Source organism: Notamacropus eugenii, chromosome 6 (genome assembly GCF_028372415.1).
Source record: "Notamacropus eugenii isolate mMacEug1 chromosome 6, mMacEug1.pri_v2, whole genome shotgun sequence".
NCBI lineage: Eukaryota > Metazoa > Chordata > Mammalia > Diprotodontia > Macropodidae > Notamacropus > Notamacropus eugenii.
The window spans coordinates 232,165,345-232,453,702 of record NC_092877.1 but is presented as its reverse complement, the minus strand read 5'-3'; the positions used below and the strand labels follow the sequence as shown (position 1 = coordinate 232,453,702).

The 288,358-nt window shown below is 37.5% G+C and overlaps 2 protein-coding genes and 1 pseudogene across 5 annotated transcripts; 1 reads left to right on the top strand and 2 right to left on the bottom strand.

The window, feature by feature from the left end:
• Positions 1 to 15,159: 15,159 nt before the first annotated feature.
• Positions 15,160 to 16,148, bottom strand: LOC140511275 (eukaryotic translation initiation factor 3 subunit H pseudogene; annotated as a pseudogene).
• Positions 16,149 to 53,426: 37,278 nt separating this feature from the next.
• CLDN10 (claudin 10) lies at positions 53,427 to 199,408 on the top strand. Of its 2 annotated transcripts, XM_072622109.1 has the most exons (7): positions 53,427 to 53,540; positions 57,119 to 57,158; positions 76,065 to 76,301; positions 173,918 to 174,079; positions 174,169 to 174,250; positions 197,945 to 198,052; positions 199,071 to 199,408. In XM_072622109.1, exons 3-7 carry the CDS (start codon positions 76,088 to 76,090, stop codon positions 199,192 to 199,194), a joined length of 690 nt encoding a protein of 229 aa, XP_072478210.1. In that variant the 5' UTR covers positions 53,427 to 53,540; positions 57,119 to 57,158; positions 76,065 to 76,087; the 3' UTR covers positions 199,195 to 199,408. The 2 variants fall into 2 exon arrangements, with proteins under 2 accessions (XP_072478210.1, XP_072478209.1); XM_072622108.1 differs by lacking the exons at positions 53,427 to 53,540; positions 57,119 to 57,158; positions 76,065 to 76,301 and adding an exon at positions 164,414 to 164,702.
• Positions 199,409 to 202,445: 3,037 nt separating this feature from the next.
• On the bottom strand, positions 202,446 to 288,114 carry DZIP1 (DAZ interacting zinc finger protein 1). 3 transcript variants are annotated; one of them, XM_072622104.1, is made up of 21 exons: positions 288,010 to 288,114; positions 284,316 to 284,593; positions 283,628 to 284,200; positions 268,131 to 268,215; positions 261,856 to 261,980; positions 260,361 to 260,522; positions 258,421 to 258,558; positions 254,784 to 254,846; positions 243,656 to 243,796; positions 240,711 to 240,759; positions 239,319 to 239,369; positions 236,740 to 236,796; positions 226,797 to 226,856; positions 216,735 to 216,877; positions 214,656 to 214,854; positions 213,913 to 214,042; positions 213,633 to 213,686; positions 211,130 to 211,323; positions 208,128 to 208,261; positions 205,050 to 205,224; positions 202,446 to 203,600 (listed from the first exon to the last, which is right to left on the bottom strand). In XM_072622104.1, the coding sequence occupies exons 2-21, from the start codon at positions 284,316 to 284,318 to the stop codon at positions 203,521 to 203,523; spliced, it is 2,616 nt and encodes an 871-aa protein (XP_072478205.1). In that variant the 5' UTR covers positions 284,319 to 284,593; positions 288,010 to 288,114; the 3' UTR covers positions 202,446 to 203,520. The 3 variants fall into 3 exon arrangements, with proteins under 3 accessions (XP_072478205.1, XP_072478206.1, XP_072478207.1); XM_072622105.1 differs by lacking the exon at positions 226,797 to 226,856; XM_072622106.1 differs by lacking the exons at positions 214,656 to 214,854; positions 216,735 to 216,877; positions 226,797 to 226,856.
• Positions 288,115 to 288,358: the final 244 nt, after the last annotated feature.

Below are 288,358 nucleotides of genomic sequence, written 5' to 3'. Positions count from 1 at the left end.
TTCATTCACAAGGCAGCATTTGAACTTAGTCTTTGAAGGAAGTAAAGAATTTTAAGACATGGAAGTAAGGATTGAGGGCAAAAGGAACTAAGAAGAAGGGATTTGAATTGGCTGGACCCACTTAAAAAAATGGGGTTTTATGATGCCTGCTGTTTCTACATCACAGTATTTCCATAACTGTCTTTGTCCCACTTACCTCTTTGACAAATGAGCCTTCCCTTATAACAAAAAATAGCTAAGCAAAACTGATGGTACAGTTGTGACTATCAGTGTATTCAACATTCTGTATGCATAGTCTGTAATCTGTCCAGTGAAAGGAGGGAGGTTCATTTCCTTAGCCCTTCTTCAGGGAAGAAATTGATCATTCAAATGACCAACTCTTTGTCTTTTTTTCATTTGCAATATTATAATCGGAGTGTATTGAATTTTACGGTTTACAAAATTTCTGATGTTTCTCTGAATCCCTCACATTGCTTCTTTTAATTCAATAAAATTACCTCACCTCCATGTTCCACCAAATTGACTCTTCTTGGGGACCATCCTCATTGTTGTTCAGTTGTTTTCAATCATGTCTGACTCTCTCCTGACCCCATTTGGGGTTTTCTTGGCAAAGATACTGAAGTGGTTTGCCATTTCCTTCTCCAACTCATTTCCGTATGAGACCTCAGGTCTTCTTAACTCCACACCCAGTGTTCTATCCACTGCATTGCCTAGCTTCCTGGGACCATCTTTAGTCTGCCTGCCTGTTTTGTGTGACTCTTGCTCATGTTTTTTAAAATTTACCAGATATCTGCTTCACAAGCTAGAGGTTTTCCCCACTTTCCCCTCATGGATACCAGTGGAGATCTAATAGAGCAGGTTATTGGTAATCCCTCATCTTAACCACATGACCAGCCCATTTTTTATTCATATCATAAATCATCATTATAGCTATCTATCTATCTATCTATCTATCTATCTATCTATCTATCTATCTATCTATCTATCTTTATTGCTTTCAGACTTGCAAAGCTCTTTATGAATGTATCTCATTTGATTCTCACAACAGCCCTGGGAAATAATTGTTGTTATTACCATTATCTCCATTTTACACTGGAAAATTGAGGCTGATGTTTTTTGTTTGCTTGTTTTTATTTTTGTTTTTTGAAGCTGATATGCTAATAAATGACTTGCCCAGGGTCATCAAGTTATCTGAGGCTGTCTTTGAACAGGTCTTCCTGACTTCAGAGTTGTCTCTCTATTAATTTAGCAGCCATGTGTAAGAGATTAGAGAGATGAGAAAATGGATTCAGGAAGACTGAGCTTTTGTAATAAACCAAGTGATAGATGATGAGAGTCTGAACTGGGCTCAAGGGTTCTGAGTAGTTTGGTAACTTCTGTTATTCTCATTTTTTTCCCCAGAATTATTGGATCAATTTACAGCTTGATCCATAGTGCATTATTATCCAGTTGCCAGCATTTAAACTTCAAGGTACCTGAGCACAGGGATAGGGATGGTGAGAGTGTACGGCTGCTCTGATTCCAATTAGCAGGCTTCAATAGTGCTTCAGCTCCCTCTTACCCTGCATAGTCTGATTCTAACTCACTTAGGATGTCCCTGGTAGAAGATACATCTTGGGGAGCAAGAAGTAGGACTGGAGGATACCTAGAACATCAGAACCCTTGATCACTGTGTGGCAAGCTGGAGTGATCCTCATATTAGCATTGGGAGCATCCCTCCCTCCTCAGATCTCTCTGAAGACTGGAAGGAAATGGTTGTCACAGTCCGATCACATTGATGGGGAGTGGAGCTGCACTTGACCCAGGGCCAATGAACTTCTTTCTTTCACCTCATCCCTACAGGGGATAAGATCATTTAGGCAGGATTCCATTTGGCCTCTTTCCTGATACAATATACATTCATACTCCTGCTGATTTCACATCACCCTGGAGAATTCTAGATCTTTTCCATTCCTTGCCTGAGGAATGCTCTCCTTCATCATCAATGTGAGCCTGGGATGCTGTCCCTGTAGATGGGAATGGTGGTGAAGTAGGAGGAAGGACAGATGGGTAGAAAAAGGTGTCTGACCAACTCTTTCTGCACTCCCCACTTGATGTAAGAGTTTAAGGAAGAATGGAAGAAAGGTGTTTGGTGATTTCCTGCTCAATTAACTTGATATCCCTGAGGCAGTTTTTTGTTAATCTGATATAACAACAAAGAGCTCTGTTGTCTTCCCCTGGCTTCAATCCTAGACATTTTAAAGAACTTCAAAAAAATTTAAAAAATACACATCCTTGTCTCCTCTCCTATCCTAAGAGCTAGCCCTTGCGTTAAGCAATATAAAAGAAAAAGGAGTTCAACAAAACTAACTAACCCATCAACATAACCGTATAAAGGATGTTACCAATCCATAGTCTTAAATCTGCAAAAAATGGATGGAGAACCTCCCAAGACTAATCAAAATATACAATCGCTACCCATTTCTGATGATTCACATAGATACAAATGATATAGTAATAAAGAATCTAAAGTATTGCCAGAGATGATCAAGTCTTGGGCAAGAAATTAAAGACCGTAGGGGTCTAAGTTGTGTTTTCCTCACTAAGGGACATAAAAAAAAAATTGTTTTGGAAGTCAACAGTCAGCTAAGAAGGTGATATCTAAGAATAGATTCTGAACTTTAGGACCACAGCTTAAAATATAGTCATGACAGTGCTGGCTAGATATGGACTCTACCCAACAAATGCTGATAAAAATGTTTTCCCCTTCCTCCTTTCTGGGGAAAAATGGAGGACTATGACTGTGGAAAACTGAATATTCTGTCAGACATAGATTATTGCTGGTTAATTTTTTGGAAGTGCTTTTTGCTAATACTAGAGAGTCTACGTTTATAGTATTTCCTTGAGCTCCAATTCTAGTAAACTTACCAAAACAAGAAATCAAGCTAATTCTTTTTCATGATGATGAATGTCTACCCTCCTAAAACTTTATAAATCATTTATTTAACAATCTGCTCTGAACTATCACAAGGATGGAAGTCATGCTCACTGGTCTAATAATGAAGCGTCCTTATCTTCCTCCTGACAGAGAGGTAATAGACAGACATGACCAGTTTGTGGATTAATTTTACTTGACTTCTAATTATTTGTCACAAGGGAGAATTAGATTTTTTTAAATAGAAGAGTAGAATTTGGAGGAGAGATGAGGATGAGTGATAGTGCTTCCCTTCTAAAATGAAAAGGGCTATGAGAGAAGAGATCAAGCTTTATTAAGTGCCTCCTATGTGCCAAGCACTGTGCTAAGCACTTTACAAACATCTCCTTTTATCCTCACAACAACTCTGGAGGATAGTTGCTATTATTGTCTCCATTTTAGGAGTGAGAAATTTGAGGTGAATAGAGGTTAAGTGACTTGTCCAGGGTCACACATAGGATCTAAGCCTGGATTTGAACTCAGTTCTTTCTGATTTCAGGACCAGTAATCTATCCACTGTGCTACCTAACATAAAAGAGAGAAGAAAAAAAGAATATTATTGAAACACTTTAAATACACACACAAAGTTCCCTTGTCTCCAGATTGTGAAATCTTTGCTTTTTTGCAAATGAGAACATTTGATTCTCTCTAGACTAGTGCTACCTCTCCCATTCTCTCTTCCTCTTTAAAGAAAGGGTTCAATAATCATACAAAGCTCATGGATTAATGTTTCCCTGTGCTGTGAAGCAGATCCTGATAAACATGGGGCCAAATATAGATTGCAAGAATACACTATTTTCAGGAATCAGCAGAGCAAAACCTTGCCTGAGGTGAACAACAGTGACTTCCCAAGTGGTCACCTGATATGATAACTGCCTACAGGTGGAGTCTGGATCTGATCAGGAAGAGACATAGCCAAGAGTTATTCCCTGTAAGGGACTGGGAAATAATGTACCAAACACCAAAGGGAATGAAACAAGAATGAAGACTGAAAATAAATAATGGGATCAATGCCAAGTCAGGATCAGGACACCAACAGTGAAAAGGAATGAGCAAGAAACAGGGTAGGCAGGTGGGACCAGATTAGCAACTAACTGCTTGTGTGAAGGCCAGCCTCATGGTTATAGCTGGCATACCCTTCTCAGTATTTTTATGGAATCCAGACAGACACTGACACCCAAGATATAACTTGTCTGGGCCAGGTCACTGAAATGTTGAAGTTAGAATAGCACGAGATTCTCATATAATTGCCTGAACTTGAATCTTCTCATAATCATTTTTGTTTTTTCCCTTTTGCTTTAAAGATCATACTGTTTGATGGAAAAGAGTGAAACAAAATTGAATAATAGCTCTTAATCCTTGTCATCTGTTAACATTAGAGCCCCATGCCAACCCAAGCAGCAAACTTCTCCCTTCTTTGCTCTTTTGCTTTTCTGAAAAAAAAAAAAACAACTTAAAAACCCTTTGTTTTCACTCATATTTTTTCTTACCATGTGGAATTCTAAACTTTATTGACCTTTATTTATATCTTTAACTTTTTGCTTTGACAAAAAAAAAAGATAAATAGAGTACTATCCCCTCCATAGGAGAGAAGGGTGACATGTACAGCTATGAAGAGTTATGGTTTCTTCTTTATCTATGAAGAAAAATAATATTAATAAAAAAGTGCTTCCTTGATCAGAAACAAGGGAAAGGGCCTATGTATTCATTCATTCTCACTGTAAGTCAGACCCAAGAAATTCCTATTGTAACCTTTGGAGAGCTGCCATTAGGAAAATACAGAACCTTTTTCCTGACTTCATCCTCCTTCATATAACCTCAGAAAAGAAGAGAATCATACTGTTTCCCTCATTCTAGTTCTGAGGCATCCCTGCCACGGAAAAAGTCACAAGTGTGGTATGATGGAAACACTTGGCTTTGCCAGGACTATAAGGAACCATTTGCTGGGATATTGACCAGAAACAGTCTTCTAAAGGCCCTGGCAGATACCAAATTAGGAGTGTCCTTTGCGTTTGTGAGAAGCTTCATCTCCTTGTGGGCTTTAGCTTTTCTGATATTGTAATAACAGCTCCATCCTTGTTTATATGCCCCTGTTTCAACCTTTTAAACATATCTTTTTCATGTTTTGTTTTTATGTCACTTTCATTTCCAAACACATTCCTCCTGTTCTCTTCCTCCAAAGAACTATTCTTTGTAACAAAGATTAAGAAAAGAGGTGAAAAACAAAAGAAAAGAAAATCCTGCAGTAAAACTAGCCAACAACATCGATGAGTTTGATGTTATATACAAAGTTTCACACCACTAGTTCCCCACTTCTGCACAGAAGGAAGCAAAGTATATTTTCTCCTTTCTTCTTTGGCTCTAAGCTTTATCATCATAATCACACACTGTTCAGTCTTTTTTCCCATACACTGTTGTACCCACCATTTATACTTTTTTCACAGGTCACTTTGCATCAATTCGTGTCTTCCCACACTCCTGTGAATCCTTTATATTCCTCTAAAAGCACAGCAATGTTCATGAATCATATTCATATACCCCAATTTGTTTAGCCATTCCCCAATTGATAAGCATCTACACTGTTTCTGTTTTGCTACGATAAAAGTTACTATGAATGTCCTGGAGTACATAAAATCTTTCTTTTTTTGACCTCCTTGGGGTAAAATACCTATCAGAAGGATCATTGACTCAAAAAACAAAGACATTTGATTCACTTTCTTAATATAATCCAAAATAGCTTTCCAACATTGTGGGACCAATAATTCATAATTCCTCTAAAAATATATGTCTTTCCACAGCCCTTCCACCATCAGCTTTTTCCTTTTTTTGTCATTCATACATACATATATGTGTGTGTGAGTGTGTGTGTATATATATACATACATATAGCCATTTGGAGTTCCCTGTGTAGCTATATTGGTGTCTTTTTATACCTTTCCCTTTGTTGCCTCATCGGTAAGCCTTGTAGAGATTGGGATTGTATGATCAGAATTGTATTCTTGAGAAAATCTCATCTGATTCATCTTCCTTTTTGCAATCATCCTGAATTTTCCATCAAGCTTTTAGAAATCAACTTTCTTAAGATCAAGTGTATTTGACAATGCCTACCTTTGTGTCCCCTGGCCAGAATGAATTATGAAAACACATGACCATTTCTCACAAGGTTCTCAACATTTCTGTTTCACTGTCCTGTTCACTCTTTTTGACTAAACTTAGGTCCAGGCAGAGGAGAGACAAAGCATTTGTTTGAAATAGGCAACATTTGGAAATGATACCCTCTGAGTGTAACTCAGTCAGTAAATGCACCTACTATGTACCAGCACTATGGTGGAGTGCTGGGGATACATAGAAAGGCAAAAGATAGCTCCTGCTCTTAAGGAGCCCACAGTCAAATGTAGGTGACAACATGAAAACAGTGATGTACAAATAAATTATGAACTGGATAAATTGAAAATAATCAACAAAGGAGAGGTACTAGAATGAAAGAATATAAGGAAAGGCTTCCTGTAGAAGATTTTAGTTGATACTTTAAAGAAGTGAGAAAGATCAAGTGGTAGAGATGAAGAGGGAGAGCATTTCAGGCATGGAGGACAGCCAGTGATGCCCAGGCTGAAGAGACGGAATGTCTTGTTGAGAACTTTCAGCCACCGAGAGGTGGCTTAGTGGAAAATTCAGGATGATTGCAAGTCCTAAGACTCTAAAAAGGAAGATGGATCAAGGACAGGACTCTCTCAATAAGTCAAATACATTTGGATTTAAGGAGTCAAACAAGATAATGAACTAGATTTCACAGCTCACAGATTTAGAAGCAGAAGGGACCTTATAGATTTTCTAGGCTAACTATCACATTTTACAGAGGACAAATTGAAGCCACGAGAGGCCAAATGATTTGCCCAAGTTCTCAGGAGGAAGAAGCAGAAGAATTTGAACAGAGATCCTAAGATTCTTTTCACTTTTGTTGCTCCTTTCCATGACCCCATTTTGGGGTTTTCTTGGCAGAGATACTGGAGTGATTTGTCATTTCCTTCTCTAGCTCAATTTACAGATGAGGAAACTGAGGCAAACAGGGTTAAGTGACTTGCCCAAGGTCACACAGCTAGTAAATTTCTGAGGCCAGATTTGAACTCAGGTCCTCCTGACCCTCTATCCACTGTACTATCTAGCTGTCCACTGTAACCATCATTAAAAGGAATGATAGTATCCCATATATATATTCAATAAACATCAACTGAATGATTAAAACACTGAATAGAAATAAAAAAATCTCAAATGAATCAAATACTTGGATGAAGCTTTAATTCTTTTTCATTAACATGCACATGAAATTGGGAGTCTTTACTGTGACACCTGGACTTTACTTATCCACAAAATAAATTCTTCTGTGCCATGAACAATGAAATTTTATGGCATTAAAAATATGTGTGTATGTAAAAAGGTAATATTTTAAGATGTTCCTCATTGCCCCTCCTGTCCTCACCAACCCCTGCATGTTACACTTGAGGTGTCAGTCTCCCTTGTCTTCCTTTATGGTTGCTTCCTTCATCTTCTGAGAAATGAAATTGTAAGACACTTTCCATCCATCTCAATCAGAGTAAGAACACGACATTTTCCTTTGTTGACGTATCCACAGACGGACCTTTTCCTGACAGGAGCAGTGGCAGAGTGCCAGAAGAGGTAATTAATTGCAAGCTGCTTTTAAAGCCAGAAGTGAAAAAGAGAAAGAATTTCTATATAGGTTGTGTCCACATAAATAATGTGACAAGAGCACAAGGTGCCTTTGTCTGAAATATCTAAATTAGGCAAGTAAAAAGAACCATAAACTGAAGTTATATTAGTATTTTAATGGTCATAAAATAAGGAAATAATGCATTTTTTAGACTGAATAGCAACTTATATACATGTAAACTCCCCTATTATAATAACAAAGGCGCTTTATGCTTATATAGCACGTAAGTCTGACAAAATGCTTTCTTCACAGATATGGTCATCACAGGTATTATCTCCAAATTAAAGATCAATTTCATAGAATTTTGGAGTTGGAAGAGATCTCAGTTCAACCCTGCCTGAAGAATTTCCTCCACAATATAATCAATAAGAGATCATTCAGCCTTTGCTTGAAGACTTTCAGTAGCCCCGCCACTCCCATTTCACCTTTGGAAAGTTCATTAATCCAACATCAAGGATTTATTAAGTGACTGTTGTTTGCCAGGCACTTATGTTGTTGATACCAAAAAAAAAAAAAAAAGACCAGAATAACACCTGCCTTTAAGTATCTTGCCTTCTAACAGTAAGACAACATTTATGTAGATTACACAGATACATTAAACACATATAAGGTAACTTTTTGAAAGAAGGTCTAGTAGCTGGGGTAGCTAGAGAGGAATCCCATGCAAAAAATAGTAAAGCTTGAATATGAGAATATCAAAGCCCTGGAGAGACAAACTGACTCGTAATGGTCACACAACTACTGGAAAATGCGAAGGCCAGGACTCAAAGAAAATTGGGTCTTGATTTCAAGTTCAGTGTTCTTCCTATTACATCATACTGTCTCTTGGGCTACTGCCCTAAGAAAAATTACATGACTTTTGCTAGTATTTCTAGTAATAGCAGAACTGTTACCAGGGGTGAATTTGTTTCCCTGGGGTGGGGCAGGAAATCCAGAATGGTTGTTATGACCAAGATGACAGGTCATTGCCAGAAACAGACCTAAATGTTAACATGCACTAAGAAATCAGACTTATTTATTTAGCCTAATGTTAGAGAATAATTGGACAACTGCCTGATGGTAGGCCTGTACTTTTTGAATATTTCCATTGTGGGAGAAGTAAAAAGGTGATGTCAACAATGGCCTTGCATCTGTGAAAACTCTTCCCAGCAACTTGACTTTGTGGGAACTCTCTTGGTCTGTTTACAAGAGTTCATCCTACTCTCCCCTCACTTGTTCTGCCTGTTTTCCAGATGTGGAAAAAGGTCATTTCTCTGAAACGTAAGCAGTTACTGATACGAATAGTAGAGTTGCAACACACAGACCAATGCTTGTTTAAAGTACTTGTCAATGTACTTCAGTAAATGAGACATTTCCCCCATCCTGGGTGCTGTGTGTATTTCTGGAATTTTGTAAATATTTTTAACTCAAAAGAGTGGCTGAGACAGCATCCAAATTTCTGAAGCCAAAATACATCAAATAGAGTGTGAGTCATTTGGCTCTTTCACTCCTTCTCTGCCTTTCGCCACTATTTTCTTGTTCACCAGTCTCTCTTTTGCCAAGGTAAATCCCTCTCTATGCATAATTGAGCTTACTCAATCTTGTCTTCTCCAGAAGGCTGCCCCCTCTAAAAGTCCCACTCTCTCACTAATCTGCAACCACTCCTGTCCACTAGATGCTTCCTTTGTAATCACAACATAGCCATTTCTCTTCCATTCTCCAAAAGACTCTTGATGATTGGACTATCCTTCTAACTATCATTCTGTATGTTGGCAATCTTTAACAACCAGTTTTCTGGGGAAAAAAAGTATGTACGACACACTTTTAAGTTTAATAGGCATTATTAGCATTTTTACACACTTTCTTATGTCTAGTAACTGTTGCTGTTTCCCTCCCAGGTTGATGTAGTTATTTCTCTTTGCCTCATTAAAGGGGCCATCCCCTGACTACTTCTTAAACAGGCCCATGCACCGAATGGGTGTTACCTCACCCTAAGTGAGTACCTGAATAGACCTTGGCCTAAAGGGGACAAAGTTTCCCAGTGCATCCTATGCCATCTCCAGTCATCCTGATGAATATCAGGTCTCTGGATTCAGATGGCCCTGGAGGAGAAGTGAGACTGGTGACCTGCACAACCCTCCCTCACTCAAAACAAAGTCAAGTGAAAGTCATGTCATCATTTCTCTGATGGCATGGTCTTCTTCAGCAACAAAGGACAAACACAGGAACAACAACAATCTTAAATAATTATAGGTAGAAGAATGTCTTCAGGGATTCTAGGACACTTCTAGTTATTAGTCTTATGAGCTTATGTCCTTTTCCTTAAAGTTATAAACGACTGCTATCTCAAAACAAAACAATATTTTCAATACTAGTAATTCTAGTAACTTACAGTCAGTCAATGCAAATATGTTTTACTTGCAATTTTCTTGCTCAGTTGCTTAGGAAAGGAAAGGGAAAAGAATGCATTTTTCCCCTGTCCCCCAAATTATTTTGTATTTACTTTTTATATGTATTTTAGTTTCTATTTACATTTTGTTTTCCTCCCTCCCCTACTGCCCAGAATGTAGGCTCCTTAAGGGGGGGAGCAGTCTCCTCTCAAGGCAAAATTGGTCAAATGGAAAAAAAGGGTTCTAAAAGAACTCAAAGAAAATAATTCCTTAAAGATGGAAATTGGGCAAGTGGAAGCAAATGACTCTATGAGACATCAAGAAACAATACAACAAAGTCAAAATAGTGAAAAAAGAAGAAAATATGAAGTATCTCATTGGAAAAGCAACTGACCTTGAAAATAGATCCAGGAGAGATAATTTAAATGTTATTGAACCACCTATAAGAAATGATAAAAAAGAGCATAAACACAATTTTTCATGAAATTATTAAGGAAAATTGCCCTGATATCTTATATCCAGAGGGTAAGATATAAATTGAAAGAATTCATTGATCACCTCCTGGAAGAGATCTCAAAATGAAAACTCCCAGGAATATTACAGCCAAATTCCAGAGCTCCCATGTCAAGAGGAAAATGTTGCAAACATTCAGAAAGGAACATTTGTGAAATATTGTGAAGCTGTAGTCAATATCACACAAGATTTAGCATCTTCCACATTAAAGGAGCAGAAGGCTTGGAATATATTCCATAGGTTAAAGGAGCTAGGTTGTAACCAAGAGTAACAAACCCCACAAAACTCAGTATAATCCTTTGAGGGAAAAAATGGATATTTAATTCAATATAGGAATTCCAAGCATTCTTGATGAAAAGACAAGTGCTGAATAGAAAATCTGACATTCAAACACAAGACTTAAGAGAATCATAAAAATGTAAACATGAAAGAGATTCAGTGGAGTTAACCTGCTAACATTTCCATATGGGAAGATGATGTATGTAACTCCTAAGAACTCTATCATTATTAGAGCAGTTAAAAGAAATCTGCATAGACAGAGGGCATAGGTGTGAGTTGATTATGCTGGGATGATCTCCAAAAAAAGAATGTAGGAGTTAGAAAGAGATGTTGTGTTTGAGATTTTAACAAAAGAGTAAACTGAGGCAAATCTCCAAACAAGATAAAATTTACTAAAAGGAGCATGTTGCCTGCCAATAAATGAGTCAATAGACTGTCTCTGCTGTCAAAGACCCCAAACAAAAGGATAGTTCTCTTTTTTATAGGTTTTTTGAGGAGTGCAGAGCAAAGAACAGAGCAGGATATTGAGAGCAACATGATTGGTTACAGAGTTGAGGTACAGAAAACAACATGATTGGTTGGAGTTTTGACAGTAGGGGCTAGTAATGACCCCCCCCCCCCCCCTTTCTTCTTTCATGAGACTAAGAAGTGCTCTTTGCTTCACTCCAGGTGTGAGATGGTGGCCCAAACTTTTGGACAACAAACTAGCTATCCTAGAAGGACTGATTGGCAAAGTAAATATATCAGGCTCTAATTCCCTTGTGTTCACATGCATTCTCCAAGGTCAGTTAAGTTCATTGAGGCAGGAGATCTAGATTTCTAAACTTAACCCATTATAAGCCAGCTGAACTCTGAACTAAGTTCAGAGACAAAGAACCATGACTTGAGCAGTCACAGGACAAAAGCAATTATAGGACAAAACCAATTATTTGCAAATAGGACCAATAAATAAATGAGATGGGATCAATCTTAATATTCTCAGAGGGATTCATTGGGAAAAGGGGGAGGTAGAATGGGGCAAATTTTATCAAATGAGGGAAGTGTGCAAGGAAGAGCTTTTATAGTGACCGAGAAATTGTGGGGATGGTAAGCAATGCTTTAACCTTACTCTCCTTGGCATTGGTTCAAGAAGGAAGAATAAATGTACACACTCAGTTGGGTATAGAAATCTATCTTACCCAATAGGAGATGGGGGGAGGGCATACGAGATGGAAGGCAGGGAATGATAAGGAGAGTGGATTTGGGGAGGCAGTGGTTGAAAGCAGGACAGATTTTTGAGCATAAAAAAAGAGAGAAGAATAAACAGAGTAAAATGGTATGGAAGGAAATTCACAATTAGAGATCATAACCATGGATGTGAATAGAATGAGCTAACCAGTAGAATGGAATCTGATAGCAGAATGGATTGGAAACCGAATCCAACAATTGGATCGTATACAAGAGATACACTCAAGACAGAAAGACACACACAGAGTTGGAATGAAGAAATGGAGCAGGATCTACTACACTTCAGCAGAAGTGTTGAGGGCAGGGGTGGCAATTGTGATTTTTTTTTTAATTATTTAATGTTTAACAATCACTGCCATACAATTGAGATTTTATCCCCCCCACACCTACCCCCCACTACCCCCCTCCCTCCCCATGACTGCATACAATTCTGTATAGGTTCTACATATACTTTCCTATTGAGTATATTTTCACTATAGTCATGCTATGTAGTCAGACTAAAATAGATGAAAGAAATCATATAACAAATCAAAACATGATACACAAACACATACACATACACAAACATGATCTGCTACATTTTGTGAATGACTTCCATATTTCTTTCTCTGAGTGTGGAAGGCATTTTGCCTTGAGAACCACCTTTGGGATTTTTTTTTTTATAAGAAGTTTTTGCATTATTACAAAATTCCAAGTCTACCAGAAAAAACTCTCGCACACTGTGGTCATTGCTGTGCACAAAGTTCTCCTGGTTCTGCTCCTGGCAATTGTGATCTTAGACAAAGCAAAAGCAAAATTAGACCTAATTGAAAGAGATAATAATCAGGGAAGCTCAATTCTGCTAAAAGTACCACAGACGATAAAGTATTGCCAACAAATTTTACAGTAAGTTTCTTTGACAAAGGTCTCAAATCTCAGATAGATATATAAGGAACTGAGTCAAAGTTATAAAAAGGAGAGCCACTCCCCATTTGGTAAATGGTCAAGAGATACAAAAATGCAGTTTTCAGAAGAAGAAATCAAAGCTATCTTTAGTGATATGAAAAAAAATCTTCTAAATCACTATTCATTAGAGAAAGGCAAATTAAAATAACTCTGAGGTATTGCCTACCAGATATAATAACTTCTAGAAAGGAGAGGGAAAATAAAGTATATTAATGAATTGTTGGTTGAGTAGTGTACTGGTCTAGTCATTCTGGAGAATAATCTGGAACTATATACAAAGGATTATAAAGATGTGCACATACCCTTTGATAAAACAATACTACTAGTAAGTCTAAATGTCAAAGAAACCAAAGGAAAAAGAAGAGGACCTATACATACAAAAATATTTAAAGCTCGTCTTTTTGTGGTGTCAAAGAATTGGAAACTGAAAGGATGCTCATCACCTGGAGAATGTCTGAATAAGCTGTGGTATATGATTATGATGGAGTATTACTGTGCTATAACAAATCTGGAACTCAAAATTTAAAAAGAAAAGAATGTTAAAATAAGAAATATAATAATTTTAAAAATGAAATATAAAAAAAGATGTAATCGGCTAGTTAATGCACACTTCCTCACATCATTTCCTAATCATCTCCTCTTTCCCCTTCTCCACTTATTTTTAAGTATTGTCTCTCTCATTATATTGTGAACTCTTTGAAGATAGGCACTATCTTACGCCTTTCTTTGTATTCTAAGCACTTAATGCAATGCCTGACACATAGTAGGCACTTAATAAAGGTTTACTGACTCTGAAAACAATCTGAATGTTTCTATATACAAAGAAGAATAGCAAAATAGGATTATATGTGAAACTGCAAATCTTTATTACATATAGGTTGGATTTTTAAAAGTATATTATAAATTCTTTTAGAGCACTTCCATGGCCTGATACCATTGCATATTTATTTTGGATATTTGGGATGCAGAATTCTTGACTTTTATGTCTTCCCCTGATGGCAAGCATTCTTCCTCATCTGAAAGGATGGGAGAAAATACCTGTTCACCAAGAAAGGAACCTTCTATAGTCTTATTTTTTTTTCCCTTTTTTGGGCATTTTCCTAACCAGTTACTTGACTTTTGGGTCCTTTGTCAAGAGTAGGGTGTACTCTGGGGACCTGTAAGTTCTCAGTTCCTCCAAAGTGGTACAATCAAGGGAGAGGAGTTTACTCTTCAGGGCTGCTCTAGTTCTGCCACTCCCCAGGACCATGCTCAGGGCTGAGATGCAGATCAGCTGCTCAATTCCCCCAGGGGCTTTAGGGGGAGGGTTCCCAGGGCCAGACTGCCACTCAGTGTGAGATTAAGATCAGTTGCTCAATTCCCCCAGGGGCTTTAAGCTGAGCACTCCAACAACGGCTGCCTGCTGTGCCACCCGGCAACTGCCACCACAGCTGCCCCTGCCCCCTGCTGGTGCTGCTGCCTCTGCTGCAGCCTCTTGAGGCCAGAGCTAGGAGGTACCGTGCTTCCTTCTCATCCAGTTGAAAAAGCCCTCTTACTAACCTTTGAAGCTGCCTTTGGCACCTGTGGGTTGAAGGATCTGAGAACTTCTGCTGATGCTGGGGATTCCCCCACCGAGGTCTGCTCCAGTCCTGTTCCTCCTGGTGTTGCATAGCCAAGGCTGGGCTGTATTCTGCTCTGTGTCTGGTGCAACAGACCTTTCCCATTGGCCTTCCAGGTCACCTTGGGCTGGAAATCTCCACTCTGTCATTCTGTGGCTTCTGCTGGTCTAGAATTTGTTGAGAGTCATTCTTTAAAGGTATTTTATGGGCTGTAGGGGAAGAGCTAGAGTATGTGTGTCTTTCTACTCTGCCATCTATATATTATAAATTCAATACATTAGTTTCAAGGCTGTTCTGTCATCTGTATGCTAAACTTAATTCTGTTTTCTTCTGTGAATTTAAAAAAAATTTAATATCAAAAACAATTTTCTTTTTTTTTACAAGAACAATTTTACTGCCAAAGTGAGTCAACAATATCAAATGAGTACTGTCATTTTCCTTAAGAAAATTCTATTTCTTGAAGATCTGTCTGCAGGTAATCTCAGAATATGTGTCAGTACCTTATCTGAGAACAACCTGTCAAACCAGAAGCCATGGGTTTCCTCTTTCTTAGTTGGTATATTCTTGGAGAGCCTGAGCCATAAAGAGTTTGCCCAAGTTGTATGTAGTGAACTCTTTGATGTTCTGGCAGGCAGTGTTAATGTGGCCTGGACTGAATCTACCTTGGCAGGTGGCTGAGGAAGTCTGAAGAGTTTGGACATGTCCTTTTCAAGGGGAAGAGATTCTCCTCTGCTCTGATGCTGTTCACGTTGCCGATACTGATGTTTCTATTACTGTTGCTTACTGTTACTTACTTTCTCACATAGGTGTTATCTTTAATAATATCCTGGCTCCTTTCATCTACTCTGTCCATCAACAGTTGCAGGCTCTTCCCCAGATGATTATTGCTGAATGATTCATGTTTAACTGCCATAGCTGATTTCTTTTCTAGTTCCCATATTAGTATGTTGGTCAGATGTGAATTTTTAATTGTAATCTGCACGTCTTCAAACATGCTCAAAGGTGATATTTGCCTTTTTCAATGTTTCAGGAGAAAAATCTCTCTTTACAAACTTGCATCAGCTTAGAAGTCAACCTGTATGCCTTAAATGATAGAGACCCTTAAGCAGTTTTTATGGAATCATAAATGAGAACTATAGATTCTTCAGTTGCATGTTGAAAACTGAATTGGGAATCCAGGAGAGCACAGGTGACTAAAGAACCACAGTATGTAGACTGATACCAAGCAATATTAAGATGACTGATATTCACATGACAAAGACTGTGCATCATCTCCATCTGATATTGGACTTTATCAAAATCAGCATCATCCTCTGTGTGTTGGGGAATGGGAAAACAATTGGTGATTTCAAGTACATTCCCCTATCCTTCTTCTTGATAATGTTTAGTATTTTCAAATCAACCAGTATGTCAATCTGCACTTGTTTCATGGCTGAATCTCCCAAGCTGCCTTTGCCTTTTCCTTTGCCAGAGACCACACAGATTGTAGAAGTTGAACTGGTGGAACCAGAGCTGGTACCTTCTTTATGGGATGTCATCTTAGTGGAAAGACCAGAGGAAAGGGCCTTCTGTGAATTTTTAAAATATATATATACATATATATGTATAATATATGTCAATAACAATCTTTACTTTCATTTCTTTATATCATTGTCATTAGCCTCCCTTCTCCACCATCAAAAATAATAAATAAGCAAAGTTAAACAAAAATTTTAAAAAAAAAATTTTTTTAAATCCACGCATTGGCTATGTCTGAAAAAAATGTCTCATATGTACCCTGAATTCATCATTGTTTTGACAGGAGATAGGTGATAGTATGCTTCATCATCAGTTTTCTGAAGTAGTAGTGGGTCCCTGAATCAGAATTCTTAAGTCTTTCACTGTAGTTTTTCTTTACAATATTGCAGACATCAGCTAGATTATTTTTTCAGGCTCTACACACTCTACAATATGTAAGTTCATACAAGTTTTCTGAGGTTTTTTTAATTTATCCCATTTAAAAGGGTACATAAAAGGATGGAATAAAACAGAATTACCTGCATCTTTTCAGAAGGATTTAGAAGCATACATTCTTCATAGGGCAATGAAAGTATCCTGGAGTACTCACAACTGCAATAGGACCAATGGAAAAACAGCAGCCAGGGCAGCTATAAATAGCTGCATTAACTCTGATGCCATGAACATGGCCACTGATTGATGCACTTTGGCGATCAGAGACAGCTTGTTGTCCATCCTGTTAGTGAGATGGACAGAATGATGGTCTTCAGATTCACTGTGGAGTAAGAAGATGAATAGAGTGAGGAGGAGATGATGATTTTAGAGTTGGACCAGAAATTAAGGGTCATCTGGACCTGTCCCTTCATTTTATAAAGAAGGAAAGTGAGGTCAGAGAGTAACCGACTTTCTTGAGGTCAGAGAGATTCAAATCCATCTGAATAATCTTACTGCAAATCTATTTACTTTACATTCGCTAACCTATGATGACTCAGATGGGAGTCATTTGCTTTCCTTTTGGTCTCATTTAAATTAATATATCTATATATATGACATCAACTCATTTATAACCTTTTGTTTCTTGAGCTTCCTTCAGACTGTATTAATGAGGGATACTTTTGTTATCTACCACTTAAAACTCCTTGATATAAAATAAATATTTTGAAAAATTATCAATTAAAGGCAAGCTGCTCATCTATGATCCACATGGATTTCTTCACCCTAGGATATACTAGATCTAGAAGCAGAAGGGACCTCAGAGGTCAGCTAATCCAACCCCTTCATTTTATACAATGCTACATGTCTTTTACCTATTCTATCCCATCTGAATAAGTTAATAATACCCCTTTAGTCATATTTTGATCATAAGTACCACTTCACCAACTCACAGTCATAGGGTGAATTGTTTTCTTTTCATCAAGATTTCTAGTTCATCTGTTTTACTACCCATATTTGGTTCATCCAGCCATAGCAATCTGGGGCCATAGATTTCATTGCTATGTCTCTAGATGTTGTCTATGGTGAATTATTGGTCATTTTCCTTACTATTCTTCTTCCAATGTTAGACCTGCTACATTCTGTGCTATTAACAGATCTATGTGGTCAGTTTTCTCCTTCTGTGTTATCAATAAGGCAGGTAGTATACTCTCTAAACATCTAAAGACTTTCCCATTCCTGATATACATAAAAGGAAATAATAGCTAACATTTATATAAGTGATTTAAGTTTTACACCTTTCAAAAATTATTTCTTCTTGTTGACTTTGCATTTCAAAGTCAGAAGACTTGAACCTATCTTCCTGAATCAGTGTAAGGACTGATTGATAATAGAGGGGTTTCAGGTAGTACTATCTATTTATTTAAAGGTATAAGAAAGATAAAGGAGGAGAGTAGTGCTATTTCATCTGAGAGGATTATAAACTATTTGATGCTGTGATGGAATCATGGAGGAGGCAATGGACCTACCTCCCTGATCTCATTGAATGGGGGCTAGATGTCCAAGGCTACCACACTGAAAACATAGTTGCAAGTAGATTTTCCATATTCATCCTCTGGGCTTACCTAGGCCTTTAGTTCTTCCCTATAGACCCAGTCCTTACTCTCTCCTGCCTTTTCAAGTGCTCACCTTTCCTTTCTACATCCTACCAACTCTGTTGGCTCAGTCCATCTAGATTTCCATACATGAAGTATTTTTAAATATAGGCCCTCCTCCCAATTTCTAATAATGAAGACTGTTTAAGCCTGATCAGTTTTTTTTTTTTAAACGAGAAACTGTCTGAAAGATAGACATTGCCTGAAGAAGGGTGATTTCTCCCACTGTCCTGAAAAACAGACTCATAGGCCCCTAAAAAGAAACTACATTGGGCAATTTCCAGGGGGGAAAGTGCATCAGAGTGACCCACACAGGGCGTTCCTGTTAAGTCACAATCCTCAGGGTCAGCATCTATAATTGCTTTTATTGCTCCCCCAGGCTCTGTAACATCTATAACAAAACATCCAACATGATAGGGAAAGAGGGAGGTGACACCACTGTATATTGGTGTATCTATAGTTTGTCTAATGCTTTTGATCTCTAGTCTCTAGGGAGAGGGCTTCAGAAGCAAGTTCAGTCCTTCCAATATCATTTCATCTCATTTTCTCCCTCAGATTGCCCCCTCTATCATCCCCACTATCACTTGACTTCAATTTTTCCTTGTCTATTGGCTGCTTCCCTACTGCCCACATGCCCATGTCTCCTCCATCCTCAAAAAATCTGACTATCCATTTCCACTAGCTATCATTCCAGCCCCTTATTTCGTCTCCCTTTTGTGGCTAAACTTCTTGAGAAGACCCGTCTACAATGGGTAACTCTACTTCCTTTCCTCTTACTCTCTTCTTACCTCTCTACAATCTAGCTTCTGACCTCTTCACTGAACTGAAACTACTCACTCTAAAGTTTTTAACAAGTTAGTGTCTCTCTTTTAGACCAAAATGTCCTTAGAGTAATGAGCTCACAGTTTATTTTTCTATTTATTTATTTTTAATTTTCAACATTCACTTTTATAAGATTTCGAGTTTTAAATTTCCCCCTCTCCCTTCCTTCCCTCCTCCTAAAGATGGTGTGAAATTTGATATAGCCATACATGTACAATCATATTAAACAAATTTCCACATTAGTCATGTTGTAAAGAATTAGAACCAAAGGGAAAAACCATGAGAAAGAAAAACAAAAACAAACTAAAAAAGGGAACATAATATACTTCAATCTGCATTCAGACTTCAAAGTTCTTTCTCTGGATGTGGATAGCATTTTCCATCATGAGTCTTTTGGAATTGTCTTAGATCATTGCATTGCTGAGAAGAGCTAAGTCTATCAAAGCTGGTCATCACACAATATTGCTGTTACTGTGTACAATGTTTTCCTGTTTCTGCTCACTTCACTCAGCATCAATTCATGTAAGTCTTTTCAGATTTTTCTGAAGTTCACCTACTTATCCTTTCTTATGAAACAATAATATTCCATTACATTCATATACCACAACTTGTTCAACCATTCCCCAATTGATGGACATCTTCTCAATTTCCTATTCTTGACCACCACAAAAAGAGCCTCCATAAATATTTTTGTACATGTGGGTCCTTTTCCCATTTTTATGATCTCTTTGGGATACAGACCTAGAAGTGGAATTGTATTGCTGGATCAAAGGGTATTCACAGTTTTATCAACCTTTGAACATAGTTACAAATTGCTCTCCAATCCAGAATGATTGGATTAATTCACAACTCCACCAACAATGCATTAGTGTTCTAATTTTCCCACATCTCCAAAATTTATCATTTTCCTTTTTTGTCATGTTAATTAGTCTGATTTGTGTGATATGGTACCTTAGAGTTGTTTTAATTTGCATTTCTTTAATCAATAGTGGTTGGGAGCATTTTTTCATATGACTATAGATAGCTTTAATTTCTTCATCTGAAAACTAGCTGTTCATATCCTTTGACCATTTATCAATTGAGGAATGACTTGTATTCATACACATTTGACTCAATTTTCTATATATTTTGGAAATGAGGCCTTTATCAAAGACTCTGACTGTAAAAAATGTTTCCCAACTTTCTGCTTTCCCTCTAATCTTGGTTGCATTGGCTTTGTGCAAAACTGTTTTAATTTAATGTAATAAAAATTATCTATTTTGTATTTCATAATGTTCTCTGTCTCTTGTTTGGTCAAAAATTCTTCCATTCTCCATAGGTGTAACAGGTAAACTATTCCTTGCTCTCTTAATCTATTTATAGTATCAGCCTTTATGTCTAAATCATGACTTTAGATGTATAAGATGTTGGTCCAGGCTAATTTCTGCCCTACTATTTTCCAGTTTTGCCAACAATTTTTGTCAGATAGTGAGTTCTTACCCAGAAGCTGGAGTCTTTAGATTTATTAAAAAGTAGATTACCATAGTCATTGACTACTATGTCTTGTGTACCTAACCTATTCTACTAATCCATCACTCTGTTTCTTAGCCAGCATCAAGTAGTTTGGATGACTGCTGATACAATTTTAGATCTGGTATGGCTTGGTCACCTTCCCTTGAATTTTTTTTCATTAATTCCCTTGATAGTCTGGACCTTTTTTTCCTTTCAGATGAATTTTGTTATTATTTTTTCTAGCTCTCTACAATCTTTTTTTTTTTTTTAGTTTGATTGGTACAACACTAAATAAGTAAATTAATTTAGATAGAATTGTCATTTTATTATATTAGCTCATACTATTCATAGGCAATTGATGTTTTTCCAGTTATTTAGATCTGACTTTATTTGTGTGAAAAGTGTTTTGTAATTGTGTTTATATGTGGGTTTTTCTTGGCAGGTGGACTCTCAAATATTTTATATTGCCTACAGTTGCTTTAAGTGAAATTTCTCTTCCTATCTCTTGCTGTTGGGCTTTGTTAGTAATAAACAGAAATGCTGAGATTTTTCAGAAGATGGCAGAGTAGAAAGATACACATATGCTACCTCCTACCCCACAGCCCATAAAATACCTGTAAAGAAGAACTCCCAAAAAATTCTGGAGCAGCAGAAGCCACAGAACAAAGCAGAGGATGAGATTTCTGTTCCAGAGAGCCCTAAAAACCTGACACAGAAGGTCCGTCATGCCCCAGACCCAGAGCGGAGCCCAGCCCTGCCTTGGCTGCACAGTGCTGAGGGGAGCAGATCCAAGCAGGCTTCAGGGACAGAATCTCCAGCAGCCGAGCAAGTCCCTCCACCTACAGCCGAGGTTTGCTGAGAGGGGAGTGGGGTGTCTCCATAACTCAGGCCCCCTCGGGAGGCAGCAGCAGAGGCAGGAGCAGACCAGGGCTCCCCAAGCAGGCAGGAGCCCGGATTCATTGTTGAAGGTCTCCACATAAACCCCCTGAGGGAACTGAGTTCCGTGTGGCCGCCCTGCCCCTACCTGAGCACCTAAACTTAATCTCACCCTGAATAGCAGCCCTGCCCCCTCCCAAAGCCCTGAGGCTGGGAAGCTGCATTTGAATCTCAGACCCCAAGCACCAGCTGGGCAGAACTGGAGGCGAGTGGGTGTGGAGAGGAAACTCAGAAGTCAAGTCACTGGTTGGGAAAATGCCCAGAAAAGGGAAAAAAAATAAGACCATAGAAGGTTTCTTTCTTGGTGAACAGATATCTCCTCGCATCCTTTCTGATGAGGAAGAACAATGCTTACCATCAGAGAAAGATATAGAAATCAAGGCTTCTGTATCCCAAACATCCAAAATAAATACTCAATGGACTCAGGCCATGGAAGAGCTCAAAAAGGATTTTGAAAATCAAGTTAGAGAGGTGGAGGAAAAACTGGGAAGAGAAATGAGAGAGATGCAAGAAAAGCATGGAAAGCAGGTCAACACCTCGCTAAAGGAGACCCAAAAAAATGCTGAAGAAAATAACACCTTGAAAAGTAGGCTAACTCAATTGGCAAAAGAGGTCCAAAAAGTCAATGAGGAGAAGAATGCTTTCAAAAGCAGAATTAGCCAAATGGAAAAGGAGGTTCAAAAGCTCACTGAAGAAAATAGTTCTTTCAAAATTAGAATGGAACAGATGGAAGCTAATGACTTTATGAGAAACCAAGAAATCACAAAACAAAACCAAAAGAATGAAAAAATGGAAGATAATGTGAAATATCTCATTGGAAAAACAACTGACCTGCAAAATAGATCCAGGAGAGTTGTGGGACTACCTGAAAACCATGATCAGAAAAAGAGCCTAGATATCATCTTTCATGAAATTATCAAGGAAAACTCCCCTGAGATTCTAGAACCAGAGGGCAAAATAAGCATTCAAGGAATCCACACATCACCTCCTGAAAGAGATCCAAAAAGAGAAACTCCTAAGAACATTGTGGCCAAATTCCAGAGTTCCCAGGTCAAGGAGAAAATATTGCAAGGAGCTAGAAAGAAGAAATTCAAGTATTGTGGAAATACAATCAGGATAACACAAGATCTAGCAGCTTCTACATTAAGGGATTGAAGGGCATAGAATTTGATATTCCAGAAGTCAAAGGAACTAGGACTAAAACCAAGAATCACCTACCCAGCAAAACTGAGTATAATACTTCAGGGGAAAAAATGGTCTTTCAGTGAAATAGAGGACTGTCAAGCATTCTTGATGAAAAGACCAGAGCTGAAAAAAAAATTTGACTTTCAAACACAAGGATGAAGAGAAGCATGAAAAGGTAAATAGCAAAGAGAAGTCATAAGGGACTTACTAAAATTGAACTGTTTACATTTCTGCATGGAAAGACAATATTTGTAACTCTTGAAACTTTTCAGTATCTGGGTAGTTGGTGGGATTACACACACACACACATACATACACACACACACACACACACACACACACACAAAGAGAGACAGCACAAAGTGAATTGAATAGGATGGGATCGTATCTTAAAAAAAAAATGAAATTAAGTGGTGAGAGAGAAATATATTGGGAGGAGAAAGGGAGAAATGGAATGGGGCATATTATCTCTCATAAAAGAGCCAAGCAAAAGACTTTTTAGTGGAGGGAAAAAGAGGGGAGGTGAGAGAAAAACATGAAGTTTACTCTCATCACATTCCACTAAAGGAAGGAATAAAATGCACATTCATTTTGGTATGAAAACCTATTTTACAATACAGGAAAGTGGGGGATAAGGAGATAAGCAGGGTGGGGGGGATGATGGAAGGGAGGGCAATGGGAGGAGGGAGCAATTTGAAGTCAACACTCTTGGGGAGGGACAGGATCAAAAGAGAGAATAGAAGCAATGGGGGGCAGGATAGGATGGAGGAAAATATAGTTAGTCTTACACAACACGACTATTGTGGAAGTCATTTGCAAAACTACACAGACATGGCCTATATTGAACTGCTTGCCTTCTCAAAGGGAATGGGTGGGGAGGGAGGGATGAAGAGAAGTTGGAACTCAAAGTGTTAGGAACAACTGTTGAGTACTGTTCTTGCTACTAGGAAATAAGAAATACAGGTAATGGGGTAAAGAAAGTTATCTGGCCCTACAGGACAAAAGAGAAGATGAGGATAAGGGAAGGGAGGGATGTTAGAAGAGAGGGCAGATTGGTGATAGGGGCAATTAGAATGCTTGGTGTTTTGGGGTGGGGGGAGGGGAGAAACGGGGAGAAAATTTGGAACCCAAAATTTTGTGAAAATGAATGTTAAAAGTTAAATAAATAAATTTAAATTTAAAAATAAACAGAAATGCTGATGATTTATATGGGTTTATTTTCTATCCAACAATTTTGCTAGAGTTGTTAATTATTTCAAGTAGTTTATTATTTGATTCTCTAAGTGTATCATCATATCATCTGCAAGGAGTAACAGCTTTGTTTCTTCATTGTCTATTCTAATTCCTTCAATTTCTTTTTCTTCTTTTATTGCTAAAGGTAACATTTCTAGAACAATATTGAATAGCAGTGGTGATTATAGTCATCCTCGTTTCAACCCTGATCCTATTGGAACTGCTTCTACCTTATCCCCATTACATATAACACTTGCTGATAGTTTTAGATAGATGCTACCTATCATTTTAAGAAGAACTATTCTTTTGCTCTCTAGTGTTTTTAATAGGAATGGACACTGTTGTAAAAAGCTTTTTCTGCATCTACATGATCATATGATTTGTTTATTTTGTTACTGAAATGATCAATTATGCAGATAGCTTTCCTAATATTGAACGAGCCCTGCATTCTGGGTATAAATTCCACGTGGTCAGAGTGTATTATCCTCATGATAAGTTGCTGTAATCTCTTTGCTAATATTTTATTTAAAATTTTTTCATCTATATTTATTAAGGAGATTGGCCTCTAATTTTCTTTATTTGTTTTGGTTCTTCGCAGTTCAGGTGTCAGCACCATATTTGTATCATAAAAACAATTTGGTAGGATTCCTTCTTCACCTATTTTTCCAAATAGTTTATATAGAATGGAAATTAATTGTTCTTCAAATGTTTGGTAGAATTCACTTGGAAATCCATCTAGCCTTGGAAATTTTTTCTTAGGGAGTTCATTGATGGCTTGTTCAATTTGTGCTTTTGAAATGGGGTTAAGTATTTTATTTCCTTTTCTGTTAATCTGGGCAATTTATGTTTTTGTAAATATTCATCCATTTCATTAAGACTATCAAATTCTTTGGCATACAGTTGGGCAAAATGGCTTCTAATTAGTGTTTTAATTTCCTCTTCATTAGTGGTGAATTCACCCTTTTCATTTTTAATACTGGTAATCTGGTTTTCTTCTTTTAAATAAAATTAACCAAAGGTTTATCAATTTTATTGTTTTTTCATAAAACCAGCTCTTAGTTTTATTTATTAGTTCAATAGTTTTCATAATTTCAATTTTATTAATCTCACCTTTGATTTTCAGAATTTCTAATTTGGTATTTAATTGGGGATTTTTAATTTGTTTTTTTTTTTCTGGCTTTTTTAGTTGTGTGCCCAATTCACTGATCTCCTCTTACTCTATTTTATTCATGTAAGTATTTAGAGATATAACATTTTCCCTAAGAATTGCCTTGGCTGTGTCCCATAAGTTTTGGTATGTTTTCTCACTATTGTCATTTTCTTGGATGGGGTTATTGGTTGTTTCTATGATTTGTCGTTTGGTCCACTCATTCTTCTTTTTTGTATTTAGTATTTAATTTTTCCATAGTTACATAAAAAAACAATTTTTTTACCAGTTTTTTGTACTTTCAGTTTCAAATTCTTTCTCCTTCTCCCTTCCCACTCCACTGTCCCATTGAAAAGGCAAGCAATTCCATATGTTATGTATGTGTAGTCATGTAAAACACTGATCCACTCATTCTTTAGGATTAGATTATTTAGTTTCCAATTAGTTTTTAGTATTTCTTTCCATGGCCCTTTATTACATGTAATTTTTAATTGCATTGTGATCTGAAAGGGATACATTTAATGTTTCTGCCTTTTTTGGATCAGATTGTCAGGTTTTTATATCCTAGTACATGGTCAGTTTTTGTGTTGGTGCCATTTACTGCTGAAAAAAGGTATATTCCTTTCTATCCCCATTCAGTTTTCTCCAGAGGTCTACCAAATTTAACTTCTCTAAAATTCCATTCACCTTCTTAACTTCTTTCTTGTTTGTTTTGTGGTTACATTTATCTAGTTCTGAGAAGGGGAGGCTGGGGTCCCCCACTAGTATAGTTTTGCTGCCTATTTTTTCCTGTAACTCACTCAACTTCTCCTGTAAGAATTTGGATGCTATACCACTTGGTGCATTAGTATTGATGTTACTTCTTTGTCTATGGTGCCTTTTAGCATAATGTAGTTTCCTTCCTTAACTCTTTTTATAAGATATAAATTTGTTTTGGCTTTGGCTGAGATCAGTATTGCTACCCCTACTTTTTTTTTTACTTTAGCCGAAGCTTGTCATATTGTGCTCCAGTCTTTTACCTTCACTCTGTGTGCATCTCTCTGGTTCAAATGTGCTTCTTGTAAACAACTGATTGTAGGATTATGGTTTTTAATCCACTCTGCTATCTGCTTCTCTTTTATGGGAGAGTTCATCCCATTAACATTCAAGGTTATGGTTTCTAACTCTGGCTTTCTCTACATCCTATTCTCCCCATCTATGATTTTCTCTTTCCTTTCTCCCTTTCACTCCTCACTAGTGCTTTTCTTCTGACCACCACCTCTCTTAATCTGTCCTCCTTTCTATTAGCCACTTCCCTTTCCCCCCTTTCCCCTAGTACTTCCTCCTTTCCTTCTGTCCTCCCTTCTATCCACCTCCTTCCTTTTTCTGACTTACCCCTTCTACTTCCAATAGGGTAAGATAGATTTCTATACCCAAGTGAGTGTGTATGTTATTCCCTTTTTGAACCAAATCCAATGGGAGTAGGGTTCAAACAATGCTCACTTCCCTCCCCTCTTTCCCTCTACTGTGATAAGTCTTCACACCATTATACGTGACATAATTTACCCTTTTCTGTCTCCTCCCTTCCTACTCTCCCAGTAAATCCTTTATTTCACCTTTTAATTTTTTTTATCATCACATCAGAGTCAGCTCATACCAGCACCTTCTGTCTGTGAATACCTCTTCTAAATGTGGTAATAATGATATAATTCTCAAGAATTATAAGTGTCACCTTCTCATGCAGGGATGTAAACAGTTTACCCTTTTTGAATAACATGTTTGTTTTTTCTTTCCTGTTTACTTTTTTATGTTTCTCTTGAGTCTTGTATTTGAAGATTGAATTTTCTGTTGAGCTCTGGTCTTTTCATTAGAAAGGTTTGGAAATCCCCTATTTAATTGAATGTGCATCTCTCTTCCCCCACCCCCACACCTCCAGAAAGATTACACTCAGTTTTGCTGGGTAGTTAATCCTTGGTTGTAATCCAAACTCCTTTGCTTTCTGAAATATCATATTCCAAACCCTTTGATCTTTTAATGTAGAAGCTGCTAGGTCCTGTGTAATCCTGACTGTGGTTCCATGATATTTAAATTGTTTCTTTTTGACTGCTTTTAGTATTTTCTCCTTGACTTGATAATTCTTGAATTTGGCTACAATATTCCTTGTAGTTTTAATTTTGGGATCTCTTTCAGGAGGGATCAGTAGATTCTTTTGATGGCTATTTTACCCTCTGGTTCTAGGCTATCATCCCAGTTTTCCTTGATAATTTCTTGAAAGATGCTGTCTAGGTTCTTTTGTTGATCATGACTTTCAAGTAGACCAATAATTCTTAAATTTTCTCTCCTGGATCTATTTTCCAAGTTAGCTGCTTTTCCAATGAGGTATTTTACATTTTCTGCTATTTTTTTCATTCTTTTGATTTTGTTTGGCAGATTCTTGATGTCTCATAGAGTCATTAGCTTCCACTTGCCCAATTCTAATTTTTAATGAGTTTTTTCCTTCAGTTAGCTTTTATACTTCCTTTTCCATTTGACCCATTCTACTTTTTAAGGAAGCTTTCTCTTCACTGCATTTTTCCATTTGGGCAGTTGTATTTTTCAAGGAGTTGTTTTCCTCAGTCAATTTTTGTCCTTTTCCCAAGTTCTTGACCCCCCCCCCCTTTTGCATGCCTCTCATTTATTTTCTCAATTTTACTTCTACCTGTCTAATTTGGCTTTTAAAATCTTTCTTAAGATCTTTCAAGAAGACTTTTTGGGCCTGGGACCAATTTCTATTTACCTTTGAGGTTTCAAATGTAGGTATAATGACAATACCATCCTCTTCTTAGTTTGTATTTTGATCTTCCCTGTCAATGTAATAATTCTCTATTCAGTGTTCATTTCTACTTTTTCTCATTTTCTTTGCCTATTTCCTAACTTTTAAAGTTGAACGGTCTTCCTGGAGCACAGGGGCATTGTCCCAAGCTTCTTATATTGGGGTCAAAGGGCCTGGTCACTGGCTTTCTGTTCTGGGGCCTCAGGTACTGGCAGCTGTAGGCTGTCTGACATCTTAGCTGGGGTACTAGTGGTGGTGTGGGTTTTTCTTCATTTTCCCGGCACTATACTGAAGCACAGGGAAATCTGGCTAATGGAGTACCCCTGCCTGCCCAGAGAGCTGTGCTGAAGCATGGGGAGGTCCACTGCTAGAGGATGTCTGCTCTCCTAGCGTTGCATTGAAGCACGGGGAGATTGACAGCTGGAAGATGCCTGCCTGAGGCTGCACTTTCTTGGAGATCCTCTAAGTTTCAAAGGCTAAAAAATTGCTTCTCCTTGTCTTTCCACTGTCTCAGTTGTTCCAGGATTTTTCCTGAGTGATTATTTTCTTGTTTTTTAAGAGGTCAAAAAGGGAGAGTGATAGTAACTTATTACTTACTTCACCATTTTGGCTCCCAGACTAAGATAATGATTTCAAATCTACTTATCTAACTGTAATCTCTCTGCTGACCTCCAGGATAATACCTCTAATTGCTTATTAGACATTTCAAATGGAATGTCCTCTAGACATCTTAAACTGAATTGTGCAAAAACAAACTCATTTTCTTTCCTCCAAAATCCTCCCCTATTTGTAACATCCCTTTGGCTGGTGAGGGTACCATTTTCCCAGTCATCCAGGCTCACAACTTAGATGTTATCTTTGATTCCTTGCTGTCTCTTAACCCCCATAATCTGATCTGTAACCAATGGCTGTCAATGTAATCTTCATAACATAACATATTATTCCTCCTCTCCTGTGATACTGCCCCCATTCTAGTTCAGGTTCTTATCACTTTAGTCCTGGACTACTGCAATAGCTTGTTGATTAGTCTGCTTGCCGTAAGTATCTTCCCTACTCCAGGCCATCCTCTATTAAGCTGTTAAGTGATCTTTCCAAAGTGCAGGTCTGACCATCCCATCACCCTACTCAATCAACTCCAGTGTCTCCCTATCACTTTCATGATCTCTGTTTGGCATTCAAGATCCTTTATAATGTTGCTCCCCCTCTCATATTTCCAGTCTTCTTACACCTTATGCTCCATTTCCCCTCCATGTCTTCTTCAATCTAGTGACACTGACCTCCTTTCTGTTCCATGAATAAGATTCTACATCTCTTGGTTCTTGGCAGTTTCCCTGGTTGTCTCCCATTCTTGGAAAGCTCTCCCTTCTCATCTGTGCCTCCTGGCTTCCTTCAAGTTATGACTCAAGTTCAACCTCCTATAGGAATCTTGATTCCCCCTTAATTCTAGTATCTTCTCTATTGATTATGTATGGGAACTTGCTTGGGCATCCTCAAGGAAGCCCCATTATAATTATTTGCATTTTATTCAGTATATAGCTTGTTTGTACATGGTTGTTTACATATTGTATCCCCCATTCAACTGCTTGAGAACAAGGCTTATCTTTTGCCTTTCTTTGTATTCCTGACACTTAGCACAATGTCTGACACATAATAAAGTCCTTAACAAATGTTTGTTAATTGACTGATCACTGTCTCTTTCTTAGCTCTCTCCTTTAATAACACTATTTTTAGGTTCTCCTGCTACCTTTCTGACTACTCATCCTAAATTTCCTTTGTTAGAATATCATCTATATACTACTCTCTAACTTTGGATGCCACCCCCCCCCCCAGACTCTTTCTTGAGATCTTATTTGCTCTCTCTTTCCACTCTTACTTTTGATGCCCTCATTAGTTCTCATGGGTTCAACTACCATCACTTCAGAGATGATTCCCAGATTAATATTTCCACTCCTAGTCTTTCTTCAGTTCTCTATTCTTTATTATTAGAAATAATTGCAAGGATGCTCATCAATTGGGGAATGACTGAACAAGTTGTGGTATATGACTATGATGGGGTACTACTGTGCTATAATAAACAATGAGCTCAATGATCTTAGAAAAACATGGATAGAGCTACATGAAATAATGAAGAGTGAAATGAATAGAAGCAAGAAAACATTGTATACAGTAACATCAATATTGTTTAAGGACAAATTTGAGCACCTAAATAATTTTGACTATTATAAATACCCAAATTAACTACAAAGAACATATGAAGGAAGACACTGTCTGCATCCAGAGAAAGAACTGATAAGAAGTACGTATAGAGATTATATACATACATACATATATGTATGTGTGCATGCACACATGCATTCATATACATTTTTGTGTGTACTGGTAGCAATATTTGGGGGGAAGGGAAGAAAAAAAAGGAAAAAAAGAAATTTACACGACAACTTTATCATATATTTGAAAGGAACAGCAAATTGTACATAACAGATTTGCAGTTTCATTTGCAATCATCTGTTTTTATTCTACTCTGTTATGGAAATGCTTGTTTCATTCCATATATTAAAAATAAAATAAATAAAATTTTAAAAAAGAAATAAGTATAAAGACCTCTAGTCCTTATACTATTAAAAATTTCAAACTATTGTCCTATAAGCTTCTCAAACTTAACGTGTCTAAAAATAGGAGTAGTTCAGTTTTTCCTCAAATTGAATTCTCTCCCAGCTTCTCTTTTTCTTTTTAAGATACCATCCTTCTTCCAGTCTCCTAGGTTTATGACTTTGAAATCATCCATTACCCCTTAATTTTCCTCACCTTGCTTATCTAATCACTTGCCAAGTCTTGTCAATGCTACCTCCAGGGCAATTTTCCTCTCCATCCCCTTCTTTCTAATCTCATGATCACCAACATAGTTCAGATCCTTATCACCTCTCCCCTGAGATATTGCACTAGGCTCAGAATTGTTGTCTCCCCTTAGGTCTCTCCTCTTTCCAGTTCATTCTCCACACAGCTGCCAAATTAAGACTTCTCAAGCACAGGTCTGCCAATGTCACTTCTGCACTCGACCAACTCCTTATCACTGCCGCGATCAAATACATATTCTTCTACCAATTTCCCATCACTTAGTTCTAACTCACCTTTCTAATCTTAGCATGCATTTTATGGCCTTGCCAAACTGGCCTGTTTAAGAATCCTCTCACATACACCTTCTCCTCTGGTTTCTGTGTTTGCATTACTTGTCTCTCATTCCTAGAATGCTCTTCAAATCTCTAATTTCCTTCAAGGCTCAGGTCAGATGTTCCTCTGATATGAAACTTTTTTGGGTATCCCAACCTACTAGTGACCCCACCAAAATATTACCTTATGTTTGTTCTGTACATGCTTATTTGCATACATAGTGTCCTCAATAGAATGCAAGTTTCCTCAACAAAAAAACTGTTTCATTTTTGTCTCTTTGCTCATGGTGCCTGTTAATCGGTTTATTGATAAAGCTAGATGAGATATGATATGGTTGTTTTTCAGTCATTTCAACTGTGTCTGACTCTTCGTGACCCTGTTTGGGGTTTGCTTGGCAAAGATACTGGAGTGGTTTGCATGTCCTTTTCCAGCTCATTTTATAGATGAGAAAACTGAGGCAAGCAGGGTTAAGTGACTTGTTGAAGGTCATACCTAATAAGTGTAGGAGCCCACACCTGAACTCGGGAAGGTAAGTTTTTCTGACTCCAGGTCTGGTATTATTCACTGAGTCACCTAGCTATCCCCGATCTGGCCATAGTTTTCATTATTGCTTCCTTCCTAATTCATCATAAACCTGATTAGAAACAATATCTGGGAGTATTCCCTCATACCGCTATGAAAAATCAAGGGAAGAAAAATTAAAAATGCAACTTTGGACACCTCTGTTACACTACACTGGATCCCTTATCCTTTCCCAGTCTATTTCTCATTAATCATCACTGCCTAAACAAACACTCCACCATGATTTCTTCTATCAACACAATACTTTCTTGTTACTAAAATCATGTGCTTATAGCCAAGCCATTTGCTTATCAATGCCTTTCCTGTTATTCAAGACTTTTAAATATTTAGACAGAAATACTGGCTCAATCAATAATTTCTGCCCTTATTGACTGCAGCATCTCTCTTCAGAAAGATTAATTTTGGCCTTCTCTGAAAAGAGCCTCATTCCTAATATATAGCTTGAGGAAGTCAGTGTTTCTCTTCTAAATCCTTCTCATTGTGTCATGTTCTATCCACTGATCTCTTGATACTGATTTTGATTCTTTCTGTCTCCTCAGAAACTCCCCCCACCCTTTTCCTTACTGGGTTGTTTCTTTAGTTTTATCTAAATATCTTTGTTTTCTCTAGTAAAGCAGTACATTATAAAGACATTCCTGAAGAATTTTTCAACTTTTTCTCTAGCATGGACATTAATTTCCCTTCATCATATGCATAAGATTTGATAGTCTCTTGAAAGAACAGAAATATAACAAAATTCCTATGTGTCACTGGAAGAATTCTCTTCGTTTCCATATAGATGATATGGAAGATTTGTGGCTAGAATCAAAGTTTCCAAGTAGAACCAGTTCTTTGCAGCTCCCGTAAAACTTCCTAAAATTCACACTTTTCTGAGATATTTGTTCATCATCACCAGGACTCAAGTCCTGAAGGTTCTAAGGATGTGCTTTTTCAGTCAGAATGATTAAGCCAGATATGAGTGATTAGTTATTAGCAAGAATCTATTGGTCTTCTAGATGCAAAGACACAATCAGCACATATAATAGGACTTATTAGAATATTAGAAAACTGCTAGTCCTATCTCTTCTGATGCTGCTCATCAAAACTATTCACTTCACTATTTTCTGCCACAAGATTCTGATAGATTTCTTTTGTGTTGATACTTAGGACAGAGCTAGAACAAATGAGTGCCTCTAATGGGGAGGTAGATTTTGACTCAATGCAAGAAATGACTGCCTTGTGAGGCAGTGAACTCTATTATCTTCGAGGTCTCTATAGTAGGCTAGAAAATCATGTTTTAGAATTTTATAGAAGGGATTGATGGAAGGCTGCCCTAGATGACCTTTCAGGGTTTTTTCTCTATTCTGTATTTTGAATCATGTAAATTGGTTGGATGCAATTACCATTCATTCAACAAATGTTTATGGTGTGTGATCTTGGTTTTTCTTATCCAGATTTTTTATTTATATAGAGCCAACCTTGGGGGAAGACCAACAAGTTTTTATGTGAAAGTGAATATTTTAAGCCAAGAAAATTTCTTTTCTTTGTTTTAAGCAGATGACTTCCCATCCTATATAACCAAGAAGACTGAGGTCATTTCAGGTCAATTTGCTCAATTCCTTTCCTCCAAACCTTCAATCACCTCAATATCATCAAGTCTTTCTTCCTTCTACAGGCATAAAAGATGAGCAGGGAATGTGGGCATGCTCTGCGAATGTATTCCCAGTGGACGTTCCTCTTCCATCCATTTTCAGAAGAAAAGTATCTTTCCTTCTTGCCAAAACTAATCTGTCTACTTATACCCTTGATCTTCCAACTACTGTCCTTATCAAACTCATCCTTTTCACTAACAGTTCCCTAGAAAAAGTAGTCTATCGTTATTTCTTTCATCTCTTTATCACTTACTCATTATTTAATTCTTGTAATCTGCCAACTAGTCTGTCAGGAAGAACTGACTTGAAATTCCACCTCAGACACTTACCAACTGTGTGACCTTGGGCAAGTCACTTCTGTTTGCCCAGATGTCAGCTTGGCTCTATGGACAGAGTACTGAGTCTGGAGTCAGGAAGACTTGAGTTCAAATTCAACCTCAGACACTAGCTGTGTGTCTGGACAAGTCACTGAACTTCTATTTGCCTTAATCTACCAGAGACAGAAATGACAAACCACTCCAGTATGTTTGCCAAAAAATAAAACAAACCCATATACAATATAGACTACCGGGTCACAAAGAGTCAGACATGACTGCATGATTAAATAGTAACAAAAAGCTGTGTTCCACCCCTCCCATTCTCCAAAAGTTACTAATAACCTCCTTATTATAAAATATAAAGGAATTTTTCTTGTATTATCCCTCTTGACCTCTCTGTGGCAGCTGACACCATGAACAATTCCCATGAACAATTCCCTTCTTTCTAAGTGATCCCTCAGCACAATAATTAGATTTAGCAAAGAGTCAAGAGAGCTACCAAAAAGAAATGAAAATTTGTAATCTGACTTCAAGCAAACATGGAGAGAAGGGAGAAGTTTGCAGTGACCTGAAAAGGGTCTACAATGCTTGTGTTTCTGCCAGTATCAAGTAACACTTATGTAAGCAAAAACTACAAGTCAGTCTTTAAATTGGGGACTTTAAACTAAAGAAGAAAGAGAAAGAATTGCCCACATAGATTTAAGGTTGATAGCATATCAGCTATCGACTAAAACATTGGAATGATCAAAGCAGGAAAGAGGACAAGTAATTTATAGGAAAGAATATGCATAAAGAGTCAGCCAGAAAACTCAGAGTCTCATACAGAAATGCACAAAGTATAAAAATAAAATGAACTGGAAATATTGATGGAAGGGGAAAAATTCAAACCTAATAAGTGTTACTGAGTGACTTTGGGATGGAATTTAAGACTAGATTTTAACACTGGATGGGCATATTTTATTCAGAAGGAAAAGAACTGATGAGAGAAATGGAATAGCACTGTAGATTTCTAAATATATACATAAAACATATATATGTATATATATGCATGCACATATGAACATATATTCATGTTAGGAAATTCAGTGATCCAAGAAGGGGAAACATGGTGGAGAACATTTGGGTGAGGAGGAACAGATGGAGAAACATAAGCAATGTTATAGTTGAAGTATATGCTGATGTTTGGTCATCTTATATAGAAATGCTCATAACAAACATTTGTAAAGAGATCACCATGAAGATAATTAGATTTTATATGCCAATATCTGTTGTATAAGATGCAGCTATAGAAAAAACTCTATGAAGAATACTGCAAAATCATACAAATCAAATAAACATATATTTAGTAATCTGAATACAAAGATTAGGTCATTAGAGATGATGGAGAAAAAAGTAGGTTGGAAAACATGGAGTAAGAAATAAGAGACCAAAGGATTGTAGACAATACAGAAGACTATCATATATCATGAATGCTTTCTTTAAAAAGAGAGCCAGGAGTTGCTGAATATGACAAATATAAATTAGCATCACACACACACACTCACTCATTCACACATACAAAGTTAGGAGACAACTATTTACTATTTATTTAACTAATTTATTACTTATTACTACTAATAATTTACTAATTGTTTACTTTCTGGTGTGATTTCTAAATCTGTTGTTTGTGAATAGTCAAATCATTAACTTGTTAGAGTAAAGCTCAAATGCCAAATTAGAAAGAAAGGATAAAAATGAGGATATAAGGCATGCAATTGAAGCAATTCCAAATAAGCCTATTTAAACAAAGTATTGATGCAGATAAAAAGGAAAATCGATAAAAGAATGGACATTGCCATAGACTATCAAAATTTCCTAATGAAATACAACAGAAGTAAATTAATTACTACAACAAGGAGCCCTATTTACTCCTAATTGAGTACAAATCCTAGAAAGTGCCTTAGCAAGCAAGCAATTGATCTCTTTACGAAGTGGACAGATAAAAGAGTAACAGTTTATAAAATAAAATCAAGGATAAAATCTTACTGAGGAGGATGGTGGCAGATTATGAATGACATCAACTCATAAAATAGTAAAAATCAGTGTGTATATGGAGTTGGACAGCAAACTGGGACCAGAATAGAACAAGAGGAGGAGAGAACAAGAGGAGAGGATTGACTTAGAAAATTGCACGGTATTTTTAATGACTCCAAGCTTCTCACAAAACTTACTCAGATATTTCACCACAATGTAGAGGCAACACTATATTATGAAAGACTATGGCATCAGAGTGCAAGCTCTGGTAGGTTCTACCATGTGTAAAGGTTTTTGAGCACAGTCCTGTCAACAGATCAGCTCTACTGCCTTCGAAGGAATACCACACCTAAGTATGGAGAGGTTCAATACTAGTAGACTCCACAGTCAGTGAATTCTTTGGCCATGGCAACAAAAAGATAAATACATACCACCCTTCAACCTGTGAAGACTCTGCTTCTGAAGTGATCATGAAAGTGCAGAAAAAAAGGGGTCAGAGGGCTTCAAGAATCACAGTTTGTGGATGATCTGTTGATATTCTAAATGTGAGATCCTTGTTTAATGGCCAAAGAGTAGGCATGCTACTGGAGGAGATGAGTAATATCAATTTTATCATTCTTGCTATAAATTAAACCAGTGATTAATAGGAAATTTCAAGTAAATGGCAAGATGGCCCCAAGATTCTCCTTGGAGAGAGAGGACAATGAAGGAGTTGGTTGAAAAGGAACATCGTTCCATGGGACATTTTTTTTATCAATGAAATTATATGCAAAGTATTTTCAGAAAGGCTACCATAAAAATAATTGCCACTAACTTAAAAGCATGACTTTTAATGAAGAGGATCTAGGTTAAAATATGATCTCTGATAATTAATTACATATCTGATTTTGAGCAAGTTGTTTAGCATCACTGGGCTTCACTTTATCTCTAAAATGAGAGAATTGGTCTAAATGGTTTCTACGTTTCCTTTCAGCTCTAAATCTGTTGTGAACTGTGGTAGTGGATGAAAAAGTAGAAAAATTCTATTAAGAATTTGATTAGACTTTTAAAATTAATTCAGTGTATATGTTGATGTTTGCTGGCCTAAATGAAAAGGAGGATATAGGTAAGGATGGCAAAAAATATCAGTTGAGAATATGTTTAAGGAATAAATAATGAGAAAAGTCAAAGGCATGGATACTACCCAAATGTCTTACATCTATATACCATGAATATTTTCTCCAGGAAAATAATTGGGAGGTGCTGACTTGTTAGAGCAAAGATCAAAATCAATACGAAATTAGAAGAAAAATAAAAATGTGAATAATCTATGGTATACAATTAGAATGGCTTCATCCTGAATTATTTTTTAAAAATTTCTCATGCCATAAAATAGGAAATATACAGAGGAAAGTACATCTACACCAAGTAGGTTAACCCTTGTAAATCAACTGCTGTAATGAGATCAAAAGAGTGTAAAAGAAAACCTTATCAAACATTTGATGTCCTTGCCAAGGAGAGATACATGACAGCCAAGAGCAACACTATTTTAGGTTATAAACTTGTTCATAAAATCTCATGGAGCAGGATGCTGGGAGATCTGGAAGTGAATGGAGTTGCCTCACTAGACAGAGAAGAGGTAGAAGGAAAAACAACTTTGAAAAAGTTTGCTGAGTGAATCAACTAATCAAAGTCATAATAAGGACATTTACGGATAAAGATGGAAGAGAAAGATAATAAACAGATAAAATGCAAAGGATCAGTAAAGATTTTTAACATAAATTTTTTCACTAAGTGGGGCTGGGGAGCCACCACATGTGGATACTGATATCATAGATCCCAAAGTGCTACAGGAAAAAGTGGAAATATCACTGAAGAAAAAATAACTGGGAAAAGCAACCGGACCAGAACAAGCAGACACAGAAGAGGCCTGTGCTGAAGGTGACACAACACTTAAAGTGTTGAACCAACTCTCAAAATATCAGAATGGGAGGAAAATACCAAAATATGGAAAAATCTTAGAATGTATTACCAAAAAATGCCAACCAAGAGAACGAAAAAAACAAATGATCCATATGCCTACTTTCTCATCCCCACATTTATCAAGGGCACACTTGATGAGGGTGTGAGAAAGGAATAGGAAGGAAAGGGAAAAAAATCAAGAAATGAACAAGTAGGTTTTTGCAAGTGATATTCTGTAAGACCCCATTGTGCTTACTGTTTGCTGATTATTAAAAAAAAACAATTCAGTAGAGTAAAATGCTACCTTTAGAGCTCTCCTCTAAAATGTCTCTGATACATTTATCAAAATCATATAAAATTCCTTGAAAGATAATTTTATTTGATGACTCTAATTAGTCTCAAGAGAAGTATAAGACAGGCAGACACATGCGTGCCACAGGTGTTCACCACAGTCATCAAGGCATTTAATACAGAGCCCAAGTGGAAGAAGGATTTTAAAAAATCCTTTAAAAACAGTTATAGCATATCCGTTTGTGGATAACGTTGTAGGGATTATATCCATCGTGGATACATATTTGAACAGCTTCCTAAATAAGATCTATAACCATTCAAAAGTTTAGTTTAACTATCCAGACAGGGAAAAAAATTGTGTATGAAAGAATGCATATTGTTCAGGCTATACTATATAGTGTAAAAGATACTCTATATAGTTTATCTCTTAGTGTATTTGTATATATGTACATATATGTATATATGTGTATGTATATATATATCACATATATTATATATATACACACATGCCCATGTATATACCTTGGACAAGCAAATGGAAAATAAACTTGAATTGATATAAAGGGGTGGAATGATGCACTTGTCAGATATGTGTTAGTTTGTTTTGTTTGACTATTTCTTTGTGACTCACACTGGATTTTTAAAGTTTTCTTTCACGTTAAATGTTAAGTGGATATAACAGAAGGAATACCACTGTCTCTGAAGAATTTAAGTTTCAGTTCACTCAAAGGGCAATGAAAAGATTCATACTAGGTGTAGGCTAAACCATATTACTGAAAAACTGAATAAGTGAAATGGTGGAAAGGATAACATCGGAGAAAAAGTTACTAGAAAAGGAGGTAGAACAGTCATGTCATGTAAGGAAAAGAAAACCTTCCCACTTACTTCCATATATGCAATACTAAGAGACCTAGAATTTCCCCAGCAAGTTTAGTGGACAGCCTGGAGGATTTAAGGGAGGACATGGCTACAATCACACAAGATGAGAATACGTGTCAGTTCCTTGGATATCACACTTTCTTATAAGCTATACTGACACAAATGTTTCCCAAATTTGCCATTTTTCTACTAATTCTGTCTTCATTGATTTTATTTATGCAAAAGTTTATAATTTTATGTAGTCAATATTGTCTATTTTATCTTTAATGATTTTCTCTAGTTATTGTCTGGTTATCTCTACACCAGATCTGCACAACCTGTTAACTTTTTCGGGCCACAGATAGGTTAGATGAGAGACAGATTGGTGATGGCTGGTTGCTGTGGGTTACATGACAGCTGCCCGAAATTCTTTGGCTGGCTGTATATTATGTAGGCCTGCTATGGTATAGGAAGGTAATGGAATACTATTGTACTATAAGAAATGATGAACAGGAAGACTTCAGAGAGGCCTAGAAGGACTTATATGAACTGATGCTGAGTAAAAGGAGCAGAACTAGGAGAACATTGTACACAGTAACAACCACAGTGTGGAAGGAAATTTTCTGGTAGACTTAGCCCTTCACAGCAATGCTAGGACCCAAAACATTCCCAAAGGACTATTGAGGCAAAATGCCATCTATATTCAGAGAAAGATCTATGGAATTGGATTACAGAATGAAGCAGAGTATTTTCTCTTATGTTATGTTTTGTTTTGGGTTTTCCCATGTTTTATCCCATTTATTTTATTTCTTCTGTGCAACATGACTAATGTGAAAATGTGTGTAATAAGAATGTATGTGTAGAACTCATATAAGATTGCATGTTGTCTCAGGGAGGGAGGTGAAAGAGAGGGGGAGAAAATCTAAGACTTATGGAAGTGATTGTAGAAAACTGAAAACAAATTAATAATTAAAAAAATACAAGGTATCAAATCTGTAGAAGAAGAGATAGCTTCCACCTAGATGGACCATTCAGTCACTGAGAAGACAATATGTGATTCTAGTTAAAGCTATGTGCAAGAAAGAAGGGTCTATTCATTCCATGACGTAACAGTGGGGTTAGGGGATTCCAAGGGCTCCCTTTCCCATTTGGAATATAGACTCAGCTCTCTGGGTTTGCAGTAGAGGCCCCTGATGTTTTGATCTCCTTTTTTATTTCCTTTCTTCAAGTATTGACCTTATGGACATAGGTCCACAGGTCCTAGGAAACTTTTGAGTTACTACAAGGGTAATAACAGTGGCAGCAGCAAGAGCAGACTTGCAAAAGGTATGAAAAAAAAAAAAAAGCAGAAAAACCTGAAAAGTAAATTCTCCTTGGTATTTGATTAGACAGTACTCAGTGGAGATAAAATTTAAAATAGTTGATTTCTCTAACTTGTAGAGAAACCCCCTGTTTCTGAACAGAGTGTGAATATTAGCCTCCCAACTGATCATACTGTTAAGCTACTAGATTCTGTTCTAATAATTCTGTGATTTTTCTTATCGCCAGGAATTCCCTTTCCAGTATGGAAATAAACTACCAGTTTCATACCTGCTTCATGTTTGTACATTGGATACTTTTATTTAAAATTTTCCCTTTTGCTAGGGAAAACCTTAGGTCTCCAGTTGATAACCATTTCTATAACTAGCAAATCTGATTAATAAGTAATTTAATTAGCAAGTTTCCTTGGGAATCCAAGGTAAGGGTAGAAATTCCTTGACCAGGGAGTCAGATACACAGAGCAATGAACTCCACATATAACTAGAGTTCAGAGCAGGAAGGAGTAGACATCCATGCCAGTAGAAGTTGTCTCTTGCTTCTATGCTAGAATACGATCATACATTTAGAGCTAGAAATGACCTCAGCAGTTATTGATTTAATTCCTTCATTTTACAGAAGAACAAATGACTGTTAGAAGAAAATAGGAAACTTGTCCAAGGTCACTCAGGTAGTAAATATCAGGAATATGTCTCTAAACCCTTATGTGTTATGATTAAAGAAGCACCAGGAAAGTCAACCCCACCACAGACATATAAAAGTTTCTGATTAACAAGTATTCTTTGAAAATGAAAATAAGCTCTGAGATTGATTTTAAGACTGTTATCAGTCCATAAGAGCTGATATTTTGCATGCATAGGAGTAAGCAGGGAGGTAAACAGAATGTTAGAAGAAGACCTGACTTTAAAAGTTCCTTTTATCACCAAGTGTGTGACATTGGGCAAGTCACTATGTTTCTGTGATCTTTATTTACCAAGGCATAGACAGATTTCTATCCTTTATAGAAGGAATTCCTCAGGTTGGTGAAATGTAAACTTTCTTTACCTATGTTTGTAAACATCTCATTTGATCCTCTTGACAACTCAGTGATAAAGGTAATACAGAGACTCAAGAGAGGTTAGGTCTCTAGCCCAATGCCAGAGAACTAGCAAGTATCACAAGGGAAAACTGAACCCATGAATCCTTGCTCCAAGATAAGCTCTTACCACTGTACACACTTTGTTACTTTAGAGTGAAGTAGTCAGTTTTCCTCCTAACACCTAGCTGAGTTCAACTGTATTGAGGGCATGAGAAGTAGTTCTGAAACCTGTTCACAAAAGGGGTTAAGTGAAGTAAAGCATTACAGTGAAGGTTTTGGGTAAGGACTGTCCAAGAGCATGTCAGAGAGCACTGAGAAGAGTGTCCTTTACTTCAGAATTTTACTTAGGCTACCTCATGTGTTCTATGTATTGGAAAGAGTGTTTGTGTAAGAAATGATGACCTGAGAGAAATTTGAGAAATTATATATAGAAGGATGCTTAGGATAGTGTTTGGTACATAGCAGGTGCTTAGTGAATGTTTAGGGATTGACTGAGAGCAGACTTAACAGAACCAGCAAAACAATTTATACAATGATTGAAAAATGTACAGAAAAGCAACCTTAAAAATTTTCAATCGTAGCTGATATTTATAGTGACTTATCTCAATTTTGAATGATTGATGGTGAAATTTCCCTTTCACCTCTGTTTGTCTTTTATTGCTACAGCTAATATTTCTAGTACCATATTGAATAAAAGTGGTGATAATGGACATCCTTGTTTCACCTCTGATCTTGCTGTAAATGCATCTAGCTTATCCCCATTGCATATAATGCTAGATGATGTTTTTAGGTAGATACTGCTTATTATTTTATGAAAAGTTCCATTTATTCCTATGCTCTCCAGTGTTTTCAATAGGAATGGGTGTTGTATTTGGTCAAAAGCATTTTTTGCATCTACTGAGATAATCATGTGATTTCTGTTAGTTTTGTTGCTGATATGATCAATATTGCTAAAAGTTTTCTTAATTTTGAACCAGCCTGAATTCCTGGTATAAATCTTATCTGATAATAATGTGTTATTCTTGTGATAAGTTGCTGTATTCTTTTTGCTTAAAATTTTTGTATCTATGTTCATTAGAGAAATTGGTCTTGAATTTTCTTTCTCTGTTTTGCCTCTTCCTGGTTTAGGTATCACAACTATATATGTATCATAAAAAGAATTTGGTAGGACTCCTTCCCCAATTTTCCCAAATAGCTTATACAGTATTGGAATTAACTGTTCTTTAAATGTTTGATAGAATTCAGTTGTAAATCCATTTGACGCTGGAGATTTTTCCTAGGGAGTTCGTTGATGTCTTGTTCAATTTCTTTTTCTGAGATGGGGCTATTTAAGTATTCAACTTCCTCTTCTGTTAATCTGGGCAATTTATATTCTTTTAAAACAATCATCCATTTTATTTAGATTGTCAAATTTATGGGCATACTCACTTCTGTTTGGACAGAGATTTGTCTATATATGTACATACATTTTGAGCAAGATGTTAAAAAAAAGTCATCAATAAAGCTTTTCAAATGAGAGAATACTGAACTTGGAGTTAGGATAACAGTTCAAATCCCTGCTCTGATTATACTTACTGATTGTGTAAACTCTGGCAAGTAACTAGATCTCTAAACTGCTGGGGGTGGGAATGGGAGGGTTTAAATTCATAAAATAAGGATAAAAATACTTGCAAAAGATTCTTACTGTGTGCCACTACCATTAAGTATCTGGAAATCTCTGAAAGTAGATTTTTAACACAAAGAAGTAGACTTGTAATTAAGGAAATATTCATTCAGTGAAAAGTTCCTAAAATATCAATGGTTCAGCTTTTAACCGCACCAAGAATTACAAATTATCTATAGAAAATAGCACTTAGAAGTTAAAGCCAAGAAGAATCAGGCTCACACAGTGCCCACCCACCTATTCAGGGATCCTTCCGTGTCTTCAAAGAGAAGTTGTCATGTTCAGACTTTGTCTAAGTAATTAATTAGATTCACTTGGCCCAACTCTCAAATCTTACTCTTAGCAAACCCTCTACCTTGCTTTGGCTTTTGGACTCATAAACATCCCCAGCTCTGGCTATCCCTGATCTGGATTAGGTCTGTTCCTGACTTGGATGTACTTCCAGAAAATGTGACTCATTAGCATTTCCTGTACCAGACCTTGAACTTTGAAATGGTGTTACCTCTTTCCACGTCTCTCTGTGTGATATACCTGAACTGTTATTCTTTGTTTACTAGGAATCAGAGCTCAACCTGACCCATCCTATCCTGCCCTATCCTCACAACTCCCTAAACTTTAATTGAAAGTTGCTTAGCATGCATCTCTTACTTTCAAGCGCTCTCCAGTGTCCACTTGTAGTACTTACACCCCCTGAGCCTTAGGTTGATCCTTTCTGCTTTGTAGGCAGTTACCCAGGACTCTTTCCTGAGTGGTTTAATCAGATTCTACTTATATTCATAAATAATGGACTGGTGAGTCACAAATACAATAGACAGAGATAGATTTTAAATCAATAGAGACAAAGACAGAAATAGAGTTAGAGATAGAGATACTGAGATAGAGACAGAGTTACAAAGAAACTAGGAGATGATAAGGAAGGGTAAGTTCTGAGAAAGTAATTACTAATCCTACTGTGTTTTTCTCTGAATAGGAACTCTCTGAAAATCTAGGAGATTGGATTATACGGAAGGTGTTATAAATATAATTTTGGCCACAGCTCATGTTTTCTTAGGAGTGTGGGCATTCCTGTATTGTGATGGGGAAGGAGGGTGATGGCTGAAATCTAGGAAAAGTGTTTGATGGTTACAATCCCCCACCCTTCCTCCCTTCCTTCCCATTCCCCAAACCCAGAGGTGATTAATTTGGTTCTTCCCCAGTCTCCAGGCTGGACTAACACACTGTATTTAGTAAGAGTAAATATGAAGAGATAGCTTAGCTCAATGGATAGAGAATCTACCTCAGATTCAGAAAGATCTTAATTGCAAATCCAGTGTCTTACACAGACTAGACTGTCCAACACTGAGCACGTCCAAAACTCTCAGTGCCCTAGGCATCTCTCTAAGACTACAGGATACAGAACAATCACTAGAAGTTCTATTTACAGGGTGTGTGTGTGTGTGTGTGTGTGTGTGTGTGTGTGTGTGTGTGTGTGTGTGTGTGTGTGTGTGTGTGAAGGCGCAAATGACTGCTAATTCTTGACGGACTTGATCATCTCTAGGGATTCAGTTGTGGTTGAACAACATTTCAACTAATCCAGTTTCCCAAGGAGTGTTTTTTCAGGTTGCCAAACTACCCTGGAACTGGTTTGAATACAGGCCAAAATATTTCTTCAGTTAAGAGTTCAGTCCTCTCCATGTTCTCAGCTATTAGTGAAATCAGGACCTGTTTTCCATATGTAAATTAGACAACTATATTATTATGGATGAAAAGAGGACTTGTTTAATGACAGCAGTTCTTAATTATCCATACTTCTAATTGTCTGGCAAGTCTTCAAGAAGGAAAAAAATGTTCCTTCCAAAAAAAATACACACATACACACACACACACACACATACACACATATATGTAATAGGAATATATTATATCTAATGATATATTTAATATTTATTTTTCTCTTAATAGCTTCTTTGATGTACAACAGTATATATAGATGAGGTACTGTTATGTATACAATTGTTTTGTAGCCTTACTCTTTCACTAGGAATAAAATTGGGTGAGTCAGTGATAGAGTGAAACAATTCTTACTCTAGAGCAAGAAGTGCAACTAGGTGGCACAGTGGATAGAGTCAGGAAGACCTGATGGCATCTAAAGCCTCAGATACTTACTTACTGTGTGACCTTGGGCAAGTCACTTAACCCTGTTTCCCTCAGTTTCCTTATCTGTAAAATGAGATGGAGAAGAAAATGGCAAACCACTCCAGTATCTTTGCCAAAAAAACTCAAATGGAATCATGAAGAGTCAGACACAGTAGAGCCAGAGGGCCTGTGTTCAAATCCTGGCTCTGAAACTTATATAACCTGCTCAACTTCTGGCAAATCACTTAATCTCTCTCCAAACTGAGGATATAGGATGAGATGGTTTTTTCCAGTTACATATCTATGATCCTTTGATCTGGTAGTTTGGTTCTCTTAGTGTCAAAGTGAATTGGTCAAGGAAAAAGGACATAAAGGAGTCCAGAGTGGTTTTAGGGGAGGGTCATTAAAATTTTATTTTCTGTAGATAATACAACATCTGAGCAATCCAATACCCCTGATCTTTTCTGAGATCATAGGAATTAGAGCTGAAGGGACTTCAGGGAGTCCCAGCTCCTCATTTTACAGAGGAATGGGCAGATTTCACTTGCTTTATCCCTGATTCTGGCTAACCCTTTAAGATAAGGCTTCCCTCTCTTCAACATCTACTATAACATACACATGAATTCAATGGTGGAGCTCAATGTACATTGTCCTTTTTTCTGCAATTAATTTTATTTAGAACAGCTACACATTTTTTCTCTTTCACCTGGTTTTCGTAAAAGTTCTTACCACTTTATTGAGTTTGATATGGAATTATCGACAGTCTTCCATTAGCTATTTCAAATTTTGAGAGAATGACTTGTTATGGATTTTGAATGCTCTAATTCTCGCACAGCTTAACCTTTAGCAGAGAAATGAAGATTTAATAAGCAGATTTGGGAGTCATCAATACAGATATGATCATTGTATCTATGGGAGCTGCTGAGATCACCAAGTGAAATCAGATAGAGGGGGTAGAGAAGACGTAGGACAGAGTCTTATGGGAAACCTTAGGCTAGTGGCCACAGAGAGAAGGAAATTGAGAATGAATGGTCAGTCAGGAGGAGAACCAGGAGAGAGTAGTGTCCTGAAAACCTAGAGAGAAAAAGTGTATCAAAGAGAAGTTGGTGATGAACGGTCTCAAAGACTGCAGGGAGGTCAAGAAGGATGAGGACTGAGACAAGGCCATTACATGTGGCAATGAAGTCATCATTAGTAACTTTGGAGATTTGGTTGAATGATGAAATTGGAAGTGAGACCGCAGATAGTTAAAAACAGTATAAAGAGGAAAGGGAATAGAGGCAACTATTGTAGATAGTCCTTTCAAGGAATTTAGGCACAAAAAAGAAGAGAAGAGAAATGGGATGATAGATATGGGGATGGATGGATCAAGAGAAGGTTTTTTGAAGAAGGAGTAGCTTTGGGGCATGTTTGTAGGCAGTAGGGAAGCAGACAGTAGAAAGTGATAGATTCCATTCTACTGAGTGCCGGTCTCCTGGGCTGAACTCTTCCTGATTGTTTAGGAGTGAGAAGAAAGGAAGGGGAGACAGTGAATGGCAACAGCTTTTTCCAGGACTTTGGTTAAGAAAAGTAAGAGAAATATAAGACAAAACTTGAGGGTTTAGTGGAGAGCTTTTTTTTAGTATGGGCGAGACTTGGATGTGTTTGAAGGCAGTCAGAAAAGAACCAGTAGATAATGTAAAGTTTATGATTTAAGGGAGAGAAAGGGGATTATTGTCAGTTGGAGTCGATGGGATCAAGTATCCATGCAGAGAAGTTGGCCTTGGCAAGACGGACCATCTCTGTTTGAGACTAGGAGAAAGGAGAGAATAACAGGTGATAACAAGGAATTTTAAGATGAAGAGAATAAGAGATTTTATGATGAGGAATTAAACATAAAAAAATGAAGTAGGCTAAGTTATTTGGAAACAATCTACTTAACAACTTAAAATGTGGTATTTCCCTAAAATGATAGAAATTTTAGAGAAATAATGGGATCAGATCATGAATATTTCAGATGTTCTACTCTGACTTTATTATCTAAAAGTTTTGCATTTCTAGTTTTCAAGTAACTTAAATAAGACTGCACAGGGTAATGTACTTTTCACATGGAACAAATTAGCCTAAAAGCAACTGTTACATTGAAAGTTTTTAACTAAAGAGTGTTTTAGACCATAACAGAATCGATTAGGAATGACTTTGATTTACTTTATCCATTTTGAATACATAGCTTGTCCCCCACTTTACTGAGAAGACTGAATAAATCAAATCCAGGTAAACTTTATCCTCTCTTTCTCAATTCACCTTGATCTTTTCTCTTAATTTTTATTTCTCTTAATCTTCACTCATCTCTCTTGTCTCATAGAAGTATTCTTATTTTATTTTATTTATTTTTTTAAAAATTTATTTATTTAACTTTTAACATTCATTTTCACAAAATTTTGAGTTCCAAATTTTCTCCCCATTTGTCCCCTCCCCCACCCCAAAACACCGAGCATTCTAATTGCCCCTATCACCAATCTGACCTCTCTTCTATCATCCCTCCCTTCCCTTGTCCCTATCTTCTCTTTTGTCCTGTAGGGCCAGATAACTTTCTTTACCCCATTACGTGTATTTCTTATTTCCTAGTAGCAAGAACAGTACTCAACAGTTGTTCCTAAAACTTTGAGTTCCAACTTCTATTCATCCTTCCCTCCCCACCCATTCCTTTTGGGAAGGCAAGCAATTCAATATAGGCCATATCTGTGTAGTTTTGCAAATGACTTCCATAATAGTCATGTTGTGTAAAACTAGCTATATTTTCCTCCATCCTATCCTGCCCCCCATTGCTTCTATTCTCTCTTTTGATCCTGTTCCTCCCCAAGAGTGTTGACTTCAAATTGCTCCCTCCTCCCATTGCTCTCCCTTCCATCATCCCCCCCCACCCTGCTTATTCCCTTATCCCCCACTTTCCTGTATTGTAAGATAGGTTTTCGTACCAAAATGAGTGTGCATTTTATTCCTTCCTTTAGTCGAATGTGATGAGAGTAAACTTCATGTTTTTCTCTCACCTCCCCTCTTTTTCCCTCCACTAAAAAGCCTTTTGCTTGCCTCTTTTTATGAGAGATGATTTGCCCCATTCCATTTCTCCCTTTCTCCTCCCAATATATTTCTCTCTCACCACTTAATTTCATTTTTTTAAGACATGATCCCATCCTATTCAGTTCACTCTGTGCTCTGTGCTCTGTGCTCTGTGTGTGTGTGTGTGTGTGTGTGTGTGTGTGTGTGTGTGTAATCCCACCAACCACCCAGATATTGAAAAGTTTCAAGAGTTACAAATATTGTCTTTCCATGTAGGAATGTAAACAGTTCAACTTTAGTACAGTCCCTTATGACTTCTCTTTGCTATTTACCTTTTCATGCTTCTCTTCATTCTTGTGTTTGAAAGTCAAATTTTCTCTTCAGCTCTGGTCTTTTCATCAAGAATGCTTGAAAGTCCTCGATTTCACTGAAAGACCATTTTTTCCCCTGAAGTATTATACTCAGTTTTGCTGGGTAGGTGATTCTTGGTTTTAGTCCTAGTTCCTTTGACTTCTGGAATATCCTATTCTATGCCCTTCGATCCCTTAATGTAGAAGCTGCTAGATCTTGTGTTATCCTGATCGTATTTCCACAATACTTGAATTGTTTCTTTCTAGCTGCTTGCAATATTTTCTCCTTGACCAGGAAACTCTGGAATTTGGCCACAATGTTCCTGGGAGTTTCTCTTTTTGGATCTCTTTCAGGCAGTGATCAGTGGATTCCTTGAATATTTATTTTGCCCTCTGGTTCTAGAATGTCAGGGCAGTTTTTCTTGATAATTTCATGAAAGATGATGTCTAGGTTCTTTTTTTGATCATGGCTTTCAGGTAGTCCCATAATTTTTAAATTGTCTCTCCTGGATCTATTTTGCAGGTCAGTTGTTTTTCCAATGAGATATTTCACATTATCTTCTATTTTTTCATTCATTTGGTTTTGTTTTATAATTTCTTGGTTTATCATATAGTCATTAGCTTCCCTCAGCTCCACTCTCATTTTAAAGAATTATTTTCTTCAGTGAGCTTTTGAACCTCCTATTCCATTTGGTTGATTCTGCTTTCTGAAACCTTCTTCTCCTCACTGACTTTTTGGACTTCTTTTTCCAATTGAGTTAGCCTATTTTTAAAGCTGTTATTTTCTTCAGCATTTTTTGGGTCTCCTTTAGCAAGGTGTTGACTGGCTTTTCAAGCTCTTCCATGGCCTGAGCCCATTGCATGTTCATTTTGAAGGTACTGGATGCAGAAGCCTTGACTTCCTCTGACAGTATGCATTGCTGTTCCTCATCTGATAGGATGGAAGGAAATACCTGTTCACCCAGAAAGCAATCTTCTATGGTCTTATTTTTTTCCCTTTTGGGGGCATTTGCCTAGCCAGTTACTTGACTTCTGAATCCTTTTGTCAAGAGGAGGGTCCTAGTGCTCCTCCTCACCCCAGGACTGTGCTCAGGGCTGAGATTTAGATCAACAGCTCAATTCCCCAAGAGGCTTTAGGTGGGGGCAGGGCCACCACTTAGGGCTGAGATTCAGATTAGCTGCTCAATTCTCCCAGGGGCTTTAAGCTGAGTTGCTCCCACAAAGGAACCTTTGAAGTTTTCTTTGATGTTTGTGGGTTGAGGGATCTGAGACCCTCCCCGCTGGGGATTCTGCCCTGGAGGCCTGTTCCAGTCCTGTTACTCCCAGTGCTGAACAGCCAGGGCTGGGCTCTGCTTCACTCACCATCCTGTGGATAGACTTTTCCTATTGGCCTTCCAGGTTACCTTTGGCTGGAAATCTCTTTCACTCTGTTGTTCTGTGGCTTCTGTTGCTCTAGAATTTGTTGAGAGTCATTTTTTACAGGTATTTTATGGGCTGGGGTGGAGGAAGAGTTATAGTATGTGCGCCTTTCTACTCCACCATCTTGGCTTCACCCCCAGACCTATTATTCTTCTTGCTGGTTCAACCACCTTTGCCACTATTTCTTTCTCCTGCTAGAAACTTATCCCTTGTCTTCCATCTCACTGCATATCCTTGGTTTCTCCTCCTACCTCTTTCTACATTCCTTTTCTGTATCATTTTTCTCTCTTCTTTTTCCTACAAAAGCTTTTCAGTCCTCTTTATTCTCACATTCTTTCATCTAATGAGCTCATCTCTTCCTATCACTCCAATTATTACCTCTATTCAGAAAACTCCCAAAGCTTGATCTCTGCCCTCAGCATTTCTTCCTAACTCTACATATGCATTTCCAACTGCTGGCATGTATGTCTTCACCAGGTTATTGTAATAATGTTTCATATTCAACATTTTCAAAAACAAGTCACCATCATCAAAAGTGAAATTCCTAGTTTCATGATCATTGTTTATGACATTTCCATCCTGGGAGTCAACTAGGTTCAAAACTTTTAACTAATTTTTAGCTTTTCCTTATACTTTATTCTCCATAGCCATAAAATATCACCTAGACCTGTAGATTCTACATCCACAAAATCTCTAACAAGAACCTTTTTCTCCCAGTTCCTATTACCAATTATCTTTTTCAGATCCTTATTACACCTATTATATTTCACCTAAGCAATTATAAGACCATTGCAACTATACAGTGTTTCTATACATATAATGAATGTATCATTCATTATGCTATCAAAATGACCTCCCTAAAGCAAAGGTCTGATCATATCATTCTTATGCATGAGCACCTTCAGTGGCTCCCCATTGCTCATACTACAAAATAAGATTAAATTTCTTAGTATGACCTTTGAAACCCTCTATCATCTGGCCCCAAACTACCTTTCCAGATTAATAGTTCTGAAACTTTTTGTTTTTCCTCACAGAACAGTATTCTGTGCTGTGAAGAATCACAGCACATAGCATATTTAAGTTGGCAGCACTACAAGAGATTCAGGAAAGACCAGAGACTCACAAATATGCAGCTACTCTTTAATAATCCTTTTTTTGTGTGGAGTTCTTTGTGAGTTCAAGGTCTATTGTTCTTTGAGGTTAGTGCATTTGTGTAATAGGCAAGTTTTGTTTATTTTTCAAATTCTGTATTTATACAATGTATGTTAGGTAAGTAAAATTTATATTAAACACAATTATTCATGCATTTTAAGAATCAGGAATAATATAACATCCAAAGTATTACAGCACATCTAGTGAAACTAGCCACCGTTCTCTGGTTATTAGAGAAAGAGGAGGTTCTTTTCTTCTCCACCATCAACCCTTCTCCCTGCATTTGTGATTTTTTTCTCTCCCACCTCTTCATTAGTTATCTCTCTTTCATCTTCATCTTTCCCCCTTCATTGATTCCATCCCGTTCTACTACTAACGTGCTCAAGATTTCCTTATCCTAAAAAATTCTTTTTGACCTTAAGCTTGTTTGTCTCAAGCTAGGTGGTGTAGTGGATAGAGTGCCAGCCTTGGAGTTAGGAGGACCTGAGTTAAGCTGTGTGACCCTGGGCAAGTTGCTTAACCCTGTTTGCCTCAGTTTCCTCATCTGCAAAATAAGCTGAAGAAGGAAATGACAAACCACTCTAGTGTCTTTGCCAAGAAAACTCCCAACAGCATCATGAAGACATGACTTAAATGATGAAACAACAAAAATTTCTAACCTTTTTCCTTTCTTCTGGAAAATTTAAAAAAGCAGTTTATGCCTGATGTCTCCATTTCTTTACTGCCCACTCACTCCTCAATCCCATGCAACTGACCTTCTGAATACTCTCATCTTTTCATTTTTTTTTGTGACTGCTTGTTTCTATTACTTCTCTGACCTCTTTTTCTTCTTTACCTAGCTCCTCCATTTCGTCCCATTGCCTAAATAAAGTTCTGTTCCTTGGAGATCACTCATTCATAGCACTCTGACTTTTACTTTTATTCAAAATCTATTTCAGTTCAAAAGGAAACTCTTGACACCTTTCTCCAAACTCTGTACCTCTTCTGGAGCACCCTCTTTCTTCAAATGGTAGAATCTGGTAACTCAGAAATGAGTCAAAGAGAATCACTCTCTCCCTGGCTACCAATGTCCATTAGTCACTCTATCTTATCAGTTCTCATTTCTGCAATATGTCATGGGTCAGTTTCCCTTTTCATTCCCCATTGCAACTAGCCTGGATCAAGGCCTTCACTGATCTTGAGGTGCATAAAATAAGGCACTTTATACTTATTTGTTGAATTTATTTGACCGTTACGATAAATAGCTTTAGAAGAAGTGTTCACTTACAAAAGAGTAGTTCGGTGAAGTTTATAAACCTGTTCTAAGAACAACATTTTTAAATACATAAAATAAAACACATAAAGTTACAAAGGAAACAATATAGTGCAATTCAGATGTCTATACCTATATCTGTTTATCTATCTAAACAGGTCATGCACCCTTAGTTAAGAAAACTGCGTAGAACTAGGCTTTTTGCCCCTTGGTGACCCTTTCTCCAGTCCATCCTTTACATTAATGCTGGACTTAATTATTCCAAGGGGCAGCTCTAAACATATCAGTCCAATGTGCAAAAAATCTTGTTGGTTCATGCCTGCTAGAAATAGTCCAAGCTACTTAGGCATGATCCACAATCTGGTGACACCCTGCCTTTCCAGTCATACCACATAGTCCTCTTTTTCACATAACCTATATATGCTCTAGCCAAACTGTTATTGGAACATACTGTTTCCATATCATTTCTGCTTTTATTTCCTCCATTTAGAAAGCTCTCTCCCTTCTTCTGCCGTTTGAAATCTTACCAATTTTCCAAGGCCTTCCTTAAATAACACCATCAATTTTCCTTGATTTCTTCTTCTCCCTTTGGAGGCAATCTTTTCCTTTTTGTGTTTCCACACTGTTTGTAGTTCTTCTTCATGATTCATCACATTCTGCTCTTTATTGTACAGTTATCCCTTTCACATAGTGACTTTCCCCATCATGGTTTCAATATATCATGGATCAGCATAAGAAATTAAATGAAAATTTTGGAGGAGTTTTGCTGGAGTCCCAGACAACACACAAAGGTCAGCAGACAACACAGAAAAGGTTTAGAAACTGAGAAATGCATAAAATATATGCATAGTATTGTATAATATCAACATATTTTATCTTTTAATATCATAATAATTCAGACTCCTTCTTTGGTACAAAGGGAGGGCCAAAATATTTTGCTTGGATTTTCCAGGTCATGAGGGGCACTGTCCCAAATACCACCACACACCCCATCACACCCCAGCAATGTGGAAAGGAAAACTGTAGCTGTTCTTGTCTATGTATCTTGTCTCTCCTATTAGACAGTTCCACGGGGGCAGGATTTTTCTTGTGCGCATTCATAGCCCCCATAGTGCTTGCATTGTGCTCTGTGTGGAGACCTTGTTAAGATTGTTGAACTGAATAAAAATGAACTGAATTTGCTGAAAAACAAAGAGATCTGAAACCAAGAATTACTTCTGTTTCCACATCCCTTTGGAGAATATTCCCAGAGCCTTTTGTTTACATTAACCAACTATCTGAAATGAGTCCCTTCAGAATAATGGCTAGTTCAAAAGACTATGAACAGTTCAAACTTATACTCTGAAAGCATGCTTTTAAATAGTGTAACCCAGGCTTGTCTAAGCATGTCCAGTTTGTTTAACATGGAGGCTTCTGTGTCTCCTACCACATGGGTTAGGGTAACCTCAACTGGATAGAATCAACTTCAAACCTGTGGGTGACTGGAGCAGAAGAAAGCTGGAGAGTCAGGAATCAAACAGAAGTTTAATTTCAGAGGGAGGAAAATGGCTTGCAAGTAAGGACACGTTCCAGAGTTCTGTTCCTAGTGAGTGTGTATGTGGGGTGGAGGTGAGGGGGCAAACGAGGGATTGACACACCTGTTTTAGTGTGGGGAGATCTCAATACTTAAACCAAAGACTGTACGTTGAGCATTTTTCCAGACAATGAGGGATAACGGCAACAATGTGAAAAGTTTGATTCATAGCAGGGCTTCATGACCAGAACATGGATACAGCAGGTGCTTGACTGAGCTCAGAGAACACCTGGTGCTGGTCAAAGCAATGCGATAATTATATGAAACATTTTCTGGGATTTTGCTATGGCCAAGATCATCCAGAGGGTGAGCGCAAGGGATTGCTGTTATGCTAAACTCAGGGCACAGCTTGCTTGCTGGGCCTTAGCTCTGGAAAAGGGGGTATCTCCTAATAGCTTGACATTTCCCCCTTTTGGCCAAAGGGAGGGAGTCTAGAAGGAATTCCCACCTTTTAGCCAATGAAGAAGAGATAGGTGTAAGCCAAGATACCATGAGAGATCAGTTGCGCCAGGGCTAGATGTTGTCCAAGGGGTTAGTTTCTTGAGGGGACCTATTGGGAAAGTGTGTCCCAGGCATCACTACAAGCCATTGTTTGCTTGTAAGTAGAAAGAAGGGGGTTCAAGAATGTACAGGAAGAAAATGCCAATGCATGCTTGCTTCAGAGCCTTGGTGATGGGGTACATAATAAAAGGGAAGAGGGGAAAAAACTAGGAAAGTATACTCAGTCCTTGACCAGAATTTTGGGACAGCTGTCTTGCCTGGGTGTCAGCTGCTTCTGAGTCCTAGATGGACCTTGAAGTCACTGGAAGATTTCGTTGTCTACTCAGGGGCAGGGGCTTTCTTCAGATGATCCAGGACTACCCACCCATAAGTTTGATAGCTATGGGAGTAGTAGGGGCCATTAGAAGTCATATGGGTTGACAGCTGTGAGAAAACTCCTCTTATCAATCTTTGGATTTGAGTTTTTAGTCAGCATAACATAGGTCCTTAGTTAAGAGTCTCTAAACCACACATAGAGATGATGCAGTTTCCCAACCATACAGGCTAGTTCAAACAATGCCTTCAACTTTTTCTCACAATTCCCATAGTTGCATAATTACATTAAGTCAGGTACAGATCAAACTACTTAGAGGCCTCACAATGGACTAGTTCTGAGAAGGGAGATTTATATGTCACCAAGGTAACAAAAAAAATTAAACATAACTAAAATCAAATGTCCTGGTATTCTAGTAGCCCGTTTTCAATATCCATTTAATCAACACATTTTGAGTCCCAGATGTTTCATGTAGGTATATGATCCCTTGACATTTTTTCTTAGACAATGTACTTTATTCTCAGGACAGCTCTAAAGGAGGCTCTGCCTCTCAGGTTCCAAATCTAGAGGTTCCTCGATATTTTTACTCAATGTACTTCAGTGCCATCATTTAAATTTCATTCTCCAATTTTCAAACTTCAGAGAATTTCAGTTTACTTACCATTTACTGTTTCTATCCTTACTTAAATCATGTGCCTGATATTAGAGTCTTTTAAAAAATCCTGACAGTCCATCCATAAAATGAGCTCTTCTGTTTTTAAAATTATCAGACAGAAAAAATTATCAGACAGGTACTTTAATAATGGGAAAATAATTTCATTTTCTTTACCATTAAAAGATCATTAATCCTTAATTTTGAGAACTTATTACCAAAACATGCTCAAAGCCTGAATTTCCATGATAGATAAATCGGGAAGCCAATCATATACATCTAAATATAATTCTTAGAGAAACAGTCCAATCCTGTTGCTTTCTTGAAATTTTCTCTACCATTTAATTAGAAAACTATCACATTACATCTTTGCTTTATTACTTTGTTTAGTCATTTCCCCTTAGGAGGATATCATACCTGTAATTTGACTACAAATGCAGGTTAAAATTGTAAGATGTTCATACTTGTATCCTACTATTATAGTAACTCAGAGACATTCCAGCATCAGTCGATTCAAGTTAATACATTGACTTGAATGTATTCAAATCAAGTTAATACATTCAAGTTAAGCAATATCAGCCTACTTTAAAAAATAAAATTTAACTTACCTAAATTTTAAACATATTTTATGATTTAATTAATAAAAGAACATATATTACTAAATCACAAAATTATGTTTTATATTTTCGTAATTGCATTCCAATATACCACATTTCCTTGTCATCCCATATATTTTATTTCACATATTTAAAAACATTGTTCTAAGACTGAGTCTTAGAACCAGACTTCCAAAAAGGTCTATGACAAAGAAATTAAGAACTTTTGATCTAGTTCAACTCTTTCATTTACAGAAGAAGAAACTGAAACCCAGAGACATTCAAGAATTTGATCAAGACACATAGGCACTAAGTGTTAAAAACAGAATTTGAAACTAAAGCCAGTGACTCCAAATGTGTCTCTCTTTCTTCTGCCTCTCTATTGCCACAGTAAAATGAGAAGTTGGAGGAATTCGACACAAGGACCTTGAAAAGATAGTTGACAATTTTGCATTTCCTTTAAACTAGGACCCACCTATATGAAGGGTTTTGATTATTTTCAAAATATTCCAGACTTAAGATGTCATCTAAATTCTAAATAATATTCTATTTGTGCTTTTTGGAATCCTTGTTTTTAATGACTTTTGCCTATTCTTCAGAATTACTCAATTGCTAAAATAATAATAATTTGACATTAACAAAAGTGGAAGGGGTTGCCTTGGTGGGTGTTGATATCCTCAATAGTACAGGTCAAAAATTTACAGCTGGAAAATCTCTTAGAGTTTATTTGGTCCAACCTGAGATGTGAAGTGACCTTCCCAATGTTGAGCAGCTAATCAGTGGCGGAGGTTGGATCTGAAAAAAGATCTCTGATACCATGACCTTTCCCCTGAACCATGCTGCTTCTTAAATGGAGGCTGAGTTGCCACTTGCTGGGGAGGTTTTGCTTTCTTTTTTTAAAATCTCTACATTTTTTAAATTTATTCATTCATTTATTTTCAGTTTATAACATTCAGTTCCCTAAGGTTTTGAGTGTTAAATTTTCTCCCTGTGCCCCCTCCCCAAGACAGCATGTAATCTGATATAGCATCTACATATATGTTCATATTAAGCATATTTTCACATTAGTCATGTGAATTAGAACCAATGGAATGAATCACGAGAAAGAAGAAACAAAACAAAAAAGTGAGAGACAGCAAATAGTGTGCTTCGATCTGCATTCAGACTCCATATTTTTTTCTCATTTTCCATCATGAACCTTTTGGAGTTGTCTTAGAACCTTGCATTGCTGAGAAGAGTCAAGTCTATCAAAGCTAGTGCATGTGACTGTGTACAATGTTCTCCTGGTTCTGCTCCCTTCACTCAGCATCATTTGCTGGGGAGGTTGTAAAGGAAATTCTAGATATGGTACAATTTGGGCTAAATGTCCCTCAAGGTCTCTTCCAATTCAGAAATTCAGATATTCTATAAATTAAAAAAATACTTCTTTCTAAATTAATTTGAAAAATAGCTCTATAGCTAAACATTATGCTGCTTTTTCTTCTTTCTTCTTTTTCAGGTTGAATAACAAACTCCTGTAGAATGTAAAGTCTCTGAGGGTAAGGCTATTTATTTCTTGCCTGGGTACCTAGAGCATATAGCACAGTACTTTGTACACTGTAAGGTATTTAGTTAATGCTACTGAATATGTCAGTCATTAAACCAACATTCCACAGCGAAAACAATGGCAAACAGGCAATTCCTGCTGGTAAAATGATTAATTTAAACCTTTCACCTCGGTGGTATGAAAAAAATAGCCCTACATAAGTACAGTGCTGTCATTAGTGGTAAATCTGTGCTGGAGTATTCAACAAAATCTGTGTTTTGCCTTCCCCACAACATAGTAATAATGCAGTGGTTAATATTATTGAAAGCTAGAAGGAGCAGGAGTTCAATGGGTGGAACTCAGCATAAAGAAATGAACTTGCTTTGGGTTTTCATAAGAAGCCTTAGAGATGAAAAAATGTGCTTTCATTTCTCCTTCTAAAAATATGAATTATTCTATTTATGCTATTTAGAGGTGCTTTTCTGGCATGTTTCTTAAAATGCAAAGCTGGACATCCTTTTTGGAAATCAAGAGGGTATAAATCACAAATAGATACTTACATTACTACCTACCTATCTACCTACCTATTTGAAGGATTCATGGTTTGATCCAATACTAATACATTGTCCAGCACATAATGGGTACTTAATAAACATTGAATAAATGATTGACGTATCCAGGTGGGGATATATTCAGCAATAATGCATGAATCACCTGTTGTTAAAGTTGTTGGGGCCAAAAAAAATTCATGTAATGAAACCATCCAAAGTTAGCACCGATATCAAACCTCTCTTAGTCCCAGTGCTTTACTTCTTTGAATTATTTCCTATCTATCTGGAGTATAGTTTGCTTTGTATATGCTTGCTTGCACATTGTCTCTCTAGATTATAGACTCTGAGGACAAGAACTATCTTTTTCCTCTTTGTATCTCCAAAGCTTAGTACAGTGCCTGGTGCAGAGTGGGTCCTTAATAAGTGTTTATTGATTAATTGAAATGAAAGGCATATGTGCTTCTTCTAAACCCATGGGGAAGTATTTCTAGTGTGGTTTGACCTGTCAGAGTTCACACTTTGCCAACATGGTTATGATAAACTTCTACACCTTGGTGAGGCAACTGGGTGTGGACCACATCTGAAGATAGACATGGAAGAGAAATGGTCTAGACCTATAGAGACTTCTGGGATTTGGAATTTTTGGTCATCTCCTGAGGCAAGGAAATATGGTATGGTTTTGGGACAAGGGAAGGTGTGAAAAACAAAAGTCTGCTTCCCCCAGTGGTCCAGGGATATGATGGAGCAGAAGAGGCCAAGAAGAGGCAGAGAAATAGGACTGAGGGTGGCAGACCTCACAAAGTAGGAGCTGGTGTGGAAGTCTGAACATTAGCAAGAGATGTGGATTTTCTTTTCCCAGGCCACAGGCAAAGAAAGACAAAGTATCAGGGGAGGGGAGAGGTCAAAGAGATGTAGACTGCTCCTATTGATGGTGGTTCATGACAAACTTAACTATTGCGATTCCTCATTTCTTCAGCCAAGTGCTGCTGGTGCCTGTTTCCAGGTGTGTTCCATTATTCTGTTATAAACTGTATTTTATGGAGCTAGTTACTCCCCATAAACTCCTGTGCCAACCCAGCCATATGTACTGCCTTGTGTCCAGCTTTGGTAGATGTGGCTTCCTCTCCTCTTTATGGTCAGTAAAGGAGTATGGTACTTTGTGTGGTCCCAAGCACCCAACAAGAGAGTCCCACTCTCCAAGTGGTTTTTATAAACTTAGGTAGTCAGGAATCTATATTAAAGGAGGCAAGGGCCAATCAGATCCCACAGACAGCTTTACTGCCTTCTAGGGAAAATTAATAATTCCTGTTGAGGGAAAGAGGGAAGAGGCATAGGCCTAATGAATAATGTGGAGGGTAGAATGGGAGATGCATAGCCCTAACCTATGTTGTGGAGAAACAGTAGTAGATTAACATCTACCACATGAAGCGATGACCTCTGAAGTCCTTTACAACTCTAGATTTATGATCCTATAATCATAGTAGCTAACATTTATATAGCACTTCAATGCTTTCAATGTTTACAAAGAGCTTTAGATAGTCTCATCTGATCCTCACAACACTTCTGTGAAGTAGGTGCTGTTGTCATCTACATTTCACAGATTGAGAAACTGGGGCTGAAAGAAGTCAGCTGATTTACCCAGGGTCACACAGTTGTTCAGTGTTTGAGACAGAATTTGAACTCGGGTCTTCCTGACTTCAAGTCCAGAATACTATTTACTATGTCATCTGACTTGATTCCTATAATCCTATTCAACAGACTAGACTGAATATAGCCCAATAGAGGAACACAACAGCAGACATTAAACCACCATCTGGGATGTTACTGTAGCACACTGGAGACAAAAGAAAAAAAACTTGTGTTTGAATCTGTTCTGATGTCTACTGAGTGCACCATATATTATACTATTATACACTATTATAGAGTACTAAGTGTACTCAGAATAGAAATATAAGTAAATAGTTCCTACCCTCAAGTAACTTACATTGGAATGAAGAAAGACAACACAGAAAAGGAGCTAAAAAGGAGATGGGTAATAATGTGTACTCATGGCAGAGCATGATGGTTAAGTCAGTAAAGTCAGAAGCACAGCTAGCAGAGGAATAAAGTTTGGCCAATTTCGTCCCTCTCCAAAATGAGGACCCCAGGAGGAATTCATCAGAGGAAAAGGAGAGTGGCATGGAAAATGAATACTCCAAAAAAATAGATAGCTGGATAGAGAGACATACAGAATACTTATTAATTTATTATGTGGCAAGCACCATACTATAGAAATACAAGCAAGATAGTTCCCTCCTTCAGTAAGCTTAAATCTTAATAGTGGAAGGCAATACCTAAAGGAGAGGTAAAAATGTCATCTGTTTGGTGGCCTGATCTAGACATAGCCAAGAAGTAAAACGGAGGCTGGTTCTGGGCAAGATAAGGCAAAGGTTTGCCAATCAGAGCCTGATGATCCAGGGATGTCTATAAGGAGAAGAGGATGATGGCTAAAGTGCAAAGTGGAGTATAGAGATGTTCAGAAAGTGACTGTGGCATCAGTTGTAAAACAGAAATGATAATAGTTTCTTTAGCACCAAACTCAGAGTTTACTATGAAGACGAAATGAAATATTATATGGTAAGTTTTTTGACATGGTGGCCAAAAAAAGCTAAAGCAATCTCTGGATGTTTTCAGTGTAGAAAGGTAATGAGGGTCAGACCACTTGAGGAATATTGTAGTCTATTCTGCTTGCCAAACTTGAGGAGAGACATTGAAAAAACAGAGCATTTCTGGAAGAGCACATCTGGAAGAACACTAACAGAATGGCTAAGGGACATGGAGATAACCAAATTCAACTCAATTCCAATAGTATTTATTAAGGACTTACTATGTGCAAGGTGCCATGCTAAATGCTGAAGCTACAAAGACAAAATCATAACAGCCCTTGCCCTCAAGAAGCCTATTTTTACTGGATGATACAGCATACACACAACGAAGTACAAAGTATAAACAAAGCAGGAGCAGGTAGGAGACACAGCAGATAGAGCTCCAGGCCTGCAGTCAGGAAGACCTGAACTCAAATATGTCCTTAGACCCTTACTAGCTCTGTGACCTTGGGCAAATCACTTAATCCTGTTGGTCTCAGTTTCCTCATCTATAAAATGAGCTGGAGAAGGAAATAGTAAACCACTTGTAAAACAAGCTGAAGAAGGAAATGGCAACTACTTCAGTATCTTTGCCAAGAAAATCCCAAATGGGGTCATTCTACACAACTGAAATGACTGAAGAACAGCAGATATGCACACAATATTACAAAGCAATGCGAGGAGGACTAGATCATGAATCGGAGCATTCCAAATGCATCCGAGCTGAGCTTTGAAAGAAACTAGGAACTTTGAGAGGCAGAGGTGTGGAAGGAGTGCCTCCTAGGCACGGAGTATAGTCTCTGCAAAGACTACACAAAGGTAGGAAATAGAATATTGTCTTTAAGTAGGCCAGTTTGTCTGAAAGGATAGATAATCCTGCAAAAGGGATAGCAGTCTGAAGTTAACTGGAAAAGTAAGCTGAAGCTAGATTATGAAAGAATTTAAAAGCTAGTGGAGATCTGTTAAAGCAGTAGCAGAAGCAGTGGGTGTTTATTCAAGAGAAGGGTGGGCAAGAAGAAAAAAATGCTAGCAGTTTTCAGGTACATAAAGGACTAAGTGGAAATGGGATGAGTCTTGTTCTGTAATAGATCCCGAAGGCAGAACTGGGAACATTAGATGGACGTTGTAAAGAAATGATCTGGGGCTTAATGTCAGGAAAATTTTCCTAGGAATTAATCGTGTCTGTTCGTCCTTCATTGCCAAAGAAGATCATGCCATCAGAGAAATAATGACACGACTTGCACTTGACTTTGTTTTGAGTGAGGGACGGCTGTGCAGGTCACCAGCCTCACTTCTCCAGAGCCATCTGAATCCAGTGACCAGATATTCATCAGGATGACTGGAGATGACCCAGGATGAGGCACTTGGGGTTAAGTGACTTGCCCAAGGTCACACATCTAGTGAGTGTCAAGTGTCTGAAGTGAGATTTGAACTCAGGTCCTCCTGACTCCTGCACTGGTGCTCTATCCACTGCACCACCTAGCTGCTCCTTAGGAATTAATTACACAAAAGTGGAATAAACTGCAAGTGGTAGGGAGTTCTCCCTCACCAGAAGTCTTCAGACAAAAGGCTCCTGGTCCCCTGTGAGTTCCATCATAGAGAGGATTCCTGTTCAAGTGCTAGCTAGATAGGTACTAGATTTGCTAGACAGATTTTGAGGCCCTTTCCAAGCCTCAGACCTCTGATGTCTGAAATTCTGTGATTTTGTGATGTCAGCTGTTAGTGGTATAATATGATGTTGCTGGTGCACAAGTACCACCTAGAGGCAAACTAAGGTAAAAGCAACTGCCTTTTAAGTTCACTAAATCTATCCAAACTAAACCTCAACAGAATATGCCTAAGTGGGCACTGCACTGCCAAAGTGCACACCTACTTTTGGAAAAGGACTGCTCATAATTTGCGGTGAAAAGCTTAATTCATATTTCAACAAATGTCAGCTTTAAAATGAAAATCGGGAGATAAATGGGAAGACATATTATTAGCATGATTCGCTTATAAGGAGTGGTCTGCATTACGTGATCATACTTAGGTAAATGAAAATAGGCAGATGGAAATTTTAAATGCTCTACCAGTGCTCAAAAAAGTTTAGGTAGGTATCCAGCAGAAGATTTAGGCTCCTGATCTACTGCCATTCTAGTCAGGACTGCATTTTTCTTATCCCAAAGAGACCTAGAAAGTCAAATGCTGTATCCTTGGACATCTGCATGGGATTTTGCTTTCCCCTCACCACCTTCCTGCATTGACTGCCCCAATTCCATGGGGAAGCTGGGCAGAAAACATTGCTGCTCACCCCCTGGCATAAGCTCTGATTTTTTTTCCAGCTCTGCCTCTATATCCTCTGTCATCTGGTTTGTTGATATACCCTAAGGAGCCCTGAGCCTTGCCATTCACCCTATTTGCCCCTTTAGGACTTACAGGCTTTTCCATCTGCCCTACAGCTGAATATCCCCTTAAGTGCAGTCCCTCTTTAGATTGTGAAGTCCTTAAGAGTAGCAACTATATCACTTCTATTTGTGTCCCTACTGTGCTTCACATAGAACACTTAATAAATGCTTATCATTCATTTACTCATGAATTAATTCAAAAAAAGAGTGCAGCCCTTGTATGAGGAACAGCTTATAAGAATGTCAGAGAGGGAAGATAGACTGTCAAAAGTTAGGGAATGATCAATAGCCCAGCTTGGCACAGGAACAGAGAATTCATGAAAGACAGAGTATGAAATAAGTTTGGAAAAGTAAGTGGAGTGAGCTTCTGGAGGGTCTTAAACCTCAGGCTAAGGAGCTTGTATTTTATTTTATAGACAATCTCCAGATTAAGAAAAAAACTGAGTAATCTCTCAGGTTAAACAGGTTTATATCCCCAGGTTTATCCAGGGAGAGTGTAGAAACAGACCCAAAATTTTCAGTTCTTGTCACTTGTGTTTGCTAATATGTAACAAGATTATTTATTGAATCTGATGTTTGTCTAGTGGTTTCCTGCTCATAAATTCAATAGTAAACTCCTTCTTATCTGTCATCTGTTATTATTTTTTAATTTTTTAAAATTTATTTAATTAACTTTTAACATTCATTTTCACAAAATTTTGGGTTCCCAATTTTCTCCCCATTTGTCCTCTCCCCCCACCCCAAAACACCGAGCATTCTGATTGCCCCTAGCACCAATCTGCCCTCTCTTCTATCATCCCTCCCTTCCGTTGTCCCCATCTTCTCTTTTGTCCTGTAGGGCCAGATAACTTTCTGTACCCCATTACCTGTATTTCTTATTTCCTAGTAGCAAGAACAGTACTCAACAGTTGTTCCTATAACTTAGAGTTCCAACTTCTCTTCATCCCTCCCTCCCCACCCATTCTCTTTGGGAAGGCAAGCAATTCAACATAGGTCATATCTGTGTAGTTTTGCAAATGACTTCCATAATAGTCATGTTGTGCAAGACTAACTATATTTCCCTCCATCCTATCCTGCCCCCCATTGCTTCTGTTCTCTCTTTTGATCCTGTCCCTCCCCAAGAGTGTTGACTTCAGATTGTTCCCTCCTCCCTTCCATTATCCCCCCCACCCTGCTTATCCCCTTCTCCCCCACTTTCCTGTATTGTAAGATAGGTTTTCATACCAAAATGAGTGTGTATTTTTTTCCTTCCTTGAGTCAAGTGCGATGAGAGTAAACTTCATGTTTTTCTCTCACCTCCCCTTTTTCCCTCCACTAAAAAGTCTTTTGCCTGCCTCTTTTATGAGAGATAATTTGCCCCATTCCATTTCTCCCTTTCTCCTCCCAATATACTTCTCTCTCACTGCTTAATTTCATTTTTTTTAAAGATATGATCCCATTCCATTTTTAAAGATATGATTCCATTCACTCTGTGCTCTGTCTCTGTGTGTGCACATGCGTGCATGCATGCATGTGTGTGTGTGCGTGTGTGTGTGTGTAATCCCACCAACTACCCAGATACTGAAAAGTTTCAAGAGTTACAAATACTGTCTTTCCATGTAGGAATGTAAACAGTTCAACTTTAGTAAAGTCCCTTATGACTTCTCTTTGCTGTTTACCTTTTCATGCTTCATTCTGGTGTTTGAAAGTCAAATTTTCTTTTCAGCTCTGGTATTTTTATGAAGAATGCTTGAAAGTCCTTGATTTCATTGAAAGACCATTTTTTCCTCTGAAGTATTACACTCAGTTTTGCTGGGTAGGTGATTCTTGTTTTTAGCCCTGGTTCCTTTGACTTCTGGAATATGATATTCCACACCCTTCAATCCCTTAATGTAGAAGCTGCTAGATCTTGTGTTATCCTGATTGTATTTCCACAATACTTGAATTTCTTCTTTCTAGCTGCTTGCAATATTTTCTCCTTGACCTAGGAACTCTGGAATTTGGCCACAATGTTCCTAGGAGTTTCTCTTTATTGATCTCTTTCAAGTGGTGATCTGTGGATTCCTTGAATACTTGTTTTGCCCTCTGGTTCTAGAATCTCAGGGCAGTTTTCCTTGGTAATTTCATGAAAGATGATGTCTAGGCTCTTTTTTTGATCATGGCTTTCAGGCAGTCCCATAATTTTTAAATTGTCTCTCCTGGATCTATTTTCCAGGTCAGTTGTTTTTCCAATGAGATATTTCACATTATCTTCCATTTTTTCATTCTTTTGGTTTTGTTTTGTGATTTCTTGGTTTCTCATAAAGTCATTAGCCTCCATCTGCTTCATTCTAATTTTGGAAGAACTATTTTCTTCAGTGAGCTTTTGAAGCTCCTTTTCCATTTGGTTAATTCTGTTTTTTAAAGCATTCTTCTCCTCATTGGCTTTTTGAACCTCTTTTGCCAATTGAGTTAGCCTATTTTTCAAGGTGTTATTTTCTTCAGTATATTTTTGGGTCTCCTTTAGCAAGGTGTTGACCTGCTTTTCATGCTTTTCTTGCATCTTTCTCATTTCTCTTCCCAGTTTTTCCTCCACCTCTCTAACTTGATTTTCAAAATCCTTTTTGAGTTCTTCCATGGCCTGAGACCATGGAATATTTATTCTGAATGTTTGGGATACAGAAGCCTTGACTTCTGTGTCTTTCCCTGATGGTAAGCATTGTTCTTCCTCATCTGAAAGGAAGGGAGGAGATACCTGTTCACCAAGAAAGTAACCTTCTATGGTCTTATTTTTTTTCCCTTTTCCAGGCATTTTCCCAGCCAGTGACTTGACTTCTGAGTGTCCTGTCCACCCCCACCTCACCTCCAGATCCTCCCAGCCAGCGCTTGGGGTCTGAGATTCAAATGCAGCTTCCCAGCCTCAGGGCTTTGGGTGGGGGCAGGGCTGCTATTCAGTGTGAGATTAAGTTCAGGTGCTGAGGTGGGGGCAGGGCCGCCTCATGGGGCTCAGTTCCCTCAGGGGGTTTATGTGGAGACCTTCAACAATGGATCCAAGCTCCTGCCTGCTTTGGGAGCCCTTGTCCCCTGCTGCCTCTGCTGCTGCCTCCCGAGGGGGTCTGAGTTATGGGTACACCCCACTCCCCTCTTGACCAGCCAAAGAGACACTCTCACTGACCTTCAGCACCTGTGGGTGGAGGGACCTGCTTGGCTGCTGGAGATTCTGTCCCTGAAGCCTGCTCAGATCTGCTCCTCTGGGTGCTGCGCAGCCAAGGCAGGGCTGGGTTCTGCTCTGGGTGCTCAATGGACCTTTCACGTCAGGTTTTCAGGTCTCTCTGGAACAGAAATCTCCTCCACTCCATTGTTCTGTGGCTTCTGCTGCTTCAGAATTTGTTGGGAGTTCTTCTTTACAGGTATTTTATGGGCTGTGGGTTTCGGAGCTAGCATATGTGTGTCTTTCTACTCTGCCATCTTGGCTCCTCCTGTCATCTGTTATTTGAGGAGAGTAACCAGTTGGTTAGTCAACTATGAAGTATGATTTGGATAGGTCTAAGGAGATTTCCAGTTACTGATGCCTGAAATTCTTGTAATAGAGATTAACTTCAATGAGTTAAGATACAATCTACCCACTAAAATACAGATGTCCTCATGAGAGATAAGGACATGAAAATAATCATTATCAACTTAGTTGCACCTCTGTGTAATTGAATATACCAGTCTAGTAGATTCACGGGTGACTGAACAAACACTCCCAAAGAGTATAGCTTAATTAATGATGGCCTGAAGGGCAGTGTCCGTAGACATAGGACGTGGTTCTGTCCACAATGATACGCTGTTCAAAAAATGTCATCAATGACTTTGATGAAGACATAGAAATCAAATTTGTGGATGATGCAGTTCTTGAAGAGATTGCTAATATATCAAGATTCAAAATTACTCAGCAAACTGAAATGATGAACCCAAATCACAAAGATTAAATATAGTACAAGGAGTCAATGTAAAAATCTTCATTCAGGACCCAAGATCTTTTGGGGTAAGGGATGAAGGTCTCAGCTTCTGAAATTGCTTCCTGCTGAGATTGGATGTAGAGTTGTCCCTGCCTCGATAGGTCCTATGCAAGGGATACATAGCTTGAGCAGTTATCTGGAAGTTGGTGGCTTGCACTCTGGAAAAGACAAACCTGGCATGGAGGTTAGACAAAGACCAAAGCGACCTTAACTTTGTTTGAATTCAGATAAGAGTAAAATTTTCCAATTATGTAATATCTGTTTCATAGCCAGACTCAGGAATAGTTGGGTGGGAAATATTCCCTTTGAGTAGCTTGTGGTTTATTTCTCTCAGATGCTGATTTAATGCAAACAACTATACTCAAATTCAAACTCAAAACAAAAATATTTATGGTCTCAAATATCTTTCGCCTTAAACAGCAAAATTCACTCATCAGCTCAGAGCCAGATAGTCATTCCTATTCTCATGGAGTTACAGTAAGCCAGACTCATATGCATAAGGGAATTCCATTAAGATTTTTCCTTTTCAAGTTTAAAACTTGTCCAGATGTAAAAGCCAATTGCCAAAAATCCTCTCCACATATTGCACACTTCTGAACAAGTCCTATTCATTGTTTATAATTTGCATAAGCCAATCAAATTTATTTTTCAGGGTGGATGACTGTACCTACAGGGATGTTTCCTAGAGGTCTTAGCAATTTTACAAAATAAAGGAGATTGGTACTGCACCCATGCCTGCCAACCCCCAATCTTACAGGAGGTCTGTTCTGAATGGACACACATCTAAATAAAGTTTTCATTCAATTCCTTTCTTTTTACATACAGTAATCAATTAACAATTTTAGGTTTAGCATTAAAACAGTAACTCCAAATAACTTAACAATCTTAGAACTTTGAAAATGATAGCCCAATTGTTTTAACCGAAACTTCAACAGGCAAAGGTGAAAATACCTGGTTTTCTAAATGACAATTACAAAACCCAAAACATAAGACAAGGTTAGCAGGACTGATAAAATTTAAAATAACATAACTGGTTTTGCACAATTTTCCCAACATCTTTTAGTTTCAACAAAATTCAGATTAGAAATTGGTTTCTCTAACACTGTTTCTGGATTGCAGGGGTTGCTCAATTTTTACAATACTAGACTATAACATTTTAGAAGCACAGCAGTAACACAAATAGTGAACCTTAGGTGTCATTAATTGCATTTCCAAACCATCACATATAAATAGTATTAGAAGACTGGGCTTACCAAATGTAGGGGCTGGTTGACTTGTGATCTCATACTGTTGTGACCCAACCCCTACCCTTGGGAAGGGTAAATTAAATTCCCTACTATTCTTTAGCATTCTCTTCCCTTGATCTAATCTGGGATGATAAAGAGTTACAATTCACTGTAGTCCTAGCTGGATGATGAATTGGGACTGCAGGGCAAAAAAAATCTTAATGGTTTTAACCTTTACTCAAGTAAATTTTACTTCTGTGTCCACTCCTTAAGAACTTCTTTGAAAGAGAGGGCTTTTGAATCTATCAGCTGAAGTGAGGGAGACTTCTGGACAACTATCCAGTGGTGCCAAGTCCCCTCCATTCTACTGAAGAGTTCAAAAGCTTTATCTCTGCTGAGGTGTCTCTTTTTCAGATCTATGCATTTTTCCAATTTGCCTTAGTGCCAAATAATATAACAAATCCTGATCTGTTTTAAACATCCAATTAGGAGTGACATGTTTCACTTAAAATATGACCAGAATAACTACTTTTTTGGTTATTTCCCATTATACAAAAACTTCTCTTTCAGGTGAGGCATGAAATAATTAAAATGCTAATCAGCCTGCCTCTGATATGAGGGAAAAATTTTTTCCTGATTTCTTCTTGTCTTTCTCTCCACCTTCCCAACCTGGCCAGGGTTAGAAGGCAGAAAGAGAGAGAGAATTTTACTAACAACTTTCCAAAACTTTTATGCTTTCCTTAAAACTGCACATGCGCTATTTCCTTGTATACTTTATCTGAAACTGCCTTTAGCAATATAAGATTAGTTTCTCTCTCTCATATCCCTCCCTGATGCTGCAGTCATCAGAGAGAAGGGATGAGGGGGAAGGAAAGAGAAAACATGGGAAAGAGATTAACACACAAACACACTCACACAGAACATAGAGACAGAATATATATGCGGACGATAAGAATTCAAAAAACTGAGAAAAGCTTGTCAGAAATCCTCTGCACAAATTAGACCTATGGCTTGATTTCTTTTACTTTGTTCCAAACATGCTTTGTGAAATTCAAATTTCCACATTAAGTAATCTCCTTCAGGAGTGGCTTTATCTAAATTACACCAATCAGTGGGGCATAGGGCTGTCTGAAGAATGCTGTCTAGAAAAGACTGAATGTAAGGATTACTTGGTTTATAATTGATTGCCCCTTGCTTTAATTCCTGTAAAAATTTAAAATCCAGAGGGGTAATTTCTCTTGCAACTCCTCCTGGGTTAATGGGATCTGGGGTTTCTGGAGGAGTATAGAATGGCAGTGGTTCTGTGGGAGCCGAGGGTTCCAGTGGTGCTGAGGCTTCCTCTGACCAGGAATCCACCTCTTCTTCCCGTTCCTCCTCTGCAACCGCCTCTAGCTGAGTGTTTCTGCTCTTAAAAAGTATCTGACCCATTGTTAACCTTACTTTTGCTATTTACCTGTCAGTATTGATTTCTTATGAACAGAATCTGCCTTTTGATTCTGTTAACACAGTAAATTCTCCCCATAAGCATCTAAGTGCTGAGATTTTACTGTGCCTGCGTGAACCTCGAACAAAGTGAAACGCCCCTGCTGGGGTTCTTCGAGGCTTCCCCTTACCTTAGCTGTCTTCTCACAACTTGGAATTCGGAATTCCTTTCCAAGGGGGCCACTATCACTGAAAGACGAGTCGTTTTTCTGGATCAGGTCCCTGTTGAGGTGCCATATGTAGCCCACGGCCCACATCCCTACACGGCCCAGTGAAGTGGTTGAAGAAAAGAGACATGGGAGGCGGGAAAAGATAGACCAGTTCCGTTTATTGATCTGAGGGTCAAGGTGTTTATAGATAGAAACTTCAAGTCTACGTGACATTCTGTTTGTCTCCTGTCCCAGTAATTTGGCCAGTCTTATTGTCTTCAAAGACTGTTAGCCTAGAGGGCCTCTATTTTACATATCCTTTGTTTTCTGTAATTCTCTTGTTTGTCTCATGGAGACAGCAACATCTGGGGGGCATGGAGAGCCATTCGGGATGATAATGAGCACAGTCTCAAAGAACAGTTTCCCTGAAAGTCTTTCCTGATCTTGTCAATAGCACTCCACCCTGGCCCTCAACATAGACCAGCTTTCCCCTCTTTTTACAAACATGGAAGCTGAGACCCAGAGAGGTTATGTGACTTGCCAAAGTTCAGTCATGAGTGCCAGAGTCAACTAGGATGCTATTGTGTAAACATTAAGGCTTACCCTTGTGAGCATCTGTTATTATTTAATGGAAATATCAAGTAATAAGTTACTGTTTCGATATAATAATCCAATTAAAAACTGTATTTGTTCTGTCCAATCATCTGTTATATGGTGATTATATTCATTCTCTGCTTTTCTGGTTTAGAATTAAAATGCCCTTTTATCTTAGGGCTTACTCATACTACTAGAGACAACTGGTTACCAATTATGTAAGCATATAAAAACAACTGGTTATCAATTACCTGAGAATGAGTTGGAGCAATAAAGCAGAACTTGCTACATAGTTCCTGTCCCGGGGATCCCTGTAGCAACAGATGTTGAACTTAAGTAAATCAGAATCTGGGTACAGCCCTTTCATTGATCTACATGGTAAAAGTGAATGGAGAGGGAAACCACTTGAATTTATTTACTAATATTTACACCCCCTACTTCAAAGGGTTATTTAAGAAAAAAGTGCTTTGCATTGTCTCTTGTTTTGAACAATCAAGAAGTGATGGACTGATGCCTCCCCTATTGGGTAAATGACAGTTCAAATAGACATCACTATTGAACCCTAAGTAGGTGGGCATAGGCTACCATTCATTTCAATAGGGGAAGGTAGTCTGGTGAGAAACAGAGAATTGCAGAGTTGAATCAGGACACGAGAGTTCCTACTTTTAGTACTAATTCATTATGTGACACAGGGTAAGTCATTGAAGTCCTCTAAGTCTGTCAATGCCCCTGGGGTTAGGATTAACGTTTTCCAAGATCAAAGGAATTCTTCAAGAAAAAGCGGGATGACTACTTGTTGGGTGTGTTGTCATTTCTTTTTATTAAACCAGCAGATGATAAGGACACTATAGGAATAGTTAACCTAGATTTAGCAAAATTTTTGATGAAGTATTTCATGTAATTCTTAAGGAAATGGAAAGATATAGACTAGACGATAGTACAATATGGTAGATTCAGAAATGACTGGATGGATAGATTCAAAGAGGAGATACAATGGTTCACTATCAGAGTGTCAGGAGGTCTCCAATGGAGTTCCTGAGGAATCTGGGCTCAGCCTTGTGCTGTTGAACATTTCTATTTATGATTTTGATAAAGCCATAGAAATTTGTAGATGTCGTAAAGTTGTGAGGGAAAATTAACAGACTGGTTGACAAAGTGCAAATCCAAAAAGGTCCTGATATTCTAGAGCACTGGGATGAATGTGTGTGTGTGTGTACACACATACATATACTTGTACGTGTTATATATTATTCTTAAACTCAATCCCATTTTAGATGTCTTACTGCACATCACCTCACAATTCTTCGCCTTTTCTCTCATCCCTCTCCTCCTTCTCCTCCCCTCTGCCCAAGAGGGTGTGCAATCCAATATAGGCTATACATACGCATTCTTATTAAACATATATTCATATTAGCCATGTTGTATAGAAGAATTAGAACATATGGGAGGAACCATGAAAAAGAAAAAGCAAAACAAAAAGAGAGCAAATAGTATGCTTCGATCTTCATTCAACCCCCATTGCTCCTTGTCTGGATATGGATGGCATTTTCCATCATGAGTCTTTTGGGGTTGTTTTAGGTCCTTGCATTATTGAGAAAAGCTAAGTCTATCAAAGTCAGTCATTGCAGAATGTGGCTGTTATTGTGTACAACGTTATGCTGGTTCCATTGACTTCACTCAGCATCAGTTCATATAAGTCTTTCCAGGTTTTTCTGAAGTCCGTCGGCTCATCATTTCTTATAGCATAATAGTATTCCATTACATTCATATACCACAACTTGTTCAGACGTTCCCCAGTTGATGGACATCTGTGATGAATATATTAAGATGAAATTCAATGAATAAATAAATAGAAAGTTTTGTATTTTGGTATAAAAAATTCAACTTTACAAAGCATAAGATGAGGTCATAGTTAGACAATAATTTGAAAAAATTATTTAGTTTTCTAAAGTATAATGTGGGAGCCAAAAAAGCTAATGTGATATTGGGCTACATTAAGAGGCACAAAGCTTTCAAGAAAAGGGTGATGGAAGTGTTCAGTTCTGAGTATCACAATTTAAGAAATACATTGATAAACTGGACTTTTAGAGGAAGGCAATAAGGATGGTTAAGGAATTTAACTCCAGGTCTGTGAGAACTGGTTGAAGGAACTGGTTATATTTGGCTCAGAGAAAACTCATGGAAGCCTTAATAGTTGTCTTCAAGTATCTGTCATATGGAAGAGGGATTAGACTTGTTCTTTAGGGTAGAAATTGCAATGAGACACTTTAGCCATGAAGTCATGCTTTCTAACAATTAGTGCTGTACAAAAGTGTAATGGTGGAATGGGATGCCTTGAGAGGTGGTAGATCCCTCCTCCTTAGAGGACCTCAGGCAGAGGCTGGATGACTACTGATCAGGTATGTCATAGGGGTATCTATTCCCTTTGTGGATAGGTTGGGTTAATTAGCCATTGAACTCCCTTAGTTCTCAAGTTCTGTAATATGGTGATAGTAGGAATTCCTTTTTAGGCATAGATTGGATTAGATTGCCGCTCTGAAGTTCTGTGATTCTGATTCACTGACTTACAAGAAATTTATTCTATTTATAGTATGTAGTATGTCTAAAGTTGAGTTCTAGAACTAATAGAATTATAGAACTAGAACCAATTGCATGGGACTCTCTCCTTGTTGGTGGAGAATCAGAAAAAAAGCATTTAAGTGTAAATGCTCATTTGGTGACATAATATTGTCCATATGAAATTATTATTTTTTTGCCTCTTGGAACATTTTTCTTTTTTTGTTGGCTATATTCACAATTTATATTTTCATATACCTTTCAAACTCTATAAAAGTTTTCAAAACAAATTTTAAATTTTCATATTTATATATCTTAATATTTATGTGGAAATTGACAAATTTACTGAATTTTTTTTGGGGGGGAGAGGAGCCTTTAATGCATAATGGAACAGTATACCACAAATGCTATGGCTGAATCTGGGACAGTGAACTGGGGAAGTCTGAGGGGACAGGGAGGGGAAGCAAAGGTAGAAATTGGGGGAGAGGGAATGGGGTTATTGGTGTTTGGCAGGGCTAGGCTGCTTGCTCAACTGTTCCCCAGAAGAAGTTGTGACACTAGCATTACATACTTCTGGAAGTCAACTTCACCATCTCCTTTCTCATTCATCTCCTTCATCACCTTGTCCACTGCATCTGCGTCCTTCTGGGTATCCAGGAAGCCAGAAAGCTCATCCTGCAGTAGCTCCTTCAGCTCCTTCTTGCTCAGTTCATACTTATCACCTTCTTTGCCAGAATGGTTGTATGTATCATCAAGGAAATGTTCCCAGCACTGACAGCGACTACGAATATGCCAGCATAGTTCTGGACTGCAAAATATAACAGACTCCATATAGAAGGCAGAAGAAAAACATTTATTCAGAAACCAGAAAGCCAAATCCCAACACCAGAAAACTGAATCTATCAAAGCAACCAAGAAGCAAGCAATAACATTATCACTGCAGGGGACACCACCATTCCCAAGCCTTCCACCCTCGACTGGGGCCTTTCCACAAACAAGCAAACACTCACAACCCTAGCTGTCTGCTTGACTGTGTCCTCTCTCTCCACTCTAACTGCTCTGATTCATTTCCCCTAAGCTCTGCTCCAATCCCTCCTGTTCTACCCATTCAGCAAACTCTTCCCACCACATGATTTAGGCTTCCATGTGATTTAAGCAAGTCACATGAGCCTATTAATGAATGGGAAAGATCATCAAATTAAGCAAAAATACATTAACAATACAGTGTAGAGTACTTTGATGTGGGATTCCATGGCAGTCTCCAGCTCCAAGCCCATGGCTACAACACAAGGGTGGGTTCAGGAATGAAGGATGAGCAGATGAGAGGGATGAAACCAAATGTACTGTGACCAAAGCTGGTGTGGGCCACTGAATATTTTTGTAAAAATTAGTTATTTATCAAATAGAGCCAGATTTGGGAGGGGGGAGTTTTGTGTTCAGTATATTGGTCCACTTACCTAGCCATATACTCATTCTCCTCCATAAAGTGAATTGATTTGATCCTGGGCTTATTCCAATGGAGCAAAAATTCTGATAAATCCTTTGTTGTTTAATTACTTTCCAGTCACAACCAACTCTTTGGACCCTATTTGAGGTTTTCTTGGCAAAAATACTAGAGTAGTTTGCCATTTCTTTCTTCAGCTCATTTTACAAAAGAAGAAACTAAGGCAAACAGGGTTAAATGACTTTCAAAGGGTCACACAGCTAGCATCTGAGGTCAGATTTGAACTCAGGTATCTGCATCTTCCTGAATACAGGCCTAGAACTCTATCCACTGCCCCACCTAGCCGATGTGACTTCCAGTAGGTACTCTACCATGAGGACTAGCCTGGCTAACCAGAGAGGCTCATTACTACAGGGTTGGTAGCACAGATGAAATATTATTATCATTACTGTTGCCATTATCACCAACAATAATAATAGCTAATATTTCTATGGTTTAAGGTTTGCAAATGTGTTATCTCAAATTTTTCTACATATTATCTCATTTGATCCTCATAACAACCCTGGGAGGTAGGGGCTTTTATTATCTCCATTTTATAGATGAGGAAACTGAAGCTGAGTGAGAAAAAGGGACTTGTCCAGGGTCACACAATTTTTCAGGTGCAATAATTCAGACAAACTAACCTCCCAGTCCCAAAAGACTTGCCAACTCTTCCTGTAGGGGGAATGTGTACATGAACCAAATGTGTTTTTTGATATACTAAAGCATGCTCTATACACCAGGAAGGAGCCTTTAAAATGTCCTTTCATCTAAGGTAACAACTGCATTTAGGGAACTAAAAATTCCTCTTATTAAAATTTCAGGACTTCAAAATCCAGCTGCCTAGCGAAGTAAGGGGCTAAGTAAGCTTTTATACCTACAACTATATGTCTGACTAAGGACATTAGCTGCTACCACTGCTCCTTAAGGAAGCATTTGCAATCCCATTTTGTACTTTTTTTGAGTGGAGGCTAGAAAAAGGTAGATATGAATGCTGTTCCAGGATTTCAGTAATTTTGAGAGGTTAGAAATAAATAACACCCATCCAAGCATATCTTTTTTTCTGGAAACTTAGCTTGTTATGTGATTAAGGAATGTCTGATGAAGAGGAAACCTTATTTCTTTCAGAGCAGGAATCACATTCTATCATCTCCCAAACTAGAAGGGACCTGATAGATCATTCATCTATTCAACCCCTTTGTTTTACACAGAAGGAAATGGAGGCCTTGAAAGATAAGTAACTTGCCTACAGTCACTTTGGAAAGTAGTGGCAGTACTGGGATTTAAACAAATTCCTCTGATTTCAAGTCCAGAACACTTTCCATATTGTCCTCCAATGATGAATTTAAGAAGCAAGAAAAAAATACTATGCAATCCTTTTTTCAAGGAAAATTGCAGATGAAATGAAGGGAAGTGATAAAGATGTAGAAGGTCCAAGAAAGCCAAACAGCAAATTTCATTCACATTTGGGGTGAAACTTGTTACTTGTTGATACGCCCTAAATTGTATCTTCTTCTTTAAAATATTTGACTAAATAAATTTTGGGTTACAATAGAGTTTGTACTTTGTGATATCTGTTGGCTGCATGGTTCGTTAAACTTCAGACTAACTGAAAATTAAGTATTAACTACAATATTAGCAAGAAAAAATTAAATTAAAAACCTTTAAAACTAATCTTCCAAATTTTTGCAAATGTCAGTATGGGAAATAGATCATTTTTTGCTATGTTTATTATACCTTCCATAAATCCCTCTGTATCCTTAATTTTCCGAGCCCTTCAGGCCAGCAGAGCATGAAACACTGTCACATACTTACATTAACTTTCTGTAACAGTTGTGCAAGTGTAATTTGCTCATGTTGAACCTCTTCATGCTGAGCCCACTAACACATTTCCTTGGCCTTGCACAGTTCCATAGAGAAGGCTAAGAGACATGTTCTGGGCCCAGATTTCAGCTCTCGTGTTTGGCGTTGGTGGAGTTGGAGCTCTCATTGCTGCCACTGTGTCCAATGAGTGGAAAGTCACTACGAGAGCGTCATCAGTTATCACTGCCACTTGGATTTTCCAGGGTCTTTGGATGAACTGTGGAGGTAACGCCTTGGGTTCTTTCCATTGCAGGCCACATCTTACTCTTTTCAGAGTACCAGGTAATTATATTATCTTTGTTTGGACAGGAAGTAATTTCTTCTCCTCTCCCTTTCCCCTCTTATTCTCTATTATCTCCCCCTCTTTATCCCCACGCTATTCAACACTTGCTCTGCCTATGCAGGCTCTGGAAGACTGAGTGTTTAATTAAGGCTCTAAGGTTGGGGCTAAAAGGGGTGTGGCATGGTTGTATTAGTTACACTACAAATACTGGCCTTATTAGGAGCACAAGAACTTAGAAATGACTTACTGATTTTCTAGAGATGCCCAGTGGATATAATGTATAATAAACTCAAAGATAGAAAAATATAAGGCTTATAATGATAATATATTACCATCTGGAAGGGAATAATTTTCTTAAAGCAAATTTTTACTTGTCCTCAGGTATAAGAGCTTTCTGATGTGGAAATCTAGATGTGATGGGTGGGACTGAATTCCAAGAAATGCTTGAAGGTTACCCTTTCGTGACACTAACAGACTTCCAGATTAGTAGAAACCTTAGATGACCTGCTCCTAAAGATACTTCTGGGAAAGGGAAGGGATTAAGTAAACTAACCATGTTTTTTCCATCTCTTATTTGTTATTCAGCAGAAGATTAAGAGGTCAATACAAGAAAATAAAATTTTAAAATATTCATTATATGTAATATATATAGATATGAATATTCATAATATCATAATGGAAGGGTGCTGAATTTGGAGGACCTACAGACAAATCCTGCTACTGTCACTTACTACCTTTGTGATCTTGGTCAACTCATGTAACTTTTCTGGGCTTTGGTATTTTTACCTGTTAAATGAGGGGCTTGGAACAGATAATCTTGAATATCTTTTTTTAGCTACTCAGTTAAAAAGAAAAATATGCCACATAGTTATAAATGGACTAAAATAGATGTTTGTATATGGAAAGAGGGAAAATGTTAAAGAGATATTTACACATAAAAACACCTTTTAGGAGATCATTGCCTTTAAGTTATTGTAAAAATGATGTAAGATTACTCTTCTTTTTTTTGCATATTGTGGTATTACTAGCTTAAAAGAAATAGAAAATGTATTACATAAAGATTTGCTCCTCAAGGGTCTGATAATATAACCCAAAAGGAATATTTTACATAAATAGCTAAAAAAATAAAGAATTTAAATATTCAGATGGTAAGAATGTACCTTGACCTTAGGAAAGAGACAAATAACATTTTAACTCAGAAGTTACTAAAGCATAATATTTTATGGGACTTCATGTCAAGTATGCGTGTCATTAGTCAACAATCAGTGCAAAGGGATAAAGAAAGCATGCTTAGGTTAAGCCAGGAAATCTCTAATGACAATCACACTAAACATTCAAGCTTGGATGCCCATGTTAGGCCCTCAAATGCCAGGTACATGCCAAAATGGCCATTCAAGTGAACCAATCAGTCAATATCAGTGTCAAACTGAGAAATTTTTACTTGGAAATCAGTATATAAGGTGAATTATTTAAGACTCACTTGAATAGATTCTAATTTTATTTCTGTGCATTTCTATGACTTCTTTCCACTGAAGCTATTTTCTCCTAAGAATGAGAAGTTCAGAAAAGTAAGTTGTTTAGGAGCTGTCGCCTCCCTATAAACCACCAGAGGTGGTTTCCCTTCTTTATTGCTCTGATGATTACTGGATCCCTCCCAGTACATTTCAAGCAACAAGGAGAAGTAGGAAAGAAGTAGGTTTCTTTGTGCTTTGGAAATTAAATGTTATCTAAGGTGTACTATTATTTGTCTTTTTATTAACAGTAGCTCTTAAATGCCTTGCTTTTACTCTATAACCTTTGCCAGGAGCTGACAATCTTAATGTCAAAAAACCAGTTTTTTGACCTAGCTTTTCAAACAAAGAGAGTTACTTAGAATGGGACCATTTGACTTTGATTGTTATATGTGTGCCAGCAAATAGTTATATGGAATTTACACTTGCAATTGCATGTTCATGTGCATACAGACAAATAAAAAACCTTTGAGAAACACTGAGTTAGATATTGTACAGCCTTATACATGATCTAGTTGTATATATCTATTCATTCATTCAACCACTGATCAGTCCAGACCTATGAAGCAAATTCCCAACATGGAAACTTCTTCCAAGGATGGAGATTCATCGGTAACTTAATCTTAAGAGAGTTGCCTACAGACTGGTGGTGAGTGACTTCACCATGGTCACACTGCTAAAGTGTAAGGTTTGCATCTACAACTTCTTAATTTCAAGGCCAGTGCTTTCTCTACTTGCCATACTGCCTCCAAACATTCTCCATTCAGAATAATATTTTTTTCCTTGATTTCCTTTATTTCTCCCAATTACTGAGGCCATTTTTTTCATTTCTACCATATTCTTACATAGTGCCTAGTAGAGTGTTCTATATACAGCAAGCAATTCAGATGTCTACTAATAGGCAGCAAGGAGGCTATCAAAAATGCCATTCTTAAATTAGTATAAAATTTGCATTTGATATATCCAGAATCAAATTCATTTACAAAAGGTCTGTGTAAAAAAAAAAGCCTATTTAAAAAAGAAAAAGCAAAAAACAAACCAAGAACAATGATTCATCTTTCCAAAGGAAATGGGAACTCACAGATCTTGGATTTCCTTATAAAGATGGACCAAGTCCAAAAGGTACTAAAGGCTCTTCCTTTATTTTTAAGTGAAATTGTAACAATTACAGAGTCGGTAGTACAGTGTTGCCTTCCCATTTCCTTTATAACAAAATGTAACTGGGGAAAGCAAACAATCACCTAGAAGGAAATTAATATGGACTCATTATTTTAATTATACATACTTTAAAACCATTTCACTGATGTCAGACAAACTTTCTGAGATTGAAGCATTTTTTTGAAGACAAAAAACATACAAACCTTTCTTTAGCTGCCATTTTTTCATTTCCTGCCTATATATTTACTAGAAACAGAAGACTTTAAAATTGGAAGTCTGGAAATCTTGTAGTCCAATCCTCTTATTTTACCTGTTAAGAGATCAAGACCTAGAAAGTTTAGGAAACTCACCCAAGATCATACATTAAGTTTGTAGTAGAATCAGAGCTAGAAATCAGGCTTCAGGATTCCCAGCCCAGCACTTTTTCTACTTTGCAAGCTACATAGTAGTTAGAAGTTAGTATATAAGGATCTTAGACCAACTTGCAGCTAATCTCTGTAAACATCCAATCATTATTTCAATTGATTTTTTTTGATAATAGAAATTATATCATCTTCAAGAAACATAATTCTTTTAAAAAAATTTTCATTGTGAAGTTAACAAACACAAATATTTCAATACCCCAAACACAGAAATTCAGTCTTAAACACTAGAAATTAACAGCTCTTTGCCCATATTGACAGGCTAATCTCCTTCAAATAAAGTATTGTGCAATCATTTCTAGGAAAAAGATGATAGAAGATATTGCGTGTGTGTGTGTGTGTGTATGTGTGTGTGTACATGTGTGTGTGTAAAGGTCACATGGCCACACCACCCATGAGCTATCAGTTGCTTTCAGTTGCAATTCACTGCCCTTAGAAATGCTAAAGCACACTGGGTTAGGTACCAGTAAATTCCATATATTTTGAAATACTATGATATTTATCATTCTCTTTGGAATAATTTTTTATTGTTTCTCTGAGTTATGCTTTGACCCACCTAGTGTTTAGGATATTATTATTTATTCTACATTCAGATCTAGATCTTTTGTTGCTAGTTCCTTTAAAAAAAATCTTTATCTTATTGTGTTATTTATCTATACAAGATATATTTTAAATGCCTGCCTTTCCACTTTTAACTATGAGTTCTTTATGTCCTTTTATATGATTAATTTTTACAAAAGTATTATTCTTGTATAATATGTTCATATGTTTTTATTTTAATATTTCCATTCAACAATTATCTACCAAATTTAGTTTTCCCAATATTCTGTCAGATCTATAATTTCCTTCTTGTTTCTCATCCTTTTATATCATTCTGAAAGAAAATGTTTAAAGTCACCCACAATTAATCTGCTGCTTTCCAAATAGTATTGAGCACCTCAGTCAGCTTTTTCTTAATATGTGATGGACCTTCTACTGGTTGTTTGCAAGATTTTTTGTTTAATGTTGGTATTTTGGAACTTGGAGATTATGTTTCTGAGTGAATTGAACTTGGATTTTCTCTCTGCTGATATCCTATGGATTGTGTTGATTTGCAAGCAAATTTTCCCATTTTCGGGGAATCTCATATCCTATATAGGATCCTATGAAAACATTCCATAACTGAATGGACTGAATGCACTGAAGATATACTAACCAGCCAAAGGGAGTCTCTTGCTTTGGCTCTGGCTCGTTCCTTCTTGGATGTTCTTCTACTGATGATAAGGCAGACTGATGTAAAGGGAGAGACCTCAAGCCCACTCCATTCAAGTCCACATATAGCCCATAAATACAGGGCTATGTCCTTTGCCTCTTGCATTTGATCTTTCCTGTTTTTAGGTGAAGAAGTATTGGTGACGATTAGAACACTGTGATTTTCAAAAGATTGGAATGGTGAGGTATTAGAAGTCTGAGAGCTGGAGTCTATGCTGGTTTTTGCAGCCACCTCAGAAGGTGAGGAGCAAAGTCCAGAGTGACCTGTTTGACTCAACACAAGCCAAAGGCAGCCAAGAGAGAGCTACAACAATTCCCCTTTGGATGTAAACTTGGTGTGGTGAATTTTGTTTAGAAACTGCTTAAGGTTAAGCCCAATCTCCCCAGCGACCAAGGTAGCATAGGGTAAAGTTTGTTCCAAGGTGCTGCAGAGGGGGCATGCATGTTTGCACTTATCTTCTTGATATGTCTTCAAAATAAATATCCATTTATTGATATTAATTTATGTTAAGTGGTTAAATAGACCTGAGACAAAAATCACTGGTGTTTAAGGGAGGAAGACACATCAGAATGGGGTCCTGAGCTGATAGCATTAGAGAAGAATCAGTCCTTAATTCTTCAGGATACCTTAGAACCCTGAGGGGAAGATGTAGCTGGCCCTGCTCTGGGACGGTAAGTCCAGAGTACCATTTCACTAAGATACAGCAGGTGGGAGAAAGTGTATTCTTAGATATGTAGGTTGACCTGTACGAATTCACTGACATGAGTGATCCATCCACCAATGCAGCTTGCAGATGTTCCTTGCCTCAGAAGGGATCTTAACTTAAAGTCCCATAAGAGTTCCAGAGATAGATTTCAGTGGGTCCATGAACTTGGATAAGAAAAAAAATTGCATCTGTATTTCAGTAGAATTAGTTTCCTTTGCAATTATATGTATTTTAGCCTTCAGAAACATGATTGTGAGGCATGTATAGGCTTCATGGGACATACAAAGGGGTCCATGACACAAGATATTCAAGGATCCCTGACATCGAGGGACTTTCCACATGAAGCATTTCCTAATCCTCCAGCTACTTGTGCTTTCTCCTTAAAACTACCTTGTTTTTATTTTATCTCATTGTTTGAACCTAGCCCTAGGTAACTGGGAAGCTGAACCACCTCTCTGTGCTACTAAGAGACCTGTAACTAAGGACCTAGGTTATGCTGACCAGAAACACAGTCAGATAATAAGATTGATGCAAGGAGTTTTCTCATAATTGTACATTCCACGCTACCCACATGGCTTATCTGAAAACTCTCCCATACTGATCAATCAGTTATTGTTTCCATGTTCCTTTGATTGTTTACAGATACCTGGGGAGAACGGGATACTTCCTTTTCTGATTTCAGGGAATTGCATCTATTCATTCTCCCCTTCCCAATTTGGAAAGTCCCTAATCTTTCTTCAATTAGGGATTAGAATACCTAATGTTGTATTGTTTCCTTTTAATTAATTGGTCATATTTGATTAATTATTTTTAATGTAGAAAATCAGGGTCTAGGCTTAAGCTGAGCACTTCAGAAATTCATTCATTCATCCTTTCATTTATTTAACAACCATTTATCAAGTACCTACTATTTGTGAAGCATTTTGTTAAGTCCTGTTGAGGGTATAAAATTAATGAATATCCGTTAGGGGAATCTGACCAAAACATATATATTTAATACAAAATAATAACTGTACATTACCTGTAGCAGAATAGGAGAATATGAGAAGTACAAAAGACGACCATGTCTGACATCAGTTAGTCAAAAAGCACTTGTTTAGTGCTCACTACGTGCCAGGTACTGAGCACAAACATTTGCAAAAGTGCTTTAAATACATCATCTCATTTGAAGCTTATAATATTTCTACAATCAAGGTACTGAATCTGTAGGTATCATGGTATCATCCCACCATATTTACAAATGAAGATGTTGCAGCTCAGACGTGTCAGTTGCCCCTAGACATATAGCTAGGAAATTTCAGAAATTAGATTTTAACTTAGATCTTCCAGCCTATAAATCTAGCACTATATCTACTACATCTTACTATTCCTCAGAAGCAACATATGTCGGTTATACATTGATTGTTTTCTCAGATTAAATAGAAATTCAAGAACAATGAAAGGACAGAAATTGTAAAGAGGATTCCTTTTCTCTGGGACAAAAGAAATTCATATTTCATATTTCCCATATTTTTAGGAATAATTAGTAATTACAGGTGCAATTTAGAGGTAGAAGTAACCTTAGAGGTCATCTAGTTAAACGTCATCATTTTACATATGTGGAAAAAGAGGCCCGAGAAGTGCAATTACTTACGTAAGGTCTTATTGCTAGTAAGGGGGCACAGTCAGGTTCAAATCAGGTCCTTTCACTGATGTGAAATCCAATGCTTTTTGCCTCTGTAATACGATCAAGTTTTATTTGTTTTAATTTAGAAAGTCAATGACCTTATGCTAAGTCAACTTGAAATTTAACTGACCCAACATGAACCCAAGCATTTAAATTTCAATCCCAGGAAGTTTTAGATTAGAGGATTCTTACTTTCACTAGGATCAGTAACAGTGCGTGACCTGCCTGGTGGATTCCTTGCAAAGCTCCTCAACCAAAACATCCAGAACATTTTGCTGAATTAATGTGCAACTTGTGAGTTTCTATTCAATTTGCTTCTAAATGCTTCCCTTTTTCCAGCTCTGTCTTATTGTATAAACATTTGTAGGAGAAAGATCTTAAAGTAGTCAGGATCTGACTAGCTATGGTCACTAAGGAGCTCGTAATAATTGAATCAAAATAAGAGATTTGACTATCAGGTAATGAATTATTTGTTTCTGCTACATGTGGGAGGGAAAAGATGAAATGACCAAGGAAATAAGATTCAAGCTTCCAAGTATTTTGATTTATTAAGCACTGTATGTTAACTGCTCAACCAACTGGCACTAGACCTCCTCAGCTTAGTCCATGCTGGAGTCAAGTCAAACAGGACACTGGTGCTGACAAATCCAGAAGGATAAGTAGAACTCATTTAATGGAAGGCAGAATAATGGTAAAAACTAGTGTATGTGTATTGCGAGGGGTGATACACCAGGATGAAATACTTTAGAAAGAAAAGCACAAGGCATTAATGAATGATTGTATCTCACACAAAGTCTTTTGAAACACCCTTCTTGTATGGTAGAAACTTGCTAGCCACATCCCCTACTCCCTCAATGGTGTGGCACCTCTACAAGCCCAGACACCATCTCTCTCTAGAGTTTGAGGTTTATAGCCTGGTGGGATAGCGTTGGCAGAAAGACTTCACCAGTCCTAGGAGATGTTTATTTCACGTTGGTTCCCAGATTCTCTTTTTGCATTCAGAGCTCTGGCATTTGGCTCATTGGCTGCAATCTAGAGTCTCCTACATGATATGTTCTTCTTGTCCTTCCATAATTACTAGGGATGGGTCAATATTCAGAAGTCTGTGATAAAGGTAGGCTTGTTGTCAAAAGGACTCGTGTAACAAACAAGGATAGATATGTAGTGATGAGGGCCATGGGATTTAATATCTGAGAGATGGAGAAAGGGCTAGTTTCCAATAAGGTCTATATGTATGTAGGTTTCAAGAGAATGGCCACTACCCCTAAAATCTCCATACAGTTTCAATGGCTTTCAGTCAGGTCTTAGCACTTTTGAGTGCCCATAGGCAGTACCGTAAGCCATCATAGACAGTCTTTAATTCCTCCAGGTAGTAATTGACTGAGGTGGCAATTCAGGGGTGCTGGGTGAGGACAAAAAAGAACTAGGGATAGAAATCACAGCTTGCATTTTGGGTAGATGAATGATTTACATTATTGTAACAGAACTATGTGATCATCTTCATGGTAAGAGGTATGTCATGATATTCCATGGTTTAATATGGGCATCCTGTCTGTTGAAGGATTCTAATATATGATGTCTAAAGCAAGAAAGGTCTGAATTCTCAGAAATACATACAAGTTAACCGGACCTTATCACCAACTTTATTCCTCAACTTCCCCTGATCACTCCCAGTATTTATCTCTGTATATGTTATGTCCCTCTAACACAGAGGTTCTTAACCTAATTTATGGACCCCTTTAGTTATCTGGTGAAGCCTCTGGACTCCTGAGAATAATATTTTTAAATGCATAAAATAATAGGATTACAAAATAATTCAATTACGTTGAAATATAGGAATCAATAATATATATTATGTATACATATAGATATACACATATAAAATACATATATGTGTTGGGCAGCTAGGTGGTGCAGTGGATAGAGCACTAGTGCAGGAGTCAGGAGGACCTGAGTTCAAATCTCACCTCAGACACTTGACACTCACTAATTGTGTGACCTTGGGCAAGTCACTTAACCCCAATTGACCCATCCTGGGTCATCTCCAGTTATCCTGATGAATATCTGGTCACTGGATTCAGATGGCTCTGGAGGAGAAGTGAGGCTGGGGACCTGCACAGCCCTCCCTCACTCAAAGTCAAATGCAAGCCATGTCATTATTTCTCTGATGTCATGGTCTTCTTCAACAATGAAGGATGAACACACACATGTGTTCATAAGGTGGATTTTTCCTTGAAGAGATTTTCTCTGCTTTCTTACAGAGCTTAGAAAGTAATGCAGGAGACAAAATGAACATAAAAAGATAAATTATGATACTAGAAATGCCCAAAGAATAGTATAGATGTGCTTCCAGAGGAATTAAATATAATTATAGCCTGAAGTGAGAAAGTTTCCTGTAGCAGATGGGACCTGAAGAACAGAGCAGAGTTTGGAAGGAAAGGGGAAATGATATTCCAGACAAATGTAAAAAATATTCCAGGCAGGGATATAGCATGAACAAAGAGCAGGAGGCAAAAGGAGGCAGTTCAATTTGGTAGCAGGTAAAGGTAGATCAGATTAACTCAAACTCAGAATTTCTTTTGAAAAAAATAGCAGGAGATAAAGTTGGAAAGATTATTTAGCATCAAATAGACAAGGGCTTTTATTAACAGAAGTTTGGAATCTATCCCATAAACAGTGAGCTTTTATAATTATATGTTATTTTAGGACGAATAATCTGGCACTGATATGCAGGATAAACTGAAGATGGGGGGGATAAAACACTATTCCAGTAATGTATTTATATGATCAAATTAAATAACATATACAGAACACTTTTGAAACCTCAAAGGACCATATAAATGCTAGCTATTACTATGTATTAACATAAATTCTTTCAGACTCTCATCACCACTCAGGTGGAAATAGTCTCCTAAGTGGTTAAGAAGAGTATTGTTGTAAAAGACATGGGCTTCTGCAGCTGCAAGCAGCTTGGGAGCATTCAGAGTGTTGTGTATTGTCCCAATTGCAACCTGGCCTGATCATCAGCTGCTATTAAATTGTTAATTGTTACTGTTAAAGTTCAGCTTTTAATAGTAACCAAAGTGCCAATAGTTTCTCTTTCACATGGATTAATAGTCTGGGTCCTTCTGTTTTTCTAGGGCAAATACTTCATTTAAGTAAGCAAGAACTTTTTAAGACAATTGGCAGTACATTTTCTTCATTCTGTCGAAACAAATGTCATTTGCAGAAAAAATAATCTTTTTTAAGTGATCTGGTCCATCATCTTTACTACCAAATGAAATCAGGTGTGTTCTGTTATAGATCCTACTACTCATGCATTCCATCATTAGCAAGTGTGCATCAAGAGTCTGTGCTACATGCTATGGAGGCTAAAAAATGTATAGCTCATACTCCTTAGCTTTCGTGAATTGGCGATCCAGTGAGGTAGAGGGAAAAAAAGAAACCATACAAAATCATCCACAATGCAAGAGCCTAAGAGAATACCGTTACAGGCAAAATAATGAAAATGAAAACAGTGTAGGAATTCAGAGCATAGAATAATCATTTTCTGCTTTGGTGATTAGGAAAATTTGGAACAAGAAACGTTTGACCTGGTCCTTGAAGCATAGACAGGATTTGGATAGAGGTAAATGCAAGAAATGTCTTTTCAGCGAGAGGCAACGGTACACCGTAAGCATTTATGTAGTGTTCAGCATGTGCCAAGTACTATGCTAGAAGGCTAAAGGGGTGAGCAGGGAAAGGTGATTAGCCTGTGTGGACAGGAAGACCTGATTTATGTTCAGAATAATGAGAGAAAAGACTAGAAAAATGAGTTGGGTCACAAATGTCAAACTTTTAATCTTTGTTACACAAGAGAGAGCCACCAAAGGTTTTTGATCAAGGAAGTCATGATGACAGCATTTTAGGAAAATTAATCTGATGGAGCATGAAGGATGAAGACTTTGGAAGTCTTAGGGATGAAATTAATCTTGTGGGAATGGGCAAAGTCAACGTAGATTCACAGTTTTTGAACCTACATTACTAAGAAAATAGTGATACTATAGACAGAAATAGGAAAGCGAGGAAGAGGAGATGGGCAGAAGGGCAATAGCAATGGTGGGTAGGATAGAACGTGAAGGTTTAGGAAAGTTTTTATGTATAAGGCAGTGCTTAAGCAGAACCTTAAAGAAAATAAGGGATTCTTCAAAGAGATGTAGGTGAGGAGGAAGATGGGACAGCCAGTGCAAAGGCACTAATTGGAGATAGAGTACTGTGTGAAGAATGGAAAGAATACATATATTGGGGGAGGGGAGTTTGCATCCTTAACACTTTTTCTTACTGATACAGATGCATAATCAAAAGAGTTTGGAGAACACATCTTTAGAAGAAGCTAGATGGAGCAGTAGTTAGAGCACTTGACCTGAAGTCAGGAACACCCAAGTTCAAATCTAGCATCAGATAGTTATTAGCTGTATAATCCTGGATAGGTCACTTAATATTTATCAGCCTCAGTTTCCCCATCTGTAAAACAGGGATAATAATAGTACCAATCTCCTTAGAACTGTTGTGAGGATAAAATGAGATAGCACAAGTAAAATGCTTTGTAAACCTTATAATGTTCTATAAATGCTAGCTTTTGCTATTGTAGAAAATCTTTAGGATTTTGCCACACAGTGCAGCACCTATCCCAATAAAGAATAGGCTAGTTTTTCCTTAAAAGGGAATGAAATTATCTTCAAGGCTTAATTGGTTCAGAAGACTAATGCTTACACTGGTTACCTAAGTATAAAAGCACAAAGCAGGAAAAAACTCACTATCAGGTTTGAATCATACCACTGACTGTCAGTCAACAAACATTTATTAAGTGCCTACTATCCACCAGGGATTGTGTTAAGTCCTGAGTACACAAAAAGAGGCAAAAGATAGTCTCTGCCCTCAAGGAGCACACAATCTAATGGGAGAAGTCAACAAATAAATATGTACAAACAGCTATATACAGGATAAATTTTGCTCAGTTGTTTTTCCATCATGTTTAACTTCATGAAGTCATTTGGGATTTTCTTGGCAAAGATAGTGAAGTAGTTGGTGATTTCGGGCAATGAATATAAAGAGGGAAACCAATAGAATTAAGAGGGGTTGGGAAAGGTTTCTTGTAGAAAATGGGATATTAGTTGAGATTTAACGGAAGTGAGGGTAGTAGGTAAACACCACCAAATTAAATGCCCTAATGAACAGATCTGATCATATCACACTCCTCTACGCAAAAACCTTCAGTGTCCCTCTATTGACAGGTAAATAAAATCTAAACTCCTTAGCCATATATATTTCAAGTTTTGTCCACTAGTCTCCTTTACATTCTCTATGTTCCAGCTAAACTGAACCACTGGCTAGTCCCTGTACATCTCCTGCCTCTGGACTTTTGTTTATACCATTCTTGCTGCCTGAATGCCCTCCCCACTTCCATCTTTAACTCCTGAAATCCTACTCATCTTTTAACACCCAGTTAAAATATCACGTCTTTTGTGAAGTCTTTCTTAACATTCTCGTCTTTCTTTTCTGAACTCTAACAGTACGCCATTCTTGCAACACTCATCATACTTTACTCTGGATTTCAGGACAAAGTGGAGGTGGAGAGATCAGTTAGCAGATTCTAGTAACAGTTCAAACGTAAGGTGATAAAGATCCAAACTAGTATGGTGACAAGGGGAATAAAATGGCAGGATTGGATACAAAAGACATTCTAAAGGAAGCGTCAAGAGGATTTGGTGAATATTGGATGTGGGGTATGAGGAAGAACTCAAAAAGGTTACAAGCCTGAATGACTAAGAAAGTGATGGTGCTTTCAACAGTCGTAAGGAAGTTAACTGTATATGATGTATTGAGTAAGGTGATGAATTTGACTTTAACTTGTTGAGTCTGAAGTGACAGCAAGCTATCCAAACATAACTGTCAAATAGGAATCTTCATATGTAGGACTAGCCTCAAGAGGAAAGTCAGTAGAGATTTAAATCTGGAAGTTAAACACATAGAGATGCTACAGAAGAATACCCTCAACTTGTTCCTAGTCCATTTTCTTTGTTGAGATCCAAATATGGATCACCTGGCAGTCAGGGATATTGTCATCCTAGTCTTCCTCCTGAATCTAACTCTCGCACACCTGATCTTGGACGCCAAAAGTCTTTCCCTTCTGATGGCCCTGTCAGAATCTTGTACGGATATAAGGGGAATTTTATACGGATAAAGGGGATTTATTGTGGAGCACCTGGACCCCTTCTTGTGAGCTCATAAAGTTGGAAAGTGCAACAACTAAATGTCCCAGCCCCCATGTATCAGAAACACGGGCCTGAATCATTCCACACAGTTGTGCTAGGAATTAGAGACCTCATGCCAACCCTACACTAGTCTTGGTCATTTCCAGTGATGCTTTACTTATCCCAAATTCAGCTCCCAAAGTTCTTGAAAGCTAACAGCCCTAGATTCCATACTAGTAATACTGACCATCTTGAGCCACACAGTAAATCACAATGGGATACCTGCCTATATCACCTATCTCCTAGTTTCATAGGCTCCAGAAAAAGCAACCTATCTACCCACCTCATTATCAAGTTTCTGCTTCTTCTATGTTAACCATAAGGAAGTATTGTGTACATTCTATCCTAGGTATCTCTGTCTCTCCACAAGCTTCCAAATGAGTTAATAAGACTGCTATACCTATTCCCCTAAATCTTTAGCCCTTCCCGACAGACATGAAGGGGAAGAGGGAATTGGAGCCATTAAAGATGCAGGTAATGATGACTCTGACTCCACAGGCCTTTCTGTCTGTCTGTCTGTCTGTCTGTCTGTCTGTCTCTCTCTCTCTCTCTCTCTCTGTCTTTCTCTCAGTCTACTTGTGCCCCAGTAGGTATGTTGTTTTCTTTTCCATAGACTTCAGCAGCCTCAAATCTCTGTCATCTCACATCCAGCAGACCTTGCCACCATCTCCAAATGACAGAATTGCTCTATGGGGAAAAATAGAACCCTACATCTATTTCATTGCCACTAAAATAAAGGACTGGGGGTACCTGCTCTCTTACAGTGGTCTTAACTTTCAATCCTCACCTCCACCCTTCAAATCAAAGCTAATCTTGGGGAGGAATGTGAATACTTCACTGATTTACACGGGAAGATCCAAAACACACACCCTATGAGGCATTGTTGTTGTTTTTGTTAAGGATAGAACCGTTCATATTCACAGGTAGAGAGGAAGGTATATTCCTCTTCCCATTTATATAATCTATATGCCAATTCTTCAGAAAATGCAGAAAAAAATGAATCAATGGACAATAATTTGGAGGGGGTGAGATACAATATGGCACAGTGGAAAAAGCACTGACTTTAGAGACAGAAAACCTGTATTATAATCCTGGCTTTGTCAGTTCCTACTTGTCCTTGGACAAGTCACTTACCGTCTTTGGTCTTTAGTTTTCCCATCTGTTAAATAAAGGTATTGAACTAGGCATCCTCTAAAGGCCCATCCAGTTCTAAATAGTCTCCCATGATTTTTGCAAACTTTTCAAAAGCATGTGTCCTGTATTTTAGCCCACATTTCAGCTGATTCCATTTCAGTGGGAAACTGACTCTGACTCTGCAGGCCTTAAAATATTGAAGGACAGATGTTGGCCCATGAACGTTCCACATGAAGATGCAGACATATGACAACACTGAGAGCTAGCCGTTGTTATCACTGCTCATTAATAACTTGGACCAAGCATCATGAGGATTCAACGTTTATTCACTTTCTTCAATCTAAGTGCCGATATGATGTTCATTAGCATAAGTACTTTTAGTTTTTTTGAAGCTGATTTTGGTTCTAGCCCAGATCAGCAAAGACTTTGTGTCTCTTTGAGAAATATTCCTGGTTTCATTTGAGAAGAAGCCAAGAAGTTTGCTGGTAACAACTGAACTACACAGAATATCAGACCTCTCATCTATATATGTCAAATTAGTGCCATTGAGGATTTTTTTTTTTTGCAAGCACACTGATGCAAACACTTTCAGAGGATTGTTTAAACAGATACATAGATAAGCAGAGAATAGTCACACACAAGCTTAAATATTTACATCTGATTTATAAGCTAACGATTGTAAATATTTTGCAATAGTGGTTGTTACAGCACTGGACTTTCTTTCATCACGACACATACACAGCTGAACTTCCTTTTGGTTTTGGCAAAGTCTCTTCATTATTTCTGGAACTACCTGTAGTTTTCCTTCACTCTTCCCCAGTAATATGTTGGACTCCTTCCAACCTTAGGGGCTCATCTTCCAGTGTCATATCTTTTATGATTTTAATACTGTCCGTGAGGTTTTCTTGGCAAAGATACTGGAGTGGTTTGCCATTTCCTTCCCCAGTGGATCACCTTTTGTCAGAACTGTCCAATAAAACCCCTCCATCTTGATTAATCTGCACATCACAGTTCATAGTTTCATTAAGCTATGCAAGCCCCTCCACCAAGACAAGGCGGTGATCCAGGAAGGGAGTCATTTTGATAGTAAATGATTTTCACTAACAAAAATAGTGGATCCTCACATGTGTACCCCATTTCCTCAGTACCCTATGTGCTATCTGATAAGCGCTTAACAAGATAAGTCAGAATTGAGCAGGCTGGACATGAACAAATACATAAAGAAGAAACCTGTGCTGGAGGTGACACATTCATTTTATTTTCAAAATAGCTTTCACTGATGCCTTCTGTCTGACATCACCGTCATTTCCTTTCCCTACTCCTTTATTCCCAAAATCGCACCTTCCCTCATAACAAGTAACACTAGTTAAGCAAAAACAAAACAAAACCCTCCAAATTCCCACATTACAATGACTATTTCCGATACAGTATATAGCATTCTGTCCTAGTAGCCTCTACCCCTGTGCTGAGAGAAGCAACACTAGCTGATAAAAAGGTCTCTTACTAGTTTCTCAATTACTCAAAGTGTGCTTTCTTTTAAAGATCTTTTCATTTACATTATTGTGGTTATTTTGCATATTTTTTCTAGACTCTGCTTATTTCATCAGTTCACACAAACCTTTCCATTTGGGGAGCATTCTTCATATTTATAATTTCTAACTACACAATAGTACTCTATATCTACAGGTACCCCTTTTGTTCCCCTCTCTTTTCTATCATGAAAAGTGCAGCCATGAATATTTTGGTATGCACTGAACCTTTGTTTCTGTCATTGATCTCCTTGGTTACAAAGCCAAAGGATAGGAAGAGTTTAGTCATTTTTTTCATAGCTCAAAGTTCTAACCAATTGTGTCTCAGTGTATTGGAGCAAAGGTGTCAAACACCCTAAATTTCCAAGGGCTACCCAAATAAGATTAAAATGTAATTATGAAGTATTTAAAACATAAATTAAAATACACAACATAATATTAATTAGTGGTTTTCTAAGTCAATATGTGACCTGAAGGGATTTGTTTCTATTTGAGTTTAATGTCATTGTTTTAGAGGACAGTCTTCTCATGGTTCACAGCCCCTCTTGTAGAGGGCTATTTTTGGTGTTAGAGTTTCCAGGGAATTCAGGATCAAATCTCAAGATACCTTAAAGAAAAGAAAAGTCCAAAATAATAAAGGGTATTTTTATCCATCAAAACTCAAAGTTAGAAGTTACAAATCTATATATGTGCAATTTCACCTTCAAAAAACGTGAGAATCCACACAACAAAGATATACTTTGTGAAAACATAAAATCACTTTCTACAGCAAACCACATATTTACTGTCATACAACTGAATGAACACCCCAAAAGTCAAGCACCTAAATTGAATTCTGGTCCACTTATTATTTATGTGACTTTGGGCAAGTAATTCACTGTGTCTGCGCCTCATCTTGCTCATATGTAAAGTGAAGGGGTTGGATTAGGCAATATTACTGGTCCTTTCCAGACCGTGTTATGATTCTATAATCCCTCTGTTTCTCTGATTTATTTATTTGATTATTTAATTCTCAGCAGTTTTGTTTTGCTTTGAAACATATACTCTAACTCTACGGGTATGCCAGTAGGTGGCAGAAGACCAGTACTTTCAACATTGTGAACATAAACCTGACCCTTGATGATACAGGGAATTGTACTAAAAGTATGTTACTATACAAATGTATAACAAAAAATGGCCAAGTTAACAACGGTTATGTTGTTGCCCTCCATAAGGGGGAAATGGTAGCATTTTAATACCAGGTGATTTTTAAAGTATTTGAGGAACTATTCATTGCTGTGAACATTGAGAAATATTCATGGAGTTAAACATAAATAAAATCATTTTACAAAAGCTTCCATTTAAAATGTCACATGAACACTCCATCGTGTCTTACATATTAGAATAATTTCTTAAGGTAGGGTCATAAGTCCAAAGCATTTCTTTCTTACTGTTTGCTTGTTGGCTAGTGGTAATAATTCTACTACCTCTCTCTCCTTGATTTCTGGTTTAACTACTACCTCTAGAGGAGTTTCCCTGACACTTTCCCGGTGGTCAGAACAGATCCAGAAAGAGTGATTTTTCTTTAATCTTCCAAGGTTCTATAAGCACTCTTGCATTTTGGTCCAGGTGACCTGAGAGACTTGAGTTCTTATGATATTTACCTAGACATGCTGCTTTCTCTGACACTGAGCTCCACTTGGAACTACTGCAAAGAGCTTTGTTATATCCTTCCCAGTTTGAGATATTTCAATATCAAAAAAAAATTTAAAAAATGTCCTGGTAGCCAAGTTAGTGTTTTCCTCACTGGATCATTAAATACAGTCCAGATGCCAGAGGATACCATGGCTGAAACTTTCCACTAGGTCACTGAACTTCATGATGAATGGCCTCAAGTCCCTTTAGCCTTTAGCTGAGGTTCTCTGGTTCCAGTACATCTGTCTTGGGCTTTGAATAGACTGGCTTTTCCACATTTTGGACTTTTAGAAACTGAGAGGCCAAATGAAGAAATCAGACTGAAACAAACTCTGCAATATGGAAGACCTACATTTCAATCCTTATCCTATCTGAGTGACCCTAGTCAAGTCACTTAATCTCACTTATTTGTAAAATGATGATAATAATAGTACCTACCTCCCAGAGTTCTTGTGCAAGCCCAAAGAGACAATATTTGTAGCAAGCTTTGCAAGCTTTAAAAGCGTATATGATAGCTTTTGAAAAATCTCAGCTTGGGACTGCAAACCCTGGACGCTGTGGTTCAGACCCGGCTCTCAAAGGCAGAGTTCTCTCAAAGGAAATTCCAGGTCCTGCCCCCAACACCTTAGCCAGAAGCAGATAGATAGATAGATAAACAGATAGATACATAGATATATAGATTTGTAGAGCATATTTATGCATATATAGGTAGATTCTATTATCCCATTTTCCAAATGAAGAAACAGACTGAGTGAAGATAAGTGACTTGCCTAGTATCACCCACCTAGAAGTGAGAGTCAGGCTGCACACATATACACACACATATGCGTATATATACATAATATGTATATGCATTATATATGTGGATATATATGTATGTGTGTGTGAAACTATTATAATTAATTTCCTTTGTAATCTTGTACCTCTTTTTTATGTATTTAAAGACATCTTTCTGAGAAGGGGTCCATAGGCTTGACTGGGCTGACAGATGGGTCCATGACACAAAAAAAGACCAAGCACTCCCTTTTTAAAGACTTTATCTCAGTGGGAACAAAATTCCTCCCCCACTGGCAGTCCTCTAAGGAGGCATCTTCCTTGCATATGATGAAATTTTGCAGGACCCTATGACACAACAACAAAGACAACCTTAAATGGTTTTCTGAGCATTGATACAAAACAAGGTAGTGGATAGAAGTGGATAAAAAAGTATTAAGCATTAACTAGTGCCAAGCTGTGACCTAAGAATGCAGATAGGAAAAAATGGACTTTCTTTCTACTCTCAAGGAGCTCACAATCTAATTTAGAGAGATAATACCTAAAAGAAAGTTTGATTCTGTCTTAGAAAGGCAAGCCCAACACTCATAAAAATGCAGTTTTCGAGGATAATGGTTAAGCCCAGGAGTCTTTCTATAGCATCAGGTCAGATGACAGTCCTGTAGCACCAATGTGATGTTCACAGTGCCTACAGCACCAATGAATATCCTGGCACAATTCTGAATTGCGAAATACAACAGACTCTCCACATGGAAGACAGAACCAAAACATTTATTCAGATACCTGAAAGCCAAATCCATCATAGTAACAAAAATATATACATAATAACAATGCAGAGGATTATACCATCCCCAAACCTTTCCTCTGTTAGGCTTCCCACAAACCAGCTCTCCCACTCACCCTAGCCAGCTGCCTGTTTTCTCTCTTTCCCTCAGTTCTGACTACTTTGACAAAATTTCCTCCCAGCTCTACTCTAGCTCCACCTCTTCCTCTTCCACCCCTTCTTGTTCCATGTGACTTAGACTCATGTGACTCAGGCTTCCATGTGACTTAAGTAGGTCACATGGGCCTATTAATGGATGGGTCTATTAATTAAGAGCACAATTATATTAACAATAAGCAAAAATGTGTCATCTATATAAGTCCCCAGCTGTCAGGTGGACATAGAGACAAAGCAGATAGCAAGACCTAGATAACCTTAAGATGAAATGCAGAACAGATGGGCAGACTTGGAGGTCCTTAGAAGGTCCTAAAAGGAATAGAGTGGGTGAGTTCCATCTCATTTAAACTGTGAGTTTATAGAGCATGTCTACAGATATGGACAAATATAAATAACACATGGATATTTTATATTATTTACTTTAGAGGAAATATTGGTGGTTTGTCAAAACTAACAATTTTATGACTTTGGTATCAGTTTGTCCCTGAAAAGCATCCGTTTATCCCTTAAAAAGCTTAAACAACCTGATGAATTGCAAACTTGTATTTTAGTCAAATGGCTAAAAATGGTATTATATTCAAATGACTAACAGTATTCTTTTAGCGAAGGTCTGTAGTTGCCACAATTTCCAAAGCATGAAAGGTTAAGGCTCAAAAGTCAATGAAGAAGTACACAGTAGTCTGTAATATAACACCAATGAAAAATGGAAAGAAAGCATTCCAAAAGATCTCATCACAAATTTATGACTGGAAAAGAAGGTATGCTTGTCATATGGCAATATTATGGAAAAACACATGGGCTCTAGGCTTATGAGGCTTAGAAAGGGCTAAGGAAAAGAGGAGACTTCCTTCAAATCTCAGCTAAAATTCCACTTTCTACAAAAAAACCTTTTCCTGGTACCCCTTTATTTTGGTGCCGTCCCTCTGATATTATCTCAGAATTACACTCTATGTAAATTTTGGTTTTGCATGATCGTTTGAATGTTGTCTCTCCCATTAGACCACTTGAGTGCAGTGACTGTTTTTTGCCTTTCTTTGTGTATCCAGTGGGCACTTAATAATTGATAGGTGCCCCAGTGGATAAAATACTGAACCTAGAAGTCAGGAAGACCTGAGTTCCAGTTTTTCTTCACACACATAGTAGCTGCATGACTCAGGGCAAGTTATTTAACCTCTACCATCTTAGTTTCCTTGTCTATGTAATTGGGATCATAATAAACTCTGCCTTTCAGAGTTGTTGTGAGGATAAAATGAGATTATTTTTGTTAAATGCTTTGCAAACCTTAAGGTACCATATAAATGCTAGGGGCTGTTGCCATTGATTTGACTTGATTAAGGTGTTAGACAGTGACAGAGATGTCCTGTGGCTGAGTCCAAATAAAAGAAGAACTCATTATTACTGCTGACATTTTTCAAATTCTCCTATTCACGGGTGATAGTATTTATCCCATAAAGCCCCAGAACTAATCCATAATAATATGAAAGAGATTGATCTAAACATCCACTGTGGAAAAAGCAAATAGATCAAAATTGTGCATCACATGCCGACAGACTGGAAGACTGTTAAATTAATCCATGTGTATGATCATGTGTTAAGATTGAGGGGTAGACAGCCCACGCTTCATGACAATCCTCACATTGTTGGCAGAATATGAAGAAGGACTTCGATATATTGAGTAGACTTTTTTTAGTGAACTTGCAAAAGGAAATGGACAAGAGTGACACAGGATGGGCAGATTTGGAAGGGTTGTATTCTACGCCACCAAAATGTATAAGTACATCAACATGGTCTGTTTGTTTGGTCTAGGGTTAGTGTGTCTATGTGTGTTGGGGAGAGTCTGCAGCTGGACAGAAGTTGTAAGGAATGGAGAGAGGGACTGGATTTGGGATTTTGTTGATATATGGAACACCCAGATAAAGAAACTCCCTCCACCAAGGGAAGTCAGCACCTTCTTTGCAACTTCTTTTGTTTGCTTGCTTTTGTTCAGTTTAGTTTTTGGAATAGTTTTGTAGTTCAGTTTACTTTTAAATGGGGGAAATGCTTTGTGGAAGAAAGGTAGCCCTGGTTAATAGGACAGGATCAGATTCTTTTATGTTTGTAGCAAAATTCTTGTTTAAGAACAAGACACTTATGAAATGAGAGGGTTCCTACTATTAAAGTAGGATTAATAAAATACATGGAAGAAAGTGATGCTGGAAATGTCCAAGGCACTATTTGATTCCTCCTGTCTTTTATGGAAGAACTGTATGGCCAAAGCAGTAAAGAACATAAGCTGTCTTTTAAAAATTAAGCAATTAAAGACAGAGGTAAAAGAGATTATGTAATGAAATCAGAGAATCCCCTAAAGTTAATTACCCAGGAAAGGAAATCAATGTTAATGGTGGCAGGGACTAATAGTCTATAAGGACAAAAGAGTATACCCAGATACACTTGTCCAGTGAAGAAACAAACTTAGTTACTCCATAATACATTTATTTCCTTCTACAAAATTCTTTTCTTCTGAGTTTCATGAATTTATAGTCCTAACCAGGTTTGAAGTGAGAGAAAATCTAGGGGCAGCCTCAGGAAAAAATGGAAGAATTGGACATTTCTCATCTTCAGTTCTTTCCCATGCCCAAGTAGATGGACAGAGTTGAGATCTACTGCTTATTGTGAGAAGATGAATGATGACAGCAGAGACTACAATAAATATATAATTAAATCTGCATTGTCAAGAAAAACAAACCCCTATATTGATCATGTCCAAAAATGTGTCTCTTCCGGCCCATTTAGTCTATCATGTTTCCATCAGAATGTGGATTATGTTTCTTATCATGTCTTCTTCATAGTCATAGATGTCGCCATCTTGGTCAGGGTTGTGCCACACAGACACTAAGTGAACTGGCCAATGGCTAGACAAGTATTCTCAAATGTGGCTGCCTGTTACACATCTGGAGTATCTACTTGAGGCTTTTCTTTTCCCCTGAAGACACTCCCTCTCTTGACCAAAGGCATTTCTTATTATATCACATTGTTAACTTTTCTTATGCATTTAATAGGCACATGATTTGTCTCCCCAACTAAGCTGCAAGTTTTTGAGGGTTTCTTTTTACTTTTCTCTATTGTACAGTTGCTAAGTAGGTACAGTACATCGCAAAACTTGATAAACCAAATTTAAGACCTATTTTATTTCAGTCGTTCTTGTAGGTTGTTCCTAATTTTTATGATTTGGTGACAGAGCACTTTTATTGATGACAGTACTCTTGTGCATATTGTGAAAATGCCCTCTTTTTGTAATGGGATGAAATTTCTCTTTGTGGCAAAGAAATCTGCCAATATTACTTACGGGCAATATGTGTATGAAATAAATCATATTAAGGACTTATAGTGGTAATACCTACTAGTTCTCAGGAGACTAGATTGCAACAATGAATCATTCCTTCAGGGAAATCATTCATACTTTGTCTATGCCTCAGTTCTTTATGAGTAAAATGTATACAGTAGCCTAGCCCCCTTTTCTGGAAGTGTTAAGGATTAATTAACTAGCTTTTGTAAAAAGAAAGAAAGGAAGAAAGAAAGAAAGGAAGAAAGGAAGGAAGGAAGAAAGAAAGAAAGAAAGAAAGAAAGAAAGAAAGAAAGAAAGAAAGAAAGAAAGAACGAAGGAAGGAAGGAAGGAAGGAAAGAAGGAAGGAAGGAAGGAAGGAAGGAAGGAAGGAAGGAAGGAAGAAAAAAGAAAGGAAGGAAGAAAAAAGAAAGGGAAAAAGGAAGAAAAGAGAAGAGAAGAAAAAAGAAAAGAAAAGCTCAAGAGCCCCAGATAAAGGCATTGCACCATATGAAGTAGCAGAGCATAATAATTATATGGAAAATACACAATTTTGTGATCCTGAAAAAATGCTTGCTCCCCTTACCCTTACCCCTCATGTCTTGGAACAGCCACAAAATTTAAGATTTAACAACCAGTTTGTCAAGAACCCTGTCCATAATATCCATTCAGACAATTCATTTAGTCACCTGTAAGAATTGAAAACAGCATTAAGTAAAGTGAGATACTACAAATTCAGAGTAGGATCATTTACCAAAACCATTGTGTGATTCTCCCTCAGTGAAAAGGCAAAGCTTATGATGTATACAATAATGAAAAAAAGAAAAAGAAAATAAAGGTGCATGGAACAAGGAGAACTTTCAAACCTATGTTCATTTATTAATAGAAACAAATATTAAGAAATGTGAGTGATGTGACTGGGAAACTGGTTCCAGAGAAAAGCATTCTTTTGTGCTAAAGTAGTTAACAACAGTCAAGGGCAAGGTAAAAATGAGATGTGAGATCACCAAGTTGTCACTTTGGATCCAGAGTGATATAAATGGAATGAGTCAGAATGCAGGAATTCCATCCATTCCACACTAAGGTTGCTTAAATATTATGATGCCTTCATACTCTGCTGTGGGCTTGGGAGTCTCTTGTGATCACATACTTAAATTATAAAGACTCTTACAAAAGGGATCACAGAATGTCAGAGCTAGAGGAGACACAGAGACCTCCAGTAGAGTCCTCCTGTTTTAAAAATGAGGAAACTGAGGTTCAGAGAGTTTAAGTATTTGCCTGAAAACACCCAGTTAGTAAGTGGCAGAACTGGGACATGGTCTTTCCGCAATACTATGCTGTTGAAGATGGATCATTGGAAAGGTCACTAGATTTGGAGAGGACTTGGGTTCTAATTCTGACTCTCCTACTTATTTTACCTATGGGACCTTGGATAAGCCGCATCTACTCACTGGGCCTCAATTTCTCTATTTTAAAATGAGGAGTTGGATGAGATGATTTCCACTTTCCCTTACAGAGCGAAATCTATGATTCTATATAGTTCAGAACTAATGCAGGACCTTTATGAACAATTTGACTTGGGGGTTCAAAATTAAAATGTATACACTCTATGCCACATTGCCTCTCCTTAGTAGATCCTCCACCTTTCCCCCCATGTCAGTGATCTGTCCCCTCCACCCTAGACAGCCTGCTTCTTCCTCCCTCCTTTCACCCTGTATGAAATCCCACATTATCTATAGGCCACCTTTCCTGGTTAAAGATTGTGATGGTCTGGTTAGTTTCTGTTTGCACTTCTAGAGTAACTATGCAATTAGAACTGCTTTCGTAACATTTTTTAAAGAAAAATTGGAGAACACATTATATAAGAAAACCTCGTGGGAGAAGAGTCTGGGCTGACTCTTACATATATTAATGTGTATGATCTGGAACATGTGATAGGCCATAAAAATTAATCACTTTCACTGGTAAATATTGGACTTTCTATTTTCCTAAGAATTTTTCCTTGACACCAAGGGGAATACTTTGCAGTGACCCTAGGACCATGAAACCAGAAATATTATAATTACAGAGAGCCCTCGAATTTGTTTTGAGCACTGTCCCTTTTGTTTTCCCCTTCACTCATTTCCTCCATTTTCATTTGTTGCACTTGGAAAATATCTATGGTAACTACTTATTTCCTTTAAGTATGAAAGTCTTTGATGCTGTAGTCATGGATCCAGAGGGAAGAGTGCCACCTACTGACAGCAGCTCTCTGCAGAACAACAAAGAACTTGAATCAAGTGTACATTCTTTGCTCTTCTGATGTGCTTAGATTGATTTAAAACCCTTATTTTAGTTTTTGTGCCATCTGTTTTTCAGTTAAATTTAACTTTATGACTTTTCTTTTTGTATCACAGGCATTTCCAGTTTTCACCACTACCAGCACCACCTAGTTATCCTTCCCTTGTAACTAAGCTTAGCTTAGTATAACCAACTAACATAGCAACCATCTCTAAGAGGGAATTGTTTCATTTTTGTCTCTGTATCTTCAGTACCTTCCTTGCACATAGGAAATAAATTCACAGTAACAGTTTTTTGTTGTTGTTGATTGATAGCATATGCCGTATTCTACATGTGCAGTTTCTCTCTTCTCTAACAAAAGGAGGAAAGTGTATTTCCTCTTCTCATCTCTTGGGTCAAGATAATAATTTATTGTCTACTGTATGCCAGGAAATTACAGAGAGTTCATATTTGTTTTTGTGTTACTTCTTTACAGTTTGTAGTCTTTCTGTATACTCTTTTCCTGGTACTGCATATTTCATCAGTTCATATAAGTCCTCTCATGTTTCTCTGAATTCCTCATATTTATTGCTTCCTATAGCACATTAATATCTCATTGCATTCATATATCCCAATATGTCTAGTCATTCCTCAGTGTTTTTGCACTGCCTCTTAGCTCTCTTGTTCTTTTTAAGGAAAATGTGAATCTAAAATTTGATTCTATAACAGTCTCAATTTGTTTAGGAAAATAGGAGGAGGATATTGACAAGACTATTCAACCTTTACAAAGACCTACTTTATGTAGGTCTTTGACAACCATGCCTCAAGAGAATGGTTTATTACTGTCATTTTGTAACTTTTAAAATGCTTGCTCTGCTTGAAAGAAAAGGAATTGTGGGAAAGGGAACCATTTGGATTTTATATTATTTGAAGGAGAGGGTTTTTTAGGGGCAGATCAGGCCATGTAGTGGAGAAAGTATTGGCAATGGAATCATAAAGAACTATATTTAAATATTTCCTTAGACACTTACCAGCTGTGTGATCTGGGGCAAGTCTTCTCAGCCTTAGTTTCCTCCTGTGTAAAATGAGACTAAGAATAGACCTAGCACATAGGATCATAGGGGCAGTTGAATAGGGTGCTAGGCCTGGAGTCAGGAAGACTCATCTTGCTGAATTCAAATTGAGCCTCAGGCCCTTCCTATCTGTGTGTTCCTGGGCGTATAGCTTTACCCTCTTTGCCTCAGAGAGGCGTACCATTACTTTACCCTCATTAGTTGGTTGTAGAGCCAGAAATATCACTAAGGCTTTCTGAATCCTAGTCTAGTGATCTTTGCAGTATCTTATAGTATTTATTTTAAAAACACACACATAGCTATGTTTTCAGAACTATATAAAGATTCTCTAATTTTTTCTGATCTCTATTTAAGCAACAAGTATTTATTTAACAGTGGCAGCTAAATGACTCAGTGGATAAAGTGCTGGGTCTAGACTCAGGAATACCTCAGTTCAAATCCAGCTTAAGAATTTACTAGCCTTGTGACCTTGGGCAAGTCACTTAACCTCTGTTTGCTTTGGAGGGAGCTGGGTGGCTCAGTGGACACAGTACTGAGTCTGTAGTCAAAAAGACCTGAGTTCAAATCTGACCTTAGTTGTGTGATCCTGGGCAAGTTACTTGACTTCTGTTTGCCTTAATCCACTGGAGATGGAAATGGCAAACCATTACAGTATTTTTTTTTTATTATTTTTTAATGTTTAACCATCACTGCCATACAATTGAGATTTTATCCCCCCCACACCTACCCCCCACTACCCCCCTCCCTCCCCGCGACTGCATACAATTCTGTATAGGTTCTACATATACTTTCCTATTGAGTACGTTTTCACTATAGTCATGCTATGTAGTCAGACTAAAATAAATGAAAGAAATCATATAACAAATCAGAACATGATACACAAACACATACACATACACAAATATGATCTGCTACATTTTGTGAGTGACTTCCATATTTCTTTCTCTGAGTGTGGAAGGCATTTTGCCTTGAGAACCACCTTTGGGATTTTTTTTTTTTATAAGAAGTTTTTGCATTATTACAAAATTCCAAGTCTACCAGAAAAAACTCTTGCACACTGTGGTCATTGCGGTGCACAAAGTTCTCCTGGTTCTGCTCCTTTCACTCAGCATCAGGTCATATAAGTCCTTCCAGGCCTCTCTGAAGTCTTCTTGTTCATCATTTCTTATGGCACAATAGTACTCCATTACATTCATATACCATAATTTATTCAGCCATTCCCCAATTGATGTACATCCCCTTGACTTCCAGTTTTTGGCAACTACATAGAGTGCTGCTATAAATATTTTTTGTACATGTGGGACCCTTTCCCATTTTTATCATCTCTTGGGGATATAGTCCTAGTAGTGATATTGCTGGGTCAAAGGGTATGCACATTTTTGTAGCCCTTTGGGCATAGTTCCAAATTGCTCTCCAGAATGGTTGGATGCGCTCGCAGCTCCACCAACAATGAATTAGTGTTCCAACTCTCCCACATCCTCTCCAGCATTTATCATTTTCTTGTTCTGTCATGTTTGCCAATCTTATAGGTGTGATGTGGTACCTCAGAGTTGTTTTGATTTGCATCTCTCTAATCAATAGTGATTTAGAGCATTTTTTCATATGATTATAGATATCTTTAATTTCTTCCTCTGAAAATTGCCTGTTCATATCCTTTGACCATTTATCAATTGGGGAATGACTTGTATGATTATACATTTGAGTCAGTTCTCTATATATTTTAGAAATGAGGCCTTTATCCCCAAGCTTAGCTGTAAAAATTCTTTCCCAATTTACTACATCCCTCCGGATTTTGGTTGCATTGGGTTTGGTTGTGCAAAAACTTCTCAGTTTAATGTAATCAAAGTTATCCATTTTGCATTTCATAATGCTTTCTATCTCTCCTTTAGTAAAGAATTCTTCCCTTCTCCATAGATCTGATAAATACACTATTCCTTGCTTCTCCAGTTTATTCATGGTATCAATCTTTATACCTAAATCATGTACCCATTTGGACTTTATTCTTGTGTACGGTGTCAGGTATGGGTCTATGCCTAATTTCCGCCACACTGTTATCCAGTTTTCCCAGCAATTTTTGTCAAACAATGAGTTCTTATCCCAGAAGCTGGGGTCCTTGGGTTTATCAAACAGAAGGTTGCTATATTCCTTGCCTACTGCATCTTGAGTGCCAAGTCTATTCCACTTGTCTACCTCTCTGTTTCTTAGCCAATACCAAGTGGTTTTGATAATTGCTGCTTTATAGTACAGTTTGAGGTCTGGTAGCGCTAGGCCACCTTCCCAAGCATTTCTTTTCATTAGTCCCTTTGGTATTCTGGACCTTTTGTTTTTCCAAATGAATTTTGATATTATTTTATCCAGCTCTAGAAAGTAATTGTCTGATAGTTTAATTGGTATGGCACTAAATAAGTATATTAATTTAGGTAGAATTGTCATTTTTATTATATTAGCACGGCCTACCCATGAGCAACTAATGTTTTTCCACTTACTTAAATCTGAATTTATTTGTGCAAAAAGTGTCCTGTAATTGTGTTCATATAATCCCTGGGTTTGTTTTGGCAGGTAGACTCCTAAGTATTTTATACTGTCTACCCTAGCTTTAAATGGAATTTCTCTTTCTATCTCTTGCTGTTGGACTTTGTTGCTAATATATAGGAACGCAGAAGATTTGTTGGGTTTATTTTGTAACCTGCAACTTTGCCAAAGTTGTTTATTAATTCAAGTAATTTTTTACTTGAATCTCTGGGATTCTCTAGGTAAATCATCATATCATCTGCAAAGAGTGATAACTTAGTTTCTTCTTTGGCTATTCTAATTCCTTGAATATCTTTATCTTGTCTAATTGCTACAGCTAACATTTCTAGTACCATATTGAATAATAGTGGTGATAATGGACAACCTTGTTTCACCCCTGATCTTATTGGGAATGCATCTAGCTTATCCCCATTGCATATAATGCTTGCTGAAGGTTTTAGATAGATACTGCTTATTATTTTATGGAAAGTTCCCTTTATTCCTACGTTCTCCAGTGTTTTTAGTAGGAATGGGTGTTGTATTTTGTCAAAAGCTTTTTCTGCATCTATTGAGATAATCATGTGGTTTTTGTTAGCTTTGTTGTTGATGTGATCGATAATGCTAATAGTTTTCCTAATATTGAACCAGCCCTGTGGTCCTGGTATGAATCCTACCTGATCATAATGTATTAATCTCGTGATAAGATGCTGTATTCGTTTTGCTAAAATCTTATTTAAAATTTTTGCATCTATATTCATTAGGGAAATTGGTCTATAATTTTCTTTCTCTGTTTTGTCTCTTCCCGGTTTGGGTATCAAAACAATATTTGTATCATAGAAAGAATTTGGGAGGACTCCTTCTTCCCCAATTTTCAAAAATAGTCTATGTAGTATTGGAATTAACTGTTCTTTAAATGTTTGATAGAATTCACTTGTGAATCCATCTGGCCCTGGAGATTTTTTCCTAGGGAGTTCATTGATGGCTTGTTCAATTTCTTTTTCTGAGATGGGGTTGTTTAAGTATTCAACTTCCTCTTCTGTTAATCTGGGCAATTTGTATTTTTTAAAATATTCATCCATCTCGTTTAGATTATCGAATTTGTGGGCATAAAGTTGGGCAAAATAGTTTCTAATTATTGTTTTAATTTCCTCCTCATTGGAGGTGAGTTCACCCCTTTCATTTTTAATATTAGTAATTTGGTTTTCTTCTTTCTTTTTTTTAATCAGATTGACCAAAGGTTTATCAATTTTATTAGTTTTTTCATAAAACCAACTATTGGTTTTATTTATTAATTCAATAGTTTTCTTAATTTCAATTTTATTAATCTCTCCTTTGGTTTTCAGTATTTCTAATTTGGTATTTACTTGGGGATTTTCAATTTGTTCTTTTTCTAGGTTTTTCAACTGCAAGCCTAAGTCATTGATCTCCTCTTTCTCTATTTTATTTATGTAAGCATTCAAAGATATAAAACTTCCCCTAATAACTGCTTTTGCAGTATCCCATAAGTTTTGGTATGTTGTCTCACTATTGTCATTCTCTTGAATGAAATTGTTGATTGTTTCTATGATTTCTTCTTTAACCCAACCCTTCTTTAGGATTAGATTATTTAGTTTCCAATTGATTTTTGGTTTCTCTTTCCATGGCCTTTTATTACATGTAATTTTTAATGCATTATGATCTGAAAAGGATGCATTGATTATCTCTACCTTTCTGCACTGGATTGTGAGATTTTTATGTCCTAGTACATGGTCAATTTTTGTAAATGTTCCATGTACCGCTGAGAAAAAGGTATATTCCTTTCTATTCCCATTTAATTTTCTCCAAAGATCTATCATATCTACCTTATCCAGAGTTTTATTTATCTCCTTAACCTCTTTCTTGTTTATTTTGAGGTTAGATTTATCGAGTTCAGAGAGGGGGAGGTTGAGGTCCCCCACTAGTATAGTTTTGCTATCAATTTCTTCCTTCAACTCCCCCAACCTCTCCTCTAAGAATTTGGATGCTATACCACTTGGAGCATACATGTTTAGTAATGATATTGCTTCATTGTTTATGGTGCCTTTTAGCAGGATATAGTTTCCATCCTTATCCCTTTTGATTAGATCTATTTCTGCTTTCGCTCTGTCTGAGATTAGGATTGCTACTCCTGCCTTTCTTACATGAGCTGAAGCACAATATATTCTGCTCCATCCTTTGACCTTTATCCTATGTATATCCCCCTGTTTCAAATGTGTTTCTTGTAAGCAGCATATTGTTGGATTATGGCTTTTAATCCATTCTGCTATCCATCTCTGTTTTATGGGAGAGTTCATTCCATTCACATTCACAGTTATGATTACAATCTGTGTATTTCCCTCCAACCTCTTTCCCACCATTTGTGCTTTTAGCTCTCCCGTCTCCCTTCCCCTCCTCAATAGTATTCACTTTTCTCCCCCTCCTCCTGCAGCCTTCCCCTCCTTCTTTTAGCCCCCCTCCCTTTTACTCCCCTTTACTCTTATTGCTTCTTTCCTCCCTTTTAGCCACCCTCTCCTTTCTTCCCCCTTCCCCTCCTACTACTTATAGAGCTGGTTAGGATTATCTACTTAAGATTATTGTTCCCTCCTTTGAACAAATCAGATGAGAGTACCTCTCAAACAATGCTCATCTCCCCCCCCCTCCTTCCCTCTACTATAGTTTTGTACTTCTTCCTGTGATATAATTTGCCATTTTCTGCTTCCCCCTTTTCACACTTCCTATTACAATCCCTTCTCATACTTAAATCATATTTTTGACATGACATCATTTACTTTATGCCTGTTCCCTCTACATATATCCCTTTTATCATAATAGCTGCACAGTTCTCAAGATTAACAGGTATTATCTTCCCTTATAGGGAGGTAAACAGTTTGCCCTAATTGAGTAGCAAGTTTTTGTTTTTGTTTTTTCCCCTCTGTTTACATTTTTATGATTCTCTGGAGACCTGCATTTGAAGATCAAATTGTCTATTGAGTTCTGGTGTTTTGGTCAGGAAGCTCTGGAAATCCCTTATTTCGTTGAATGACTTTCTCCTTGCCTGAAATGTTATGCTGAACTTTGCTGGGTAGTTGATCCTTGGTTGAAGTCCCAACTCCTTTGCCTTACAGAATATTGGGTTCCAATTCTTTCGATCTTTTAATGTAGAAGCTGCAACAGCAACAACCACAGTGTGTGAGAGTTTTTTCTGGTAGACTTAGATTTTTGTAATAACACAAGAACTTCTGAAAAAAAAAAAATCCCAATGGTGGACCTCAAGGCAAAATGCCTTCCACACTCAGAGAGAGAAATATGGAAGTCACTCACATAATGTAGCAGATCATGTTTGTGTATGTGTACCTGTTTGTGTATCATGTTCTGATTTGTTATACGGATTCTTTCATTTATCTTAGTCTGACTACATAGCATGACTATAGTGAAAATATACTCAATAGGAAAGTATATGTAGAATCTATACAGAATTGTATGCAGTCGTGGGGAGGGAGGGAGGTAAAGGGGGGTGGGTGGGGAGGGATAAAATCGCAATTGTATGGCAGTGATTGTTAAACATTAAAAAAATAATAAATAAAAAAAAAATGTAGAAGCTGCAAGGTCCTGTGTGATCCTGACTGTGTGTCCTTGATATTTGAATTGTTTCTTTCTGGCTGCTTGTAGTATTTTCTCCTTCACTTGATAGCTCTGGAATTTGGCAACGATATTTCTTGGGGTTTTGAGTTTGGGATCCCTTTCGGGAGGGGAACAGTGGATTCTTTCAATGACTATTTTGCCCTCTGAGTCTAGTACTTCTGGGCAGTTTTCCTTGATGATTTCCTGGAAGATATTGTCCAGACTCTTTTCTTCATCATGGGTTTCTGGCAGGCCAATAATTCTTAAATTTTCTCTCCTGGATCTATTTTCCAGGTCAGTTGTTTTTCCAATTAAATATTTTACATTTTCTTCTATCTTTTCATTCTTTAGATTTTGTTTGACTGATTCTTGTTGCCTCATTGAGTCATTAGTTTCTGCTTGCCCAATTCTAATCTTCATCGTATTGTTTCCTTCAGTTAGCTTTTGCATCTCCTTTTCCATCTGACCAATTTTTCCCTTTAAGGAGCTATTTTCTCCATTTAATTTTTGTACTTCTTTTTCCATTCGACCAATTTTCCCAGTTAGGTTTTGTGTTTCCTTTTCCATCTGATCAATTTTCCCAATTAGGTTTTGGGTTTCCTTTTCTGTTTGATTAACTCTTCCTTTTAGGGAATTATTCTCTCCAGTTAATTTTTGAACTTCCTTTTCCATTTGTTCAATTTTCCTTTTCAGAGTGATGTTCTCATCAGTGAATTCTTTTTTTATAATTTTAAAATCATTGGCCAGTTTTTCTTTTATTTCCTCCTTCAGATGTTCCAGGTAATCTAGTTGTGCTTGCGAGAAATTCATAGTCCCTTCTGAGGTTTCAGATGGAAGTACAGTCTCAGCTCTGACCTCTTTGGTGTTTGTGTTTTGGTCCTTATCCCCATAGAAAGATTCTATGGTTTTTTCACTTTTTGTCTGCTTTTTCTGATTCATGATGTTGGCTGAGTGTTGTAGCTTCTGGTTCTTTCAGTCAGAAGGTACAGATCTTTAAGTTCAGCTGATGTGTGTCTAGGCTAAAAGCAGGCTTTTGTTTTTTGTTTCCCAGATCAACCCTGGGGTTAGCTTGTTAGGTGTGTGGGAGGGGTGGTCTGGTCTCAGGAGATCTCCTCAGCTGACCTGAGGCAAAGGCAAGGTCAGGGGATGGTGATCCCAGCTTCCCTATTGTCTTCCCTTTTCCCCTGGAGGGCTGGGGCATGCCTAGATGCTAATGCGTGTTCCTGCCCCTCCTGGGGCTCGTCTCCTGGCGCTGAGGCTTGCCTGGGTCTCAGTGTGAATTTTCTCTGCCCTGGGTTGTCTGTCCTTCCAGATCGCCTCCGCCACAGTAGGAAGAATCCCCCTTTGCTATTTTTCTAGCCTCTGGTGTTATGAGACTATTTGCCCCCTTCTGCTGTTCCCGCTGATCCAGGATTTATCTGGGGAAGTATTTTATGGTTCTTTCATGGTCATCAGGGGGGAGGAGAGAGCATTTACTGATCACTCCGCCATCCTGGCTCCCGGAAGTTCAAGTAGGTGACTTACCGAAGTTTAGTCTTCAGGCTGAAGGTTTCAAGGGCTGCTGCACTGATATCTGGCACTCAGCGGCTCTCACCGGCTCGGTTTGGCTTGTCTCCTGCTCCGCTGGTTTCGCCCGCCACTCTCGGGCTTCTCAGGTCCCTTCTGCCCTGCTGTGCTGACCGCGCTGCGCTGTGCACTGGGGGCTCACCCCTGTGGAACAGATCCTTCCCGTGGACCTTCCAGTCCAACCTGGGCTCCGAGTCTGTCAAAGTCTGTCACCCACTGGATTCTACACCTCCAAAGTCTGGTCAGATTCTCCTTTCAGAGATATCCAGAGGAGTTTTTCCAGGAGCTTAGGTGAGTCGTTGCTTTCACTCTGCCATCTTGGCTCCACCCCCCCATTACAGTATTTTTGCCAAGAAACTCCATGGACAGTATTAGTGTGCAATGGTGCCAGGCCTAGAGGCCTGAGGGCTACCCGAGTCTTACCTTACCTGTCCCAGGTCTTCGGTTGGCCAAACTGGATAAACGTATGAGAGAAGAGACTTTCCGGAGTCGAACAAGGGTTAGGCTTTATTCATGTCCTCATTTGCAGGGGGAGCTCTTCCTTAGGAAGGAGAGAGAAATCTCCCAAGGAGGCAAAGATCTTATGGTAAGAGATTGGAAGTAGAAGTGTAAGTGGGGAGAGAGGGGGAGGGGAGAGCAAAGAGAGGAAAAACGGAGCCTTCTGTCCTGTCAGGGCCCCTCCACGCTAAGAGCGCCTTCAGGCTTTCCTGACCCTAATTAAGCTCTCTGGCCGTGTAGTTTGCACCTGAATACCATGCCTGTTAGATAACAATAGGTGTGCCCAGATCCGGGACAGTCTCAAGGGCGGGGATGCTCCTCCCATCACGTTTCTCACGGGAAGAGGTGGAAATACACGAGATAGCTCGGTGTCACTCCTCGATTCCCTGGTGTTTCATGGGGGGCCTCATGAGAACTCTAAGATTTAGAAGTTCCCACCTTTACCCACCCAAGACTGTCCACATGGAATTGAGCTTCCATCCCCAACACAATGGTCCCCAGGATCACACAAAATTGAACATGATTGAACAACAGCAACTTTATTTAACATCAGCTATTTGCCAGATACTGTGATAGTCATTGGGGATGCAAAGACAAAGGCAAACCAATCCTTTCCCTCATGGAATTTATATTCTAATGGAGGAAAAATATGTACATCTGTAGATTAGAGACTAAACCCATACCGAATAGATACAAGGTGGCTAATATTAGTGTAGAAGATAATACGAACTTGAGGGAAACATATACAGAAAATGGTCCAGTGTGCTTGAGCTGATCCTTGAAGGAAAACAGGGATTCTGAGAGGTAGAGGTGAGGAAGAAGAAAATTTTTGGTATGGGGAACAAATGTTTTGAGTTAGTCCAATTTTATTGTATTTATAATCTGATAAATCCTAAAATTTCAATGAATTCAGAAGTTGCCAGTGCCTGCTGGGACATAGCAATCAATTCCAGTAGTTGCTAAAAATGTGATGAGTCCTCACATCTTAATGATATAACAATAAATCTTTTATTTCTAAAATAATTTTGTGTACTAAATTGATCAAGAAGCTCAATTTTAGGTGGATCAAGGTTGCAAATAGAGTTAATTCTTCAGGGAACTGGGAGGACAGTGATATCCTCAACAGTGATAGGGAAGTTTTGAGGATGCAGGCTTTAGGAAAAAAGATGAGTTCAGTTTTAGACATGTTGCATTTAAGATGTCTTCTAGACATTTAGTTGAGATGTCTGAAAGGAGGTTGGAAATATAAGATTAGAGGTCAGCAGAGGGTTTTTTGAGAATGGGGGAGACTTAGGGGGAAAGGAACCAGTAAACTCCTTGAAGATAAGTGACAGAGGGGGATGACAGTAGAGGCAATCTGTTGGAAGGGACAGGATGCAGTGGGATCACTTATATAGATAGGGGTTTGCCTTGGGAAGGAGTAAAGCCCCTTCTTCATGTGAGATAGGAGTCAAGAAGGAGATAGTGGCAGAAGACATCTGAGTAATATGAGATGAGAAAGAGAAGTGAAGAGAGAGTTCGTGAGTAAGAATATTATATACTAGGTATTAAAGCTATTGAAAAAGTTTGGAGAATGACCTGGAGACAGATGCATGACCAAAGAAGGGGGAAGGGTATAGATTCCATGGACCTGGTAATGATTTAGAGGTAGCAGAGAGGAGCAAACAGTCTGTGTAGTTGTCCTAGGAGTTAGATAAGTAACCACCTGTAAAGAGTGTTGGTAGACATAAGATATACTCAGGGAAGAATGAGTTTCTATTAAAACAAGGAGATCAAAGGAACACTGATGATAAAAGGTAGCTAAATGATAAAGTAGATAGAGCATAGGACTTGGAGTCAGCAAGACCTGAGTTCAAATCCTTCCTCAGACACTTAGCTGTGTGACCCTGAGGAAGTCACTTAACTTTTGTTTGTATCAGTTTCCTCACCTGTAAAATGAGGATAAAAATAGCATTTGCTTCACAAGATTGTTGTGATGATAACATGAGTTAAGATTTACAGTGTTTTGTAAACCTTGCAACACTTTAGGAATACTTGTTATCATTATTAGTTATTATTACAAGTTCAAGAATAGGGAGTTTTGTGCACCACAGGGGAAGGGTTCCAAAGGGCACAATGAAATAAATTAGTTGGAAGTGAAACTGGTTGAAATAAGCAGGGATTAGAACAGTGGTGGTAAGGGTTTAGGAAGATGTCATGTAGGCAAATGCTGTTTGGGTCACTGCTGCTTTGGTGTGGCCTCCCTGTGTTTTTTCTGCAGCTGTGCTATTCTCCTTACTCTAAGAATTGAGACTTCTAGATCTCTGACCTAAGGAGCCAGAAGGGTCTTTCTACACAACTTTATTTTCCCAGGACTCCCTTTGGTCTTTGATTTACACAACTTCTCCAGGGCAACTCATCACTGGTAGCATGGTGCCTTCTACTCACATCCACCATATGTGTGTTAATTGGCCCACTATTCCCACTGCCTTCAGGTTATCTGTAATTTTGATTCTTCTTAGATCACAGTGCTCTATGATTTACAGCCATATAGCATGACTGGAATAAAAATGGTGTTCAAAAGATGAATATTTATGCAAACAAGAAGCTTGAGATTATTGAGTGTGCTGCACAGCTGCCTATTTTCCTTTTATTCAACTCTGGGTCCAACTCATTATCCATCTGTATTACCTGTCACAGATAAAATATACTGATGAAGTAACTCAATGAGCTGCCAATACAACTTCATGTCATATTTTGAGCAATAAATAATCTTCATTTAATTAGTTTCTCCAGTGGAGATGGTTGATCTAACCTCTTCTGAGTGAGTTAGGTAAATTTTAAAATGTAGTTTTTCTCAACAGTATTGCATATGTTAGATTTTCACTGTTATCAGTGCAGCGTTGTTATTGTCTCAATGTCATAATTAAACAGTATCTCTAAATCTAAGTCTTCTCTGAAAATTCTGAAAGACATAACTTGAGGCAGAATGGATTTAGGAACCTGGCAGAAATTGAGTTACAGGTGTGTTCACAAATAGTGATCAATGCCTTGGGTGTAGACTAAAGAACCATTCTGTCAAACAAATGACACATATTTTGGCATTAGCCTTAATATTTTGTGCTTCCGAATTCCTTCCTTAGAAATCTAAGAGGATAATGTTTTCAGCAAAAATTTTGCAAGAAATGGGGACATTTAAGTGACCGCCTGAAGAAAGTTTATTTCTAAAACTTTTCAAATCAACAACTTGCTAATCAACTTAATATTAGTTTAAAAAGAAATAAAACACAAATCGGTCCTTCTTCCATTTATTTTTAGTAACTTCAGGGAGACCAATTCCCAAATATGAGATTAAGGTGGCATATCTATCAATAAGCGTGAACATCTACATAATATAGCACTATGGCTTAGACAAGGTCATGTTGTTACCATGAGAGCCAATGGTGCAGTCAATAAAGGACAGTCCTTAGAGTCAGGAAGACCCTGATTTGAATCCTACCTCTGATAACTTTACCTGTTTGACCAAGTGCAAATCACATAACCTCTCAGTTTCCCAAACAACTGTCTAAAATTATGAGCTACAGATAATTTTCTGAACCACAAGAAGAAAAAGGGGGTACCATACCAGAATTTTACCATATTGATACAATTACAAATCTGGATTGACCCCAACCCCCAAATCTTATTAACATAAAGATATAAAGAAGGGCAGATAAGTGATGCAGTGGTTAGAGCACCAGAGAGATAAGAAATTCAAATCCAACCTCAGAAACTTACTGGCTGTGTGACCTTGTGTAAGTCACTTAAACCTGATTGCCTCCAGGAGAAAAAAAAAGAAATTTAAGTATGGGTTTGACCATACCAGGGTGTATACATTGTCATTGAGTTACACACACACACACACATACACATATATGTATATGTATAGATACATACATGTATCTATACATTATATCTATATATCTATATCTTTGTTATATATATACCAAATATCTTGAGGATGGACACTTACTATTTTTGTTCATTATGATGTTCTTTGAACTACCTTGGTCATTAACCTTCCCAAACTTTTTGAATTTTTCTCTTCCCTTTGATTTCTATAACTACTGTCTTTGATCTCTTCTTATTTTTAATCATGTTAATAGTTGGTTTTGTTTTTAAATTGATGCCTTTTGTAATTATTTCATGGTCATTTTGACCATTCACCCCATTTTCCAGAATAAACCCTCTTGCAACAAAGGAAAACTATTAAGCAAAAACAACAGATACATCAATCCTATATGGCAGTATATATAATATTCAGTCCTAGTAGCCCATACTTCCATGCTAGAAGTATTTTATTTTTCCTTTTTTATTTTATTTTAGTGTATTTTATCATCTGTTCCCTGGGATCTTCATTGGTTTTTCACTTATTCAGAATTTGTTGTAATCTTTGTGTACCTTGTTCTCCTCATTCTGTTTATTTTGATCTGCATCAGTTCATAGAAATAGTCTCACATTTCTCAAAATTCCTCAGGATTATCATTTCTTCCTACCCAATAATATTCCATTACACTCGTTTACTATAGTTTTTAATGTGTTTCTCAACTAACGGACTCCTCATGCTCCTTAAATGGCTTGTATTCTTCTTTGTCAACGACTCTTACATGCCCCCAAATTATGACACCCCCATCTTACCTATTTCAACAAATCAACTTAATTCAATTCAGTGAAAAATTATTAAGGATGTACTCTGTGTCCAGCACTGTTCTACATCCTGGCTTAGAGTGAATGCCAATGGTAACTATTTCTCTTTGGAACAACAACCCTGAGGGTCTTCCCCTCCCAGTTTGTGTTTTTTTTTCTTTTTCTTTCTAATTAAAGGGGCCATCCCTTGACTTGTTTCTCAAAGAGGCTTATTCACTGAATGGGAATTACCTCACTCAAAGTAAGAACCTGAAAAGTCCCTAGCCTAAAAGGGTCAGGGTCTCCCATTGCATCCTGGGCCATCTCCAGTCATCCTGATGAATATCTGGTCACTGGACCCAGATGGCTCAGGAGGAGAAAGTGAGGCTGGTGACCTTGCACAGCCCTCCCTTACTCAAATCAAATACGAGTTATGTCATCATTTCCCTGATGTCATGATCCTCTTCAAAAATGATGGACGAACTCAAGATGCTGAAGGTACAAAAATGAAAAAAAAATGTGTTCTATTCACTCAAGGAATTCACAATCTAATAATAAAGCTAAAACATGTACAAAATAAAGACATGTAATAAGATCAAAAGAAAATTCTAGGTAGAGTGGTAAAAGTGCTAAAAGAAATTTGAATTAAAAGAAATCACTTCCAATTGAGAGGAATAGGGAAAGTTTGATGGAGTCTTGGAGTCTTGCACTTGAAAGAAGGTAAAGATGTCAGAAGCAGGAGATGTGAAAGGAATCTATCTCACCCGCAGGGAATAATCAGACAAAATTGAGTTGGAAGAGAGTAGATGTTCTCATGGGGAAGCAGTATTATAGAGAGGTAACTGCTAGATTTGGAATCAAAGGACCTGAGTTTGACTCAAGCTCTTTTGCTCAGTACATCCATAACCTAGAGCAGATCACATACCCTCTCTAGGCCTCAGTTTTATCATCTGTAAAATGAGAAGATTGCATTAGATGATCTCTAAATTCCCAATTCTATGATCAGAGAGACATTTCAGATGGGCTGTGGGGCAGGAAACCTGCAATTGCTGGAATAGCCTTAATACACATATCAGTATCTCTTGTACTCTGAGGCAGCAGACAAAACACAGGAGACCAAATCCTTTGGTCTACAAAGCTGAATGTCTTGACTGGAGGAAGAGTAAAAGATCTAGCTACCTCTTTGTGCCAGGGCAGTATTTTTCTAAGGAGCCTGGGATTCCCAGATGGCTTCAATCATATATTTGTCTATGTTTTGTGTCTCCTTTGTTGTAAGTGTTCCTGAAGGAGTTTGTGCATCATGCTACTCTGCAACCTGTCTGAGATTTAATACCAAAAGTCTAAGCAATGAGAGCTGTAGATCAGTAGTAATTGCATCCTTAAAAACATCATCTGAGCTTTTCCCCATTCTTAGGTCAGGGATTCTTAACCTGGGATCTGTGAACTTGTTTTCTAAAAAATATTTTAATAACTATATTCCAAAATATGTAATTGGTTTTCTTTGTAATAGTATGGAGTTTTTAAACATATTTTAAAATATTCTGAAAAGGGATGCATAAGCTTTGCAGACTGCTAGATTCATGACCTAAAGAAGGTTAAGAAGCCCTGATCTGCAAGGAATAGTTTACTTATCAGATCTATGGAGAAGGGAAGAATTTATGACCACACAAGAGATAGAGAGCATTAGAGATGTAAAATGGATAATTTTTATTACATTAAATTGAAAAGGTTTTATACAATGCAATCAAGGTTAGAAGGAAAGCAAAAAGCTAGGAAACAATTTTTTACAACAAATGTCTCTGATAAAGGCTTCATTTTTCAAATATATAGAGAGTACTGAGTCAAATTTATAAGAATACAAGTCATTCCCCAATCGATAGTCAAAGGATATGAAGAAGTGGTTTTCAGATGAAGAAATGAAACCTACTATAGTATGAAAAAATGGTCTTAATCACTACTGATTAGAGAAATGTAAATTAAAACAACTCTGAGGTATTATGTCTTATCTATCATATTGGTTAATAAGACAGTAAAGGAAAATGATAAATATTGGAGAGATGTGGGAAAATTGGGACACTAATGCACTGTTGGTGGACTTGTAAACTGATCCAACCATTCTGGAGAGCAATTTGAAACTACGCCCAGAAGGCTATCAAACTATGTATACCTTTGATCCAGCAATACTACTACTAGGTCTGTATCTCAAAGAAATTTTTATAAAATATGTACAAATAAATAATAAATAACACAAATAAAATAAATGTACAAAAATATTTATAGCAGCTCTTTTTGTGGTGGCAAAGAATTTTATATTTAGGGGATGCTTTTTAATTGGGGAATGACCAAACAAGTTGTGGAATATAACTGTGATGAGATATTGTCATGCTGTAAGAAATGATGAGTAAATGGATTTCATAAAAACCTGGAAAGACTTCCATGAACTGATGCAAAGTGATATGAGCAGAACCAGGAGAACATTGCACATGGCAAAAGCAACATTGTGAGGACCAATTATGATTGACTTAGCTCTTCTCAGCAATACAGTGATCTAAGACAACTCCAAAAGACTAATGATGGAAAATGCTATCCACATCCAGACAAAAAGCTGATGGAGTCTGAATGCAGATTGAAGTATACTATTTTCACTCTCTTTAGGGGTTTTATTTGTGTTTTTTCTTTAGTCTGTTTCTTCTTTCACAACATGACAAATATGGAAATATGCTTTACATGATTACACATATATAACCTATATCAAATTGCTTGCTGTCTGGGGAGGGGAAAGAGGAAGAAGGAAGAAAAATTTGGAAGTCAAAATCTTACAAAAAAAAAGAATGTCAAAGATTGTTCCTGTGTGTAATTAGAAAAAATGTCATTTTCATAAAAAAAATCCCTGCTCTAGGGGTCCTGTATCATATGATTCTTATAGTCAGAGGTCACAGGACCCTGACCCCAGGTTAAAAATTCAATACTAGGTTACAAGAAAGTATCTCTCTTCATTTTTAATTGTCATTTTATATAAAGCTTCAGCCTAATCTATTTAAAACATACTGACTCTGAAAAATAGGAAATAAACTCCATGTTTACTTTTGTTCAATACTATTTTATTTATTTTTAAATTTTAAATAGTATTTTATTTTTTTCTAATTACATATAAAGACAATTTCTAACATTCATTTTTAATAAAACTTTGAATTCCACATTTTCTTTCTCTATACCCTCCCTAAGATAAGAAGCAATTGAATATAAGTTATACAGGTGCAATCATGTAAAACATATCTCCATTTTAGTCATGTTGTGAAAAAGGAAACAGAACAAAAGGAAAAAACCAAGAAAGTGAAAATAGTATCCTTTGATCTGTATTCAGACTCTATCAGTTCTTTCTCTGGATGTAAATAACATTTTCTATTATCTGTCTTGGATCATTGTATTGCTGAGAAGAGCCAAGTCAATCATAGTTTAATCATATTATTGTTACTGTGTACAATGTTCTCCTGGTGCTGCTCACTTCACTTTGCATCAGTTCATAGAAGTCTTTCCATGTTTTTTTCTGAAATCCATCTGCTCATCATTACTTATACCATAATAGTATCCCATCACAGTTACATACCATAGCTTGTTCAGTCATTCCCCAATTGATGAGCATCCCCTCAATTTACAGTTCTTTGTCACCACAAAAAGAGCTGCTATAAATATTTTTGTCCATGTAGATACTTTCCCTAAAAAATATCTTTGGGATACAGACCTAGTGTTATTGGATCAAGGGTATGCACAGTTTGATTGGCCTTTGAGTATAGTTTCAAATTGCTCTCCAGAATGGATGGATCATTTCACAAGTCCATCAACAATGCATTAATGTTCCAATTTTCCCACATCTTCTGCAGCATTTATTATTTTCCTTTTTTGTCATATTACTCAATCTGATAGGTGTTTCCTCAAAGTCATTTGCATTTGCATTTTTTAAACAATAGTGATTTAGAGCATTTTTTCATATGACTATAGATAGCTTTGATTTCTTTATCTGAAAACTGCTTGTTCATAGTCTTTGACTATTTATCAACTGGGGAATGACATACATTCTTATAAATTTGACTCAGGTATTTATATATTTTAGAAATGAGACCTGTAACAGAGACAGTGGGCATAAAAATTGTTTCCCAGTTTTCTGCTTCCCTTTTAATTTTAGTTGCATTGGTTTTGTTTGTGCAAAAACTTTTCAACTTAATGTAATCAAAATCATTCATTTTGCTTTTCATAATGTTTTCTATCTCTTGTTTGGTCATAAATTTTCCCCTTCTTTATAGATCTGACAAGTAAACTATTCCTTGCTCTCCTAATTTGCCTATGGCATCACCCTTCAGGTCTAAATCATGTACTCATTTTGACCTTGCCTTGGTATATATGGCAACACTGTTTTATTTAAAAAGTTAACTAAAACTAAACAGTTGCCACAATGATTAAATCAAAAGATTCTAGAAATCTCCTTGACCAGAAAAGAATTGATCTCTTTTCCAACCAGAGACATGATAGGAGCTAGGAATGCTGCCAGGATGAGAAACAAGGGCATCCTACATGCTCTTCCATGTGAAGACTTTCTTCCTGCTTTCTATAGGCATTTAGGCACAGATAGAAATTTCAAAGGAAACAAGTGATTGCCTTTCTGCAAGGGAGTATTAGAAGCAATAGGCAGGATGCTCGCATATAAGGTTTTGAAGATGTGAAAGCTAGCACAGGTGTTTATTGACGTGAGATTTTGGAAATACAGGCAATTAGATGTTGTGAGAGGGTACTCTAGTGTACATTTACCTGAAAATGGGGAATGAGTAAGAGTCAAAGCAGAGAAGTAAGGAGAAAGGTCTCATTGGATCCAAACAAGTTACACATTCTGTAAATAACTTGAGAGAATCTGGGCCAACAAGTGTAGGGGGTGAGGTCTAGGGCCACAGGGAGCTTCCTTTGCACAGGCATTTGTATTGATAATGCATTTTTGCTTATTATTAATATAATTTTGCTTCTTAATGGGAAGATCTTCCCTGCCCATGAATGGGTCTGCCCATTAAGGGGAGTTTGATTAGGGAAGATTTGTAGGAAGATCTATACCTTTTGTTAATGAGGCACTGGTTCTCCAAGGTTGTGATGACCTCTGTCTCTAGAAATGTATAAATACTCTGAGCTGAGGTTTTACCTTGGGGCTTATTCTTTGTAAATATTCATTTGGCCAGACGAGAATCTGGGCCGAGAATCTGGGCGGAGTGCCCCAGTTTTGAAAACTCAAATGCTGGTGCTTTTCTGTCTGGTAACTATGTATTTATGTAATGGTCAGACAGCTGGATCTGTCTGTTGATCTATGATGCATGTATTGCTTATGTCAGACACTTGGAAGCCATGTCTGTTGATCTTGATTTCTCTGTATTTTCTCTGACGTTCAGGGTGCTGACTTTTTCCCTTGAATTAAGTGAATGATACATATGCTTTACTAAAGGGATTGTTGTCCCCTCAAAAGTTGCTTTCCTTTAGAAAAGCAGATCAAAGAACCTGTGATAGCAGGCCCTCCTGTGTATGTTGGGGTCCTTGCTTTTACAGCATTGTAGTATAAACACAGGCATACTGGCTTACTTAGTAGGGTTGACCATAAAGCACAAACCAGTATGGAGCAAGGATTGAAGAAAGGCAGAATGATTAGATTTTGTCTAATATAATTTATCTGCATCATGGGCACTTAAATTTGCCTCCAGTTTTATTTTTTAAGAAGAAAATGCCCACTTGAGGTGGGAGGGAGAGGATTCTGGGAAATATAACAGTAGCCAGGGTAGCATCAATTTAGAGAAGAGTTCTTTTTGCAAAAACATTGCAAAGGAAGAAGATACAAGGTAATTTACAATATTGCCTTACAAAAGAGTGAAAAGTAGCTAAAAATAAAATAAGTCTAGAGACAGAATGACACAAGAAACAACTAAGGTAAATTATTCTGAGTTCATTTGTAGATGAAACTGAAAGAACAGAGACAGAAGGGAGAGAGAGAGAGAGAGAGACAGAGAGACAGAGAGAGAGAGAAACAGAGACAGAGAGACAGAGAGAGACAGAGAGAGAGAAAGAGAGAGAGAGAGAGAGAGAGAGAGAGAGAGAGAGAGAGATCAAATTGAATAGATCTAATGGAGTATTTATGGCCCCCTGAGAAAATTGTGGAGTCATTGAATTTGAATTTTCCCAGCTCAGTACCCAGGTGGCTTTATTTTTTTGTGTGTATTTATTTAGTATTTAATTTTTCCCAGTTGGCTTTATAAAGGAAATAAGTAACAATGACACTTAAGAAGGTGAAACCAGAAATGAAGAGGAAACTGACTAGATGCAAACTGAACAAATTCATGCTGAAGGCAACACAATTTTAATGATACTCAGTGAATAATTTTAAGACACCTCAAAGAGATATTCCATGGGAATGAAAAGATCACCACTAATGCCCTTCCTGGGGGGGAAAGGCAGCTGAGAAAACACTGGCAACTACCAGTCCATGGGCCAACTTTCTTATCTCTATCCATAGACGTTTTTGGTGAAAATAAAGAGAAACAGGCAGACTTCACATCTTTAAAACTATACAACTAACAGAAACATATGGAATATAAGATCTTTCTGCATCTGTCATTTACAAAGAAGCATTTTTCTCTGAACAAAATGCACTTTTTCAAATTTCATCTCAAGTAATGTCTTTTTCACAGATACTAAAATCATGATTCATACAATATTCCTTGACCAGTACAACAACAGAAATATACCCAGAGATGCCTTAGGGGCTCATGGAATGTAGCTTAAGAACTCTTCCTTTAAATGGTTTTTCTCTTGGTGGTTATAGAGGAAATTAAGCATAGTGGCTAGTACTGGACTTAGGGTCAAGAGGACCTTGATACTTATCCTATATCTGATACTTACTATCTCTGTGATGCTGGGCAAGGTAATTCTCTGAACCTCAAGCAACTCTCAATCAATTGTAGATCTTGTAAAATCACAGATCCTTGGGTGGATATGGCTGTACATGCATGATGTAATTATATTAAAAATCAGCCATATGTTTTAGTTCCACAAAGTGATTGTCTATGTAGGAATGCAGCAGATATCAAATTAATTTCCTTGAAGAAACAAATACTTGGCTAGATAGGACAATTATTTTTCAGTAGTGTCCAATTCTCTATGACCCCTTTTGGGATTTTCTTGGCAAGGATACGGGAATGGTTTGCCATTTCCTTCTTCAGCTCATTTTACAGTTGAGAAAACTGAGGCAAACAGGGTTAAATGATTTACCCAGGGTCACACAGTTAATAAATGTTTGAAGCCAGGTTTTTGCTCAGAAAGATGAGTTTTCCTGACTCTAAGCCTAATACTCTGTCCACTGTATCACCTAATTGCCTATAGATGGGTTTTATAAACACCAATAAACATTAATGTTTTCATATAGAAAGACGATGCAAGAAAAGGTAATTGTATATGAAATTGTAAATCTATTATAATAGGTTAGTTTTTTAAAAAATACGCCACAATTTCAACACAGTTTCAAAAGCATCCTATTTGTCTGTATCTGTCTCTCAATGTCTCTATATTTCTCTGTACATTTTGAAAAATACTGCTATGATTCTTCTTGCTCATCTTTTTAAATATAATAATTTTCAGTTTTCGACATTCACTTCCACAAGATTTTGAATTCCAAATTTTCTTGCCATCTCTCCCCTTCCCACACCCCAGGACAGCATTCACACCAACCATACCATTTCCCCAATCTACCTTCCCTTCTGTCACCCCCCTTCTCCCATTCCTGTCCCCTCTATTTTCCTGTAGCGTAAGATAGATTTCTATACCCCACTGCATGTACAACGTATTTCCCAGTTGCATGCAAAAACAAATTTTAACATTCATTTTTAAAGCTTTGAGTTATTTCATTCTCTACTTTCCTCCCTCCCCACCTGCCCTCATTGAGAAAGCAAGCAATTCATTATAGGTCATACATGTGCAGCCATGCAAAACACTGCCATAACAGTCATGTTGTGAAAGACTAACTGCATTTCCATCAGTCCTGTCCTGTCTGCCATTTATTCCATTCTCTCCTTTGATCTGTCCCCCTACAACAGTGCTTGCTTCTGATTACCCTTTCCCTCAATCTGCTGTTCCTCCTATTATCCTCCCTCTCCTATCCCCTTCCCCCCTGCCTTCCTGCAGGGTAAAATAGATTTCCATCCCCAATTGAATGTGTATTATTCCCTCCTTAAGCCAAATCCTATGAGAGTAAGGCTCACTTATTCCCCCTCACCTCCCTCCTCTTCCTCTCCATTGTAAAAGCTCTTTCTTGCCTCTTTTATGTGAGATGATTTACTACAACACTTAATTTTATTTTTTAGATATCCTCCCTTCATATTCAGCTCACCCTGTGCCCTCTATCTATATGTGTATGTATGTGTGTGTAAACATACACACAAATATACATACATACATATACACACATACATAGATACACATTTATACACATGCCCATATACCTACACATATATAATATACATATGCATACACACACGCATATATATATGTATATGTGTATACATATATACATACACACATAGATACACATTTATACACATGCCCATATACCTACACATATATAATATACATATGCATACACACACGCATATATATGTATATGTGTATACATATATACATACACACATATACATACATATATATATATATATATTCCCTCTAACTACCCTAATACTGACAAAGGTCTCATGAGTTACAAATATCATCTTTCTATGTAGGAATGTAAACAGTTCAACTTTAATGAGTCCCTTATGGTTTCTCTTTCCTGCTTACCTTTTCATGTTTCTCTTGATTCTTGTATTTGAAACTGAAATTTTCTATTCAGCTCTAGTCTTTTATACAAAAATGCTTGGAAGTCCTCTATTTTATTGACATTTCATTTTTTCCCCCAATGTATTATTCTCAGTTTTGCTATGTGTGTGATTCTTGGTTTTAATCCTAGCTCCTTTGACCTCTGGAATATCATATTCCAGGCCCTGTGATCCCTTAATGTAGAAGCTGCTAAGTGTTGTGTTATCTTGATTGTGTTTTCACAGTACGTGAACTGTTTCTTTCTGGCTGCTTGCAATATTTTCTCCTTGACATGGGAACTCTGGAATTTGGCTACAATATTGGTAGGAGTTTTCCTTTTGGGGTCTCTTTCAGGAGGTGATTGGTGGATTCTTTTCCTTTCTATTTTACCCTCTGGTTCTAGAATATCAGGGCAGTTTTCCTTGATAATTTCTTGAAAGATGATACCTAGGCTCTTTTTTTATCATGGTTTTCAGGCAAGCTAATAATTTTCAAATTATCTCTCTCAGACTCATGTTTCAGGTCAGTCATTTTTCCAATGAGATATTTCACATTGTCTCCTATTTTTTCATTCTTTTGGTTTTGTTTTATAATTTCTTGATTTCTCACAAAGTCATTAGCTTCTATTTTCTCCATTCTAATTTTGAAGGAATTATTTTCTTCAGTGAGCTTTTGGACCTCCTCCTCCATTTGGCCCATTCTGTTTTTTAAGGCATTCTTCTCTTCAATGACTTTTTGGATCTCTTTTGCCATTTGGGTTAGTCAATTTTTAAAGGTGTTATTTTCTTCAGCATTTCTTTGGGTCTCCTTTAGCAAGCTGTTGACTCATTTTTCATGACTGTCTTGCATCATTCTCATCTCTTCTCCCAATCTTTCTTCTACTTCTCTTATCTAATTTTCAAAACCCCTTTGACCTCTTCCATGGCCTAAGACCATTTCATATTTTTCTTGGTGGCTTTGGGTGTAGGAACCTTGACCTTGCTGTCTTCCTCTGCTTGCATGCTTTGGTCTTCCTTGCTGTAAGGAAATTCCTTTTCACCAAGAAAATAACCTTCTGTAGTCTTATTTTTCCTCCTTTTGGTCATTTTTTCAGCTGATTACTTGACGTTTGAGTGTTTTGGTAAGTGGAGGGTGTACTGCCCCAAGTTTTAGGAATTTTGTACAGCTATTTTCAGAGATATCTCTAGGAATCTGTAAATTCTTTGTTCCTCCAAAGTGCTATGATCAAAGCAGAGGTGTTTACTGCTCTCATGGCCTCCAGGTAGGAGTCCTTCTCCATAGCCACCATCAGCTCTGCCATGCCAGTGCTCCTCCTCATTCCAGGACCACCACCCAGGACTATGACCCAGATCAGTGGATCGATTCCACCACCATCTGCTCCAGAAGTATCTGCTGCTACTGCAGCAGCTGCCACCACCCTGGGGCTGGGGGTGGACCATGTTCCCCTCTCACATAGGTGAGAGAGTTTTCTCATTGACCTTTGAATCTATTTTTGATATTTGTGGGTTGAGAAGTCTGGAAGCCACTGATGTCTACCAGTGATTCAGCACCCTGAGGCCCACTCCAGTCCCTTCTGTGCCAGTGTGGCCCATACTGAGCTGCACTCTGCTCCAAGCTCAGTTCAATAGACCTTTCCTGTCAGCCTTCCAGATTGTCTTGGGTTGGATATCTGTTTCACCCTGTCATTTTATGGCTTCTGCCACTCTAGAATTTGTTCAGAGTCATTTTTACATGTATTTTGAGGGAAATAGGGAGAGAACTCAGGCAGGTCCCTGCTTCTACTCCACCATCTTGGCTCTGCCCCCTCATCTTGTTTAAGGGCATTCTTGTCACTGTTCCCTTCTCCAGTTCCAATTAAAAACCAAACAAAACTCCTTGTAACAATAAGCATAGTCAAACAAAAGAAATCTACACATTGGGCACATCCAAAATACATGTCTTATTCTGAACTTCTAATCCATTTACCCTCTGTCAGAAGATGAGTAGGTTAGATCATGGTTAGATCATTACATGTTCTCTGGAGCTGGTCTCTGGTTGGTCATTATAAAGGACTAATTTATAAAATGAGGGAGAAAGGAGAAACATACTTTGATTCACTAAATTGCCAGTTTTGTTTTTGTTGTTTAACTGTGTCCAACTCTGAGGGGTGGATTCAAGAAGGTTGAGTAGAAAAAAGGACCTGTGAGAGCTCTTACCCCAAACACCTCAAAAAACCTGTAAAAAATGACTCTAAACAATTTTAGAGCAGCAGAGGCCACAAAATAACAGATTAAGGCAAATTTCTAGCCCAAGAAAATCTGACAAGTCATCAGGAAGTGTCTATCACACCAGGCTGGGAGCAGAACACAATTCAGTGTGAGCTGTGCCAGTGCAGACAGAGGTGGAATATGTCTTAGGGGACTGAATCACTGGCAGTGGCTGCAGTTTTCAGACTTCTCAAACCACAAACGCCAGACAACTTTGAAAGTCACTAGAAAGGGAATCTCACCTGACTGAGAGGGGTGCATGGTCTATCCCAAGCCCCAGCCATGGCCTCAGCCTCAGCTTTAGTCCCAGGGTCATAGCTGCCACTGTTGAAGGAGAAGCTGCTTCTGGAGCCCTTGATTTAACAAAGAGCTCAAAAGTCAAGTAATTAACCAGGAAAATGACCAAATGGGGAAAAGAAGTAGACTATAGATTCTTCTTTTCTCAGGGAAGAGGTATTTTCTTATGTCATAAAAATATGCAACTAGAAGAAGATAACAAAGCCAAAGCTCCAGCATCCAAAGCCTCCAAGAAAAATATGAATTGGTCTCAGGCTACAGAAAAGCTCAAAAAATTTTGAAAATTTTGAAAAATTTGAAAATCAGGTAAGAGAAGTAGAGAAAGAATTGGGAGGAGAAATGAAAGTGACTCAAAAGAATCATGAAAAATCAGTCAACAGCTTGCTAAAAAGAGACTCAAAAATGCTGAAGAATATAATACCTTTAAAAATAGACTAACCCAAATGGCAAAAGAGGTCCAAAAAGTCAATAAAGGGAAGAATGCCTTAATAAATAAAATGGGTCAAATGGAAAAGGAGGTCCAAAAGCTCACTGAAGAAAATAATTCCTTCAAAATTAGAATGGAGAAAATGGAAGCAAAAGATCTTATGAGAAATCAAGAAATTTTAAAACAAAACCAAAAGAATAAAAAAATAGGAGACAATGTGAAATATCTCATTGGAAAAATGACTGACCTGGAACACGAATCTGGGAGAGATAATTTAAAAATTATTAGCCTACCTGAAAACCATGATAAAAAAAGAGCTTAGACATCATTTTTCAAAAAATTATCAAGGAAAACTGCCCTGATGTTCTAGAATCAGAGGGTAAAGTAGAAATGGAAAGAATCCACCAATCACCTCCTGAAAGAGACCCCAAAAGGAAAACTCCTGCCAAAATTGTAGCCAAATTCCAGAGTTCCCAGGTCAAGAAGAAAATATTGCAAGCAGCCAGAAAGAAACAATTCAAGTATTGTGGAAACACAATCAGGATAACACAAGACTTAGAAGATTCTACACTAAGGGATTGAAGGACTTGGAGTATGATATTCTAGAGGTCAAAGGAGTTAGGATTAAAACCAAGAATCACTTATCCAGCAAAAGTGAGTATAATATTTAAGGGAAAAAAGATGGAACTTCAAAGAAATAAGTGACTTCCAAGCATTCTTGTTGAAAATATCAGAGCTGAATAGAAAATTTGACTTTCAAATACAACAATCAAGAGAAGCATGAAAAGGTTAACAAGAAAGAGACACCATCAGGTACTTATTGAAGTTGAACTGTTTATATTGCTACATGGAAAAAAGTTATTCGTAACTCATGAGAACTTTCTGAGTATGAGGAGAGTTGGAGGGAATATATATGTGTATATATATATATATGTCTATGCATATGTATATGCATGTGTGTGTACATATATACATATATATGTGTATATATATATATACATATATATATGCATATATATATGTGTATATATATATATATATATATATATATATATATATACAGAGAGACAGAGGAACAGAGAGACAGAGAGAGACAGATACAGAGAGGCAGAGAGCATGAGGACACAGGGTGAGCTGACTATGAAGGGATGATATCTAAGAAAGAAAATTAAGTGTTGAGAGTAATGTACTAGGAGAAAAAGAAAGGGAGAGGTAGAATGGAGTAAATTATCTCATAAAAGAGGCAAGAAAGAGCTTTTACAATGGAGGGGAAGAAGGAGAAGGTGACAGAGAATTAATGAGCTTTAGCAGGGAATTAACATATGCACTCAATTGAATATGGAAGTTTATCTTACCCTATAGGAAAGCAGGGGAGAAGGGAATAAGAGAAGGGAGATAAGAGAAGGAATGGCAGATTGAGGAAGGGGTAATTGGAAGCAAACACTTTGGTAGAGGGACAGGTCAGAAGAGAAAATAGAATATATAGGGGGCAGAACAGGATAGAAGGAAATATAGTTAGTCTTTCACAATATGATTTTTATGGAAATGTTTTGCATGACTACACATGTATAACCTATAGTAAATTGCTTGCCTTCTCAATGAGGGTGGGGGGGAGGGGGGAAGGGAGAGAATGTGGAACTCAAAGCTTTAAAAATAATGTTAAAAGTTGTTTTTACATGAAACTAGGAAACAAGATATATAGGCAATGAGATATAGAAATCTTGCCATTTAGGAAAATAGAAGAGAAGGAGATAACTAGGGGAGAGGAAGGAGAGTGATAAAAGGGAGGGCAGATTGGAGGAAAGGGTAATCAAAATACATACTGTCCTGGGGTGGGGTGAGGAAGGAGATAGGGAGAAAATCTGAAATTCAAAATTATGTGGAAGTGAATGTTGAAAATTGAAAATAAATAAATTTTAAAAAGAAAAAATAATTGACTTCTTAAAATAATTGCATCCAACTCTTTGCAATCCCGTTTGGAGTTTTCTTGGCAAGGAGAGTAGGGTGGTTTGTCATTTCCTTCTCTAGCTCACTTTACAGATTTGGAAACTGAGGCAAATGGGATTAAGTGACTTGCTCAGGGTCAAACAACTATTAAGTGTCTGAGGCCACTTTTGAACTCAGGTGCCTGGTGCACTATCCACTGTACCAAACAGCAAAAATCAAATAATAGTCTTGGTTGGGATGTAAAAGCACCAGACCACTTAATGCTAGCTATGGTTCTCTGTTTCATGCTGCTCAGAGAAGTTCCCACATCTCATAATAGAGCAGTTCTAGAAATGTCACAGCACTTTTATTGCACTACTCTGGAAACTTTCCTCTGGTACTCAGAGGGAAAAAAAGTTTCCCCTGAGAAATAATTATGTTAAATCTCTGAAGAAGTAGTGCTATTTCAGAGAAATATTTCAGCTATTCTTTTTATTTTCAACATGACTTGAATTATTTGCCTACGTTTTTAGCATGCTTACAAGATGCCATGATAAGATTTTGAGCCAAAAGGCATCTTAGAGAACATGTAATTGATTTTCCTAATTTTATAGATGAAGAGATCATATCCCAGTGAAAGGGAATGACTTGATTCAGGTCATACGGGTAATTATTATCAGTAAGTAAACTTTGAACCACTGTATCTCCTGCCTCCAAGTTACGCACTCTTTCCACTATATGACAAGGTGATTACACTAGTAACCAATCAAGATTTTGTCAGGAAAACTTAATTTCTGAAATCAAGTTGTGGATGAAAAAGAGTAAAACTGGTTTGTGCCAATAAAATGCTGATTCTGACACTCAGTTTACTACCAGTTTATTCTCTGCACTTTTTTTTGCCATCATTCTAGGAGCTTTGCTAGAGTTTCCTTTATATTTTAAAGCTGGGCACATCACTAGACACAAGGAAAAGGAAAATAATCAGCACACTGCTAAAACTTGCTCTGCTTTTTTTTAACCTACATTGAAATGTTGTACTTGCATTGTATTTATTCTGCATTACATAAAAATGAAAACATCTTTCTTTAATCTCCAATAAATTTATCTTATCAGCAATTTTCTTATTGCAGACTAGATACCCATTTCATTTTATGTGTGCTAATGGATTGGATTTCAATAAAAGGTTTGTGCGCTAAAAGAGGTAGGAAATGCCACTTTCATTTGAATAAACGTGCTTTTCCTGAAAGAATGTATCGCGGGACATAGAAAACAAGGTTTGGAAGAAATTGCTCAAGGACCATTAGCCTTATTCAAATATTGCCTTTACAGTGTTGTCAAGGGCACACAGCCTTTTGCTACGTCCTAGATTTCTAGGTGAGTCTGCCTCCAGGCTAGAATAATTTTATCACCTGACTTTCCTACAAGTCTTATTATTCTTGGTCTCATGAACTAATATATTCATGCCTAACTAGCCCTTTTCCATTCTCAAAAAGTCCTTTGTAGGACATTGATAATTTTGTGTTTTTATTTTGTTTTCCTACATATTATGTTTTTAAAAAATACTTGGAATCACATCTATTATATCAAAGAAATTGTGAATTAAAAATTTAAGTAAGATAATCGAGATGAAAATTAAATATAACTTGAATTTTTATTCTCTACTTAAGCCTGATGATTTTGCTTTTTATTGGATTATGGGCAGAATTTGGGGCATAGAATTGTGATTTCCTCATTTGGGAGGAGAGAAATTTTCATCAGAAAACCCAAATTTGATCTACTTAGTAAATAATTCTATTTGGCAACAGTGGCACTAATGATAAGGTGAATTGTTCTGGGTTCCACTTGAATACAATCCTCATATTAGCCTCTACACTCTGTTATTTAGTTTCCTTATAAATCAGAATGGGGTAACGTCAAATAACACAGATATGTGGAGGGTAGGGCTGTTACTTTGAATAACTACTTTAGTTATCTCAGAAAGTAGCACTAGAAATGCAAAACAATTTAAAATCATATTTCCCCTGCAAATAAAACATACTACCAGGCTTCCATGCACTTGAATTTGTATAGCACTGCTTCTTCAGAGATGTAACATAATTATTTCTCAGGGGAAACTTTTTCTCCCTTTGAGTACCAGAGGAAAGTTTCCAGAGTGGTGCAATAAAAGTGCTGTGACATTTCCAGAACTGATCTGTTATGAGATGTGGGAAATTCTCTGAGGAGCATGAAACAAAGAACCATAGCTAGCATTAAGTGGTCAGGCCATTGCTACCGGAAGGATATAGGTTATTGAATTACTTCACCCAAGAGTAGGCAAATACAGGAGGGGTGGGAGATAAGACTGCCAAAAAGGGATTGACATAAACCTTCCGTATTCAACAGCCAAATTCTGCATACTGAGTTTATTTAATCTGAAGGAGCCATGTATTTTCTCCATTTCCATTAACTCAAGGAGAATAATACTCAATTTAAAAAGAGGAGAATGTGAATACAATGGCTTAACTGTTTTAATAGGAAAGGGAACTCAATTCTTGTTATACGGTAGGCATATAATGAAAACATCCTGTGTTTGTCTAGTGTCTAATAGTGTATGGTTTACCATTCCTTTCATCCAGACATTTCATTGAAGAATGCTGCTTAAACTTATTAATCCTTAAAACACCTTAAAACAGGTCTAGTGGGATAGGCTGGTCTAAGTACGACCACTTTGTTTAACACATGAAGAAATGGAAACATGGGAAATTGAGTGATATACGCAAACATCTCAACAAAAGCTCCTAAATCAGAGCTCTGATCATTTTACCATGACCTTTCAGGAGGAGGGAATTATTATCCTGACAGAGGTAGCTGTGATGTAGTAGAAAAATTCATTGGATTTGGGATCAGAAGCCGTGAGTTTGAACGACAGCTTCCTTACTTTCTTGCTGTGAATTTTAAGTAAGTCACTCAACATCTGCATTCTTCAGATTTCTTATCTGTGAAGACAAGAATCAGATAAACCTGTACTACTACCTCATAGGAGTGTAGTGAGAAATAACTGATATAATGTATCTGCTGTATTTATGTTGGTGTTTACTATGGAAGAGTCAGATACAGCATAACTTTACATATAGAATCTAGTAGTGGTTACATAGTTGTAAATGTAATATTAAAAACAAAATTATGTTCCTTAAAATTAAACTTCTTAAGATTTTCTTTCTTTTCCTTCTTTTAAAAATTGCGCGTTTTTAAAAATAAAGATCCCCAGAGTTGAAAATATCAACACAAACCATACAGTTCTGAAAGAAAAAAGACACTCTTGTTTTATGGTATGGAGACTTAGCCATTAGGCTATTAAAAGTCCTTAAAATCATCTGATAAAATTCTACCTATGCTAAGGTATGATAGAGTTAAAAATATGATCCCTGAATATGAATAGGACACCCTTTGGCTATCACTCAACCACTAAAAATGTAAAGGCAAGAAGCAAACATTGAAGAAAAATTACATTGATATCAATAATATTAAAAATTGTTTGTTTCGAAGAATATTTTTTCTTTTTTTGTTCTGAACTTAACAAATGTCAAAGTGGGTATTTCCAATGTCATAGAAGAACAGAAAAGATTGTACATGAAACTGCAGACTTCTATCAAATAACATTTAAATTTTAGGAAAGATTCATTGACTTCTTAACAAATTGTTATAAAAATCAATTAGGGTAATATGTCATATTATATGTAGAAGTGAATGAAGGTAAAAAATAAAGATGAGTCTCCTGTTACCTCACTTACCGATTAGAAATTTTGTAGATTTTGTAAAGGGGATTCCTTCACCTGCCAGAGGGATTTCTACAGAAAGAGGCTAATTGTTGGTAGGGAAGCTAGTACTGCTTTAATTTGCTGATTTTATGCAGGTGGACACTTAGCAGCCAGGAAGAAACAATTCACCACGGATGGCTTGTTTAAAGTCTTGTCCCTCTGGTAGACTTAAGGGAAGTTATTTCAGGACAATTACTATGTATTTTCTATGTGTACATAGTAAATTCTTATTACTCGTAATAGTCTAAGATAATTCATGCATTTCTGTGAGTTGAGTACGTTCCCTTCTAGTGGGTGCCCTTACACCTGGGCATAAGCATCATTATTGTGTATGAACTTGAGGGGAAAAATACCTTCCGTAAATAGTCCTTTGGACTATATTCCCTGTAGGCAAGAGGGAGAAACTAGAGAATGATGGGTAGCAAAAGATAATCAGAACACAAATGGATGTGATGAAATTGACTGCAGATTTTTGGAGTCCTTTAGTCACTAATGCAAGAATCCTGAGAGTCTAATATAGACACCCTTGAGAAAATAAAGGTCTCATGGTGTTCACAATGCAGCTATCCTCAGCTTTGGGACATGGAGTCATGATTGCCTATTGCTTTATTATAGCCTATACTTACAACTTAGCTCACTAATGTTATAGCCCGATGCATAATACTTATCCCAGGGACACACATACAGGGAAAGTCATCTAAGTGAAGATTCCCTCCACTTATCCACTCTCTTATGACAAGGTCACTTGTATAAAATTAAAAATGGATTTTAACTCTATTTTGCTAAAGCTTAATCAAATTAGATTTAAAATTCCTTTTCTCAATGGCTTCCCCTTATAAACTTCACTTACCACCTACATCATGAAGAAATTTTCTTAAAGGTCAAGCTTTTGTCTTATAATTACCTTCATCTTTGTAACCTCACCCATCACCCACTTTCCAGACAAACTGGATTAATATAAAAGGTCAAATCTCATCAGTTTAAACTACTGTAGCAACTTCTATTTCCTGGGAACTTTTGTAATGTGACTGGAATCACATGTCTGGGCTGTAGTTAAGGGGGTTTCAGAAGGGGAGATCCAAATGATGTAATCTCAGTTCTGACTGTGTCATCAGTAGCCAATCAGAAGACATACCTGTATTGCTTGAGATTTTGCTAATTGTTATAAAAGACCTTGAATGCATTCATCCAGTGACTTTCTTCATTGGTTACTGCCAGCCTAATACCCTGATCATGCTCAGAACTTTGTCACTCAATTTCCTTTAATTTTTAAATGTAACATTTGGCTACTTTCATTTAACTCGGTTTTCCCTTCTATAAACATGCCCAACTCCACAAGCAGTCTCAGGGTCAGTTTAGTGGAAACCGGTTCAGAGGTCTTGGCCATTTGTGCTTTTTAAAGTCTGTCTAGAGTCAGCAGAAGAGAGGAGATCCTGATGCACTTAGTGTCATAGGCAACAACAACTCTGCTCTTTTTCAAATGAGATAATATTTGTAACAAATGAAATGTTCATACTTAACACAGTGCCTGACACATTATCATTATTGCTGTTCAGTCATTTCAGTTGTGTCCAACTCTTTGTGACCATATTGGGGTTTTCTTTGCAAAGATATTAGTATGGTTTGTCATTTCCTTTTGCAATTCATTTTACAAGATTAAGAAACTGAGGCAAAAAGGGGTAAGTGACTTACCCAGGGTCACACAGCTAGTAAGTGTCTACAGTCAAATCTGAACTCCAATCTTCTTGACTCCAAGCCCTGTACCACCCAGTTGCCCAACAACAGCAGTATTTGATATAAATATGATCTCATTTGAAAAAGGACAGAGTAGTTGCTGCCTATAGGCACATAATAAAAAGCCTAATAAATGCTTATTCCCTCCTGTATTCCCACCTCTTTTCCTTACAACTGAACTGCCCTGCCTTTCTGAGTGGGATAAAATAGACTCCACAAATGAGCATTTTTTTTGCAGTATGGTATCTTACACATAATAGATATTTTTAAAAAAACAGTTTGAGTTATAGCTTATTGAATGATGTGTATCCCAGGCTTTCTGAAATCAGTAGCCAGGGAAGTAAGGAATTTTTCGCACCAAAGTAACTCTGAGTAAATTATAACATTTCCAGGCCTCAGTGTCTCCATTTGTAAAATGAGCCTCTAATCTAAGATTCCGTCTGATTTAAATTCCATAAACCTTCCAACTCTGATATTCTTTGGTTTTGTGAGTATACATGTCTGGCACTATATTCACCATTGTATAGGATGTAAAAGAAATAAAAAGCATCACAATTTCTGTCCTTAATGAAAATATAGTTTTGTTGCAGAAGTAAGACATATATAAACTGGAGAATAAGCTGGTATAATAAAAAGTGCCAAATTGCGTGTTTAATAGCAATTCAGATTCCTTTAAGATTTTTTTAAAAATTTAGTAGGAAAGCAAAAACCAATATTGTACCCATGAAACTGACCTTTAAGGTGCACAACATGTTTTCTTCGTAGCATCCTTGTAGGGGAAAGATGCTTCCCACTTTAGATTATAAGCTTCTTGGAAGGCAGGGATCCTCAAGTGCTTACCACACACAGTGTCTGGAAAGTTATAGGTACTTAGTAAATATTTATTTAACTGGATTGGATAAGTGGTGCAAATATCATAATGTAGTTCTTATAGACTAAGAAAAAGTTAAATAAATTGCCCATGGTCACACAGCTAGCTAAATGTTATAATCTGCAACAGGATGATCAAATAGATTCTAAATAAGGCTAAGGAATATCAAAGGGGAAGAGGAGAATCTTCCATATGACTATCATTAGTAAGTAAAAAAAAAAATAATGCTTTTTATATCTCATTCAATTTAAGAAGTTCAAGTTAAATCAATTCTTGATTATATATAATCTGGCTTATTCTTTTTGTTATTTCCTCTTCCTTTCCATTGCTTGATTTTAGGTCAGCCTACTCAAAACAAAAATCTAGTATTATTTCAGATTTCATTAATCTATGATCTATTAATTCCTGTCCCCAGTGATCATGAAGTAAGTGACACCTAAACCTTGTAGGCAAAATAAGCCCTCCTTTGTGCTATAAAATTCTGCCTAAACCATTCCACCCTCTCCCCCCACCCCCGCAACATGTCTCCTGCTGATGGACCACTACAGCACAGCCCTTCCCTCTTACCTGGCCTGAATTTCCTAAAATTAAAGTGACTTCTTTAGAATTGGTTGTGGTGATTTTAATGAATGAATGATTGAAACAGCATTTGTCAAGCACCTACATTGTGGTGTACAGATGGGAAGATACAAGGGCAAGGAAACAAGACAATCACCGACCTTAGAGAACTAAAATTCTAATGTGGAAGAAAACATATAAAAAGAGAAGAAGAAGAAGAAGAAGAAGAAGAAGAAGAAGAAGAAGAAGAAGAAGAAGAAGAAGAAGAAGAAGAAGAAGGAGAAGGAGAAGGAGAAGGAGAAGGAGAAGGAGAAGGAGAAGGAGAAGGAGAAGGAAGGAGAAGGAGAAGGAAGGAGAAGGAGAAGGAGAAGGAGAAGGAGAAGGAGGAGAAGGAGGAGAAAAGGAAGGGATATGGTGTGGCAGCATTGTTTGAAAACGGCTCTCAATAACTAATTTACAAATGAAAAAGTTTCATAGTTGTAGTCTAACTCAATATAAAGATTCTAAATTTTCAATCAATTTGTACATAAGAAAACTGAAACTAAGGCAGGTTGGAGTTATTTTAATTGACTACCAAATCTTCTCATTCTTTCTTGTACTTTTGTATAGATTTTGATGATCCAAGAGTACACAGATGGCTAATTCAGAAATAATTTCCACATCAGGAACTGGTCATTTTCTGTCTGTTAAATAACTAACAACAACACAATTTCAATTTTTGTGATGTTCCTGAGTGCCTTTGTTTTCATACCAACTTTATTTTCCCATTGTATCTCTCCATGTTCTCCTTCTCAAAGAGTCATCCTTTACAACAAAAGGTATTTTTAAAGGGAAAAAGAAGTTCATGAAAATGAACTAAGGCAGGACTAGATTGTTTCTAATGTTCTTTCAGCTCAAATATCCAAAAATTATTTTATGATTTCTTTCAGAAACCACAGATAGGGCTGTATCAAATGTGAAGCTATTAATTCTTCTGGACACTTTAATATTTATGTATATTTAGAAGTAAAAAAAAAATCTACTGTGTTACTATCACCTTATTTAGTTTAGACTTCTTGTTCAGACAAGGACCTCTAGGTGACACAGTGGACGAGAGTGGTAGATCTGACCTCAGGAACACCTGAGTTCAAATCTGGCTTCAGACATTTACTAGCTGTGTGACCCTATGTGACCCTGGACAACTCATTTAACCCTGTTCAGCTCAGTTTCCTTATCTGTAAAATGAGTTGCTAAGAAAACCCCAAATGGGGTCACAAAGAGTCAGACACAGTAGATATGACTGAACAACAACAAATTGCTTACAAATAAATAGCTTTCTAATGTAGTAGCTGTCACATTAGAAATAAGACAACAGGGCTGTGGGGGAATGTGAAACAAAGAAGGGGAGGCAGAAAAGACAGTGAACTTGAATAAAGGAGGACTTCTTGAAAGAGTCTATACATAATAAAAATTTCATTGTACTATAAGCACTAAAACGTTAGCAATGGAAGACTAAGAGGCATGTATTATAGTGGAAAGAGTACTGGTTCTGGAGCCAGAGACCTGAGTTTGGGTCATCCTTCAGCCATTTACTGCCTGAGTATAGTACCCTTTAGTTTCTATAAGAAGAGATTGGACTGAATGATGTCTAATGTCCTTTCCAACTCTAAAACCCAATATAGAGTCATAGGGAACCTTGCCTAGGTGGGAAGAAAGCAGTTTCATGAAAACCCAGAGAGGAGAGAACCCAGGAGGAAAAAATAGTCATTACTGTCACATACTGCAGAGAGAGCTTGAAAGATAAGGGTTAAAAAAAGTTTATCAAATTTGGAAATGAAGAGATCATATGTATCTTTGAAGTGAGCAGTTTTAGTTGAATGTTGAGGGTAGAAACCAAACAGCCAAGGGTTGAAAAGTGAAAGGGGAGGAAATGGAGGTGAGAGGAAAGACATCTTTTTCTAGGAATTTGACTGACAGAGGAAAGATATAGGACAATTGTTAGGAGGATGAGATCAAATAAAAGTATTTTAAGCATGAGGGCATACATTTGTAAATAGCAGAGAAGGAACCAGTAGATAAGGAGAGACTCAAGATTCAGTAGAGAGATGATTATAAAAGGAATCTGTTGAGCAAACAGCAAGGGAATCAAGGGTATGAATATTTCCATTCAAGATAGAGAATGGAATTGGATCAGAAAAGCTTGATTTTCATATACAGACTCCAGAAAAGATAAAATGAAAGAGTGCCAGACTGAATAATGGTTAAGAAATTAAAAGAGAAACTTGGTTAATTATCTTCATCCAGCCTAGGTTTGTAAAAGGGGGCATCTAAAAGCCTGCAGGGAGTAAGGAGTTATCTAAGCCTGAGAAATCAGGGTGAAGCAAGTCCAGAGTTCAGAGGTCCTCTAGCTCTGACAGCCTCAGAGTGCTTAGCCAGTGAGCTCCACACTAGTCAAGCAGGTATTAGTCACAGGAACCGGAAGACGAAAGTGCTTTAGCCAGGAGACTCCAAGGTGGTTAAGCACCAACATAGTTTCTTCCAAGATAGCAGCAGTCAATCTACATCCCCTAGAGACTCTGAATCTTTACAGCAAGCTTACATGAGCCAGCCTTGATGCTCTTAAGATGCCGGTGCTCCGTACTTGGATGATACAGGCTATCCTTACTAGTACTTTGTACGGAGTAGACATCACCAAAAGGGAGTACCAGAAGCAGAGTCCCAAACAATAGAAATCAGGAGAAAGAGAAAGAAAATAAACCAGGTACTGTGCTAAGCTCTTTAGAGGTATTATCACATTTGATCCTCATGACCACCCTGGGAGGTAGTTGCTATTATTAGCCTCATTTTCCCATTAAGGAAAGTGAGGCAAATAGGTTAATAATTTGTCCAAGGTCACACATCTAGCAAGAGTTTGAGGCCTGAATTTCTTGATGCCAGGACCAGTGCTCTATCTACTGTGCCAACAACTGCCCAGACTAAACAAGAGCCTAAAATAAAATACAGGAATAGGCAAGGAAATAATTTTCACAGCTGGGGACTGGGGAAAATTCATAATTAATATAGAAATAGAGAGGATAACAAAAGATAAAAGGACAATTTTAATTATAAGATTGAAAAGGTTTTTCACAAACAAAATACAGTTAAATGAGAAAGGGAAAAGTTATGTGGGGAAAAATGCTTGCGTCTAGTTTTTCTAAAAAAGTTCTGATATCCAAAAAACATAAAGTGATTCCAATCTATAAGGAACATCAGATAAATGGCCAAAGGACATGAAGAGATAGTTCTCAAAGGAATAAATTGAAGCTACTAGAACTATATGGAAAAAAAGTCTGTAATAACTAATAATTAAAGAAATGAAAATTAGCACAGCTTTGCAGTTCCACCTAATGACTACCAGATTGGAAATGATGTTTGGGTTGCTATTCATTCTTCAAAGAGGACCAAAAAGAGAAAATGACAATTGTTTGGAAGGACCATGGGAAAAGGAGGCACACTAGTGGGTTTTGGGTAGAATTATGACTTGGTTCAGTCTTTCTGGAAAGAAATTTGAAATCGTACTCCAAATGTCACCAAATTGTATATAACCTTTAACTCAGGAATGCCACTACTGGAACTATAACTCTGAGAGATCAGGAAAGAAGGACCATGCCCATTTGAACCACAATATTTTATAGCGACTTTATTTGCTGTGGAGAAGAACTGGAAACTAAGGGGTTGGTCCTCAGTTGGGGAATACCTACATAAATAGTGATATATTACTAAGATGGAATAAAATTGTTCCTTAAGAAATGATGAAAGGGAGATTTTCAGGCTATCCTGGGAAAAATTACATGAACCAATGGAGAATAAAATGAACAGAACGGGAGAACTCTTTAAACAATAAGAGCCTTTTGAAGGAAACAAGAAATCTGATCATTTAAATGACCAATTGTGACACCAGAGAACCAGTAATGAAGCATACTATGAACCTCCTGGTGGAGAGATCTATGTCTTAAGGTTCAGAATAGGACATAATTTTTTAGACATGGACAATGGGCTGATTTGTTTGACTTGGTTATTGCTTTGTTATATGAGTTTTGTTTTTCCTTTTAAAAAAAATAGGGTGAGATCTTCCTTGTACTTACCATTTAACTCCTGCCACCTTGCCTTTGCATAGGCTGTCTGCATAGTTGGAATATATTCCCTGCTCATTTTTGCTGATCTTTAGTTTCTTTTAATTGAAATTTAGGTTAGATACCTCTTCTTCTAGGAGGCATTTCTATAACCCAGTTGTCTTCACTTTTTTGTTAAGTTTATTGATGTGTTTTATATTTACATTATAAATATTGTACAGAAATCTACAGATTATTCCTACTTCATGAGAAGTTTCTTGTGGCAAAGTATAATAGTTAAATAAAACTTATAGTATAATGACATCATCTGAAGATACATGCGACATTTTACATACATAGTATATCTCTCTATGAAAAAATAGAAATTAACAGAAATCTATTCTCTTTTCTTCCTATCACTTATTTAAAAAAAAAAGAAAGCAAACCAAATTTCTTGTAACAAATGTACATAGTCAAGCAAAACAAATTCAATGGCTATACACAAAGCCCCATACACATGTATATGTATATGTACATACATGTTTGTGTGTCTCATTCTTTACCCTAAATCAATCACCTCTCTATAAAGAGTAACATGTTCCTTCATCAGTCCTCTAAAATCATGAATGATGATTGCATTGATCATAGTTTTTACAGCTTTCAAAGTTGTTTGTTTCAGCAATGTTGCTACAGTATACACTCTTCCCATGGTCATGCTCATCAATTTAATTAATTCTTCATCAGTTTACAAAAGTCTTCAAATTGTTCGTTTAAAAAATATTGATACTGTAGTAAAAATTATTCTTCAAGTTCTGCTTACTTCATTCTGCAACTGCATCATATAAATCTCTCCATGTCTTTTTGAAGTCCAAGTCTATTTTCTCATTTCTTACTATACAACAGTACTCTATCACATTCACATCCTTCAGCTATTAGCAATATTTTCATTCTTAAGCTATCTTATATTTTCTTCTTTAAGCTCTGTGAGGGCAGGTCCTGTTTTACATGCTTATCCACAGCACTTAGAATATTGTTTTGCATATAGTTCCTAATAAATGTTTGGAGAATTGAATTGTTTCCTGCCAAACATCTTGAAAAGTCATAGGATAGTGGATTCAGAGCTCGAAGAGACCTTAGAGGTCATTTGGCCGTCAGTTTATAGATGAGATAACTGAGGCCTAGAAAGGTAAAATGATTTGCCTACAGCCACCCTAATATCAAAAGGACAGATATAGGATTTGAGCATAGGGCTACTGAAATTGGTAATTTATCCAACCTGCTTTGGACCAAAACATCAAATGTCTCCAATTCTGCTCCTCTCCCCCACACAGCTGTATTTTACCTGAAAATAGTTAAATCTTTTAACACGTTAAAATTTTTGTTTTATGTTTAACCATATTTATCCAGAAGAGGGCGCAAATTCTGTACAAAAAAATAATTTTGTCTAAAATAGATTTACTATTCCCTAGAGTTGAAATGTTGTAGCAACAGTAAGGACAGAAATATTTACATTTTTATTATTTGAATTAAGTTATATTATGCAAAAATTCTTTTTTTGCTACTTCCTTATTGTTTTCTATCTATAGTTTTATTACAGTTGATCAGTTCTTAAACTATCACCAACCAGTTTCTCATCACTAAATTAAATTTTGAGACCATTTTCAGATTGAATGGAAAATGGAAAAAAAAATTTGTAGTTATCTAATTTCAAAAAACATTTTCATTCCCATCATGGCTAAAAAAGTGCTTTTAAGATCTATGTAGTTAATTTTTTAAACATAAACTCAGATTATTCATAATTAAATGAATCCCAAATATAGGAAGCAATATGGCTTAGCTGGTTAGATAGGAAGTAATGCGAAGTTTGACCTCTATTCTTCCTCTTTCATTCATGGTTTCTACTACCCTTTAAAAATAATATCTTAAGGTTGATATATTTATTAAATGACAGATTATAAAAATATGTACAAGTATAGGTTGATCAAGGAGTTTCCTGCTCTACTTGATTAGATTGTAGTGTAGTCTTTGGAACTTTTAAAATTATATCTCATTAGTTGGAAGATGAATTCATTGACTCAGATTTGTTTTCAGCCACAACCAGCTACTTTGTAATGGGTAATTTGAAAAGTCAAATCTCTTTTCCATATATTTTCCCTTTTCTGAGCACATAGTAGAGATAAGATACCTGAAGTTGGACTTTGGTACCTGAGTCCTTTTTGGTCCCTGTGCTTTGTCCCTCAAGCAAGTCTTCATTAGTCCTAGAGATGGCTAGCTCAAGCAACTGCTAGGGCAACGTTGGATTAGTATTGGACACTGAGCACTTGAATCCAGACCTGGATGGTCAATGGAAGGGTCGTGGCAATTTCACATGCTCTCAACCATAGAGACCCAGGAAAAGGGAAACTACATGACCAAGTAGTAGACGTTTTTGAATCCCAGACCTCTGAAGAGAGAAGGGGAGTTGATGAATAATGCCAACTTTAGTGTTACCTCTTTAGTAACTCATGAGATACAGTTTTTGTTACAGAGGAAGGGAGACACTGAGCAGTGGCAGTCACTTGGAGAAAGGAAAATCACACATATGACCCAGAGCTGCCATAGAAACAGAGGATTATAGCTGGATATCATAGAACTGGCAAAAGATCTAGACTTTTCCTCCAGTTGTTAATGTGAATTTTTTTGGACACGGCATCTCTGAAAGGAATAGACCTGTCCATCTGGCATTCCAAATGTGTTTTCTTTCTGGAGGAATCCAAGCCCCAAGGTAGTACCATGAGACTGAATGTCTATGTAGTTACCTGGAGTGAAAATGGCACTTACCAGGATGCCAGGGAGCTAGCTGACCCTTTAGGAGCCTTGTTTTGTTTCTGTTCTGAGGGAAGCCCAAACCACAGGGTGGTGTTATGAATCTTGGGGACATTATAGGGCTTTGGGGAAAGATGACGTTCACCACAAAGAAGAGTAATGTAAAGGTCTTTATGAGAACATTATGTCTTTTCTTCATTTTCTTTGATGTGAAACAAAAGATATTTTATGTTTGCTATGCATCTTGAGTGCTTCTAAGAAAGCGAGGGACCTTTTTACCTATATCTGCATCTGTGAAAACCTAGAGACGTGCTACATTTCAGTTGTTGCCTGAGATTTCCCCAAGGAAATTCTGGGTAGAAGCATAATAGGCTAAAAAGATATGTTTTTTAAGAGGCTCCAAAGATTTGAATCAGTCTAGGTAAGCCTAGACTTTAGAGTGCTAGACCATGGACTATATCTATAATGCGGGTACTACGTAAATGAGGGGCTGAGAGGTGGTACAGTGGATAGAGTGGGGGACCTGGAGTCAGGAAGATCTGAGTTCAAATCGAGCCTCAGACATTTATTAGCTGTGTGACCCTGGGCAAAGTATTCCAGTCTGTTTGCCCCAGTTTCCTCATCTGTAAAATGAGCCAGAGAAGGAAATGGCAAACTACTCCAGTATCTTTGCCAAAAAAACCTCAAATGGGGTCAGGAAGAGTACGACATGACTGAATAACAACAACAATTATGTAAGTGGGGAGGGAATCATAGTCAGGAGGTCATTTTTTAATTGACTAACAAACTAAAAATACCCCTTGCTTAACAGACATTGTGAGAGGTCTCCTTGTGGCATAAAGGTAACAAATTTTCAAAGACTACACTAATGGAGCACCAACTCAGAGAATTTCTGATAATCTGGGAAGACTTCAACTAAAAACCAGATGATGGATTTTTTGTCTCTCATCTTAAAGTCAGACTAACCAAATTCACAGAGCTTTATTACCAAGTTGACCACAAACAGATCAATTTTTTGGTCCTAGCAACTTGAGAAGACAATCGACTAATGGAAAAGTAAAGGAATTATGGTCTATACTACTGGAGGAAGGAATCTTACTGATGAAATTATGTATCCAGTCTTGAAGAACATATTAATTGCTGATATTCAGTCATTTTTTAGTAGTATTGGGCTCTTTGTGACCCTGTTTGGATTTGTTTGGTTTGTTTTTTTTTTTTTTGGCAAAGATACTAGAATGGTTTGCCATTTCCTTCTCCAGCTCATTTCACAGATAAGGAAACTGAGGCAAACAGGGTTAAGCGACTTGCCTAGGGTCACAGAGGTTAAGTGTCTGAGGCCAGATTTGAACTCACAAAAATGAGTCTTCCTGATTCCAGTGCTCTATCCACTACTGTACCACTTAATTCCATAATTTTAAAAATTTACTACCTTTTGAAATCTGAATTTATTGCATCCAGAAACCACTTTTTAAGAAGAATGAATCTTTGATTTTATAATGGAAATCAATGGGGAAATACAGTAGGATTTTCCTTAACCAAAATTTAAGAGTACACTTTTTAGGAAGATAATTATTCCACTAAGCAGTGGTTATTTGTAGTTGAACATAAAGTTAAACAATAGCCTTTTCATTTTATTTGTTATGAAAATCAATTATTCTTAGACAATATTTACTTCAAGAATATAATCATAAGTAATATACTAAGAGAAGCATCATACTATAATGAAAGAACTAGATTTGAAGTCAAGAGATCTGGGAATCTCAGTTTTGTTACTCATGAAGCTGTGGGATCCTGGGCAATTCACCAGATCAGTGAGCTTCAGTTTTTTAATCTAAAAAATGTGGCAATAATACTTATATTATCTACATCAAAGGGTAGTTATGACTAAAATACTTTACAGAAATATGAACTGTTATTGGTTTATTATTGTTAAGCACCAAATATTAAACTGAGGATATTTGCCCGTATCACGGCCATTTGTGGTTTTCCTCTGTTTCCTAAATCATGGTCCTAACTGAGCTTTAAAGGTGTGATCTTGACCTTTTAGCAAATGTTTACCTTCAAGACCTATTCACCACTCAGATCTGCTACGATGCATCTCAAATTACAAAAGATCAGTTTTCTGTGTTAGCAAAATGTGAATTATACTCCAGTCAAGGTAAGTATGTTGCTTTGGAAAACTTGGAAAACTTTTAGAAAACTTCCAGTCATTCCTTACCAAGGTTGAACAAAGCATGTGGATCTGGAAAATGAAAAATAGTACTAATTTTTAAAATAGACTATCTTTGCTTCATGTAAAATATGATCAAACCTCTAGCATAACTTAACAGCTTAAGCAATTGGAATCATGAACTAAGTTTTGTTCATGTCTTAGAATTCTGTCTCTTGCTATTGAGACTGACAATACCAGTTTACTTCCAGATGGCTGAATGCTTTGTTATTTAGTTTGAAATCTCTTGAAAAAGATGTTTAGAATTTTTGCAGTTTCAAGGTTTAGAAGTTGAGCCTTTTGCCAGAGCTTTTCTGTTTTCAGAAGCCTGTTCACAAAGCTAGCCAAGGTTGGAGATGTCTCTTGCCATGACAAATGTGTGCTTTACAACCTCCTGAAGAAGGGCCACGTGGCTCAGTGGGCGAGGTCACTGACTGAGAGTTCAGCAGCTGGAAATTCTAAATTTGGCTCCATCGCTCACCTGCCAGAGGACCTTGGGCAAGTTACTTAATTCCAGCCATGAAAATAAACACAAGCTTCTTTGCTCTGGGTCTAAAGGAAATCAGCCAGTGAGCATGAAATAAACTGAACACAGTCTGGTCTCCCCCTTCTAAAACCTTTTTGTTTGGTTTTTCCAGGTTGGGGGAAGGGAAGAATTTGTAGGGAATATGCTTCAGGGAGGTGTTTGTGCTCTTTTCTTTTAGTTACAGAACAAATGAAAGCAGGGGGACACAAGGAGGAATTGGGGCATCTTTGGTAAATGTGGACAAAGCTGATGCAAATTTTTTGAGTGGAAAAACTAGGAACCAACATGGGGTCAGGGAGAAGAGGATCAGGTGACTTCTTCCCACAGCTTTGTATCCTCTCTGTCCCAGAGTAGCCACCACCTTCTTTCCCTTCCTCCCTTCTCAGTTTTGGCAAAGCCCAGTTAGTAGGCAGTAGAGGAAGCTAGTCAAAATGATTGATGAGCAAGGAGAAAACCACTTCCATTTCCCTCCATGCCTTAAATTCTGGATCTAAACATCTTTAGGTTATTAAACTATTACAAAACTATTTTAAATAATATTTAAATATTTTAATTTTTAAATATTTTAAAACTATATTAAAACTATTTTAAGGACCAAATGAAGCACCATATGTAAAGCACTTTGCAAATGTTAAAGCACTATACAAGTGCTAGTTATTATTATTTTGTTATTTTTAATATTACTTGTCTAGCTATCAACTAGTCTCCCTGCTACCAGTGTTACCCTTTCTCATTCCATCCTCCACATAACTGAAAAAATGATCTTCCTAAGGCAATGATTCAAGCATGTTATTCCCCTGCCCAAAGACCATAAGGGATTCCCTATTGCCTCTAATATAAACTGTAAGTTCTTTAGCCCAGCATGGAAAGTTCTCCGCAGTTCTGCTTCTATCTGCCTTTACATGCTTATTTTATGTCTCTGTTTCATGAACCCTTCAGTTTAGACAAACAACTGTTACTATTCCTTGAACTCAGTCTGCAGTCTCCTTGACTCCATACGCATGAAAGGATCGTTCACTACCTTCCCTTCTGGTTTGCGTTCCTTCCTCATCCCTGCCTCTCAGAATTTTTTTCTTCTTTTAAGTTTCAGCTCACTTGCCACTTTTTCCATGAAGCCTTTAGGAGCCCTCTTAAGTTCTTTTGCTCCTCAAATTACATTGTATTATAACAATCTGTGTGTGTGTGTGTGTGTGTGTGTGTTATATACCCCTTTCCCCATCCCCTCCTCAGTAGATGTAAGATCCTTGATGTCAGAAATTAGTTTTTCATCTTGCATGTCTAATAGAACCTTGCACATAGTAGGTGTTTAATTAGCACTTGTCAAATTGAATATACCTGCTTCTTCTGTTTCCTTATTTGTAAAATGAGATTGCTACCAGCTTGTTGCCCTTGCTTTCACAATTACACACACAAAATGCATGCAATTTCAATTGACCATAGCAATGCTGTTAAGCTGACTAATGACAAGAATGGAAATAAGTGGAGCATGCTAGAAAAGTGATTTTGTACTTTTAAAAGCCAACTGTCTCCCTTTGTAGGCAAGTATGAAATTCAGAAGTCTACAAGTTCTTAGCTGTACTTCAAAACAGAATTGAGATTTAGTCAAAGTTTCAATGACTGATAATCTAAAGCTTTGTCATCTGGGTTTGCCCCAGCTTTGCCAAGGAAAATATTGCACTAGCAGTGTGCATGTCACTTTCATGAAATGATTGAATGCCATTAAAGGAATAAGTAAGAAAAGAGCCAAATTCAGAATTTTTTTTCCAATTAGAGGAGTAGTGCAGATACCAGCAAGAAGACTTCAAAATACAACTCATGGAGAAGTCTTCTGTACTGTTTTCCAACACAAATAGCCCAACTTTGAGTAATCTCTGGTTTGTAAGGGAGAACCAATGTATACATAATGTTAATTGGACTCCTGCCTAGTACATGTGTATTCTAATGCTCTTACCAAATAGAGGTTGCACTTTGTCCTGGACCTATTATTTCTTCCCTTCTGGACAATCCCAGGATGGACTAATATCCTACCAGCAAAAGCCAAAGATACAGACAACCTGGTGATCCTGATTTTCTAAAATAAAGGTACAATGCCCTCTTCACTCTATAGATGATAGAAAAGTTTGTGTCTCAAGCTGTGTCTCAAAATCCTAAAGCCTGGCTGTACAACAATTGAAATAAATCAAAAGTTGCTGCCAAATTTGTTCAAATAAGAAATGTCTACTTTTTGTAGAAAAAACAAACATAAATGTACCTACTGGTAAAGTTAACTAACAGTTAATTTGATCAACTAAAGTGGGAGAGCCTGAAGTATTGTTTTACTCTATAATCATAACCAGATTATAGCTTGAGAATGCTTGTAAGCACATAACTTTTAACCATTTTAGAAGATTATTTACTATAAATAGCTGTATAATTGGGAGTTGTCTTCTTTTTTTAGTTTTTATATGTTTTTAGTTTTCTACAATCACTTCCATAAGTCTTAGATTTTCTCTCCCTCCCTTCCCCTTCCCTCCACTCCCTCTCTGAGACTGCATGTAATCTTATATGGATTCTACACATGGGAGTTGTCTTCTAAATTTCCACTTTAAATTCTACACAGTAATTTTATTCATTTGCCCTTTTTATTTTATTCACCTAAAGAAGGGTTATAGCATACCTAATTTGCACCTAGCAATGTGTAAGAACTTAGCTTTAGTAGCTTTGAATTATACTAAGACTTTTGGGACAGCTTGTATTTACTGCCTTGGGTCATACTTTACATTTTGGTACATGTGTTATAAATACATGTGTTATAATGCATTTTTATTTCAAATTACACTTAGTTTTTATATGTGAATAAACTTTGGTTTTATTTGAGTTATTTCCCCTATATAGATGGCATTAATCCTCGTAAAATGTTGTGCAATATACCTAGTACATTGTACACCTTAATTTGTATTTACTTTTTATTTTTTTAACTTGGCAGAAGACTGTCTTTGGGAAAGGAATATATTGATTAGCTTTCTGAAGAAGAATTCATAAACTAATGGTAAAAAGTAGCTACTCTGTATTATCATTTGGTTCTTAGGAAACTTTCTGGTGCCGTCCCTAATAGTTGCGTAAAAAACAGGACTTGCATTTGACTGACAAGTCTAAATCAACTTTAAACACACACTCCCTCACACACATCCCTTTGAAGATTTTGCTTTGAAGCATATATAAAAGTGTATCCATTATCTGTACATTATTTTCCAACACAATATGCCATTGTTTTGTTGTTTCTTTGTATATTATTGTTGATAATTTATTTCCATGGAGATAACTATCAAATGGAACCAGAAGGATTTTAATAATGATTTAACTATAAATTACTTACTAACAGATATGCACCTCTCAGGTAAATATATGAAAATACATCAATTTGCCATATGTATGACTCTTTAAAACTTTGCTAGGTATTCAGGTTTTGGGAGGCAGGTACTAAAATAAATTCATTTTCAAATACATGCATTTTAAAAGATAAACTGGCTATAACATTATTGTTACGTTTTGCTGCAGTGAATTTGTGGTAGATATAGACTAAGGAGAGATGCAGTGAGTATAGAGAACTTTTTGCCCTCTCCCCCTGGGGTCAGGAAGAAATGAGTTCAAATCCAGCCTCTGACAGATACTAACTGTGTCACTTTAACCCCTAAGAGTCTAAATCAGCTCAATAAGGCTCTAAATTACCAAAGTATTGTCCATCTGAATTGGAAGGAATGGAGTTCCTTACTCTGAGGAAATTCATATGTTAGAAGCAAAACAAATAGATTAAGAAGTCTCTAAAAATGTCATAGAGCTCCATTTTTATTTCATGGTCTCTAAATTATTTTTAATTTAATTGCTTTGCTTGGTTTGATGTAGGTAAGCCCAAATCCAGGCAGAGAAAAAAGAGAATTTCAAACTGTAATGAAAACTCTAGGTAAGCCTGGCCTAATGGGGGATGTGCTAGACAGAGTCCAGCTAATTGTGCGAGCATGAGTCAGTTTCTTAGGGATAACATCTGTCTCATAAGGTGATTATAAGGTTCAAATCATTGTCTAAAGTACTTTGTAGATTTCAAAGTGCCATATGTGTAGTTTATCATTATTACTTGATTACCATGAATGTTGTTTATATTCACAGAGAAAAAGGGAAGAATAGATATTCATTCAAATTCAGATTTTTGAGAAAATTTACCTGAAATATACAAATTATGTTGAAATATATATATTGAAATATACAAATATACAAAAAATATACAAATATACAAAAGCAAAATAAATTGTGTAGAAAATTGTCATAGTTTTACCTTTTACTTTTTGAGTGTTCAAATGGAGTCATGTAATAAAGTTATATTGATAGAAGAAAGTCTCCCTTTTAAAAATTCATTATGATTTAGTCTACCAGGTAATGGTTGTGGTTTTTGGTTTGGGATTTGTTTTTTGTTTGTTTTTTTTTTTAGAAATAAGATCTTATGTACTTTATTTGACCCTTTCAGTTTTTAATTGTTGATTTTATGTCAAATTTTCCCACATGAAACCTTCTAACTGGAAAAATTATTTTTAAGTAGCCTTATTAGAAACTTAACACTAGTTCTCATTAGATAAGAGTGAGGTTAAGAAAGTGCAATTGTATATAGCATTAATATCATTGGATGTAACAGATTTGATTTGCTGCCTATACCTACTAAATTGATAATCACAGAATGCAGCTACTTCTCTACCATTGTGCTCCAGCTTTGTGGTTCCTCTTCCTATGGATGCTATGTATTTATGGGAGTATATACTCCAAGTTTATATGGACACCATTTTGTAGCTACTGTTTTTTACTTTGTGGTCTTAGTAAATGCCTTAGCTAAGAAGTAATTGTATCTACTTGTCTACTGTTAATGTATGCTGGTAGGGACTTATGAGCTATTATAGCATTAGGAGTGGATATTCATAAGGTAAACCTTAGAACCTGAGCATAGCAGTCATCCTTTTAGGTATCTGATGCGCTAGTATGAGTCAACACTGGGGGAGTATTTCTGGCAAAGTCCTATATCAACAAAATAGGTACCACTGGATTGGTCTTTTGTAGACATAATAGGGCAGAGCAAGCCTTAGGTATAAGCAAAGTGGATATGTGAGGACTCTGAAAATAGTTTGTAAGGTGGATTTTAGTGTGCGTAAGATAGATTTTTGTTATTCTTTCTTAGAGTTTAGCTCCCCAGGATCCATGGCCATGGCAATCTCTATTTCCCAGGTGTTAGATATGGGTTCTCATGATCATGGTTCAAAGCATCTCCACCATGCTTGCACAGCATTATATAATGATAAATAATATAAACATTTATGCTTAAAATGGTAAACAACCACTGCAACTGAGCAGTGAGATATAATGTTGAGATAATGTACACTTGTGAGGATATTGCTGGTAAGATGCCTTCTTTGTTTGTTGCCCTATAAAGCAAATGGGCACTGGTCAGTGAGTCAGGAACCATTAGGGTTGAATGCACAAGCTAGAATGCTGTACATGCCTTGATCAGCCCCCATCAAGGCTTGGGGGCAAACTGTGTTTCCCTCCACTGGTCCCCATTGAGGTTTGAGGGGGTTTAGGGCAGTGAGCAAGGTGTGCCTGTTTCGATTGACTCCACCAAGACATAGGAGTAGTTGCCATCCGTCTTTTTGTCAGCCCCCAACAAGATGGGTGATTAGGGAATCCTGTAGGAGTAGATGCTCCCATTATCAGCAAACCCACTTGTGAGAAGACTAGAATAGGATAAAATAATATATTAACCCCTTTGAAGCTGTCTTCCTGTCCTTCCTGTCTGACCAGATCAAGAGTGAACCTGTGCTAGCTGTCCTCCTGTGTGTTTACCGTCCTACATAGTTTTACATAGAAGTAGTTGCTACATATGTACATATTGTCTCTTGTAACAGAATGTAAGTTTCTTGAAGGTAGGGACTGTTTCATTTCTCTTTGTATCTCCAGTGCCTAGCATAGTACCTCTCACACATAGTAGGCACTTAGTAAATGCTTTGTTGACTAATTAATTCCCTTCTGACTTTTCCTTCGTCTCTGTAGCCCCATCTATCCTTATATCCCTACCCTCCTTCCCTTCGAATCTGCCTTTCCTAAATTACATGTCTCTCATTCTCCCCTTCCCTCTAGATTACAGCTTTTTTTCTTAGTTTCACTTTCCTTTTTTCCCTTTGGATCAGATTCTTTCCTCATTTTTCTGGATCTGTCCATCTCTACCTCTTAGGTTTGTTCCTCTCTGTCTTTGGTATGCTTGGAGGTAAGATGTTTCTGCATTCATGTTAAAGTAAAGACTAGCTAATTCGCCCTCATTAGACAAAGCCAGTCTGAAAAGCATAAGAGAACTTCTTAAGGAGTTTCGTTGCTTTAAATAAAGGAAAGGGATAATCATAAAAAAGAATGTGACATATGACAACATGACATATGCCCCATTCAAACCTAAGTACTAAAAAAATAAGACCAGAAATGAAGGGTTCGTTTTACCTTGATGATAAAAGTTGTTTGGGAAGAAATATGAAGTCAAAGTCATATGGGAAAGGATCAGGCCAGGATATTGAAAACTAACTTTGCCTATTTTCTCTACTTCACCAATTACCATTGGTTGAGGTTCATTAAGATGCTGAGTGCAGATCTGCTACATTAAGCTAGCCCACTACAGTTAATAGCACCTAGTAGCTGGTTTTTGTTCAGATTTGTCTAAAAAAGGCTCCAGAGGATCCTAATATTCCACACTTCCACCTAGGCTAGGTCTAGAGTGACTCCCATTGAGGAAATTGTAGGCATTTCCAGCCCCAGGCCCAAATTCAGTGATAGTTCTAAAGGGAAGGTGAGAGGGGAGGGTCCGTAAGCTATATGTCACCTGTTGGTGTACCCTGCTCTTTGAGCAAGAATGGATCTTACATTTTAAAATGCAATAAAGCTTTGTTTAAAATGGAAAAAACATTCTTCTTTGGGGGCTGTATAGAAACAGACTGGAGGAGAAATTTGGCCTGTACCCACAGCAATAGTTTGCCAGCCCCCTATTCTGGAGGAATACATAGGACCCCAGAGACACTACCAGAGTTTGGGACAAATTAATTCAATTTACCAAGCACTTACTAAATGCCTATAAAGGGCAACAACACTTTACTAAGGGCTGAGAATAGAAAGACAAAAATGAAAATATTCCCTGTCCTAAAGGACCTCACATTTTACTGAGGGAAAACAGTATACACAAGGATAAGAAAATGCCAAACACATATAAAGTAATATCTACATCAAAATGTAAAATAGGTTTGATTCAATACAGCAGATAGTTATGATCACCTACCCCAATCTATCACAGAAGTGATCAAATACACGATAATAATTTGATCACTTTAGAACTGGGGAAGATAGATTTGAAACACTGATTTAACTGTATGATTCCATATTGATTCCCCAGGTTATAAGACAAAATAATATTCTCTAGCTTTCTTGACAAGTAAATTATAAACTTCAGATAATTAGCTAATTATTAGATAATAATTAGATAATAATTCAGATAATTATTATGATAAAATAAGGAATATTAAAGAAATGGTATCAGCATAACTTTCTTCTTTTTTGTGGAATTACAATACTTTGATCTGGAGTCACTCATTCGTCCAAGCTATCATATATTTATGAATATTTTCAGGTCTTTTCTCCTAAAACACCAGAAATTCATTTTATCTTGAGACATAATTTGATGTTTAGACAATTCTTGAGCTGCTGAAAGGTGAACCTATATTGTTTGGCAAGTAAATGTATCTTAAATAAAGTGTTTCTGCAAATCTCCTGCTTAGTTAGTTAAACTGGTTTGCACTTTTAAAAACCTCAAAATGGACATTTAATAAAGAGGAAATCTCCAAATTTTCTTAGAAAATCAGACAAAGCAGAAAAAAATAACTTGCAATGATAATACAGGGGTATAGCTCTCAAAAAATGGCCTAGATATTTCACCTCAAAGTACGTTAAATCTTAGGAGCCTAATCTTATCAAAGTACCAAGTGGTATATTTAATAATGAAAATAAAATCACCATTTAATGCTAATAACAGAACTAAATGTTTATCAAATGAAATATTCATGCAACTTCAGGAACACAATGAAAAAAGAGTGTACCATGTATACATTTACTTTCTTCCAAATTTTAAGATTTGTTTATGAAGAATATTTCTGTGGCTCCAAGACCTTATTAGCATTCCTGATCCCTTTCCTAGTACAGATTATAATCCATATTTCAGTAGTCTGGAGAGTACAGAAAATAAGAAAACATTTCTCAGCGGAAAGATACTTTGTGGACATCAGCTCTCAGTTCAACTGTCAAAATTGTTTTAGATTCTATAATCTCAAAGTGGAGATGACATTCATGCTTTCCTTCTTATTTGAATAAAATTGTATTCTGTTTTCAGTTTACAGACACTTTAAAATCAGAATGCCTTCATATATTTCATACACGTTACCATCCCTGAGTAGGCTGACTTTTAGCAGAATATAGAATGGTTTCTTTTAGTTACACATGCCTGAACTGACATAGTAAGATTTGAGATTCTAAAATGTCCGACTCCCCCACTGAATGTTCTTTAGCATTAAAGAAGGTTAATAACCCTTTGAAATAATATAAATAATCTGATTTCTTCAATCAGATTCTCTGAGCTCTAAAAATAAAACTTACAAGAACTAATAGGAGGAAGAAGGGTTTGGAAAGGCCCAGCCCCATTGAAAGTAAAAAGACAAAGGATAAAAGTAAAAGAAAAACCGATCCAGTCCATAGGCATGACGACCCTAATCTGTTTATGTCAAAGAACAAATAGTGCTGTCAGCTAGCAGTTAATTTATGGAGTAAAAAGGATCATTTGTGTTGAGTTTTTTTATTTTATTTCCTATAAATTGAAATTATGCATATCAATCTCCAGAAATAGCTATTTTTCCAAATAGTATTTCTCATATATTTTTTAAACAGGAGACATATTTTTGTGCTTTATCTCTCACTTGCTCTGTTTCCCTGCACGGCACTTAGTTTCCATGTGTATACTATGTGTGTGATTCTATCAGGAAAATAAAGACTGTTACGTCTGAATAATTTGCTCAAATAATCTAGAGAGGATAATAAATCTGCATTTAGGAGACATTAAAAATACAAAAATAAAGGCTCACAGCCACAGCATATCCCAATACTTTCTATGTTGTGCTAAAGGAAAGTCAGGATCTGATACTAGAAAAGTTGTTGTTGTTGTTGAGTTATTTTCAGTGGTGTCCAACTCTTCATGACTCCATTTGTGTCTTGGCAAAGATCCTAGAGTGCTTTGCCATTTCCTCCTCCAGCTCATTTTAATGATATAATATTTTCCCCTTAGGGGCAGCTAGTTGGTTACCATGGGTAGAGCACCTGGCCTGATATCAGGAAGACCTGAGTGCAGATCTGGTCTTCTTGAATAATAATAGCCCTTAGCTCATAGGGTTGTAGGGGCAGCTATGTGGTATAACGGATAAAGTGCTAGGCATAGAATGAGGAAGACTTATCTCCCTGAGTCCAAATCCAGTCTTAGATAGTTATTCATTGTGTGATCCTGCATATGTCACTTAACCCCCTGTTTGCCTCAGTTTCCTCATCTGTAAAATGCTCTAGGATTTCTGGGACATGCTATATAAATGACAGTTATTATTATTAATTATTATTATGTGTAGGTCATTAGGAAATAGAATGGATATTAATTGGACTACACAGAAATGGAAGATCAGATAGCAAAGGTATATAAAACAAATGAGGATTTTTAATTCTGGGAAAGTATAAAGAAAAAGTTAACATTTTTTCCTAGAGTACTAGAAAACATAAAAACATGATACAGAACTAAGAGTGATGATTTGGAGTCAGAGGACCTAGGTTGGCAAATCAATTTAACCTCTCTGGCCTTTAGTGTTCTCATCTATAAAATGGAAGGGAAGGTTGAATTAGATGACATCTAAGGTCCCTTTCAGCTCTAAGTCTATGATCTTATGACAGGAGTTTTCATAATCGGCAGGTTGTTTATAGACATTAAATTCTTTTTTTTTCCGGGCAACAAATGGTACAAATATTCTGTCTACCTTAAAGATAATGCTAGATTGGCAGCAGGGAGAAAGGTGATTAAAAAAGAAGAGGAAATGTGCAGGAGGGTTAAAAAATTAGGTGATCAAAGCACCTTTAAAGGCAGTTACATTATATCTGTGAATTATCAGTGTGGTTTGAATCCTTTAGAAAAGGAGTGGGTTAAGGTTAGGCCAGTACTTACGTTACTTGTAAACATCACCATAAGAGAGAAGCAAGAGAGTAGAGAAGGGGGAATTTGAGGCAAACAAGCAATATATCCCTGCTTTACCACTGGTCAAATTATCCCTAAGCTAAGCACATTATTTATGATTGTACATGTAAATGTACAAATGTAAATTGTACATCTGTAAATGGAGCTGATCAGGAGAACCTCTGATTCATCTGACAAATCCTCCACTCAGATGATGAGATGGAATTTTGTTTGAAAGGTATTACCGCCTATTGAGCTTGACATGTAACATGCCTCTAGCTGGCCGTTGTCCTTCCTTTGCAAAGAAGACCAAAAGGACATCACTATGAGAAAGTCAAGTTTCAATGTGTCTGACTGTGGCTGATCAGACCAGTCTAAGCTCAGAATGCTCTACCATAGATTGGGCACAAAGAGTCCATGTGAACATTTGGAGTGGATTCTCTAAATTTGCACATCCTGTGTTTGCTTGGAGTTGTTTCAATTCTGCTTTGCTCATAGAGCACAGCACCTTCTCTGATATCGACACACCATACTAAGCGGTCCTGTGCCAGGGTCTCCCACGTCACACAATCATTTTCAAAGTTCTTGAGAGAGACCTACAGAGTGTCCTTGTATCTCTTCTTCTGAAAACCATGTGATCACCTGCCCTGTATGAGTTCTCCATAAAATAGTCTTTTTGGCAAGTGTACATTTTGCATTTGAACAACTTGGCCAGCCCATCTCTAGTTGAGAGATAGAACTAAGACTGATTGGTCCCTAGTGCCTGAAGCTGTTGCCTTTTGATGATTGGTTGACTGAACCCCAGGAGAACTTTGGAAGAAAGGTTTTTCCCTGTGTTCTATGAAATGGTCTTATTCCTTGGACTTTCCCCTCTTTTCTCAAGATTTTAGTCTCTTAGATATCCATATTGAAGTGCAGCAATTAAGATGGAGGCCAAGGTAGGAAAGAGATTTTTCTTTCTCATTCCCACCTCAGGAGCAGCAACGGTGACCTAAAATGGAAATGTGCTTGAACATGGCTTAACAGAGATGCTGAGCTTCCCTGGCCCTGGTACCTGCTTCTTCCCTTCTGTTTCTTCTTTTTCTGAGCACAGCTGAGAAAATGAACTTTTCCAGATTTGGGATTAGCTCCTTGGAGGCTGTCATTTAAATAGAGAATTCCTGTGTTCACCTTAGGCACTGGCCATCAAGAAGATTTCCTTAATAGAATGCTTTTAGGAGGAGAAGGAGACTGATTCCAGAATTACTCTGATTGGCAAAGCTATCCCATGAGGAGCCAAGAGAGTGTTCCCTAAGTTTTTTCGGCAAGGGGTTAAGGCACATATCTCTCAGCAAGGACATAGGGCCTATGTCAAGCTCCACAGGAGACACCCTTCAGACAAGGTTCATGTCTTAGTAATCTCCTGGAGTTGATTAAGGGAATCAAAAAATTGTTCAAAGTTTCTCTTAATCAACAACCATTTTATCTGTGAGTATATAAGCACACACATGTATGGATACATACACACATCTGCATATACATATCTTTACATTGAGTACATATAATATATACACATACATTCATTTGTGTGTATATATGTATGTGTGATATATATAATACACATGGATGCACACACATATACACCATGTATATGTATATATACTCATAGACATTGAGACATCTTAAAGGACTATCATATGGATGAGACAACAGGCTTCTTGATAAAATGCATGAAATACTGCAGCAATGCGATATCCTAGATAAAGGGCTGGCCTTGAAGTCAGTAAGGATTTGCTTGGGTGCTGCCTGTATCTCTATGGACAAATCAATTAACTTCCTAGTATACCCAGGCAATTCTACTGCTCCTACTCCTACTCTGCATGTGCACTAACAGTGTGACAATGGGTAAGTCACTTAACTTTTTAGCGCTCCCAGGAAGTTTTCCAAGACTGTAAGGGACGGAGAAGTTTCTGGTTTACATCATTGCACGGTGTTGTCCATACTGAAGAAATCACAGGTCTGGACAACAACAAGAAGAAATACTGAACAAATTCTGCCATAATATAAACACTGATGCTAGAAGAGACCAATATGTAGTCATAGACACCCCCTCCCCAGTCTCCAGTTTTCCCCTTGACAAAATGGTGGAGTTGGTCTTCGGTGTTCCTGTTGCCCCTCTCTGAAACCTTTTCTGTTGCATTCCCAGGTCACCCTGAGCCCCACCAATTTCCTTCTCCCACTCTAGCAATTCTACCAGTCTTACTCATTTCAGTTCTCTCCTCCTCCTCTTCAAAAATCTGCTTTTAGGAAAACCCATTTGAAATTCAAACACCTTGACAAATGACAAGAACTTAAACTCCTGAATTTCCCAGGAATGTTTACATTTTAACAGGGATCAGGACCCTGAAGTACAGGGACAAAGCTTCAGTGGTGAAATTCTACACATCAGAAAGTTATTTTTTAAGCTATTAGCTTTAACCACCGACCATTTAGTTGTCCCCCTTCCCCAGTGTCCACTTGTAGAATTTCTCTGCTGTTTCACAGACTTATAACCCATTTTCACTCCCGGATCTGCAACTAACATTACTGTATGTGTGATGCTAGATGAATCACTCTATCTTTAAGGATTCCATTTTTCCTCAGTTGAAGGAAGAGTGAAGAGTTTGAATTAAGTTCAGTCCAAACGTCTATGAAATGCCTACTGTGTTCAAGATAAGAATTTCTTCTTGAAAGAAAAGCCTGTCTTTTTTTTAAACACAAATATCCTTGTGTCTTTCTTGCTGAATGACTGCAAGTCATGGGAGACCGAGCTATCTCTCCCTAATAATTAAAGTTGCCAGTCATCCACAAAATGAAAGTTGTATTCTTCTGTGGGTCCCTATTGAATATGAATGGGTTGTAACACATTGCCAATGATGAGTTGTGCAGGACAGTTAGTGTAAAGGTTTTGTTGGAAAGCTGCATCATCAGAAATAAGGTTGACTAGTCATACAGTGACCAATGGAGAGCTAATGGAGATCTCTTAAACTCCATGGACAAGTGTACAATGTTAAGGGAGCTAGAGAAAGTCATCAGTGCATTTGGTGAACCCATGTGGAGCATTTACACTAGGACTTGGAAAAAGGGTGGGACTGGAAAAGAACAGGAAAATGGGATGCCATCAGCACTGTTGGAGGAAATTCCTGCGTTGATGAGATCACAGCATCATTAAAGTATCAAAGAAATTAAAAAAAAACAACCCACTTATGCTTAGCAGTGGGGATAATCTTTTGGTACTTTAGAGTAGCAGTTTCTAACTTTTTGTGTATGTCATGGCCTCTTATAGCAGTTCAGTGAAGCCTGTGGACACCTTTCCAGAATAACATTTTTAATCATAGAATTACAAAGGAAATCTATTTTATTGAAGTACAGTTATCAAAATATATTTTTTAAAAAAGTTCATGGATCCCAGGTTAAGAAACCTTGCTTCAGAATATCTGAGATCTCATTCATGTGACTTTTCCTTTCATCAGCACAAATTGGAACTGAAGCACGCCTCTCTCACCCCGTCTGATTCTTACCCATATTCTTTCATGTACCTTCCACAGAGCACCCATCCAACATGCTGGAAGCTTTTCTCTAGGTCTTTTTAAATTTTATGGGCAGCTATGCACCATTTTCTGTCCATCTGTTATCCTTCTCTCATGCTACATGGCTTGACTATCTCCTTTTCAGACCTACATTTCCTGGATGACATATTTCTTATGCCATTTCTTTGGCATAAGCTATCACCTGTAGCTTACTTGTGCCCACCATATTTCTCTCCATTTCTCTTTATGTGAACTACAATTTTGATTCCTCAGAGACTTTGATGTTCAGAGGTTTACATATGTTGTTAGGAGAACAATATTGAAAAGATGATGATATGAATGTATGGAATACTATTGTGCTATAAGAAACGATGAACAGGAAAGACTTCAGAGAGGCCTGGAAAGACTTGTATGAACTGATGCTGAGTGAAAGGAGCAGAACCAGGAGAACTTTGTGCATGGCAACAACCACAGTGTGTGAGGAATTTTTCTGGTAGACTTAGTACTTCATTGCAATGCAAGGACTTCGATAATTCCCAATGGTCTCTTAAGGCAAAATGCCTTCCACATCCAGGGAAAGAACTATGGAATTTGACTGCAGAATGAAGCAGATCATTTCCTTTTGTATTATGTTTTGGTTTGTTTTATGATTTATCCCATTCATTTCAATTCTTATATGCAACATGACTATGGTGAAAATGTATTTAATAGGAATGTATGTGTAGAACCTATATAAAATTGTGTGCTCAGGGAGGGAGTGTGGAGGTAGGGGGATAGGGGGAAGGGAGGGGAAAAATCTAAGGTATATGGAAGTGATTGAAGAACACTGAAAACAAATACAATTTAAAAAATTAAAATAAAAAATAAAAAAATAAAAGATGAATCTTTGAACCAGAGATTAGGTTAGGATCGCTAAAAGCACCACATAGTTTCCTAAATACAATCCAGGCTCTTTTTCCTTCCCAGTGTTGGACCTGTCCATCTGCAGCATCTGGTTAAGAGTGTCAAAAGTTTCAGAAAGGGACCGAGAAGCAGCTATTGATTTAAAAGTAAAGAGATCATGGGTAACTTTGGGGAGAACATTTCATTTGGGTATTGGGATTGAAAGCCATCTTGGGTTGGGGTTAAATGAGTGAGTGGTGATGAAATGGAGACAGTAAGAGTAGACAACTCTTTCTAGGAGTTTGACAGTGAAAGGGAGGAGAGATACATGGCAATACCCCAGAGATGACAGTATGAAGTAAAGGCTCTATTAAGGATATGGGATTCCCGAGTGAGTTTGTAGGCAGCTGGATAGGACCTCTCGTTCTAATATGCTATAACAATCCCTATCCATACTTTCCTCCCTGAACCCAAATAGAGACACATTCTTAAATCAACATTCTTTCTTCAGATTAAGAAATGACAGTTTAGCAGAAAGAAGGGTTTCTATTTCTCTATAAGGATTTTTTAATAAAAAAAATTAAAGTCCTTGAGAGTAACTGATACTTATAATGCACTATATATACATCATCCCATTTGATAAAGTTTATTTTAAAAATAATATTTTATTTTTTTCCAATTATACATGAAGACAAATTTTAAAATTCATTTTTATATGATTTTGAGTTCCAAATTTTTCTCCCTCCCCATTGAACAAGAATATCATATTCCACTACTACTAGATTGTAAGCTTCATGAAAATGAAGACTATGTCTTATCTATAGTCTTTAATTTCTCCGGATGATAGCACACTAGCATCCACAAGTAGACCTTGTTAAATATTTGTTAAATTGAATTATTCCACATTGTTTCATAGAGCTGAAATAGAAGCGATAGACAAACATTACAGAGGGGCTGATATTGCTTAAATATAAGGATGGCAATTATAACAGTTAGAGCACCCAACAATACAACGTAGTGAGTTCTCTGTCACAGGAAATTTTCAAACAAAAAGTTAAATGATTTTCTGTTCAGAATGTAGAAAGGATTCCTTCATTGGGTAGGAAGGAGATTCAATGAGATGCTCTCAAAGGTTTCTTCTCACTTTAAAAGTCTATATTTGTGGGATCTTCCCTCCCCTCTTCACCAGTAGGCAGTACTAGCTCTACCCTTTGCTCTCCTGGTAAAAAGAAAATGGTAAAAAAAAAAAAAAAAAAAAAAAAAGAATGAAAAACATCCTAACAGATCCACTTCATTTCATACCAATTGGGAAACAATAGCTTTGATGGCCAGATTTAATTCAGAAAACTGGTTTTTGACCTACTATTATTATTAAAGGGAAGAAAAATTTGAAATCCAAAAGAATTAAAAGAACTTTGAAGAGACAAATTAAAATAATAAAATAAAGCATGTCTTTCTACTCAAATGCATACAGATTTGTTCCCAAATATTGACCTCAGCTCTCTGTAATCTTTGTGATCACCTTGAGTCACCAAAGATTTCCATATAAAATTGGTTTGTAATTATATTATTGAGGAGAAATGATGTAACGACATAAATGCTATGCAAATATAAATGTTGCCCCACTTGAGAAATCCTATATCTAGTTTTACAGAATAGAAGCATGCAATCAAAATGTTAGAGCTGGGAAGGACCTTAGAAATCATTTACTTCAGTCTACTCACTTTCAGGTGAGAAAATCAATGCCCAGAGAATTGAGTGACTTGTGCAGGGTGACCCAGCTTCGTTAATCACAGATTCATTAAGCAGAAGAATTGTCTCTTGGACAGGGTCCTTTCCATGTAGTTGAAAAACACTTTCTAGAGGAAGTAGGTCTTTGATTAGACTAGAAAGATAGGTAGGATTTAGACAAAATAGGGAAAAGTTAAAGGGATTTTAGGCAAGTGAAATATGATAAAAGACATTGACATGTAAAACGAGCACATTCTGGGACAACGTGACCTGATAGAACAAACAGGATATAGTGGAGAGTAATAGGAAATAAAGTGCGATAGGTAGGTCAAGATAAGATTACAGAGGGCCTTGAAATCCAGACAAAAGAATTTAGACTTGATGTGGTAAGAAATAAGAATTGTGCAAGGTTGTTGGGGATTTTTTGTTGTGTTTTTATTTGTTTTTGATCGGCAGAACACATAACCAAAATGGTATTTAATAATACCTAGCACTTATATAGTGTCTCGTGATTTGCAAAGCACTTTTCCTGTTACTTATTTATGGAAGAAGCAGCTAGGTGGCATATAAATCTGATATCAGATACTGCGTAACTCTGGGCAAGTCACTTAAATTCTCCCTGACTCAGTTTCCTCATCTTTTAAATGAGGATAATAAGAGCACCCACCTCCCAGGGTTACTGTGGAGATAAAAGAATATTTGTAAAAATACCTTGCAAGTCTTAAAGCACTTTATAAATCTCAGTTTTCTATTATTATAAAGAAGATTAAAGTAACAGTTGTTTCCAGGATGGACTTGATGGAGGTTGGACAGATTTTATTGCTGTTGTGCAGGTCTGAATGCCTGGGGCACAGAGCTGGCAGAAGGAAGGATGAGGAAAGGATAGAGCTGAGATATTTTGAAGGAAGTATCTCTAGGACTTGGTGAAAAAATGTAGAGGAAGAAAACAACAAGAGGTCTATTAAAGATGACTGCAAGGTTCAGTCCTGCAACACTCAGATCTTTCACTGTGGTCTCACTTCTTATATGTGTGTATCTAGCCACAAGGGAAATATCTTTGTTTCACAAAGAGAGTGTGGATGGTGAAGCATGAACCCTTCACCATTACTAGAAAAGATGAGGGATAGTCTTAAGCAGGTCAGCCTCATCTCCCTATATGAAAGGTAGTACTATGACTAGAATTTTAAAGTTTATGATTCTGATTAACTCCAAAGACTTTGCATGTGTGCTGGTTCTGATCTCTATTCATGGATTTGGATAAGCAAATTCAATTCACTCAATGTTTGTTATGTCTACTATGCTAAGCAGGGCTCTGTGCTAGATTTCATAATGCATAGACAAATATAAAACAACCTTCAAGTACCTCATAGTCTATTTGGAGGAAACAATCTGCGTACAAGTAAGCACAAAGCATAGATAAAATAATTTCAAAACCTAGAGAGTGTCAATATCTGGGGGGATCAGGAAAGTATTTTATTGGATGGACCTAAGTAGGGAGTATATTCCAGATATGGAGAATATTTCTTGTGCAAAGGCAGGGGGAAGGAAGTGAGTTGTTGAGCGTGGGAAACAGCAGACTAGTGTCACTAGAACTGGGAGTGTACAATGAACAAACATACATATCCAGAGGCTTCCTACTGCTTCCAAAGGCAGTGAACCCTCTTTGACCATCCCACCCAGGTGTAACAAGGATCATCTTCTTAGACTTACCACGAGGAGTTAAAACTTAATAATGGAATAAGCATACGACAGTCTTGTTAACAAGACTATCACTTTCAGCTTACCTATCCTAGTAGAGTATATAGCCCACAAAAGGCTTTCTCCTTTCAGATTTAATAAGGTACTTTGGAAACCAAACTATTTGCCACGGGTAGGGCATACAGAGAATCCCTTCCATCAGAAGTGCCACTTCCTGGTTGCCTGTCTTCCCTTTCTATAATGCCGCAGAACAAGCGCATTTCTTGACGCCACAGGTCTCTGCATGTTCAGCCCCTATAATGAGGGGCTCGTTGAGTTGGCAGGCTGGACCAGCAAACTAATAACAGACTGCTAGGAGAGGGGAATAGGGTTACTGAGAGAGGTGCATGAAGGAATGTGTTCTTATTGATGTGGGCACCTAGCCCAACTTCTGAGCAGGGAGCATGAGGGTACAGCAGTGTCCTTCTCTAGCTGGGAGGAAAGCAAACCCTGATACAGACTCAGGTTTGTGATGATCTGGACCAGGGGCCAAGAAAACCTGGAGAATTACCTCACTTCCTTAGAGAGAGCTCTTCGTGTCCAACAAACCAGCTGGCCAGCCCTCTCCATACACCTTTATATCCCTCGTGTTTCTTCCAAAGAAACCTGACAGAGCTGAGGGACAATCATTGCCCTGATTCTCCAGCGGCAAGCAATGGTGGGCGTTAAGTGTGGGGCACAGCAGTTTTAAATTTTCTTTCCCCGTCTCTTTTTCTTCCCCATTTAGAAATCCTAATCTATAGGGCCGAGTTTCTTAGTTTCCCTCTTCCGAGAAGGAAAGAAGAGGAGAGGGGAGGGAACAAGGACAAGGAGTGGAGAAAAGCGGAGTCGGGTTAGAGCGGCAGGGAAAGCCAGGCGTGAGGCAGGATGCTGTGACACAAACCACCGGGACTCCACGCAGGGTGCTGGCGGCTTCCCCTCTGGAGCTAGCGCTGTTCTGTGCGCTCAAGCTTCGGGGCTCCCTTCGACCCTCTCTACTTGCCCGCGCCCTGAGGCTGCTGGAGGAGGGGACCCTGAAAGGAGGCGGAGTCGGGGGAGGCGTAGGTGTGGGGAGCAATAGAAGGACGAGGTCCTAGGCAGGGGAGTGGATGCGGGAAGGGCTGCGCAGCCAGCGGCATGGCGAGTACAGCCTCAGAGATCATCGCCTTCATGGTAGCTATCTCGGGATGGGTGCTGGTCTCCTCCACGCTGCCCACCGACTACTGGAAGGTGTCCACCATCGATGGCACGGTCATCACCACCGCCACCTATTGGGCCAACCTGTGGAAGACCTGTGTTACCGACTCGACGGGTGTCTCTAACTGCAAGGACTTCCCCTCCATGCTGGCTCTGGACGGTCTGCATCTGTATTCCTTTCCCTGTGACTTTGCCCCCATTCCCGTCTCCCCCATATGCCTTTCCCCTGCTCTTCCTTCATCTCCTTTATTCCACTCGGTGAGCGCCGTCCGACTACTTAGCTGGGTATGCCTGAGAGGAGGTGCGCGCAGCCCCGAGTAGTCCAGGGGCTCAGGGGGCCACACCATAGCTGGTGGAGGAGACCCGATTGCAGCCTCCTCCCGGTTGTTCCTCTTACTTTAGCACCTGGCGGGCAGGATAGGTTTCGCGAAGCAAGAACGTGGGAACTGCGTCGGGATAGGGAAGGAGGTGAGGGACGCACAGAGGACAGCTTTGAGTTTGATTTGGTTTTTTCACTCTTTTTGGAATCTAAGGAATTGGATTGTTCTAAAGCAAGGATTCTTAACCTGGAGTCCGTGGTTAGATTCTGCGGAATCTGTGAACTTGGATAGGGAAAAAGACTCACATCTTTATTTTCCTGAACCTTTAACCGAAATTAGCATTTCCTTCAACTATTTAAAAACATATTCTACTAAGGAATCCATAAGGCTTCTCTCAACTGCCGGAGAGGTCCATGATACAAAAACCAAAAACAATGAAAAATAGTTAAGAACCTCTGTTCCTGAGAGAGATTGAGAAGGTGGGTGGATGAGTGAGCTGAGAGGGTCTCTCGTTTGGCCTCCAGGTGTGTGTCCTCCAGGTGTGAGCCGTCTAGGATGAAGGAAAGCAGTCGGTGCGAAACTCAGGCCATGCCTACCAGCTCAGGCAGCGCTCCCGGGATGGCTACCATCGTTGAGCGGCCTCCAGGGGCTGAGGTGGCCGGCCTCCTGTCCTGCCTGTGTGGTCAGCGAAACCTTCTCGTACGCAGGAGAAAAGAGGGCGTTTGGGAGAAGGGATTTGGCAATCTGAGTTGGTTCTTGTTGCTGCACTCCCATTGCTAAGAATACCTTTATTACAGAGGGGCCCTCAGCCAATAAAAACACAGCTTGTTTTTGTACAGTTAGCAACTATAACCATCCTCTTCATTTAAAACTGTTTGGTATCTTTTTTTTGCAGAGGGATCTTGGCATAGTGGATGGAAGTTAGAACTTAGCTTCCGAAAAACCTATGTTCAAATTCCTCCTCTGACAATTAGCGTATGACCCTGTACAGGTCATTTCGCTTCTAAGTACCTCAAGCTGCTAACTGCGTAGGATTTATTGACAAGGACATACCCAAGTTATGACCTACATTGAAGGGAGAAATTCCTCACTGCTACTGAAATCACCACTATATTTCTGAAACGAGGGAATTGATTAAAAGCAAAAGTCATTTGTCCTTGAGCTTCTGTGAAATGTTTAAAAATTATGATCAGAAAGATCTACAAGGTGTGCTTTCAAATGATAAATCATCCAGCTAGATGCGAATGCTTTCTCTAAGTTTTAAGACAGTAGAACAACAACCGATTGTTCCCACCCAAGTCATCGAGTGATTACTTCTCCTGAAACCTCAGTTACAGCGTGGAGAAGTTTGGCGTAGAAAGAATACTTCCCTCTTCCCTCCCTCCTCCCCTCTTACCTTCTCTAGCTCTTACTTTTGTTAGTATGTTAGTTAGCTTTTTCAGGTGGGATGATCTTTCCTCTGGGGTTCTTTCTTTTTCTTTTATTTGAAATAGACATTCTTTGGTTTTCCTTACAAATACAGTTATAGAAAAGAGCAGATTTTTTTTTTCTCGCTTATAGGAACTCAGAGTCAGCAACAGTTAGATAGACGCAGATAATACCAGCTTTGTTTAACCTTGAGGAGAACAATAGACTTTTGAAGCAGAAATTGGGATTCTGATATAGAGAGGAAAGAGCATGGGGTTGGACTGCAGCATAAGCTGGGTAACTGCTGAAACCCAGAAGGAATGATTACACTATTTTTGGTTTTAAGGTATTTTCTTTTTTCTCTCATGGTATTATTTCAAGTTTTTATTTACATAGCTGGGTAAATAGTAGAGACAAGATTTTGATGAGTCTAAGGTTGCATTTGTTTTCGTGTATATAATTGTGCACCTTGAAAAGCAAACTCTTGGTCAATGTAGTGTTTGATGGGGACACAGTGTAGAAATGTAGGCATTGTGTTGAAAGGACAAGGACCTGAGTAGTACCTTCACAAATGGATGGTCTGGGCTATAGTCATTCCCTAGAACTACTGTTGAATTGTCTGTTATCCAAAACACAAATTCAGGCAGATGATGTGAAGAGACAGGCTCTTGTTTCTGTGGTTTACCATTCAGGAATATGGGATTTACAGTAACTGTCCTGAGAGCATTCTTCTGTTATAATTGTATTGTGAGGTGAGTTGGCTTGCCAGCTACATTGGCTTCCTTTTAAGGGGGGGAAGGAGAGGGAAATAGCCTCAAGAGTTATTGATAGGATGCTGAAATACTCACCTTCTCAGTGGGGGATAGTGATGGAATGGATTGGTGGGTGACAAATGCTAGTGTTCAATGGTGGAATGGAGAGAAGGGGCAATGACATCCATACTTAAACCACTTTATCTTTCTCTGAAGTCACTGAAGAAGAAACAACTGAAGGGGAGAGGGAGGAAATAAAGGCTTGAAGCGAACAATCTTCAATCCAACGAACATTTATAAAGTGGCTCTTATGTGTAAGGCTAGAGACATTGTGGTATATTGAATAAGTCGTGTGTGTGTGTGTGTGTGTGTGTGTGTGTGTGTGACACCAGGGAGTGACACCCTGGATTCAATTCCCAGCTCCCACACATCTTGGAGGAAATGTTCCAGAGCAAGTCACTTACCTTCTTATTGCCCTGGGAAACTCTAAATTACACAACCTTTGCTGTTTTGTATTAGTAGAAAGAGTTTACTGGGAACTCTCTATATTGATTAAATACAGGTACACACACACACACACACACACACAAATGTACTAAACACTTATAGGTACAGAGATGCAAAACAAACAAAAAACCCAAAACAAAACCAAAATAAAACTATTCTCAAAGAGCTTCCATTCTATTGGAAGTGGGTTGTATGATAATCTATAAACATAGAGTAAAACAACATAATTGAGAAAGGAATTGAGAAAGGAGAGAATGCTGCCAACTGGGAGAATCAGGGAAGACTTCACTAAATAGATGGGACCTGAGATGTACCAGAGGCTTGAAGGACAATAATGATTTTTTCCAGATAGAGTTGAAGAAGGAGTGCACTCCAGATTTGTGTGAACCTATGGAAGAAAGAGATAGGATCTCAAGTTTGGGGAACATCTGTCTAGTGGTGTGGCCTGAAAAGGAACATAAAGAATAGGCGATATGATTGGAAAGGCAGATTGGAGTCAAATTGTGGAGAAACTTAAATGCCAGACTGAGAAATGTACATTTTTATCCTAGGGTCAATAAGCAGCCACTGATAATTTTTGGACATGGTCTTTTCTGTGCTTTAGGAAAATTATTTTGTCAGTGCTGTAGAGAATGGATTGGAGAGAAGACATATTGTAAATAGAGAGACCAATTAGAAGACTGTTACAGTAATCTAAGTAAGAGATGATAAAAGGCTAAGTTGGGATGTTGGCCACATGAGTGGAGAAAAGAAGAGATGTAAGATATTGTACAGATTTAGAATCACCAGGACTTTTCAATTGACTAGATTTGGAAAGTGAGGGGGAGGGGTGAATTGAAGATTGCTGTGGTTGTTCAGTTGTGTCCAACTCTTTGTGACCCCATTCAGGGTTTTCTTGGCAAAGATAGTGGAGTGGTTTGCCATTTCCTTCGCCAGCTTATTTTAGAGGTGTAGAAATTGAGGCAAACAAGGTTAAGTGACTTACCCAGGGTCACGTAGTTAGTAAGTGAGGCCAGACTTGAACTCAGGAAGATGCATCTTCTTCCCTCTGGTCTAGTGCTCTATTTACTGCACCACCTAGCTGTCCCAACTGAAGATTATTCTCTTTGTATAAACAGATTTTTTTTTCCACTTACAAATGAAATATCTGTGACCAGAGTCAGTCAGCTCCCTAACTTCTCATCATCTAAGTCCAGAAGATGCTATGCTGTAATTGGAACTGAAAGCTATGCTGTCCATAAAGCAGCATCTGATAAATTTCCTGATACACCAGCTTTGCCATAATGCATTTGAGGTGGTGTAAATGTTTCTTTTAAAAAGCTGCATCAGTAACATACAAACAGTTCGCTTGAGGAAAGTAAGATCAATCCTGGAAATGGAAATAAAGCCAGATTGCAGAAAGATTCCAAGAGGAAAAGATCCTATATTTATGTTTTCCCAGTCTGGAAGGGGATAATTAAGCTACCTGATAAGGATGATGATGCTAATTTACTTCAGTTAGTAATATAGTATGTGGAGATGTACCTTTGAGTTTGGCTAACAAGATTATGTAACTCTCATCTCCGTTTTACAGATAAAACAGTTTAAGGTTTAGAAAAGCTTTGTGTCACCTCAAATCTAGTGATAAGAATCCAAATTGCCTAAATAAGTTCCATTTTTTTCATAACATGATTCTAGCAGTTTAGCTCTGTTCCTTTTAAAGTATTTTCCAGCAAAAAATCAAAAACACCAAGCATTTGCCAGAATAAGAAAAATCATATGGAAAGACCCTAGACCTGTGATTTCATTGGTTTGGGGAACTCCCAGGTGAGAAACTCACTTTCTCATGGCAGTTCAGCACCCTCTATATAATTTATAGTCTCAGAGGATTGCCTAGAGCATTTAGAGCTTAAATGATTTGTGCAGGGTGACGCAGCCAGTGTGTGTGCCAGAAACAAGACTCGTTCCCAGAATTTCTGCTCTCAGATCAGTTATGCATTACACTAAGCTGCTTCTCATTAAATATATATACACAAACACACACACATACATACATACATATATACGTGTATATCTATATATATCTATATATATATATACATATATACTTTGTTTCTAGAAAGGCACTATTATACTGTTATACAGTGGATAGAGATCTCAGAGCTGGATTCAAGTCTCATTTCAGACACATATTGGCTATGTGAGTATAAGTCAAGTAAAGTCTAGGTAAATCTCTAAAGTTGTAAGTTGTAGACAAGTGCTGACCTTTCCTGGTGAGGAGAGTTTTCTCATCTGGGAGTTTCCTCTCATTGAAATCCCAGTTCCAGTCTAATCTTTCTTTCCATGAGTCTAAAATCCAGTTTGTGTGTCACTAATGATTTCTTTCCAAGTGGATATTTTAATTTTTAAAGATTGACAGTCAAAATCAAATGTATATTTTAACTGATATGTAGAATTGTGCTTACTAGACCCCAAATGTCAAGTTCTGGGAAAATGAGGTTGTAGTTTTTTTCATCCTGCAATATCTATTGATACAAGTTCCAGTCCTTTTACTAATTGAAACTATTTGCTAGTTAAGTGAGCTAATGATTTCCGGCTATCTTGCAGAACTTTAATATTCTCAGTGCCATTTGACCTTTAGATAGGAATCAATCTCAGCCATGTTACTATTAGTATATGCCATCTACTTTCTTACTGTGAATGTTTGCCATTTCTCCTAGGAGATTTAACTATAAATTTTGCTTTAGAGAACTTCTGAGTAAATATGTTCATGCTTCAGCACCTTAATGTGTTAATTAGCCGTTAACTGTGCCAGTAAATTAGACCTGTCAGAAATAATGATCTCCTTGACCAGTTTTTACTACTATTTTGTTAGATGGTATTATCTAAAATAAGTTTTACCCTAAGGAAGTATTGAATGCAAGGTTGTAGGTACCCACATTGCGAAAGGGAAATCATTACATGGATGCTTATAATTGGACTTAAATCATGCAAAGATTAGCTCTGTCAATAGAGTGGAAGGAAATAAGCTCTTATTAAGCACCTACTAGGTGTCAGGCACTGTGCTAGTTACTTAAAAATATTAACTAACTTGATCCTCACAAGAACTCTGGGAGGTAGATATTATTACCCTCATTTTACATTTGAGGAAACTGAGGCAGATAGAAGTTAAGTACATTGCCCAGGGTCACACAGTAAGTGTCTAAGGCAGAATTTGAACTCAGAGCTTCCTGACTCCAGATCTAGCACTTCATTCATTGTGCCACCTAGCTGCCTTTTAATTTATAAATGCAGATAGTGCTTAATTTATGAATACCCTAACTTATATAAACATTCCTTACACAGGAGTTACACAGGAAGTCCCCACCATCCATGAAAGCAGTTGTCCTTTCTTTTCCCAATTCAGACCCTAAGATATTTCCTTTTATGCAGATATAGTGTTAACATGTTACTCCAGAGCAGGAGTTCTTTAACTGTGCATGTGTGTGTGTCATGGACTTCTTCTGAGAACAATGTTTTTAAATAATAGAAGAAAATGCTAAATTTCAGTTAGAAGTTAGTGAAAGTTAATATATATGCTATTTTTTCCAGTTCCAGTTCATACACCTTGAACACTATTGTATTCACTTGAACACTATTCATGGACCCCTCTGTGGATGGCTAGTTCAGAACCCCTGCTTCAGAGGTGTTTGTCTCCCTGTCCTCCAATGTAAGAAGATACGATCCTATCAGCCTTTCCATTCCCTGCCTTCACCTTGCCACAACCAAAAGCACAGTTTGCAAGGAAAGATGTGTCTGTGATGCCCTGAAATGAAATTTGGCCCATACTTTCCCATAGAAATTTTATTGTAAATATGATAACATATAGATAATAGTATTCTCAGCTGTCTTAGCTTTGTTGTGGACTTTTAGGGCCCAATCTGAGAACTGAATTACTACATATAACACTGGTTCTATAGGAAATGCATTCTGATTTCCAAACTACAGAACTTACAGTTGAACTTCTGTAAACTCAAACTGCCTGTACTCTATCAATTCATAATGAAATATAAGTGAAGAAGAATCGTTTCCTTAGGATAGTTTTATTTTTAGCATTTTTGTCATACTAAGGTCAGATATTTGTTTAGTGACTACAATTGAAGGCAGGGCAATGACATCTAAAGAAGTTTAAAACCAAAGAGTAAAATAGTCTTCTGTATTGATAAAAATGATAGAATATGGATGGGCTGAATCTTTGCTGCCACACAATGAGCTAGTCCTGTCACTAACTTGTTATATACTTTTGAACCTAACCTGAAGTGCCTTGATGGATAGAGAACTGGGTGTGGAATCAGGAAGGTCTGAGTTCAAATCCACCATCAGACACTTACTAGCTTTGTGGCCCTGGGCAAGTCCCTTAAGCTCTGTCTGCTTCTATTTTCTCATCTGTAAAATGGGAATAATAGTAACATCTACCTCTCAGAGTTGTTGTAAGGATTAAAATAATAATTTTAAAGTGAACTGCATAGTGCCTGGAATATAATAAGGGCTTAATAAATGTTTATTTCCTTCTTTTCTGATTCCATCTCTCCAACACCCTGCCTGCTGCCTGGGGTTTGAATCAGGCATCCTGATGAAAAAAGGAAGGAGTAAAGGGATACTTAGTCAGGAAAATCTTTTAGGGTTCATTATTTAGCAGCAGCATCACAAGTCAGACTACAGCCATGATGACTAGCATCCAAATTAACCTGTGTTAACTATATTTTCTGAATATCAGTGTATTTCTACTGTTTTTGCTAGTTAGTGTTTTTCATTTTTCTCTTTTGGTTTATTGTAGCAATAAATCTTCTTTAATCACAGGAAAGGAAGGCAGCTTCTTAAACTTTAAAATAAAATTCATATAAACAAAAAAACAACTAGATACCTGATGTTTTTGAAAACACATTTTATAATGCAATAAGTAATACAAGTTTCTTTCTGCTTAAAGTGTCAGTTTTCATTTGGGACACCTTAAAAAGCAAAAATGCAGTTTGCATTAAGAATTTGCATTTTCTTGTATCGGCATGGAGGAGAAATTAGGTTCACTATTCATAAAGGCACCTTCCTTAGAGAGAGAAGGTGAGCAGGATTTTAACAACAGTTTGCATTTGGGTGGCCCTGAAATTTTTTGTAATTGGAGTTTCTTATAATAGCTTGTGTTCCTAAAATGATGTGAAGCTTTTAGTAGTATCTCCAACTCCTTGACTATCCCCTTTGGCAGACTGTTCTCAACATAATTGGCCCAAGTCTCATTTTCTTTGTATTTCTCTCAGTACTTAATTGTAGGTGGAATTGGTCTGAATACTAAGGTCTAAGGCTGGCATTTAATAAGCCGTTCTTCAGTTCTAAATCTTCCCAATAGGAAAATTCCTGGTTCCTGACTTCTGCAGTAGCCTCTATCAGAAAGGAGAGATAATTCAAGGTTTGGTAGTTCTTGGAATAATTAAATTGAAAATAAATATAATATAATAAATATATTACTCCACTTATATAGACTTTATTTATGAGCATTCATTCACTAATTTATTTAACAAATATTTGAGTGTCTACTACATATAAGACACTATTCTTTATTGTAGGTTCAATAACATTGAACATTAAAACTTCATAATTAACACACTACTAATTTGAATTTTATGGTAATTTGGACATCGCATGGGCATTATTTTTGTTCTAGTTATGAAGAATGGTTTTGCCAAACAAGTTAATATGATAAGTTAGATTTTAGCTGGTAAGGAAACTACTTATTAAGAAAACAATATTTTCAAGGCACTCTCAAGCATTTTGAAATATCCATTCATATGTCAACTAGGATGAGTCACCTAATCTTTGTCAGTTTCTTCATTTAGAAGAGAACAGGGTTAGACTACATAATTTTTTGGTCTCTTAAAGCACTAAATCCTATGATAATGTGAACGGTTGATGAACTAATTACATACTATTCTTATCTATTATTTAAAACAGATTCCCTAAGGGCCCCTAATAAACAAAAACCATAGGCTTATTCAAGTTACTGTATCTGTGTGAAAGTAATCAAATATTTTTGTCTTGTCAGAGTCAAATGACTTTTCAACTAGTCTTAATTAAAGAAGTTTTACTTTAATCAGTTTTCTATGGGGCGTAAACCCCATAGTTAAAACTTTCATATGCCAAAAACATCACTTAAATGAATAAGTTTGAGGAAGAGTTTCAGGGTGTGGTATTGAAAAGAGCATTTCTAGTTTCTGCTTTCTCACCATAGAACCAAAATGATGGAATTTTAACTATGGCAGTAATTCTTCCAGAAGACAGAATAGAATGACTCAAAATGGGACATTGTAAAGGGAGGATTTATCTCTCCAAAATAACATATATTGTTGTAATGTACAAAAAATGTCATATTGTGATTGCAGGTTATATCCAAGCGTGCAGGGGACTGATGATCGCTGCTGTCAGTCTGGGATTTTTTGCTTCCATATTTGCGCTGTTTGGAATGAAGTGTACAAAGGTTGGAGGCTCAGATAAAGCCAAAGCTAAAATTGCTTGTTTGGCTGGAACTGTATTCATTCTTTCAGGTAAATAGTAAATTTCCACCTAATCCATGCAAATGGCAAAATTATTTTGCTCCCTCTAATGTTAGTATCTTCATTCTGGTATGTTTTAGGACTGTGCTCTATGACAGGCTGTTCCCTCTATGCAAACAAAATCACCACCGAGTTCTTTGATCCTCTTTATGTTGAACAAAAGTAAGTACTCTTTTCAGTCCACATATCTTAGAGTACATGGAATGAATAGATAAATGTTCTGAAGGAACCGAAATGTCTTAATGACATCATGAAAATTAGAGGGGTTTCATGACATGGCTCAAGAAAAAAGGGCATCTTTTAGAGAAGAAACTGTTAAAGCAGCACTTTACATAGTGTCTTTTCTCCAAATAGCACTGAATATAATCAACCACTAGGAAGTTGAAAATAGAGAGAATTGCAGGTAAGAAGAGAAGGGAATTGGAGAGGAGCTAAAAGATGGGGAGGGGAAGATGGAAAGAAATAACAATGGAGCTGCCATAAGACAGTCAAATGAGAACATCTGCATAGAGCCAAAAGCTTGCTGTGGTTGCATTCATGGTTTCATCTATTTAACATATCAAAATTGCTCTGATAAGTTTTTAAAATAATATTTTCTTCCCCCCAATAATACATAAAAACAATTTTTAACATTTGTCAAGTTTTTTTAAGTTTTGAGTTCCAAATTCTATCTCTCCCTCCTTCCTCCTCACCATGAGATAGTTAGCAGTTTGATGTAGGTTATACAAATGCAGTTATCTAAAACATTTCCATATTAGGCATTTTGTGTAAGAAGACTTGAAAAAAGAAAGAACAAAAGAATAAAGGAAAGAAAGAAGGAAGGAAGACAAAAAGAAAAAAGGGGAAGGAAGGAGGAAAGAAAGAAGGAAAAGAGAAAGTGAAAAATAATATGCTTCAGTTTATATTCAGACATTGAATTTAGACACCTCTCTGGAGGTGGATAGCATTTTTCATCTGATAAATTTTGTAGTAAAATTGTGCCTGGTAAATTTTTTCTTATTTTTCTTAATATTTCTTATTTCAATTAAAATTTTTCTTTTTTGAGAACTAAAAAGAAAAAGGAAAACAAAACCTTTATAACTAATATACAGAGCCAAAGAAAATTAATTCCTGCACTGACTGTGTCCAAAACGTATATCTAATTCATCTTGAAGCCGTCCCCTCTCTGTCAGGAGGTGGGCATAGTTCTTCATCATTGGTCTTTGGAATCAGAGTTGATCATCACCTTGATCAGAGTAACTGAGTCTTTCACAGTTGTTCATTTTTACAATTTTGTTATAGTATAAATTGTTCTCTAGGTTCTGCTCACTTTACTCTGCTTCAAGTCATCCTTTATTTCTCCAAAATAATTCTCTTCATAGTTTTTTGTGGGTACTCCTATTTGTTCAATCATTCCCCAGGTGATAAGCACTCTCTCAGTTACCAATTCAAAAATAGATACTATAAATATTTTTGATACATAGAGAACCTTTTCTTCTTTCTTTTATCTCTGTAGGGATATATACCCAGTAGAGGTCTAAAGAAATTCAGCGCTGTAGTCATGCTCAAGTTCCTTGGAGACATGAAAAAAAATTAAATCTCAGTTGCAGAGGAAAACAATACAGTGGATTAGTGCTGCTTATTACCTTTGGACTGTAGGATATTGACAGTTTCCCCAAGTTATTGATACAGACCTAGAAAACGCCAGATATACCAATGTGGAAGTAGCAAAATCACTGGAAAATCATCCCTTATGTTTTGTTTATTTTAAGAATCTACTTGTATATAGATGTAGGAAGTCACAGTGTAAGAATATACAGGGCTGCCATCCTACTTAGGATTCTCTTTCTTGTTGTATTCTAGATATTTCAAAAGAAAAACACCAAAATTTCCACCAACCATTGGAATTGTGAATTACTTCCTGCATCCCATAATTGGTGTGGTTCCCATCCCATAACTCTGGGACAGTAACTTTCCAGTACTTGCCACAATGTAGGACATGTGGTTTTTACCTACCAAAGTCTCAGATCTTTGTTACAATGTAGCATTCTTCTGATGACAGTAATCCAACTCATAATCCATGTTAGTGTGTTGTATAGTGTGCAGAGAGGAAATATACCTTGAAGCAAAGTTACTTCCTTTTCATACTTTAAGTGTTCCTTGTTTTATTTAAAATGTTCCTGGTTTCCTTGTTCGTATGTTCCATACCATATTAATCTATTATCTTAAGGTTTTTCTTTTGGAAAGAATTCTCCTATTCCTTGTGATTTCCTCTTCTAAGACCTTCTATCCCACTTTTACATTATCTGCCATTTTAGAAATTTTCTTTTGAATTTATTTAAACCACCTCCTTCAAAAAGAAATCCTTAAAAAAATCTGACCTGATACAAAACACAAACCTTGTGTGGAAGTTGAAAAGTTATATTTCCAGAGACCAAAGTTCTGAATGAGATAATAAACATAAAGCATTTTGTACCTTTAAAAGTAACCTACCTTTTAGCTATTAATATTATCATTATAAATATTCTGTTGTTTAACATTTTTAAACCCAAATTCCCAGACTTTAAAATGTATTTGTTTACTTTAACATGAGATTTTATGTATATTCAGCCTAAGACATGATGAAGCCCTGTAAACATTTTATTGTTCAGTCTTGTCCAGCTCTTCAGGATCTCATTTGAAGTTTTCTTGGCAAAGTTACTGGAGTGGTTTGTCATTTCCTTCTCCAACTCATTTTACAAATGAGGAAACTGAGGCAAGCAGGTTTAAGTGACTTGTCCGTGGTCACCCAGCTAGTAAGTTTCAGAGGCTGGATTTGAACACAGGAAGATGAGTCTTCCTGACTCCAGGCCCTGCACTCTATCCACTGTGCCACCTAGCTGCTCCCTACAAACATAGAACTGTTATAAACTTGCCTATGGTATTCTCCTTATATGCTGCCACTTACGAATCTTTTCCTGGCAATATTTCCTTCATTGAACTATCTTTTAAAATTGCAAATCTCTTCCTGGAAAAGTTACAAAGAATTCAGGTATGCTTAGCACTCTCAGGCAATTTAAACCTTTCTTCCTAGCCAAATAACCTCAGCTGTCATATACTTGCCACCTCATTTAATTTAGTATTGGAGTTCCTTACTTCTTTTCAGATTTCAGTTAGCTTAAGTACCGTAATTCTCTTACAGGTGAGGGAGGGAATTTTTCCATTTATTATTGTGGGGGTGTTGTTTTGGCGTAGACTTGTAATTTCACTAATGAAGGGAATTCCCAGTGTGAACATTTCTATTATTTATACAGTGTAGCAGATCATCTGCAAATTTCACTAAGAATTTACTAAGCACTTACTGTGAGTCAAGCACCTACTAGGTGGCAGTCACTGTTTTATTTTTCTGTTGTTCAGTCATGTCCAACTCTTTGTGACCCCATTTGGGGTTTTCTTGGCAAAGATACTGGATTAGTTTGCCATTTCCTTCTCCAGCTCATTTTACAGATGAGGAAACTGAGGCAAACAAGGTTAAGAGATTTGCCCAGAATCAGACAACTAATGAGTGTGTGAGGCCAATTTGAACTCAAGAAGATGAATCTAACTGACTCCAGGCTTGTCCCTCTATTCAAGTACCACCTAGTTGCCTGATTTGTAGACCTTCTGATCGTCATACTGGCTTTCTCCTGGGTCACTGAAATCTGACTTGTTGAAGAGTCATATAGTCAATATACAGCAGCTAGATGGGGGTAGTGAATAGAGCGCTGAACCTGAAGTCAGGATGATCTAAGTTCAAATCTTACAGCTGTGTGACCCTAGGCAAATTACCACCTCTGTCCGCCTCAGGTTCCTCATCTGTAGGACAGAGACAATAATAGTACCTACATCCCACGGTTACTGTGAGACAAAATGAAGATGAAATGAGATAATATTTGTAAAGTGCTTAACAAATCTTGAGTACTGTGTCAATACAGTTGTGAATATGTGCCAAAGAGAGATCATTTTCCTGATTCCAAGGCTCACATTCTATCCACTACACCACTGCTTATTATACAAATATATTACTCTACTGCAGATCATTTTTTCCTCTATTCCAACGTCCCCTTTTCTTCTATTGAAATTTTTGCATACTTAGTGTTAAATGTTTATGCTGGATTTTAATATAGATTATAGGTGATGGAGTTTTAGAGATGGCAGGAATGTTCAAGATTTATCTAGTCCAACCCCATCATTTTGCAGATAAGGAAACATCTATAGGGGTTAAGTGACTTGCTCAGGACCATACAACAAACTAAGACAGTGCTTGTAGATCAAATGCAGAGCTCCTGTTTGGTTTTCAGTTCAGAGATACAGTGGAAATACTACATTATGGGGGTCCTCACTTACCCCACATGTCACACTGGTGCTTTCTTTCCTAGCCATTCTTTGAGGTTACTTCAAATACCTACTACCTAAAGACTACCTTGATATAATAAAATAGTTACCCAACAACTTTGTGTAATAAAACCAGCACTGCAGATTAATTAATAAAATTTATAACTGCAAGAATCTCTATAGTGTTCATGCAAGAGGTCCAAGGAATTCCAAAACTCTGAGAACTATTCGATAAACTCAAAGACTTGACAACATTTATTAAATGCCTATTATATATGAAGTCTGGTGAACTGTATAATTCTTGTTCATATCCTTTTGTAAATTTTTCAAAAAGGATCTACTCAACATACTGGAAAACTTCTTCTAGGTCTTTTAATATTTGGTGGAGAGAAGTACTTGGCTTATCCAGCAGTTATCTCTCACTTTTAATCATGCATGTTCTTGATAGAGGCTCTGATGAATGTTTCTTGCCTGCAAGACATTGCTATATACTGCGGATTAACCCTCAGAGTCTTACCATTGTCCTAGATGAGAATTTTGGTTCTTAAGATATTCATGCGTTCTATGATTTGGAGCTGTATAGAATCAGGAGAACATTGATTTTTTTTTTTTAAAGTTATATGGTGGCAGGAAGCAGTCTTGGGATCATTCACAACCTGTGTTACTTCCCAAATGTTTTCTAACCTGCTCCCAGTTCAAATGGTGTGCCTGAAATTATATAGCCCAGTTCAGTTCTAAGCCAAATGAATTAACTTGGTGAAGTGATGACATCCAACTGCATTCCATAGTCTGGGTCATGCGAATCCTCATTGACTCTGTTTTTCTAGTGTGTTTTGCTAGGCGGATCTCATTTGAGTGGTTGAGTATCTGATTGAGGAGGTCCTGCAGGGCATGAGGCAATCAGTACAATGTTATCTGGAAACAGAATGAATGATCTGGAGAATCTCACTTTCTAGAAGGAATACATCTTCTATTTATGTTCTAATGCAGAACATCTTCCACAACCGTGAGAGTATTAAATAAATCACAGTTCTGTTGAATACTTCTAGAATTTAGATTTGGAGACCTCTGGATTAATTCATATGTGGGTGTGGAGAGATTTTACTAGTAAGTTCTTTTTTAAAAATGAATTAAAGTTCACTGACCCAAGAAAATTCTGTCTTTTTTCATTTAATACCTCCTGAGCTGTCATGGCCTCAAATTTCAAAGAATAAAAATGTTAATTTTCTAGCTCTAAGGTATTTTATAGAAACCCTAGTCCATCTCTCTATTTAAGGGAGAAGAGCATAGGAGATGTTTGATGAGACCTTTAATGTCATAGGTGAAGGGAACTCGATGAGGAATTTCCTCTACCAAAGCAAATCGGCACCCTCTCTACAACTTATAAATGAAGGAATAAATGAATGGAAAAACATTTAAGTGCTTTCTGTGTGTCAGGTACTGCCAGTAAGTGCTACAAAAAACAAACTCAAAACAAAAACAACAAATTAAAATCAGTCCCTGTCCAAAAGGAGCTTACATTCTAATGGAGGATGCAACATCCAAAGACAAGTGATGGCCAGAAAGGGGCACCCTGGAAAGTTGTAGGTACAGTAAGTGGGACCATAGTGGAATAAATTGACACACCCAATCCAGGGACAATGGCAGATTTAATTTGAATTCAGTTTGTAGTTCCAGAAGCGGGGAATGAGGGTGGGAGAGGATGGTAAAGGGGCAAAACAGCTGGTTAAAAGGGAAGGTTAGCTAGCTGGGAATTGCTTTTCCTGAAATAGTGATCCTGGAAAGTCAGGAGAGTAAGGCACCAGGGGGGAATTTTCTTCAGGTTGGGAAGGTGGTTGTAGAAGAGGAAGATAAAGTCAGAGAATCTAAGATTTAGAGTAATTGCCTGCGAACACAGAGTTTAAATGATGTTCCTGAAAATATATAGCCAGTTTGTGTCATAGATCCTTCCCTTGAGTCCAGGAAATTCTTGACTCTAATACCAAGTTTCTAGATCCTCTGCCAAGCCACCTCTGCTGATTGTGTCATTTTAAATATATATTAAAAAAATGGTAGCCTAGAGAAGTTAAATAACTTGCCCAAACTGACATAACTAGGTAGTAGCAGAACCAAGAGTATAGATCAGGTCTCTGACTCTCAATCCAGTGTCCTTTCCATTATGCCACATTTCTTTCTTTCATTAGAACCAGAGAAAAAGTGGAGGTTGGGGAACGCTGTCTCCAGAACAGTAATAAAACATGCAATTGTCTGCTTTCTTACTTCTTTCATGGATAGAAGCAAGGGCAGGAAAAAAAATAAACAGAAAAGCATCACAAGGTCCTATAAATTACCCACAGTAGGGTAGGTCTTATTACAGATTATCTTCCATTTTAATAGGTCTTTTCCCTTAGCACATTAACGCAGAGAAACTATCAAAAACAACTTGGGGGAGGGGGAGTGTCCAAATCTGTGTTTTCACAGTGAAAGGGAATTTCTGTTGAGGAATCTCCTCACCATACAGATCACCTGTTTTAGAGTTGCCTAGGAACACAGTGGTTTGCCCAGGGCCACACAGTGAAAGGACTAGATCCCAAGTCTTCCTGACTGCAAGGAAGTTGGCTCTCCTACCAAGCAAAATCACTCTTTTCTACATAATTCCATGACTGTGGTTACAATTTCCTCTAACTACTTCCAGCTTATGTGTATGTGGATTGGCATGTAACAAGAGTTTAGCAAGAGCTTTAGGACATAACCACCAGCTGAGTGGTTATTTAAGTTTCTTTTAAGAAAATGCTTATTTGCAGTGTGATAACCAAACTTTGAATTACATCTGACAGCTTCATTACAGATGTAGTCCGGCTCTTGGGTTTTTATATAACAAGAGCTGAAACTTTGATATGGATTCCTAGGGCAAACCTAGGCAAAGTAGGTTGTGGTTATCTTAATCCAAAAATTTGCAAAGGCCTAAGTCTAGTATGTTGCTTCAGGAAAAATAGCAGGTGTCGTGTATAAAGCCTGAGGAAAACAGAGCTGGGTAGTAGAGGTGACAATATAAACAATATATCTTTTTTTGATATATGCATATATTTTAAGTTTGTGGTTGTTCATTCTTCAATTTCATCTTGTACTTGGGAAGGTCTATCCTCTTCATCAATCTTTTGGATAGCATTTCAAATTGGGTTTTTTTTTTAAGAATTTTAACTTGAGTAAATCCTTGAATTTTGATATTTCATCATGAAATTTTATTCTTTTTTTCTTTCATCTTTCTTCCTTCCTTTCATTATAGACTACTCTTCTGCCTTATCATTCCAAACATACTCATTCAGTGTCTTGAAAACTTTTTCTCAGCTCTTTCCTTTAAGCTGTTTGAGTTTAACTTCCTTCTTTTTGCCAAAAAGAAAAATAACAAAACCACAGCCTCCCCCAAAATACTTAATAAAAATTTCCTTCCTGAAGCTTACAGTAACAGATACCTCTCAGCATGATTCATCCATTTCAATGTGTTGAAATGCATTACATTATGCTCATTATTGATTAGTCGTCCAAACCACTAACTTCCTGAACGTCTTCTGTTATTTTTATTTAAAGAAGCTATTCCAGGAAGTAATTGATTGACATCAGCAAACTTTCCCAAATCACCCCCTCCCCGTGTAATCCTCTTTCCTTCCCTTTCCATTTTTTCTTAATGTTTCTCGTAATTTCTGTGTTTGGACTTCAAAGTTTCTCTGCAGCTCTTTTCAAGAGAAGTGTTTGCGACTCTTCTATTTCAATAAAGATCCATTTCCCCTCCCTGTAGGATTGTGCTCAGTTTTGCTGGATAAGTTATTCTTGGCAATAAGCCTGTATTCTTTTCCTTCTAGAACAGTATTCTAAGCTCTACACTTTTTATAGTTGTTGCTCTTGTCATTCAGTAATTTCAGTCATGTCTTTGTGACTCCATTTGGATTTTTCTTGACAAAGATACTGGATTGGTTTTCCATTTCCTTCTCCAGCTCATTTTACAGATGAGGAAACTGAGGCAAACAGGGTTGAGTGATTTGCCCAGGGTCACACAGCTGGTAAGTGTTTGAGGCCAGATTTGAACTCACAAAGACAAATCTTCTGAACTCCAGGGCCAGTATTCCTCTATCCATTGTGCCACCTAGCTGCCTATCATGGGCTCATCTGGGATTGAACCTGGGACCTCTTTCACCGAAAGAGAGAATCATAGTGGCTCCTAAATCATATGTAATTCTAATTGTGACTCTGTGATACTTAAATTCTTTCTTTCTGGCTACTTGTACTTTTTATTTTTCTTTGATCTGGAAGCTCTGGATTTTGGTTTTCATGTTATTGGGAGTTTTTATTTGGGGATTTCTTTCAGGAGGTGACCTGTTTTTACTTTTAAGATTTCTTGAAATATGATATCTCTTTTTCTTCTTTGATTTTTTTTTCTCCTCAATCTGTTTTCAAGGTCACTTTTGTTTTGGCTATAAAATATTTAGATTTCCTTCTGTTTTTCCTTTCTTTTGTCTTTGTTTTACTATTTCCTCATGGAATCATTGGCTTCTATGCGCTCCATTCTAATTTTCAGGGAGTTTGCTACTTGGGCAGAGGTTTGCACCTTTTGAGTTAAGCTAATTCCATTTCTAATCCTTTCTTCCATATCTCTCATTTATTTTCCATTTTTTTCCAGCTTTCTCGTTTCATTGATAAAAAATATTTTTAGAAAACTCTTTTTGTAATTCTTGCTTCATTTCTTCAGAAATTCTAATTGAAATTGCGTCCAAACTGTATTTTATTTGAGGCTTTGCTGGCAGATGTTTTGGAATCTTTTCCTTTTTCTAGTACCTTTAGGGTCTGTCTCTGCTCTTTTGTTGTTTAATATTTTTCTATCAAAGACTTAGATAAAGGTATAATGATTATCAAATTTTCAGATAACACAACGCTAGGAGGGCTAACTAGTATGTTGGATGATAGGGTCCCCAAAGATCATGACAGACATCAATACTGAGTTAAATATAATAACCCTCTTCCCTCCAAGGGCCCCTCAGCACGAAGAGCGCCTTCAGGCTTTCCTGTCCCTACGTAAGCTCTCCCGCTGCATAGTTTGCACGTGAATACACATTTTTTTCAGTTATCATGTTTATCCCCTACACAAAAGTAATTGAGTTGACAATTGATACATGATTGATAAGATTGTATACTACCACATGAGTATTAATCATAGTTATTAATAAGGGAATGTAGAGGTGTATGTTAACTCTGGCCATTAAAAAAGAAAATCAGTTATGACTACAAGCCTTCACAATTTATGAATTTTTATAATAATTATTTCTTGAGGTGAAAAATTCAGTGGACATTATTTAAAGAATTGCAATGGTAGAATAGAAACAACTAAAAAAAAAGAAAAGAAAAGAAAAAAAGAAACAACCAGTGATGGTAGAGACCTTCAGAGTTCATCTCTTTACTTAAGGTAGGTGTTCTGTAACCTGAACTAGTGCTTGAGTCCCCAGGTAGGGGGGCCACTTTTCTAAGTGCCCCTACAACCTTTCTGAGAGTCTCATTCATCCCATCAAAAGGATATTGTATTGATACACACAAGATAGAGCAAGGGAATCATTGAAAATGGTTAATATTCTTAAAGACCTCATTATTTGTGTGTAAGTCAATAAACAAGATTTATTAAGTGCCTCCTCATTTGCCAGGTATTCTGGGAGGCAGTATGGAAACAATTACACAAGGAAGAAATTTCTGTTTACATTCTGTTAGGGGAGAGAACATCTGCATGTGTAAGTATGTAGATACAAAAGAGATAAGCAGAAATACAAATAAAAAATAAATGCAATTGGAGAGAGAGAGGGAAGGAGGGAGGAGAGAGAAAGGAGAGGGAGGAAAGAGAAAGGAGAGAGAGAGAGAGAGAGAGAGAGAGAGAGAGAGAGAGAGAGAGAGAGAGAGAGAGAGAGAGAACCAGCAGATAGATAGATGATCATGAAAGGCTTTCAGTAATGTTCTACATCCAAGGAGTACTGGATATAAGACACTGGATTAAATGGTAACTAAGTGTGTGCCTTTAGTAATTATATGTAACATAGGTTCTCAAACATTTATAAAAAAAGTGAAACATTTGAGTGAATGCCTACAGCTTGGTGCAGCCCATGTAATACTGATTCAAGATTTAAGTCCCTTACACACTAGCTTATAGAGGGTTTTGTAAATACTGTTTACCTATGATGGAAATTTCACTTTGTTTAGATAAAAATATTAAAAAAAAAAAAACCCTAAATGCTGTTTCTCCATTATACAAGCTGTTAAATGCTGAAATTTGATCTTAAATGGATACATTTTTATGAAAAGGGAATACTTGCCCTATAATTTAATTGATATAGGGAACTTTCAAATGAGTAACTTTCTCTACCAATACAGGTTGACAGCTTCTCTGTATTTGATAGTCTTAGCAGACTTGAGCACTAGAGTAAGTGATTTACCCAGGGTTACACAGCTAGTATGCGTAAGAGGTGACATTTGGATCTGGACCTTCCTGCCGCCATGGCTAACTCTCTATCCACTATGCCATACTGTCCTACCACATCATTTTATGGAGCTTGGACTTTTTAAAAATGTCTTTGGTTCATTTGAGAAGATTAAGACATTTAATAAAATCATAGATCGAGGTCTTCTAGGCCTCTAGGGCTCTTAGACATCCTCTTCATCTATTTAATAGATAAGGCAACAAAGGCCAGGGAAGCTCAGTGCCTTGCCTAAGATCTCATAGCTTGCATCAGGAGCAAGACTATGTCTGCTGACTTCAGAGTCTGTGCTCTGTACATCATACCACCAGGTCTCTATAGCTGGTGCCTATATTGGTCAGATCAAGCAGATAAGTGACAAGGATTCAAGTTGTTTTGTCTACGTAGACACATAACCTTAGGGACTTAGGAAATATTCTAGATCCAGAGTTTTTATTGTGAGGAAACATCGACACATGCACATCTTTTCAAATGGGTCCAATTATGAAGGCCTTGGGGATCGAAGAAACCTCTGTCCTTCTCAATAAGTGGCAGAAAAACACATTGTACAGGCTTGTTCTCAATCCTGATAGACCTCATGCTACGGCCCTCGATTCCCATTTGATCTCCGATGTGTGCACAGACATTTACTGTGTGTACTGTATCATCTTTGCAAATTTGGCAGAAAGGTGGCAATATTTACTTTGAAAAGAACATAAGGCTCCTTGGCTATTGTTCTGTTTCTATGGGGGTTAAAGGCTCAGCGAGGTGAACTCCCCTTAATGAGAACAAGGGTGTTTGGTGCTAGGAACGTACAAATAAGAGGGTAAAGCACCATTTTTATGAACCGATTCCCACAGGTTAACCACAAGGCTGACGTAGGGGGGGCTGGATTACAGATCGTGGCAAGATTAGGGTTGTAGTAGTTGTGAGGATTCCAGTTGTTACAAAAACCCATAACCACAAGACTTTTGGATTTTTCCAAGAACAAAGTGCAGGGCTCTAAAAGGCAGCCTAACTCACTGAGCCAGTAGGTTGCTTATGATGAGGACTTTGTCCTCTCATTATGGCATGTTCAAACTGAGTTTTTGAGATTGCTTCTCCAAGAAGAAATTCAGTCTCAATTCAATTTCATTATAGTGGTATCATTTAGCTTTTTTTCTCTATAGAAATACATGCACATATATATTATGTATGTCTTAATGATTTACCAACTCTATGCTTTGGTGACATGCCTTGTGTTTCATTTGCAGAAACAACTTTTAGTTACCTATATTAACTGAATATAAGAATTCTTATAATCAATCCAAAATGGAGAAAAATCCCATAGTGTTTTCTATTTGGCTATGGAATGGGGATTTGTCCTGACCCAGGACAGCCTGAGAAAAGTTGTTTCCAAATCATTCTTTTAAGAGATTTGACTTTCGCATATATTTGGATAGATGGATGTTGCTAGAGTGTAAGTCTGTCTCTGAATAGCAACCACAAAATTAGCTTTTGCAAAATACCATAAGCAAGTCATTGTGAGCTGAAATTGCTGGTGATTACACTTCAACAAAATGAAGAAATGCCTCTGAAAGAAAAAAAAACCTATCAAAAGATATAAAAGCCTTTGTTTATATATGCACTAGTAAAAAGGAGTTGAAATATATAGCATAGTAAAAGGGATAAAGAAACTCATGCCTGACTTACCTTTTAAGAGAAGGAAAAGTCAGCAAGGAGCTAACCCATTTAAAAACTTTTTCATTTGTGATACGGGGTTTCTTCATCAGAATTCTAGATAGGGAATATGGAATGATTCTGGGTTTGAAACTGAATCCAGGATTGGTAACTTGAAAGAAAAGTCACATTTCATAAGTAGGATCAAGGGATTTGTTTCAGAACTGCAAAGGACTTTACCAGTTGTCTAGGCCAATCATAGGTGAATTAGTATCTTTAATCCAGTACCATGATTTCATTGATACAGAGAATTGTCAGTGAGGAAATTCCCTCTATCAGTAGAGATCAGCAGTCACTCTGCAACTTAAGTCTTTGGAGAATTGCCTAGAGTACCAAGAGACAGAGGGCCATGTTCAGGGTTACAGAGTATGTAGGAGAGATGGGACCTGCACTTCGATCTTCCTGCTTCTGAGGCTAGCTCTTATCTATTGAGTAAATGTATTTGAGTTCATTTGGGCCAACCTTTGTGATTTAATTTAATACAATATAATGCTGCTTCAACTTGCCTTTTATGAAATGACATGTTTCAAATACTTCATTTCGGCCAGCTGTCTCCTTTTTGTGAACTGCCTTATACCAGGCATGCTGCATGTGGTCAGGAGGATTATGGACATTTCATTATCTGAACCTGAATAATCCTTTAACCCACATCCTTTACACAGGGATTATTCTTTGCATCCCCTAGGCTAAACTAGGTAGTACAATAGAATTCTGGAGTCCAGAAAATCTGTATTCAAATTCAGCCTCAGATACTTGGCAGGGTAACTGCCCAAATCACTTAACCACCATCTGCTTTAATTTCCTGCATTGTACAGGGATAATAATAGCATTCCTATCTCTTAGAGTTGTGAGGATCAAATGAGATATTTATAAAGTGCTTAGCACAGTACTTGGCATGTAGTAGGTGCTTAATGAACACCCTTCCTTTCCCTTCTTTTTCCCTTTCCCGTCAGTGCCCCTGATCTGTACTGTTTGGGGAAGGGACCCTGTGTCCAGTCCATTGCCAAAGATGCCAGCTTTAATGCTTCTCAGTTGTGTATGAAGGATGATAATAATGTTGGGCAATGTGCAAACTTATGGGTTTTCATTCTTTTGAAATGGGGTGGATGATTGCCCTAATTTTTTTAAATTTAGGATTCAGGTTCATTCCTAAACTTTCAGACCTATTCAACTCCTGTCTCCTTTGAGTGACTTAGATCTCTCTTACACAAATAATGCAAGAAGGCCAGGCAGGAAGGAACCGGTCAGAAACATTAATTGGTCACTCCCTTTGTGTACAGAGTACAGGACAGGACAATCTGCAAGGTCTGCACTCCCAGCTAGAATGTAGGCCTAGAAAATGCCAGCCAGCCAGCCCTGATTATTCCGTGGTGGCCCCTAAATCCCTTAATCCTTTACCCACTTCCCTAGGAGAAATTGGCTTCATGTTCCAGCTTGGGAGTACTGCCAGTACTGATCTCCCTTTCAAATTAGGAAGACAGGCTGGGAGATAGGATGTGCCCTGCCCTTTTCAGAACCACAGAGCCAGGCAACAGTGAAGCATTACTCTACCAGGTCAGCTCATGGGAGCTGGGTAGCTGTGACAAAGTAAGACTCAGGAGAGTGGGAGTGTGTAAAAGGCAGAAGGCTAAGGTCGAGTTCATGGTTTGGTGGGGATGAGACTGCCATAAGAGGCAGTAAGTAGCTAAGGCCAGGAAACCCCCTGTGCCTGTCTTTTGCTCCTTACTTTCCCTTCTTCCCTGTGTCCTCTGTCCATTTCTTCTCTTTTCTGCCTTTTATATTTTTTCCCTTGTACCATCTTTTCCTTTTCTCCTCACTGATTCTTTATCTAAAGAACAGTAATAGCACCTACTTAGTCCTTTAAGATTTGCTAAGTATTTTACCTATATTATCTCATCTGATCTTCACAATACACCTCTGAGGTAGGTAATATGGTTATCCTCATTTTACAGATGAGAAAATTGAGCCTAAAAAGAGGTTAAGTGAATTGCCCATGATCACATAGCTATTAGTATTTGAGGCAGGATTTGAACTCAGATCTCTGATTCCAGGTCAAGCATTCTTTGATATTAAACTCCTCATTTATTCTAGTGACAATATTTCTCTTTGCTTTGACAAGTGAGATAAAGCAGAATAGGTTGTCCATAGGGTCTTTTGTCTTGCCTGGATAGTCTTTGGATCAAAAAGAAATCCCTACTCTTATTCTGGACAGATATGAAGACACAGATATAATCAATTGAGATTTTAGATAAACAGACACATATATACATACACATACATACCAACACACACACACGTGTGTATATATACATGCTATACATACATGTGTGTATGTATACACGTGCATACATATATGTGTATATGTACACATATATGTATGTGCGTATATATGTATATACTTACATAAATTGTGTTGTGGTGGTGGTGGTATCTGTCCTTTGTTCTTGAAGAGGACCGTGACACCAGGGAGATGATGACATGACTTGCAGTTGACTTTGATTTGAGTGAGGAAGGGCTGTGCAAAGTCACCAGCCTCACTTTCTCCTCCAGAGCCATCTGGCCCCAGTGGCCAGATAATCATCAGGATGACTGGAGATGGCCCAGGATGCAATGGGAGACCTTGGTCCTTTTAAGCTAAGATGTTTCCAGGTTCTCACTTTGAGTGAGGTAATGCCCATTCAGTGAATAGGCCTCTTTAAGAAGTGAGTCAAAGGATGACCCCTTTAATTAAAAAACAATCAAACTGGGAGGGGTAGTGCTTGGGTAGGGACCTATTGTCCAATCCATGAACTCCAGAATGAATGGCTCTGGAGGAGAAAAGTGAGGCTGGTAACCTTGACCTCACTCAAATCAAAGTCAGCTGCAAGTCATTTCATTATCTCCTTGATGTCAATGATCCCAACCTGTGAGTAATCCAAGCTGCCTGAATGGGAACCCAGTCAGTTAGGTAACAGCTTGTCATCTCTCTCTCCCTCTCCTCTTTTTCTCTCCCTTTCCCTCTCCTTCTCTCCAAAGGAAGGTAAATTTTGATTGATACCCAAAAGCTGCCTAGTGCATTTGGGGTTGACTGCCTAGATTTCTTTCTTAAAAACCAAACCTTAAGCCTAATTCACTCTGGAGCTCATAGATTATATACCAGGTCCCTGCCCAACCTCCACTTAATGGCTATTTTTTGGGGCCTCCTGGTTCACAGTGAATGTAAATAGTTCCTGTTTCTTTTCTGGCCAGCAACCTGAGGGTCTTCTCCAAGTTTAATTTTTTTTTTTTTTTATTAAAGGGGCCATCCTTTGACTCACTTCTTAAAGAGGCTCATTCACACACACGCACGCACGCACACACACATTTTATAAATAGCTATTTGTATGGTTCCACAGTTTGGTTTACACAAGAATGATTCTAATTACATTGTTTAGGATACTTGTCTGGCAATGAAATAGAGTTGGGTCTTTTGTTTGCTTGTTTTACCGGTATGAAAAAGAGAGAACACACAAATGACTAATATCCTTTAGATACACAAACCACATTTGTATGGAGGAGCACAGTACGTATTCTCCATTTCCACTTCCCATAACCAACTATTCCACCCCACCCATGATTTTGCCCTTACCCACAACTGGCTTACATCCATATTCATGAATCTGGAGATTCCTTTATCAGATCATAATCTTCTTGTATTCCACCTCTCCCTCTTCCTTACTACTCCGATTCTTTGTCCTTTTATCTATTCTAACCTTATTCTTTATCTGCACTGCAACCTCCAATTCTTCTCCTCAGTTCCTTCCAAGGTCATCACTCAATACATTCTCTTCCCTTCTCCATCTTAACTCCTTGATGAACCAATTCAACTTGATAAAGTCCTTTTCTCTCTTTATCTTGGTGAAGATCTTGCCCTGCCAATGACCATTCTTAAATTATTTCCACCATGCACTGCCTTCACTCTTGCTCACATGCCGCTAAATGAAGTTGGAGAAAAACATGAAACCATGAAATCACTACAAGTTTATGTTATGAGATCTCAACTGTACTTATTGTGGCAAGGTAGTCCTTTTACACCCCCTAATGCATTCACTATCCCACTCATCACAGCAGTTTTTCTAAACCTTTTCATCCTCTTTGTATCCCTTCTCCCCCACCTTCTTGGTGGAGAATCTTGCCTCATGTTTCACCAAAAAAAAAAAAAAAATGAGACCATATGCAGAGAGCTCCCTCTTTTCCCCTTTCCCTCATCTCACATCACTCAGGTATTTTCTGCCACTACCTGCTCTTTTACCACATCTAACCTCTATTTCACATGAAGAAGGGGCCCTTCTCCTTGCCAAGGTAAGCCCCTCTATATGGACAATTGATCCCACTCATTCTGTGTTCTCTAGCAGATTTCTCCCTCTTATCATCCCTGCTCTCTCATTCATCTTCAACCATGCTTCTTTTACTTCCTTCAAACATGACCATGTCTTCCCCATCCTCAAAAAACCTTCACTTGATCCATCCATCCGTACTAGTCATCATCCTTTCTATCTCCTCCATTTTGTGCCTAGATTCCTTGAGAAGGTTGTTTGCAATAGGTGGCTCCACTTCCTTTCCTCTGTCAACTCTTTTCAATCTGATTGATAATCTAATTATTCAACAAAAAAATACTCTCTCTAATGATATCTGAATTACCAAGTTTAATGGCCTTTTCTCAGTCTTTATCCTTCTTGATTTCTGCAGTTTATGACACTGTCCTTTCTCTTGGATGTTATTTGCTCTCTTTTAAAAAACTTTTATTTATTTTTATGTTCAGTAAATTCTCTTCTTCCCTCCACCTGTTGAGAAGGCAAGAAATACAATACTCATACGTATGAAGTCATGCAAAACATATTTCTACATTAGACACACTGCAAAAAATAAATTAAAAAGAAAGTGAAAAAAATTATCCTTCAATCTACATTCAGAGTTCTTCAGTTTTCTCTGGAGGAGGGATAGCATTTTTATCACCAGTACTTTGAAATTGTCATGGATCATTGTATTGATCAGAGTAGCTAAGTCTTTTGTGGTTGGCTATTGTTAGAATACTGTAGTTACTGTGCTCAGAGTTCTTCTAGTTTTGTTCATTTTAGGTTCATCAGCTCATGTAAGTCTTCTAGGATTTTCTGAAACTATTCCCTTCATCATTTCTTATAGCACAATAAAATTCTATCATAATCACATATGGTAACATAGTCAGTCATAGTTAATAGACAATCCCTTACTTTCCAATTCTTTGCCACCACAAAAAAATACTGCTACAAATATTTTTGTACACATATGTCCTTATCCTTTTTCTTTGCTCTCTTTGGAGTATAGACCTAGTAGCAATATTGCTGGGCCAAAAGGTATGCACAATTTTATAGCTTCTTGGGCATAGTTCCAAATTATTCTCCAGAATGGCTGGGTCATTTCATAACTCCACCAACAGTTCAATAACATGTCTGTTTTTTTCATATCCCCTCCCGCATGTTATTTTCCTTTTCTGTCATGTTAGCCAGTCAGATGGGTGTGAATTGATACCTCATATCTGTTTTAATTTGCAATTCTCTATTAGTAATTTAGAGCATTTTTTTCATGACTATAAACAGTGCTGATCTCTTCTGAAAACTGCCTGTTCATATTCTTTGACCACTTATCAATTAGGGAATGATGCATATTTTTATAAAATATATTATAAGCAATATATAAAAATATATAAAATAATATTCTTATAAAATTGACTCCGTTTTCTATACATTTAAGAAATGAAGCCTTTATCAGAGAAACTTGCTATAAAAATTCCCCACCCCTCCCAGTTTTGTGCTTTCCTTCTAATCTTAGCTGCATTGAGTTTTTTTATTTGAAAACTTTTTAATTTAATGTAATCAAAATTATCCATTTTACATCCTGTGATTGTTTCTATCTCCTGTTGGGTCTTGAATTCTTCTCTTATCCATAGATATGACAGGTAATTTTGTTCATAGTCCCCAATTGCTTATACTATCACCCTTTATGTCTAAATCATGTATGCATTTTGAGTGTATTTTGGTGTGTGGTGTGAAATGTTTTACTGTGCCTAGTTTCTGCCAGACTGCTTTTCAGTTTTCACAGCAGTTTTTGTCAAACAATAAATTCTTGCCCCAGTTGCTTAGAACTTTGGGTTTATCAAACACAAGGTGACTGGGGTCATTTTCTTCTGAATATTATGTACCAGATCTATTCCACTGATCAACCACTATTTCTTATTCAATACCAGATTGTTTTGATGATTACGATTTTGTAGTATATTTTGAGATCTTTTACTGTGAGGTTGCTTTCCATTTTTTTATTGATCTTCTTGAAATTTTTTACCTTTTGTTCCTCTATATGAATTTTACTATTTGTTCAACTCTATAAATTAATTCTTTGGTAGTTTTATTAGTATGGTACTGAATAAATAAATTAATTTAGGTAGAATTGTCATATTTATCACATTGTATCAGCTTGCAGGTGAGCAATTAAAATTTCTTCAATTGTTTAGATCTGTCTTTATAAGAAAAATATTTCATAATTGTGTTCATATAGTTCCTGGGTGTGACTTTGCAGGTAGACTCCAAAATAGCATATATTGTCTGCAGTTATTTTAAATGGAATTTCTCTTTCAGTAGCTTCTGGCTGGATTTTGTTAGTAATAAAAAGAAATGCTGATGATTTGTGTGGGTTTGTTTTATATACTTCAACTTTCCTAGAGTTAATCATTTCAACTAGTTCTTCAGTTGATTCTGTAGGGTTCTCTAAATATATCATAATTTCATCTGTCCAAAGTGATTGTTTTGGTTCCTTGTTGCCCTGTTCCTATTCCTTTAATTTCTTTTTCTTGTCTTATTTTGGTAGCTAGTATTTTTAGAATTATGTATATATTTCTCAGTTCAGACACTTGACACTCACTAGCCGTGTGACCCTGGGCAAGTCATTTAACCCCAATTGCCTCATCCTGGGTCATCTCTAGTAATCCTGATGAATATCTGGTTACTGAATTCAGATAGCTCTGGAGAAGAAGTGAGGTTAGTGACCTGCACAGCCCTCCCTCACTCAAAACAGAGTCAAGTGCAAGTCATGTCATTATTTCCCTGATGGCATGGTCTTCTTCAGCAATGAAGGACGAACACATATATTAACTAAAGGGGATATCCCTGAACTCACTTCTTATAAAGAGGCCTATTCACTGAATGAGCACTGCCCTACTCAACGTGAGAATTCAAAAAGACCTTAGCTTCATTGCATCCTGGTCCATCTTCAGTCATCCTGATCTATATCTGGCCACTGCACCCAAATGGCTCTGGAGGAGAAAGTGAGACTGGTGACTTTGCACAGCTCTCCCTCATTCCAATCCAATTCAATTGCAAGCCATGTCATTATCTCCCTGATGTCATGGTCCTTTTCAAGAAAGGAGAAACCATAACCACACACAGCAGTGGTAATAATGGACATATTTGCTTCACCTCTGATTCTATGGGAATCATAGAGTAGTAGTTTATCACTACTACAGATAATATTTATCATTTTTAGAAAACTCCACTTATTCCTATGCTTTTTAGTGCTTTTTTTTTATAGAAATAGGTGCCATGTTTTGTCAAAAGATTTTCCTACATCTATTGATATAATCATGATTTTAATTATTTTTGATGTGGTCAATTATGCTTAGTTTTCCTAATATTAAACCAACCATTCTTGGTATAAATCTAGCCTGGTGATAATGTATGATCCTTATGATTTATTGTTGTAATCTCTGTGCTACTATTTTACATAAAATTTCTGCATCAATATGTATTAGGAAAATTGGTCTGATTTTCTGTTTGTTTGGCTCTCCCTGGTTAGGTATCAAAACCATATTTGTATTATAGAAGGAATCTGATAGGACTCTTTCTTTGCCTGTTTTCTTTTCAAACAGTTTACATAATATTAGAATTGTTCTTTAAATGTTTGGTAGAATTTGCTTGTAAATACATCTGATGCTGCAGTTTTTCTCCCTTAGGGATCTCATTTATGGCTTGCTCAATTTTTTTTTTCCAAATTAGGGTATTAAGCATTCTATTTCCTCGTCTTTTAATATGAGCAATTTTTATTTTTATAAATGTTTATTTCATTCAGATTGTGTTTTATTGGCATATAACAGGGCAAAATAGTTCCTGTTGTGATTTCACCTTCATTGGTTGTGCATTCACCTTTTCCATTTTTGATCCTCGCAATTTGGTTTTCTTTTTAAAATCAAATTAGCCAACAGTTTACCTGTCTTATTAATTTCCCCCCATAAAACCAGCTTCTAGTTTTACCTATTAGTTTCATTTTTTAACTTTATTTTAATTTCTTCTATGATTTTCAGGATGTCCATTTTGGTGCTTAACTGAGGATTTAAAAAATTCTTTTTCTGGTTTTTTTAGTTGTACACTCAATTCATTGATCTGCTCTTTCTCTTTTATTTATGTAAGCACTTAAATATAAAACAATTTCCCTAAGTACTGGTTTTGCTGCACCTCAAATTTTGCCATGTTGCCTCATTGTTGTTATTAATGAAGTTAATATTTCTATGATTTGTTCTTTGACCCACTCTTTCATTAAGATTTCATTTTCAATTAATTTTTAGTCTATGCTTCAAAGATCCATTATTGAATGTACTTATTATGCTCTGAAAAGGGTGCATTTAATATTTGTTTTTCTGTACTTCTTTGTGAGGCTTTTATGCCTTAATACATGGTCAAATTTTGTGAATCTGTCATACACAACTGAGAAAAAAGGTAGGTGGACCTCTTTCTATTTCCTTTGAATATTCTCCAGAGGTCTATCACATCTAACTTCTTAAAAATTCTATTCATCTCCTTTTTTTATTTTATGGTTACATATATCTAGATCTGAGAAGGGTAAATTGAAATCTCCCGCTAGTATAGTTTTACTGTCTATTTCCTCCAATGATTCATTTAACTTTTCCTTCAAGAATTTTGATGCTGTGTCACTTGGTGCATGTTTTAGTATTGTTACTCATTGTCTATGGTACCTTTTAGCAAGATGTAATTTCCCTGGTTGTCTCTTTTGTAGGTCTATTTTGGCTTTTGCTTTGGGATCATTATTGCTACCTTTGCCTTTTTTGTCGGATGAGACATGAGGTTTTTATTTTGACTCTGTGTGTTTATTTCAAGTGTGTCTGTTATAAACACCATTCTAGTGACTCATCCATTCTGCCACTGTCCTGTTTTCTGGGTGAAATCATCCCATTTGCATTCATAGTTATGATTACAAACTGTATGTTTCTCTCCATCCTATTCTCTTCTATTTAGCCTTCTCTTATTTTTACTGTTCCATCCTCAAGTCTATTTTGCTTCTGACCACTGCCTTTCTTCCTCAATCTACCTTCTCTCATCCCACTCCACTCTCTTACCTCTTTCTTTTAGCCTTTTCCCCTCCTATTTTTCTCTTAAGATGAATTTCTCTACCCAGCTCTGTGTGTGTGTGTGTGTATTCATTCATTCTTCCCTTTTTTAACCAGTTCAGATGAGTGAAGTTCACTTTATGATGGACAGACTCCAAGGAGGTATTTTGCTCTATGTAGTCAAATGCTTTCTTGTAATCAATGAATTAGAAGTGAAATCTTTAAATTCTCAACATGTCTGTCCATTGTGTGAATCTCTATATATGATTAATTGTATAAAATTGTAAAAGCTGGCCTATTCCCTTTTCATGTTTTATTCAAGTTCCCCTCTATGTATGTTCTCAGCAAGATTTTATAGAGAATGACAAAGCAGGTACATGGGTGGATGTATTCATGTATTTTTGGTCCCTTTTGGGGGGTAAAAGCATCATTCATAATATTTTCTATTCAGATTTATTAGGCATCATCAGAGATGCTACAGAGGAGATTTATACATCTGGTGGGTCATCAGGCTTCATAATAGCTAACATCCTTTCCAGTAGGTCAGTAAACATCCTGAGTTCAGATCTAGCCTCAGATGCTTCCTAGCTGTATGACCCTGGGCAAGTCACTTCGCCCTGTTTGCCTCAGTTCCTTCATCTTTAAGATGAGCTGGAGAAGGAAAAGGCAAACCATTCCAGTATCTTTGCCAAGAAAACCCTAAATGGGATCACGAATAATCAAACACAACTGAAAAGCAACTCAACCACAGCATTCACATGTGCTAGGGGATACAAATAACCCCCAAAATACCAGCACCTATTTACAAGGAGCAAAGTATAACAAGGGAGACAATAGTAACTCTGTGGCAGATGGTGTAGTACAGTGGAAACAACATTGAGTTTGGAGTTAGAGGACTTGGGTTCAGAGGCTAGCTCAGCCACTTACTACCCATTTGGCCTTGGCCAAGTCACTCAGTCTCTTTAGACCTCAGCATCTCCAGCTGTGGAAGACAAGGCTTGGACTTAATGTCCTCTAAAATACTTTGTAGCCCAAGATATATCATCTTATGAACTACTATTTATGTAGCTTTAAGATCTCAGGGCTTTACTCATGACAGACCTGTGAGGTAGGTACCATTTTACAGATGATATAGACTCATCAAGGCAACTTGCCAATAGGCACAAAGCCAGGTATTGGGCCAGGATTCAAGTCCAGGATACCTGATTCCAAGTCTGGTACTCATCACCTATCACCCCAAGATTCTTTATTCTCATTCTGACTTGGGAAGTTAGGAAATGGAAAGTGAACTTTAGAAATTGGTTAACTCTGACATTCTTTAAATGTCCCTTAATATTTTTTTTCTTTATTGGTCTATCACTTCTTTCTTTTCTCACTAGCACTTCCACTTTACAGTTCTGTTTCATACTGCTCTTCTCACGCTCTCTTCCGGTCAAAGTGACCTGTCAACTGTTTTCAACATACATCTTACATCTTCAACCTTTCTGCCTTATTCTAAGGAGTCTTCTAAATATCTTCTCATCTCCACCTCTTAAGAATCGGTCCCTTCAAAGCATAGCTCAGTTGTCACCAGTCATGAGGAGGACTTTCCTGATCCCCACAGTTGTAGGTTATTCTTTCCCATTCTCCTTTTGTATATTTTTATATTTATTTATGTACATATATCACAACAGTAGAATGAAAGTACTTTTGTATCCTAATAAAAATGTTTATTGAATTGAACTGATTTAAGTTAGAACCTCTGTCACTAAGATGACAATATACTCTTTCTCCTTTAAAAGTGATGATTGTTCCAAACAAAATGCAAATGCTAGAAAGCCTCATATAAATTATTCCAACTCACTTTCTTTGAGGAGTATAATTTAATAATTCACCATCAGCGTTTCAGATCTAAAATGTAATATATTTTCAAAATAAATAATTCAAAACTCATGTCATACTTTTCGGCAGATATGAACTAGGAGCTGCTTTGTTCATTGGATGGGCAGGAGCTTCACTCTGCATAATTGGTGGTGTTATATTTTGCTTCTCGATATCTGACAATAGTAAAACACCCAGGTAAGAAATGTAGACAACAATGATCTATTTGAAAAGTCCAGAATTGTTCTGCTTATTACTGCCTGTGTGTGTCACCATAGGTAAATCTCTTAACTTCCCTGGATCTCAGTTTCCAATCATCAGTAAAATGAGGAGGCTTGGGCTGGAATTCTTAAGTTCCCTTCGATACTTCTGAATCTGTGATACTAGGATTCTAAATTACATGTGAAAAAGCGAATTGTATATAGTTAATGTAATTCTCTAAGAGAAACTCTACAGCATTAAATTTGGAAAGGTTGTATATAAGGAGGCAAGAATTTTAATAGATTTGCTCGGCATATTTAATAGATTAAGTTAATAGTAGCAATCACTTGAAACTTCATTTGAAGACTGTGTTCCTGAAATTATATAAGATCAGCTGTGTGCTGTGTAAATCTTTAATAACAGTATTGATATAAAGGTTACTAAATTTTAACATACAAAAATAATCTTAAGTGTGAAAAAGCCCCTACAGGGATAGGTTCTCGTACTGGACTCTCTATCCCTGACCTAGAGAGTCCAGTAATCTTTCCCACTTCCATCAACCTTCCACAAGATTGGTGAGAGAGATTCTCCGGTCAAGATGTCAGCAAATCTTTCTCTTAATTCAACTAAGACGAGGTCAAGAGGAAAAGCCTTACTTAGAATTGAAAGGTAACAACAGACAGAGAGGTTGATAAAATCATAGCCATTATTTTGGCCTAACCAAAACTCATTTTTTTTACAACAGAGACAAACTATTGATAGAAACTGCTAGTATCTTCTTGACTATAGGATGGATAATGTGTGCTTAAGAGTTGGGAAAAGCAGAGGCAAGAATGCTAATAAACCCCAATGAGATATCTTTAAATGCTTTCTGGATTTCAGTATTATACAGAAATGCCAAGGAAATATGATCTGAGTTATTCATTGAAAGAAAAGGGAAATAACTATCTCCCCTCCCCTTCCCCCATCCCCAGATATAGGTTATAATATGCACAATTGTTTTCTTGCCTTTCAGAATGGCATATACATACAATGGAGCCACATCTGTTTTGTCTTCTCGGACAAAGTACCACAGTGGAGAAGGAGATTTTAAAAACATAAGCCCTCCAAAACAGTTTGATAAAAATGCCTATGTCTAAACAGCACTGCTACAAATCACAAATCCAAGTTTGTCATTAAAATGTGAACTGTTCATAGAATGATTTCCATCAAGGATCCACTGTAATTAACACAAGCTGTTTTAAAAATATGAATTGTAGCATTGTGGATGTAAATTTTCTTACATACTTATGTAATAATCATTTTCTGTTGCAGCTTTCTTATAAAAAAATAAACAGGTTTACTTACCAGGTATTTTAATTGATTGATTATAATACCTAAAATATGGAATACTTTGTTAAATACAGGTTAGCCCATAGGTATAGTATTTTCAAGTTAACCTTCCAAGTAACTCAAATAATGAAGGCTTTGACTTTCTGTTCATTTAAAAGAAAACTGAATGTACCTAAAATCTCAACTACTTGAAGCTGGCTCCCACCCCCAAACAGTAAGTGCTTAATATTGTTATTTTTTCCTCAGTCTCCCTTCTCAAACAGGACCAATGACATTGCAAGGGTGATGTCCTGACGATATTTGAATTTGATAATAAGAGTCTGTTGAATTGAACTGAAGTTGATCACCTATTGGAGGGATCAGAATTTGTTCCAAAACCATTTGGGTTAAGTGGGATAGAAGCCAGTGGCTTATAGGCCATTTTCATTGTTTCTTACCACCTGTCAAAACAGTGACACTGGTTAGGACAGTTGAAAAGAAGGAACACTGATACTGCAATGGAAACAATCTTGGCCAAAATCTCACAAGTCTTGCATTGTTTCAGGGAGCTTTTCTGGTAGGGTATACAGTTATATAATGCTCAGGGTGAACTGTAATAAAAAAATGATGATCATAATGACAATAGCCAGCACTTATGCAGCATTTAAGTTTTGCAAAGTAGATATTATCATCTAACTCATAAGGTTGTTGTGAAAATCAAATGAGATAAGATTTGTAATGCACTTAGAGTACCAGGCATACAGTAGGTGACTGATAAATGCTTATTCCTCTCCTTTATCTCATTTTATCCTCACAACAACCCTGAGAGGTAGAAACTATTATTATTTATTCCCATTACACAGATAAGGAAACTAAGGCCTACAGAGGTTAAATGGATTGCCCAGGGTCACACAGCTAGTACGTATCTGAGGCTGGATTTGAACTTGGGTCTTCCTGACTCCAGGTCCAGGGCTCTACCCCTACACCACCTATCTGTAGGGGTAGATGATAGTGGTCTAATTAAGTCCCAGTGAAGGTTCTAGAGGTTAAATTTAGGTTTGCACCCGTCTTCACCAAAATACAGACACCCTGGAACTCTGCCTTGGGTCTTATTCAACTGGAAATAAATGACTGACCACTTTGAAGAGCTAAATTACGAGATCCCTGGAGCAAGATGTGAAGAAGGTAGGTAAGATTTCTAAATATGACAAAATGATTGTTCAGTAAATGGACATTCAGTTCACCTACCAGACTTAGCTCCAAGAAGCATCCAGAAGTTTGTACAAGAGTTATTTGTGAATCATTTGATATAGAATAACGACCATAACATAATTACACTTCTAGAAAGGAGAGGGAAAAATAAATTATATTTCTGAATAGATCAATAAAAACTCAGAAAAATTAATGGAGAAGACTCCATCTGAAAGGATGCTTTATAGAAACTGAGCTAGCATGGGATTAAGTGAAATACTTCTTCCTAATAAGAAAATTGGCTTAAAAGTCACATGACAAAGAATTGCTGCCAAGGATCTGTCTGGGAGACAACTACAATTTTTTTTCCTCATGTGATCTGCAGAAAAGAGTACAAAGTGAACCTTATTAACATGCAGGGATTCCTAGCTCTCTTGAGACCAGCAAAATCTCACAAAACTTTGTGAATGAAGAAAAATCAACTAGATAAGCATCACTAGGAGCAACTAAAGTAATGATTTAGGGGGAAAGAATCTGAATTCTAAGGCTATTGCTCTAAGCTATCAGTTAGCTCATGAAAGGTATCTGAAATTGTACTGTTCTGCCACGACAGGTAAATGTCAGATGAATCCACAAGAGTACAGAAACAAGGAAATCCCTTGAAGCAAAAGGAATTACTTTAGCTATAGATCAAGTCTTCAATATATAAAACATTTTTTTCCTAAGAGGTGAAAAAAGAGGATTTCTCAGGTTGAGGTCATGAACAATTATGTCCTCCCCAAAAATGTCCTTTGATGCCTAATACAGGCCTTCATACTTAACTATTATTGTTGTCCATTAATAGCCAGTCATATTTTTATGTACCATATAGACAGATGACTTACACTATTCTCTATGGCAAAAGAGTAAGTGAAAATACCTAATCACTGCCAAAAACATTTGAATTCTAACCTAATAATCTTCAAATTCACTGAAAGTAATTTGCTAGTAAATTTCATGAGCAATGAGTACACAAAAGGAGAAAATACGTATCTAGAGCTTCCAGATACATAAATAAAAAACTATAAAGTAGGTCCTTGAGTAATTTTAAACGAGTATGAAATGTGAAATTCAGATTTACAAGTTCTTCATAAACTTTTTTTTGAAACAGAGATCATATAACAGATTTAAAGCTGGAAGAGATCTTAGAGGTCACATAGTCCAACACTTTTGTGTTTTGTTTGGAAATGAGAGACAAAGGTGAAGTGATTTGAGATCATTTGATATTATATGGCAGAGGCAATACGTGAATCTAGGTCTTCAGATTCCAAATGAAGAGCTCTTTCTGTGGATTATTTGCTTTGTCAAGAATTCCTTATAGGATTCTTTAAATAGTTTCTCTAGCTCAAGGATCACCAGCCTTTTAAAATGGTATACCAAAATTCCCTTCTCTCTTTCTTGCTGAGAAGGATGGGAGAAGAAGTAAGATAACATTAAATCTCTCCAGGTTGGTTGGAGACAGACCAGAAGTGGGATACAGCATGGCAGTAGCTAAAGATATTGGGCATGCTGGTAGCTGCTTTTCTCTTGCCTAGCAAATGAAAGTTTGATTCAGTTTCTATACTGTAAAAATTTTCTGGCACCCACCTATCATGTAAGGGGAAGTATACCAGTATAATATGTCTATTATGTAAAATCAGAGGAAATTTCTTAAATGGGCATGGGGATGAACCAGGAAGACATGAAGATAATTCTTGATTGTAATTCTAACACCTGTTCACAGTATTTGCTTGTTATGAGCATCTCCTTTACTGATTTCTGACATACAAAACAGTTTGAATCAGAAAACATTGATCTGTAAAGAAGCAGTTTAGATATATCTGTAATAACTCAGGCCCAGTCACACTGATACAATGTAGGATTTTACTTGAGAGGTTTACAATTAAAGAGAAAATAAAATCAAAACCTCAACACAGCCATTTAATTGAAATGTCTCTATTTCAAAATACACAAAGTATCTTTAAAAATGCTTGGTTTTTGAGTGTATAAAAATGCAAAAACAATTGATATGAATTTCTTGTCCTCTGACAAGTGCCCTATTGGCAAGAATACAACTTAATTTGTTGAAGTTAGGTATTTTATGATATCGGCTTGTTATTAAAATAAAAATGTAAAAAGTAAAAAGTAAATAACCACGAATATACATATGAATTTAGGAATGACCGTCTTTTCTAATGATATTATTAGGCAATTAAGTAGTCATTTAAGAAGTTATATTTGACTCACAAACATCCAAAGTCGGTACACTACAATGCAGAAACAGCATTTCAATATATGTCGAAATGAACGTACTCATTGCAAACATGCTGCATATGCTGACAGTTCTGGTTACAATTCTTAACCTGAAAGTAACTCAGGCCTATAAACACATACACATATGTAGCTCTATCTTGGTAATTTCAGAATTAACTGCACATTAAAATAACCAGTCTAATATTTTAAGTATGCATTACTTCTGTTATTTGGTTTAAAAGATTAATACAAACAGAACTGTGAAATTTAACACACAGTCAGGCACAAATTATGTAAGAATTTAAATTACAAAATGAAAATGTCATTATTTTCAACAACAAAAAATCCTGTGAGAGTAAAATGTGTTTAAAAACTGACTTTTAAAAATTATTAAAAAAAATACACTAATACTCGAGTACCATTCTGAAGAAAAAATGTTTTATGCATTAATTGACAATTTTTTTTAAAAACAGAAAATGTCTTTTTTTTAACACTCATGCTTCAAAATACTGTTGGCTTATCGAGTTGGTTTTTCAATAAATACTTAAATGCCACTAAATATACCTTTGTTTTTTGAATAAGTTTCCTTGTTACCGTGAGAAATACAATAAGGCATGAGAGTTAGAACCATGTGGACAGATTACCGATATCAGCATTGGCACCAGGGAGCCACATCTGACAAGGCATGGCCATTATATATCAGAAGAGTCGCTCCAGTCAGTTACAGTTACTAAGCTGCTTTTTAATGTACTTGTATCAGCATCTTGAAGTCCTGTTGGGAAAAAGATTAAAGATAAAAAAGGCAGTTAAATAAATACCGGTAAAAAGCCCCAGTTTTCTATTCTGACTCTTCAGAGAAAATGAAGCAAAAATTATTTCAGTGACTGAATTAATGTTGAATCCAAGGATATCTGTTTTGAACGTGTTGGTTTTTATAATCAGTTGCAAAGGTTTAAAAAGATCCAAATACTCAAATGGAACTGTATCTTATACAAATGGATAATCCCTCCATCAAAGAAGATGGCAAGAAGATAAAGCAGGTATTTCAAAGTTTTACTCCAGGATTCTGTAACTGTGAATTGTCAAGAATAAGTATCAGGGTTAACAAAAAAAACTAGTGGGTTAAGAGTAGAGTTTTCTAAGTTATCACATTTCAACTCAGAGTAATTTCCACACTATGTAAATCAGAGCAATGGAACTGGGCAGGAAATCCTGCAGGGATTAACAACATGCTTGCACTTAACTTTTTTGGCTAAAGGAAAAGTTCTAAGAAGAAAACAAAGATTATTTTCAAAAGCAGCCAAACTGGCTAGTCTACAGGTGAAAATATAAGATGGTAAAAAATCATCTTAGTCAATAATAAGCATTTCAAGTTTTCAATGAAATATGCAAAATATTCTCAAATTTATTAAAACCTTATAAAAATAAAACACTACAAAAACCAGGCTATAAGTTAAGTGTGAAGGGCTAGGGATGCTTCAGGGCCATATGGGAAAGAAAAATCAGCTGTCTAATCAAGACTGCTCTTCCCTAGGCTCATTTAAAGTCAGGTAATAGTCTCAGGGATGGTTGGTTCTTGGTCATTGGAGTCTGAAAGACTAGCCTTAGATCCCTGCAAGAATCAGGGTGGATGGAGAACTGGTCTTTTGGTTTGACAAAGAGATGTTTGATGAACACAGTTTGTACAGTGATGAAAGGTAAGTCCAGTGCAAGGAGACTCCAATGACTTTATATAGAAGAGTGAAGGAGTTAGTGTCAGGCAAAGATCACACCTACTAAGTACCCAAAATGCATTGATCTCTGGTCCAGGTCAGCTTACATAGGAGGGTAATGTAACAACGTGGCATCCAGTGTTCCTCCCTCAATCCACAAAGGTAAATAAATACCAGCATCTATATAAAGGAAGGCTGTATAGAAGTAGACCGTATCTCGTATCTGAATCTTGTATTTTCTAAACTCCTACTTCTTTTACAAAGAGTAGCATAACATTAAAATTAAAAAGGATAGTATGCATCAAAATTTAAATCCATTTGACAAGGGATAACTGATATCTTGACTATATTCAATAAAAGAAGAAATTAAGAAAGTTATTAGTTCTAATTTTTGTCTATATTTTTAACCTGATTGATAGATTCTTATTTTATTGATCTGAATTCTCTATGTTTTAAAGACACAGTCAGAATATGGATCATATTTCAACAACAGTGCTGACGTAGCTGACCTTCTGTTTTGGGCACTTTGGGTGCACAGGCATCCCAGGCACTTGCAACATGAATTGTATTTGATTCAATTTTTATAAGCGCAGGCCCACTTGGTTTTTTTCCAACATTGTTTTTCAAAGATTTTTCTTCCTCCAAGGGTGATGTATCCCAGTCATCGTCATCTACATCTGCACACTAAAATAAACAGAAAAGAATGTTTTATTTTAAAGGAACTATGTCATTTTGGGAGAACATTCCCATTCTCTACCTACCATCGGGTCAGGAATTTTTTGTTGAATCCGTAACTTCTGGCAAACTGATTTTAACATGTGCATGTCAAAATAAAGTTAAATAGTACAAACTTTTAAGCAGGCGAGTCTAACTAAAATGGCATCTGCTCAACGAGGCAAAAATCCCACCAAACGTTTTAAAAATAGAACGATTTGTTCAACTGGACAAATGAAGAATGTAAGTTAAAAAGAGGGTAGATATCAATAAGCATCTATGAAGCACTTACTACGTACCAGACATTGTGCTAAGCCCAGGGGATACAAAGAAAAAAAATTCCCTATCCTTATGGAAGTTACCCAGGGGGGAGATTATGTATAAAATCAGAGCATATGAGATAAATACAGAGTAGATGAGAGGCAGCCTTAGAGGGGATGATGCTAGTAAACTGAGGTGGAATGGTAGGGGTGGAAGAAAGGACCAGAAAAGGCTGTCTGGAGGAGCTGGCACTTGAGCTCAGTGTTAAAGGTAACTGAGGATTTTAAGATTTGGAAATTGGGACAGCACTCCAGACAAAGGGAATATAGATCATACAAAGGAACACAGAATGTCTCAGGAAGGAACAATAATTAGTCCAGAATGGGCAGACTGTAGCGTGTGAAGGGCAATACAAAGCAAAAAGATTAGGAAAGAAGGAAAGTTTGTGAAGAGCTTTAAATATCAAACAAAGGACTTTATTTGAGCCTGGAGGTAATAGGGAGCCATTGAAGCTTACTGAGCAGGGTGTGACATGGCTGGATCTACAGTTTAGGAAAACTGTTTTAGTAGCTAAATGGAAGATACATTGGTATGGGGAGAGACTCTTGATGGGGAGACCAACTAGAGGTCTATTGCAGTAGAGACAATGAGGTTCTGAATTCTGGCAGTAGTAGTGTGAGTTCTGAAAAAGCTCTATGAGAGACATGTTATGAGAGAAAGAAATGACAAGATTTGGCAACTGTGGATATGTGAAAACTTGGGTATGTGGGATGAGTGAGACGGGGTAGCAGAGAAGGATACTGAGGTTATGAATCTCGGTGAAGGACCTTCAAATGGGCGTCTTCTTAAGGCTAAGGGTGGGGTAGGGGAAGGGGACTGCTGAGGACTATTGTTAGCCAACAATGTATTAATGAAAACAAAAATACATATCAATTGCATGTGATGTGAAGGATGTGAAATTGAGGACAATCAGTTGTGCCCTAGAAGTCAGATGATGGATTACATAGTCTTTTAAGGTCCTTTGGAGCACCATTGTCATTTAAAACCAAATAATCATTAAAGAACTCTATAATAATCGATATGAAAAGGAAAAAAATATGTTCCTGGGAAATTGAACCTAAAAGAAAAATTTAATTTTATGACTAAATGATAAAGTAAAATACTATTTATTTTATCACATCAAGTTTTTCACTTTTATACAGAAAAGGGTGCTGAACAATAAGAGTCATTTAGAAGTTTCAAATTTTGTAGTTTACAGATTTTAATACTTGAAGGATCTGTGATTTTGTTGACTCTAGGCACTGGTACCCTCTCTGTTGATACAGTCTATCTTCCCCCAGTGTTTTAGTAAAAAACCTGAGTTGCTATCACCAAAAAATTCATTGCCTTGTATTCCAGTGGTGTCAAACAACTAGAAATGGAGGGGTCCTTCTGCATATTGGCTTAGAAAACCACATATTAATATTATTTATGTTCTGCCATGTTTTTATTTTGCTGAATATTTCCCAATTACATTCTAATCTAGCTCAGGCTGCTCTCCTCGCGGGCAGCAATATGGCCCACGTATTCGATATTTCTGCTTTCATCTACCTGGTGATGAGCCTCTCTGGATCTAGTTAAAGCGGTCCTCTGGTCACAGGTACACAGTTCACTGCCAAGTCCATATTCAAAGGCTTTCCAGTTTTATGGAATCTGCCAGACCACATTCCACTGGCGAAACCTCTGAGAAGCCAAGTCACTTCCAAGTCGGGAAGACTTGAGTTTAGATTGTGCCCACTCCACTTTAAGTTCCTCAAGGGCAGGGACTATCTTAAAAGATAGTCTATCTATAGTTAAACTATAGATAGACTATCTCTTTTTGTATCCCTAGGAGTGAGCTGAGTGCCTGGCACATAGTAAGTGCTTAATAAATGCTTAATGATTAATTGATTGCCTCAGACACTTACTAGCAGTATGACCTTGGAAAAATCTCAGGTTTAGTTTTCCTCACTCATCTCAACCAATTTTGGTTTTAGTTTCCTCATTTGTAAAATAAGGATAATAAGAGCACCTACCTTCTGAGAGGATCAAATGAGAGAGAATATGTAAAGCACCATGCAAACCCAGTATGAATGCCAATTATTACGATAAGTCATGTACTTCAGTGCAGGAAAGGTAGTATGAAAATAAAATTTAATTAAATGAAAATTCGTGAATAAAACAATGCTAATAACGAAATATTATTCAATTCTTGGAACATGCAGAACACAGATTATTTATCTCCAGAAATGTACAACATATTCACATTTTATTTCCAGAAATAAAAAAACTAAAAAGAGACGCCCCCAAGGAAACACCTGGTTTTGAAAGTTTGATTCTTTCTTCCTGATGTAGTTAAAGGAGCTCAGAACTGCACCCTCAAATCAGATTCATTTCGCTCGGCCTCTTGAGGCTATTTATTCTCCACAGTTTATCCCCTCATGCTACACAATGGCTGGAAAGTAAGGATGGATGTTCTAGGAACACTAATAGCCTAACACGGGCAGATTTCCAACTCCTATTTTTATGGTCTAAAAAAATAAAAACTGCTAAAGAAAGGAAAGTTTATGTAAAATAAAGAAAAGGGACTCCACCTGTAATTCTTCTTGTAATTCTTCTTTTTTGACAAATGCCTCAGCAACGCTAATTCCACCAACTGGTTTATTCACGTTTCTGTGATTTGACACCGTCTTCTCAACTTTTTCAGTTAGCAACTTAATGCAGCTGCCTGCATGACCAATAAAAGTTAGTCAGCAGGAGTCTTTAAACAAGTTTTATCTATCTTTGGTTAAAAAAATAATCCTATAGCCAGAATGCTTTGAGAAAGCCTGTATTTCATAAATACTGCTAAAATGAAATCAACATAGCATATTTTTGATAAAAAGTAACAAACACAAAACATTTATGATCTCTCCTACTAAGAATACTCCTTCCAAGTAAGAGCTCTATTAAAAAATGGTTTTCAAAATGAAATCTGGCCTGCAATTTTTAAATAAATTAATTTAAATTAGAAGTATATCAAATTGAATCATACAAAGTATCCCCAAAGTCTTAGTTCACTTTTAAGCTTTTGAAAACTTGAAGATGTGGACTCTAGGAACATCTAACATTTATAATAAGTTAAAATGTGTAAATCCAAGCTTATTCTATCTCTTCAACTCTACCAAATCCCTCATTCTCAGCAGATGGTCTCATCTCCTATTTTACTGAGAAGATGAAGGCCCAATGCCCTCAACTTCCCTAACTGATCCTCTCCAAGTTTTTCTACCTATTCATCTCTCTTCTCCTCCCTGAGACAGAAGCAGCCTTTCTTTCCATTTTTTTACTCTCACTCCTCTAACCTACTCTAGCATCTTGTTCCATCAGTTTCCTTCTTTTTCTTATATCTTTTATATCTCTTCCACTGCCTATAAATTCTCTCCTTTATTGCCAAACTTTTCAAAAACAATCCTTTTCTTTTTCACCTTTTTCTTTACCCATTCACTCTGTTCTCTGCAATCTTCCACCCCTACCCATCTACTGAAATTGTGATCTTATTGGCTACCAATATTCTTCTAATGGATACATCCAGTGGTTTTAGCCTATGTGACCTTTCTCTTGTACATGACGTTTCCCAAAGGTTGCACTGTTTTCTTTCTTTTTTTCTCTCTTACCACTTTTTGGGGGTCTGCTTTACTAATTCCTTTTCTTATTTCCACTTCCAAATTTAAACATTCTTCAAGGTTTTTCCTTGGCCTCTTCAGTTTTTTCCCCCTTCTATATTTCTTGCTTTGGTGATCTTATCCATTTCCATCGTTTCAAACATTACTTCACTATGGATTATTCCTATTACACTATAAGCTACAGTATTGCTAGTGTAGTACTAGGGACACTCCTCCCTTACACATACCTTACACTTAAGTAAACTACAAGTCATTCCTAAAGATGCCCTGCATTTTTCCTATGCCATCCCTGACTAATTCAACATTCATTCAAGTCATATTTATTAAGTGCCTATTGGGTACAGAGCACTATACTAATATGCTAGGGGAAATACAAAGTTTTAAGCAAGGACTCTTGTCATGGAGCTTGCAGTCTTCATGTTTTCTCTGAGTGGCACGTTCTCTTTGCCTCTAGTAGCTTATCAATGCCCTACCCTATCCTACCATTCTAAGAAATCTCCTTGTACCTTACTCTGCCAGAAATGTTCCTTCCTGTTCAACCATGTCTATAGCACATTCCTGTAGCACTTCTAACATTCTTATGGCATGTAATATTGCATGTGCGTGCATAAACAAATTAGAAAATTATTTTTTGCTTTTCTATTTTATAAATTTTTGCACATATACACATATGTACATACATGTATAGTATAGGTACAGCTTCCCTTACTTGACTGGAAACTCCTTGAGGGTAGGGACTGTGTCCTATTCACCTCTGTAACACCTCAAGTCCCTTCTACAGTTACTTTCACATAATAAGAGCTTAATACATATCTGTTGAATGAATAAGGAATGAACATCAATGGCCTAACAATTTAGGGTCCCTTGTTATATACTATAACATTTCATTGTTTTTCCATTGAGGTGCTGCCCCTATTAGCGAATAGCCCCACAGACTATTCATTAAAATACTTGGAATGAACACCAATAAACCTGCTCCAAAAATCATTCATTCTTTAGTCTGGCACTGCTATGACTACCTTCTGGGCCAGGCCACTAAAGCATATGAAAATAACGTTTCACACTAGAAGGACCCCATGCAGACAAACCAGTTCTCCCTTGGCTCACTGGGGTCTTAGACATCAAAGGGCAGGACACCCACAGAAGAGCTCTAAACTCTGGAGTGGAGACTGTTTCAGACTTAGAGCAGCACTGGATATGAGAAGGGCACTGGATTTGGAATCAGAAAATCCAGATTTGTATTCCACTCTGTCACTTACTACATGTGAAATACTGAACAAATCATTTTACCAGTCTCATCTTTGGTTTCCTCTTCTGTAAAATGGGACACTGGACTAGATGGTCTTATTCCTGGCCCTAAATCTATGATCCTCTTCAGTTTTAGAACTCTAACGCTCCTAAATGTCTCGGAATAGTCACATTTCATAGAACCTTCTAAATGCCTTTCATTATTGACTGGTACACCGATGATAATCTGAAAGGGTTTCTGAACCACTCAGAAGGTCAGCGGTATGAATGAGGGCTGCTCTAGAGTTAGACAACTCTCTGATGGGTATCATTACCAGAGCTGTTGACCATCTGTCAAATTTGCAAGCCCAATGATATATAGCTATTAGTCCTATTTTTAAAAATTCCAACCTGCTATGGACTATTAAATGTTCTATTGAGACATTTCATTATAGGATTTACTATGAGGTGGACTGAAGTTAATAGCTGTTAGAAACAGCTTTTTTCTTTTTCATTTTATAAAACGTTTTGCCTATATGTCAAATTACAAAAATGACTTCCCACTTCTTGAATGTAAATCCTTACAAAACACAGGTTTAAGAATTTCAGTTAATAGTGCCTGGAATCAAGTTGATAAAATTCTTATCATTAATGTTTAATAAACTATTTGGCTCCGCAATTTTTAAGCAAAAGAAAGTCTAGAAAACCTTCTGCAGGCTTCGAAGGGATTTCGTTATCTTCAATTTCACTCCCTTCAGTCCAATCAGTGTCACTCCTGGCAGCATCATTTCCAAAAGAGTGGAGGCTGTTTGCAGACTGCTTGCGAAGCAATTCCGGTGCCAAGAAAGACTGCACGATGCCATCCTCATCTAATTCATCCTCAGAACTGAAGGGAGGAGTCCTGAATATGGCAAACCAATAGGTAAACACATGGATTCATAATTTATTAAGTTGCAATCTGAGTCACAGCATGCCCACTTAAATTATTACCTTCTCAATTGACTTAGATACAGATAGCAAATGTTCTGGATGTTTAGAGAGAGAGGTTATAAGAAAGTGGTGTGATTCAGGACACACATAAGAGGCAAGAAGCTTAGAGCACATGTTTCCTTTCCCCCTCCCCCAATATCTCAATTTTATTTTATTTTCAATTCTGAATTCTCTCCCTCCCTTCTCCCTTCTCCCACCTATCAAGAAGGCAGAAAAAACAAAACCCTTTACAAATATGTGTAGCTATGCAAAAAAAATTCCCATGTTAGCCATAAACAAAAAAAGAAAGAGAAAGGAAGGAAAAAGAAAGAAAGAAAGAAAAAAAAAGACTGCACAATGAACCCATCAGTTCTCTATGTGAAGGTGTACAGCATGTTTTCATCATGAGCTCTTTGGAACTATGGCAGGTCACTGCGTTGATCACAGTTACGAAATCTTTCATGGTTGATTATATTTATTATATCAATATTACTGTGCAAACTGTTCTCCTGGTTCTGCTCATTTCAGTTATCTACTGGGATCCCAAGTCACTTAACCTCACTATGTCCTCAGTTCTACAGTGCAGAGAATTGACATATTTTATCCAATCACTTACATGGTGTGAACAAATCTGGAATAGTGTCTTCTCTCTCTCCTCCAGTTCATCCTCTATTAAATGGTCAATATGACCCTCCTAAATGAGCACTGGTCACCCCCATTGCTAACTACCATCCAATAAACTCTACTAGTTCCCTTTTGCCTCTAGGATCAAATATAAAATTCTTTGTTCAAGGTTCAAAATCGTTCATAGTCTTGCCCCTTCTTGCATACTTTATAATCCAGTGACACTGGCCTCCTTGATCTTCCTTGATCATGATGCTCCGTAACTCTCCCTCTTCATCTCTACCTCCTGGTTTCCTTCAAGTCTCACCTTCTACAAAAAAGCCTTTCCCTGTCCTTTCTGTATCTTTTCCTTTGAGATTTCACACTGCATATGTCTTGTAGGTACACAGCTCTTTGCTCGTGGTCTCCTTCTCATGAGATTCTGAACCCTTTGAGAGCATGTACCATTTCTGCCATTCTTTGTGACCCAGTGCTTACTCAGCACACTTCCTGGCACATATTAGGTATTTAATTAATTCTTGCTGACTTACGTTGGTTTCTGGCTTTTGCACTTTTGAAGGAACACTAACAAAATAGAATGGTTTTAGGTATAGCTGCTGGGGTTGTGAAGTGATTGAAAATAATTGCTTATGAGGATAGGTTGAAAGGGACAGGAATGCTTAATCTGGGAAAGAGACGATTTCGGGGGAAATGACTGAGAATCTTTAAACACCTGAAGAGTTATACTAGAGGCAAATGATTGGGATTATTCTGCTTGGTCCCAGAGAACAAAGAAACAGAGCCAATGGGTTCATGTTGCTGAGGCTGGATTTTTGACCTAAGATAAGAAAGAATTTCCTCAAATCTGAGATGTTCCAAAATGGAACTGACTCTGGTTCATGAGACTGTGAGCCCCACTCATGAGACTGAATGGGAATTCAGTGGAGGTGCTCAAGCAAAAGTTAAATGAGTATCGCTCACTGGGGATATCTGTAGAGCGGATTCTGCCTCCAAGGAGGGGTTGGACAAGATGACATCTAACATCCTGCAGAAATGTCCAGGTAGCAGTGTCACTTGAAAAATGTGCAAGGAAGTCCTGGAAAAATCTAAGAATTTGTCCCCTAATTCCCAATTTGTAGATGACTGTTGCTTTTTTGACCTACATACAATTAAAACAAAATTCTAGCTGGGTTACTTAATTTAAATTTTAAAAAAAGAATTACTCTGTGAAAGGAGTGCAATAATTATCACCACATCAAAAATAAAGCATAAATCGTGCTAAAATCATTCTGATAAAGTGAATTGGTTTAAATCTTAATTTTTTGTACATTAGGAATTCAACAAAGACCAGAGTTACATCAGCTTCACAAGAGGCCAAAAGACTAAAACTTTATCTAAATGAAACTCATGCCATAGTAGTCCTAATGGCTCATAAGCTACTGGCAACACCAATAAAAACTATATATCAGACATAACGTATCAGCACAAAATAAGGACACTTAAGAAATGCTGACACATGAACCTATGAACTTAATTACCCATAACATAGTATTGATTTGTAATGAAAGGACAGTTGAATAAAAGGGCTTAGAAAAGCAGTAATATTCCATTTATAAAAAAAGGAGCAAAAAAACTTACGAAATACTTGAAGACTTTTTAAGAAAATTCTCTTCTAAGGTATCTGTCCTGGTTCTAAAAAAAAACAATATAAATTATTCCAGAACCAGTGAACAATACACTTCTACATTATAAGCTCTTGTGATACTGGGGCATTACTTTTCTTACGATTATAAGCAGCAACAGGGAATATAAATGAAATTCTCTTGTCATTAACTGAAAACTGTAGTTAACAGCAAATAAGATAGTTCAACTAAATTCTAATTAAGTTAAGATTCTTGCAAGAGTGAAAAATACACACATTGGCGTATGTATCTGCTCAGCACGAACAGATTTTTGTTTGATCAGATGCTTCGTTTTCGAAGATGACTTGGTCACTCTAGGTAACTCTCCAGATGAGGACATTTCCAACTGGGTCATACTAGGCTTATCTGGAATTTAAATAGCAATATTATTCAAACAGCAATTTAAAAAAAAATTATGTTTTTAATTTTCAACATTCATGTGTATAAGATTTTGAGTTCTAAATTTTCTTCCACTCCCTCTGCTACCCCGCCTCCCCAAGACAGTGTGGAATCTGATACAGGCTATACATGTACAATCATATTAAATATATTTCCACATTAGTCATGTTGTAAAGAAGAATGAGAACCAAACGGAAAAATAAGAAAGAAAGGAAAAGAGAGAGAGAGAAAACAGTCTGCTTCAATCTGCATTCAGACTCCACAGTTCTTTCTCTGGATGTAGATAGCATTTTCCATTATGAGACTTACATTGCTGAGAAGAATTAAGTCAAATAGCAATTTCTTTACAGGGTCTGATCACAAATTATTTTTTAAAAATTATATGGATACAATATGTTTACATAACTGCTAAAGCCATCCAGGGCTCTCACTTTGAATTGCTGTGCATTTTGTTTGGGAAGGAGGTGTAGGAAAAAACTACAACCCCAGACTCAAGGATACTATATTTAATAGTTATGTCTTTAATTAGGTACCATAATTCCTAACACATTAAATATACATTAAGTATAAATTCTCTGACCTGCAAGAATCAAAGAAGAGTTGCTAAGGAGCCTGTGTGGATTCACTGAGGTTCTTTCCTCAATCTTGCAGCTGACTTGATATTCCAAAAAGTCTCTAATTTCCTGCATGTTAGGCACTTGCTTTCCTCTCTCTTGCCTTGCAATTTCAATAGCAGTTAGCACGCGATTCAGGTGCTCGGTGGGAATACCACGTACACCCTAAAGGGTCAGATGTCATAGGATTTAATTATGTGAACTTTCCACAATATCTTGATATCTTATCTGCATCTCTGGAAGGAACTGAAAAAGATACTGGACTGTGATTTCATTAGTGATTGGGAATTCTCAAAAGAAAAAAATGGGAAAAAAAAATAGTGATAAAACATTTACCTAAAGAAGAAGTCCTTAACCTAAGGTCGGTGAATTTGATTTTAAAATGTTTTGATAACTATATTTCAATATTATCAAATTCCTTTCAATTTTATTTTATGTGATTAAAAACATTATTCTAAGAGGAGATCCACAGGCTTCACCAGACTGCGACACATATATATGTATATATATATTTCAAAGTATCAGGAGTCTGATATTAAGGATTTTACAGTATGGCTGTAACACTACAGGGTGAACAAATATTTAACAAAAGGAAGCAAAAAATGATTATGATAGTAAGCTTTGGAACAGTTTATTGTAGGGAAATCACTGGGGTCTGTTGAATGAAAGAAAGATATCTAGAAAGGTTCTTTTTGAACTCAGATCCTACTATTCTTTAAGAGATGGTACCTGTGCAGAGCCTGGAAGGATCCTAGATAAATGAAAAGGAAAGGAAAGGAAAGGGCATTTCAGTCAGGGGCAACAGCACAAGCCATGCTGAGGAAGCAGCAATGAATAAAATATGTTTTAAGAATAGTGAGTAGGCTACAGCCTGGTTAGAGCGAAGGGTTAAAGGTTTGTGAGCAAGTGATTGACAAGGTGAAAATGGTGCTTCTTTCAGGAGGTGGGGTGAGAAGGAAATAAGTCTAGAACCAGGGAGGCCATTTAGGAGATTATTGCACAATAGTCCAGGTGTAAAATGGTAAGAACCTGTACTGGAGGTGGGGTAGAGTGAGATGTCAGCATCAATGGAGAGATCAAAGACAAATTTGATACATTCCTATATATACTATTTAAGTGGGCATGGTTTTGAAGAATGTATGCATTTTTTCTCTCTCTCTTTCTGGATCACAGTTCAAAAATTCAAGTAATTTCAAAAGAAAAAAATGTGATGTGGTTATGCTTGTTAGCAGTGTTATGCATAAAATGACAGGCAGTATGGCAAAATGGATAGTGAACTTGCCTTGGAGCCTGGAAAATTTAGGTTCAAGTCCCAGCTCTGATACTGTGTGACCGATCCTGAGAAAGTCACTTAACTCTTAATGTTCTAGACAACTTTAAAAGAAATTAAGTTGCAGAGAGTGCTCTGATCTGCACTGGTAGAGGGAGTTTCTTCCTCTAGGAATACCCAATGAAATCACAGGTGCTCACCCCATCCCTATATTCAACAATATAGACATGCTATGAAAAACAAGTATTTCAACTCCACTGATCACTTTTAACAGAAAGCATTTCTCAACTGAGAAGATTTTAATGTTGTTCTTAAGACACTGTTTCTACACATGCAAAAGAAAACAGGATTAACACAAGTAACTATACTAAAACATATCTACACTTTAGGGAAAACTTTTTTGAGAAAGTTATTTCTTCAGATAAATAAAGGTCACAGAAGTTCAATCTGGATACCTGAAATGGTCCCTACCAGAGTTTTCCAGAAGACCGCATGCTGGGACTAAAAATATCTTGGAAAGGCGTTTGGCTTCCACTACTCTGTGGCAGGGTGGGCTAGTTGATGCAACATTGTTTACAACAATGTTTACAACACTGTTTACAACATTGTTTACAACAATTACACCATGATGACATTGAGATGTCAATTAAATCATTTGTTACCCACTGTGGATGACTAATTAGCAGAGGCTTTCTAGAAATAATTTTCTCTTGCTTTTTGTTTTTATTACTTTGGGGGCAGGCAGCCAGCAGAAGACAGAAAGATTTAAGCTTACTGCGTTAATTCCCAAGGTTTCCAGTTTCTCCACCAAAGTCTGTTCTAAGACTGTTCTTAACTCTTTAGTGAGAGAAGGATTGCTCTTCAAAGCTTTTATCAAGTGCAGTTTGTTATTAGGTAATTTCTTCTCATTCTCCTTTACTGAAATAAGAGATAAAATCATATTCTCAAGGTGGAATAATTATTGTGCAACTTTTTAATAAGCAAGGTTAAAACAAGCGAATTTTTTAATCACAAAGAAACACTGATGTTATCTTTTGTCATAAGAAATACTTAAGTTTCTCCAAAACTTTGAAAGCTATATTAAATAATCTCGAAAATTGTAACTTGATGAACACAAATATTTGTCAAGAACCACCATATAATTTCTTATTCAAATTATAGCAAAATGTACTTATATATATACATATATATTCATATATCAAAACAACAGAAAAATGTATTTGAATTTTACTCTTTCCTTAAGGAAAAAGCTACAATTGACTAAACACTGCATACTACAGACACAAGACTACTGAATTTAGAGTCAAAGGATCTAAGTTCCAATCCGGGACTAGCTGTGTGACCTTGGGCAATGCATTTAACCTTTATGGGCTCAATTTCCTCAACTGGTCAAGATGATCTCCAACATTCCTTCCAGTTCCAGTTAGCTATTGCCCAAACTGCAGTTCCAAATTTACGATCCTATGTCCACTTCACAAATCATATCATGTTTTAATAACATAATTTCTTTTAAATGGTAAAAAATATCATTTAAGGCTAAGTATACATTAAAATAATAAAATAATCCTTTTCCGCAAAAATCTGCAGAGTTTTGAAAAAAAAATTAAGTTTTTTTTAAAAGTTCTAGGACTATGTTAAATAGTTGACAATGAAGAAAAAACAAAAGACCCCCCCCCCCCGTCCACATTCCTCATTTTGACTCTCCTACTTGACTTCTTTTTCCCCCTTTCCCTTATTGTTCCTTTACTACCAACACCCACCCCTCAAAGCTTTTTAAATGGAAAAATCTTTTGTGAGATATCTTTCATGATCCCTGAAATGAGCTCTGCCACTAACTACTTCTGTGACCTTGATCAATGCTAATATTTAGAATAAGGCACTGTACTGAGCTCTAGGTATAAAAAAAATTTTTTTAAGGGTTTTCCTCATGAAGTTTACAACTTAATAAGAAGGAAAGAATACTTACAAAAGTAAAGATAGTGAGGTAAAATAGAGACAAAGGAGACAGAGTCTTCTAGGAAGATCTGAGAAGGGAAAGCTCACTTTTACAAAAGAGGTCAAGTGAGGACCTCATGGAGAAAAAGACACATAGAAGGGGTCTTGATGGAAAAAAGAGTTCCATAAACAGGTGATAAGATTCTCTTTCTTCAACAAGCCCTCTTTCTTCACCTAGGCTTTTGAGACACCTTTGAGCAGATGCTTCTTTTCTATAATAATTTTTTAAAAGTCCTAAACAACTGCTTGCTATATAAAACTCAGCCTAAACTAAATACTATCAATTGCAATATTAAAAGTTTTCTGCTTTATTAGTGAACAATTTCATTTAAGCTTAAAGGAAACAAGTTATCTAGGATTTTAAAGAAAAAAAAAATCCAGAGCAGAAGAGTGTTTAGCTATCTAGATATTAAGCAGACACAAAAAAATGGAGCTCTATTTTATCAGTTCTCTTTCTCATTACAAGACCTCAATAGCTAGTTTTTGATTGTAATTATGGCTATTTTCAATGGCATTGATTCACTCCACTGTTGGCAGCCAGATTTCTCCCGGGGTTAAAAGTCGCTGGTAGGGCCAGCGCCCCAGAATTCATACAAATCAGGGCCCTCTCTGAGGCATACAAGGCTATTTTGGGGCCAATTATCATGGGCATCAAGGAAATACAGAGCACATCATGTCCTGAAATATCCTCTGGTCCTAGCTTTTGTCTTATTTCTTGGTCCCTAGAGACATGGGGATGCAAGAATAGGTTCAAGCTAGGCTAGAAACAATTTAATTATAAATTTCCAAGTGGTGGACACTTGGATAAGCTTCCTGACAATGGAACCGCTCACTCGCCTATTGCTAATATTAAAGCACAGAACAAGGGGGCCTTGAAATTAACAAGTGTTTTGGCCTCATCAAACATTTTCTCCCTCTTCACTGGAGCTTAATTTAAATCTTGGTGAGTTGTTTTGTATTGTCTTGTACATGTGCTTTGTTCATAGTAAGAAAGCCATGACAAGTTAAAAGACCTCCCAAACAATGATCAAGAAGATAATGTAAATTAACAATACGCAGAAGAGATAGTTGACCAAATACATACATATATACACGCACAGATAAATAAAAGTAGAGTTACTCTATTGGAAGACAAACTACAGCTAAAAGATTTTTAGTGATGCTACTACTGCTACTATAGTATATGCCTATATCTATATATATCTATATCTATATATATCTATAAAAACTTGCTAAGAATCAGTGATCCTTTAATTGCTTACATCAAGCAGGTGACCAGACTCCAGGAGTATAGAAACCATGAAAAGCAGCTTATGTTAAACTAAGACTTATTTTTATTACCATTGATATCATTGATTTAGTAAAGGATTCTCAGAATGACGATGGGTACCTGCTCTACAAATTTATCGTCTTAAAAGGGATAAAAGACATAAAAAGACATAAAACAAGACATAAAGACATAAAACATAAAAGACATAAAACTAAATTAGTCAGACATATATGTAGTGATATATATTTATATAAAACTATAACTGTAACAAATAAGGGCTTAAGGATCATTTACTTCCACTCTCCTTTTACGGATAACCTGAACATCAGAAGACTTCTCCAAGGTCACATAGCTAGGTACGGGTAGGGGGAAAAAGAATTGTTTATCTCTTTGCAGTATACTCTTTTTAATACACTACAGAAGGATAAAAAGTAGACAAATTGGGTTCTAGCTCCAGTTCTGCCATTAACTCATTGTGTGACCTTGGGGAAATCCAAGACCTCTCAAAACCTTAGCTTGTAACATGAAAGGGTTGGACTAAGTGACCTATAGATCAGGACTCATCTAGCCCTAAAATCTTGTGATTCCATTAAGTGGGAAGACAACTTAAGCCCTACAAGGGGAAATTGGTAAACAGTAAATCTTCACTAACAAATTATAAAGCTGTGAAAAACTCAAGCAAAAATTTTGGAATTCTCACTGCTAACTGTGCCTGAAAGACACTTGGGAAAACATAAGTACCACCCAATAAATCAAAGAAGGAAGATGAAAGGATTGCCACTCTGCTGACCAGGCAGAAGAAGATCTCGTACAAGTAATGCTCCTGGCAGATCTGCTTCTTAGGACTGTAGCAATCCCATCCTTGCTGGAGAATTATGTCTGAATGTTATAGTCAGTCAACAGGCATCTATTAATTCAGCCAGCATTTGAAAGGCAGAAGGCATTCCTTGCTCTCAAGTTACAGTCTAATGGGAGTGACAACATGAAAACAGCTGTGTCTAAACAAGATCTACACAAGATAAACCAACGCAGGAAAGATACTAGCATTAAGGGGGACTGGAAAAGACTGGTTGTAGAAGTCAGCATTTTCATTGGGACTTTAAGGAAGCCAGGGAAGCCAAGAGATGAAGATGAGGAAGGAGAAAGTTCCATGTATGGGGGACAGGCAGTGAAAATGCCCAGTTGGAAGATTAAGTGTTTTGTGCAATGAGCTGCTAGAAGGTCAGTGTCACTAGATCACAGAGAATGTGACAGAAACTAAGGTGTAAGCAGACTGGAAAGGTAGGAAACCGAGGATTTAATATTTAAGGGGGAACCCACAGAATTTATAGAATGAGAGGGTGATGTGGTCAGGCCTATGCTTTACTGCTCATTATAACAGTTGAGCAGGGAATGAATTAGAATGGAGAGAAACTTAAGGTAGGTAGCCCAGCTAAGAGACTATGGCAATATTCCAAAAACAAAGTGATAAGGGCCTGCACCAGAGTGACAGCAGTATTATAGGAGAGAAGGAATAAATGAGAATTGTTAAAGAAAGTAAAATGGACAGTATTTGGCAACAGATTGGTTATGGAGTGTGACAGAGAGGGAGGAGCTTAGGATGATACCTAGGTTGCAAGCCTGGGTACCAGGAAGGATGGCAGTGCTCTCAATGGCAATAGGAAAGTTGTGAAGAGGGGAGCGTTTGGAGAAAAAGATGAATTCAGTTTTGGATGAGTTCAGTTTAAGATGTCCACCAGACATCCAATACAAGATGTCCAATAGACAGTTTGAAATATAAGTCTGGAAACTTGAAAACTAGGAGACAGGATGATACGCAGATCATCAGTATCAGAGAGAACTGCATTCATGGGAGCTGGTGAAATCACTAAGCAAAATAAAATAGAGGAAAAAGAAAAATTGGCTCCAGAACCCTAACCTGTGGTTAGGAGGTGTGAGAGCTGTTTTCACACCACTAAAAACCTCAACATCTGGTAGGAAGATTCTAATCATAGTGTTAACTGTCAGTCCTTTTAACTCTGGTTAATGGTTACACAGACATACTTCAAGGAAAGTGGAGGGAAACGTTAAAATTGAAAGAGTACTGAATGAGGAGTCAAAGAATGATAGCCCTCGTCCCAAGGATGCTGGTAAAATGTTATGTGATCCTGGACACATGCAGCTTTCCATAATATGTGAAATGAGTCCCTTCAAGGACTCCAAACTCAACACATTTCACAAAGGAGATTTTCTATTTTGAGCTTTGTCGCAATGCGCTTCTGTGATAAAGTTATGCAAATATGGGAGAAGGCCATCCCTGCACCTCCCTTCTACACCTTGCTGATACCTCCCCTCTGAGATTATCTTCCATACTCCATATAGAGTCACATGTTGTCTCCCAACCATTAGAATAAGCTCCTGGATGGCTGGGATTGTTTGCTTATTTTAGCACACAGCAAGCACTTAATAAATGCTTGTTGACTGACTGCTTCTAGACTTACAAACTAAAAAGAAGAACAGTTCCCCCGTGGATACCTACAAGACCAGCTCACAATAACAAAACCCACAAAAGCAATCCTTTCCATCATCCTACACATGCAATATGACACTGCATTTGATCAGTGACTGATCTGGGCCAGTGTTCTGGTCCAGGATTGTTCCCCATAGAAGTCTTATGGCATAATATGGTAGATACCCTCCATGACATAATTTTTTAAAGTTTAGCATGTATCAGAGACACAAGTTCCTTTAAATGACCAGTTACACAATTCTCTAGGGTTTCAGAAGATGTAGACTCTAGACAGTCCATTTAAGTAGAAAGAGGCAGGGGAGCTCTTGCTCAGTTTGAGAAGTGAGTCCTCCAACCAACCTTGATGGGGACTGTAGGACCTTTGTCAAAAGATGGAAAGGTAGGTAGAAGGTGAAGTAGAATGTTGAACTTGAGAGTCAGGAAAACCCGAGTTTGAATTTTGTCTTGGACACTTAGTGGCTGTAAAACCCTGGCCAAGTCACTTGACTACTCTTAACTTACTCATCTCTAAAATGGGGATAATTGCTCTACTTTTCAGGGTTGCTATGAGCATCAAAAGAGAACATTTAAAGCACTCTGCAAGCCTTAAAGTATACATAAATGCTGGATATTAATATAAATGCTCCTAATCATTATTCTAGACAAGTACATCTTTTTTTAGGGATGAAACAGATAAGTTTTGACTATTCCAAAGAGCCTAGATATGAATCAAACATTGCCAAAGTTTGGAAGAAGGAACAAAGAGAGTTTTAAAATGGAAAATGGCCTCCAAAAAGTGGTGGATCATTTCTATAGCTCATGGATACAAGCCACAGACAATGATGAATCCTCTGACAAGAGTCAACTTCATGAAGCAAATGAGAGGACTAATTAAATTAAGCAGGAGTTTCCTGATCTTCCTTGCTATGTCAACAACAATCCTAAAGGAATGAAATGAGTGTCGTAGATCTAGTATATTACTTTCATATTCAATGCCTATCATCAGTACCATCCAACTTGCTTCAGGAGAGAAGTGGAAAATTTAAGCTAAGTATTCTAAAATACAAAATGCCATGAAGCTTTACTCATTAAAAACAAAATCAACACTATTAGAAAACATACTCAAAAAATCACTGTCACAGACTAAGGATGATGAATGCAGAAAATTTTTGATTACTTAAAAATGCTGACCCACTTAGATATTCTGGAATCTACCTGAGATAGGTAAAATCATTTCTTCAGAAATCTTGAAAACTATTAGTCAATGTGATAGACTTAGTTGTTCTGATCAATACAATGATCCCAGACAATTCCAACAAACTCAAGATAAAAATACCTAGAGAGAAAACTGATGAACTCTGAGTGCAGATTGAAGCATATTTTTTCACTTTTTTTTTTGTAACATGGACATATATTTTACATGACTTAAAATGTACAATAAGTATCACAATGCTTGCTTTCTCAATGGGCTAGAGGAAGAGAATTTTGAACTTAAAATTGAAAAAGGATGTTAAAAAAAACCACAGTCATCTTTTCGTACTATTCCCTCTGGATGCTATATTGATTTTGGGGCGATACTCAAGCACACTAAATGATGCTCCTTGAATGATGATGTGCTCCCCAATTAAAGGGTGTTCATACTGGCTGTCAGGAGCCAACTGTTAAATTTTCAGCATTTTATTCCTTATAAATAGGTAAACCCCACAAATCTGAGTCTGATCTATTGTTTTGTTTATTGTCTAGACTTAAGAAACTGTTATTGATGCAGATTAAACTTAAAAGTATGTCTTGTGTATACTTTTTTCAGAGAGCCAGTTATTAAACCCTTACCAACATATCTCAGCCAATACTTAAATGTTTATTGATTTTAAGAGAACAGAAATGAATTAAAGTAGAAGTAATAATTCGTTGATTTAAGCTAGGTTAAGCATGCAAGATATTCATTAACTCCGACCTTGTTTAAAAGTGAATTGAGGAAGTAAAAAAAATGAATGAAAATTAAGGAAAATACTTTATATACAATCTTGAAATGATTAATGAATTCAGGTTTCATTTGGCTAAGAAAGAATTAACTCTCAATGCCAAACTTGCATAAAGATAATTTTTAGGTGAAAAAAAATGGAAACTCTTAAGAATATAAGACATTACAGATATAATATTTTACTTTTCTTTCTAAAAGGGTAACTATTTAGATAAAGGGAACATGAGACAAGCAAATTACTTCTACAATGTGTTAATAAGACAGGATGTTCATTAAAAAATAAACTGTTCAATAGTAGTAATATTTGTCTAAATCATTCTAAATTGTTCCTAAATTATCATGAAAGGAAGTATAACATAGTACAATGGACTTGGAGTCAGGAGGACCAGGGCTGGAATCCTGCCTCAGTCATTTAACTGGGCATTTGCCCTGGGCAAATCACTTATCCGCTCTGAGCCTGTTTCCTCATCTAAAAAACGGGACTTAAAGCAGCTCCTACTTCACAGTTATCATGAGGATCAAAAGTATATAGCGCACTTTTTGAGCTTTAAAGCGCTATAACTGTGAGATATCATTATATAAACAAAGATGTGTTACATACATGCCTCATTTGTAATACCAATTATTAACAGTCTGGAATAACAATAATAATAGCTAACATTTATATAATACCTCAAGCTTTGCCAAGCACTTTGCCAACATTATCTCCTTTTATCCTCACAATCACCCTGGGAAGTAAATGTTATAACTATTCTCACTTTACAGAGAAGGAAACTGAGGCAGACAGAGGTTGGGTGACACAGGTAGCAAATATCTGAAACTAGATTTGAAATAGGGTCTTCCTGACTTTAGATCCTGCACTCTAATCAGTGAGTCACTTACCTGCCTCTAATATAAAGAATATGAACGGAATTGGTCATAAAAATCCCTAAGAAAGCCTGACTGTAGCATCAAGCCTGAGTGCTAACAACCAGCTGAAGCCTCACCTCTTTGCCCATCTTTTTCTTTCTTTTCTCTAACCTTTAGGAAATAAGCAGTAATGATCCCCAATCTTGGTTTTTCAAGAGCCTAAGAAGTCTCCAATTATCTCAATGGCTGCAGAAAAGTTTTAAAACCAAATTATTTTTAATTTTAAAAACAAAGGCCATATAGCAATCTCTGGAAGTGTGCATGGTAGTACAATAACAATACTACCACAGCAACCACAAAGAAGGTGAGGCTCAGGTAGCGAAAGGCAGTAAAATTACCCAAAGAGAGCTGGGAAGGGGAAATAAGAGGAATGAAGGCTAACTCCCCAACTGGCCAGATAACTTCTGTCGTTTAAATATATTTGTCAGGTGGTAGGTCAGAATTAGAGGCAGATCTTATGAGGTCATCAGCTTTCTGTATGTATGATGTATGTATGTATGATGTATGTATGTATGATACACCATACATACCTCCCAACTGAAGCGCCATAAACATTAGTTCGTCAAAATCATTCACTGATCTTTGCGAGCCAAAGAAATTCACCGGTGGTAAGAACGAAAACTGAATTTTTTTCTCTCCCAAAGTAGTTTGTTTTGTTATAATATTCAACATAGAGACGTTGAAGTTATATGAAGCTAGTTATATAAAAGCTTTTATAAATTGTGAATACAATACTAAGTCATCTCTTCCGGACGTTGCTTAAGAATCACTTCAACACTTTGTAATTAAACTAGTCAAAAATTTAACAAAAGCAAGGACATTTTAATTTTAAAAGCAAACACCTGAAACCCAGACTTTATGTTGCTCTTTTTTGCTGTTAAAAATCATTTTAAGGGAAGTAGCCATGTCAGCTTTTGCCTCTGACTAGACTTAATATTTAGGTATTTATTAATTAAGTAAATATTTATAATCACTAAATGGTGGGTGATTTTGCTGGTAGTGGTATCTGACGTATGATGGTATGTGATATAGAGCTGCAAACTTCCTACCAAGTTTTAAAAATGTTCCAGAGAATGGACAAAATATTCTCTAAAAAAAAAAAATTCAAAAATATTTAAATTTGGATGAATTTTAAGAGTATTTCATTACTGCTCCTTTCCATTTAAATTCAGCTGACATTTATTAAGTGCCTATGTATAAAGGCAGTAAGCTTGAACACCAGTGTTCATCGTTGAAGTCATGTCCAACTCTTCACGACCTCATTTGGGTTTGTCTTGGTTCAGACACTGCAATGGTTTGCCGTGTCCTTCTCCAGCTATTTTACAGATGAGGAGACTGAGGCAAACAGGGTTAAGTGACTTGCCCAGGGTCACACAGCTACTACATGTTTGAGGCCAGATTTGAACTCAGGAAGATGAGTCTTCCTGACTCCAGGTCTCGTGTTCTATCCACTGCACCCCCTAGCTTGCCCCTTATACATTCCCATAAAAACATATGAAAATAATAAGAAAACAGGCAAGGTAATACAGCTTCAGTTGCTAGTATAAAATACAAATTCTCTTTTTGGGGTCATTTCAAATCTTTCCCAGTCCGGCTCCATCCAACCTACCTTCTATAATTTCATTCATGACTTACTTCTTGTCATTCATGCTACATGACACCTATTTGCACCTCCCCATCCAAAACATTCGACTCTCCTCCTGTGTGTCCCTCACGTCTGCAGTGCTCATCCTCCTCCTCATCACCATCTCCTGAATCCTTACTCCCCTTCAAAGCTCTGATCAGGAGCTACTACCTATGTATGTCTTCCTGAGCTTTCAGTTATTACTGCCGCAGAAAATTGTTTATGTTTATATATATATATATATATATATATATTTTACTTAACTCACCTGCAATATGTTCATGTCAGTTCAGCAGTCTAATCTCCATGACAGTGGGAAGGAACTGTTTCAATTTCTGGTTTTATACACCAAGAGCCTAGCACATCGCTGTGCACAGAGTTGGCACTAAATATATGCTTGCTGAATATTAAGTGAATGAACACATATCACAAAAATACTTACAAATCCTAAATATTTCCTTTCTACGTACAGTATCACCACTGTTGGTAGCATATTTTCAAGGTTTCATTTATTTTCATAATAAAAGATGGTAATTTATGTACTTATGCCTTGATGGATACCACTGTTACCTTTTTCTTCCTCTGAAAGCTCCTCTATCGGATCCAGTAAGTGCAACTTGAATGCCTGTTCTATTAATGAGGAAAAAATAGGGATAGCACAAACGGGACAACACAAGAACAAGGTCAAAGGAGAATTAGTCTCTTTTCTAATGGAATTTTGAAAGTATGGTGTCATTTCTATGGTCATTTTTTCCTGGCTATATAGGAAAGATTTCATAAAATTCAATTTATGCAGATATTTGATTAAAGAGGGTTTTATCAGATTTGCGAACTGACTTTATAAAATGTCGGAAAATAATATATAGCATATTTATTTGAATTAGTTCCACTTACAAGAATTTATATACTTTAGATAATTAGATGAAGATGTTTTTTACTTTCACTAAGTCATGGTCATTTCACTGAAAATTCTATTTTATAAGAAACTTTAAAATATAACTGGCTTGTTTTATTTCAAAGTCAACAATCCATGCATAAGTTCTTACGTTTTTGATTTCTACCTGAAAACACATTGTTCTAGGTAAGTGGTAGATTTAATGTCACAAATAATCCGTCTCCAATTATTTCATAGGATCACAGATCTCTATATAGTTGGAAGGCATCTAAATCAATTCCCTCATTTTATGAATTAAGAAACTGAGGCTCACTTTCCTGCTTCTCAGCAACTATTTTCACTATATTGGACAGGTAGCACACTTTTGCTTTTATCGTAGTTTCTTTTAATTTTAGAGAGTAATATTCTTTACAAGGAACAGAAATAGCTCCACTGATATGAAACGAGAAAAAAAGCCAGGGCTCTCCTGAGCTCTTCTAGTGGGCAATTCCATTACTGTCTTCTAAACATTTTTTGACTATTATTTATGCCTAAACTTACTTTAAAAGTAATATTCAATATTCAATAAATACATTTTGACCTGGAGAGGAAAAAAATATTATTTTCAATGCATAGGTGAGACGGTAAAGAAGGCAAAGAAAATTTCATTTCTCAACTTCCTTGAAAGAAACATAAACTCAAATCTACCATCTGATTCTTTTAATAATTCTTCTTTGAAAATTTTAAAAATATTCAATCTGAATGATAAAATGTTATAGTTAAATAAGAATGGAGGTCATAAGAAAATGGAAAGAAATTCCCTGACTTCTTCCAGACACTGAGTTAGTTAAATAATTTATTTTACGCTAATGTAGCTTCTGTGGATATAGAGAATAGGAACATTTCTATTAATTAAAGCCATTGCTCCAAAGAACAATGAAAAGAAATTTTGACCTTAAATGTTTCTCAGATTTTGAAGAACACATTGAGGAATCCATTACCGAATCCCTTATAATTCTGCATCCTTGTTGCCCATGATAGCCACGACTTCATAAAGTCCATCCATATACCATCTGTCCTCATCTTAAAAAGACTGCACGCCAATTACATGCTCTTAACACTGGAGTTTCAGTTAGTTATTTAGCACATATTTTACCTTACACAAAAAGTCTATTTTATTAGCTAAAACTGTTCTCAGGAGATGAAAGATAATTTGCTCTTTCCATTTGAAGAGGAGATTCTTAATAATGTAAGATTGTTATTATTTGGTAGTTATGAAATTGAAGTGATTATGAACAAATTTCTTTCAAAGTCTTCAAAGAAACAATCCACGCACAATTCATCACTCAATACATGTTGCATGTCTCCTTTTTTTCCACTCATGTTCAGTTGCTTCTTAAGCTGAAGAACGTGAAAATGTGAATATACATTAATATGACATTTTCTGTTATGGCTTAGGGAAAATCAGTAATACAATCTCACCTACTTTAACACACAATATTTCCTCTAATCTGGCATGTTAGATTATGTTTGGGCAAGAACCAACTCCTGACTATAATAAATGGGCCTGCTATTGTGTACATATCACAATTATCCAGACGTTCTTAGATAAATCATCTAAATTCCTCCTCTTAACTACGGTCGATTCCAATTTATCCCACAAGTATTTTTTACACTCACTCTTTTTCCTTTATTTTCCTTTTATTAAGCCTTACACCTAAGAGTTCCCATTTGGCCAAAATCTCCTTCCTCTTTTGATGTTAATTCATCGCACCTTTACATCTCAGCATCCCTGGTTTCCTTCAAGACTCAACTGAAGGACCTGCATGAGCCTTCCTTGCTTTCCTGGTCTCTCCATGTTCCCCCCCATGCTCCCACTCCCTGTCAGGGTAGTGCTTTCTCCCCTTCTCACCTCCAACCTTTATCTTTTTAAAAGGTGTTTTCAGGTCAAACCAACATGGGCTTAGCATCAGCGATACAAAGAGTCAAAAACTGTCTTTGCTCTCAAAGAATTTACAATCTAATTGGGGATGACAACATGCAAACAACTACATACAGACAAGTTATATACACAATAAATTGGAGAAAATGAACAGAGGGAAGGCTCTACTATTAAGGAGGACTAGGAAAAACTGCTTTCAGAAGTTCCTATGAGAGAGAGAGAGAGAGAGAGAGAGAGAGAGAGAGAGAGAGAGACAGAGAGAGAGAGAGAGAGAGAGAGACTGTAGTTGTTCAGTCACTTTTCACTCATGTCCAACTCTATGACCCCATTTGAGGTTTTCTTGGCAGAGATACTGGAGTGGTTTGCCATCTCCTTCTCCAGCTCATATGACAGATGAGGAAACTGAGACAAACAGCATTAAGTGCCTTGCCCAGGGTCACACAGTTAGTAAGTAGCTGAGGCTAGATTTGAACTCAGGGAGATGAGTCTTCCTGACTCTAGACCTGGCACTCTATCTGCATGCATATGTGTGTATGTGTATATACACACACACATATATGCACATACATATACACATATGAGCATGTATTTTTGCAAATCTGTGCCTTTTACTTTTCTATCTTGGGAATCGACTCACGGTCAGAAGCCAAAGACTGAGAAAGACTTCTTCCAGAAGATGAGGTATACATCTCTATCTACCTGTGTAAATGTATATATACACATGTACACACACACACACACACACATATACAAATATATATGCATGTAGTATATACACTGGCAGGGATTATTTTTGTTGGCTTTTTTTCCCAAGCATCTAGATGAATAATTAGCAAATAGTAGGCACTTAATTAAAAAGCTAGTTGACAGACTGAAAGAATTCTATTTACTGAGTAGGTGAAACACGTATTTGTGAAATGTTTGAAATAACTGTTTGGGGCCAAATGCAAAGCAGAATATGTGAAAGGAGTGTAATAAATGAATACTTTCAACTTTTAAATATCTACCAAAACGCAAAAGTTTAATGAAAGGTGGAGTTTTACCACAAGTCACCTTCGATGGAAAAACTCACTGAAGCACAAAAGTTGAGAGTGGCAGGTGCAGCCTGCAGCAGACACAACACAACAGAAGAAATTTCCCACCCTTCGTTCTTTTAATGCAGTGTGTAATTTTGTTTTGGCACTTTTTTAGTTAGTTGAGTAACCAACATGATCTGTAGAGAGTGAGCATCTGAAACATTTACTGAATGTTTCAACTTATATGAAATGTGGAAAACTAAAACCATAAGCAAAACATATAAAATGTAATAGCTTTCTATGTAATTTCAGAAGTATACTTAGGGAATGATTATAAATAATATTACTACTACACATTTTTCAAGCCAGACTCATTTTGTATTCTACTCTGGTTTAGGTGCAATTTGATTTCAGCTTTAGCCCAAGGCATCTGTAGTCTTTTATGAATGGTATGCCAAGGTTCTGACCCCTTTCATTTTAGTGTGCCCAGGGGTTGGTGTTAACCACTGGTTCACAAACAGGGGCAAGGAGGGGTACTGACTGAGTAGAAGTTGCCAACTAGTGATCTTGGGGAGGGGAAAGGGTGGAATGATGGTAAGAAGGAACCATGTGGATTCTCCCAAGCTAGGAAGGGTATAGCAGCTGCCAGCTCTCACAGACTGATGGCACTGTAGAGGAAGAGAGTGTTGGGTGAGTGCTCGGTGACAGCAGGGACCCACATGCCAAGGAAAACTGACTCACATGCATCTCTCTGCCATGCGTGTCACAGTTTTCTGACTCCTGTTTCAGCTTCCATTTTGGCTTCTGACCATGAGTTAAGATTCCCAAGATGGAAATCTAAATAGCAGATATTTGGAAAAATATAAAACAACTATTTAAGTGTTTAGGCTTTCAATAATTAATAATAATAACTGGCATTTATATAGTGCCCAAAGTTTGACAGTGTTTTACATATTTTAACTCATTCAATCCTCACAACTCTGAGGGGGTAGGTGATATCATTATGCCCATTTTACAGTAAGGAAATTGGAGCATGGAGAAGTCAAATGACTTGATCAAAGTCACAAGAAGACTGGGGCATGTCTGAGGAAGGATTCAAATTCAGGAAGTCTTCCTGACTCCAAGGCCTACACTCCGTCCACCGCACCATCTAACTGCTTCAAAGCCAAAGCCACGAGAGCCCACAGCTCACAGGAAATGTGAGAGTGGTTAAGGAGAAAGGGAAAGAACCCAAGTTGGAGAAATACCAGATTGTGGCATTGAGACCCTATTCTCTCAAAAGCTCTCAAACTTTTTGGCAAATGCCCATTACTGATGGTACCAACTACTATAGTTATTCTATTTTCTGCTAAATTTTATTCTGAATCTAACAAAGGATATAACAACTTAGTGAGAAATATGTGACTCTCAGCAAGTGTTTTATCATTTGGAACATTTTAGACATGCCATCTCCATTTCCTGGCTTCCTTCAAGATCCAGTTAAATATTCCACCTTCTCCAGAAAATCTTTTCTGATCCTTGAAGGCAGGGAGTGTCTTTTACCTTTCTTTGAATCATCAGTGTTTAGCATAGTGCCTGGCACATAGTAGGCACTTACTCAATCTTTACTGACTGACTCTATAAAATTCTTTACAATTATTTTCATTTCTCCATTTTCTTATTCATCCCCTTTTCCTTTTACATTTAAAAATGTACTGAATTCGCAGAAAGTAGCAGATCATTTTCTTTTGTATTACGTTTTGGTTTGTTATATGATTTCTCCCATTCATTTTAATTCTTCTATGCAACATGACTATGGTGAAAATGTATTTAATAGGAATGTATGTGTAGAACCTATATAAAACTGTATGCCATCTTGGGGAGGGAGGAGGGAGTTGGGGGGAAGGAAGTGGGGGGAGGGAAAAAAATCTGGGTTATATGGTAGTGATTGTGGAATACTGAAAATAAAAAAATAACAAAAAAAAGAAAAAAATGTGTTGAATTATCTATAAGTGACAGCAATTCTGCCAAAACTACGAGACTTAGAAAACAATCTGGTAATATACATACCCCATATCAGAATCACTACACATAAACCAGATAGCTATTAACTTATCTACATTTTTCTGTGTTTGCAATTTCATACTTGAACTGAGTTCATGGATATCTGTTACATATCAGAGATATCATAAGACTTAAGAGTCTTAGTGATTAACACTTCTACTTTCTTATTTTTACAAATGTCTTCATTTCACCTAATTATCCAGAATGGGTATTATCACAACAAAAATTAACTCGTATGTGTGTGTGTGTGTGTGTGTGTGTGTGTGAAACAAAGACTCTAAATGAGTACTATTTTACAAATACTAAGGAGAACGTAATCAACAGTCAGTTTACTGGACTTGATACATTATTGAATGAACTCAAAGGCTGATTCTAGAACCAGTCAAATTTTTAGCCACATCATCCACATGGACCAACAAGCAATGGTTCTTCTCATCAGCTGAAGACACAGTATGAAGTACTGGCATAGGGAGCATGTCCGGTAAGTTTTCTATGTGTGTCTGTCCACTGTTACACCTTCTTTCATTGAATAACTCTAGGGCTGTGTGAAATTCAGTTTGAGAAATTCAGAGCGGCCAAACACTGGAGGTGGTGTCAGAGGGCCTGTGCTCAGGCTCAGGGACCTTGGATAAATCACTTAATCTTTCCGAGGCTTAGGATGCTCATCTGTAAAATCAGCACACTGGACTACACTGGGTTCTACGGTCCATCTAACTCTAGGATCCCAGGACTCTGCTCCTTTTTTAGCTCAAGAGCAGGAGGCAACATGGTACAGAGGAAAGAATGGTCAGGAAAGAGGTGAAGTCATATCACTGCTGCTAATACTCATGAGCTCTCTTACCCTGGGCAAGTCATTTTCACCTTCGTAAGCTTTGGTTTCCTCATTGTAAAGTAAAAACCAAACTTCACAGGGTTGTTGTTAAGAAAGTGCATTATAAACTTCAAAGCTTTACAGAAATCTGAGTTATTACTATTAGGTGCCCTACTGTGACACTGCCCACTGTTAGGTAGACCATCTGATGATCTTTACTCCTTTCCATCACCTGCATCTGAAGGGTTTTCCCTATTCTGTTACTATAGTTAAGAATACTTTAAAATGACAATAACTATTCCTCTGGGGAAAAAAAACCCAAAACATTATGTACCTGCCACCACTACATGATAAGCTAATGCCTCACTGCTCCCCACTCCATTTCACTACTACCTTGCTGATTTTCATTTTATTCCAGATCTAACAGTTATAAACAATTTATTTAGTGAGAAAGATGCTGCAAAAAATTTATTGATATTTTATAACCTAGGAAATATTGCACTGTGAAAGTTTCTCCTATATGGTATTCTGCAAGACTATGGTTTTCTATATTGCTTGTGTAAGCTGGCATGGCGGGGGTGGGAGGAGGGAATCAGTTAATAATATTTCTGTCTTACAAATTCAAGAATCTATATGACATACTATATCTTACTTGCGAGACAGGTGTTGTTCTATCTCCAATCAGCATCAAAACCCCAGGCCCATGTTTATCATTTTACATTTATCATACCAGTTGGAACAATTTAAAACAATTTTGCATGCCTGGCTAGTGAAATGACCCGTTAAGTTTCATAACCCTGATATATCTTATTCTGAATGTAAACATGGTGAGAACAGCAATGCTAAATTCTGATTTTAAAAATTTAAGCTTTAAGAACATCTAAACTCCAGTGTGGCAGACATTTTTTGTTCCTGTAAGTTAAAACCATTTACTTGAGTCCTAGCTATACAACAAAAGACAAATAAACGGTTTTAATTTAGAAGGGAAAAAAAAGTCTGCTGCCCCTCTTTCCACATTTTTATAGAAAGTACTTAGAAGCTCTGACAAAGCTTTTTAGCATCATTACCATAAAAAGATGAAAAAATCGCCTACCTTAAATTTTAGTTCACTCTAAAACAAAGTGAGAAGCCAAGTGATAAGCTCAGATGACATCTGAGTTTCAAATAATACAGATCAAAATAAACTCTACAAATGATACCTCTGTGTTTCTGGTCACTCTTACATCAGAATTCATCCATTACTCTAGGGGGGAAGTATTCTATAGTGTCTGTTCATTACTAAGAAATTCATTCCTCAGTTTTTGACCAGGAAAACCCTAGGATAGTACAGCACTGGATGACAGAAAAAGTAATTATTTTATCCAGAATCCAATTCTCATCCTAACTACTACCTTAAATATCTTAAGAGCTGATACTGAACAACACATCGTCAGAACATAGTGCCATGGCAGTTATGAAAGACTGCTGTTTTGTATGAAAAATGAAATGAATATTCCATAGACACTTCACTTTTACATTAACTGTTTTGCCCATTAGGGAGGGAAGGACTATTAATCCTAAGAGTATAGATGTTTTTAACTAAAGATGATGGATATTTTTCCCTTGGTCTGTACCTGTGATTTATTGTTATACTGAACTTCCAGTGTGCAAACTCTCTCTGTCAATGCAGACCAGCAGGAATCCTGTATTTCATATTAGAGGATTGTTTGGAGACAATAAGAAATTAGTGTCACGTAGCTAGTAACTGATTCCCAAGTGAGACCAGAGTCCCCAACATTTATGTATTTAAGAGTTATTCTTTCCTTCATTTGAAGCTTCACAGTCAACTGTGTGAGGGCATTAGGGGTGCCAATCAAGAAGAAAGGGTTTGACTGCTCTTAGTGACAGTTTTTCCCTTTCTAATGAGCTGGAGAATCAAGCTGACAGAAAAATCCAGTGGCCTCGCTCTCCTTCCTGGGCTCACAGGTCACAGAGAAGGAAGCATGCCAGCATCACCATCTTTCCCCCTGGCACCTGGCATTTCAAAGAACTAGGAAGCCACAAGGGAACAGGGGAGGGAGATTAGGGGCAGAAAATGACTGAATTAATCAGGGGCCTGCTGGAGCTAGCTTATACCAACTTCTGCGAACCAAATGTTAACTATTTAGTTGGAGCATTTATACCTTGATGACTGGAAAACGCCACCTTTGGGATTTGACTTAATGTTCTGTTGACTATCTCGATTTAAGAAAGGGATGGAGAAAATGTGAATTAATGCACATTAAACTTAAAAATGTGTCCTGCATACTACTATTTTTTTCTCAGGAAAGCCAATTACACATTTACCAAGACACCCCTGATACTAACTAACCCTAGGTATCTCAAGACATCTACTTACTATTCAGTATTTCTTTGACATCAGAAATAACCTTGATGTAGTGAACCACAGAATGAAAATGATATGTAGTAAATGCTAACCTTTTATTATGAAATATAGAAGGCTGATGAAAATGAAGATAGGAAGGACAGGAAAAAGACACAAAAACCTACTAATAGAAGAAAAAAGATAAATAATCAGCAACATTATACCAAAATTTTAATCCTCCTGTTAAAATGATGAAATAGGATAAAAGTAGAAATATTATGGGTGAGAAATGGCAATTTTTGCACAATTAATTCTTGCAGCAATTTTTCTTGGAGGTACAATATTGGAGAACTCCTATAAATAATCAACATGAAAATCTGTGCCATTACACCGTGTGGGAAAAATTTGTATGGTCCACATACCTATGGAACTATAAAATGTACATACCAAAGGAAGTATAAGTAGAGAATGTATAGATTGTATACTGAAGACATATATTTAAAAGACACTGATCACCAGGAATAAGGAGAAATAAATCCTAATAAACAACTTCATCAGTTAGATGGTGAGTAAAAGAAATATTTTTTAGAAAGCCATCTGGGCAAAGCACATTATGCGCAGGGCAGAGTGCTTGTTAAGACAATAGGTTCAGGTAGACAGACCAATTAGTTCAACTATAATATCTTAGATTGAAGGCTACCATTAGAAGATGGGATAGAGCAGATAGTTGTACTTGCCACCAAATAGCTTCTGGAAGTATTAATAATTTAAGATAGGAAAAGGATAGTTTCTGTTACCATAGTTTATAGATACTGTGGAGTAGATTGTCTTAAAAAAGAGTATTTGATCATAATGTCACAAACTTTAAAATAAAATTAAATATAGCTACAAATATTCTTATAATCTACATGACTTTTTAAAATAAGATTTGTCACTTTTAGTAACACTTTTAATATCAACCTTCTTGAAAAAAGATCTAGTCATTTGGATGACGCATTGATCCAATGGGCAAAAGTCTCTTCCAGTGGGTCCTAATTTTTCTTTTGGTCAATATCACATGACTTTTATAGATTTCTTTGCCCATCCAATCACTGAAACTTCCTTAAAAAAAAATGTGACTTTCTGTTACATTCAAAGTTAAAAAAACAATCACACATGCCCTGTGGCTTGTAATGGGTGGTTGGTCTACTATAAAGTTGGCATTTTTTCTTACTTAACATCAATCGCCAAAAATCACACATGAGAAGAAATACTATTTGGGGGAAAAAAAGTTAAAATCCATATTTGAAGTTACTACCAATCAATGCATATACTTTATAATTTCTGATCTTAATAAAGTCAAATATGGAGATTAGTTCTATTAAGTGTTCTGTGATCATTAAATATTTTCTGTTCTATTTACCCGATAGAAGTACTTTCAGTTAATAAGTTATCTGAGTGTGGCAACTTCACATAAAATACTGAATCAACCGCTGAAACTTACCACGAGCTATTGTTTGACTTGATTTAGAATCTGAACTCTTTGATGCTGAAGCATTCACTGAAACGGTATAAAAAAAAAGGAGCAAACCGAGTTTCATAATTAAATCAAAATAATCTGAGCATGACAACAAATAAAGCCTATTCAAATCAGGCATGATTACAAGAGAATATTAACATTTCTTTCTATATAAAAGATAAAACATTTTCAACTAATTCAGAGTTTAAAAAAAAATTTAAATCATACCGTACACGGGATCTTGAGAGATTGTGTGGCCCTCTTCTAGACTTTAGGAGGAAATCTATTCCAAACTGATGAGCATTTATGCTCTGAATTTTTAAAGTGAAAAAGCCCCTTTCTGAATGTTTAACAGTTTTTTTCTGTATTCCCTTTTGCACAACCTTATGTTCTATAGTGGCATTTATTTGTGCATTTTGTTTTTCTACCTTAGTTGAACTTAATCCACTGCCTTTATCCCTCCATTCCATTTTATATAGACTTTTTCTCTAGTGTAACATGGTAATTTAAATTAAAAGGATTGTTTACTATCTGGCCACTACCCTGAAACAAGAAGTCAAGCGTCACTGGAGATTCTATTATGACCAACGGTCCTCATTTACAAAATGATTGGTTAGGCTTTTTCCTACAGCTTATGACTATAGAACAGTACTGTATCCACATATTATTTTTCAGTAAACTGACCTAGCTGTCACGTAGCTCAGGTTTCCCATTTATGGGTGGTTTCAGTAGCCTTTTAGCGGGGTTGGGAAGGGGGAAAGTAGGAAGGGGATAGAAATGGATTTGCAATTTTGTTTATTTGAACTTCCTAGTGTGGAGGGAAGGGAAAGGGAAATAAACATTTATTAAGGCCCAACTGTGCACCAGGCACCATACTATACAACTATCATCTCATTCCATCTTCACAACAATCCTGTGAGGAAGACCCTATTATTTCACCCATTTTACAGTTGAGGAAACTGAGGCAGATGGAGGCTAAGTGCTTGGTCCAGTGTCACACACCTACTAAGTGTCGGAGACCAAATCTGAACTCAGTTTTTTCTGATGTCAGACTCAGCCACCTAGCTGCCTCTAGGTGTGGAAGCTACAAATCAGCATTTCACCGGTAGCCTGAGGCACTGAGATGTTAAGGGATTTATGTGTAGTCACACAGCCAGAAACTTGTAAGAGGCAGGACTAAGGTTGGTCACCATCTACACACTACCCTATGACTTCTCTCTTCTGTAGCCCACGTACTTGTTGATCAATTTAGTTCTAACTGTTCCTATCTCTTTCCTCTCTCTTTTTTTCAGTCTGTAGAGTGATACCATTCTCTAATTCATGAGAAATATAGTTGTTTCTCCAACATTTTGAAGTCTATGACATCTGAACCATGCTCCCAAATCTGCAGACCGCAGGGGTCACCAGAAAAGCCTTATTAGCTAAAACCATCCATCAACCTTTTCTCTTCAGGAGCATGAATCCCCTCTTATAATATGTTGCCCAATCAAATTTTAACTCTTCTTAACTCCCAGTCCCATCTTCATCGACTCCACCTCTCCTTCCCTACCTTGAATTTCTAGTTCTTATCTAAGAGCCTCTGAAACATATTTGCATTTTTTTTTACTTATTTCTCATTGCATTTTCTTCTTCACAATTTTTCTTCATCCTCTGTTTTACTGAATTTAAATAAAAATCCATTAAAAATCCAAATCGTTATTTTTTAAAGAACATAATCCATAAATGTTTAAGATGTTGGAGCCATGCTTTCAGTGGCATACAGTGGTTGTAGAGTCAGGAAGACTTGAGTTCAAACCCTGCCAGAAACACTTAATGACTGTGTGACCCCAGGCAAGTCTCCTCAGCTATAAAATGGGGTTAATAACAACACCCGCTTCCCAGGTTTGATGTGAGGATCAAGTGAAATATTAGTGAAATGTTTTACAAACATTAAGGTACCACATAAATGCTAGCTATCATTAATATTACTATTATTAAAATTTAACCACATTCAATAGTTAGGACAGTTGGGCATAAGTGATAACTTAACCTCACCACGGATACTGGGTAAGTATTTGACACTGAATCGCAAAGCTACTGCAGCCACAGAATAAAAGCATTCCCCTTAGCTCTGTAACAATGAGAAACTCAACGGCCCTAACAACACCTAAATGGGGCCAACACCACAGACAGAGAGTGCGTTACTTTATACCTCTCATATACTTCTAAGATACCTCTCCTATTGGGAAATCGCACGGCAAATAACTGAGAAATGTGCCAGAAGGAACTCCTAATAGCATCCTGCTAAACAGAACAGAATAAATGAGATTGAAATTAATCCAGATCACCATACATAAAGGCATACAGGTCTGTTTTAACAGCTACAATAATATTGATTGCATACATGAAAAATGTGCTTTAGAACAAGCCCAAATACAGACAATCACAGTAAAAGTCAAAATGGAATCTCTAAAGTATGTGTATACGCAGAGAAATATTTCCAAGGTTAATAAATAAGCAAATATTGTACTGCTTTAGCTCAAGAATGATGTAGCATTCTCAATGAGTCTGTTATAAAAGCTTACTTTGTATAATTGGTACAGGTTTTTCCAAAGTCTGCCTTACAAAAGGATTCCCTGAAATATCAAAATAAGAAAAAAAAAATAACGGTCAGACTGAAAGAATATCCTTTAACTACAGAACTGAATATTATTTGTAAATTAAAATATTTTGTCTTCTTTAAAATTTAACCTTTGACTCATACAATTGCGAGATGTGTTAAAAGTTAGCAGACTATGTTAATGAGTCATTCTTCTCCCCACAAAAAAAACAACATTCACTAAGTATATATGGATTAAATTTTTTAAAAGCAGAGAATGCTACATGCCATTTTTGTAATGACTCAGTGACAATTTCTAAATACAATATAGAAACTCTCAAAATCTCTCCTATGGTGCGAAGAAATTTCTTCTTCCCCATCAAGCCAGGTAAGGCTTTTTCCAGTTGGCAGCAAAGCCAAGGATTTCCAGCCTTGACATTGTCAGGCTTTACTGGCAATCCTGTGCTTATAAAGTAGCTCCAAGGCCAAGCTAGAATTTCCTTCCAGTCTTAAATCACAGAATAGAAACAGCATTTCAGTCATACAGACAGCAACTTGTGAATGTGGCCAATAGGTTAAATCAATTCTAACTCGTATGTTTTAAAGTGTTGTCATTAACTCACGAGATCAACTTTGCATCTACACATATACAGATAGTATACATGTATATACTCACATATATATGCATGTACTGCATCTACACACATATACATGTGTGAATCTGTGTCTATAAAAAAAATCTATGCAGAACAAACAGCCTCTTAATAAATCAATAATCTATGACTTCACTGGAATAAGTACTCCCTCCACTAATGTAAGTCTGAACACTACTATGACTTAGCAGAGAGTTTTTGTGTGCTGATGTAGTCCCCAAATTCATTACTCTGTGAGCCAAGCTTCACCCACACCCCAAAAATTATAAATTAAGTAGTAAGTGCCTAGTATATGCCTGAACACTCAAATCTCAAATGGATCTGTAGGTCTCATCCATTTGGATAACCCTACAACAATAAAGATCACAACCTATCCATGCCTTCTCATTCAGCTTCCCCTTTCGTGCTCACACCTTCCCATAAATTCAACACAGGCCACCATTAGTCTACACAATGTGTTTAACGTTTTGTCCTTATTTTTCTTAACACTTCAAGGTCACCAATGGAGTCATCTGACTTGTGACTAGCTCTCACCAAATGACAGGACTATTTTCTTTGGGTACTATGCTCAAAAAAAATTTTTTTAATTAGTTTTTAAAAAAGATCAGTTATATTATGGTAAAATACCTCCCAAATTTAAATATCAAGTATTATAACACATAAAAAACTATTTGATTGAGGGCTGGTGCCCATGGCTATAAGCAGTGTGACGCAGTTCAACTTACCATTCTGCTCGTTGATTGTGTGTAATGGTTTGCTGGCAAACTCTTTAATCTGCAAAGAAAAAAACCTACTAGAGTAGCCCACATAAAACTGGAAATGGACTTAGACTGGCGGAGTGTAGAGCATAACTGTCATTGCATTAAAATTTGCTCTTAATTCTACAAAAATAGATTATTCCCTATTTTAGAAATACCCCTGCAAGGGAAAATCCCAGAAATGTGAAGTTTAGATCTGTTCATTTAATTACTTAGTTACTTATTACTAATTTTTATCTTAAATTTTTTTCTTTTTCTATTGGAACAACTCAGTTACTGTTACTCTAAAACATAGATTTTTTTTCCCTTTACTATGCTGGTGGTTCATGTTCAGTGTTTACAAGCGATCACAGAAGGAGCTGGTTATTCTTCAAAATTCTTACTTCAGTATTTTAATAGATTCGTATTCGTGGTGCCTGGCACATAGTAGGCACTTGTGATTGGTTGATTTGTGATTTCATCAGCACAGGTACTAGGAGTGGGACTCTCCTTTGCCTTCCTTTGTGGCCCCAAAGCTTAGTGCAGTACCTGACGCAGCAAGAACTGACTTCACTCTCTTGTCTTGACTTGGAACAACAATAATCATAAAAACAAAAACTCCAGAGCCAATTCTCAGGGGGAAAGCTTTTCTAAAAATAGCTAGGCTGATCTTCCAATCCATCAGCAAGCATTTATAAAGCAAGCACTTACTACATATGTCAATTACTATGGGGATAAAAATCCAGTGGTCTCCTCTGTTATTCTATGGGAGAAGAAATAGATATTTGCATGTTTATGTGTGCATATGTATATACACATATATTATACCACATATATGTACATGTGTATACACACATGCACTGTGTGTATATACATACATTACATCTACACATATATAGTATACATGTATAAACACACATATATGCATAAATACTACACCTGCACACACATATCTATATCTATCTATCTATCTATCTATTTATCTATCTATCTATACATGTGTGAATCTGTGTACAAAGTAATTTTTTTTTGCAGGGTGGGGGAAGCCACTAGAAGCTCAAAGGAATCAGAAAAGACCTCATATAGAAGGACATTGCAGCTGACCAAGAAAAACAGAGATTCTAAGATGCAGAGGTGAGGAGACATTCATTCTAGACATGAGGGAAAGGCAAGGTGAAAGTCTGAAACTAGGAGGTAGAATGTTATACGTGAGGAACAACAGGAAGGCCGGTTTGGCTGAACCAAAATTATTCTACAGAAAATAATCTATGACAAGGCTGGAAAAGTAGGTTGAAACTATGTCAAAACAGACTTTAAATGTCAAACAAAGATGTTTTTAATTTGTTCTTAGGAGCAATTGGGAGCCACTGGAATTAACTGAGCAGGGCAGTGACTTGCTTTAGAAAAATCATTTTGGTATTTGACATTTGTGTGAATGATGGATAGGAATGGGCAGAGATTTAAACACAAGGTGACAAATTAGGCTTTCAGGCAAGGGATGACAAGGTCCTAAATCAGAGAGGTAAGAAGCAGAGAGATAGGAGAGATGTAGTGGTAGAACTGACAAAATTTGACAACTGATTGGATATGTGGTTGAGGGTGAGTGAGGAGTCATTGTAAGAGAAAGGGTGAACTCACCCCAATCCATTTGAGTTCTGATGCCTTAAGTAGGTGAGAACATGTCTAAAACAATCAATCAAAATAATCCAGACAAGAGTGAAAGTCTTTGAAAGTCATTGGATGAAGTGAAAAGATAATGAGCAGGAAATCTGTTCTAAGAGGCTGGGAAATTTGGTCATGCCTTGGGGGAAGGGGTTACCTATAAATTATCAAATAGGAAGGGACCCATTTGAAAATCTGGAGTCTGTGTGGAGTTCTAACTGAACACCCCATGGGTGGGGGAAATGGAAAAAGAGGTCTCAGTTTGGGCCTTGGCCAGGTCTCTTTCCCCATCCCTCCTACCTTTGACCAAGCGAGGACATTCCGACTTGGGAGGGTATGGGAGATGTTGGATTTCCCATCTTTCTATCTGTACCCTAAATAACATCCCCACATCGACTGGTGGCAGTCTTCAACACTCCATGAATGGGAGAAAAAAAGGTCTTCCAGTTCTCCTTTATCATATGTGTTCTCTAAACACGAGACCATTTTTCCCTAGACTTGGTATGCATTCATGGAAGAGCTTTACAGACTTTTGAAGGAATGTTTTTGTACCAAATGTTCTTACTATACCACCAAAAGAAACATCCTTTCTCAAAGCTCTTCAAGGCTAGCTAACTAAATGATTCTCAACTAAAAATCATTGGGGAGGGGGAAGAGAGACAGAGAAGTACACCAGTGGGAGTTTAAGCCAATGACATTAGAGAATCACTACTGACTTCTCAGAAGCATCTCAAGGGGAAAATGAAGTCAATCTAGCTCTGGGAATATGACTTATTTTCAATGTCAGAGTTGGAATGATATCTAGGAGCCTGCATGGGCAAAAAAGGATGACTCCTGAGTAACTGCAAGAATGGTGGTGACCTTGACAGAAATAAAGAAGGTCAAAAAAGGGTGAGTCGAGGAGTTGAGTTTGAGATGTCTATGGGACATCTAAGTAAAATGCCCGAAAGGTAGATGGTGATGGAAGACTTTTAGAACGCAGGAGAGACCAGGGCTGGATATATACATCTGGGGAGTCATCTACAAAGAGATGATAATTAAACCCAGGTTTCTGTAAGGCCTGCCAAAGCTTGTGATATGTTCAAATAGCCATCAAGAATCTGGGTCACTTCCATGCCTGGATTAGACAACAGGGTAGGAGTGTAACTGAGAATTCATCACCTTATAATCCCCAAATATTCTAAAAGAAAACTAGTGTGCTTATACATGTGTGCTTGTACATGTACCCAAATAATTCACATCCAAAAAAAAAAAAACCAAACCAAACATACCTGCTGCTTCTGACTAATAATCAATTCATTCTGCTCTTGGAGTCGCTGCCCCAGTTCCTCTATTCTTTTCTTATAAAAAACATTACTTGCATTCAGATCTTCTATCATAGATGTTCGAAGTTTCTCTATATGTGACAGGAGCTAAAAAAAGTTGGGTAAAACACAATTTTATAAGTCTCATGCAAAATATCTTTACTTTATCTGCTAAACACACCATTCAACAATCACACCACTCTGGTGTACCAATAAACAATAAAATGTTGATGTGATGGCAGGAAAGTTAGTCAAATTCTCAGTATTCTAAGCAACTTTCTAAGACCATAAGTAGCCAAGAAGGTTTTGATCAGCAATATGAAATTACTTTTCTGGTCCATATCCAACAGGAAAATGGGAGAAAGAATCATATTAAACCAGGGTTTTTTAATATTTATTTTTATCATTATCATGGACCCATCAGGCAAAGCCTATGGACCCCTTCTCAGGATTTATTTAATAATTAAAGGAAATGCTAATTTTCAGTTAGAGATTAGTGAAAATAAAGATATAATTTTTTACCCATTCAAATCCACAAACCCCAGGTTAAGACCCATGGACGACTTAAAATGGCAGAATTAAAAAGAGTATAATTTTGGTATGGACTTTAAGGAAGCTCGTTGGTTATGATGAGAGGTAGGATGGTGGAAGGAAGGTATTATCTGGCTGTAAAAATCCAGATGAGACAAATAGAGCCTAAATCGAGGACAGAACAATTTCAAGTATAGTCTGCTTTTCTGAAAATGTACAATGAAGTAGTAGCAACCTAAAATTTCCCTAAAAGTGATTTTATATTGTAGATTAGCTCTGGATTTCAATAGGAAACTGGGTAACTGGAAATCTTAAGCATTCCTCTAGCAGAATAAAAGATTTTCTATATAGCATGAACAAAAACCTCTACTATTCCTATCAAGCTCAGCCGAGGGTGAGCTCCACACAGGCTCAACTTTTTTTTAAAAAGCAAGTTATACCACTTTAATCTTTTAAAAAAATCTTCTCAAGACTAAAAAAAAAAAAAAAAAAAAATCAACATTATTTTACAAGAGTGTCCAGATCAAGTAGGACAACTGCTCCACTGTATTCTGTCCTGGTCAGACCACATCTATAGTATCAGATGCATTTCTGCATACCACATAAAAGGAACACGGACAAACCAGAGAGTGTCCAGAGAAAGACAACCAGGATGCGAAGGGATTTGGAAACCACATCGTATGAAGTCAAATGAAGGGTGTTATGATGACCTTCAAATACCTTAAGGCAAGAGCTCTTTTTTCTTCTTTTTGAATTAATTTATTTCTAGTTTTCAACATTCATTTCCACCAGATTTTGAGTTCCAAATTTTCTCCCCATCTTTCCCCTTCCCCGCACCCCAGATGGCATGCATTCTGATCACCCCTTCCCCTCAGTACCCTCCCTTTTGTCATTCCCCCCTCTTATCCCTTCTACTTTCTTGAAGGGCAAGATAGATTTCTATACCCCATTAAAACAGGGGTTCCTAAACTTGGGTCTCCAGTGCTCAGCGGGGTCCATGGATACATTTCAGGAAGGAGGAAGGAAAGGGAACAAGAATGCATATAATGTCTATTGTGTACCAGGCATTTCCTAAGCGCTTTACAAATATCTCACTTGATGCTATCAACAACCCTACAAGGTTAAGTGTTACTGCTAGCTCCATTTTACAGCTGAGGAGACTGAGACAAACAGAACTCTAGCTACTGTACCAATTAGCTACCTCTTTTTTTAAACATTGTAATAACTGTATTTTGATTTTTTTCCTTTGTCATACTTGTATTTCGTTTAATGCATTTAAAAGCATTTTTGAGAAGGGGTTCACAGGCTTCACCAAAGGCCAGAGGGGTCCACAGCACAAAAAAATGTTAACGACTCCCACCTGAAGTGTCCAGGGCTTTCATGGGAAACAGAAAGTGGACCTGTTTTTGTACTGCTCCAGTAGGGAGAAGACATGGTGAGGGTGGGAAATGGGAATTGGAGTAAAGCATAGGGTGGTGAAAAGGCTGACGGATTTCACCTCGATGCTAAGAATTGTATTGTTCTCTAACATTTAGAGTTGTCCCAGGAATATTGAGGTATACTCTAACTATTTGTGAGTCAAGCTGTAGAGAGGTGGAATTTACCCTGGATGAGAGGCTGAACCATATAACATCTAAGGTTCTTTCAAATTCTACAGGACTATTGGTATCACAGGAATATATGAATTTTGTTTTCTTCTGCCCTTCCCTGTTTTTTCTGTCTTATGCCCAAGGCCTGGAACTGAAATTTCATCACCCCCTCCCTGCCACTCAACCACCAGTGGTACTTGTGCTGGGGAAGATGCTGATCCCCTGGCCTAGACTAAGGTTATTTACTGCCTTAAGGATTAAGAGTAATGGGCACTTGGGTGTGGTAGTACACCTGTAATCCTTGCTGCCAAGGGGGTGGAGGCTGGAAGCCTGGGAGTTCTGAGCTTTAGTGGGCATCCACACTGTTTGGCATGAATATGCTGAGCTTGCAGGAATGAATGAGTGGGGGTCACCAGCAGATTGCTTAAGAAAAGTTGAACTCTTCTGGGGTGGAAATGAAAAAACTCAAAGCTCCCTATGACAATCAGTAGTGGATATAGGCTACGCCTATGCTGGACAAAATAGGGAGCCCCAGTCATTAAGAAATAATAATAATGACAGGAAGACTGAGGTCATGTTGCAGAACTATCTAGATGTTCAAAGAAAAACTGAATGATCAATTCAGTAAATGCTTTTTGAAATGCAGTGAAAATAAAATCGAACAGAAGTGGCATTAGGCCCTGTGGTCGGAAGCTGTGAACAAAGGCAGGGACATATAATGTGAGAAACTCATCTCTATGAGGCTTAATTTGGGCTGGCAACATAAACATCTTTCAATAGATCTTGTATATGGGGTGCTACATGGAACAGAGTGAGGAGAAAGGTTTAGCAGCAGAGAGAGCTATATATGTCATTTTCATAGCTAAAATCGTAAGACAGGAAGGATAGTATTGACCAGTCTTGAAATCTAAGAAAACGTATACAGTATTCCTTTTTCAAAGGAAAAAAACAGAACCAAAAGGACAGAATGCACTCACTACAATGATACAGGGGAAAAATGTGAATTTTAGAATGTATGGAACAAGTATCTTCATCAAGGTTCAGTGCCTGAAAAATTGTTATGATACTTTTATACATTAAAATGAGGTCTGGTTTAAAATGCATTAAAGTAAATTAATTTAATTAAAACAATTACTAAGCAAGTTTCATTGGTTGTGCAGATGTTTAATGTTAATTTCTAATTAAACATTAAAAAATTTTAAATGTATGGCATCAAACAAAGAGCCTTGCAAGAAAGCACTGGCAACTTACAAATAACAAAAAGCTATCGACAGAAAAGGGCACCATTGGAACCAATGAGACAAACCAGACAAAGATTAGCCAAGATTAGAAAATACGTTCAGGAGCAAGCGATGATTTAGTATAAAAACTACAGTATAGTTAGGGAGCACGAGGCAATAATCTCCTTTCGTCAATTTATCTCCTAAATCTTAGTCTTCTGACATGTCTGAGGTACAGGTGGATGTCCATAAGCATAAGTGACTATTTGCCTCCATTTCTACTGCAACTATAATCATTCCAAAAGGAGACTGCCAAGGAATCTAGGTAGAGCACTAAAAAATTGGCAAAGCCAAGTTCCCCAAAACAAAGAAATACAATATGTGCATTGTGGGGAACAGCAGGCATCGTTCATGTGGAATAATTAATGGCTAACTCCTTAGCCCTGAGATTACCAACTTGAATGAATATGCCTCCTCAACCAGGGTTTAAGGGTTAGGAAGAAAAAGTGAGCATCTTCTAACTGTCAAAGCCAGAAGATAGGGAAACAGTGTAGCCTAGCAGTCTGGAAAAAGCCCCACATCTCAGATATGGATGGCTGACCAACTTCCTCATCATACCCAGGGAAGTTTCACCTTGTAATTTCCAGGTTATAACTGGTTTAGCTTCCTTCTCTCCAAACCTTTTTATTTACCTATTTGACAAACAAATATTTTTTCCTTCCATCCAACTAGTGGCTGACCCTTCTACAAGAGGGTGGGGATAGCTCTATACGTTCTCTTCCAGCCAAATGACCGTTGCCATTCTGACCACAAGCTTCAACATAGCAGTTTTTAATGGGGATAAAAAAATTTTAAATAAATTTAAAAATCAACTGTGACATAAGTTGCAGATTTTAAAGTGACTTTGGGGGGAGGGCTCTGGGGCTGTAATTTTTATCAGTACAGGGACTCCCAATAAAGAAGTTAGAAAGCTTATATGTTACTTATAGGCTTAGGGAGTGCCCTAGAACATTATGAAGTTAATTGATTCAGCCACAGTCACACCATTGGCATGTGGACCACATGAAGACCAACGTAGACCTGATTCCTTTTGACTCCAAGGCAGCCCTATCTCCACTATACCAGGCTGCTCCCCACAGATAAAATAAAACACAGACATGATAAGTATGTCAAAGTGTTATGGGAAGTTTGAAGCCAGTAATAAGAAAAGCAGTTCAGAAGCCATAATAACAGGAAAGGGAAGAAGTTATAAAGGCTTGGGCCAAGATAGTGATTTTAGGAGAGTGCAAAGAAGCAGAAACATAAGAGACAGATGGTAGAGAGAGAACAGATAAGACTTGACAAATGAACAGATAGAAGAGGTCAGGGAAAGAGGACAACTCGGAAGGTGCAAATCTAGGTGAATGGAAGGATGGTAACACACTCAACGGAAACAGGGAAGTTTGGAGGAAGGGGATGTTTGAGGATAATGGAGTAAAATCCGATTACAACATCAGAAAGAAAATAAGCATCTAATTAAGTGCTAGATACTGCGCTAAGTGCTTTTAAACAAATATTACCTCATTTAATTCTCACAACAACCCTATTATTATCTTCCCCAGTTCACAATTGAGAAAACTGAGGCAAAGAAAAGTTAAGTAACTTGCCTGGGGTCACACAGCTATTAAGTGTCTAAGGACGGATTTGAACTCAGGTCTTCCTGACTCCAAGCCTAGCACTTGATCCTGTGCATCCTCAGCTAATGAATATACATCAGGGATGAACATTCACAAGAAACCATACCTGTCAGCAGAAAAACAGACCACAACCCACTAATTACTGGACCAACCCAACTCCAGAGCTGGAGATGCCATGGAAGGAGCTGCTATTACATGAGTGCCATCTTTACTAACTCAACCAATATATATTAAAATACTTGCTATTTGCTGATACCATGCAAAATTCTGGGTATGAATTTTGGCTAGAGCTAGAAGCAAAGGGTGGCTTAAGTATAGAATGTGTGAAAGAGGAGTAACAGAAAATAAGTCTGAATAAGGCGATCTGGATGGAGCCAGACCGGGGAGGCCCAGGATGAAGAGTTAATGCCTTGATATTATTTTCAATTAATTCAACAGACTCATTCCAGTTCAGTAAGAGTCTAGTATGTGTACTGCACTATGAAGGGCATTAAAGAGCCACAGGCTTAAAAAAAAAAAATCACAGAGAGCGTGCCCTCAAGGAGCCTGAACAGAGGACGAAAAATATACACAAAAACGATCATGCAAGTTAAATGTGCTAAATAGGCAGAAGGGATCCAATAGAGAGAGGAGGGAGATCTGGGAGGGATGGCTCGCTTCCTGATAAAGAGAGGAGGAAAAGCTTTAAGAAGCAGGACCCAGACCTAGGTTTTAGAGACTTCCAATGTATCTCTCAATCAAGAAGCATTTATAAAGTGGCTACTATGTGTCGGGCCCTGTGTTGGATCATGGGGAGAAAGAGAAAAAAATGAAACCGCTCCTGCCCTCAAGGAGGTTATATTCTACAGGAGAAGACAACATGTACTTCATAAAACTAGTCTGTTAAATGTACTCTTTGATCCAGTGACACTGTTCTCCTGCCTGTTCCATGAACCATCTCTCAGGTCCAGAGCATTTTCTCTGGCTGTCCCCATGCCTAGAATGTTCTCCTTTCTCTGATCTGCCTACTGACCTCTGCAGCTTTCTTCAAGCCCCATATAAAGTCCCACTTTCTACAGGAAGCCTTCCCTAACCCCTATTCCATTCCAGTGCCTTCCTTCTTTTAATTTGTGGGAAAACAGGAAGTAAGTTTTATTTCCACACATTGATTAGGGGGTGTGTGACCTAGTACAGTGAGGTGAAGATCAGAAAACTGCTGGGAATGCTCAATGAGTTGTTTGAGGGAAAGCCTATCAGAGGAGCACATGGCCAGGGCACAGTATTGCAAGAAAACCAAAGTTCAGAATTCTATAAGGGTCCTGCTCATTCTGACCTCATTGTAGTCCTTCCAGTAGCCATGCTGGAAGCTACTTGTTCCTTCAGGGGAAGGAATGTAGAAGGCATTCTCTACTCTGAACTCCATTTTAAATAAAATTTTCTTGATACCTTTTCGTGTGTCAAGTTCATCTCTAACAAATTATTTCCTATGTTTTACATGTTATCTCCCCCCATTGGATTGTAAGCTCCTTGGGGGTAGGGGTCATTTTTGTCCCTTTTTGTACTCCCAGCACTTTGCTGACACATAGTAGATGCTTAATAAATGCTGACTGACTGAATGAAATACACATGTAAGCAAGCACCAAATAAACACAAACTTAATTGGCGAAGGGAAAAGCACAAGCACTTGAGGTGATCAGGAAGTGCCATCTCTTACTTTATGCAGGGGGTGGAGTTTGAGCTAAGCTCTGAAGAACCTTGGGATTCTGAGAGGTGGAGGGGAAGAGAGAGAGAGAGAGAGAGCATTCCAGGAAGGAAGGACAGCCTATAAAAAAGCATAGAAATGAAATGTCATGTAAGATGGGCTATCATGGGTGAGGGAAAAGCAGAAGGCCAGTATGGATGCATCACAGAGTGAGCAGAGAGGAGGAGTCAATTATAATAAGGCCAGAAAGAGAGGTTGAAGCCTGGTTGTGAAGGCGTTTAAATATAAGACAGAAGAATTTTGCATTTGACTTGGTGAATGATGCAAGTCCTTAGATCTCACCATTATCCACTATGTTGACCAAAAACCTTGAAATTTCTGTCTGACTCTAACAATACATATCCCAACATACAAGGGGGGCCTGCTATCACAGGTTCTTGGATCTACATTCATAAAAGGAGAGGCAACTTTTGATGGTTAACAATCACTTTAATCAAGCACATGTATCATTCCTTTAACCAAACACATATAGCATTCACCTAGTTCAGGGGAGTCAGCACCCTGAACTTCAAAGAAAATACAGAGAAATTACTCCAACTGTCTGATCATAGTTACCAGAGAGGGAAGCACGACATCTGGGTTCTCAAAGCCTGGAGGACTCCTTAGCGACTACCCAGAGTCCTCATCTGGCCAAACAAACACTTCCAGTCAATAAGCCTCAAAATAAAATTGCACTTCAGAGTCTTTATATGCTTTTTAGAGTCAGAGGGCATCACATCCCTTGAGAACCAATGCCTCATTAACAAAAGGTGTGGACCTTCTTACAAATCTTCCCAGGCTGAGAATGGCTAGGAAAGATCCTCTTCAGTCACATTCAAAGAGAGACATTATACTTCTTGATTATATTACAACAAAAACAGCAAAAGATCCTATTTTATTTCATCTTACATTGACCATGAACTCCTAGCATTCCATCTCCCTATGCTTCACTTCTCCCTAAACCTATTCTTTGCCCTCACCTGGACCTTGAATCTTTCCACCCCTCTGGGCTTTCTCCAGGAGGCTTACCCTTCCTCTGATTTCATTGTCCTCTCCTCTCAATCTCAACTTGTCCACATCTCTTAAATCTCTTTGCCCCCTTGCCAATTTCCACTCACACCTCTCCAAATACCAGCCCTGGATTTTCCTACTATTCATGCCCTCCTGTTTTTTACTCAGAGATCGGTATTGACTGAAAAACTTACAGATTTTTATTATCTAATTCAGCACAATACATTGTATTCTTCCTGAATTGTTTCCATATCTCACTACCCAGAGAAGTGGCTCCAAATCTTTTCTTTTAACCTCAAGCCTCTCCTCTCACAGGAGGAACTTATCTCTATGGATCTGTCATGGAGAAAGATGAAATTATCTGAGACGAGCTCTCTTCTTACCTTCATTTATTCTCAAAACCCCTTGACATTATTCTGCATGAGACCCTCCCTTCCTCCAGTCTGATAATGAAGGGCCTTTCAAATTTCAAAACCTTTAACAATTGATAATTAGTCCATATAGAACCTTTGTGAAATAGTTAGTAGTGATAGTAGTAGTAGCAGTAGTAGTAGTAGTAGCAGTAATTGTAGTGGTGGTGGTAGCTAGAATTTATATGGCACTTGAAGGTTAGCAAAGCACTTTACAAATACTGTCTCATTTTATCTTCACAACAACCCTGCAAGGTAATCATCCTCCATAATAACTATTATAGCAACTAACATTTATACAGCCTTTTCTACAGGAAAACATCATGCTTTGCAATTACTGTCTCATTTGCTCCTCATGATAATCGTAGGAGGTAGGTGTTATCATTATTCTCGCTTTACAAATGAGGAAACTGAGGCAGAAGAAGTTAAATGACTTACCAAAGGTCACACAGCTAGTAGGTATCTGAGGTCCAATTTTACCCCAGATCATCCTGACTCCCAGTTCAGTACTCTACTATGACATCTAGTGGCTTAATCAAGTCATACAATGAGTAAAAGAATGATATATATATATTTTTTTTAATACTGTTTTATAGCTAAATTAACCTACTGGATCCTGGGAAAGAGCATAGATGAAGATGGAAATAAGAAAGGACGATCACTGACCAGAAGACAATTGGAGCCTCACATTTTCCCCTCCAATCTCAGCAGACAACACTAAGTTAGTTAAAATAAAGCATTGAGAAGCACATAGTTCTTGCTTGTTTTCCCATTTGATCAGAGGTTCTCTTAAAATCAGAGTAGGTTTGGAGACATGAAGTCCTGGGTTCATATCTTACCTCAAGTCACTTACCCGCTCTCAGAAACTACCATCTACTCTATTGCTAATGCTTAGTATTATGAACGGCACCTACAATGGAAGCTCAATGAATGCTGACTGACGACAAAATGAATACCGATAATAACAAAGCAAAGACAAGCAGGGTTAAATTCAACAAATAAACCTCTAATTTTTTAAACAATGGAAATTATTCAATATGCCGTTACCGAAGGAGGTCTTTCAGTCATGGAAACAAAAGTTTATGTTATCTAAGGTGGTTATAGTATTAATGGAGAAACATCAAAGTGCAGGATGAGTGTTTTTAAATAGTCACTTACCCAAACTTCATGGCAAGTAGAGACAAAAGAAAATTACTTTCATTTCAAAGAGTTTCAGATCATCTTATCCAGTTACCTCATTTTATAAGCGAGGAAATACAAGTGTGGATAAGGACTCTCCTACAGTGACGTATCATGTCGGGGCACAACCAGAACATGGACTCCTGGCTCCCAATCAGTTCAGTGCTCCTCCCAACACATAATGCTGTGGCCTCTCTCAGGAGATGGCAGGCTATCAAGTTTTTAATAATAATAAATCACATTCACATGACATTTTATTGATTTATGAAATGTTTTCCTCATAACAACCCCAAAAGGCAGGTCATGTAATTATTATTTTACAGGGAACTGAGACTTAGAGGTCAAATGATTTGCTCAAGGTCACACAATTTATAAATGGCAGAGGGAGATCCACTGCCTTCTATTTAAAAATTTTTCATCATTAAGAACTGTTTATTAAGCACCTGATGACATGGCATTCTGCTGGGTAGCAAGTTATCTTATTACCGTACAACTAAAACATTAAGGCTGTTTTCTGGGCAATGTACAGACGATTAGAACCAAAACTCTTGACATCCACGGAGAAAGGTAAACTTAGGTCATTAATAATGGCAGCCACTGGTTTTAGTTTGATGGGAATTTCTATGCAGGACTAGCTTTTCTATCTGAAGCTAAAACCGTAAAATGCAGAGATGGAAGGAAACGAGCATTTACTAAGCAACTGCTACGTACCAGGCACTTGACAAATATCATCCTATTTGATCCTCATAACAACCCTAGGAGGTGGATGCGGCCATGATCCTCATTTTACAGCTGAGGAAACTGAAGCAAATAGAGATTAGGTAACTTGCCCAGAATCACACAGCTGGTTAAGTGTCAGAGGTCAGATCCGAACTCACATCTTCCTGACTCCAGGACCAGCCCTCTATCCACTAGCTGCCACTTAGGTGCCTCAGAACTTCAAAGAACTCCAAAGGTCGTCAATTCTAGTCAATTAATTTTAGAGATGATGAAACTAAGGTCCGGAAATGGTCAGTGACTTGCCTTAGGTCACAGATATAGGAAGATAATATAGTCAAATATTCTAACTCCAAATACGGGGCATCAGCATTGTAAAGGTCAAATAAGATAATCTTGGCAAAGTGAGACAGTGTCTGATATATCTTGTAGGCAGTATTTAAATGCTTATCACCCTCCATGCACCTCCCCAATCACGAGTACTTTTCCGTCATCACATAATATGCTCAAATAAATAATTTTGAAAAATACATTTGTTTGCCCCCGCCTTAATCAATAAAATGACAACAGGGTATACACTATTGTTTTCTCCAATTAGTTCAGAGTTTTAAGGATACCTAATCAACCTTTACAGTCCCTCATTGATTTAGCAATAGATAGATCAGTAAAAAAGTAATAAGTGCTATCAGTCTTCTTTGCTTTAAGAATAACGTGTACACAGTAAGCACTTTAATAAGCAGAGGTCTACCAGGTACTGTTTAACTAATGGCTCCCCTTCCCAAATTTATGCATGATATACTTTTGCATCTAATCTCCATTATTAACATTTTCTCTATTACTTTCTTAAGTCCAGATAATAAGCCAATAACTCAAGTCCTGATTTATAGCATTTGCCAATTCCCAAGGTGTAAATGCTCATTACTGAAAATTTAACACTCATGAGTGGGTATGAGCCAGCTCATCCCTATAAGCGTCTGATAAATAAATATAAAATGAAACATGGTGAGTTTTCGCCTGGAAGCAGTCTGTTTGGTAATCTTACCCGGCCCTTTTCTTTTTTATGTTCCTGGTGAAGGGCTTGAACTCTAGAAGTCCACTTACTTTCCTGCAAGACAAAAAAGAACATTAAAGCTGTAATATTGCATCTGTCTTTAAAAAATCCATTCACAATGAAAGGTTTTCTTTTTAGCAGATATCTACGAAATCAAATTATGTGCTAACATTGTCTGAAGCATATACAATAAAACAAATTTTAAACGCATCTGCTTGTTATAGATTCTGCCTATCATAAAATTGACACTGGAATTTGAAGGTTATCTAGTCCAAATCCTTACTTCAAAGGGTATATGTATAGCTACCCATGACATAATTGAGAACATTGGTAAATAACTTTATTCTAATTCAGAGAATAGTGTTATCTGCTAAGACTCTGTGATATACCCTTTTAATTTCCCAGTCTTCCTTGATCCTAAAGACTGTCTTCAGTTTATCCTGTATAAATCTTGTATATAGTTTTTTGCACGTTGTCTCCCCCCATGACACTGTGAGCTCTTTGAGGGTAGGGTCTTTTTTTGCCTTTTTTTTGTATCTCCAGGCAACTAGGTGGTACAATGGAAATAGAGCACTGGACTTGAGTTCAAGTCTGACCTCAGATACTTAACTAGCTGTGTGACCCTAGGTGAATCACTTTTATCTTCTGTTTTCCTCAGTTTCCTCATCTTTAAAACAGGGATAATAGCTCCCAGGATTGTTGTGAGGATTAAGTTGAACAATAATGACAAAAGCGTTTAACACAGTGCTCGGCACATATCAAGTGCTATATAAACGTTAGCTATTATTGTTCTATCACCTAACTCATAGGGTTATGGTGAGGATCAAACGAGACAGTACTTGTAAAGTGCCTAGCCCCACAGCCTGGCACATATTAGGTACTTTAAAATGCTCATTTCCGATACCCCACCCCCCTCCCCTGCCCAGTGCTTAACATAACGAATGACTGGCACATAGTAGGTACTTAACCCTTTCTGATTTGAATTGACTCTAACTCAGTCAGCAGAGTTTTATTAAGTATCTGCTGTGTTCTAGCACTATGCTCAGAATAGGTAACACACATATTAAATATTATGCAGTTCCTTCCCTCAAGGAGCAATATTCTACTAGCGAAGATGTAACATGTTTACTAGGTTTACTTCTTCTAAGTATGATTAACATAAGTTAAGGTCCAAATAAACATCCCACATAACAGAAGTGGTGAAGTTAGAGAGTTGGAGAGGGTAGGGATGGAGTTTGGGGGGATATTAAGCAGACAGAAGTTTGGAACAGCTAATATGAGGAGTGCCAAGCCCCAGTTGAGATCAGGTAACATGAATTCCACAGATATTACATTAGCTGTAAAGAAAACCTACGTTTTAAAGTTTAGCTAAGACAATGCCATTTAATGCCCCAATATATCATTTGTTATTTTTTTCTGTATTATAGAGTAATATATTTTTAATTTTCTTTATAGGAAAGAGAATATACAAAGTAGATAAGAATAAACTAGTTTTAAAAAATAAAAATGGGATTTTAAAAATTTAAGCTTAGAATTTTTCATTTCATAAATTTGATGAAAAATACAATTTATACAATTCTAATTTAAGATATAGAAAAGTTCAAAGTTGTAATGGGACAAGGATAATAATTTTAAGCTATGTACTATTAGAAACAACTTGTTCATGAAAAATTAAAAGAGGTTTAATATAAATTGGTCATAGTAGGCCACACATATGTAATTCCTCTGTATTTTCTTAAGAACTGCTAGAAATGGCAGAATATGAGTTGACTGGAATTCACTGCTCTAGAATACCAATAATCAATTTTAGAGAGAAGGTTGAACAAAAGATTGCCTCATGAGGTTTAAAAGGAAGTTAATTGTAATATACAGGATGAAGTCATTTAATAAGCAGATCAAAGTCCAAGGGATCCCAAAAGGCTTAGTATAGTGAAAATTGTCCTAAGACTTTGGGGGGACATACTTTCTACACAATGACAATAAAAATGTCAAGGAAAATAACTCTGAAAGACACCAATACTCAGATCAATTCGATGACCAATCTTAACTCCAGAGGGATGATCCCCTCAGGAGAGAGGTCATCTCCTACAGGCAAGGAATAAGGCAGATGCTTTCAGGCATGGTGAAGGTATCTAATTGTTCTCTATCACATGGGAGGGTTCTGCTGGGAGAACGTTATCTGGAAAATTAGAGTAACTCTTATGGTCAACAAGTGTTATTAATTTCTGACATTTATATATGACTTTGAGGTTTACAAAGTACCATATGCACATTATTTCATTTGATCACCAGCAAATCCTGTGGGGTGGGTGCTATTATTTCTATTTTAGAGACTAGGAAACTGAGGCAGACAGAGATTAAAAACCCTAAAATCCTAAACCTTAATCCTAACCCTAAATCCCGCCCAGGGTCACACATAGCTAGGATGTGTCTTAGGTCACATTTGAATCCAGGTTGTCCTGACTCCAGGCCTGGTGCTTTAGGCACTGTGCTGCCACCTAGCGTCTCTTAAAAGCATCGATAAACTTTTAAAAGCAGGATTAATAAAGTGATCGTTTGGTTTTTGACAGTTAATAAGTTTTTCTCTATGTGTAGAAAAAAAATGTTCTTTTAGATTAATTCATTATAAGCTGAGAAACTGTTAGAAGTTCCAGAGTCAGAAAACTTTTTCTAGTATATGATTTATACACACACACACGTGTGTACATACATACATACACACATATGTGCACATACTATGCTCTTTTTATTGGTGAAACACAATGTTTTTAATTTCACACCTCACAAAGCACTGTCTAGAATGTGTGTGTATGCATATATATATATACATATGGGGGGTTCATCCTGTTTTTACAGATAATCCATTAATCAACCAACCAAATCACTTAATCTCTTAGGAGTCTCAATTTTTCCATTTCTAAATGGCAGGGGCCAAGCTAGGTGATCACTAGATCACTAGATCACCCTTCAAATCTAAAGTTCTATAATTTTAAATATTCTCTAAAAATTGTGTCAAATGTATATCCAGGCTATATCAAGCAGAAAAAAAAACTTTTTGTAGAAAAAAAAAAGTTTGTTCAATCTTCTAGTAATTTCAACTGAGATATCTCTAAATTAACATACAATTAATTATTAAACATGTACTATAAATTCTGCATATATTAAAGGAACAAGACTTCAAAGAACTAGTTAACTAATTGAAATTGAATTTAATCTGGTGATTAGAAAAACAAAGAATAATATAAACATCCAACCATAAGCATCACTCTACAATCTGCCTAATTTTACAAACCTTTGCACAAGATGAAAGAAGATGGACGATAATTACATGGGATGAAAAAGGAGAGATAAACTATGAACTGTAACCACGGAGGATGATGGGTCACAGATGGAGAACTGAAAGGGACTTTATGGGTTATCTTGTCCAACTCCATCCTTTTGCAGATGAAAAAAACTGAAACTCAGGTGAGGTAAATAATTTGCCCAGGGTCTCATGGTGCCTGAGATCTCATAGGATCTGAAAAAGGATTCAAACTCAGGTCTTCTGATTCCAAACACAGAGTTCTTGTCATGTCAAGGAGGTCACAGATCTGTCCAAGTATTAGGAAGTTTTGAATAAGATACCTACCTGATTATCAAGAAGCTGCATCACATTTTGGAAATCCTGTGGATACTGAGGTCTTTCTTCTTTAGACTCCTGCGCATCTTTTAAGGTACCTATATTAGATTTTATCTGCATATTGGACTTCTGTATCTCCAACAATTGCTATAAAAAGAAAATATTTTTAAACTACATGTGCATAAATGCTCATACTCCTGAAAGATTTATAATTAAAAGTTAAATTTGGAAAGGTATAACTATTTTAATATTTCTATTTTGAATGATAATGAAAAATGGCCAATGGGCATGTCATTTCCAGGCATGTACCTAGAACACCTGGAATTCCAGTTAAGGAGGGACATTAGAGAACAGAATCCCACCCAAAACACAAACCCCCTTTCCTGATGAGAAAAAAGCCTCTTCTTAAACTCCTCCTCTGTAGGAGAGGCTCACAGTGGGCCTACTGAATTTAGTGGATCTAGTAACACTAAGGAGCACGATAGGGGAAATGAACATCCTCTCTCTTTCCAAAATGTACTGGTTACATACCATGTATCTATCCCTGCTTCCATGTCAGAAGAATGGATTCCTACATAAAATCTGAAAGTTACAACAAGATACTCTCAAACTCCAACAGTGCCAACCAATCAACATGAATTAACTGCCTAATAAATGTTTGCCTGTATTGGTGCTGTAAAAACTGCCACTCAAATGCCTTAGCAGTCTAGTTGAGGAGGAATGAATAACTCCCATTGAACATGAAATGACTGAAGAATGAAGCCAGGAAGCATGTAATTAAGTGCTAAATGGCATGGTGTGAAACCTGCTAATATAACAGGAGGTAAGAGAAGAGAAAACCTCTTATGGGCTAAAGCAGCACGGAAGAGCTTCATCATGGAGATGGGACTTGTGCTGAGCCTTAGAGAACATGGACACGCCAAGGAGAGGAAGAGATTAAAGGTCAGGTATGCTATTAAAGAAAACCACGTATGTAGGAATTAACATAAGGAATATTAAAGAATCTAGCCTTAATGAAGTGAATGGTTGGTAAGTGGACAAATGGTGAGAGAGTGTGCCACAAATACTAATTTAAAGAGTAGTGGGGAACATAACAAATATTTAAATTGAGTGGGTTAGCCCATGCGACATCCTCTTTGAGATGACTTATACTCAAATAATAAGTAGAAAAGAAAGAAGGGGATATACAGTAATGACCACATCAGTACGGTCGGTAAAGACCACTGAGATTTTCACATATAAAAGCAGGATATGAAGGACAGAGCTACAGTGGCTACCAACTCAAACCAGTAAGAAATGGATGCTCCTCACCCCCAAGATGGCAGAATAAGACAGGAAATACAAGGCTCTCCAAAATTCTCCCACAAACAAGGTAAAATATCACTTCAAAATAAACTTTGAGGGAGAGAAATAATAAAAAGTGGGAGTAGAGGAGCTGTTCTCCTGAGACAACTTGAGAGGACCTTAGGAAAGAGATTTATGCACGATAGCACGTGTATAATTATATTTTTCAGAAATGGGGAGGTCAGAGAGGGAGGGAAAAATTTGGAACTCAAAATCTTGTAAAATTGAATACTAAAAATTTTCTTGACATGTAACTGGGGGAAAAAACAAAATACCATTTTAAAAAGACTTTTTAAAGCAGGGCCTTTTAAACTTTTTTGTCATAGAGCCATTGGACAGTCTATGGAATTCGCAGAATAATTTCTTTTAAAATTCATAATTAAAAGAAATGCTAGATATTTCTGGTAGAGACTAGTAAAAATAAATATGTACTTTTTCCCCATCCAAACTCAAAGACTCCCAGAAATCTATGACTCCAATTGAAGAACTACCATTTTAAAGTAGAAGCATTGAGGCATTATACAAAATTTTAAATTCATGAATATTCAAAGAACAGTTACAATTTTAAAACTCAAAAATAACTGCATTTAGTAATCTATACTTACATATTCTAATGCTGAATTCTTGGATGTTAATTCTTTAAATTCCTTCATAAACATCTCTTTTACTTTTTCCATTTCATCAATTAATTTCTCTTTCTCTTCTTCTTTCCATCTATCAAATGACTTCAGAATTTCTTCTTCTTTTGATTTCTGGATTTCATATTCCTGAAATTAGTTTAATATATGGCATTTATGGTTCAGACATGTAGCAGATGCAAGATTCTTTAAAAAATTAAATGCAATATCCTGATGGCAATTATTATCTAGTGCTGGTTGTTTATATATAAGCATAGGTTGTAGTTATGTAATCTTTTAGCTTGGTTTGTAAAATTAAAAATCATTATACCATAATTAAGAGCTCCAACTTTCCCTGCACATATCATCTTGTCTTTATGGCTCTCAAAACATAAAAATTCTCAGGGCCCCATAGTCTTGACTCTTTTATGATACATACATGGCTATCATGGCACTATCTACTGAAGGTAGATCAATATTAAATGGTCAATATCAAATATGACAATATATCTAGTATTCCTAATGAGAGCAAACTTTTTACTTAACATTTTGTGTTTTCTCCATCGTACATACTTTCTAGCACTTACAATGTATTTTAATAAATGTGGAGGTAAGAAACAAAATCACAGCATATATTTCAATCAGTAAGAATATGTACTATCTGGATATTGGGGAAAATAATAGCTAACAAACATCCTAAGAGCACTCAAATTTATCTAGAAAAATCAAGAGAATGATAAGACATGAATGAAATCAATAAGGAACTATTCATAAAGACCAAGTAAATATCTCACATGCCAGGATTTATTTTGCCATTATCGATGGAAACAAGGGATTGAAAGGCCAATTTATTGTTGGGTTGGATTTTTTTCACATGAAATAAGATAGTCTACATCAGTGGTGTCAAACTCCCATAGAAACAGATCCTTGCAGCAGCATACTGACTTGGAAAACCGCAAATTGACATTATCTGTGTTTCTTGCATTTTTATTTATTTTGTTAAACATTTCCCAAATACATTTTAATCTGGTTCAGGCCCTACTTGGGCGTTGTGGGCCCAGAGTTTGACACCTTTCTTGTACACAGAACAAGGGAATAGCTCTGTCACTGAGCCTCCATGAAGACAAAGCAAGTATTTCCTAAGAAGGGCTACAGATGATGAGGTTCCAGATAGAGGTGGTAGAAGGGAGATAAGCATATACTGCCAAGCCTTATCACGGCGTCATGGATTAGACTTGGAAGAGACTTTAAAGAACATCTCAACCAAATCATATCATAGGTGGAAGAAGCAGCTTCTAAATCCCAATCTTCTCACTCCATATCAAACATTCCTTTCCATGGGACCATGCTGCTTCCCCATCATGTCCAGGTTCATTTGGTTTTAAAATAAAAATAAATATAAAAATAATAATAATAAATATAAAAATACATGAATAAATTAAAATAAAATAAAATAAAAAATCATCAAGATCAAATACAGTACCTTAGAAAATCTGACCACATGGGCCTGCTGTTCAGCCTCCAACTGAGACTTGGTGAGCTGTAACTGTTCCTTTAGCAAGTCTATCTCATTCTGCAGCCTGTCAGTCTGTGCCTTCTTCCTAAACTCTGTTTTGGGGAAAATAAGTTTGTTACACATATTTTTTAAAACACCAAACAACTGAAAAAATATCTTTGATTTGGTCCTGTCGGTGAAAAAGGAATCAACGGCTATCATCTGGGAAGCGTATTTGATTACTTCAGGCTCCTCAGGTTTGTTTTTGTGATTTAGTATTTATGGAGTCAACATTACTTCAGGCACTGCGGCGGCTTTTCTTTTCTTTTAATATAGTATCTCAGTCACTGGGTTTAATGGCATAGCAATGGCTTGGCTGGAATATCACAAAATGAATGGTGGTCAAGTAGGCAGTCGTGGGGATAAGGAAGCCTTCACAGCCACCCCAGACCCATGGTATCTAATACCTTGGCCTCTTCACAGAGCTTCCTTTCCTAGGACCAGAGACCAAGGTCACTGTTTCTACCAGCAGAAGAAGAGACTTCTTTCTGCTACTAGACTGCAGCTTCTGCCACTGCTATCCATCTGGTTATCACAGTGATTTTTGTGAGAATTCTGTGGAAAATCCAGTGCCAGAATGACTGAGAGTTAGTTATTAGAAATGCTAAGTCTACTTATGCCGAATGATCCAAAAATTAATCTTTAAAAAGAGGTTAATGAGGAAGGGAAGGACGAGATTGATGTGTGTATATAAACACATACATATATATGTGCATATACAATATACACGTGTATGTATATGCACATATATACACATACTTTATATGTATGTATATGTGCATGTGTGTATGTACATATAATATGTTATTTATGTGTATATATATATATAGGTGTGTATATATACATATACAGGTATACGTGTATGCATATACACATATATATACACACATATACACAAATGGGGAAGGAAAGGACCAGACAGGTGTGTGTATATAAACATATACACATATTTGAGCACACACATATATGCACATACACATATATGTATATGCATACTTTATATATGTAGATGTATGTATAGATAAAATATGTATATAGGTGTGTGCATATATACATGCATATACACACATGTATAGACATATACATGCACACATACACACAAATATACACACATTCATGCAGAAATGGGGAAGGGAAGGACCAGATAAGTGTGCGTATGTAAGCATACATACATACACATGTGTGTGTAGATATAAACATTCGTACATATGTAAGCATACATATATACATGTGTTATATATATTTGTGACTACAGAAATGAATACCAGTGCCTGTGTGTTGTGGCCATGAAAATTGTGGACACCAAAGTGGAAAATGAGAATCTAAAAGCTGCACTGAAAGATTTTGTTCAGAAGTAAGGCAGATGGAGATCTTTTTCAAATGCGTGCTCCAATGGTTTGCTGTATATGTGGTTTAATCAGTGTGGCTGGCTACTTCACAGATGCAGACTGAAATACCTTCATGCTTATTTGTCTTAAGTAGCTTTTGCTCATTTATTTACAAAAATCCTCTAGAGAGGATTTGCTACAAGAAGTGGAAGACTTTCCTTAAATGGGGAGACATTAATATATATCACATGCACTGTCTTAACGTTTCTGCCATGTCTGCCCCACTTACATTTTCAGTCATATAGGCTCCTGACCATGTATTTCTGCCACCTTCCTTAGGTAAGGCATGACTGGCAATATATTGCTGCCCACCTATCTCAACCATACTACTCTTTCCACTGATTTTGAATCTTTCAAAGATTGTGGCTTTTCATAATTCATAAGCATACAACATCAAGGAATGGAAAGGATCGCACCATTCTGAGACAATCCACAGAGATTTAACTTACTGTTGGTCGTCTCAAAGTGTGATCATTGTCTAGGAGTCAAGGCATTGACGCATTACAGCAAGAGCTGAGCCATATCTATACTGACATTCTTGCTATAAATTTAAACAGCTCTAATGAAATTGTAGCTATATTAAAGGCTGGCTCTTAGAGAAGCAAATAAAAGAATTAATAGAGCTAGTTTCCTTGTGTGCTTAAAGGCAAGAGGACTTGATATTTCGCAGGGCACTCGGTCATCTCACCTTACAACATAAGGAAAATAATCACCACCATGATGACTACAGCTCGTCAAGTGATCTTAAAGGTTTACAAGTGCTTTCCTTACAAAGATCCCATAAGACAGGTATGTCAAACATTATTTTATCCCCAATTTTTACAAATGAACAACTGAGACTCTGAGAAATCATAAGTTGGATGACTTGCCCAAGATCACAGAGCTAATAAGTGCCAGCTCTAGAATTCAAACTCGTGTCTGCTGACAATCAGCACCCCACACCATATCTCACTACCTTGTCATAAGAAACTAAACCTTGAAGGAAAAGGTCAATATCATACCTGAAGAATTCTAATCCCAATAAATTAAGATATTTAATATTTTTATTATTTTGGTTTTCAATATATTGCCAAACTGTTTTAAAAGACCAATTAACAATATTTATTTGTTTTATATATTGGGATTTTAACACTGTATTGTAGAATATAAAGTAAATCTACTTGAAACAATGGCCTGAAGAATAAATTGACTGAGGAACACTTGGAATTTGTGTTTATCACCATAAAATGAGACATTTGAATATACCTAAATTTTAAAGTAATTAAAGGCATCATAACAAGGAAAACTGTTGGGAGACTTAGTATCCTACCTCATTTGAAAATGTCAATTCCACTTAACAAAGAGAAGGTTAGAAATAAGTTGAGAATGAATAAAATCTATAACTTCTAAAATATGTAGAAGTATAAATTATAAGTACTAACTAGGATTATACTAAACTGAAAAACTTCCACTTAGGTGATTAAAATATTCTTTTTTCATGATCAATCTGATCAAATGTCACACAGACAACTGTGAAAACAGTATAATATTCATGAAGCTGCTTGGCATAAATCTGTTGAACTACAAGTTTTAGGCATGGCCATATCTTGGTTTCCTTTTAATTTATTGCATCCAAAACTAAATTCCAATCTTAAATGTGGTATGGTGGAAAATACACTAAACTAAAAAGTCAGAAGACCTGGGTTTGAGTTTCCACAAATATGGAGCAAACAATAGCAGAGAAAGATTCAGACTAAACAAGGTTTCCGACAAGAAGCAATAGGTCTATAACCCAGTCACAGACATAAGCAGGGTATAAGGTCAAAGAGCAGACCACTCGGCTTCCCGACTCCCCAGACAGCTAGATGAGATATTGGCATGCTATTGTCTGCAGCAACCAACAGATCCAAGGAATCATCTTCTACAGGAAGCCTTCCCTACTCCCACCTATAGTGAGTGCCCTTTCTCCCAAACTATCTTGCACTTTACTGTGTAGATATCCATTTTTATTCACTTTATATTTACGTATGTACTTGTCTCCCTAAATAAGATATCAGCTCATTGGAAGTACATATTGTTTCATTCTTTGCAGCTGCACCCTCAGTGCCTAGAGTAGTGCTGACACATGGTAGATTTATAATAAATATGCATTGAGTGACATCACAAAGAGACCAGAGTAAGACTGAAAATTGTGGGGAAAGGTGGTGGTCTAGTGGCACATCCAGAAATGAACATGGCAAATATAAGACCATCACTTCTGGCATTTAGTGGAGTAACAAAGGTCACATCCAGCAGCAAAAATATCCAAACAGAAGGGAAAAATGAATCTCTCAATATGCACAGGATAAAAATTAATGAGTGCTGGTCCAGTGACATATGTCCATAATCCCTCCTTCAGAGAAGACTGAGGCTGATGGGCTTCTCAAGCTCAAGAAATCTGAGCTGCAGTAGGGCTATAGTGCAGCCAGGTGCCCACATGAAGTCTGACACCAGTATGATTAGACCATCAGCAGAGGGCCACCAGGTTGCCTAAGGAGAAGCAAATAGGCCCATACTGGAAACAGTAAAGCTCCCATGTCTAAAAATATTGGCATTAATCCCATGAGTGGCCACTGCTCTGCCACTTAGATAATATAGGGAGACCCAGTCTCAAATATATTTTTTTTAATTAGAAGGGGGTAACCTTGAGAAGACTGAGAGCTGAACAAAATGATGGATGACCATATTAGAAGGAAGAAGTCAAAATAAGGCGCAAGAAGGTGTGAGAGAATAGAGAAGTAGAAATCTCTAAAATTCATTCCACAAGCAAGAAAACACTTTAAGGTTCAGAAGAAGTGACTGATTCCCATTAATTTTAATTTCATAAAAAAGAGATAGGCCAATTCCACTGTGAAAATGACTTAGAATCTTTCAAAGATGTAGTCTGACTTAAATCGAAACAGCATTAATATCACGTCAAAACAATTTCTTTTCAACAACAAAAATCAATTTAATTATCTAGTGTCATATAAATAAAATAACCAGATGTCTTACTGAAGCTTCCCACTTATCACTGAAAGATCTCCTGAAAAGGAAAAGTTTACTTTTTTCTTTCTGATAGTATAAGAATCTGATTAATAAAGCTGATATAGCCAAGAAATCGTAAGAATAGTGTTGCCCTATTACAACCTATTTAATGTAATTAACTTAATCATATATTTACAGAAAATTGAAACACACATCAAGCTCTAAAATCAAAATACTCGTGAATATAAAGGAACCTCAAGACTGAGGATACTTTCTGGGGAAATGATAAATATAAAAAGTTATTGAAATGATTCAATTTAATTCATTTCAACAAACATTTTAAGTCACACTTGTGATAAATTAAATCTGACATAAACATCGATATTGTAAACACATTTTTTCTATGAGTATTCACCAGGAAGACATAGTAATACGAAAAACATTTTGTAATACTGCAATATAGTGCCACCCTCAGTCCTAATTCATTTTTATCATGTCTTTTCTGGACCATTTAGTACATCGTTTTCCTGGTTCTTCAACAGTCAAAGAGTGTTGTCATACTGATTTATTTGTTTTCCAGTAGAGAGTTACAAAGAATACTTCTCTTATTTCACAACTTTCTGTAGCGTAGCATCCATTAGGGACTCAAGAAATGGGATATTTGGAGATGGACTGTTAAAAGATTTCTCATCCTCCAGTACCTAACACAATTACGTAAGTTGAAGGATAAGCCAAGATATTCCACTTTTTTAGTCTCCTGCTCCTGTATCATCTCTAATATCCCATCTTACAGCATTATTACAATAATTATTATACACCAGAAAACATGGGCTTAAGAACTTCTCCTATACAACCTAATACTCGGTTACATCTTGATACTTTAAATACATGTTATGATCCTACCTCTGACACTGACAAGTTCCATGATCATGGACAAGTCACTTAATGTTGCTGAGCCTCAAGGCAAACTCCTAAAACTATAAAGTTACAGATGGGTTGTGATCTGTACCAGGGAAGGGAGTCACTGCATCAGTGAAACCACATTTGAGGTCTTCGTGATCATGATGAGTTTTTTAAAAAACAGGCTACTATTGCAGGACAGGTAGGCAGCTCAGTGGATAGAGCGCTGCACCTAGAGTCAGGAAAACACATCTTCCTGAGTTCAAGTCTGGCCTCAGACACTTAATAGCTGTGTGACCCTGATCAAGTCACTGAACCCAGTTTGCCTCAGTTTCCTCAGCTGTAAAAAGAGCAGGAGAAGGAAATGGCAAAGCACTCCAGTATCTCTGCCAAGAAAAACCCCAAGTGGGGTCACAGAATGTTGAACACAAGTGAAAACCAAATGAACAAAAATGACTATTGTTTGAAGAAAGAGACACATTTAAGAGAAATTCTGTTTTGTATTTCTCTACCACGTTTCCACAATTTATGAGCAAAGTCCAACTACTCCATCATAATCTATAATGTGAGTTATGGAACAATGCTCTTGTACTCAAAGAAAAAGAAGAAAAAATGTTATTTGGTAGTGAGGAGAGGAAGAAAAAGGTGAGGAATCCAGTTTTTAAAAATTCCAACAATACTCTTATTGTTTAGCACTATTATCATGACTTTAGGAAAGGATCGCTGGAAAACGATGCCAATAAAACAGTTATATGCTTAAGAGTCATAAACAGACAGGTCCATAAAACCACTACCATTACATCTCCTTTGAGAAGAGTTGAGCCTTGTACTACATACATTAGACTTCAGAGTAAAATGGCAAAGTAAACACACAGGTGATGACCTTCACAGAAAACTGCCCCTTTAAAAGAATAAACTTAGGGTACGTACCAAAGTGTGACTCCTCAGGGTGACGTCGCTGAATGTGACTTTGCAGAAAAGCATGATTCATAAAAGCCTTTTCACAAAAATGACACTGTAAAAATGAAAGGCATATTTCTAAGTCATAAGAAGTACCCGACTAATTTCAATAAATGTAAATGGCCTATCTTCATCGTCCCCCTTTATTGTCAACAAACAACACTCTTGCGAGCAGATAGCATCTGTGGGTAGCACTGAAAACCTAGTGGAAAGGCCTGACAGTCCTTTCACACTAAGTATGGTGAGAATTGTCATGCTAACACAGCATTTGTTGGTGCTACAATACGAAACACCTGTGACTAGTCACAATTCAGCTTTAGACTCTTGAGAAATGTAAAAGATGCCCCAACCTCCACCCCCGAGGGACTCTACTTCACATCTCAGCACTTCAGGCTGGTCTGTCAGTTGTTATAGTTTTCCAGTCTTTCTGAATTATAGCACATTTCATTGAATTTTTAGTGTTTCTTCTACTCTCTGTGCTGGTGAGGACCACTCTTTCACTTTACAGGACACATTTCATTTATGGACTTCCTCAGACCACTATCAAATTCAAGTTTGGATCAAAGCATACTAGTTCACTTCTTTTGTTTTTTGTAGCTTTCCCCTTTTGTTCTGTTTCTTCTTTCAAAACATGACTAACATGGAAATATATACATGATTGCACATATATAACCTCCATCAGGTTGCTTACCATCTTGAGGAGGGGGGATGAGAAGCAGAAAAAAATTGCAACTCAAAATCTTATAAGAAATGAATGTTGAAAACCATCTTTACATGTAATTGGAAAAAATAAAATGCTATTTACCAAAAAATAAATAAAAATTCAAGTTCATTCTGTTTCACAGAATCATAGATATGCTGCTGAAGAGGACCTTGGTGACCATCTAATACAATCCTTCCATCTTATATATGAAGAAACAGAGGCCCAGAGAAGTTGTCCAAGGTCACACAGAGGAGTTGAATTGAGATGCAATGATTCTAAAACCAGTGTTTATTCCACCACACCACGCTTTCTCTCACTGGGCTTATCTTTTATAACATCAATACATATTCAGCTTTTAAGTACAAGGGATGAGTTAGAAATTGGAGGGGAAATTCATTTTGTACTCACTTTTTTGGTGACTTCATCAGTTTCTATGGATTTAATTATCATTTCTGAGCAAACGAATCATTGGTTCATATATCCAGTTCCATTATCTTCCCTGAGCTTCAGTCCCAAATAATCAACCTCTACTGGACACTTCCAACTCAACATGACCTAAACAGAACTTATCATATTCCTTTCAAAACCACCCCATTTCCAAATTTCTCTGTTTCTATCAAAGGCAACAATATTTTTCTAGCTTTCCAGGTTCATATTCAAAATGTTATCCTTGAATCCTTTATCCTCCTATACCCTTAATACACTTAATTTTGTTACTTCTGCTTTTACATCTTCTGCATTCCATCCTTTCTCTCTAACCACACAGCCTCCATCCTAATTCAGCCCCTTATCATCTCTCACTTGGACTACAGCAGTGTCTTCCTAACTGATGTCCCTGCCTCGGGTCTCTCCCCATTTCAATCTATGCGCCATAATGACTGCCAAAATGAATTTCCCTAAGTGGACCTCTGACTGGTCACTCCCCTATTCAAAAAACTACTCACTCCCTGTAGCTTCTAAGATCAAATATAAACTTTCCGTTTGGCCTTTAAAACTCATCACTACCTGACCCCACTCTATATTTCCATATTCGTCACGCATTATTCCCCCACAGTGCCAGTACTGGCCTTCCTCATCACCTTGTATTCATTATTCTGCATATATTTTTTCTGAATACACCTATTTATACGTTGGCTCCTCCAGGACAATCAGAAAAAGTTCTGTGCAGAACAAGCTTCTTGAACTCTGCCTTACAGAGAGGAATTCAATAAGGCAGAGGTAAGGACGGAGTGCTGTTAAAAGCAGGACTAACACCAGCATTCTTTTGTGTTCAGTTAGATATGAAATAAGGCATTTATAAGTTACTGAATAGTTAACAAAATGCCTTAATATGGCAAGGACATGAAATAAGTATACAATAGCGTTTAGAGTCAGCTTTAAGGTGTCTTCCCTCCCCGCCTTAGAGAAACAAGGCTAGTTAGCAGGTTCTCATGATCTCAGGCACCCATCAAGTAGGAGAAGACCCTGACTCCACCTGAGTGGGCCCTTTTTTTTGGAGGCAATCAGAGTTAAGTGACTTGTCCAGGGTCACACAGCTAATAAGTGTCTGAGGCTGGGGTTTGAACTCAGGTCCTCCTGATTCCGGGGGCCAGTGCTCTATCCACTTTATCACCTAGCTGCTCCTGGATTTTTTATCCTTCAGGTGACCAGGAAGCTGATCAGGGAAGCAGAAGCCAATCAGGAGGAGGTACAATCCTATGCCACGTAGATATTAATCCTATCACAAGTATACTGCAAGAAAGACATGGAGATGGGGAATAGGGTGCCATGTAATATGAACAGAAATGAGGCTGTAAAATTAGGGAACTGACAAATAATTTGTGAATGTAATAGAATATTATTATACTATAATGAAAAATAGAAAACATAAGAGAAGACTTATATGAAGTAATTCAGAGAGGTGAAAGCAGAACCAATAAACCTCAATATATCTATCTATATGAATGAGATCGATCTCTGTGTATAACATGTGCATACATGTGTGTGCATATATATGTATACATATTTATGCACACATAAAAATGTACATATACACATTCAGATGATCCAATCGCTTTGAAGAAGAGCGTGAAGGTGTTGAAAGAGAAGAACCTGACCACACAGTGAACTCGAAGGAGAGCTCAAATTTTAAAACAGGAGATACAAAAGATGGAAGTAAGGCAAGATAACAAAGGATGAATGACTCAAACAACAAAAAGGCAGAGTCTTCTTAAGAATAACAGAAGGGGCTAAAGCCCTGAATGAGCTGAGGTTTGGCGTTATTATCATACCTAACATTTACATGTACTTTAGAATCTGTCAGGAGCATAACACAATTTTCTCATTCAATAATGTAGTATAAATGCTAAAGTCAACAGAAAGGATTTTGTGTAAGTTATTTTGGGGGCATAAATTCCCACTCCAATGTCTTGTTGGACACAGATATGGCCTTGGGTTCTCCAAAGATACATACCTAAGCTCTGGATATTACTATAAAATGGGGAAAGCTATGAGAATGGGCCCATTAATGGTCCAAGGACAAGACCAGCAAAGTCTGAAGCAGCTCCTCACCAGGAGGGTGATAAATCTGTTAGCTACAATAACTCACAAAGACAATCTACTGAGGAAATGATGCCAAAACCAGTAGAAACTGAAGGCCACTAAGTCATACAAAAGGATCTCTGCCAGCTGCATGCTGACTTAGAAAATCACAAGCGAACATTTTCTAAGTTCTACTGTATTTTCTTTTATTTTTTAATTATTTCCCAATTACATTGTAATCTGGTTGGGGCCATACTCAGGATTACTGAATAGGCCACATGTCTGACACCTCTGCACTAAAGCATGCATACAAGTATCTTGATAAAAGGACTACACTTGAAGTATCATAATATTTTGGGGACAAGAAATGAATGGAAAAGCAAATTACAGTGAGAAGAGTGCTCTCGTTGGATAATGGAGAGAGAAGAGCGACACTGAATCCCTATTTTACTTCTTTTTCTAATGAAAGAGAATAATTTCCAATAGAAAAGGACAAAACAAAAAAATCACAAGTTATCAAAACATAAGAAAAATGAAGAGATGTAAGATGGTAGCAAGCTGCTATTAACCAATTTGGGTCACCTAATGAATGGTCCTAATGAATTATATATCAGGACAGTGAAAAAACTTGTGGGTTATGAGAAGACATCCTTCTCCTCCTTGCCCCCCCCACATTCCTCTGCAGAGGTGTGAGATTCATGGGTATGGAATATATGTATGTATTATCAGATGTTTTTCCCAATATATTGATTGGCTTAGCTCGCTTTTTTTCTCTTACCATTTTCTTTGTCCAAAAAAGATTCTTCATTATGTTGGATGTGAAGAAGGGAAAAGGGAGGGATACAGGAGGAAATTTAGGCAAGGTAAAAACAAAAAAAAAAGAGTCAATAAAAAATATTTTTAAAAGGAAAATCTTAAAGATGATTGCTGGCCCAATGTTGGTGATCACTGTGGAGAAACTGTGGAGAATGAAAGAGATACCATGGGATTTAAGCTGAACAAATGGGCCAATTTCCAGGACAGATTGAAGAAAGATCTTCAAACTATGGATGAGTGGACTTGACCTAGATTCTTGATAAAATTCTAAAATGTTAATACAAACAAATGGTTTGGTTTCTGAGCCCTTAAAAAGGGAAAAAGTGACCACTGTAATCCAGCATGGGTTCATCAAATCATATAGGCCTCACTTCAAGTCCTTTTTTCATATTACTAGACTGGGAGATCAGTGAAACTCTTAAGATTGAGCAGATCTGGATTTCATCAGAGCACCCAATGAAGTCTCTGAGGGTGTCATTGTGTAAAATATGGAGAGAGATGAAGTGAAAGATGGTCACCTTGGAATTGTTGGAGTATGACAATGCTCAAAGAGCCATCGAATGATAGGACCTTGGAGGGAGCTGATTGAGTGCCACGGGGACCTGTTCTTGATACATTTGCTCAATGTTTTTACGAATGACTCAGATAAAGCCACAGATGGCAGGCTTATCCAATTTGCAGATGATCCATAGCTCAGCAAGACAGCTAATAACACTAGATGACAGAATCAGGATCCAAAATGATTGCAACAAGCTGCAAAGATAGGTCAAATCCAATAGGATTAAATTTAATCTGGATAAATGTAAAGTTTTGCATTTGGGATTTTAAAAACTAACAGCACAAGTACAGTTAAAGACAATATATGTGGAAATCAGTTCATGTAAAAAAAAAAAGTCCTACTTGTGACATGGAACTCAAAAAAGGCTGATTAACAATCCTGAAATGAATTAACAGAAGGTCTATTTCGGGAACCATGGAGGTGATATTCACAATATAGTCTGACCTGGTCATATCACATATAAAGTACTGTTTCTATATTCTACGCATCGTATTTGAAGAAGGGCATTGCCCAGCTGAGATGTGCCCAGATAACACATTTGATCAGGATGGACCAAGAACTTAAAATAATACTACACAGGATATGTAGAAAGAATTGGGGAGGTGGCTGGGTGTGGGGGTTATAGACAATTGAAGTCTTTAAGCATTTGAAGGGTTGCCATGTAAAAGAAAAATTATTTGTCTGCATCAGAACTGAATCTCCACAGCCTCAACCCCTAGAGCTCCTTTGGACTGTGTTGAACTAGGCTTAGACCGACCATACTTCTCCAGATACTGCTTCCTACCTCTGATCCTCCTGCAGGGACCCACATCCTGGTTACTGAACTTAGCTTTTTTCAAGAAGTTTTGGGCCCTTTTTGAATGATAACTTGTTCACTGTGGTCTTCCCCTGCTTCTCTAATATGAAGGCTCCAACCAGAACTATGGAACTCCCCCCAGCAGCTGCCTATAACAGAACTCTAACCCCCCACCCAGCCAGGCTAGGCTATGGGAGAGCAAAACAGTAGACCCCCTAACTTTGCAGCATGGAGATCACTACTTATTTCTCTAATATTCTGGTATATATATGTATGTATATATATATATATATACATATATATATATACACATACATACATACATATACATGTATGTGTATTAAAAAAACATGTTGTTCTTGTTGATTTTGCTTGATCATGTCTCACTGTTCATGACCCCATGAACCATGGGGTTTTCTTGCCAAAGACACTAGAGTGGTGTGCCCTTTCCATCTCCAGTAGATTAAAGTAAACAGAGTTTAAATGTTTTGCCCAGGGTCACAAAGCTGGTTAGTGTCTGAGGCTGGATTTGAATTTGGATCTTCCTGACTCCAGGACCCGTACTTTATTCATTAAGCCACCTAGCTGCCATAAAAACACATACCCAGTACTGAAGCCTCTGGCTGCATTTGGATAACTAAAAAAAATTACCATAAATTAGCCAATGAAAACTCTCCATAATTAAAGGGCCCTCTAAACATAAACTATTTGGTACTGCCTTTCAGAAATGCACTTTTCCAACAAACCTCCTTTAGCCTTCTAAAACATCTTCAGACTGAAAGTGGTATCCATGTGACTCCTCTGCCCAGTGATTTCAAGCTGCAGAGGGTAATTTTTTTACTCAAGTCTCTTAAAATAAATTCCCCCAGTCTTGGGGTGCTGAGGAATGAGCACTAAATTTGGAAACATGAGAAACTGGTGTCAAATATTGACTCTGTTACTGACTACCTTCTACTCTCGTATGAATTTAACCTTTCTGGCTTCTGTATCTATAAAATAAGGAGGCTGGAGCTACTGATGCCTAAGCACCCCTTTCCCTCTAAATCCTCTGAACTATAGCAGTTATGGGCGCTTCATCCAGGAAAGACACATGCCACACCTTTTCTTCTTGCACCAAACCGTGGGTTGCCTACATGTGGACTACAAGTGGTCTACAGACCACATTTTAAGAAGTAGATATTATGACTTTGGAATGCCAGGATCAAATAGATAGCCCAGGAGTTCAGAGAAGTATGAGGAGCTTCGAAGGGACCTGAAAACAAGAGAAGCCTGAAGGATCTTGAGGCACTTTAGCTTTTCTTTTGCTCACAAAAGTCTATTAAGGAAGAGTTAGGATCATAGAGTAAAAGATCTGAAAATGAAATGGGCCCCTTTTATAGATGAGGAAACTGAGGCACAGGGAAGTTATATGACTTGCCCAAGGTCACACAGATAGTAAGAACCCAGGTCCTGCAATTCCAAAGCCAGTGCTTTTTTGCACTGTACTTATGTGTTAACTCCCTTGTTCAAGACAAGGGGGTTGAGACTGGAAAACTGGAGACTCAGGGCTAGATTACTCTAAAAAGCAGACAGAAGATGGATCAAGGGACAAAAATAAGGCTATTTAAGGAAACGTTGAGCATGCCAAAAATACTAATACCAGAAACAGGCAAAAAAGTTAATGTAACCTTAAATTTCATTAATAAAAGCATAGTGTCCTTCGACTCAGTGACTGAGGATGTACTCTAAAGAGATCAAAGACAGAAAGGCCCACGACATACCAAAGTACTCACTGCTGCTCTTTTGTGGTAGCAAAGAGATGGAAAAAAGGGAAAGTCTGAAGATTAGGGAACAACTGAATGAACTGTGGTAAAGGGATAAAAAGAGGTGTTATTATGCATTAAGAAATCATGGATGTGAGAAACTCTGAGAACATGAGATAATCTGGATAAACTCATACAACGTGAAGAAAGCAGTACCAAGAAAACAGCATACACAATGTGAATGAAAAGATCATTAAACTTTAAGATTATTAAAGCTACCTATCAAAGCCTTTTAAATAAGAAGAAAACTAGTGAAATAATAATTGCACACAGCAGGCACCTAATAACTTTTGATTGAACTGAATTTTACTTACCCCCCCTCAAAAAAAGGTGGCAGCTTCACAGAGGTACAATTACAACAGAAATAAACAACTCCTGTCCTTGAAGACAGAAAAACTATGGACAAAGGAGGACTAACTAAAGAGAGCTGGTGGCATAGTGGACAGAGCACTGGCTCTGGAGTCAGGAAGACCTGGTTCAAATCTGGCCTTAGACACTTACTAGGTATGTAACCCCGAGCAAAATACTTAACCCTGTCTACCTCAGTTTTCTCAACTATAAAATTGGAATAATAAAAGCTGTTGGGACACTGTTTGGATGAAATGAGATTATATTTATTAAAGGGCTTAGTCCAGTACTTGGCATATAGTAGGTGCTAAATAGATCCTTATTCCCTTCCTTTCCCTGTAGATAGGGAAAAATAAGCACAACAGTCCAAAGTCATATAGTTTTGAGAACATAACTCCATCACTTCAATGCATCTGAAGTGCAGCAATGAATCTGAAGCAGCCTGGTATTCTGAAAAGAGCACTCTGAGGGCCTGAGTTCAAATCCTGACTCTTGTATTTGATATGATCAAGGTAAAGTGATTTAACTTCTCTAGGTCTCTTTTCCTCGTTTATAAAACAAAGCTATCTCTCCTCCTTTGATATTCATTCCTTCTGCACCCTATCCAGATCCTTGTTGAAAGTGAAAGACAGGGGAGAAAAAGGATGTAGCAGTCTGCTGTAGCAGAGAAACAGAGGAGCTACTTTGGCAAAGAGAAGGTCTATCTCTTTATCAGACTGGTTTAAAAGAGGAAAGAACGGGAGATGAACTCAAGGGCTTCTGGGGATGAAGTGCAGGAGAGAAGCAGTAACTCAGAGAATGGTCTCTACTTTCTCAGCCAAGTAGGAGGCAAGGCTTGTCTTCTGGGGGCTAATGGGAAAGGGGGCTCAAAGAAAGCAGGGGTTTGTAATAACCAATGGAGGAAGGGGATGTTTAACAGAGAATCAATTCGGGAATGCAAAAAGAATTTCCTTGTTATGATGAGGACCCAGTTCAGATTCAATAACTTAAGTATGCAGTGGACACAGTCAGTATGGTTGCATGACTTTCTTCAGCACTATTCACCATGCAAGTAGGAGTGGAGGAAATAGAGTAAATATAATATAGTTGGAAGGAAATAAGCATATATTAAGTGCCAACTATGTGCTACGCATTGTACTAAGCACTTTAAAAATATTATCTCATTTGGTCCTCACAACAGCTCTGGGAGGTATGTGCTATTATCACTCCCATTTTATAATTGGGGAAATCGAGGCAGACAGTTTAAGTGATTTGCCCAGGATCATACAGCCACTTTGTGTCTGAGACCACATCTGAACTCGGGTCTTCCTGACCCCAGGTTCTGCATTATATCTACTGTATAACCTACCTGTTAAAGTTTGGGAAGGTACGGGGAGTGAAAGCCCAAAAGGATAAGAGATTTCAGAGTAGAGAATAACTCAATGTTAAATGTTAAACTGTCTAGCTCTCTTGATATTACTATCATCATCCAGAGCAATTCAAACTCCGGGATCCAGACCTTTGATATTCCTCTCATGGACAACCTCTGATCCTCTGCCTCATTTCTCCAAAACCTGTTCTCTGTCCTCCCTGCAACCCCTCGTCACCACCCTTCCCTGTTTTCTCAGTCAACTCATCACCCCTGTTTGGGACTCACTTTCTTCCCTTCAAAACAATTAACCAGCTCCACCTCTGGATCTCTTGCTCCCTGGTTCCCTTGCCCCCTAAGAAATTAAAAAGCCTGGTTATACTTTATTCTACACATCAACATTACCCCCATTCTCTTTTCCTGTGTTGGAGACTGAGGATTCTTAACCGTTTTTGTGTGTCACAGACCCCTGTGGCAGGCTAGTGAAGCCTATCAACCCCTTCTCAGGGTTACATTTTTTGAATAAATGAAGGAAATGATAAATTTTCAGTTAGAGGTGAGTGAATGAACCTGCTGAAATCTGTCTGGGGTCCAGGTTAAGAAACCTACTCCAGTCTGACAAAGAGGTGGCCCTTCTTGCCAAGGCCAACTCTTCCCCTTGGGTCCATGATCCTCTTCCCTCCCAGAGATTGTTCCTTCAATCACTCCATCTCCCCAATCTTTACTCTCCTCTATCCTCTGTCTCCTTTACTGCTTATCCACTCAGATCTACTCATCCCTAAAAATCTTCTCTTGACTTATCATCTCACCAGATCCTCATCTTGTTTCCCCTCCTTTCTCTATCTGGCTCCTTTCTAGGGGCTCAACTCCTGGGGATAGCCATCTATACTTGTTATCTGCACTTCTGTACCTTCCACTCACAGCACCACTCCCACGTGACTAAAACTTCTCCCTCCAATGATATCTGCAATCTCAATTACAAAATTCACATCCCTTTTCTCAGACTTATTTCCTTCTTAAACTCTCTATAGCTTTTAAGACCATCAGCCTTCCATCCCCTCCTACTATCTATTCTTACTTTTCTCTGCTTTCATGATGGTGCTCTTTCTTGATTCTCCTCCTAACTTGCCAAGCTCTCCTCCGCTTTCTTGGCCAGATGATTTACGTCCCAACTTCTAAATATGCATGTCACCCAAAGCTTTGTCCTGAGTTCTTTTCTTCCTCTATACTCTCTCCTTTAGTTAACTATTTCCCATGTTTTCAATTACCATTTCCACACAGATATTCTCAGATCTATACATCTACCCTAGCCTCTCTCCAGTCTTGTATCACCAACCACCAGCCAGAAATCTCCCACCTGGATGTTCCATAGGCTCTCAAGAAGATCAAATCCAGAAGAAAATTCGTTATCTTTCCCTCCCAAACCCACCCTCTCTTCCCAACTTGCCTATTTCTGCCAAAGACAGAACCATCTGTCTAGCTTTCCCAGGTTGGCAACTTTAATGTTATCCTTGCTGCCTTGGTATCTCTCACCTACCATGTTCAAATGGTTGCAAAATCTTACTGATGCTACTTCCACAATATTGCTATTCAATACTCCCTGAGAGAATTGTGGGAATTGGGTGAACCACACTGATTCCATCATATGACTCAATTCTGGGAGCTTTCTAGCTCCCAGATCTAGCTTTCTATTCAATTATGAGTCTAGTCCAATTTCTGTTTTCTGAGAAAACTTTATTCAATTATGGGAATAGTGAGAAAAATTTATTGCATTATTTAACCTAGCCCTGCATGGCTGGGAAGCTGGATCACCTTTACCTGTTGCTTAGAGACTCTTAACTAAGGACCTGCGCTGACCAGAAACCCAGTCAGATCCAAAGATAGATGCCCTGAGTTTTCTCAGTTATACATCTCACGTAACTCATGTCTTATCTGAAAACTGGTCCTGTATTGGTCAACCAGTTATTGTTTCCATGTTCCTTTGATAAAACAGATACTTGGAGTGGGGGGGAGGGAAGATACCTCTTTTTCTGACTTCAGGGAATTGCGCCTATTTGCTCCTTCCCCTGTAAACTCTTAAAACTTATTCATTCCGCACCACCTCCAACTCAGAAAGCTTCTAATCTTTTCTCCAATTAGAAGTCATATTACCTAATCTCGTATCTTGGTTTATATACTATTAATTGTTTTCTTTCAATGCATCTGTCTCCCCTTGCATTTGGGGTCCAGGGCCAAGTTGAGGAGGCCTGGTCCCAATTTGCTATGCAATTGGCATGCACGGCTTAATAAATGGATATGCTCAGTTCAAACCTTTGTGTCCTGAGTTACTTCAGATTTCACTCACCACATCACACAGCTACCATTCTTAATTTGGGCCTTTATCAACTTTTTCCTGAAGTATTGAGATGGTGTTCTCTTTGGCCACTGGGTTTCAAATATGTCCCCTATCCAATCCATCCTCCAGAGTTGTACAAGTACTTCTAGGAAAAACATATATGAACTACTGTTTGGCTTTTAAAGCCCTTCAGAATTTGGCCCCCATCTACCTTTCTAACCTCCTTAAATACTATCCTTTATCCATATTCTAATCTAGCCAAAAGCCTTCTTGTTCTTTCTCACCTGTAGCCCTCCGAGTTCCATCTCTGCACTCCTCTTTCATGACTACAAGACATTCGCTCCTTAACTCTGCCTAAGGGAACTTCTCACTTCCATTAACACTCTGCCCAGGCACTACCTTCAGTACCAATCTACATTGGTCAGGGGAATTTCCTCACTGGGAATTCCCTAAATCAAAAAAATCACACATCTAGTCCCATGTAATTCCATCCCTGATTTATATGGATATAGGTTGTCTCCTTCAAATAGAATGTAAGCTTCCTAAGAAGGAACTGCTTCATTATTCTCCATAAACTCACTACCTTGATGTAGACAATAGAAAGCCAGTCTCAGAATCAGGAATACCAAGAATTCCTGGGTTCAAGTGCCACCTCTGACACATGCTGGCTGTGTGCCCATTGGCAGGTCACCCATGTTCTAGGCAACTCTATTAAGACTGCAAGTGGCAAAGGATGTGCCAATCTTCACTGCAGGGAAGGGGAAGAAGAGAAAGGAATTATTATGTATATAGAGCCTACTATGTGCCAGGCACTGTGCTAAGCTTTTTACACATATTACTTCATTTGATCTTCACAACAACCTTGTGATATAGGTGCTATTATTATCCCCATTTTACAGTTGAGGAAACTGAGGCAAAGAGAGGTTAAGTGACTTGTCCAGGGTCACACAGCTAGTAAAGTGTCAGAGGCTACATTTAAATTCACGTTGTCCTGACTTCAAGCTCAGTGTTCTATCTACTGAGCCACCAGATCCCTCAGAAGGGAGTTTTCTCAGCCACAAAGTCTTTATACCAATGAAATCACTGACTGGCCCAGTACCTATCCCTAGAATCTACCACAGTGCCTAATGAATAACAGGTGCTTAATGAATGCTTATTGATTGATTAATTAAGCTTTCACTTTCCCTCTCCCACCTTCCCACCCTCTGTAATGGTAATTTAAATGGGAAGATCTTTCCCATTCATTAATAAGCCCATGTGACCTGCCTTGGTCACATGGAAGCCTGAGTCACATGGAGCCTGTGGTGGGAAGAGTTTGCTAAACAAATGGAACAGAAAGAGGTACAGTTAGAACAGAGTTGAGAGGAAATTTGGTCATGAGAGCAGTCAGAGCCAGGAAGGATACTGGCAAACAGGCAGCTGGTTCCTATGAGTGTGAGAGCTTGTTTGTGATTTTGTTTAATGGAGCTGGTTTGTGGGAAGGACAGATTTGGCTTTCTGGTGTCTGAATAAATGTTTTGGTTCTGTCTTCCATGTGGAGAGTCTGTGGTATTTCAGGATTCAGAATTTTGCTGGGATATTCATGGCCACTGTAGGTGCTGTGAATATCACATTCGCACTACACCCCCATAGACAACAAGCTGACAAGTCCTGCATATACTCCCACACATCTCTTGAATCTGTTCCCTTCTTTGCACTCAAAAGGCCAGTGAGTTAGTTTGAGTGTCATCACCTTTCACCTTAACTATTACAATAATCTCTTCAGTGGTGTCCCTGCTTCTCATTTCTCACCTCTGATTCATTTATCACATGGCTACTAATCTACCTAAACTCTTTCGTATTCCATAAGATGCCTTACAATCAATAGTGACTCCTTATTGCCTCTAGAATAAAACCCATCAAAATCTGACTCCAGCCTCCTTTTCTAGTCTGACAAACTATTATTCTTCCTTGGTCACTCCATGTTCTGGCCAAACTGGCCAAATTGCTGTTTCATATAGAGATCATCTTTACCCAAACTGTCCCCCATATTTGGAATACTCTCCTTCTCTACTTCTGTGTCTTGGAATCCCTAGCTTTTTCAAATTTTAGCCACTTCCAACACAGAAAGCCTTCCTGATACAACCTCACTCTTAGCTGCACCCCTGGATATTACCTTATATTTTTCAATTTATTTCTCTTTCAACATGCTGTAATCCCAATTCCCCTCTAAAATGTAATGTCATTGAGAACAGAGACGCTGGTATTTTTGTTTCTTCAACAGTATACTTGGTATATGAACAGCATGCAGAAGGCATAGGACTTCATAAGCATTTGCTGAATTGAATTTACTAAGAGATCTTTAAAGTCCCTTTCAGATCTAAATATAAGATGCTAGGAATTACAGTTTAGCATAATAAATCATCAAAATAGTGCTCTAGAATCATCTAGAAAAATTTTAATTCAGTCTGGAAAACTGGGCTATCCAGAGAATGAAGCAAGGTTCCATATATGCAAGGTTTTTGTGTATTTTTATTAACAATAGTCCAGTTGACAAGGTCACTGATCCCATAAGAATAAATGTGAGTGGACTCTGTTGCTTGGATGGGGGAGGGGGAGAACATGGAGAATTCTGACTGTACCTCTGAATTTTTCAAACAAAATAAATATTCTCAGCTTTCTTTCTCATCACTTTCATCTTTCAAGTTTAGGCAATTTCATACGTTCCTTTACATCCCCTTTAAAAATGCACATCCACTTTAAGTTGTGGTACAATAATAAGTACCTTCATAGCACAGTCAATGGAGCACTGCGCTACAGTCAGGAAGACCAGAGTTCAGGTCTCAACTTCTGATACGTTTTAGCTGTGTGACCCTGGACAAGTCACTTAACCTCTCTCTGCCTCAGTTTTCTCAACTGCAAAGTGGGGATAATAAAAGCACCTACTTTACAAGAATTAAATGAGATGATATAATGTGCACATAATAGATGCTTAATAAATGCTTGTTCAGTAGGGATCTGACTAAGCTACATGTAAAACATGGCAGTTAGGTGGTGCAGTGTATAGTGAACACAGGGTTGGAACTTATTTTCCTGAATTAAATTCAACCTCAGACACTTATTAGCTGTGACCCTGGGCAAATCACATAACTCTGCCCCAGTTCCTCATCTGTAAAATAATCTAGAGAAGGAAATGGCAAACCACTCCAGTATCTTTGCCAAAAAAACCCTAGATGGAGTCACGAAGAGTTGAACATGACAATAACAGCAACAACAGTAAAACTGTTTATGTGGCCTAGTGTGACCTCAGTAACAATTCACAGTTCATCTGTATTCCAGAATGACCTCTAAGGCCTTTTAGGGGAGTTTTTGCACAGCTGACTAATAATTAGGACAGAGGTTCCCAAAGGTTTTTGTTCAGACTCTTTTTCATCCACTAACCACCAACAAAACATGTGAACCCCCACAGTAATTAAATATACTTCTCATAATACTCATAAGCAATTTTTCCTGATTAAGGTGTCATTGAAAAGTTTTTTAGCAAGAGCTCCTCCTACTGTCTTTGCAATCATGAACCGTTAAATGGAAACCACTAATTCAGGATATGCTGTTCAATTTCATCAATCTGATCCTTGTTTAGAAATTTCCCCAGGGTAATTTCTATAGATTTTCTAGGGGGAAGGGGAGTGGACAGTTCAACTTCGGCCAAGTATTTCAATAACTACTCATCAAGTTCCAACCCTCAATGAACAAGCATTTATCAAACACCTACTCTCTACTAGGCCATGAGGATACATAGAAAAAAGAACGACACAATCTCTCTTTAAAAATAACAACATTGTATCGCAAGGAGAAATTCCTGAAAACAGTTCCCGACCTCTAGTTAATTTACTTCAATTGATACATGTGGGTATGTGTATATCTGTAACCATCTCATAAGCTTTTCTTTATCTTCTGAGACAAAGGGTTTCCAGCATTATACCTTGAAGATGCTTTAAAAAAAAAATCATACCCAGCCACTGCTAAACGACTAATTCATCTCTTAGTTTACAGTGGAAGAATCTATGTGCCATCTATGTATCCATCCAGAAGCCCTGGACATTATTGCATTCACTGAAATGGGCTGTCTCCCTGCAACAGGACATGCATTCTAGGCGGGGGATGGGGAGAAGGAACCTCCCTGCGGCAGCCAGAGAAGCACCCCTGCACAGCACCTGGGACTTCCCGAACCACCCCGCCCAGCCTCCGCGCGGCCGCCCACCTGGTAGTAGCTGGCTTTCGCCTCGATCATCATCTGCTGGGTGGTGATCATCTTCTTCCTCCGCTTGCACTCGTCCTTCAGCACCCGCATCTCTGCCGCCCGCTGGGCCAGCAGCTTCTTGCCCTGCTCCGCGTCGGTCAGGGCCAGGCGCAGCTTCTCCTCCAAGGCTTGCAGCTGGGCGGTGAGGAACTCCTGCGAGTGCAGCAGGTACTCGATGGTGAACTGGGCCAGGCGGACCAGCTTCAGCAGCACGGGGTCCACGCCCGACTGGCAGTGAGGGCACTTCTCGTCCTCCAGCCTGCAGAAGGTGATGTTCATGATGTTCTCCTGCAGGGTGAGGAAGTCCAGCTCGCCGGCCACCCTGTCCACGTCGATCGCGCTCAGCCGCCTCCAGTCCACGCTCTCGAGCCGGGGCCGGAATTGGAAGAAGGGGAAAGGCCCGGCGCCGGCCGAGGCCATGCCGGCCACGCCGGCTCCGGTGGAGCGGGACGGGCAGTGCAGCGTGGAGCTGGGGGCGGGCGCCTGGCCCTCCTGGCCGCCGGCGAACGGATAGTAGACGTGCTTCTGGAAGGGCTGCAGAGGGGGAGGACAGGGAGGGAAGACAAGAGAAACGAGGGCGGCTGGAGGCTGGCCCCGCGCCAGGCGAGCCCCGGGGCTCCCTCCAGCCTGCCGCCCCGCTTCGCCTTACCATGTTGGGGCGCCAATCCCTCCGCTGTGGGAGGGGGCGGGCGCCGGGGCAGCCTCCTCGGGACGGGGTCTCCGCTGCGTCTCCGGGCTCCTCCGGGCTCCTGGAGCCGCCGCCGCCGCCGCGCTCTCGGCCCCGGGAAGAAGATGGGTTCCCAGGCTGCGGCGGCGGCGGCTTTGGCCTAAGGTCCGGGCGTCCTGGCCGTTGCTATGGCAGCGCCCCGGGAACGCTGCGGCCCGGGGCGGGAAGGGAGGCTGCGGCGAGAGCGCAGGCCGCTGCCCCTGCAAGGAAAGCGGGGGGCGGCCAGCGTGAGAGCGCGGTGACGGTGCCCCGAGCCCCTGCACCCCACCGCGAGGGGAACTGCGCAGAGCCTGTGCTCCAGCCTCGGGGACAGGGGCTCCTCTGCACATCGGGGCACTGCCGCCCTCTGGTTCTTCCTTTGTCCAGGTCAAGCTTAGAAGTCTATCCACTCCCCTTTTGTTTTGTCCAGAACTGACCAGGGGGCATTCGAGTGCTGCTTTGAATGGCGGGGCTGGGGGTGGAAAGGGTGGTGGGAAGAGGAATCCTGGGCTACTCTTGCTTCGAATTGATATCCAGGGGCGTAGGGCCAAAGATTTAATACTGTTACTCCTAGCCTAGACTTAGCTGGAAAGCGACATAAGCAGAGGAGGATGCGAGGAGTGGGCAACATTTTTAAAATGCTGCATCTTACCAGCCACCTTCTACAGACTGAACAGTCTGCCCTACACAGCAAGCAGGGGTCTGGACGGTTTGGTTTTGGTGAGTTAAATCCCACCTGTTACAAGGGAACGTCTGAAACCTCCGGGGCTGCAACATTAGGGGGAGCAGTTTTCCAACCTTAACTAGGACTCATACACTTTGTTTTGGCTCTGAGAGAGGTCATCTACTGATTTCATATTATGTTAGACCCCTGTCCATAGCCCGATTGCCCATTTGAGCAAAGGGGTAATGAGCAAGGAAGACAGGATTTTATTATGTTGTCATAAAATTTTATATTTATGCAATAAATAACCTTATTGGCCCAAGTCTTATCTGTGACTTTTTAAAAACTACATCGATAAATGGACTTAATTTGTAATTTGTGACAAACTCCACTAAAACTGCTTCATATTATAAGTAAAATTTAAAACACATTAAATGAAATGAGACATAATTTATAATTATAAGGCGTTGCTAGATTACATATGCTGATAAAATTATTCTGTATGGTGTTTCAGATATTCATGACCATATGGTGACACTAGCTATGAAGTTTTAATCAGAAAAAAGTTTAGGGGAATTTTTATATCTTATGCTTGATTTTTTAAAATTACATTCCCTCGTGATACTGACTGCAATACAATTAAAATTATATTTAAAGAAAATTAGGTAGTGCTGTAGAGGGAGATCTGAACCTGTAGTCAGAAAGTCCTGAGTTCAGATCCAGCCTCAGATGCTCACTAGCTGTGTGACCCTGGGTAAGTCATGTTTGCTTCAGAAGTTTCCTCAACCTGTAAAATGGGGATAACAGCACCTTCCTTCTAGGGCTGTTGTGAGGTAAAGTGCCTAGCACATAGTAGGTGCTTAATAAATGCTTATTCCTTCCACCTTTCCCCCAATGTTACCATTAATTTCCCCTGCAATAAAATAGTTTTTCAAAATATTGAAAAGTAAATGTAGAGGGAGGGTCAGATGGCCAAAAAAAAATCTACAACTTGAGAGACAAATATGATACAATGGGGGGAAAAACATTGGAATGTAAGATTTGGGTTTCTCTCATCTGTACACTTTCACCTTGCACTTCACATCTGTACATGTCACCTTGAACAAAGGCATTTCTCTTCTCTGTGAGTCAGTTTTCTCATCTTAAACATGAGGTGAATGAACTATCTCTCCTCTTTTTTAGTTCTAACAATCTATAATTCTAATTCACTTAGAGAGACCTGTGTCCCCTCAAAGGGAGATATCAATACTCAGGTAAGGCAAAGTACACTACCATTTATTTCATGTTTGGTCTCCATCTTTTCAGTTTCTGATCCTAGTCAGATCATAGACTTAGAACTGAAAGAACCTTTGAAATTCACCTTGTCCAACCTACATATTTATAGACGAGGAAATTAAAACCCAGCATGGTTAAATGACTTGCCCAGAGTCATACATATAGTAATTGGCACTGCTGGAATTTAAAAGTAAATCCTCTGCCTCAAATTATGCTGATTTTTACTGTATCCCATTGATTTGCTTTTCAACTTTCTAGGCTGGCTTGCAATTACCATAGAAACAAGCATTTTTAGGAAAAGCTGAGCCTAATGCATAATTATATTTAGCCTGGATCAATAATCAGGAAAGAGATCTTTTCTTCTTCCTTAATAACTAGAAAGACGAAGGAGAAGGAAAATAATTTTTAAAAAATAGATTGGAGATTTCAATAGTACAGAGAAACTCTTTCTACCAATTCATGTCAGCACCTTTCTGAGGTCCCTAGAGCACTTAAAGGTTAAGTGACCTGCCCAGAGTCACATAGCTATTACGAGTCAGACTTAGAATTTGAACAAGTTTTTCTACTTTCAAGAAGTTTTCTGTCCATCACACTACAATCTTTGCGATTGATTCTGAATAGTCCTACAGCTGGAACTCCCCCAAGAAGCAATATTGTATGGGGAGAAGATTTTAGGTTTTCTAGATAATAGGGGTAAAAAAAGTCCAGGAAAAATCACACTGTCTAGGAAATGAAGGCATGAATGTTGGCAATTCTTAGACCTACTCGTTTCTCCTCCAGTCTCGGGACTTTGCAAATGGAAAGATGTGGTAAACCGATAACAGGGAAGAAAAAGACTCGTCGCGAATTGTTAAGGAGGAGGACTTGAAGTGGAAAAAGAGAAGGGGAGGAGTCATTTCTAATCAGTGGATGCTCTGCTTATTTCTGTGAAGCCTCCACCAGGACTCTGCCCCCGCGCTGGTCGGGTCTGACTCAGGTCACAAGATGGCTGGGCCAGGAAAGGGGAGAAAAAGCATTCCCCTCCTCAAGCTTCTGCTCATCCCCAGCGGGCTCCCCAAACAGCTGGGGCCTTGGGCAGAGGCCTCCCTCTCCTGGGTGCCATGTGCACAACACCCCTTCACCCCCGGCCCTTCTCCCTTCCCCGCAGCAGCACTTGCCCCCCAAAGACAAAGGTTGCGGTGAGGGCGTTCCGGTTCGGGGTCTGTACCCCCCACCCCTAGGCAATTAGAAGGAGAGCCGGGAATAGAAAGCACGACAGCCACGCACGGGGAGGATGCAAACGAAAAGAGCAGAGTGGGAGATCCCCTGTCTCCCAGAAAGGCGAGGATATGGAAGGAGGGGATTCTGGCTGGCTTCAGAGAGTCAAGAGGCTGAGCTCCCTGGGGCCCCCTCCCTCCCGCTTTTCATTCCCCCTCCAGTCCCCCCATCCCCACCCGGAGCCCCGATCTCTCAACTCCTTCCTAGCAGCGACTCACGAGCATCCCGGGCGGCCGCTGTTAGGGGCATGAGGAGAAAAGGGAAGGGGGCGACATGCAGACATGCAGCTGGCGCTTTTCTACCCGGGGAGAGACCCCCGGGAAGCAAAGAAGAGACGTGGAGCTGTAAAGGGCTCCTGCTGCCTCCCTCTCTTTCCGATCTGGCCATGAGCTTGACCCCGCAGGGCTGAATTGCGGAGAAGCCCAAGGATTGTTGCCTTACCCAACCCTCCGGCCTCCTGAAGCCGTGTTGAAAACAGCTTCCCTTCCAAACTCAGGCTTCTCCACGCCCTCCCTTCCGTTCTCTCCTCTCTTCTACTTCTCCCCCTTTTCGGCAAGCTGGGCTGAGCTGTGCGCATACCGCAGCACTAAAACATCCTCCACCAATCCAGCCTCTTGTTCAGACACGTGGTTCCTTGTGCCCGGGCGGGATGCTACGATCCCTGGAGAACATTTTTCTAAAGAAACCGTGTAGGGACTTGCTTACTTGGGCTAGGTACGGAACAAGATCTGGACTAGCCTAGTGCAAAATTGTGAGATAGATGTAAACTGCCTTTGGCGCCACGCCATCT

Excerpts from the sequence above, each read along its gene's own strand:
- CLDN10 (XM_072622108.1), top strand. The coding sequence starts at position 164,483 with ATGGCGAGTACAGCCTCAGAGATCATCGCCTTCATGGTAGCTATCTCG. Across the intron at positions 164,703-173,917 it reads CTCCATGCTGGCTCTGGACG|GTTATATCCAAGCGTGCAGG; the intron begins GTCTGCATCTGT and ends TTGTGATTGCAG. Across the intron at positions 174,251-197,944 it reads CCTCTTTATGTTGAACAAAA|ATATGAACTAGGAGCTGCTT; the intron begins GTAAGTACTCTT and ends ACTTTTCGGCAG.
- DZIP1 (XM_072622104.1), bottom strand. Across the intron at positions 261,981-268,130 it reads CCCTGAGGAGTCACACTTTG|AGTTTAGGAAGAAGGCACAG; the intron begins GTACGTACCCTA and ends TCCCCAAAACAG. Across the intron at positions 216,878-226,796 it reads GCTTTCAGAGGAAGAAAAAG|TAAAGGAGAATGAGAAGAAA; the intron begins GTAACAGTGGTA and ends CTCTTATTTCAG.